This window comes from Marmota monax, unplaced genomic scaffold (assembly GCF_021218885.2).
Source record: "Marmota monax isolate L192 unplaced genomic scaffold, Marmota_monax_Labrador192_F-V1.1 WCK01_AAM20220418_F8-fsc00001, whole genome shotgun sequence".
Classification (NCBI taxonomy): Eukaryota; Metazoa; Chordata; class Mammalia; order Rodentia; family Sciuridae; genus Marmota; species Marmota monax.
Window position 1 is genome coordinate 59,565,880 of NW_026693777.1, and position 267,751 is coordinate 59,833,630.

A 267,751-nucleotide genomic window follows, 5' to 3' on the forward strand; every position below is an offset into this window, starting at 1 on the left:
GGCAGCTGGAAGTTTGCTGGCAGCTGGAAGTTTGCTGGGGCCCCTCAGGCTGTGGCTCTCAACATCTCCCCCTCTCTGTTTAAACAACAAGCATGTGGCTTAGGGACCGTGCCTGTTAGGCAGTCCAATTCAACATATGGTCCTTACCCGTCATCGGATGAACTGACCTCTAGGCGTCAGCCTCCTGTCTTAGGTTGGTACCACTGCAATTGGATCATACCCGTCACTGACTACCGGTCCAGCATACAGCCATACTTGTGGATAGGCCTTTGCACCTGTGGGGGGGTGAGGTTCTTTGCCTCACCTCTGTTGGCCCCCAAATTTTAGACCATCACTAGTAGAGGAGGATGCAAAATGCCATGACATTAAGCCAATTGAGGGCTCCTTTGAAAAATTGTACCACCGGTGACACCATCAGCAAAAATACTCCAGCACTACCACAATTCGATGTACCAACAGATAGTTCACAATGCATACAGGTGAGCTCACAATGTGTCCAGGCAAGTTCTGCAAGCAGTTCAGTGATGGCTATTGTAGAAGCTGTAGATTGGTTTTATCTTTGACTTCACCAGCACTGGGATGAAGATAGGAATTCTGGCAATAATGGCTAAAGAAAAAATTATGTAACATTACAGAAGGCACTAAAAGAAAACAATTTTCTTAACAATTTACATTGTCTTCACCGGCACTGGGATGAAGATAGGAATTCTGGCAATAATGGCTAAAGAAAAAATTATGTAACATTACAGAAGGCACTAAAAGAAAACAATTTTCTTAACAATTTACATTATCTTTAAGAGAATTATTAAATATAATGAAAAGGAAAGGTGAAAGTAAACAGATCTGTTAACCTTCTTTTTTGTTTACATATTAAAACAATCCTCAACAGTTGTTTACCCAATTTAAATTAAACCATATAAATCACGTGAAAAAAAAAATATTTGGATCCATTTTATCATGAGCGCTCATCATATATGATATATGGACATACGTACATTCAAACATATAACACAAAACACAAGTGTGCACACATAATATAATACATACAACACATAACATTATAGTAAAGGCCTTATAACTTTTTACAGGTGAAATCTCCATTGCAATGCTTAAAAACTCTATAGTCAAAAAATAGAACTGATCAGCAAAACATTAACCTAGGTCTGTATGAGCTCAAAAAACAAAATAGAACTTCATGATATGGCAAAGGGCAATAATAAAATAGATATTGAAAAAAGCATCCTGGTTCTGTTGCAGATGTAAGAATAGCCAAACTGGAGTTTTGGATATCAGTTGTTATGGATTTGAGCCAAATCATCTTCTTTTTGGTCTGTAGAAATCGCTTTAGTTAATCTTTCTGGAATCCAAATCGGCTGCTGTTCTCCCTGTGGAAACACATAAACAGACCCCCGACTCCAGACAATCACTGGGTCAGGACCTTGGTTAATCTCTCTGGAATCCAAATCGGCTGCTGTTCTCCCTGTGGAAACACACAAACAGACCCTCGACTCCAGACAATTACTGGGTCAGGACCTTTCCATTGTCCTGTTAGAATATCCTTCCAAAGTACCTTGGGCTTATGTACATTTTTTGGACACATATGCCTTTCCGCAGCACTAAGTCCTGATGAATCCAAATTTAAAAAGTTTAGAGTAAAAAGGGTTATTTTAAGTTTATCTTTGGGGAATATATACCCCTTCCCAATTCCTTCTTTTTGCTTTAATAAGTACATTTTAATAGTTTGATGAGCTCTTTCAACTATGCCTTGTCCCTGTGGATTGTATGGGATTCCTGTTATATGAGTAATGCCAAATGTTGAGCAAAATTGTTTAAAAGAGGTAGAAGTATAACCAGGGGCATTATCTGTTTTTAACTGTTTTGGAACACCCACAGTGGCAAAATTTTGTAAGCAATGAGCTATAACATCTTTAGTTTTTTCTCCGGCATGAAGGGAGCCCATCAAAAATCCAGAAGAAGTATCAACTGTAACATGCAAATATTTTAATTTTCCAAATTCTGGCAAGTGTGTGACGTCCATCTGCCAAATATGGTTAGGTATCAATCCTCTAGGATTGACTCCAAGATTAACTTGTGGTCTGACTGGGCACAATCAGGAGCCACTTGTCAAAAGAAACTAACTTTATTTTTAGAACCACACACGACAAACAAAATAGCCTCTCAGGAAAAACCCTCAGAGCCTCAACTGCCACCACCGGCTTTCCCCCAGCCTCTCTCTCCCCCACCAGCTTCTCCCCACCTCCCACAATCCTCCTGCTCTTGAGGCCTATTGGCTGGGTCACGTGGGCGGAGCCAAAAAAGTCCCCCAATGAGCAGCTCTGTGGTCTGAAAGGGCAGGGAAACAGTCCAATGAGCATCACCGCAGAGGAGCCAATCAGCTAGATGTTGCTGGGGCTGCTGTGAGCCAATTGTCAGCCGGCAGCTGGAAGTTTGCTGGCAGCTGGAAGTTTGCTGGGGCCCCTTCTGCTGTGGCTCTCAACATCCTGCAGTTTTCTTGATAGTTGAGTTTTGTAATAATGCTTATGTGCCAACTTGACTGGCCATGGGGTGACCAGACATTTTGATTAGAAATTCTGGGTATGTCTGTGAGGATGTTTCTAGATGAGATGAAAATTTGAATTAGTTGTGTGTGGTGTTGTGCACCTGTGATCCCATTTTATCAAAGTGAGAGGAATGCTTGAGCCCAATTGTTTGAGTCCAGCCTTGGCAACATAGTGAAATCGTGTCTTAAAGAAATTGAGTGAAACATTTTGCCTTCCCCAGTATGGGTGAGCTGCCTCCAGTCAGTTGAAGGCCTGAATAGACAAAAGTTCTAGTCCTCCTTTGAGTAAGGGGGAATTTCTGCTGGACAGCTTTCCTGCTGGGACATTGGCTTTTTTTCTGCCTTCACATTGGGATTGGAAATGTGTGATGGCCAGCAGTTAGGATTGGGGCAAAGGAAGGAATTTAATTCTGAGTAGTTATATTATTATTATTAACCAAGTGCATGAGAAATGAACCAAAAATTGTGAGAAATCTTGTTCAAATTCTTAGATGGATCCTTCTATCTAGTCACATTCCATTGCCTTTGCTGTGAGCATTGGGTTTTTCTTTTCCTGATTTTTTTGGGGGAGGGGGGCCGGGGGCGGTGGAGAGTACTGGGGATGGAACTCAAGGGCACTCCACCACTGATCCACATTCCAGCCCTATTTTGTATTTTATTTAGAGACTGGGTCTCCTGGAGCTGCTTAGTTCCTCGCTGTTGCTGAGGCTGGCTTTGAACTGAGATCCTCCATCCTGAGCTGCTGGGATTACAGGCGTTTTCCATCGCGCCCAGCTGCCTTTTCCTGGTTTGTTTTTGGGATGCTAAGGAGGGCCTCAGGCATGTGGCTTCAGCACTGAGCCACACCTCCAGCCTTCTTTTCCTGTCCCTCTTGCCTTTTCCAGGACAAACAATGTATCTCTTGGGATTTTTGTTCTCCCACTCTTATGCTGAAGACTGGGACACTATTGTTTTTCATTTAAAAATCTTAACGCACGTCACAGGATTTTTTTTTTAGTACATTTTTTTTTTTTTTTAGTTTTAGATGGACACATACCTTAATTTTATTTATTTATTTATTTATTTTAATGTGGTGCTGAGAATTGAACCCAGTGCCTCACATGTGCCAGGTAAACACTCTACCACTGAGTCACAACCCTAGCCTGTCACAGGATTTTTTATTCAGTTAATATTTATCGGCCCTGACCAGATATCAAACAATACTGGGTGCTGGGAATACAACGGACAAATCATTTCAACCTGTATTATTTTTAATTTGTGTTTCATGGGAATCATAATCTAGTTTATACCCCAATTCTCCCAATTTACAAGTTTGAGTCTCAACTCAAAACAACAGTGCTAAGCAACCTAGAAGTGCCTGTTCCCAGGCCAACCCAATCTCTACTTGGACTTGATATTAAGAGGAATGAGGGTCAGATGTGGAATGCCAAGGGCATCTTCCTAGATCCTACTTCTGCCCACTCAGTACCAACCTCAACATATCCAGGGTGAGATCTTGTGGGACAAAGGGAGGGAGGGAAGGAGAGAGTGAGGAAGAGCCCAGCGTGGTGGCGTTTGCCTGTAATCCAAACGACTGGGGAGGCTGAGGCCAGCCTTAGCAATTTACCGAGGCCCTAAGCATTTTAGTGAGATTCTACCCATAAATAAATAGTAGGGTTGTGGCTCAGTTGGAAAGTGCCCCTGGGTTTAATGCATAGTACTAAAGAATTTTTTTTTTTTTTTTTAAAGATTAGGCTAAAACAGGTACACAACCGAGCACGCACATCCCCCTTCCCAGTTGTTACGACAACCAAACAGGCTGAGAAAGTTCATCCAATCAGTGTGCGGGAACGTCTCCTGGTTTAACCAATGAGAAGAGCGCGCGGTGCGTAAGGCCACCCAATGGGGACGCGAGAGGTGCGGTATTTGAATCCTAGAACAAGGAGACCTCGCCGAAGATTCCAGCGGTGCGGGCCTGGAGTGCAGGCCCAACCGCGCCGCAGACGCTAGCTCCATTCTGCTTCGGTCCGTGTCCCTCCCTGGGCCGGGCTGGCACACTTGTCTTTCTCTTCCCTCATGGCGCTGCTCCGACGCCCGACGGTGAGTGTGCCCGGTCACCTCTCAACAGGGACTGCAGCTTGTGACTTGCAGCCCCCATCCCTCCTCTTCCATCCGCCTCTCGCTTCCCTCTTCTGTTTCTTGCTTCTTCATTCCAACTGGGGCTGCATTTCCTTTCTCAGGGGCTCACGGAACCCCTGGCGTTCCTGGCCATATAGCAGGTCCTTTCTGGAGGGCCTCTCGGTCTCAATTAAGCTTTCTGGTTTCCGCTTCCTCCTTCGGGTGGAAGAGGTGTAGGAAAGCTCCTGGGAAGTGCCACCTGTCAGGGGAACCTCCCCATTATTGGGCCTGTTACTCGGCGAGCGGTCTTTGTGTTAGAGAGATGTCTAAATACAAGTTCTTGGGATTTCCTTCCCCTTTTCTCAAAACGCTTTGCCAACTAAGGCTAGTCTTTGGTGGGGGTGGGGAGAACTGGAAGAAATTCCATAGTTGGTCAAGGGTTATGCCATGACTGTTTTTCAGATTTTTCACCTTTTGCTTTGTATGAATTTCCCATTTCACTGATGTATGGTTTTGTCCTCTTAAAACAATAATTTCTTAAGTGTAGAAATTTCGCATATAATTTGAACCAGTATTACATACTGAAAGAGTCCAAATCATTTATTTATATTTGCACAAATCAAAGTATTATTAGTGTTTAATATTGCTCCTGTGGGCTTGAATTGTACCTGGATTTACTTTTGCTTTGCTGAAAATTAGAGGGACCTGACACAGCTGAGTTCCATCCTCCTGGCTACAAGGCTCTAGTTAAAAGCTGCCAGTTTTCCCTTCCAGATGAATTTAAACTTAGTCACATTACCGGGCTTCAATCCATGAGCATTAAATTTTAAAACACTTTTTTAAATTGGCAATCGATGCTGGAAAAATTGAACCAATAATTTTTTTGGGGGGGTCTACTTTATCCTATAAACTTATACTCAGGTTCTTTCTGCTCAGGAAGGACTATAGTTTTCCCTGGCCTTTCTGTCTATCCTGGTAGATCCACTCAAACCTCCTGTAGGATTCCCAACTCTTTTTTTTTTTCTCCTCATGAAATGTTTATCATTTTTGCAATAAAAGTGGTATGAACTGCTTTTCCTAGCAAATTTTGTTTCTAAGTATGTTCTGAATAAAGCTGGTTGAGCTGATAATTTTTTTAATTTTCCCAATTTTTAAAATAATTTATTATACCTTTATTTTATTTACTGATTTTTATGTGGTGTCGAACCCAGGGCCTCGCACATGCTAGGTGAGCGCTCTACCGCTGAGCCATAACCCCAGCCCCTAAGCTGAGAATTTGAGAGCTAAAAGTGTTATACCCAAAGAAACTATTTCCATTTTAAATATCCTTAATATAAGAGCAAATCTACTTTATGACCACCATATTTTTGAAAGCTATATTTCTTCTTCTTCTTTTTTTGTACTGGGGATTAAATTCAGGGACACTGGACTGCTGTGCTACATCCCCAGTCCTATTTTGTATTTTGTTTAGAGACAGGGTTTCACTGAGTTGCTTAGCACCTTGATGTTGCTGAGGCTGGCTTTGAACTCACGATCCTCCTGCCTCAGCCTCCTGAGCCACTGGGATTACAGGCATGTTCCACTGTGCCCAGCATAGCTGTATTTCTAAGAGATCATTTCTACAGGAACATTTCTTATTTCTAGAATGGTATACTAATTAAAGGTTGGGATTTAAGCATTGGGATTTTAAACAGCCAGAACTACTATTAAATACTGATGTTACAGCTTTTAATAATTCATCTTGAATGCACTTATTATTCATCTCTGTAAAGGAAGAATTTTAACTAAATAAATATAGGTTTTTAATCTACAGGGATCTCTAGCATGTAACATGGGTGCTACATGAGAAATAATAATTTTATTTGTGAAGCTTTGAAGTTCTCTTACAGACCCACTTGAATACTCAAAATAGTTTTTGCAAGGTTAGTGAAGGATCTCTATTATAAATGAAATGTATGTGAAACAAAAAGTAACTGTTATGTTAACCACCCTGTTGTGTAACCACCCACTGAGTATAAATCTCAAAAGAATTTCCAGACCTGGGGTCCAGAGATTTTGTTAGCCCCTCTGGACTGATGTAGCTTAAGTAAACTTGCTTTTCAAAAAAAAAAAAAAAAAGATATATAATGATGTGCCTAATTTAGAGTGATGTTATTAATCTCAAATAGCATATTTAGGCTTCCTAACATGTACCTTTTCCCTTTCGCAAATGGATCCCAGCATATTCACCTTTCCCAGAGCAATTCTAAAATTGAATATCTGATATTAGCTAAATATTTTCAATCATTTTAATGCCTGATTAACTTTTTTTTTTTCTTTTTTTTAGGTGTCCACTGATTTGGAGAATATTGACATAGGAGTTAATTCTAAAGCCAAGAGTCATGTGACTATCAGGCGTGGGGTTTTAGAAGAAATTGGAAATAGAGTTTCAACCAGAGCAGCACAAGTAGTGAAGGTAACAACCATAAGGCAAAATGTGCATTAGAGGCTGATTTTGTATAGACCTGAGGGACAACATGTACTGTCTTGCTCTATCCTGTATTTTTCTTGTAGAAAACTCAAAACACCAAAGTATCAGTTCAGCCCACCAAAGCAACAAATGTCAACAAACAACTGAAACCCACTGCTTCTGTGAAACCAGTACAGATGGAAATGTTGGCTCCAAAGGTAGGAAGTTGTGAATTTATAAACACACTTAGTGGAGTAGCCTAGTTTAAGTTAGACTGCAATTTTTGAAGAACATTCACAGGTAGATCTCTGCCTTGGTATCCCAATTTAATATTATGATCTTGAATAATGTTTATTACTTTAATACCCAAATATATCTAGTGGTCTTAGTGAAATTTGGTGGGTTTTATTAAAATAATTTACTAAAAGAATGATCTTGTAGGGCTGGGATTGTGGCTCAGGGGTAGAGCACTTGCCTCACATGTGTGGAGCACTGGGTTTGATCTTCAGCACCCATAAATAAATAAAATAAAGGTATTGTGTCCATCTACAATTAAAAAAAAAAAAAGAAGGAAGACCTGGCTCCCAATCAGAGGCCCACAGTTCCGAGACCCAAATTCATGTAAGAGTAAGGGAATACTGAAATTCTATGTTGATAAATTGTATTCTCTATGACTAATTAGTTCAATCATCCACAATGCTAATGGATCCATCAACCTGCTCTCCTTTCATCACATTCAAGTTTATGTACACTTTCATTTATGGATTACTTATGCATTTATAGGCACCATCATAGGTGCTGAGGTATAACAAAAACTACTTCACTATTTCCAGTTCAAAAAATACATATTATTGTACGTTTGAGAGTTTTCCATATTAAACATTGGATATATTTGACAAATGTCTATATTAAACATTGTACATATCGAATAGTATTAAGACTGCTAAAGAGACCTCTTATTTTCAGGAGATTTATCTAGAATGGGCATATGTGACACTAGATAACTTTGGGAAATATATGCCTGAATGAATGTCAAATGACTGGGGTAGCCCTTTTTATTGTCTTTAAGAAGGAGCACCTAAAGGTGGGAGAGAACACTAAGCAATGAAGTGGTCAGAGGTAACTTCATCCTTTAGTGTTGATTTCCCCCCCCCTAAGATGAAGCCTTGCAGTGTTACTCAAGTTGGCCTCCAACTTGTGATCCTCCTGCTCATCCTCCTGTGTAGCTGGGGTTATAAGCATGTGTCACTGTTCTTGGCTCTTTTTAGTTGATTTTTAAGAATAGAGAGAAGCTGATAGTAAACAGCAAGTTTTGGGGAACCAAGGCAGCAACAAAAATCAAGGCACCAAAGTGAAAATTGGTCTGTAGTCATGTCTTTTGTTCAAGGAGTCTGCAGGTTTAAATTGAGTCAAGAAGGATGTTTGAGGAAGCAGAAGAAGGTTGCAATTGAATTTGAAATCCTCAAAATTTAGATTTTATCTCATTAGGTAGTGAGGTCTCTGAAAAGTTTTGAGGAGGAGAGAAGTGATGGAAGCAGTGTTGGGAGGTATTAACAATTGTCCAAGCAAGTAGTTGGTAGGCGTCTTGAACTAGTCTGGGTTTCCTCTAAGTACTTGCCTTCATCCTGGTATCTATGAAAGTTCTAGGAAACGTCAGATGTGTTAGGACTTCAAGGATATCATTTAGTATGGAGAAAGAATACTTTAGATAAATTATTTTGAAAAGAATTAGAACCTCAATAGAGGGATATCTGCCTGGAAAAGCAGTTGGAAATGTGCCTGCAGTATCTGAAGGAGAGACAGACTTGCCAGCATCTACCTGGAACCATGGTTGGAAAAAGAAGAAGCCTTTAGACAGGAGATAAAGGCTTCAAATTGAGAACTAGAGTTCAGAGCAAATATTCAAGATTGACCTTCCTTTAGGAGGCCTTTCCTTGAAGGTTTCTGGGTTTTTATCTAGGGGCCATGGTTAGAAAAAGTGCTGTTTATATGAGATAGCATTTTACATGGGTGACTTTTTGAATGCAGAAGAATGATTTGGCAGTATATTTCAGATGGTTATTCTATATATCCAGTAAGTCTGTTTTTGCAGTATGTCCCAAGAAAATGACCAGAGGGATTTTAAGTAGTGCTGTAATGAATAAATATCTCTTACCTGATAGAGAAGTATCCTCTATTAGGAAATCAGTTAAATGAAGTATTTAATGAAGTATTACAAATGTTTTAGTAAAGCATTTAGATGTCAAAATGCTTGTAACATCAAGTGGGAAAATCAGATTATAACAATATGTACAATACAAAGCAGACTTGCTTTTTTAAAGTGTGCATTTATATATGAAATATTTATGGGAGTTCCTTTTAAGTATTGGGCTTAAGATTTTTATTTTCCTTGAACTATTTCCTTAAAATAGTTACATAGGTACGTAATTATTCAAATCAGAGAAGAAGAAAGGTGAATTATAAAAGGCCCACTATGGACCAAAGTTGTAACTCAGTGGTAAAGTGCTTGCCTAGCATGTGTGAGGCACTGGGTTCGATTTTTCAGCACCGCATATAAATAAATAAACAAAATACAGATATATTTGACAACAACAAAAAAGGCCAGCTATACCAGGGCTTGGGGTATAGTTCAGTGGTAGAGCTGGTGCTTAGCATGCATAAGGTCCTGAGTTCAATCCCTAGCACCGAATAAATAAATTTTTATTTTTGAAAGAAGAAAGGAAGGAAAAATTGTTTCTTCCTGTGACTTTTACAGCTTCATCTTCTCTGAGGTCTCTTTATTCTATATCTCCTTGGCTGGCTGCTTTATCCTTTTTTTTTTTTTTTTTTTTTTTGGTACCAGGGATTGAACCCAGGGGCACTCAACCATTGAGCCATATCCTCAGCCCTTTTTATATTTTATTTAGAAATGAGGTCTTGCTGAGTTGCTTAGGGCTTTACTGAGTTGCTGTGGCTGGCTTTGAACTCATAATTCTCCTATCTCAATCTCTGGAGCCATTGGGATTATAAGCATGTACCACAGTGCCTGGAAGGTTCCTTTATCTTAAACTTCCTGACAATATTGGGGATGCCGTGTTTTAGATAAACCTTTATGGACTAGAGCTTATTTCATATGAAAGTCACTTTTGTGGTTAAAAGATATACCTGGATGTTCTGGTAATAGAAGTTATCAGGGATTAATGAACAACAGTTCTTTCCAATTCAAATAATTTGTCTTAGAAACAGTGAAGGGACCACTAAGTCCACAATTTATGTGGAGTTCCCCACCTTCTGGCAAGTGATTCCTTCTACTTGCCTGTCTATAGCTTTTACTTTTTCACCTGCTCTCTTTGCAGAGTCATGACTATTCCTTTATAGCCAATCCCTGGAGTTGTGCAAATGCCAGTTGAGCATGAGTTTCTAGCGACTTTCCTAGAAAGCTTATAACATAAACCATGTGTCCCTAAAAGCAGATGTTCTCAGAAGTATAACTGATTACTATCTTTTCCTTTCTGCAAACCTGGAAGGCAGACTTCTTGCTTTGTAGCAGGTGAGACAACTGAATCTCAAAGGGCCCTGAGACTAAAATTCCAATCATTAACAGAAGTTATTACTCTGCAATTTTTGGAGAAAACTGTGTTTTGCTGATTGATGAGACCTTGGTAAACACTGAGTAGTATGAAAGGAAGGAGAAGGACTAATACCAGTACCTTGTTTGCTGGGTGCTGGGCAAACAAACAAGTTGTATAAACCATCGTCTTAGCTCCCATGTAGCTTCCAGTCAAGTTGGGGGATCTAGAAGTAAAAGGGTAGATGCTATCACAGAGGCTAGATCCAAGTTTAGGAGATATACTGAGGAGTAAACAGCTAGAAATTCAGATGATTCACTGTCAGTTATAGTCATTTTTCAAGTTTAAGAATGTTTTATGGCCTAATTTTCCCTAACAGAAAAACTACATGTGAAAGGGATAAGCAAAACTATTCACATCTTTTTTTTTTTTTTAAAGAGTGATTTTTATATTTATTTATTTTTTGTGGTACTAGGGATTGAACTGAGGGCACTCTATCACTTAACTACTACCCCTCTGTTCCCCCTTTTTTATTATTACCTTACACAGGGTCTTTCTGATTTGCCAAGACTGGCCTCAAACTTGTGGACCTCCTGCCTTAGCCTCCCTAGTGGCTAGGATTACAAGTGTGAACCACTATTCCCAGCTTTTTCTTTTAGTTACATTTGAAACTGCTGTAAAATAGCAAAAACAATACAGATGTATATAGAACATGTTTAATAAAAGTTGAGTTCATTGTTACTATTCCCCATTTCAAATCCATTGCACTTCTGAAGATAATCAAGTTACCGATTTTGCCTTTCTACAATTGTGTGTGCCTATGTTGCTACCAATCATGAACTGTCTGACCAGAATCAATAGTTCTTACAGTCTTTCCCCTGTGCACTTAATTGAATTATTTATCATAAATTCAGTAAAGGAACTGTTTAATCAAAACTTACAAGAATATACTTGTGTATTTGCATGTTAAATTAACCAATCCTGTCAACAGGTCCATCTCAGTTGATGTTGGTACTGGAACTTGAGTGGCCCTCACTTACCTCTACCAGCTTCTTATCCTGACAACAGGAGCTTTTCCAGTTAAGCCAGACTTCACATCATTATGATTTCTGATAACTACTTTTAGGGAAGATGTAGCATGACTATATGGTGCATACAGTTTCTTTTTTCACAATTTTATTTTTTAACTGATACATACAAATTGTACTTATTAGTGGGGACCTATATATCATTTAAAAACCTGTATACATTGTATAATATTCAAATCAGATTAATTTCCTTAAATGTTTTATCATGTATTTATGGTAAAAACATTAAAAATTCTTTCTTGTAGTGTATTTAAAGGTATAATGCAGTATCATTATCGATTGTCATTCCACTGTGCAGAGTAGCACACCAGAACTTCTCACTTCTAATTCATTGACCAAGCTGTCCTCATCCTTCTCTCCCCCAACCTCTGACCATCATTCTAATCTTAACTCTTGTGAGATCAGCATTTTTAGATCTCACATGTGAGTGAGATCATGAGGTACTTGTCTTTCCATGTGTGGCTTATTTAAGTCTTGATAGTGAATTAACTGATTCAGTTTTGATGCTTTGCATGCAGACACACTGGATAGAGGATTGCACAGTCAATCTATCAGACTCAGATGACCTATACAGACATGTAAATTCTTAGAAGAATTAAATTATATTGGCTTCCTTTCAAGCAATTTTAAATTAAGAGCCAGAGCAAGTATCTTGTCTTATCCTGGTAGTGTTTGGACCTGGTTAAACTCAGGCTTCTAAGTAGGAAACAGATAAATGTGCTAAGCTGTTAAGACAGCACATGAAGCTCATGATGCTAACCTCTGACTCCTTCATCCAGATCTCCCACTACTGGCTGCCTTCATGGGAAAAGTGTAATAATGCTCAAACTTGGAAAAGCTAACCTGAAACTGGAACTATGTGTATTTATTAAAATGGACATCTTTTTCCAGTCACTGTTGACCTTTCCATGGTCTCACTTTTCCTTTGGATAAAAGCTAAGCTCCTTGGCAAGGTTTTTTTCCTTTCCAGCTCATCTTCTCACACCTTACATGCTTTTTTCCCACTTCCCAAATCAGTTCCCAGTTCCACCTTTATTTTCTTTGTTTCCTCTGGCACTTTGCAATTGTTTTTTTTTTTTTTTTTTTTTGCCTAGCTATTTTCCTCCAGATCTTACACTCCCTGGTTCTTCATGTAGCCCTCTCATTCATTCCAGATCCTTGAGGATTGCAAATGCTTGAATAAATGGCATGCATACCTGCCTACTCTGTTCACTTGACCCTTCCCAGTTTAAGATCTTTAAGAGGGAAGGGCATGGTTTGAACTGTTTTTTCCATTATTCGATCCTCCTCTAAGACTAGAAATTATGATTGAATTTCAATGTAAATTAAAATTGCTTATCTGTTTTATTATATGGGTTCTTTCTTTTATATTTTTTTTTACTTTATATACTCTTTTGTAGCCTAAAAATTCTGGTAGGCTTTACTTTGCAAGTACCTCTTATTCTTTTTAAAAGTAATGGTTTCTTTATACCTCATTGCTAAATACTTGTTTTGACTTTATAAATTTTTAATTTGTGTAATTTTTATAACAATCACCCAGTCAGCATAAGAAAATAAAATACTGGTCCATTTACTTGCTCAGTCTTTGCTTACTTTTCCTGTTCCATTTTCTGTTCTATTCATAGGCATGCTTTTCTACTTTTTATTTGCCAGTTTCTCAGTTTAGAGCAAATTAGTTGAAGAAAAGAAAACATGCTTGTGGAAGAGGATACTGCTAAAGTGAATGATCAGCACCAGTAATCTCTGACCCCAGGAGGTCAAGTTTCTTTTATTTATTGAGTACCTACTATGTATGAGTGCTAATATAGGTATTTGAGATACTTCAGTGGACAAAGCTAACTAAATAAATGTAAGCATATAGAGTTTACATTCTAGTAGAGATAGAAAAATATTATACATAACTTATAGGTATAATATAGTAGATTATATATTCTATAAGAAAAAACCAGAAAAACAGTAATGTGCTTTAAAATTTTTTTTTAATTGTAGACACAATACCTTTATCTTATTTGTTTTTTTAAGTGGTGCTTAAGATCAAACCCAGTGCCTCACACAAGCGAGGCAAGTGCTTTACCACTGAGCTACAATAATATGCTTTTAAATTTGTTGTTGTAGGGTCCTTCTCCTACACCTGAGGATGTCTCCATGAAGGAAGAGAACCTCTGCCAAGCTTTTTCTGATGCCTTGCTCTGCAAAATTGAGGACATTGATAATGAGGATTGGGAGAACCCTCAGCTCTGCAGTGACTATGTTAAAGATATCTACCAGTATCTAAGACAGCTTGAGGTGGGTAGGCCTTTTGTGTTTGGGTTCTACAAGCAATGTGGAATTTATAAATGAAGTCAACTTTTTAAACTTTTATATTTCACCAACAGATTTTGCAATCCATAAACCCACATTTCTTGGATGGAAGAGATATAAATGGACGTATGCGTGCCATCCTGGTGGACTGGCTGGTTCAAGTCCACTCCAAGTTTAGGCTTCTGCAGGAAACTCTGTACATGTGCATTGCTGTCATGGATCGATTTTTACAGGTCAGTCTACTTCAGGGACTAGTGCCCAAGACTTATTGAACAGTGTATTTAAGCTTCTGGGATAGAAAGCTAAGTTGGGGTTCCTCTGAAGAAAAGGCCAAAAGTCAAATTAATAGGGAAGCCAAAAAAACTTCAAGTGCTAAAATGGAAAGTAGTTCAAATGTATCAAATCTTTGGTGATGCCAGCCAGCTCTGGGCAATTTTAGTAGTTGTGCCTGAGTTCTTTTTAGGACTCCATAGCATACAGGTTGAGTCTTCCTTATTCTAAGTGTTTGAGAAACTTTATACAGACACACAAATACTTTTTTTTTTTTTTTTTTTTAAATATTTGCACATACACACTAAAATAATTTGGAAATGGGCTGGGTACGGTGGCATACACCTGTAATTCCAGCAGTTTGGGAGGCTGAGGCAGAAGAAGCTCAAGTTCTAGGCCAAGTTTAGCAATTTAGCAAGATCCTGTGTCAAAATAAAAAAGGACTGGGATGTAGCTTAGTGGCAAAGTGCCCATGGGTTCAATCCCCAGTACCATAAGCAAATAAATAAGAAATATCTTAGAAATGGGGCTCAAATCTAAACCCAAAGTTGTTTGTTTCATGTATACCTTTTACACATAGCCTGAGGATGGATATATATGTATATATACACACACACATACATACATACACACATATATATACACACATACACATAATTAGTTGTAGTTGGACACAATACCTTATTTTATTGATTTATTTTTATGTGTTGCTGAGGTTAGAAACCAGGGCCTTGCATGTGCTAGGTGAGCGCTCTACCACAGAGCCACAACCTGAGCTCAGCCTGAGGTAGTTTTATACAGTATTTTTTAGTGTATATGTGTTTTGACTGTAACTTGTCACACAGAAGGTTAGGTGTGGAATGTTGTACTTGTGTCATACCAGCACTCAAAAAATTTTAAATTTTGGAGCATTTCAGGTTTTCATATTTTGTAGATTAGGGATGCTTAGCCCAATCCTTAGTAGTCAGTCATTTATCAAAGGGAATGTAGCATCAGATGGTGTAGAAATTTATCTGAAATCACTGGTACCTCTATATTGGTTTTCCAGACCTTCAAGCACCATTTCCGAAGTTTGGTGCTATTTAGTGTTTCCTCATCTGAGGCATGAGGAGTTTGGCTAGAGAATCTTAAAAGTTTCAGTTAGCTGTGGCACTGAATCACCATAGAAGTAACAGGGACAAAGCAGAATTTAAAAAACAAAATAATAATAAAAAAAAAAAAAGTGTGTGTGGAGTGGACTGAGAATGTGAGACATAAAGAGGAAATAAAAAATAAGCTGAGAAGCAAAGATGACTTTCAAAATACCTATCAATTTTTAATGCACAGACACTGAATGGTGAGACGAGGTGCCAGATATTAACTGCTAGTGTGTTATCTACCAAATAGCCCCATGATAAAGATTTGTTTATTTAAAGTCAGCATTCATGATATGGGTTTAGGTCCAGTATAAATTCTGTCCAAACAATGTAGTAATAATTATGTTTATAATAATGGCCCTGAGATACTGCAAAATTCTAACTAAACATAGATCCCGTTATTCTCACTATAAAATTCTTATTGGACCAGAAAACACAGTAGTATTTTAGGTAGATTTTGAATAATGAGAGTTAAAGCAAAGTCCCAGTTAGAAGAAGAAGAAGGAAGAAGGGAAATTAAAGGAAACACTTATACTATAGATTGAGATTTTTCATAACTAAAACATTGTTGAATATTTTTTAAGCTGAACAATGGGCATGGTTTTGATGAGGATTAAGGAAATATTTGAGCCACCCATTAAATTCTCTCTCTCTCTCTCTCTCTTTTTTTTTTTTTTTTTGGTTATATCTCAGTTTAGACCATGCTGAGCCCAGGTCAAGGCTGCTGCAGACACTTAAGTCAGGACAGTGTGGGAGGAAGAGTGATGAGCACCTTATTCATCAGGCTTAGATTCTTCCCCTTTTCAGCAATTGAGTGATCTTGAGCTAGTATCTGAATCTCTTCTCAGGTCATCTATTTGTGATTGTAATTGAGGATAAAAGCAAGTACTTTCTAGGATTTTCATGAGGATTGGATGAGATGTTATGTTAGAATTTTAAGCATTGTGCTTGGCACATAGTCAGTACTCAAGAACAGATTGACCAAGCTCACTGGTGGTTCCTATTAACATACAGGCCTCCTGTGTCCTCAAGAGGGCCATGAGCAGAAACAATAGGTGCTTACTTCTCCAGGACTTGGTTTCTTCTCACCTTCTCCCACCCAGAGTTCCAAACCTGTTGTTAATGTGACTTCTGACACACTTGTTTTCAATTAGGTTCAGCCAGTCTCCCGTAAGAAACTTCAGTTGGTTGGGATTACAGCTCTGCTCTTGGCTTCCAAGTATGAGGAGATGTTTTCTCCAAATATAGAAGACTTCGTCTACATCACAGACAATGCTTATACCAGTTCTCAAATCCGAGAAATGGAAACTCTAATTTTGAAAGAACTGAAGTTTGAGTTGGGTCGACCCTTGCCACTTCACTTTTTAAGGCGAGCATCAAAAGCTGGGGAAGTAAGTGCCTCCAACACTACAGGAGATGATTTTTCTTTGTCTTATCCAGAAACATTGATCTAATTAAGGGAATGTTATGAATATATAGGAAACTTCCTTTAGATAAGGCTTTATGCATATTATGTTAATTCTTCTGAGAAAAGTCTTTAGGCTCTGTATTTGTAACATTGTGGAATAGAGTGATTCTTGAGAAAGATGTGAGATAAGTGAATTTGAATTTCTAGGCCTTCACCCAGAATTTTGCAAGATAGTAATAACTGTAATTCTTCCTGTCCCTGGCTATTCTTTCATAGGTTGATGTTGAACAGCACACATTAGCCAAATATTTGATGGAGCTGACTCTCATTGATTATGACATGGTGCATTATCACCCTTCTAAGGTAGCTGCGGCTGCTTCCTGCTTGTCTCAGAAGGTTCTAGGCCAAGGAAAATGGGTAAGTGGTAGATTCAGGAAGAAATTAGTCTTTATTTTAGGACTTCATGATATGTAACACCATAGCATTTTCACAATTCTATCATTGAGGCATTTGTCGAAAGTCCAAAGGCCTAAAAGAAAGCTACATGGAACAATTCAGAGACTGCTGACTATGCCATGATATACAAATGTATCAGAGTTGTAACGTTGAGGAAGGCCACAGGACTGCTATGTAAGATTTCTTGGGTTTTTGGCAAGTTGTCAGGCACACCAGACTAAGCAAGGGCCAGGCCTACCAGTTCAGCTAGTGAAGACAGAATTAGCTACTTTTGGATTCAGATGAGTAGACAAAGATGCCAGCTTCCCAGTCCTTCTCTCACAACAAAACAGGATGACAAGGAAACAAAAGGAGCCAATGACTGCAGTGTGAGTTGAGGGATACTCTCATGGAGGCACCAATTCTAGACTGCCACTCAGCAATTTTATAGTAGCAGAGCAGAAAGCATCATCAAAACCCAGGAGGTGATGAGGAATATCTCATAACAGTTTCCCAGGGGAGATAAGGAGTGGGAGATGGAAGCCAGCTCCTTCTAAGGCTGCCATCCCCTCCTATTCCATAAGGCCTTTTGTCTAGATGTATCGGCTGTGGTCCAAGCCTTGACCATTGAGGTCTATCTGGATACAGGTGAAGTTGCTAGAGCAGCATGTTGGAGCTATTTTGCTACTGTTACAGGTAGCAGTTCACATTTTACACAAGAAAGAATGTGTGTACCCAAGTATTTGTATATTTGCTAATTTTAAAAAAGATTCAGAGGAATCAGCCAGAAACCAAGAAAGATACTATGGGGTTCCAGGAGAACAGGATAGAAGATTGAGAGTGGGAGGACTTTTGGTTGTAACTATTTATTGACTTTGGTGTAGTAAAATGTATAAATTTTGACTTTTCTATTTTGGGGGTGTCAGGGATTGAACTCAGGGGCACTCGATCACTGAGCCACTTCCCCGCCCTACTTTATATTTTATTTAGAGATAGGGTCTTACTGAGTTGCTCAGCACCTCACTTTTGCTGAGACTGTCTTTGAACTTGTAGTCCTCCTGCCTCAGCCTCCTGAGCCACTGGGATTACAGGCATGTCCCACTGTGCCCACCCTCTTTTACTTTTGCTTTTAATTGTTAAAAATATTGTATCTCCTGCTGGGCTTGGGGGCGCACTCCTGTAATCCCAGCAGCTAAAGAGGCTAAGACAGGAGGATCACGAATTCAAAGCCAGCCTCAGCAAAAGGTGCTGAGCAACTCAGTGAGACCTGACTCTAAATAAAATACAAAGTAGGACTGGGGATATTGCTGAATGGTCAGGTGCCCCTGAGTTCAATCCCTGGTACCAAAAATAAATGAATGAATGAATGAATGAATAAATATTAAAAAAATAAAAATAAAAACTGTGTAATGTTAAATCTAGAAATATGGTAAATTCATTAAAAAAAGGAAACTGACAACTCAGTACAATGAGCATATCTGGTACCCACATTTCAGATACTAAATACTATTACCCACAAGAAGTTAGCAATAGCTGAGTTCAGGACTGTGTCAGGAGAAGGACACAGCCTAGTTTGTGCCAAGAGAGCAGGCAAGTTCTTAAAGACCATTGAGGTGACATCAAAAGGACAGAATAACTGGCTTAAAAGGTTCTAATTGACTGAATTTGAACATTAAAATATATATATAGAGAGAGGGCTGGGGAATATAGTTCAGTGATAGAGCACTTGCCTAGTATGTGTAAGGTACTAGTTTTAATCTCCAGTACTGCAAAAAAAAACAACAACAACAACAACAAAAAAAACAAGCAGGCAAACAAAACAACTAAAATCTGAGTCCATAATGTTACAACAAGTAAAGTAAAAAGGAAGCTTTCTTTTATTTATCTATTTTTTGGTAGTGGGGATTGAACCCAGAGCCTCACAAGTGCTACGCAAGTGCTGTACCACTGACCTACATCCCTAGTGTTTTTTTTTTTTTTTAAAGATCAGGAGAGTAGTGAATTAAAGTAGGAAGAATGCTAGACTTAGAAATCTGCTGTGTGTGCTTTTGGTTTTGGTTTTTCATTTAATATTCATTCATTCATTTATATGCTTATAGTTCTGGGGATTCCAGGTCCTTGCATATGGAATGCTAGTGCTCTACCACTGCGCTGCATCCACAGCACTTTATTTTTTTGAGACAGGATCTCTCACTAAGTTGTCAAGGCAAGCCTTGAACTTGTGATCCCCGCCTTAACCTCCCGAGTAGCAGGGTTTACAAGCCTGTACCACCACGGCTAACAGGTTTTGTTTTTTAAAAGACAAGGTGGAGAAAGAGAGAGATGGTCTCGCTATGTCTTGAACTCTTGGGCTAAGGTTTCTGCCTTAGACTCCTGAGTAGCCAGGATTACAGGTACATACCACTGCACCCAGCTTAAACTTCTCTATATTTTAGCCCCCAATGGCATATTGATTTAAGCAAGGATTATCAATGGGTACATAAAGCATTAGATAAACTAATTATAGAAAACATGATTTACATGGTCTCAAAAAAATCATCTCATAGATACTTCTAATTTTGAAGAAAAAAGATGAACCTTTCTGATAGAGAGGGTCTGGTGGTTATACCTTATATTAGTGAATAAGTTTGTCATTAACCATTTTTTGGGACTAGCTTTTCTGGTGCAGCAAGAGGTATGCACTGTCATATATTTAGTGTTCATGTCCAAGAGGTTTGACATGAATTCAGTTATGAGGAAACACTCAGACAAATCCAGAATGTGAGACATTCTAAAACTTGCCTGGATACTTTAAAAAAATTATTTCAAGCCAAGAAAGTAAGGGTTCTTTTAAATCTAAAAAGACTAAAGATCCAACAGTCCAGTGTACTGCATGTGCCTTGATGGGACTCTGGATCTAAACAGAATCCACAAAAGATATCTCCAAAGGTATTTGGAGAAATTAATTAGATGATGTTATGGAATTGTTGATAATGTTTTTATGTGAGAATGCTGTTTTGGATAGGTAAGAAAAATGTTCTTTTAAGGGATGCTTCTGAAACATTTTGAAGTGACATGTCACAGTGTCTACAACTCACTTTCAAATGGCTCATCCAAAATACCAATAGTTGTGCATTATTTTCATGTTTACGCTTGCTCATTTTTTTCCCACTCAAAACTATTTGGTTGATTTTGCCAGTTATACTCTGCATATGAAAGGAATTAGGTAAGCATGTAGATTTGTACAACAGAATTTGAAATGAAAAAGTTTGTACATCTTCACATGTGGTAGTCTTATTATCAATCAACAAAGAGTCATCCTTTTGCTTGAATTTTCTTCTTGGGAAGGCTGTGTGTTGGCTTCTCTGAGTTTTGTCTCTAGTGCTTAACTACACTGGGCCCAGCAGAGAATCCTGGTGGTTTTAGTTCTTCCTTGCCTAACAGTGTGACTGGACTCTCAAGCACAGAGCATCTACTGCTGGGTAGGGTTTTGATGGAAGGATATTTGAGATGTGCTAAACACTGTAAAGGGGACACTTTTTTGGGCAGTAGGGGATTGAACCCAAGGGACACTTAGCCACTGAGCTACATCCCCAGCCCTTTTTTATTTGAGACAGGGTCTCACTAAATTGCTTATAGCCTCACTAAGTTGCTGAGGCTGGCCTTGAACTTGTGTTCCTCCTACCTAAGCCTCCCAAGTCACTGGGATTACAGGCATGCATCACTACGCCTGATTAAGGGGGCACTTTTCTGTTTGGTTTCATTTTTCACTTTCATTTTTCTCTTTCAGTAAGAGGATAGAAGTAAGATTGAAAGCTTACTTTGCATTTTTTTTTTTTTAACCTGTGCAGGCTCTTTAAAAAATAATAATTTGGAGCTGGGAATATGGCTCAAGAGGTAGCGCGCTCGCCTGGCATGCACGGGGCGCTGGGTTCAATCCTCAGCATCACATAAAAATAAAATAAAGACGTTGTGTCCACCGAAAACTAAAAAAATAAATATTAAAAAAATTATCTCTCTGTCTCTTTTAAAAAAAATTAATAATAATAATTTGAGGCCTTTCATACTCAATTTAATTAGGAGTCCCTCAATATCATAATTTAGTCCTGTCTCAGGGCCAGAATCATCCTGATTTTGTGGCTATTTTAGCTCTGCTGGTACCATGAAGTGATTATTAGTCCATGAATGTTTTGGAAGGTAAGAATTTTCTTTCACAGCTTTTATATAGGTGATGTCAGTATGTGTAAGATGTGGTCTCCTAAGGGCAGAATTAATCTAGCCCCTCAGTCACCTATTCTTTTTGTTTGCCTTGTGTTTCAGAACTTAAAGCAGCAGTATTACACAGGATACACAGAGAATGAAGTACTGGAAGTCATGCAGCACATGGCCAAAAATGTGGTGAAAGTAAATGAAAACTTAACTAAATTCATCGTAAGTACTTTTGTTTCTGAAGTTCTGAAAAGCATCAGATTATGGATTTTGTGTGTGTGCGTTCATGTTTTCATGTAAATGTATTATTGGCATATGTGAGAATCTTATTTTAGCATAAATTCTTTATTTTTTTCTAGCATAGCAGGAGATGAAACAGTGATAAACCCTAGAGGAAGACTTTCTTTGAAACAGATAGATAGGCTGTTCTTGTCTAGGTAGGCCCCAGGTATAGTCAGCCAGTTGATCAGTATTATGTGTTTACTCCATCCTTGTACAAGCATCTTGGCTAGGGGAGGCAGCAAGCAGGGAAGGCTGGTTGGCCTATGATCAGGAAGAGAGAGCAAGGGCCCACCTTGAATGGCTATGTGGAGGTCTTACGTAAGCAGATGGTATTACTCAGGGCCTTGTTTCCAGGCTCTTGGAGCAGTGACTAAAAGGCACTTGATGAGCAGGCATGATGAAACAAGAGGGCAAGAAGCCCCTAGAGGAAGCCTCCTGGGGGCCTAGTGTATGTCTGTGTAGCCCACCTATGAGGAGGAATGGAAGGAGTTTTGGGGTTGTCCTGTGCCTGTGTGACACCAAATATCAGTGCAAACCAGCAGTCTGGTGATAAACTGCAAGGTGTTTGTACAATAGAAGAATCTCAAGTGACTTCAATCTGATTTGCTTTCTGGTTTTCTGCCAAAATTTCAGCATGACTTAGCATGGTTTGGAATTGTAAAGTGTTGTTAGTCCTGAAGGTATTATCTGGGATTTGCTAAGCACTAGATACCACTCATTATTATTGCCCAGTTGTGATGACACAATAAAGAGCTCATACCTCCCATCCCAGTGTTAGCTCATGAGAGAGAGCCTCTTCCTTGACCTTGAAGTCCTTTGTTCCCCCATCACCTGTGTGACCAGGGATAGAAAGAAGTGGTCAGCTCTGGCTGGCTTCAGTGATTGGACATCATCAGACAATCTGGAGATTACAGTTCTAGCCCTTCAATGCTTATGAATTAAGCTAGGAATGAGGTCTGAAGTTGGGGTCCTGACATGTATGTGCTTAATCACAAATGACTTCTACAGGCCATCAAGAATAAGTATGCCAGCAGCAAACTCCTGAAGATCAGCACGATCCCTCAGCTGAACTCCAAAACCATCAAAGACCTCGCCTCCCCTCTGATGGAGAGGTCCTAGGCTGCCGCACCTTCATCCATGCACTTTTTGTTACTGGTGTGAAACTCTTGATTTTTGTACATAGTCCTCAGGTCTATTTCAAGAAACCTCTTCTCACACAAATTTTCTAAAGGTATATTGAGGAAAAATAAAGCTATTGATTTTTCTTAAGCTATTTTGTGTGTATTTATTTGTGTATTCTACAGTGAAGAAATCAGTGGATGCTTGCTTTGACTAGTTTTTTTTTTTTTTTTTTTTTTTTGAGCCATTATGAATAGCATGTACATTATTGACTTCATGGGTTTGGGAAAGACCTTCCTACACTATTTACTCAAATGGAAAGAACTGAATTTGTTTTTATTTATTTATTTAATTTTTTAGTTGTAGACTAAAAAATGGACACAGTTTTTATTATCTTTATATGGTGCTGAGGATTGAACCCAGTGCCTCACACGTGCTAAGCAGGCGCTCTTCCAATGAGTCACAACCCCAAGCCCCTGAATTTTTTTTTCACAATACCTTTATTCCATTTATTTATTTTCATGTGGTGCTGAGGATTGAGTGGTAAGAGTGCTAGGCAAGCACTCTTACCACTGAGCTACAGCCCTGGCCCCTGAATTTGGTTTTGCTAAACACTAAATCACTTCTAAACTTTGATATGAATACATTGATTCATTAAAAAAATTAAAATGGGGTTAGCATGATAATTTCCTTTCTGGAAACTCCTCAATTGCTCTCTAATTCCTACATAGGAACAGCTGGCCCACTAAGGGTGATAGTCATAATGGATCTCTTTCTCAAAGGCATGGTTGGATACAGAGTCCTGGGAGGCCACAGGTAGAGGAAGAAAATGTGTCAGTGAGTCCTGTTAAAGTTAAAACTTGGAATGCATTTTCCTATTATGCTGCTTTATCTAACATATGGTTTAAATGTAAGGGTTTTTGTTTTGGGCGGGGGATATGTGTTTAATTACACACACACATACACACACACATTTTTTTTTTAATTGAACCCAGGGGGTGCTTAATCACCAAGGCACATCCCTAGCCTGTTTTTACATTTTATTAGAGACAGGGTCTCAATGAGTTGCTTAGAACCTTGCTAAGGTTCTTGCTGAGGCTGGCTTTGAACCCATAATCCTCCTGCCTCAGCTTCCTGAGTCACTGGGGTTACAGGCATGCACCACTGTGCCCTGCTTAACGTTTTTTAAGGGGGAATGAATCCTCAGTCTCCAACCACTACTTAAAAACAAAGAAAAATCATAAATGTGAAGTTCCTCAAGTGGTACATAGATGTAAATTGGTGTTTTTGACAGAAATATGTTAGTCAAATAAAATTGGGAAACATTGCAAATTTTGAAGATTCATACAGGCTCTGAACTTCACAATAAACTTTTTTAACTCAACACTTCCCTAGCCTAGGGTGCAGTGAAAGCTTCCTTTTGCCTCACAGCAAAACTGCAGTGTTGGTCAGGTCCTATGACCCAGCTGTGATGAATCCCCTTGGCCTTGGAGAATGGTTTCACTCCCCTTTCTTGAGCAGGCCAGTGCTGCCTGACTAGGATGCTTTTAACTATAGTTTTGAGCATTTAGAGGTGTGGAGTATCTTTATGTATTGAAATTGGAGGGTTTTATAGATAGCCTTGTTGAGGTAGTGAAACATGTGCCTAGAGGCACAGCCAGGTGGTCTGGGCAGGAGTTTGGGATGGAGTTATGGAGAGAAAGTATGTGGATTATATGTTAAGCTGTGTTCTGTGACATTGAGTAGTTTGTAAGTCATATTGATGCACATCCACGTTTCTCATTTGTTCTTGTGTGCATCTCTGCCTGGAAGGAGCAGTGACTATGAGAAGGCTATAACTTTGGTGCTCTGGGTAAGTGGCTTCCATAGCTCAGTGTTCATCTCTCAGCCCCACTTCAGTTGAGACCACATGACTACATACTGACTAGTAGAGCGTGAGTGGACACGATGTGTACAATTCCCAGGGAATGTCCTTTTAAAGGGAAAGGACTCTCATCATCATCTTTTCACATATGCTGGACTTGGTAATAGCAGCGAGTCAGGTTTGGGCAGATGGGCTGGCTACAGAATGTGATGTCGTTACTTGTGGCTAGTGATTTTTTGTGTGTGTGTTCAAAATTTTTTTTCTTAGTTTTAATTTTTTTTGAGAGAATTTTTTAATATTTATTTTTCAGTTTTCAGTGGACACAACATCTTTATTTTATTTTTATGTGGTGCTGAGGATCGAACCCAGTGCCCCAAGCATGCCAGGCAAGCGCGTTACCCCTTGAGCCACATCCCCAGCCCAAGTTTTAATTTTTAATATGGTAAATATTGATAGCTGCAACTAACAAAAGCCTAACTCTTTGGGGTCCTTAATGATATTGAAAATGTAAGAGGGTTCTTAGACCAAAGACTTTGAAGTTTGAACACCATGGCCACCCAAGGTGGGTGGCCATTGCTCATTGGGTTCTTGGTACTTTAGGCCTTTGGTTGGAGGGATCTGATGCATCTCCACCTGATGTTTGATATTGTTGTATCCTGGGGTTGTGTGTGCACATGGACACCCTGTACTTACACAGGATGGCAGTTTGTAGATGAGAGGTATGGATGGCCATTTGATCTCAGGGTAAGAGATTCCTGAACCAATTACTGAACTAGACTGAGCAAAATGGCAGGACTGACTAGATCAGAGACAATAGGAAACCTGTTAATGAATTAAAGACCCTAAAGGGAAAAAAAGCATTTTTCTGAAGACTTTTTAATTAGGGAAGCAGAAAAAAAAGGGGGGGGGGGAGGTTATCTGTCACTATCTTTCCAGTATCCTCCATATTAAATTTCTAAATATGTAGAAATAACTTCAAGAATAAACCAATTTTCTCCAAACTTTTCTTTTTAATCTTTCTAGAATTTCAGTCTCTCCATTTCAGGATCTAAGCTATCTTCATGTGTAAACGTGAATCCATTTGCCTATTCAAGCAAAATCAGTCAAGAGCCTTGAGCCTAGTACTAGGCAATGGCTACAGTGATGAGGGCTGCATCTGTCATCTCCTTGTATGTTCCTTTTTTCAGGTGTGTAGGGTATTAACTTGGTTCCTGTTTTGTTACCTAGAGCCTGAGAGTTCCCAGTTACACACAAATTTAAAACGCCAGTCAAAGGAAAACAAGGAAGGACCACCTTGGCACTTCTGCCTGCAAGAAAGCAGCCTGTGTGCTGTGCTAGTGGCTATTGGAAGTCCAGTCCCAATTCTTGTTCTATCTATCTACCTTCCTTCTACTTTCAGGGAGTCTGTGACTGTGAAGGTACTTTCTAAATACAGAGAGCACTAGTGTCAATAGGATTACCTTTCCTTAATTCATTACATCATGGCTGTATTTTCCTTTTTCCTAACTGGTCATAAAGTAGAACTGAAATACCCTATAAACATTGTCACTGTCATGGAATGATGTTTACTCCCTGTTCTTGAAGTAAATATAAGAGAATTAAACGTTAATCTTCTAAATCTAGATCCATCTCCCCACCCCCATAGTTAGCCCTTTATGATCTTGTCCCACGATCTTGAGAATCCTGAAATAGCATAAAGGGATGCTCAAACTCTTAATTTCCCAATAGCTTTACAATGATTATGACAACTGAATGGAGAATAGGTAGTGACTTGTCATTCTTGAAACCACTCTATTACTGATGGACATTACCTTGTTTCCAATTTTTCATTATTACTGCAATAAACATTGTACCAGTTTGCTAGGTTTATCTTTATAAAGTTTCACAAATTGGGTAGTTTAAACAAATGAAATTTATTGCTGTAAGTCCACAGGGTTGGTTCCTCCTGAGGGTTGAGAGAAGGATCTGCTCCAGGCCTTTCTCCCTGACTTGTAGACAATTGTCTTCTTTTAGCCCCTTATAATTATTATAAGTTATAATAACTTCATCTTAATTTTGTTACTTCTGCAAAGACCTTATTTTTAAATAAGGTCATATGCTAATGTACTGGGGTTGTTATAGTTTGGATCTTGAATTTTCCCCCAAGACCCATATGTTGAAAGCTTGGTCCCCAGCCTGTGATGCTTTCAGGAGGTGGTGGAATCTTTAGGAGGTGGAGCCTAGTGGAAAGAAGTTAGGTCATTGGGATGTGCCATTAAAGGGACTCCAGACTCTCCTGCTTTTTGCTTCCTGCCTGTCATGGAGTGGCTTCCTCTGCCAAGTGTTCCTCCCTTGATGTGCTGCCATGCCACATGCCCAAAGGTAATGGGGCCTAATAGCCATGGACCGAAGCCTCTGAAACCATGAGCCAACATAAACTTTACCTCTTTTTATATCAGGTATTTGTCAGTAGCAAAAGGCTAACACAGAAAATTGGCTCTGATAAATAGGGTCATTGCTATGACTATACTTGACAATATCATTCAGAATCCTTTGAAATTGGTTCATGAGAGGAGTTTGGAAAGGTTTGGAGCAGTGGGCTAGAGAAAACCTAGAATGCTCTAAGTGGAGCCTAATGGGCAATTTTGCTGAGGGCTTAGAAGACCAAAATGCTGATAGCAATGTGAAAAGTAATGGTGACAAAGAATTTGAAGACATTATGTCCATGCCCTGAGACTTTGTGGGAGGCCAGTTGAAAGGTGACAAATTAATTTATGTGGTGGAGAAAAATTTCAAGGCAGTGCACTATTCAGGCAGTGACATGGGTATTACTGGCTGCTTTTAATCAAGTTTATTGTGACAATCGGGAGCAAAGCAAAACAGTAGAAAAAAAATTGGAAAACTTGCAGTTTGGCTAGGAAAGGAGTCCTTTTAAAGGTGCTGCCAAGGAGGGTGCAGTTGCTGTTAAACAGAAGCCAAGCACTTTGCACTGGGGCGATAGGAAAGCTGTCTTTTTTTTTTTTTTAAAGAGAGAATTTTTTAATATTTATTTTTCAGTTTTCGGCGGACACAACATCTTCGTTTGTATGTGGTGCTGAGGATCGAACCCGGGCCGCATGCACACCAGGTGAGCATGCTACTGCTTGAGCCACATCCCCAGCCCTGGAAAGCTGTCTTGAAGATTTCTTAGGATTAGGCCACTCATTTCAAAGACTTGCAGGACTGTCTAGGAATTGTTTCCCTGGAATTTGATTCCCTGTGTGCACTCAGGTAAAGCACTCAGTTCCAACAGGTCCTAGTGGCAGATCATGGTGCCACCAGATCACGGTGCTGGTTTTGCAGGCATGTAGAACGGAAGACGTATGCACTCATGGAGGCTTCTGCCCATATTTCAAAGAAAAACCTCGTATGCCAGGCAGTGCAGGGCAGGGTCTGAGTTCCTGCAAGTAGCCTCACAGAGCCAAAGCAAAGCTGCAATCAATGGGACCCCTGAAAGGCAGAAATGCAGGAATGTGGAATGTCTACTAAAGGAAGGTGCCAGAAGTATGCAGAGCCCTCCCAAGAGAGCAGCCAGTGAGACACAGTGTAAGGCCATGGAGTGGGGCTGCCCAAGCTCTTGAAGCCCACATTCAGTTAGTGCCCTGAATACCAGACATGGAGCTACACGATATGATGTTTGCCCTGCTGGTTTCTGGTTTTGCTTTGGTCTAGTCCCTCCTTGCTATTTTCCTATTCTTCTCTTTTGAAATGGAAATGTCTACCCTGTGCCATTGCATCTCAAAAGTATGTAACTGATTTTAACAGGGGCTTAAAGCTAAAAATTTCTGCTTTGAGTCTCAGAGGAGACATTTGAGCAATACTGGAACAGTTAAGACTTTTGGGACTCTTGGGAATGGGCAGAATACTAGTTTGGAACTATAATATTGCCCAAAGGCCCATGTATTGAAGACTTGTGGTGCCATTAGATCATGGTGCTGATTCCCAGCTCATGGCACTCTCAGAAGGTGGGAGAGTCTTTGGGAGGCAGGGCTCAGTGGGAGAAGGCTGTGTCCTTGGGGGCAGGCCAATGAAGATGATATTGGGATCCTGGCATCTCCCATACTCTTTGCTTTCCAGCTGCTATGAGGTGAGCAGCTGGGCTCCAGCAGGTGCTTTGCCACAATGTGCTATGCTGCCACAGGACCAAAAGCAGTGGGCCAGTGGTTCAACTAATCATGGATTGAAATTGAGCCACAAAGTCTTTTCTCCTACGTTGATTATCTCAGGTATTTGTTACAGTAATGGAAAACCAACACTAGGGATTGGCTCCATCATCAATTTGAGCCCATGACAAACATGAAAAAACAAAGCAGTTCACTGATTCCTTTATTTATTTAGGAGGTAGGACGAGGGCTGCAGAGAGGGATCACAGGAAAATTACTTACAGTGAAAGGGTCAAGAAAGGTCTGCGGGGACCGACCTGGAAAGCAATGATACTGTTTTTGTAGTTGAAAAGGCATGTCTGAAAGTACCTGATGGGAGTTTTGTAATAAAGCCTACCTTTATGAATGAGTACAGTGGAATACTACTTAGTACATTCATACATGTTTCTACCATCTTGATATTTTTATATATACAGTATATGATCTGATTTATAAATGTACAGCTTGGGAAAAAAAGAGATCCTTCTTATAATAAGTACACCATTAAACATAATCAACATGGGCCAGCCACATTCCAATTGAAGACCTAGTGAAAGCAAGGCTGACAGCCCAGTGCCCAGCCCCTTTCCTGCCTTGCAGCCTGATGGCCCCAGCACAGGTAAATCAGTGACCCTCTGCTCCTGAGGGCTCAGAGTCCAACCTGCCCCTGGCATTTGCACAGTAAGTGCCTATTCACACCAAGCCCAAATTGCAGAGGGTGGGTCCTCCCTGAAGGAAAGTGGCAGAGAGGAATGTGTGTGTCAGGTATGGAAAACAGGAATGAAAGAAATGTGCTCTTCTACTAAAGGCACTTGTCAGTGGCCATCTATAGCCAATCTCTAGGCCTGGTGAGCAAGTGGAGTGCTTTTGGGTTGTGAAGCCAACAAGGTCTGAGTGGACCTCACTTGTCTTCCCACCAGGTTTAAATACAATAAATAAATCTTGGTGGTTGTTTTGCCCTCCTGGGTTCCTATGAATAGGCTACCTTTTAGGATAAATGGAGTAACACTCCCTGTCCCCAACCCAGACTTTTCAAGAGTCTTCCATGGGAAAGATGCCAGAATAGCTTCAGGTCTTGGAGAAGCAACTGCTCACTGTGGATCAGAAAGGGAGTCTCCAAATGTCCCCTCCCCTGTCTGTGCCTGGAGCTCCTCTGCTCCATGTGTCAGTCTCTGGTTCCTCAGATCTTGGTCACATAGTTGTTGGGAAACAAGCCCTGCTTGCCTCGTAGTCGACCTGTCCACCAGCCAGAAGGATCTGCAGGGGGAGAAAGAGGTGATTCAAATGACTTCATCCATACTCTTTTCACTTCTTTGTTTTGTGTTATTATGAAAAAGTTTGTTGTGAAAAGTGACCCTCTCCGCCATGGCAGATACAGAAATGTACCACTCAGATGCCCTTTGAAGAAAGAACCTTCAGCAGGGATATGAGGACAGCTTCAACTGTTAGTTCCCATAAGATCCATCCTAGCCAAACCTGCCCAGGGCAGCTGGGAGACTTTGTCAGGTCATGGTGTCCAGCTTCCTCCCCCTTTTCTTTCACAGGTATTACCACTCCTAAACCTATCTCAGAATCTGGAGAACCAGGTCTGTGATGATCTTTCATACACTTGATTTCCCATCTTTATTCCAACCCTGTTATGGTTTGGATCTAAAATGCTCATGTGTTAAAGATCCCCAAGGTAGCATGTTCAGAAGTAAGACATGTGGAAGGTGATGGGATCATGGGGTTCTAATCTCATCAATAGATTAATTCATAATTTAAAGGGCTATTGGGAGGTTATTTTTAATTTTGAGACAGGGCTTTGCCAAGTTGCCTAGGCTGGTTTTGAAACTGTGATCTTCCTGCCCTAGCCTGTAGCTGGGATTAAAGGTGTGCACCACTGTCTGGCCTGATGAACATTTAAGGAGGTGGGGCCTAGTTAGAATAAGTAGGTCACTAGGGGTGTGCACTTGAAGGTTGTATCTTGTCCTGGCCTCCCTCTCCCCCGCCCCCTCCCTTTCTGGGTGCCATAAGATGAGTAGTTTGGTGCCACCATGTGCTCCCCATCACGATAGTCGGCCTCATCACAAGCCCACAGCAATAGGGCCAAGCAATGATGAACTAAAACCTCTGAAACCAAAATAAATCTTTCCTCCTTCAGGTTGTTTTCTCAGGTTTTTTGGTTTTTTTTTTTTTTTTTGTCACAGTGACAGGAAGCTGACTAACAGTCCCTTTACCAGAAATAATTTGGTATATATTCTTTCAGACCTTTTTCCATGTGGTTATAAATATGAACAAATCCATTTAAAACAGAAAACAGACCAATTAATACCTATTTATCTAGAACTTCAAAACTTAACAGACATAATCTTTCCATATCTGTACTTAATTTTTTAACAGCTGCATTATATACCAATATTTACATATAACAATTCCCTTATTGAAGGACATTTCTTCCCAATTTTTCATTATTAATACAATCATTGTCCATACATCTATTTTTTTTGTATCAGGGATTGTGGATTTTTGGTACCAGGGATTGAACCCTTGGGCACTTAACCACAGAGCCACATAGCCCCAGCCCTTTTTTTATATTTTATTAAAGACAGGGTCTCATTGAGTTGCTTAGGATCTCACTGAGTTGGTTATGTCTTCACTATATTGCTGAGGCTGGCTTTGAAGTTGCAATCCTCCTGCCTCAGCCTCCTGAGCCGCTGAGATTACAGTGCCACTGTGCCCAGCCATATGTCTATTTTTATGTCCACATGTAAGTAGTTCTGTAGGATAGATTTCTGGGTCAAAGAGCACAGACTTCCTATTATATTTTTTATTATTTTTTTAGTTGAATATAGACAGAATATATTTCATTTATTTTTACGTGGTGCTGAGGATTGAACCCAGTGCCTCACCCATGCAAGGCGAGCACTCTACTTCTGAGTCATAACCCCAGCCCTAGTATCTTTATTTTGAAAAAATTATTTTTCGTACTTTCAAGAGGACAATCAGTGAAAACAGATATTCAAATCCCTTCTCTGAGGGGAAAATATATTACCTATTTCTTGTACTTCATGTAAGTCATCATTTAAAAAATTACCCCTTTTGTACACAAATGATAGCATACTGTATGTTCTGCACTTTTAAAAACCTTAACAATATATAGTAACAATTATTTCATATCCATGAACAAAGAGCTCCTGAGGAAAAGAGATAGCTAAGTGGTAAATAAAAGCAGCTTCTGTATTCTCTTCTATAGCTGATAATGTTCCACTGTTCATTATGGTCTGTCTGGTTTTCTGTTGCTTGTTGAGCTTTCTTGAAAATTGCAAACATCCCTCTTTTTCTTATGGTGCTGGGGATGGAACCCTGGACCTTGTGTATGCTAGGCAAGGGCTCAACCACTAAGCCACACCACCAGTCACCTATGTTTTTATACTGTTTTTATATTTAAATAGTTGAATCAACAGATCTGTTATAGAATGTTTTTATATAATTTTTGGGACATCCTTTTTTTTAATAACTTTTAACTTTATTTATTTATTTTATGTAGTGATGAGGATTGAACCCAATGCCTCATGCTTGCTAAGCAAGCTCTCTACCACTGAGCCACAATCCCAGCCCAGGGAAATCCTTTTTTTTACACTGATATTAATAAAACAATACCATACTTTCTGGACTTTTCTTCTCTCTCTTTTTTTAAGTATTGGGGATTGAACCTGGGGGGTGGGGTGGGTACTCTACCACTGAGCTACATCCCCAACCTTTTTTATTTTTTTAGACAAGTCTTGCTAAGTTACCCAGGGTGGCCTCAAAATTGCAATACTCCTGTCTCAGTTTCCCAAGTAGCTAGAATTATAGGCATGTGCCTAATACTTATCTACTTATATTTGAAATTCATCTTGGTATAGGGAATGAAGAATAAATCTAAAGTAGTTAATTGATGGGGAATTAAAATTTTGGTAATTATTATTTAAAAATTTTTTTTTTAGTTGTAGATGGACACAGTTATATTTGTTTATTTATTTGTTTTTATGTGGTGCTGAGGATTGAACCCAGGGCCTCACAGCTGCAAGGCAAGTGCTCTACCACTGAGCTTTAGCCCCAACCTCAAGAATTTGGTAAATATTGCCAAATTTCTTCTAAAAAAAGATACGTATGTATTTCTCCTACTGTTACTAAGAAGGGTATCTATTTTTTTGGTGTGTGTGTCATACTGGGGATTAAACCCAGGGCCTCACACATGCTAGGCAGGTGCTTTACCACTGAGCTATATCCCCAGACCCCTATTTTCTTGATTAACTGTAAACATGAGAGTTTATATTCTTACTGCACTCCACAGTTATAAAAATGAGCTTTCAGTAACTCCTTTGGTAGCAAAACTTGACCTGGACCGATATGGATGTGTTCACAATGTCTCTTCCCACTGAGTGTGGATATTTGTTTCAGTTTAGTTTGACCCACAGGGTTGTTATATAATGTATAGCACATATGTCGTTATTAACTCTCTTAACATCTTCCGTTTTGTCTGGGTTGGGGAAATGTGGACTGTCTCATATTTTAATCTTTGCTGATGTTGTAGGTGAAATGTTGAATCTGCATTTCACTCATGATCTGTGAGGCTCTGTTGTCTGCTGCCTTAAAGGCTATGTCCATGTTTGGAATGGATTATTTGGCTACGCACATTGAGATGCTACTTATATGTTTAAGATGTTTTTTCTGGTCTGCCAAATATTTTACTTTGCTCATGGTGCTTTTCACATATAGAAGGTTGCAAGTGAGCTTTATGAGGTTAACTTCTGCATGGTTTTGTGTTTTATGTCTTGCATGAAAGCTTTTCCCATCCAAAGATTAATGTTCTAGGTTTTCTTCCATGACTTTGATAATTTTATCATATATTTTTAGATTTTTAACTCAATCTGATGCTTATTTTGTGTATGAGGTAGAGATATAACTTCATTTTTCTCTTCAAAATGTAAAGCAATTATCTATTCTTTCCCCTCTGTTTAAAATGCTGCATTTATCATATACTAAATACCTATGTATGTGTGATCTGTGTCTAGACTCTATTTCATTTAATTAGATGTCTATCTGTACACTCATACCATAAGTTACAGTGATAACTAATAGCATATTTTGAAAACTTCTAGGACTATACATTGTATATACAAATATATAATTGTTTTAATTATAACCAATATGTGTTATTTCAGTAGAAATTGGAAAATATTGAGAAATGAAAGTAATACTTTTAAGTTGAACACTTAAGAAGACTGTATTTAACACTTTGTATAGCATTCATATATACACACGAGTATATTTTCACACACATACATATGAGACTATAGTCCAGTTTATAACCTGTTTCCTTTTTCTAATGAACATTTGTCATGTCAATAAATAGTGTACTTCTATATTATCTTTAGTAAAAGAAAAAATGTATCAACATTCACTGACTGAATATAGCAGCTTATTTAATCAATATCCTTACTGGATTAGATTTTTTTCAACAGTTTTGCTAAACAAGCCTGGTGATAAAAATTTCGTCTGTGTTTAAGAATTCATTTCAGCTGGACATAGTGGCACATGCCTGTAATCCCAGAGCCTTGAGAGGTTGAGGCAGTAGGATCCGAGTACAAAGCCAGCCTCAACAATTTGGCAAGGCCTTAAGCAACTTGGTGAGATCCTGTCTCAAAAAATAAAGGGTTGGAGATGTGGCTTAGTGGTTAAGCGTCCCTGGATTCAATTCCTGGTACCAAAAAGAAAAAAGTTTGTTTCAACCCTGATATCTTTGAGGAGGACACTAAAAAGCCTGTAGACAACTAGAACAATAACACTCAGAGGCCATTTTGAGGGAAACTGTCCAGAGTCCATAATTCTCCTTATAATGATCTCATGTGATGAGGGAACCTGTTAAAATTCCTGGAACTATCCTGAAAGTTAAATTTGCCCCAAACTACTGTCCACTCAGTTTGTGCTGGCTCTGTTTATAAACCATGAATGGCTCCTCACTGTCTTCACAAGTTCTCTGAAGCCTGATATTCAGGACCTTCTATCCTCAGGCCATTTCTACCATCTTCTCATCTCTATGACATCTCTTTGGGGATTCTGTATCATGGTCAAGGATCAACTTGCTTTAATCTGCTTTTTCTGGTCTTCATGAGTTTTCTGTCTCTGTCCTAAGAGAACTCTTCCTATCCTTCACCACAAACTGTCCTTCATAGGGACTCTTCTGACAACTTAAGTCAGTTATCTTTGGTTTTTATGTTTTCATAAACACTTATCTTCGCTCCCAAGTTAAGAAAGCCCTCAGCCAAGCCCAGGGACCTCTTTGACAATGGACACTCTAGGCTGCTTCTCTGGCTTCTATTCTATCTACCTTCACTATCAGGAAACTTGAGGTTTCGGTTGGGTAGACCTCCACCTATTTTCTAGGGCCATTCCTTGCAGGACTAAGCCACTCAGGGTACAGTCTTTGTCTTGCTACTGAACTTGATAGAGGGATGGGCAACTGACTAATTTGGTCCAATCAGACTGAAATTTAGGATTTTTGTCCAGTGGTTAAGAAGTTTCAGAGGTAAGGCAGATTTCATACATGGCCTGCAATTCTGCTTCCTTTTTGCCACCACAAACAAAAAAAAAGGCTTGAGAAGGGAGTACATACAAAGAAGAGGGCAGAACTAAATGAAGCATTAAAAAGAAAAGGAAGCTGGCATCTTGAACAAATAGCCTCAGGCCTGACCTGCCTCTACACATTTCAGTCAGAGAAGCCCATAAATTCCCTTCATGTTTAGACTAGTCATATAGCAAAGAAACTGCATATTCTTTGGGTACAGCCAGTCATGCACTTACCTTCTTTGATAATATCAATAATGTCATTGGCATTAAAGCTGAGTTCGTCTGTGTCCTGAGCATCATAGGCATACAAAGCCTTGCACTGTGGCACCTGGGGCTTGGGCTTGGGCTGAGGCTTTGGTCTGCCACCTGCTGGTGGAGGCCGACTGGTCGTCTGTCTGCGGACACTGTGGAGAGAGTGGAAGAAGATGAGAGATGGGAACCAACAGGGGCAGCAGTATATATGGTGGTTTGCAGCATGGGTGGAAATTGTCTTTTTCAAGTTTAAACCTACTTCCATCCTTAGAAGCTATATGGCCCAGAGCGCACTCCCTGAACTTTCTCCAAGAATAAAAATACCCTCTCTGACATAGCTCTTTATAAACATTAGCTGCTGTTATTATCATGTCCTCAGCATAGAAAGAAATGTGGAAAAGACATCTAAACATTTAAATAATGAAGTCACATATCTATTCCTTCTTCCCCAACTTTGGAAACATAACATTTTCCAGTGCCACAGAAGCATGTGGGTACTTCTTTTTAACTGCATTCCCTTCCAGAATTAACTCTACATTTTCTATCAGTAATTCTCCTGCTTGTCTTTACTGTTTTACCACACATGCAAATATCCTTGAACAATATCCTGTCTGCTGTTTTTGTGGCTGTATAAAAGGAATCATTGTATGTTTTTCAGATGTGCCCTGTTGAATGTAGTTGTAGTTCACTCACCTTTGCTGCTTTACACTATCAATTGCATGAACATGCCACAACTTACTCATCCAGTCTTGTGCTGAAGGTCATTTGGAATAGTTCCAGTTTTCACTATTATGAATAAATATTTCTGTGAATATTCTCATATAGGAGTATATCCAATTTCTTAATATCAGCATTAGTGATGTTTGGGACTGGATAATTCTTTGTTGTGTGGGGTATGTGTGTGCATGCACTTTCTTTGCACTGAAGGGGGTTTAGCAGCATCCCTGGCCTCTTCCCTGACCTCTACCTACGGGATGCCAGGACCAATCCCCCATAATGGTTGTCAAAAATATGTCCAGTGTTTTAACACTAACCAAGATCCTTGAGCTTTGAATTTCTTCTTTATCTATACACTGTGCTATTCAAGTCACCATTCATAGTGTCCCAAGGCATGTAACTATAACTTGTTCCATTTTAGCGATCTCTTTAAACTTGTATCTGAAACAATAAATGTTTATAAAAAGCATTTTTGATAGGGAAACAAGAATCATCCCCCCCACTTGGCTTAAAAACAAATCAGGGTAAAGCCTATATATTCACTTGCTATAAAAGAAACTTAAAATTTCTTCTAAAAAGTGTTGAGTAGAAACTCAAAGTCTGGGAATGGCTCTTAGGTCTGTCATGTCTGTTAATACCTACATAACAGGAGGAGGGAGGAAAAGGGTCTTTCCAGCCCTTAAATTCTGAAATGAATATCACATTCAGTTTTGGGCTGGCTCTTGAAGGCCACAGCACAATGTCCTTGCTAAAGTCCTGTACTGACAGATGTTCATTGGGAGAGAGGGGACTGACTGGCAGCCCTAGCAGGGGTGGGGCTCCTTAGATGGTTCTTTCCATACCCTGAGTAGGAAGGAACAAATCCTGAAGCTATTCTGGCTCCATTTCTCTCAGGCCAACATACACAAAGCACTTTTCTCTGATGGCAGAGGAAAGGCATCTTATAAATCATTAGCATGACTTCACTTCCTACCTAGTGTCCATTGGAAATCCCCATTCTCTGTTCGAGAAGTGCTGGCGGCTCTGAAAGTTGGCCAAGCAGGCAGGCTTTTGATGAAGCACCCTATATATTGGGGATGTGTCAGCATTTGGTTAATAAGAGCCATTAGCCTGGATATCAGAAGTCATCTGACTTCCCAGCAGCAAGGAATGCAAGGGAGTGGGCTGTGCACCAGAACACCCCTGGGGCGGGGGAGGAAGCTTGCAGCTCAGCAGTAGAGCATAGTTGGAAGTGCATACGCTCAACGCACACATACATGTTTTTGTATACACCTGTTGTCCTCAGAGAGATATGTGGCCTCTTGTATGTCAGCGGGGGAATGAGTTGGTGTAGATAACAGAGGCCTCTGGAGTTCAATAGTGTTAGAACTTAGGTATAGTTGCCTACTGGGGGAGGGAGTGAGACTATTTAGAGGGAAGATAAAATGAGTGAATCCCTGAGAGAAGACTATCTACATGGGCATCCATGTGGCATCACTACCACCAATCCCTGCTCTGTCTGCCTCCTGCTCTGACCAAGTCCTCTCTCTTCTTCCTCCTTCATGTCTTTTCTGCCAGATAATTCCTTTCTGAGACTTAAGTATCACCTTAAATCTGACCATCACCTTAGCTCAGTTTTAATTAGTTCACTCCATCTCCCCCTGAAAATCTTTCTAACAGCTTCTCTCTGCTCTTAGGAAAAAGACCAAAACCCTTTATGGCACCTACAAAGTCTCTGCCAGGTATGTCCCCAGCTCACATCCCAGCTGCACATTGTGCCACACTGGTGCCTTCCTACATTTCTTCATTAGCCCCAGCTGAGGGTAGAACTCCTTGTCTCCACACCCCTAGCTTGCATCCTATTTACCTTGAAAGGCAATATTTCATGCCCAAGATCAGGAACAAACAAGGATGTCAGTGATTACCATTCCTGTTCAGTACCATACTAGAAACTCTGGCCAGGGCTTTTAGGCACAAAAATTAAAAGGCATCCAGACTGGGAAAATAGTGGAAATACCTTTACTTGCAGATGAGATTATCTTGCATGGAAACAATTTTAAGGAATAAACTAAAAAACTATTAGAATAAGTGAATTATTAAGATGCTAGATTTTTTTATACAATATAAAATCCACATATAAAACTCAGCTATATCTCTATGCACAGCAAGAAATCCAAAAATGAAATTGAGAAAACAATCCCACATCAAAAAAGAACACTTAGAAATAAATTTAACAACAGTACGATTCTATTTATGTGAAATGTCCATAACAGGCTAGTCTAGATTGATAGAAAATAGACTAGTAACTGCATAGGGCTGGGGTAGTGGATATGGGAATGGTGTTTTGGGGGTGTGATGAAAATGTTTTTAAGTTAACTTATGATGATGTTTGCACAACTCTGAATATACTGAAAAAATGTTGAACTATACATTTTAAACAGGTTAATTTTGTGGTATATAAATGATATCTGAATGAAGTTTTTTTTTTTTTTTTTTTTTTAAAAGTAAATAGGGGAGGTTTGCACAATTCTCCAAATGTACTGAAAACTGTTGAACTGAACATTTTAAATGGGTTCATTTTATGGTATATAAATCACATCTCACATGAAGTTGCTTTTTTAAAAAAAGTAAATAGAATGGGCCTCTTTGGGTTGTGCAATGCATCATTAAGCCCTGTAGTGTCCCTGCTGGCTTGTATGTCAGGCAGCTGCTGGGGAGTGTCCTAGGCACAGGTCAGAGTGAAGGTGGGGAGGATCATTCAAACACCTGACTGCCCAAAGCCCCTGCATGAACTTTGATCCCAAGGCATCACTTGGCCACTTCCTCAGGATAAATGGCTATTGGTCAAAGTGGAAAAGTATTATCTGGAATTGGGGTTCCTGTGTAGACCCATGGAAACAGCTGGTTTGATTGTTCTAGGCCCCAAACAAATGCTACCGTGCTGGAAACACAAGGCCATTAAGCTCTTGATTGAATGGAGTTCACAGCACTTTACAGCTGGAGATGGGAAAGATCAGGACAGTTTTGAGACAAGGTGTTTTCTGGGTAGCAGAGGGTAAACAGATTTGGAGAAGGAGTGGATGGGTGGGTGGAGGTGGAGAAGAGCTCTGCCTGTTGCATTAATGGCTACTTTAAGGCAACACTGAGGTCAGCCTGGTCTGGCTCTTCCCTGTAACTAAGAAGAGATGCAAAGTGCTCCAAGAGGATAGCACGTTCCCAAAGTGATCTAGAGTCAGAGCATGAATCTCCTTCCCATGACCGTCGTGCCTCATTCTCACACCTGTCTGCACTCTTATGAGTGTCAGTACATGGGATGTCTCCCGGGTCTTAGCTGTCTGAAGTACAGGCAAACTTGCCTTAGCTGGGCTTGCTCTGCAGCAGGCATTTTCATAGATGCTCCTTCATTTAACTCTCATGACACTCCTGTGAAATAACTAATGGAGGTTCTTGGGATTACACAGGTCAATGCAGTAGGATATGCATAAGACTCCTTGAGCTCCAGCCACATTGACTGCTCTGGCTCACAGATCTGGTCAGGCTCCCATGGCCTGTCCCCCAAGCCCCAAGCAGCATGGCCAATTCCTGCTCAGGCCCCAGAGCTCATTTCCATCACCACTTTCTCACATCCAGACAAATGCCTTACCATTTCTGCTCATAGCCCATGTGTCCTTCAGAGTAGGGGTCTGACTAAATAGTGACTTGTGTAACTATGAGGCTAACTCCCTGAGAAGACAGTATGCACCATGGGACAGGGCCTGAAACTTTCTGTGCTCACCACTGTGGTCCCCAGCCCTGGGAACACAGTGTGGCTCAAACTATAGGCTCTGATAGGGTGACAGAGTAAAGCAGGAGGGGGACATTGACTACCAGTCAGTGTGCCAAGTTTGAGGCCTGGCTCTACCATGGGCTGGCACATGTTCTAGTCACTTCACCTCTTTCAGGGCTTAGGGTCTCCATCTGTAAAACATGAGACAATTCAAGCAATGGTCCCAATCCTTTTTCTAATTCTAACAAAACTTTACAGAGAGCGTTCTACTGTAAGATGTATACAGGAAGTCTGCTGATGAAGCAGTGACAGTCCACAGTTCACCAAGCTGGAAACCTCCAAATTCTAGTGTAGGACACAGTCCACCAGAATAGCCATTTTCCCAGCTCTGTTAGGCCCCAACAGTCTCAAAAACCCAATTCCCTTTCTGTCACTAGGTGGCGATCCTGTGTAATTAATAATGAGACAAAATGACTTTCAGCAAACTGCAAAAAAAATGATTTATGAGAACTTTTAGGCATCAGGGGTTTCAACTCCCAGCCAAGGAGACTGGCTAACCTAGTGAAGAGGGATTATATACCTTCTTACACAGCAAACAAAACCCTTATGCCCACTGAGTTGGAATGAGCTCAGGCCAGCTTGTGAGAGTCTATTGTTTAAACTTTCAGGAATTTTGTGAAGTAGTTGTTAAACAAGGTCATTATTAAAAGTTAAATCATATGAACTTACAATAGAATATGTTGTATTAGAAGGGCAATAAATACTTATGACTCATCCCTTCCTAAATATTTTACTTCTCTCTATGCTCTTCAAGTTATTCATGTCTATGATTGATGTGTGCTAGAAATACCATGTAATGGTGTGCGACTGCCTATCATTTCCCAACTCTGCTCAGTGGTAGCCATGCTGGGTAGCTTGAAGTTGGCCATGTGTTAGTATTTAACCACAGAGACTGGTAAATGTTACAACTCAGGCCCTTTTTATCCTGAGTTTCCATTGTTTGTCAGCAAACTACTGTTTTCATGGTATCCTTCCAATAACCCACATTCATTCTGGTCTAAAAATTTTTTGCCTACATTTGTACTAGCTATGCAGGATTTAGATAATCTTGACATCTCTGGTATTTTGTGATATTTGAATTTCTAATAAACCTCACAGGATTAAAAACTGTGCTATAAAAACAATTCTTTCATTGGGATAATGGGGGTTGCATCAAGAATTTCAGACTAATAATTTCAAACAATTATTAATCCTGTTGACATTTCAAATATAAAGGTTTATATATTTGTGTGTGTGCATATATATATATATATATATATATATATGCACACACGCATACATGTTAGTATATAGTTATAAAACTATATATCACTGAGCAAATGTTTCATTATATGTCATTTTTTGTACAACAAAATTTACTTTTCCTAGTACTTGAGCCATCATTTCAGAGCAATTTGTACACTTTCTATTCTTACCCATTAACATAAACACATGAAGGAGCAGAACTATAGCAGTTTTTTTTTTTTTTTTTTTTGTAGCAGGTTCTTTTTTTTCCTGAGGTGGCATTAGATCTCAAATATAATCACCTTACAATCCATAGGGTAAATAATGTTTCCTGATGAAAGAAGCATATTACATCTGGTTTGCTTCATGAAAATTTGCACTATAAGTTACATGCTCTATTAGTGACTGGCGAAGACCAGGGAATGCCTTTGGGCCAAGATGTTAGGATGCCAGCTGACACAAGGTTTCTTGGACACTTGTCAAATCTCACAATAGGCCAAGGCCCACCAAAAAAACAAAACCTTAAATGATGTCAAATTTCTCCAAATTGAGGGCTACTTGTCTGCCCTGGTCATATTGCTCATTTCCCATGGGATGTGGGTTGTTATGGTTATTGGAGCTAAGTCCTAATTTAGTTGGAATAGTACAGAGCAAAAAAGAAGTTTGTGACTTTTATTTAAGTTGTCCAAATAGAGTTCTAGTGTCTAGTGACTGTTGCAATGTGACCAGACAACTCTGCTCGGCTGTTGGTCTGTGCCATAGACAGCAGCACAGACCAACAGACCAATATTCTTGTGGATGTGCTGGGGAAAAGGGCTCTCCCTGTCTTGGTTTCCTGTGGCTGCCCATTTCCCCCATTAAAGCAAGCAATGTCTTTTTTAAAAATTTATTTTTTAGTTATAGGTGGACACAATATCTTTATTTTACTTTTATGTGGTGCTGAGGATCAAACCCAGGGCCTCATGCATGGTAGGCGAGTGCTCTCTGCCTCTGAGCCACAACCCAGCCCAAGGCAAGCAATATCTAAAGCACAGACCTTCAGAGTCCAAAACTTATGTAGGCCAGAAATTTGGTGTTTTTGTTTTGTTTTTCCTCCTCCTGCTTTTTGGAGTGCTGGGCATAGAATCCAAGGCCTTGCACATGCTAAGCAAGTGCTCTACCAGAGCAAAATCTCCAGCCCTTGGGTTCTTGAGGACAAAGCCTCTAAGCCAGGGAATACCCACTTCTCAATTCTGACAGAATATTAAAATTTCCCCTTAAGACAGATGAATAATGATAATGAAACAAATGCAAAAGAATTTTCTGGCTTGGGTTGTTCCATAGTGGTAGAGCACATGCCCAGCATGTGTGAAATCCTGGGTTCAATTCACAGTATCTCAAAAAGCTGAAAACAAAACCAAATTCAAGTTGCATTGTGATTTACAGTATACAAAGCCTTTATTTATTTATTGACTTTAACTCAGGGGGACTGGGCCACTGAGCCACATCCCCAGCCCAATTTTGTTATTTTATTTAGAGACAGGGTCTCACTGAGTTGTTTAGTGCCTCGCTTTTGCTGAGACTAACTCTGAACTCATGATCCTCCTGCCTCAGCCTCCCAAGCCACTGGGATTATAGATATGTGTATCATGCCTGGCCTTTATTTACTCTTTAAGAGAACCCTGAGGAGTAAGTTTTTAAATTATTATCTTATTATTATTTCTACTGCATGTGAGCATACTAAGGCATAGGATGATTAAGTAACTAAATGACAAGCATCAGATACCACACAGAAGGCACATGGGAAGTTGGCTCAGTGTCTGAGTGCTTGCCTAGCATGCACAGGGTCCTGAGTTCAAGCACAACAAACAAACTAACACAAAACCTCAATAAATAATCTGATGAATGAAACAAAAAGGAAAAAAATGGGACCAGACTCATACCCAGTTCTTGCTATTATCCTTACTGTCTGCATTCCCCCATGCTATCCTTTGTGACCTTCCAAGAAGGTCCCAGGCTCCTATGAGAGTGCGCCTTGTCTCTGCCAGGGAGAGCTGGAATTAGGCTTTCAAATATCACCTCTTTGTTGTGCAAATGTGAAATATATGTCTTGAAATACCAAGACGGAAAATAATGGCATTTTACTTCTGGCTCTTAAAATATGCTCTGTTCCAAAAGGTTGAATCTATAAACATTACTGGAAATGTGGGAATGGATGCCAGGAATTCCTGAACTCCATGTCTGCCTGGGCCAGGTTAAGTCTGCTGCTCCTATAGATTACTGGTTGAGAAATATTGCTATTGGATGTTAGTTGGAAATTTTTAGCACTTTGAAAATATGACTCCATTAGGAGAGTCTTGATGAGAGTCATACAGGCAGCATTTAAATATTTCTATTGACCCCAGCTTTGTGGTGTGGCCAGAAGCCCTAGCCTGAGCACTTACATTATTTGTCTGTTTCCCCAACTTGAGTTGGATCAATCTCTGGAGTATATGAAATTTACTGAAGTTGTCCTCTCATGAAACAGACCACAGGATTAAAAAGGGGAATAGACATTTCCAGTCTGAGTTTTAATGCTTCCAATAATGATTATGCACGTTAGGAGGAAAAGTTGCAAAGCATTCCTGAAAGTGTGCCTAAGAAGACAGAGCAAAGATGGAGGAGCAGGCTTTTACCTGGCTGTTGCCTCGCCTCTTCCCTTTTAGAATCAGAAAAAATCTTTAACCTGAATCAGACTTTTCAGAAGCTATGCTAAGGGATAATGATTCCCTCTGCATATATCTCAGTGTTTTTTGAAGAATGATGATAACAACAAAGACAACAATGGCTACATGTGAGTAAGTATTGCAATACAAGGGTACAGAATGCAGCTGGGATGGAAATTAATTTAGTGAAGTCTTCATGGTCTCTCCAAAAACAACTGACTGAACAACAACAACAAAAAAGATACTTTCCTGAATTAATCTTAGGTGTTAATTACATCATTTGATTTTATCCATATTACTTGATCAAAAAGAAGTGATTGCATATGCTAAATATGTCTATAACGAAAAGTACATTGAGGGAAGGAGAGAGGAAAGATAAACATAGGGTGTGAAAGCCCAGGAAAGAAAAACTATAGCAGTCTTATTTATGAATTGATAAATTCAAGATGACTGTTTAGAATTTTGATATAAATAGGAAAACTCATGTATCTGAGGGTAAAGGGACAAAGCTCAGGATACCAAACTTCCCATGTGCTCCAATAACCTCCCATGGAATAAATGTAATTAGTGTTTTCTTGGCAAAGAGTAGAAGCTGTTAAATTTAGGTAACCACAAGGCTCCTGAAATGCCATGTCTGCAGTCCCTGGCAACATCAGACACTCTTAATTTTCACATTTATATGTTTTAGAAAATAAATATTAAGACAGAACTCAGCCTTTGACCGAGTTCCTATTTTCTAAGGAATGTCTGCATGGCAGACTGAAGTGTATAAAGAGGAGGCTGGCTAGGATTCTTGTAGCTATTGGACTTAGCATGCTTAATAATAGAGTTTTCCACACAACAGTCAAGAAAATGGAAGTGCCTAGTGGATGAAGGTGTCCTCTCCGTCCAGCCTCTCATAGCCAGTCTCCAAGATAGCACTGCCTGTGCCTGGTCTTTAGGCCTGGAGGTGGTAAAGGGCAAGAGAAGACTAAAACAGGGAACCACACAGCCGAGGACTGGAAGGGAGCAGCCTCAGTTAAGACACAATGTTCCTAAATTGCCTACTTTTGGCTGACAGATGCTCCCAGCTGGCCCATGTGCAAGCCTGTAACTTGCAAAGCAGGCTGAAAAGATGGTCTTATTTGCCAAAACCAAACCGAGTAGGAAGCTAGCAGGCAGAGCTAAGAGATCTGGTGCATTCTGTTGATTGCTTTTAATTCCCTGCCTACTTTGGGAAACCAAACTGGGTCTAGGAGAAATCGTGTGACTATTTTAATGATGTTCTCCATCTGAATAGTCTGGGTGTGGGTTATAGAGTGAAAAATCCCATCACCTTAATAGCATACTTGGAATGTACCTTTAAAGAGAACCTCCCCTGGCTTTATCAATCAGACAATAGTGCAGCACTGGCATTGCCTGGAAACTTGGTAGAAATGTAAATTCTTGGGCCCTACCCCAGACCTATAGATATAGCCCCCTGGAAGTAGGCTGATAAACCTTCCAGGTGATTCTGATCAACAGAATTTGAGAACTACTGCTTTAGATTAATCCAGTCAGGTAAAACCTGGCCATTAGAACTGGTAGGATAGCTACTTACCAAGGACTGGGGGAAAGGAAGTGAAGAAAAAGAGAGAGTGTATATGGGCAAGAGAGTGCACACACTAGTGAAGGTTGGTGTTCACTCTCCTGATGGTCATCCTAGTATTTAGTGGGGTATTTAGTGGGGATTAAACACAGGGGCACTCTGCCACTGAGCTACATTCCCAGCCCATGCCCCCTCCACCACCACAACATTTTTGAGACAGATTATTGTTAAGTTCCTGAGGCTGGACTTGAACTTGCAGTCTTCCTGTCTCACCCTCCTAAATTACTGGAATTACAGACATATAACCCCAGGCCGGGCCCTGATGGCCATCTTTATGATCTAACTAAGGTGTTTTCCAAACTGTGACCCAAATGGGGTAATGATGTAAGACTTGCTAGGGGAAAAGGAATGCCGTGAGAGAACATGGTAAAGTTTCTACCAATTTTGTGATCTTTAGGAGGAAGTGTCCAAATCAGGAAAAATATCTAACAGTGGTGGGTGAAGGAAGGAGTTATTGTTTCTGTCCCAGCACAGGTCTGTTTTGTACACAAGTCTCCTAATCATTTAAAACTTCTTCATTGTTCTATCTAGAGACATGGAAAGAGCAAAAAGTGGAGTGGGCATGAGGGAGGGGAAGAGTAAGAAGGTGGGCTGAAGCAGGCCATTTACTGAACTCAACCTTGCAGAGGAAGATTCCTGAAAGTCACTTGTCCAACTAACATGAGATAATGGTTATCTCATCATCCTCAAGCTACAGTTGACTGAGTAGTCTCCCACCTGCTAAGTAACATGCTAAGTATTTTGTGTGTATACTTTTACCACCCTGTAAGCTTGATGGTATTACATCAATGTACACAGTTCAAAGAGGTAAAGTAGCAGGTCCAATGTTAGAAAGGAAATAGAGGCTAAAATAGTATTCTCTTCCAGGTCTCACTTCCCCCTTCTTTGTCATTTGACAATATTGCTTACAACATTCTATGTGGTGATTTCCACACACCCTGTGCCTAGGTGTTAAGGTATTCCCTGTATCTCAGGGAAGTTCACCCTTGAGCACCTAGAATGTAGCTGGCACCAGAGTCTAGTGTTCCCTCACTAGTTTTTCAGCTGGACCTAGTCCTATCCCCCAGGTCATGTCTATTCTCATTTTTACACCGTCAGTCCTTTGAATGTCTACAAGAGTTCTAGGAATCCTTGCCTCCTTAGGCTGAAGAGCCTGGGTTCCTTTCACTGCTCTTCATTTTCTTTTCTAGGAAGGCAGAGAGGCTCTCATGCTGAGGCCATGAAGAGCAGTAGTCTTAAACATCCACATCTCATAGGACACTGGGATGCTATTCTTAATGTTGCTAAGACATTATTGCAATTATGTTTATGCAACTGCAGGCACACATGGAAGTAAAAAAATCCCATTATTCCTCAATTGTGTCAGACTGAAAAAAAGGTTATAAAGTAATGGAATCTCAGGGCTGAGAGGACCTGTCTTCTGCTGTTTCTAAGATAAGCTGTCTCTACAGAATGAAATGCATTGTGAGCTATCAACTTGGCTGTATATTTAGAAATGTCAGCCAAAGCTCCAAAGCCTTGGGTCATGAATTACAGCATTTGGGTGGAAAACTGAACTTTAGACTTGTACATTGACAGCCTAGAGAAGTCTCTGAACCCTTGGCATAATCAATGGAGATAGAGCTTGCCAGCTTCACATTATAAGAGATGGCAATCTTACCCGGCAGCACCCTGGTCCGGGACCTTGAGGAAATCCAGGCTCTCGGGCGTCTGTGACACTCGGTCAGAGCCTGTGGACTGTTGCCGTGGCAAGGGTGGGCGGACCATGGAGGTATACAGGCTTTTCTGATTGGACCTCTGGTTTCCAGGAATATGGGGATGTGGCACAAACTGGTTTTTGATGATGCCATTCTGATGGTATCCTACAGGAAAAGAGAAAAAAACAAAGCTTAATTTTTTTCAATTCTTTCCCAAAAGGCTTTCCAAAAAATTACTTTCAGCTACTAGTGAATGGCAAGTGAATTAACATATCAGTTTTCCTATGGAGAGTACTATTGCTAAAATACCGCATTTAGATCTAATAATCTAACTTTTTTTCCCCTCAGTTTTACTGAGTTCTGATCAACAAATAAAATTGTATAACTTAAGGTATAACAAGGTGAAAGAGCTAATAATAATACAGAGTAAACTGCCCAGGAAGCACCTGGAAAACTCAGCACATGCTTGTCAAATTTGACAATAGAATCCCCAGATGGTCAGGGTTTCGAAGCCCATGGTCAAGGAAGGCTTGTAGCTAGCTGGCAGGCATGTCCTTGGGCTAAGAAAATTATGAGGCTATGACTCAAGAGGGCAGGCCAACAGATGTTTAAACAGCTGGACATCCTTTTTCAAGGGGTCCATCTTATGTGTCTTTGGCAAGAACCTGCTGTGTGCAGTGGAGAGAGTAGCCCACACAGACAAGAGAAATGTGACCACCCAGTTGGATCAATCCAGGCAGAGCAATCTCTCTTAGTCAAATATCAATTTCTAGTAAAGATCACACAAATTGCATTCGCCAGTAAGTAATAGATGTATTATAGTGATAAGTTCAAAATCATAGGTCTTGGCTGAAAGGGGCATTATCATTCCATGCCTTCTATGAGAAAGTCCTTTACGTCTTCTACATGACAGATCTGGGCAGGGTGAAGAACAAGACTCCCCAAGGCCCACTTGAGTAGGCTGTACCATAATACCTCTTTTGATCACATTGAGAGAACTCTTTGGAGTCAGTGGAATGACCCTTCATTTATAAAGGTTCTGGCTCTTAGTACTATGTTGATCTTAAGCTAGATAACTGTCTTTCCGAGTATAAGTTTCTTCATTAGAGAGCCGGGCACATATTTGTAATCCCAGAATCTTGGGAGGCTGAAGCAGGAGGATTGCAAGTTTGAGACCAGCCTCAGCAACTTAGTGAGGCCCTAAACAACTTAGCAAGACCTGTCTCAAAATAAAAAATAAAAAGGGCTGGGGATGTGGCTCAGTGGTTAACTGCCCCTGGGTTCAATCCCTGGTGCCAAAAAATAAAAAATAAAACCCCAAACAACAACAACAACAACAACAACAACAACAAACAACCAAGAAGACTAGGGCAGAATCCACTTGATTACTTCTAGCTATGACATGCATTTCTGTTCATCTTTATATTCTTCTTATTGCAAAGTGGAAAGGTGCGCTATTTTCCTCCCCAGTAATACTAGAGTTCCTACTTTGAATAACAGTTCTCTAGGTTGGAACTTTAAAGAACATAGTTCTCTAACCAGCCATCTCTCTTGCCATATCCTCCCATCTCTCAGGCTGGATCAGAACCAGACCTCTAGAGGCAAACGATCTTCTTCCCTCTTCACCTTACCCAGTGAATGGGATTTGAATGGGCTCCCCATGGTATCTGAGGATGGGGAGGAAGGCCCCACTTACTGCTAAAGTACCAAGGAAAGCAAAGGGGCATGTCAGAGGGGGATGTGCCCCAGGACAGTGACCCTCAAAGTGGGTCCAGAGACAGACAGCTTTATATGTAGCTCAAAACCCACTTGCTCACATAAATTCAGGAATTAAGAATAACATGAAGAGGGGCTGGGGTTATGGCTTAGCGGTAGAGCGCTTGCCTCGCACATGCAAGGTCCTGGGTTTGATCCTCAGCACCACATAAAAATAAATAAATAAATAAAAGTTATTGGTACAACTACAAAAAAATAAATATTAAAAAAAAAGAATAACATGTAGAAACATCCATAGCAACTTGACACACATATCTTAAGTCTGCTGAATCTAAGAACAAAAAATTTGCCTTATATTTTTATGCTTTTATAATTACTTTAGTCTACAAATACATTTTTATTATGTCTTGTAAAAGTATGGTTTGTAATGAACTGGAATTAAAAAAAAAACCTAAAAATTAAAAATCTTGTTTTTTCACTTTCACAGTCAGTTTGAAAAATGGTGATCTAATGAATTTAGGTTCAATGACTCATTAGACTTAGAGAGGTTGGGAACCATGCTTAAAGTCAAATGCACTGTGGCCTGATTTAGCCTGAAAGACTACTTTGGCCAAACTAACTGAGGCAAAGGAGCTTTCCAGGTCCAGACTACAATGCTACACTGGAGCCGCTGCATAAGTAACAGTGTAATATTAACATTGCTTCTCTCAGGTTTCTTCCAGCTTGGTTTTTCCTCCAATATAAAAGAGAGCAGGAGCAGCAGCTGGGCTGAAGCAGGATAGAGACTCTAAAAGAGAACTGGTTTCTCATTTGCCAGGCCCCAGTATCCTTAGCTCAGAGTAACACTGTGAGACTTCAGAGCAGGAGACTAAAGAACTGCCTTGTAATGCCAATTGGGAACGTCATTATAAATAGGATTCTCTTCTCTGGGATGATTTGCCAAATGTGGCCCTAAAATGACCTTTTCAGGTTTAGAATCCTAAATTAATATCAAACCCCTGGGAATACGTTTTTATGAAGTGAACTTTGTGAGGGAAGAAGAGACATTTTGTGAATTTTCAAAGTGCTATTCAAGGCGGTAGGGAAGTGGCTCAATAGCAGAGCGCTTGCCTAACTAATATGAAGCACCAGGTTCCATCCTCAATGCTGTAAAGAAAAAGAAGGAAGGAAGAAAGAAAGTGCCTCAAATACAAAGTAGATTTGTATGGGGCAAAAACTCTTAAGTTTATCTCTTAAGGTTTGGAGTTTATTGATCTGCAAATTGTATTTTTATTTAAAAAAATAATAAATATGAAATAAGGGCCCAAAAGTTTATATTTATATTATAAATATAACGGGCTGAGGATATAGTTCAGTTGGTAGAGTGCTTGCCTTGCATGCACAAGGCTGTGGGTTCTAATCCCTAGCATCACACACACACACAAAAAAACAACTTTTGTAACTCTCCCAGATATTATTTTATTTTTGGGAACAGGTCTCCTGGATTCTAAGAATAGATTTTTTTTCTCTCTCTCTCATTAAAGAAGCTATTAACTTATTGTAAAACATCATAGTGGGTAGTAGCCGTGGAATGATACTACACAAACTCCTTTCCCCTAAAGGTAGCATCCTATATCTTAAAACTGACAACACTGTGGTTATCATATACAGCAACTGTTCTCTCTCTCTCTGCTGTAGGAATTCTTCCAAAGGGAGCAATGTCTAGCTAATGACATCCAGATTGTCTAATCTACCAGTTCATATGTGCACTTATTTGCTAATGGGTTTCTTCCCAAGCAAATGTAATGTTATGAGTTCAAACTTAGTGGTCCCAGTCTATGGTGCATGCTTGGCTTACCTGGGGGAGGAGGGGCGGCTCTCATTGGGTAGTTGGCATTCTGAGTCCCACTGGAATACCCTCTGCTTTGGATGGTGTTCCTTCTGGTAGGACCTGATATAAACAAGAAACACAATATCAAAATCAGTACTACTGTTTGGTTTTATGGCTCTGGATGGTTCTTTGCTAATGGAAAACATTTGAGAAATTTGGAATGCAGGTCTCAGATTTGCAGGATACTGGCTGCAGTGGAGAAGGGAGATGTGATAGAAGTCCTACGCTGGTTGCCACTGGAAAGGAAGGGGCTGCAGGGTATCTTTATAGAGGTACAGTTTTTAAATGTTAGAGACAATGATTTTTCAAAGAGAGACTGATACGCTCATAAACGTGTTTCTATTTTGTAGACTTTCAAAAGAGACAGAAGGATATATCAATGTTTGCACATGTTCTCAACACTTCATGGAAGCTCTACATGTGAGCACTGCCCTGTATTGTCATTGGCAAGAAATACATCACAGCACTAACTGCATGCAAGAGCTTGTGTTCCAGTCTTCCAACTACACACAGAGACCATGACGGATAGGAGCAGACTTGATACCTGGACACAGACATGAAGACCAAGGAATTAGAAAACAAGCTGGCGCTGATGCGAATCATTTTAGGCCAGAGTTAGGGCTGGGACAGCAGGGCCAGATGGAATCTGTGATGGAATAAGTTCTCATCTTGGACATGTAGGAGAGTAGGAAGAGAGATGAAGAGGTAATTTCTTGTAAAGAGAAGAGCTGAAGAACAGAATGGTATGAAGTGATAATGTGCATGGAAAATAAAGGATGAAGTGGCGTGGAGTGGGGATTCCTTCCCAACACCTAGACCACTTCTACCTCAGCCCTAGAGAGATGAAGCAGTACTAGACAGCACACTGCTATGGGGCCTACTGAACATCTTGCTCACACACATCCTGCTGCTTATTTGCAGCCCGGCATGGCTCTGCACTGTCCTCTAGGGTCCAGGCTTGCTAAGCCCCTGTATTCCACCTGGCTTTGGTCAATGGGAGGCACTGGCCGGAGACTGGAATGCTGAGGAAGGAGGGGCTGGATGTTGGGTCTGCCTGCTCCTGTCTGCATCCAACCCTGGTAGCTACTGGAGAGAAAGTAGCTCAACAATTCGTTCACTCTGTCATTTCAGACTTAGAGGCAACAATGGTTTCTCACTGTTTCTTTTCCCTGGGTCCCTACTTTGTTCCCTTAACCCCACTCTCATCCTTTTATTTAAACTTCTCTGCAACATCCCACCGAAATGTGTTTTCTGAAAGTAATTAAGTGATATACAGACACACACCAACATTTTCCAAGTGGCCATATATACTTTAAGCTAGTATGTTTCTGCATTGTATTAACATGTCAGAGTATGTGCCAATGCATATGTACCTTTGTAGATGAACTTGATAAAGTTTTATGTATGATACCCTCTTCACTGACTATAAGCATAGGCTCAATTTTAGAAAAATACATACATATGTGAATGCATGGCATCTATGATTATCCTTTGCTGTGCCCTGTAAATTTATAAATATCAATTATAAATGGAACAAGAACCAAAGGCCAGTGAAGGAGTTAGACTTGAGGTTGAGGTAGTGCATGTATGTGTGCATATGTGTCTTCTAATGAAGCGCTTCTAAGTGAACATAGAGATCTTTGCTTTGACTTATAGCAGCATAGGGAAATCATGCAAGGAGTAGGTAAATGTGTTTGATTTCTTTTAAACTGGCATCAAGAATAATATTGGTATTGTCAAAAAGATTTGACTGGAAAGGGCTAGGAAGTTTGAAGCCAACAAACTGTTTTAAATACAGTTAATAGTGTAATGCCAGGTGTATTACACAGAAGAACTAAATCATTCAGAAAGTTTCAGCCTGTTTGTTTCCTTGATGTTGATTTAGTATGAAATGTCCTGTCTGATGAAAACCCTGCCACAGGAAGTGTTAGATGCACCAATTTAGCCCCAGACCAGTGCATTCACCAGCAGCCCTGGGAAGAGGCACTGATGTAGAAAAGTCTTTCTGCTGCCAAGGGGCCCACAGGACACTTACGGGAGTTCTTTGGCAGCCCTGGTCCGATGCTGACCTGCAGCACTTTGTTGCTGGGCTTGAGGATGGCCAGGTCACCAAAGCCTTGGTGGAATTGTACTTGCCGGGAGCCTCCTGCGCTCCAGGGACCCCAGTTCTCCTTCTTCAACTTCAATTCAAGACTGTAACAAATACATTTGTTGGGATTAACAAATCGGAATTAACCAGTGAGAAAATGGTACTCATAGACCCAGCATGGAATTCTGCTGTTGGGAAAGCATGTTATAAAAATGCAGCAAGACCAGACAACCTAGTGAGGGATGGGCACAGTACCCAGGATGTAGCACAACTACAGGTGACCACTGAACTAGAAGCAGAAGCTTCGGGATCTGGCACCTGTGAGAAACCAGTTGGTGAGGGAGATACCATATAAATACGACAATGTCACCTTGGCAGATAGTCTCAGGAGCTACTGCTTGGGGGACAGGAGGAAGGTGACAATTTCTAGGCCACACCTGCTATATTACATCATTTTGCTTCTAGCTGATTTCCCTGGGTCTGCGTATGTGCAGGACCGAGAGATAGATGCCAGACACAGATGAAGGTTCCATAGCATAGAATGTGGTTACTATTTCATTAAATTCTATTCTCCCACCAGTATTTCCTACCCAGACAAGGGGAAAAGACAAACACTAGCCAACAAAATCTAAACACCCCAGGCAGTTTGAATTTTCCCATGCTTCCTATGTCTACATCATGCAATCCATATTTGTATTTTTTTCTCATGTTTTCAGAAAGAAAAATAATTTCTAGTAGTTGCCTACTTGGCATTAAGGCTTTATATTTCCACGGATTCAAGCATCCTCGCTCTTGTGAGTAGGAAGAGCTGAAGGATATTTCCATGTTATAGACGGGGAAGTTGAAGAAGAAAAACTAAGTAACTCTCAGTCAGCACATGTGAGATTAGAAGCTCACAGTATGCCAGTATCTGGTCCATAAGACCATGTTAACCAAAACAAATGAGGTGAGCCAGGACACAAGACATTAACCATCCACAGTCCCTAAATTCCTGTTCCCATCAATAGATTTTATTATCATTAATTGGGGAAATTTAAGCCCTTATCCCAATCACCTTTGTCTGCTTCCAGAGTGACTCTAGTGCTTGCTCTGCTGAATTAAACAAAACAAAACAAAAACAAAACAAAAAAAACTCTTTGATGGATGCCACTTAAAAATCTGCCAGTCCCCACCTCATTTGGGTGATCATTATCTAAATGACAAAATATACCATTGTATAAAGTCATTATTTCACAGAAGTACAAAAATGACCTTTGCCAAGCTGTGATAACCACCCAGAGTATCTTTAGTAGGCTCTAAGATTCCACAGGGAAATGGAAGCACCCACAGTGGGATTTGCTAAAGCTATAGGACCCAGACCCTATGCCACAAACCCACAGGCCTCCCCTCCCCTCAGTTGGTCCCCAGCAGTAGGACCAAGGCCTTCTCAGTTTTACTCAGAAGTTTGGACCCCAACTTACGTATTGCTGAATTTCAGAGGTAGTTGCTTCTGGGTTTTTTCCTCATAACGCTTTGCTAAGAGACTTAAGAATTCAGTTTTGAAGACGGATTCGAGAAGACTATCATATTCTTGCTCATGGAGAATAAAAATGTCATCTTGCATGGTACTGTGAAGAGATTGGACAAATCTAATGAAAGCTGCACTTTTGTTTATTCCATCATCATCATCATTATTGGGAACTGGGGAGGGAAACAGGGCCTTATTTATGCTAAGCACGTGCTTTACTATTAAATTACACCTACGGCCCATTATTATTTTTTACTCCTTTTTTTTAATCCTGTAAGATAGTGGTAGGCTTTTTTTTTTTTTTTTTTGGTAGTACTGGGGATTGAACCTAGGGCTTCATGCATGCTTGGTAGGTACTCTACCACTGAGATACGTCTTCCCAGCGCCCTCTTTCATAATCTTCAAACAAAACATGCAACAATGAATAAGTAATAAGTTGATGAAATCTATTTTCAAAGGAAGTTTATAGTCCAACAAGAGCATAATCAAAATACTTCTTCCACAAGATTTTAAAATTAAGAATTTAAGGATAATTTAGCCCATATTTAAAAAATCCATTTCTAAATTCATATTCTATGTTCTGAAGATCATAAAAACCAGAAAGTTATGAATAGAATGTGACTGAAAAGGAATAATTCCATGTTAAGTTCCACTAGTAGAATTTATGATATGGCTGCAGCTATTGTCATAAATCGAAACCTGAAGAATTATAAGCTTGGTTATCAAAAGGGAAGCCAGCACACTGGGCTTCATTTGCACTTATTAAGAACCTTCTGGCAAACACTGCTTTGCTTAAACTACATGCCAGGTATTACTAGAATGTTCAGACACATCTAAGCACAGAAAGAGATAAAACAGGTGTTCCAACAACAAGCAGACACAGATCATCACCTTAAGCTGATGAAGCTGGTTGGGCAAGGAAAGAACACACCACTGAAATCGCAGCCTGGACAGGGAAGGACCATGAGCAAACTCATGGCAGGAGTTCCAGGGAGAGTGAAGTGCCAGGCTGAGGCAAATCCAGTGCTGGCTGGACTTTGTGGAAACCAACAACACACAATGAGAATCTGTATTACCTAGCTGTTGGCTAGCACCCCAAAGGCTGCATATTATGCAAATTTATAAGTTCCTCCAACTGTTAAATAATAAGATGGAATTTTATTAGGTATTGTTTTTCAAGGTATTAAAAATAAATTAGATGAATCAATTTCAGTAAATTGACCATGGTAACATTTTAGTCTTTCTAAGTGCAGGAAATGCCAAATGATGGTTCCTTTAATGACCGGGAACAAGTTGTCCAACATAGGGGCTGTGCTGTTCCTGGGGCTCCTGATACTGCTGCCCCAGGAGGTTTACTGTGGTTGTGACAAAGGAAAGCATAAGGCGAGTGTATTAAATGGAGTTCTGGAGCACAGAGAATCTTGGAGATCAGGGATTTTCTTTCCATGTAAAACTATATCTCCTGTGTTCCCTCTGATCAGCCCCATGAACACGACAAGGTAGGGGTGGGATGTCATTAGACCGTCAGATCTTCCTTAGGGGACTATCCCAGGCTTGTCAGGAACCTTCTTCCCTGGGCTAGCATGCAACCAGGGACTGTAGCTGATGGAGCCAGTAGCTAGAGCCATAGACTCTGTCATGATCTGAATGTTCCCTGTGTCCTCCAGTTCATATATTGAAACCTAATGGTTAGTGTAAAGTATTAAAAGGTTGGGTCCTTTAGGAGATAGTGACTTTAAAAAAGGCACAAGGGAGAGCTTGCCCCTCCCACTCTTCCACTTTGTGAGATACAACAAAAGGTACCATCTATGAAGCAGAATTAAGACTTCACCAGACACCAAATCTGCCCTCACCTCAATCTTGAACTTGCAGCCTCCAAAACTAAGGGATAAATTTGTTCTTTAAGTATTATCTAGTTCTAGATATTTTGTTATAAGAGCAGGAATGAAATAAGCCTCTCAGTCTTCTTACAGGAATGGGATTTGGTAATCCACAGGAGAAAAAGAGAGTTAAACCAGAACCATGGCACCCAAGGATGTAAAGATACACAAACCACAGGGAAGGAATAGAGTGAACTAGAAGTCCAACACCAACACCAAGGGAAAGGAACTTGGCCCATGTGCAGTCTGTTTAAGAGAATGCCAAAGAGTCTTGGCTGTGAGGTTAGAATACTTTTTGAGCATTTTTGGATGAATAATGACTATTTGGGTGGAGCACTGGCCATTGTTATTACCTCAAGAATTCATTTTCAAACATCCCTAAATCACACCCATGCTTCTTGCCCACTCTTGTGATAGCCAAGGACCAGGGTTTGCTGTTGCAATGAAAACAGTGACAACCAGTTGTAAACAACATAGGGTTTTTGTTTCTGTCCTTCAACAATGTATGGAAGCAAATCAAAGGTACTGTACCAGTCCTACATTGCTTGGGAGACAAGCACATATTCTTTCCTTTTAATGGTACAACCAGGAAGTTGTACAAGTCACTTCTGGTCACACCCCATCGGACAGAACTATGTCATGTGGCTATACGTAACTGCTAGGGGGCATGGGAAAACTTTGGGTAGGCTGCTAGCCATTAATCATGGAGAGAAAGAGAGAAAGAAGAAGAAAATGTGAATGGGTATGGTGGGACAGCTCACCATCTCTATCTACCTCTTTATTCACAGATATTTCCAAAACTAGGAATTAGAATCTTTCCACAAAGTTTAGAAGAATGTGTTTCAGGGGTACTGCCACAAAACTACAATCATCCTCCTGTTTCTGGTCAGACAAACTCTGGAATTGTCTTCATCACTTCAATTACAGCTCAGATTCAAAAGACAACTAAAAGCTAGCCCCAAGAGTTCTGTTATGGTTTGGATGTGAGGTGTCCCCCAAAAGCTCACGTGTGAGACAGAGCAAGAAGGTTTGAGGAAAAATGATTGGGTTATGAGAGTCTTGACCTAATCAGTGATTTAATCCTGGTAGGGATTAACTGAGTGGTAACTGAAGTGGTAGGGTGTAGCTGGAGAAGATGGCAATTGAGGCCTCACTTTGGGGTATATTTTGTATCTGGCGAGTGGAGTCTCTCTCTCTCTGCTTCTTGATCACCATGATGTGAGCTGCTTCCCTCTGCCACACACTCCGCCATGATGTTTAGCCTCATCTTGAGCCCCGAGAAATGGAGCTGGCCTTCTGTGGACTAGGGCTTCTGAAACTGTAAGCCTTCAAATAAACTTTCCTCCACTACAGTTGTTCTGGTCAGATCCTTTCAGCAGTGTGAAAAAGCTGACTAAAATAAGCTCTCCCTAGTCATCTGGAATTAATGAAATAAAATCCAAGTATCTTAGCACAGGTATAGTAAGACTGTCACATTAGATAGCAAACCCATGTGGTGGGAAAGAGGAAAACAAAAGCATTGGCTTTTGGCCTGTGAGGTGAGAAATAAACTCCTTCTTGCTTTTATGGCATGACTCAGAGTCCTCTGACACATCTGGACATGTCTGATTTCCTGGTGGTACTTTGAGCAAAATGGTGATTGTTCAACAGGGCAAAAGAGCATAAGACAAGTAACCTTGAGAGGCTTAATGTGTTTAGACATATAAGGAGTTTCATTGCAATATGGAAAAAGAGTAAGCAAACTAAGACTTCAAGGTCAATAAGCATGAATCTGGAAAAGAGATGTGTTTGGACACTTTGACTTCAACCATCAAATTAAAGAACTCCTTTCAGTGACCTGGACTTAAGAGTTACTAAACTCATCTTCACCCAGGCCAGAGTCTCAACTCATTCCCCTCTCCTCAGCCCACGCTCCTGGGTCTGGAAATAAAGGTTGAAGGTTTATTTATTCTAAAAAATCAGACTTATCTTTGGACATCACCCCTGTCTTATTCATATGCACAAGCTACAATTCCTTACAGATGTTTGATGTTGTCCCTTGTGTTGAAAAATCCTCTACTAGTCTCTGGTTTGGCTCTGTCCTTGTTTTTTTTTTTTTTTTTCCCCATCGTTGTGGCTTATTGAATTGCTGACAACACAAGAAAATCTTTTAATCTCTTAACCATTACATATTCTGCACAAAAGCATTAGTTACAAAACAGTGAGTAAAATTTTAAAGGAGTTTTATTTAAGTCTCTAAGTTTTACTGGAAGAAATGTAGAAGAAGGAGAAGGAGAATAAGGAGAAGATAAAGCTTGCCCAGAATTCTACTACTCAGAGAAGCCAGTGTCACCAGATTTAGATCCCTCTTAACTTGCTGAGGAAGCCCAGATATGCACCAGGCCTCAGTACTCTGTGGCTGCCTTGGAGAAGTGTCATCTGATCACCTTGGGAAAGGCCCACTCCTCTCCTTCCTCCCCAGGAATATCTATGCCCTATGGGGCACTTTGGTTTCTGTTACTCTTTCCAGAACAGAAAGGACTTGCTTGAGGCTGTCCTGGGTCTCCTCCACACCTTAGAAGGAATCCCAGGGCTTCACACAAGGTTTGTGTTCAGTCCAACGTTGTTGACAACATCCATGTTCCCAAAGGTACAGGCTGCAGTGAGTTAAGATTTCAATAATGCTTCGGCTCAGCAGAATAGATGGTGGCATAGGCTGTTCTTATTGCTAGAAAGTTGAGAGCATCTAGGCAATGTAGCATTCTAGACAAGAACCTTGTGACCAGGAAGCTGGAGCCTGTTGAAGGCACCCTCTTATAGGTTGCTTATCCAATTACAGGTAAGTATTGGAAAATCTTTTGACCCAGACAAGTAGAGCTTTTGGTCTTAGCCTCTGGTGGTCAGCTACTGGAGTGATAAGGAATTATTAGAATTCCTGTCAGGGAGATCCCCAAATATGAGATTTCCTGGCACCAATCTTAATGATACAATAGTAAAGTAAAAAACATAGGTCATTTTACTCGTAATCATTCTTTTAGCACATTGGTTTTCAAATAAGAGTAAAACCAGGACAAAAATCTTCCTGCTTATTTATATTTGAAATATTAGGGATTAAACCAAGGGCCTTGCATATGCTAGGCACATGTTCTACCACTGAGCTACATCCCCAGTTCTTTTTATTTTGAGGCAGGGTCTCTCTAAGTTGCCCAGGCTGGCCTCCAACTTGTGATCCTCCTGCCTAAACCTCCTGTTGTTGGAACCATGCCCAGTACAAAAAGTAGTTCTTGAAGGATCCTTTAAAACTGATACACAGCCTTCTACCAGCAGAAACCTGAGCCTCAGAAATGAAATGTCTTAACTCAGAGCTGGTGAGCCCCCTTCTAATATTCTTGCCCAGTCTCCAACGAAGCATAACTGTTCTGGTCTAATTTTTATTTATTTGAGAATTTTTCCTATTCAAAGTAACTTGGCATCCTTTTAAGCAACTTCAGTCTTCATCTTTCTTTAAGCTATTGGCCCTATTTCTACCTACTGTGATCCTATATTTTCCTTGCAAATGAAAACTTTAAAAAGCAGACTCTCAACATTTAATGTCTACTGTATATATTTGGAAAATCCCAGACATATAACAAAGTAGAAGAGTGGAATAAATTGACACATACCAGCTGGTTTCAGCAATTATTGATCCATGGATTATCCTGTTTATCTATATCTCCATTCTCAACACTTTCACATATAAACTAGGTTATTTTAAATCAAAGTGCAAATATTATATTGTTTTTGCCCTCAAATATTTCAGTATGTATCATTAAAAAATAAAATCTTTTTATATAAAAATAACCACTATACTCTTACCACACCTTAAAAAATGAACAATAAATCCTTCATATCAAATATTCATTTTGGTCACATTTCCCATGGTACCTACTGATTGTTTTTGAATGACTTATTTGACTGAATAGGGGCTTGTGAGCCCACTCTGCACTAACATTAGTTATGTTTGTTAGAGTTAGAGGTGCCTTAAAGATCAAGCTTGTGGGGCACTTTGATAGTCCTACTGGAGGAGTTCATAAAGGGATTATCAATCCAGCCAACAGTTAAGGAGTTCATAAGGGGATTATCAATCCAGCCGACAGTTAACTAGTGGGTCTCATACATTCTTGAAAACACATACAGATGTTGTAACTCTTTTCCTAAATTACAAGACAACTGTTAAATTCTCTTGCAATGCCAGCACTGAAGTGTTTTGAGACACATCCACACATTCGCCCACACCTACACCCATACCCATGTTAGGTAGACTAGTACCACAGTTAATTTCTACTTTAGGTTTGATTCTGCAAACACTACCTTCCATCTGGTTGCTTTCCTCAATTGGTTTCTGATTATTGGCCTTATCAAATGAATGAAGGAAATGAGAGGCCAATATTAGTCTTGGTAAGCATGAGGCACAGTAACTGCAATTTACAGACATTACAAGTTAAAATCACTGAGGCTCTCTTTTTTCCCCCCCTTAGAACTAGAACAACTCTTAGGCTATCTAAGTACCTCATTTGATTCCATCCTCTACAAAGGAAAAGCCACAGGGAAGTAAATGATTTTCTAGACCATGAATACTAAGGAGGACAAAGAAAAATAAGCTGGTTTTATCATGAGCCATTGTATTTCTGGGGGTCTGTGGGAGAAGGGGAAAAAATCAGAACTATCTGTGAGAACAATATTCTGTATGATAAACTTGAAGGATGTGATCAAAGGAAAGTGTTAATGTGCTTGATATAAATGTAGCTATATTAGAATTATTTCCTATCAGGGCCATCATGAGCCTTCCTCCAGTGATCTTATGGACTGAAGATAGACCTGGGCAATAACATTAGAAGAACAATAATCACTTTCAGAATAACAGCCACATGTGGCATAGAGGTGTGATTCCTTTGGCTTTTAGCTACAGCTAATGTCCAGTACCCACTGCACTATTCAGTCAGCCCAGCTCAGCTGAGGTACAGCAGGACACATGCAACGTGGGGAGACGGACAGGGAGGAAAGAAAATGAAGTAACAGCTTCCAGTTGGGTTCCTTGGAACCCCAAGGGCAGCCTCAAGGCCCAGCTAGTCAGGAAGGGTGTGGGCAGAAGGTTGTGACCCAGCCAATGAATAGTAGGCTCAGGAAAACCCAAGCAGCATCCAGACATTGTTCGTGAGACCCATGACACTGAGACCTACCTGAGGTGGGCGGTGGTGTGAGCAGGATAATGGTGGACTCATCTGCTCAGAATGTCACGCCTGAGTTCACATGTTTTAAACACAGCCACACTGCCCTGCCTAGCCCTTCATCCAGCAACATTAGGGACAGATAGACTCAGACCACACAGCCAAGGCAAGAAAGGACAATGGAAATCTGCTTCAGATTGTCACACTAGGCCAGGGTTTCCAGCCTGGTAGGCTAGAGGACAGACCACTTTTGAAAGCATACCTTTTCCTGAGCACAGCAGATTTATCTTCTAGGTAAACTGAGTTTAGAGAGGTGTCCTGATACCAGTTACACATGTCCACAAGTGAACAGAACATCACTATTTTGACAGACTTCTGCTGACAAAGGCAGCCTAGCTCTGCGCAGCCCACTTCTCCTCTCTTCTCATTGTTCTGGGTATCAGCACCATTTCTTCTCATCAGAGGGAAGCTACTCAAGTTCAGGGCATGGGACACAGGGAGGTCTTCTCACACACAGAAACTCCTATGCCGCAATGAAGCTAGAGTGTCAGCAGAAAAAGCAAGGGCCCTACCCGAGGTCTTGCAGGAGCAATCACTGCTTCCAAATGCCAGTGAGCCTGCAGCCAATGGGAGCATGTGGTAAAGACTCCCAGGCTACTGGTTATGCAGAATAATCTATGGAAGGCCCAAAGAATCTTCCATTCCAGGATACCTGCTCAGTCTTTGATGGTAAATGGGTCAGGTTTTGAAAATGGGTGGGAGGGCTGGTGGACAGGCCTCTGAACCTTTGGGTCCACTTCAGTAAGAGCAATTGTCCTCTAATTTGTTCCATACACTAGGTTTATTTCTACAATGCCATATTTCTACAATGCCATAGGGACACAGGTTCTGAGTCTTCCTTCATTAGAGGAACTAACCAGAAGGCAACTTTGTCTTGGTATCATATTCTTACCCTATCAGAAGTCCCTGAGACTAAAGTTCAGGTCCTCTTTAAATAGAAAGAAACTTCCATTCTCATCTTGATTTTGACAACTGGGAAGCCAGCCCTGCATTTGGAAGAGCAGGTGGAGACGTTGAGGAGAGAGAGGGCAGGTCAGCCTCGGCCCTTCCCCACTCACCTGAGGGACACCGATAAAATCCTCTCCATCTCGATTCTCCGCTTCAGGACTTCTTTCACAAGGCCTTTGTCTGGGCCCTGTTTGACCTTTTCTCTTCCGATTAAGTACATGCACTTTGGGGTGAGAAGCAGGTCTCGCTTCACGCCCTGTAAGGAGAGGAACTTTAAGGTGTCAGACAGATATGATCAAAGTGATAACTATCTCCACAACAAGTCACTGTTACCAGCACAGAGGGAAGCTTTCTTGAGCAGCAAATGTTCATTGTTATTCCACTTACCACCTAATCAGACCTCAAGAGGGAAGAGCCAACATATATGAAAAACCAGTCCTCCTCACTGAGTGAGACCCCTTTCAGAATAAAAATTATAAAGGGCTGGGGATGTAGCTCAGTGGTAGAGCACCCCTGGGTTCAATACCCAGTACAACAACAACAAAATCTATAGTGGACACGATCTGCTTTACCAGAACAGCAAAATCCCAAGTTATTTTTATGTGTTGGCAACTCTCAGAGGTGGTGACAGCACGTACCTTGAACCTCCTGTCATACTTGGTGACGGTGTCAGCAAAGTCAATCTTCTCCCTCTTGCCCACAAACTGCTGGAGTTCCGGGTGCTCTTCCATCCCAATGTAATCCCCAATGAAGTTCCGGTTAATACTATTTCTCCTTCGCTCCTTCTTGTTCAACAACAGGTCTGAGGCTACCATTCCCAAGAAGGTGGAGAAGAAAGAAGCAGTCAGCCAGAAAAAGGAGGAAGATATTTAAGAGTGTAAATATTCAAAGAAATCATGAATGACGCAAGATATTTAGCACACAACCACTCTATGCCAAATAAAATAGAACTTGTAGCTTCATTTAAGCTCAGATCTACTTGAGATTTGTTAAACAGAGGAAACAAAATGACAAAAATACCTTCTTCTCTCATTTGGACATATTTCTTCCGGGCCACAAATTTACGCCATGATTTCTGTATCACTCGAGCATACCCGTCATACTTTCTCTCTCTCATCTCTTCTAGAAGAAATAACTGTGAATGTAGAGAAAACAAACATGAGCCAATCCACAAAATCTGAACATCACTCTTTGTTGATGTTGTAATTTCAGTGTAGTCGAGGAAAGATAGGAGGAGCAGCTTCTCAGACTCAAGAACAAACATGTAAAATGATTTCGATGATATCTTGTTTATGGTAATGATAAATTCTTTACCTACATACTTTTTTCTTCTAATAAAAAGCAATGGGAAATGGTTGAATTTGAATATGTTATAATAGTTTCTGCCCTGCTTTGCTCAGAGTCTCTGTGACTTGTTCCTCACCTTGATCCACAGAGGATAGTAGGTGGCCAGATTAAATGAGTTGGCGGAGGCTGCTGGCGGAGGCTGCTGCTGTTGTTGGGTGCTGTGTACAGACTCGAAATAGAATTTTCTAGCTTCTGCCAGAGCAGAATTGTACTGCTGTGGGAAGAGGGTTGCCCTACTTTCAGTTCCATGGAAGTCTAGACTTCCTGCCTCACAGGATTCTCCAAGGAGTCACTGGGCCAGGGGATAAGAACCTCAGTGACTGGGGCCCAACTCAGACACTCTAGTTGGAACTTGGATTCACTAAGGAGAGCTGGCATCGTTTAGGGGCCTAAGTCAGACTCTGGCAGGTCTGGAGAGTCAATTAATACTGACTGCTGTGTTGCACTCAACCAGATTTCAGAATACAACAAATAGCTGTAATGTGCCGAGTGTCCACTGTGGTTAAGAATCATTCTAGACCTTTTATGCAGTTATTTTATTCAACACCTCAACAACTATGTGAGCCACATATCTCCATTTTGCCAACGAGAATATCAAACTGAGATTGTGTGGGGCCAGAAAGCAAACCAAGGTCTTTCAGCCTCTGCCATTCTCCTCCTTATCCAGACATATGAGTCTTACTCAGTAAACCTGCATTTGATCAATTTGTAAAATAGTGGGAAGTTTTCTCATTCACCTTGGAAGTGGTTTGCATGATTCTCTAGAAAAAAATTTAAAAATAAAATAAAAAGGACTGATAGAAACCCGAAGTAAAGATGATGAATAGTCATTGCAAGAGTGTTCCAGAAGTAAACAAGTGAAGTTGGTTTGAAGTTGGTTTGTTGCCTCTGTTAATCTGGGTCTGCATTTGGAACTCTAGTGCTGCCACTCAACTTCTTCTTAGAGCCCCAGATGTGTAGAAACAACATTTCCAAGTGCACATACCCAGGGAAAGGCCACCTAACTCCACAGCCTTCAGTGCTACATGCCATAGGCCTAAGGAGCACATTTCTAACCCAATATGGAATACATTGTTTACCAACTGGACAGAATGTTTAAAATCTGAGCCCTGTGGTCGCCTATTGTAATGTGTTGATTTTTCTTATCTGTTTTTTGGGTCTTCTGAGTAAGTCTTGTTTCCTTCTTATTTCCCAGAACAAGCTTGGGAGTGTCAAAGAGAATACACTTGTGACTCAGAGAAAAAAATAAGCAGCAAATAATTTCTAACTCCTGTAGAGATTAACTTGGTTTTAGGTTTTGTTAAAAGCCCAGGGCATTTAGAAATCAGGGAAGTTAATGAATGAAGAGAGAGAAAAGCCAAAAACCATAGACACATGTAACAACAACAAAAACCACTTTGGTGTCTAATATTTAATGTCATTTTTAAAGCTAAACAAGTTATTTTGTGTGTTCAACACTTATTATGGAAGTTAAGGCAAAACCATAAAAAGGCAAAAGATTTTTTTTTCTTCTATATAGTTTTTGGTACTGGGGATTGAACACAGGGGAGCTTAACCACTGAGCCACGTCCCCAGCCCTTTTAATGTTTTTATTTTGAGACAGGGTCTCACTAAGTTGCTTAGGATCTTGCTGAGTTCCTGAGGCTGGCTTGGAACTTGTGATCCTCCTGCACAAGGCAGATTTTAAAAACCAACTTTTGTACAAGCATTTGCAAGTCAAGGCTAGATGTGGACTGAAGAGGTTGGGGAAGAGGAAGGTGATGTGTGTGTGTGTGTGTGTGTGTGTGCATGCAAGTGCATGTGTACATTCACACACATGCATAGAAAGGTGGGAGAAGGATAATGCAGTGATGGCAGTGAAGCATCTCAAAGGAAGGCAAAGAATACAAGAACCAAAAATAAATCTTGGTTTTGGATATAAATTCCCAAAGCTCAACGGAATCAGAATAAAAACGTATGAAAAATATTGAGGTCGTTTTAATTATATATGAAAATTTAGCAAGTTGAAAAGTAAAAGCGGTATGAAACAACAGAGAACTCTGCATTGTACTGACAAATCACTCTATCCCGTTTTAGAAAGAACAGGAACTGCTCTGTGGGTTGCTTAATGGTGTATGACACAACATTTTCATTTTATATTTGGAAATGAAATTGCTGTGAAGCTACAAATAACTCAAAGTAGAAAAATGCTACCACAAACTTTTCATAAACCGGTTCTATTGATGTGTGCCACTTATGTACTTAATGGTCTTTGGTTCACAAAGCCATTCAGCTACAGCTATTATCATCCTGAGCCTCAGGCCCATCCCACAAGGCATGCAGAACAGTGTTTGGGGAGAAGGAAACCCACTGAGAGGCCAGGATTTGCCTAAAGTCAAGTGTTCCTATTTCTTCCACTTTTAAGTTCCTGTATATTTTTCCTTGGTCTGATGACTAATTTTGCCAAGTTCACCACTGACTCTTGAAATGGAGTCTTGTGATAATTTCAGGAACCTCAAGAAATGATGATGTTGAACCTCAGTTCCAGCAATTTTCCCACCTTAAAAAGCAATGTCTTTATTCCATAGCCCCAGAGCTACTAGGGCAGAATTACTAAGGGGCTTTGCTGGATTTCTGCTCAAATGCAGAACTTTCTATGGACATTCACCAAGCTCACAGTGACCACATCCTTATCAGGAAAGATAAAGAAGTTTCCATAAATTAATCCATATAGAGTACTGCAAAATTTATGAACCATAAAATGCATGTTTGAATGCATTACTAGTAAATATTCATGTTCCGGAGACCCGAGATTTCTCCTCCAATCTATTCTCCTTGAAGTCCTTCCCCAGCTCTCTCATGGTCTTCCAAGTACAATCCTAGGAATTTCCATCCTGGACTCCATTCCACCCTTCAGGAGGAACCTAAGCTTGTTTATCTGGCCTGTCTGTCACCGAGAGGAAGACACAGAATTGACCAAGCCTCCTTTGTGACTCAAAGAAGTCTCTTCTCAGCTTAAACATTATGAATAACTATGGGGCACTTTCTGTCTGAGATACCCAGTGCATATTGGCAAACAGAACAGAGTCCCTGCCCTGAAAGAGATTGCCACCTAGCAGGGGAAAGCAATAGCAAGTGACAAAAGAAGCCAGTCTGTGGGAGACACCTTTTTATATATGCCAAATGCTCTGAAGGAAGTGAGTAGAGCTGTGATAGCTAGAAGGGGGCAGGAGTGTGGGAAATGACCCACCTGGATTGGGAAGAGAGGGAGGGTTCTGTGAGATGATGGATGAGGAACAGCAGCCAGCCCCATGGTGCTGTGCAGGAGAGGGATTGTGGGGAGGTGGTGGTGTACTCACAGACTCAGGGGCTTTGATGAACACTTTACTCCTCCCCAGCTGGAACTGGTCGCTGTCCATGTTGACAGACTGCAACAAGTGGAGGACGCCTTGCTTTTCATCTCCTCTCCACACAGGCCAGGTGGCTTTGGTCAGAATGGCATACCTGTGAGGACAATCAGGAAGAGAACAGACTTAGGTTGGACACCTGGGCTCTGTGTGGGGTGAGGCAGCAAGAGCCCTGCTGTCACTGAGGTATTGGGAATCCACTCACTTCCACTCAGAGCTACAGGAATGGATCTCAACGACCAGAAAAATCCCTCAAGTCTGAGATGCCCATCACAGAGCTTTCTCCTACACCCTCCCTATCCCATGGTTTCCATGTTAACATCCTGATGAAAATCAGCATTCCCGTTTTACCACTGACTGTCTAAAAATAGCCCTGCTGAAGGTCACTTGTGACACTCTTCAGGCAAAAATAAATGGTCTTTTTTCGATACTAATCTCTCCTGATTTCATAGCACAATTAATGCAAAGAATTTCACAAAGCTCCCTATAAGCAACTGTTATAACTACTGTTCACCAACTTTTAGCCTGGACATTCTGTGTGTCCTTAGTCATAGGGCCAGAATGACCTGATCGTGGCCATCTCTGACCTCATCTCTTCTGCTCTGCTTTTGACTCACTACGTTCCTTCAAAGTGCGCCCTCTTCTTCACACACACCAAACTTTTTCCCTCCCCCACAGCTTTTGCCCATGCTGTGCTGTTCTCCTAACTCCTCACTTGGCTGGCTTCTCCTACTCAGGGTGACACAGCTTCAGGAACACTTCCAGACAGGCCTTCTCGGGCCACCTAATCAAGAATTACTCCCCTGATATTTTCTCTGATAGCAAATAGCGTTTTTCCTTCATGCCATGTACCATCATTCATAATTATATTACTATTGGTGTTGACCTGTTGATGTATGCTTCCCCTATGAAGATGACAGCCCCATGAGTGGATGACCCATTTGTGTGGCCCAGAGTGCACAGGCAGCACCTAAGTAATGCCTGGCACACAGCAGGAAAAACTAACATGAATGGCTAGCATGCAAGGCCTGCTCTCTCTGCATTGAGTGCTATGATTGGTGCTTTAGATGCATGATCTCATTTTAATATTATAGCAAATTACTATTATAATTATGTTGAAGGTGACATAACTGAGGAGAGAGAAGCACATTATAGGATATAAAATACAGAAGGAAACTTCAGAGGAGTGTGCAGGTGGGCAGTTGGTAGGTGTGGCCTTGGTCCACACACACTTATGGCATAGGCCTTGAGAACCATGGCCCTGTTTATTTCCAGAAACTACTATCAGGATTAGACTGACTTATGGCAGCCAAGGGAGAAGGGAAAAGACTGGCCCTGCCTTCAGGGTCTAGGGCTCAAGGGGAGCTGGTTGGGACTAAGGTGATTCTAAAAGCCCACACTGCTCCCACTAAGAGCCTCCCCCTAATATTGTCTGATGATATATTAATTTCCTGGAGAAGTAAATCCTCTTGTTTTCTAATTAGAGATAAAAAGCTTAAAAGTAAAAATGCCTAGTTGAAGTTATGCATAACATGAATAAACTTCATATGTAATATAATGATGTTGATTCAACAAATTAAACCACACAGAAATGACTGATAGCAGAACCTTTCTAGATGTGATTGGAAGAGTTATAGAAAGGTAAGAAGGAACTGTCAATCTACATGAATGAGGGGGAAGGGCTCAGGGAGGGTAGGGGCAAGAAAGAAAAGACTTAACCTCTAAGGTAACAAATGTCTAAGAGTGCAATTTTGCCTGGATTGATCTAATCAAAATTTTGCACTAAAGAACTTATATCATGCAACTGCCAATTGGTCTCTCTATTGCAATTCAACCTTTCTTTCCCTATGAAAATAATGCTGGGTTTCTCTTATTTGGTCTCTTTTTATGGTAAGGAACTCTGCAGAAATTTTCTGTCTCATTCTGACAAGGCCTCTAGTGGTGGGTGAGGGTCTTCAGAACACATGGGAGTTGCCTGGTGCTACCTGTGCTTTCATGAAACTTGATACATCCTCAACCCCACCCTTTGGTTTCCATAGAGAGAGCAAGGTATAATTCTAGCACAATGTCTCCACCTATTTCACTCTCTAACTCCAGGATAGAGTGGCAGGACAGGCAGTTACACAAGGTAAGGGTCACAATACCTGATACTTGTGATAATTTTGGAGGGATGACGGTAATGGCCTATACTCCTTGATCAAGCATTCTCACTTTAAAACTCAAATATGCCAAATGTTTTCTCTGAAGGCCTTTGAGCTGGTTGATCTCTCTACCTGGAATTCTCTATGCTGCCCTGTAGACTGATAGGTTCCTTGTTACCTCTTGAGTCACTGATCCAATGGTTCCTTCTCAGAAGAAATACAGCATAGATCCCAGTGACCTCTAGTTGCTGGTCCTCGGGTTTTAAGGATGTTTTGAAGCAAGGACATAAGAATCCTGGCAACCAGCAGGCAGCTCTCTACCACTCCACACCATCCTACTCTTTCTTTTCTCTAGTCCACAGCATAAAATGCCTTTTCAATAATCCCACATTTTAAAAGACTGGGTCAAGGTCAAGGTCAAGGGAAGGATGCTTGTAAGGAAACAGAAATTGTGCAAAAGATAACCTTTGCAAGTCTTTGTATTTCTACAACATTTTTCTTCCTATGGATCAGAAGCAATATTTGGGATTGTTTCTTCCATCTATATTAAGGAATACATACTGCCTAGCTCAAATAGGTATTTTCTGAAGAATTTAAAGGTATATTCCCAAGCCAAAACTCCATGTGACAGCCATTGCTAACAGTTTTTTAAACACTTTCTAAAGGTATGAAAGTTCAAGTGGGAAGGTGGTGAAAGTGTTCTTCCTACTGCTCAAAGCCGTGCAGGGCTGACTTCCAAGAGCACATGGATGATGAAAAGGGGCATTAAGGCATCTTTTGAACTTTTACTCTCTAACACTCCGTCAAAAGGGATGGTCTTGATAAAAATAAAGGATTTTCTAGAGGAAAAAAAATAACATACTCTAAATATACATGTTATTTTCTAAGCTACCTTGCACCCTAGGTAGTGTTGGAAACATTGCTCTATTTAGGCTTGTGGGCTTTCTTTCTAGGCAGGGGTGGATAATATATGCTGATGTGGATAGTTGTGGTGGGTTTTAATAGATCCTTTTCCTCAGGTTTTACTTTCTATGGATACCTAAGAAGTAAACTTATAAATGAAGCCTTTTGTCTCAGGCTTGGAGAGAATAAAAGTACAAAATGGTTCATTTACTTATAGAGTCTCACTGGCTGAGAAAGTCAGGGCCATCTCTAGAAGAATTCTGAGAGATTCCATACTCCTTATGGAAAAGAGTGTTGTCTCTAGAGAAATATTACCTATCATTGACATATCTGGACTTCAAGTCAGTTTTTAGTGGACCATTTAAATAATTGTTTTATAATACTGTTATGGGGGACTGAAAATGTACTTTTTTATTGAAAAGCAATGGCCTTTCAAATATTATTTTGATTTGAGAAATCAAATCTACTACTACTTTCCCAGTAGTATCAAATTAAGAGAAGTATGATAGCAATAAAAGATTCTGCTTTTATAAGACAGGACTATTTGTCTCTTCTGAAAGTCCACAGCAGGAGGACAAAGAATAGAAGCATCCAAGAATAGAATCACTTTAATGAAAGTTTCTCAACACAGGCGGCACAAGAGTTTTCACCAAATGCCACTGACCGTGAGGCATACCACAAAGTACTGTGTATGGCACTTGAGAGAAGCCTAGATTTGATGATCAACAGTTCACTTAAGAAGCTACTGCAAACAAGTCACATAGTCTGCTCAGGGTCCCTTAAACAAGTAAGACCTGGAGCATTCCTAAAAGGAGAAGATGGACTTCCTGCTCTCCCAAGACAGCAAAACTTGTATACTTGCATGTGGAAGTCAGGTTGGTTGGTTGGTTTTTTAGATAAAATGGAAAGAAGGAAGTCTTTCAGTTTTTAACTATAGTGAGAGAACTTGCAAGTGTCAAATAGAGATTTTAGGTACATGAAATATATTAGAAGATTTAAAATTTGTAAAATTAAAACTACTGAAGTCAGGCCCCTCTGAATTAGGGAAAGATAGCAGGAAATCCTTTTTCATGTACTCTTTCCTATAGTTGATCTTTTTCTCTTAATTAAAAAAAGTTATTTTCAAAGAAATGCTGTTTTTCAAAAATGCTGTGGCCCTGGGGAATATTAGGTAAGGCCTGAATACACTTTGGGTTTGTCACAACAGGGAGGGGGCTGCATTCCTGGCATCTGGTGGGTAGAGGCTAAGAAGACAGCAAGACACCCTACAATAATACACAGGACAACTTCCCTCAACAAAAGTCATCCAGCCCAAGATGTAGTAGCTACAGCTGAGAAACGCTATTCTAGTATTACTGATCAATTTAAGGAAGACTCAAGTCTTATAACTAACCTGTAAGTTGTTCCTCAGCCAATGAGTGGTGCTGTAGTGACATAAAAATCTCTATAGATTTATTTTTCTCAACTCCCTACTTACTTCTCTCATACAGTCCTGCTTACACTATTGGTGTATTGGCACTTTTACTTCAGAAATCAGAGAGGATGAATTTTTTTTCTTTTTTCTTTTTTTATATATATATATAGTTGTGTGTAATGACAATTTGTTGTGAAGTATTTGTATGTGTACACAATATAACAATATAATTTGGCCAATATCACTCCCCAGAGAGTGAATTTTATTCCTGATCTAACCCACTCCTAAAGTCATCAGGAAACTTGCATGTGTGGGAACTGAGGCAACAGGACTCTGTCATATGAAATGATAAGCCCTTTAATAAAGCCTCCAGCTGGGGTCAGCTGCCCTAATCTACCACTTAGGAAGAACTTCCAAAAGTTCTTTCCAAAGGAAGAACTATCTTATTAGAACTTATTGGAGGTACTAGACTTCAAAGATCACATTTGAGTTCTTCCCCAGGCTGCAAGATCTTTGTTACACTAAATTTGAATTTTAAAAAATCCTTACATCCTGCCTCTGTATCATATATCAGGAAGATGTAAATGTTTTCTGATTTAGATGATAGATTTGGATTATATCTCCTTTTTCTTAACTTCCCTATTTATTAAGGGAAATTAAATAACTGTACAATAGTAGAACTCCTCAGAATCATTAGAGAAGTTAGAATGACATTATATTTTAAGGACATTCAATATTATCCTTTTCAAAAACAAGCAACATAAAATAAGAACATTTAAGTATAGGTCCTGCCTAATAGACTATAAGGAAAATATAAAAACAAGTTTAAATTTAAACATGGATTGTACAAAATTTTGAATTTAAATACTTTAAGCTCATTCCTAACGTAGGCTAAATATTTTCCTGCAGTTGCTTTCATACTGTTGACTTGCTCAGTTAAGTTAAACCTCAGCCATTCTTTTTTTTTTTTTTTTTTTAATTTTTTTTTATTGGTTGTTCAAAACATTATAAAGCTCTTCACATATCATATTTCATACATTAGATTCAAGTTGGTTATGAACTCCCAATTTTACCCCAAATACAGATTGCAGAATCACATCGGTTACACATCCACATTTTTACATAATGCCCTATTAGTAACTGTTGTATTCTGCTACCTTTCCTATCCTCTACCATCCCCCCTCCCTCCCCTCCCATCTTCTCTCTCTACCCCATCCACTGTAATTCATATCTCTCCTTGTTTATTTTCCCATTCCCCTCACAACCTCTTATATGTAATTTTGTGTAACAATGAGGGTCTCCCTCCATTACCATGCAATTTCCCTTTTCTCACCTCAGCCATTCTTATTCACAATTATCATGAATTCATGAACTTTGGCTGAATTCATGAATAGCCTACCAAACACTGATGGCTATTGATGAATTCTACCATGAGTAATGGTTAAAAAATATTCTATTAAAACTCTGTAATAAACAGACAAAAAGCCCTTAAAAAAATGGGCAAAGGACTTGGACAGGATTTTCTTCAAAGAGGAAATACAAATGGCCAATAAGCACATAAAAAGATACCACTGAATATCATTTACCATCTGGGAAATGCAAATCTAAACCACAAAGAGATACCACTTCACACCCACTAGGAGGCTTAGTCAGATATTAGCATATGTTGACAAGGATCGGGATCAATCGGAACCCTCAAATACTGCGGGTGGGAATGTGAAGTGGTGCCTTGCTTCAGAAAAGAACCTGGCAGCTCGTCAAAGAGGTTAAACATAGAGTTACCATATGAATCAGCAAGTCCACTTTTAGGTACATTCCCAAGAGAAATGAAAACACATGTCCACACAAAGACTTGTACATGAATTTTCATAGCAGCATTATTCATAAGGGCCCCAAAGTGGAAACAATCCTTTACCAATTGATGAATGAACAAGTAAAATGTGGTCCATCTGCACAATAGAACACATTCTGCAATAGATAGGAATGACCTGCAGAAGGCTACACATGGTTGAATCTTGAAAACGCTCTGCTAAGTGAAAGAAGCCGGGCACAAGAACTCATATCAGATTGTTTTTAGGAAAAGCCCAACATAGACAAATCTAGAGTGATGGGAAGTAGAACAGTGGGTATGTAGGGGTCAGGGGAGAACTGAAGGTTGGCAACTAAAGAGCGTGAGACATCTTTTCAGGGTAGGAGTATGCTCTAGTTAATTGTGATGGATACACAACTCAGCGGATGTAGTAAATGTGTTGATTCATGTACTTTAAGTGGGTGGATTCCATGTGAGTATATCTCAATAAACTTGTTTACATAAAATAAAGTCCAGAATCACTGGTGCGTAATGCACCTACCTCTGTAGGAATTTCTGGAAGATTCGCCGATAGGCATAGCCAGCTCTTCTCACTCGGATGTTCTCTTTCAGACCCAGATATTCCACTTGATGTTTTACCCTACAAAAGAGAAAATGGCACCTGTCTTTACTGGAGAATCTTTGATTCCTATATTCTTACCAACCAACCTCCTTGACTCCCAGTTCCAATCTGCAGGAAAACATATTAAAAAGACATAATTTATACTGTTCAGATACTAAGCTGGCCTCTCAGATCACATATTAATTTTTAAAATGTTGCAGAACATTGCAATTATATAAGAGGATATTACTTATCAATTTCAAACACTAATAGTAAAACAAAAACTCAAAGCCAGGTGTGATGGTGTACATCTGTAGTCCCAGCTATTTGGGAGGCTGAAGTCAGAGAATTGCTTGAGCCCAGGAGTTCCAGACCAGCATGGGCAACATAACAAGACGTCATCTCAAAAAATAAATACAAATAAAGCCCCATAAACCTGTTACCTGAATTGTGAACAAAAATATTGTTTTTTTTCAAGACTAGAGGCTAGAACTTTTAAGTTTAAGTTTTGAATTAAATTATACTGGAGGTTTTTTTTTTTTTTTTTTTTGTACCAGGGAGTGAACCCAGGAGTGCTTAATCACTGAGCCACATCCCCAGCTCTTTCTATGTTTTCTTTGAGACAAGGCCTTGTTAATTTGCTGTGGATGGCTTTGAACTCACAATTCCTCCTGCCTCAGCCTCCCAAGTTGCTGGGTTTACAGGAATGCGCTGGAGCTGTTTTGTTACTGAACCGACTCTAGAATTAATAATGATCCTATTGTTCTAGGATTTTTCTAATGCAAGTTAAGAAAGCTATATGAAGCTATTAATTTCAAACACTTAAGTTAAAATGGTTCAAAATAGATTTGAATCATAGTTTTGGCTGGTTTTTATAAAAATGAATCTCTAGCAGTGTATTTTGGAAAGTGGATGCAGAGTACTGGTAGGTGGATATTGCCACACATGCAATTTTCCTATCAGAACACAAGCCCCACGCCCTATGCCTTGGTTTAAGAGGCCTGGCAGGTCTGGGAAGTTGTGGGGCATGTACATTGTGAAAACCCATCCCTTGCTGAACAGCAGTTTCTTGAACACCCACAGACAGGTTTTGAACACTTGTCTGATCATCCACTCTGGAGAAAAAAATTGGGCCTGGGCTGCATCTGATGCAAGCTGACAGAACAGATACTTGGACACATGGTAGTTTAGAAAATTAGAAACTAAAAGGAAAATCTCTTTTGAAGATGGGATATGGGAATTGTGCTTTGGTAGGAAGGTAGCCCCCTCATGATCCCTATTTGGTACATTTGGTCAACCACACTAATGATGGATTCCAGAGAATGGATTCACATGAATGCTGAAAAAAACCATTAGAAGCCTCCTCACTCCAATTTCACTCAGGGTCCTGACAGCTGTCTCTCCAGCAAGGCTTTTATGGAAACCATATTCCCAAATAAGCCTCATACTTGTTGATGACTACTTATAGACCCTGTGCCCCCAAGAGGAACACTATGATTCCTTCCCCACAGCCAGGACAGTGGGGAAGAGCCCGCACTCTGGAACTGGTTGCTGTGCACCCGTGATTCTGCTGCTATGTAGCCTCTCTGTGCTTCAGTTACCTCATCTATAAAATGAGGATGGTAATAAATTACTAGCTGGGTACCTTCCCTATAAGTCACTTAGTTCCTGTCATGAGTGATGTAAAGCTGCAATTATTCTAGTACATTCCCAGCTACAATAAGTAAACCAGGATGGGAGAATAGACAAGGAAATGGATTTTTCACACAGCGGGATTCTTAGAAGCAGTGTTTCATGCCTCAACCAGAAGGATGAGTTGAATTTATCATGTGCAGAGGACAATGAAGAGAGCCCACAAAAGGCAAGCCTGCAGAATGGGGTGGTGGGAGGTGAAGACAGGGATGATGAAGCTTGAAGCAGAGAGAGATTTGCATGGGAAGGATGAGGTGTCACAGTGAGGGATGTTTAAAGAGCCTCGAGTCAGTCTTCCTTGAGCTGACATCCAGACAGGTTGACTCCTTCAAGATGACTAACTTTTAAAAAGTCCTCATATGAAAGAATCAATATTTAATATCCACATTTGCCTGGATAAGTCACACACACACAGATACACAGACACACACACACACAACACACACACAGAGATGTGGCAGGGGTGGAGGAAGAGATCTATTTAACTAAAGTGGCTGAAATCTGATGCTGGAAAATAATTAAATTTCCATTCTTCTGTCCTCCAAATCTGAAACTCACCACTGACCTTTTCTCCAGTGACGAAAACACACACAAAATGCCTGTTTCCAATGTTTGCTCATTTTACAGTACTTTTTTGCAAATACCAGCATCAGGCCAAGATACCAAGGCAGGGACATACCACCCATTGATTAAAAATGACACATGCCTTTCCCATGAATCAGTTTCAAATGCTGTTTCATTCACCATTTTTTCCCCACCTTCAGGAAATTTTCTTTTAGAAATTTCCTTCAGCAGGACAATCAGTCTAACAAATCCTGTAATGTTTAAAATTTTATGTCACTAAAGGACCCAAGTTAATTTTTGCACATTCCTAGAGCGCTGTCACCTCCTCAGTAGACACTGGCTAGACACCACCCCGTTGTTCTCCCAGTTGTGCCATTCCTGTCTCTAGGGAGGGATCCTCTCCAAGGCTGTCCTCAGCCATTAACTCAAGTTGGCCAAGGCCTGGGAACTTCACGAGGGCAGCAATTCTGAATCCAGGGCAAGCAACTTTGCCAGAAACCAAACAAAAACACATTTGCAACAGGAAAAGAAAAAACCCCACACCCCACAAACTTGTTGAATGAGCAACCCTCTCTGCAGAGAGCTTAATTAAGCGTGTAACCCCTGCCAACGACACACAGTGCCCTCTCACGGCCCTGCATCCACACTCATGGGTGGAGTGAAACCATCTGCTGACAAATCTGTCCCAGGATTGAGGAGGGGAGTCCCAGGAATCAATCCTACTGAAACACACATCAACACTGACCAACTCACTCCTGACCATCTTTAAATCCATTTACATGACTGCTTATCATGGTCTTTGCTGAAATTCAAATAAAGGGAGTTACTAAAGAAAGTTAAAAAGAAAGAAAATATAGGAAAGCCTTATGAGGATTTACTAATAAAATGCATCACTGTCTTACTTTCAGCATTTTCTGATATTCCAATAAATCAGGCTGAGATTCATGACAAGGTAGAATCAGGGTTAGGGAACTTGTGAGCAGCAGCTACTGAACTACTTCCAAATCAAAGGGGCTTTTGGCAGAGCTAACTATGTGGACTAGGGCAGGGTGTGCTGGGCAGGGTGCTGCATTTATAGGGCAAAAATATATTTTTATTTAAGATTATTTGCTCCAACAAGAAGATGGGTAGTTTGAAATGGGCAAAGAGTGGGCTAACATGCCCATTCGAAATACCTTGGCTCCCAAGACTCTCATAATTTATTTCTGAGGTTGCCTATGACACCACTCAACTTGTGTGTATGTCTGTGTATGTGGTGGGGGTGGGGAGACGGGATGTGCACACACAGGTGTGGAAGGGGTAGGTGTAAGAGTGATATGGAAACAGAGCAGACTGACCATAGCAAGAGATCTTCAAAGTGCTCATTCTGTCAGAATGGAGATCCTATTCCAGACTGACCCTCTTAGTGTAAAAGACCAAGAAACTGAGTGGAGAGGGGATATAGTAATTAGTGATCGACCAGCACCAGGACACAGTTCCTCCAAACCCTGTGCAGCTCCTGGCTCAAGACCAGAGGTTCTCAAGGTGTGATGTATCATAGGCCACCATCACCAGCATGTTTTTTAAAAAATGCACATCCCTGGGCCCCTCCTCAGAGCCACAAAATCAGAAACCCTGGAAGTGGGGCCCAGCAATCTGAGGGTTTTTGTTTTGTTTTGTTTGGTACCAGGGATTGAACCCAGGAGCGCTTAACCACTGAGCCACATGCCCAGCTCTTTTTATTTTTTATTTTGAGGCAGGATCTTGTTAATTGCTTAAGGCCTCACTAAGTTGCCGAGGCTGGCTTGAACTTGCAGTCCTCCTGCCTTAGACTCTCAAGCCTCTGGGATTTCAGGCATGTCCCACAATGCCCAGCAAGTTATCTGAGTTTTAACAAGCTCTTCAGGGGGTTCCTAAGCACACTCAAGTTTGAGAAACAGTGTAGAAAAGCAAAAGATGTTTTCAATCTTCAGGAGGGAAGAGATGATAATGATGGTAGAGTCTTGGCCTTAAAGGAGAAACTGAAATACACATTTCAGAAAAGTGAAGAATAAATTAGCATGCCCAGGTCAATACCCAAGAAGGGAAATGATCAAATTCCATGTCTCAGAGGCACTGCTTAAAGAACAGGGTGATTAGCTCATGCAAGAGAAAATCCAAAGGCTGGGGCTATAGCTCAGTTGGTAGAGGGTTTGCCTTGCATGTACAAGGTCTTGGTTCAATCCCCAGCACTATCCGAAAAAAGAAAAACAACAACAAAAAAATATATACAGAGAAGAACCAAGAGAACCGTGATAGTGGCTTTGAAGCAACAGGAGAGCTAGCAAGCAGAAAAGTAATGAGAAGCAGTGAGGAAGTATCTCAGTAGAGCGCTCGCCTAGCATGTGTGAGGTTCTAGGTTCAATCCCTAGTATTGCAAGAAAAAGAAAAAAAAAGTAGTGAGGCTAATGTAGAGACTAGGATTAGGACAATAGTGAGTTAGAGAAGGTCAGTAGAGCACCCTGAGTAAGACTTGCCCAAAGGTGGGTTCATCACCTGAGGTGTGAGTTTCTCATCAGAGGCTGATAGGAGAAATCTCATACCACACTAAATTGAAAAATTTCAGAGCTCGAATGGAAGAGAGGCTATAGGAAAATGCATCTATAGATGAGCTTACTCAGAAAGACCATGACATGGCAGGGCAGAAGCTCTTACACCAGAGCAGCAGCAGGTCTCTTAAGATGAGAAGACAGAATCAGACTGCATCATGGCATGCTAGATGGAAAGAAAGACCTTCAGATAATGACCATGTGGCCTGCGTGGGTGGGGATTTTTTTTTTTTAACTATCTTTTCCCTCTTATAAAGGATCAAGTATTTATTATCTGCCATGGCTGATGGAGGATCCTTCTAGCAGGGTGGGAAACGGACCTATACTTATCGCTCAGAGGAAGTAATTAGCAGCTGTGAATTTTAATCCTGGTCTTTCTGGTGTTAAACCTTTGATTTAGTCACTTGATGCCTTAAAAAGTCTATTTTCTTTTCTCTACAAGAGAAGAAAAGAGGTGACTCATGCCCTGGGACATGGTAGTCTGGTGGCAATGGCCTGGGTCCACTGTGTAGTTCAATATCTTCCCCAGCCCTGTCTCATGGACTGTGTCCCTGTTCCCATGGACAGCAAGGTCAGGCTTCCTACGAACGTGTGTCTGGATTCCTAACTGGATACAAAAAAGATATCCTCTAGTCAGCACCTTAATAGTTTTCAACTCAACACTCCATCTTTCAAGCTTAGATTGTGGTTCTAAGTACAAGTTGTAGGAGGAGCAGTGACATGGGCTTCCTCAAAAGTCAGGACTGAAAGGCCTCACTGAGCCTCACTGTGCCCACAGGTTTCTCTCCACTCTCATCCCTCTGGGTCCCTCTGCTCCTTTACATAATGCTTCCGTGGAATTCAGGAACGCCCAGCATGTCCTGTATTGTCTGAGCTCCCGTGGCTTACAGATTGCTTTTCAACACACTCTTTAGCCTTTCCCTTCGAGACCCAAGCTAAACATCCTGGACCATATCCCAAGTATACCAAGCAGGAGCCGAGCACTAAGAATATCTGTATAAAGCCTCAAATTAATTTTCAAACCATCATGATTCTGTAGTATTAAGGTTTTGGTTTTTCTATCTGCCACCAGACTAGCCAAGATCAATATTATAGATTACTAATTCTGAATTGAATGGCGCTAATAGGAAAATCAAGTAAGGGGAAAAGTGTATAGGCTTTGTTCTGAAAAAGTCAAGACACAGGACACATATGATGAGCATGTGTGGGCAACTGGAACTGCTCCGGCCTGAGATGGCTCATGGTGGCCAGAGGTTAGAGTGTGCCAGAGCCCCAAGCCAGCATCACCTCCCCACCTGCCAGGCACCATACCTGCTTTCCTCCCAGTCTCTGGGCTTCTTGGTTTCATTTGGTTTTATGCAGCGAATATAGTGGGGTGTACATTTCATCAGGGTGCTCACAAGATCATTGGCTTGTTTCTAGACAGGAAGAATGATATCAGTTAGAAACATGGAACTTTCTTTAAAGTGAGATCAACCTTCAAAGGAGACTTGTGGGAGTGTAACTATGGTAAAATACGACTGGAAGGAAGTTAACCTTCATGACAATTTGTTCATTAAACGTAAATCGGGTCTACTAAGCATTCTTAAAGCTCTGCTAATTTTTACGATGGTTTTATCACTCTTAAATGGGTTGGAAATTCGATCATTGAAAGCAACCAAGCATTTTTAGCACAGTTAATAAACACCCAGAAAAACAAAAAAACTCAAGTAAATCTTCACAGGCAATTCTTTTCATGGGGTACAAGGAAGCATGTTAATTAAGTTCAATTTATGTTGATAGAGGCCTTTGCAAATTCATTGTTCTCATTAAAAAAAAAAAAAAAAAACTATGAGTATAAAAATCTCTAAATCCCCTGCATTCTCTTTTCTGGAATCTAATCAACAAACAATCACCTTATTAAAATGATAGAAATTCATAATTGAAAGATGTAAAGATGATAAAAATCTCCAAATTTATAAACTTCTTGTATGCCACTTAATTGTGCTTCTTCCTCAATAATAAACCTGCAGGCTCTGAGCACTTTCCTTGTGGCAGATCACTTGTTCCTTCACAAAGCTAAACCATTCCAAATAAAACCATTAGTAAAGGCTCCCCAAAACATAATTTGAGTTCAAGCAGGAAAAACTACATAAATAAAGCTGGAATTGCTCAGGATATATTTCTAATCATGAGAATCTTGTGCTTTGTTTGAAGAAATAGGAGTCAGGCTCACATCAGCATTCCCACCACAGCTGAGTACACCCTGTGAGCCCACGGATGTGGCACATATGCTAACTCTCCTTCCAAGGGTGAAGAGAGAAAACCTCTAAAAGAAAATAGCAAAAAGGCATCTCCAGAGCTGGGAAACCATTCTAGTCAGCAGAAGGGATTTGCTTGCAATAGGGATTTGCTCTCTCAATTAGGGCTTTTCTGTTTTCATGGGTTTGGGAAATCTGAAACCCTTGAGAAAAACTACTGGGTATGTTCAAAGCAAGATGTTCATTGGTGAATTACGTTCTCTATTTAGATATGCAGAAAACAGCATTTTTTGCAATGCCTGAAATTGAGGACAGAGCTGGAGGCTGCCCCGTTAAAGCGAAACCGTCTCATGAAAAAGCAAATTGTTTATCTTCTTTGATGATATAGACTGCACTTGAAAACAAATCTGACGATGTTTGCAACATATAAAGTGAAGCTGAAAAGAAAATGCAGAATGGATTAGAGTAAACAAAGCTTTTCTTTATGTCCTCGAACTATTAATTTTTAAACTAAATTTTTGATACTAATTTTTTATTTAATTAAGGCATCAAATTAAAAAAAAAAAACTTCACAGATTCTTCAGTCTTACCTAAACATTTAGCAGCACATTTTCTTTTATACTGTAATGTCAGAAAGCAGACAGAGGCAAGTGTGACACAAGTTTGTGTCACTTGACATAGTTCTTTCCAAAATCCTCACAGGCAAGGTTGACAGAGTTTGTGTCATGGGGTATACACATGAATCATCTCACCTTTGTCCCACAAGACCTTAAATGGTAGCTACTATTATCATTCCTGTTTTTCAGGTGAGAAAACTGGGCCTTAATGGAAGAAAGGTTTGCTTAAGATGAAACGATTTTTAAGCAACAGGGCTAAGGCTTGAACCCAAGTCCATGTTTCTCAACCACAATGCTATTCTGCCTTCCTAACAAGAGTAATTTGGTGTGACAGAAAATGAATTAACTGGGCCAGGTGCCATGGTGCACCTATAATCCCAGCAACTTTGGAGGCTGAGGCAGGAGGATCACAAATTCAAAGACAGCCTCAGTAACTTAGGAAAGCTTTGAGCAACTTAGTGAGACCCTGTCTCAAATTAAAAAATAAAAAAGGCTGGGGATGTAGCTCAGTGGTAATGTGCTCCTGGGTTAAGTTCCCAGTACCAAGAAAATGAATTAATTGGGTGAGCCAGATTTAGACAGAAGCCATCAGGTTGTAGAATAATTAATTTCAACAAAGAGGAATGTGTCTTAGTCATTAGGATCATCCTGAATGTCAACACCTATGGGTCAGCTTAACTGAGGTGGTGGCAAAGTGGTAACTGGATTAGCTTTGATTCTAGTCAGCCTACAGGTTAGGACAGAAAGGAACCAATAATACTTCTCAACAGCAGAGGGAATCAAAATAGAAAACCCCAAGACAGGACAGCGATAAAAGGCTAGGGGAAAAGTTTCTCATTTCACTCTTGACAGGATGAAGTAGGGGAGTAGGGGTCAGCTCTGCTATTAGTGAGTTACATGATGAATTACTCAACTTTTCAGGCTTCAGTTTCTCTATCTGTAAACTAGAAAACCTATAATATCTTAATCTAAATGTTGGATTAGATGTTAAAAACTCAAGCAGTCCATGGGGTAGGGATGTAGCATACATGAGGCCTGGGGTTCATTCAATCCCCAGCACAGGGGTGGGGGTGGGAATCAAGCAGTCAATCACCTGCACAATGTCTGCACCCATCCTGTCATTCCACCCTATAGGGCTCCAGCCTCACTCAGACAAAGCTGTGGTCAGTCCACCTTCTCCAACCTGGAGCTTGGTCTGTTTCCCTCCAGCATCCTCTTTCACTCTAGTTTCCAGACTGGTCTCTTCCAGCCACAACATAAAATTCAGTGAGGCCTCAGCATCAAGTGTTGTTAGACATAATATACTTATTAGTAGTCAAATTGATGGACATTCTCACACGAATATTTAAATTAAATCCTATAGTTTTAAATCTTTTAATAATTAGAAAACAATATCCAACACTAGAACTACCTTGAATATCAATTTAATCTTTCTTTCAAGGATCTCAGGAATCCTTTCCATGCTTCTATCTTGAGGAAATCATTACAATGATACTTAATGACATCTGCAAAATACTGTGGATATTGCAGAATATAAAACTTGGTCATGACTCTGTATCTTCAAAAGGTGTATTAGAGGAGACATAAAAACCAGGGAAACTTTCACTCCTGGTAGACCATGAGGTAGACAGAGGTCAACAATCCTCCAAGAAAGGTATGATCATGGTTGAGAAAATACAGCATGACCCCTTTACATAAGGTGGCTGACTTCAGTAACAATGGCCTAAAATCTGTCATCTTAAACATTTGGAGTAGCTCAGGAAGGTGGCAATTTTGGATATTCAAGAAGACACCAATATAAAGGGAAGAAAGGGAAGGTGTTCATGGGAGGATAGAAAGGCTTTTATCCCTGTTCTTTTGTTTATAGGGTAATAATCCAGACCACTTGAAAGTGAGTCATTTGCAACCTTGATGATCTGGGGCCCTTGGCTCTGAATGTGACAGTCTTATGACTAGATTTTCCATCCCAGAGCAAATTCTTATCCGGGACCTGGAAGTGAAGCCATGAGTCAGAAACTTCACACAGACATTAATATCTAAGGCCTCACAGAAACTTCATCTATTCCCTGCCCTCAACATTTTGCTGCAGAAGATTATCCCAGTGGCTGCCTGATGGCTACTAAATTTCTCCAGCTCTTTGAATTTGATGTCCCTATAACTCAGAGGGCTCTGCTCTCCAGCTCAAAACATAGCTTGTAAAGTCAGGTGGTGTGTCCAGTGCCTGCAGTCCTAGCTACTTGGGAGCCTGATATAATAGGATCACTTGAGCCAGGAGTTTGAGGCAACATAGCAAGACTGTCTTAAAAAACAGCAAAAACTGAGCAAGCTGGGCATGGAAGCATGTGCCTGAAATCCCAATTACTCAGGAGGCTGAGGCGGGAAGATCCCAAGTTCAAGGCAAGCCTGGGCAACTTAGTGAGACCCTGTCTCAAAATAAAATTTTTATAAAAGGGCTGCGGATGTAGTTGAGTGGTAGATCACTTGTCTAGCATGTATAAGGCCCTGCTGGGTCTAATCCTTAGCATCACACAAACACACAAGAGAAAAAAAGCACCAACTGGCACCTGGTTTCCTCTACAAAACCTGAAGGCTCCTCTTGGCTGGAATCTTCTACTACTATGAGCTTCCAATGATGGTTTCCTTTACTCCTGCCAGGGTCTCTGCCTTCAGGAAGCTTACCAGGTGCTAGGATGGCAGGCTTCCCCCATGAAGCCTTGAAGATGAGGAGCCAGAGAACAGAGCAGCCAGCACCAGTCATTGTATTCATGAGGCTGGGCTATCCAGGTGGGCTCAGTGAAAGGACATCATGGATTTAGACACTGAGTGAATAAGGAGGAAACAGCCATCTGTGGGGAACCAGCACATGCACATAAAAATGTCCACTCAGAATTAAGCAGAGATGAAGCAGAAACAGTGGTACATACTGCAATCCCAGGGACTCAGGAGGTTGAAGCAGGAGAACCCCAAGTTTAAGGCCAGCCTCAGCAATTTAGAAACACCCAGCATCAAGATTAAAAAAATGCAAAGGGCTGGGGATGTAGGTACTTGGTTCAACTCTTAGTACTATTAAAAAAAATAGAAAAAGAAAATTAAGTAACACAAACAGGATGTAGGGAGGGAACTGACAGAGTGGAATACAAGAGAAACTGACAATCATTTTGTGCAAACAATGTTTCAAGTGCTGTGTTAAATGCTTTAGATGAATTATTAAATTTAATCATCACATAAACCCCTTGAGATAGGTACTAAGCTCTCCATCTTACAAATAAGCCAAAGAGGACCTGAGAGTTAAAGTAACAGGCTGGGTATCACACAGCCAGTGAAAGCCAAAACTGGAATTGAACATAGGCAATCAGAAGCCCAAAGCCTTACTATTAATCACTGAATGACCTCTTTGATTGTAAAGTTGGAGAGTTATGTAACTGGTATGCTTTTTAAGAAAATATTTTTAACTGGAAATGGTTTAGAAAATAGTTAAGTGACTACGTCCCAGAGTTACATGATAAAGTGTGCTTGATATAACCTCTCAATTCAGAGCATAATCAGGAACAAAGAATTTCACAAGGCAATGGCTCAGATAACATAGAACAACTCACTAGCCTCAGGAGACCCCAGGAAAGATCTAAGAATTCCTTCTGACTTTGAGACACCATGTGGCCAGATGTGTTTGCAATTCCCAGCAAGGAGGGGACGGCAAGACCCAGTGAGGAGCGATGCAGAATGGGCCCTCCTGGATAAGCCCAGCCTCATGGACACCGTGACTGGTGCTGGATGCTCTGTTCTCTGGCTCCTCATCTCCAAGGCTTCATGGGGGAAGCCTGCCATCCTAGCACCTGGTAAGCTTCCTGAAGGCAGAGACCCTGGCTGGAGTAAAGGAAACCATCAGTGGAAGCTCATAGCAGTAGAAGATTCCAGCCAAGAGGAGCCTTCAGGTTTTGTAGAGGAAACCAGGTGCAAGTTGGTACTTTCTGGTTTTGTTTTTGTGATGCTAAGAATTAGACCCAGGGCCTTATACATGCCAAGCAAGTGCTCTACCACTGAGCTACATCCCTAGTCCTTTTAAAATTTTTAAATTGAGACTTCACCCTGAAAGATGAAGCTGAATTTTAGGCAAGTAATGTTCTATACTTGGCAAATTTTGGAGCCTGGCCTGGAAAACTGTCATCAAGATCTGAAACATGGCTCCGAACCACAAAACTTGTGATCGTTTAACATAAGTTCTTCCAGATCTGAAGAAAGTAGCTGGTTGTCATCTGCTGACTATTAAGCTATGAGGTACTTAATACCCATTGGAGATTCAGAACAGCCAAGTAAATTCAGCTGGCATCCTGTGACCTTTTTACAAGTAGCCTATTACTTTTGGGCATCTCTGTGCCATCCACTTGCCCCCTCCTGGCCTGGGGGTATAGTTCCCAACTCCTAGGAACTCTAGCTCTTCTAGGAATCTATAAACTTTCCCAAATAGAACAAACCTTTATTTTACTTCCCGCAGTAGTTGGGCGTCCTTTCTTGTCAGCTTGCAGATTTTCAGGAAATAAAGATTTTATAAAAGGTCTAGAAAAGGAGAGAGAGAATAGGTTAGCAATCTGTAAGTGCCTTGGTGGGTAAAAGCTTACTTCTGTAGAAAAAGGGGTGGGGCACCGTCCAGAAACACAAAACCTTGGCCACTGAGAGACCATCCGACTCACAGTGCGAGCCAGAAAGATGTGACTCAGGGGAAATGAACTACCAACATAAGACACAAAGAAGGATTTCTAACATGTAAGCATCTCAGAGTCTCAGCCTGAAAAACCCTTAAAGCCTGGCTTTGGAACATCCCTACCCACTGGATATGAGGTACCTAGGTCATAGAATACAACAGAGGCAAACGGATATGTGTTTGCCAAAACAAACAGGAGCTTAAGGAATTGTGTGGAATATCTGGATTCAGTGAAGAGGCCACTGTGCTATGGAGCAGGGATTATGAACCTGGGCAGGAGCTGATGGTCACAGCTGGAAATTCTTTGTTGGGAGTGGGTGTTCTACACATTGGAAGGTACTTAACAGCAGTGTCCTCTGCTCACAAATGCCATTAGCACCCAGTCTTCACCCCCATACAGAAAACCTTCACAAACTGCTCTATGAATGATTCCAAGTGGAGCTGTATCAGGTTTCTAATGCTTCTCTGGCTGGATGTTAGTCCTCAGTAGTTGTAACTGAGCTGCTTGTACCAACATACCTGCCTCATCAGATATAGGGTAGGGACAGTGTCTTAGTCACCTTAGTGCCTCTGGTGTCTGAAGCATGGCATGGTACATAGTAGGTGTTTAATAAATATTTTCCATCTGAGTGAATGAAGTGATCCATGTAAACTGGCAATGTAACACTCAAACTCCTTTCCTCTTAAGTGACTTTTTGGGTATCTAGAACTTTCTCTGAAATCTCCCCAACAACCTGCTTTTTGTGGAGGAGGGAGATGGAGTACTGGGGATTGAACTCAGGGGCACTCGACCACTAAGCCACATTCCTAGTCCTATTTTGTATTTTATTTGGAGACAGGGTCTTGCTGAGTTGCTTAGCACCTCACTTTTGCTGAGGCTGTCTTTGAACTCACGATCCTCCTGCCTCAGCTTCCTCAGCCACTGGGATTACAGATGTGTGCCACTGAGCCTGGCAGCAATCTGCTTGTAACTTGACCAGACATAATTATAGACATGTGCAGCTAATACGCTTACAAAACGGTGTATTGTGTCTATATGACAGGAGTTTATGTGGAACCATCCATAGCTCTTGAACTTGACAGGAATTTTAATAATTAAAAACTATCTCTGGAAGCGAGTCTTCACCTGGCTGCTATAAAACCCACAAGTCAGGACTTGCGGCTTACCTGACCTTGTTAGAGAAGAACAAATTGATTTTATGTGCTCTGAATGAAAAGAAATCTGACATCTCAAAGGTGGTGGTGTCTGTGCGAGGAGGTGAGAGCACGGGGACAGGAGACTGGGGAGGGATGTGGGTGGTATAAATGGAACAGAATGGCTTCTGACCAAGACCTGAAAAGGAAGCTCTGTTTTACTTTCATGGCAGTTAGGATGTTCTTAGAAAGTTACCAGAACCTCTGCTGTTAGTTAGAGAAGTCAGCCTTGATGTCAGGACAGTGTAAGTAACAGAGACTGAAAGGGCAGATCTTAATGGGAAGCAGCTCTAAGAACTCTAAGATCTGGAAGGCTGTAGGGAACAATGCACTTGCCTGGCACATATGGGCCACTCATGAACATTACATCTCCTTATCCATCAGCCAGGACCTCAGAGACACAGAGCTGGTGCTGAGAGCTCTACCCCATAGCCTGCACAGGGCCTGGGGAGTTAAAATGGATCTTTGAATCAATCCATTTTAGTTGCCCTTCCCAGAATTCTTGGGTTCCCAGTACCTCAGGAACACAGGTTAACTTGGATCTTGTTAAGCCACTAGTCATCTTTAAGACTAAGCAACAACGGAAATTCTTTTGCCTTTGTTCCAAGGGCACAATATCACAGAAGCAGGTTGTTCCACTCGTAAGTGGTCATAAATGGCCACCCGATCTAAACCCAGTGTGGCCCCTCCTCCTGGATAACAGTAGAAGTTAGGCATACAAATAGCATTTAGAATTTGGGGACAGGAAGGATTAGGAGCACAAGGGAGAGATTGAGATTTGAAAAAGGAACACTATTTTGAAAAACCAATAGTTGAATCATAAGCCAGACTTGACAGTTCAGGGGAGCAAAAACACTAATACTCCAATACTACAAGTTTGTTTTAATATTGAAAATGTCAAACCTGTATTACACATTAGATAAGGCAAATAACACTTACAGCTCGCTGCTCTGCATGAGTTCGATTAGATCCATAAAAAGTACATCACGGTTCCTTTCACAAAAGCCATCCATGTCATAGGATACCTGGATAAGAATGGAAAGAAATCTAATTTTATCCTTCAAGTTTTTCTTTGGATCAAAAAAAAAAATAAATAAATAAATAAAAATAAAACAAAACCTCCCAGGGGCATGGCTATCCTCACCAGAATGTGTTTCTAGATGTAGCATTGGGATTTGACCACAGACTGTCACTTGAGGGCTGTGTTAGCTGGAGATGGCCTGCAGATACTGATGAACATCTGGTTGCCCAGATGGCCCCAATGACCTGTGACCAGGACTCCATCTCTCAGATCACATGCCCTTTCTTCAAGGAATCCACAGGGATATTTAAGCAATAAATTTAATTCTTTTCCTAAATTTTACGCAAGACAGAATAACAGTGAAACTCCTCATACTCATTAATCCATTGCAATGGGCCACGTCATCTGTATCTTTGTAATTCTTCCCAGAAATGATTATTGGAGTTGCACCAATCTGGCCAGAAACTCCTGCTTGGAGACCTTGGTTAACAAGGGACAGGCTGAGATAAAAGATGAGACTAGTGGGTGTTGAGAGCCACAGCCGAAGGGGCCCCAGCAAACTTCCAGCTGCCAGCATTTCCATAGGACCAGGAAGTCCCTAACAGCCATGACCAAACGTCACACCAGCACCCTCTACAGAGCCTGGCACTCAGTAAGCACCTAAGACTCATGTATTTCATGAGAACAAACACCAAAGTGAACTTTGGGTCTGATTTATATTCTCAGTGGGCTTGGGCAGGCAAGGAATGCAAGTTTATGAGTTCAGCAAGGGCAAGACAAAAATCCATTCCTGCATTACTATATGTACCAGGGTGATTCATGCTTTAAAAATATTCAGTAGTGTAAACAGTATTTTGTTTTTTCTCCTCAAATACTTCATGGGTACTATTTGTTTTTTTTTTTTTTTTTTTTTTTTTTTAAAACTGTTCTTTTTTTTTTTTTTAATATTTATTTATTTTTTATTTTTAGTTTTTCGGCAGACACAACATCTTTGTTTGTATGTGGTGCTGAGGATCGAACCCGGGCCGCATGCATGCCAGGCGAGCGCGCTACCACTTGAGCCACATCCCCAGCCCGGTACTATTTGTTGAATGAATAAAATGCAGTGAGGCATATGGACATGGATCTCATTTGCTTCATGAGAAAACAGATCACAGACCCAACAGTAAGACATTAAAATGGATCACTTCCCTCTCCTGCTGGACCCGGGTCACTGGCCCTACCTTCCCAGCGTAGTGGTGAATAATGAAGCCTTGGTTCCAGCTGTTGAAGTGTTCATGATTCCCAATCTGCATCTGGAGCTTCTGGAGCAGTGTCTGATCGGCCCCCTCGCCCACAGCGTGCATGGTGGCACACACGTCATCCAGGATGCTCATGATCCCAGGAGGGTTCTGCCAGACCAAGAAGGCAAGGCCCCCGTCACTGATCCTTCTAAAAATACCTAGTGCCAATTGGCCCTTAAGCAAGGAAACTGCTTCCTAAAGCTAAGGTACCATCTTTAAAGTCAGTCTTCATCTTCAGGCATTAATGTACTTAATCCTAAACAGGGAGTCATCACTTATGACTTGGCTCCAGATGGTCCAAGATCCATTTTCCAAGAAGCTGTTTAACTCCCTCAAGTTTATTTAAAGTCATGTACAGATCATTATCTGCTCACTCCTATTCATACTTGTTTGACTTTAACAGGCCAAAATAAAAATTAAAACATTTGTCTTTGACCCTAATTCATTTCTTAATATTCTCTTTCAGCCTGTCATTCATATATAGATACTGCTGGTGCAGTTACACCATCTACTTGCTATTGTGCATTACTTTTTTTTCATTTAGCAGTCTTTTATAAACATTCCTCATGTTTTACCCATATTTATTATTTCCCTGCTCTGACACACTAGTTTATTTAATGACCAGATGTCTATGGATGTCATGAGTATTTGTTGTTTTTTCCCTTTTATTAAAAAACCAACCAAACAAACAGAAACAATTCTTTAACGCTCTCTGTCTACACAGCTTTTATTTTCTTATGAATCATTTATTACAATTAGACTTGAAGACAGGGCCTGTTTTATTGCTCTTTATAAACTATGTTATCAACATAAGTGATGGCTATCTTCTAGAATTCAGCAGTAACTTCCATTTGCAAATTGACATTTTGCTCATACACATGTCATATTTACCATAAGAATAAAACTTTACTGTTCTGTTTTCACATGCACACATATACAGAAACCCAAAGTAACTGTTAAGTGTTCTATATAAATTGGAGTTGTTAATTTGCCTGTTCTAAAACAATAAAACAGAGCACACAAACTACTTTACGTAAACCCATACTCACAACTTTGTTCTCTATGAGGTCGCACACGATTTTGTTATTAAAGTACTCAATGGGTGTCCATCTTATTCCCTCTTGAACATATTCTTCCTGTATGACAAAAACCAGGTACTCACATAAATCACTGTGAAAGAAAAACTTGAATGTCCTTCAACAAAGACTAGGAACTGTAATTTCTTATTTTCCAAGAGGTGATAGGAAAGGAACATTTCATAACTTGGTAATTTTTATGTTTAGTTTAAACCATATGAAATTGCTATAATACAATTGTTTTTCATAGACAAAAATGATAATTTAATATTGTTTAGTCTATTTGATCCCATTACAAATAAAACAAAGAAATCTCTCTTTGGTGTAAACATAGGACGGTAGTACAATTAGCATCAAGGTACCTAAAGAAAAGGTTCTCCATTCAGATCAGTTGCCATTTAATGTAATGAACATCATGTGAAGAACCGCACTGTGCTGGTTCTTCTCCTTTCTTGGTAGTTTTGCTTTATAACTCCCTTTGTTAGATTAGTTCTTCTTTCCAGACCTTGATATAGAATGGAGAGTCTTAGGACTCAATCTTCCAGCTGTCTTGATTTTTTAGCCCTCCTTTTCTAAGTTACTACAAACAATCGAATGGCTTTGAATAACACATAAAAGCTAATGAGACTTGGATTTATTTTTCTAGTCTACACCTTAGCAGTGAGTTCTAGACTCATATATTCCCTGTTTTGGAATCTCCAGGTAAATGTACAGTAGGCCTCTCAAATTTAATATTGAGAGGAGTTCTATTTCCAAATCTCGCACTATTTCCAGTCAACTGTTCTTCTAATCTGAGACTTCAGTAAACAGTTGTGCTACTGGCCCTGTCATTCAAGTTATAAATCTAGGAGTCGTAATGTCCCTGATTACTTTCTTTCTTAAGAGTATTGCCAATTTTTTTGATCTAGTCCTCTTGGGTCCATGCTCCAAAATATGTACTGAACCTGCCCGCCCTTTACCATGTTACCAGTGGCCCTGCTACCATTGTTGTCTGAGCCCCCACCATTTCTTGCTTGGTTTCCCACAGGCAGGCTCCTAACTGGACTTCAACCTTCTACTTTGGTACAGTTTTCCCTGAATTACTCTACTATTTAAAGTTAATAGAGCAAGAACAACCTTTTCAAAAACACAAAAATCGAAGCAGATCATGTCACTCCATACTCAGAATTCTTCAATGGGTCCCCACAAAACTTATCATAAAATTAAAAGAGTCTGAGTGACACCCTATAAAATACCTATATGATTCAGTTCCTGCTACTTTCATCTCAACTCCTCACCTTGGTTGTCTCCTCTGCACTGGGAAGGGCCAGGATCCCAGGGCAGAGCTTTGTGTGAAATACTGGTCACTGTAGTTTCTTAAGCAGAGGCAAAAACACAATCACTAAATTACCTCCAAATAGTCTTTGATATATGGAGGAGCTGGAATAGTATCCCACTAAATTTCATATTCACCCAGAACCTCAGAATATGAGGTTTGGAAATAAGATCTTTGTAGATTTAATTATTTAAGGATCTCATGATTAAATCATTCTGAACTTAGAGTAACCCCTAAATCCTAAGATTGGTGTCTTTAAAAAAGAAAGAAGGAAACTGAACACAGTGGTGCATACTTAATCCCAGTGACTCAGGAGGCTGAGGCAGGAGGACTGCAAGTTCAAAGCCAGCCTCAGCAACTTAGTGAGACCCTGTCTCAAAATAAAATAAAAGGGGTTGGGGTGTAGCTCAGGCTTAGGTGGCCACTACTGGGTTCCCTAGTACCACAAAGAAAACACACACACACACACACACACACACACACACACACATGAGGGTGGGGTGGGGAAAGAGAAAGAGAAGAAGAAAAAAAGAGAGAGAGAGAGACGGAAGGAAAGGAAGAGGGAAGGTTATACTGCCACAGCCAAGGAGTATCAGAAGCCACCAGAAACTGGAAGAGGAAGAATCTTAGGAATCTAGGAAGGATTCTCTCCCAATTCTTTGAAGAGAATGTGACCCCTGATTTCAGACTCTGAGCTCCAGAACTGCAAGAGAAGAAATGTCTGCTGTTTTTAAAGCCATCTAGTTTGTACCTCCTTATGGTGGCCCTAGGAATCTAAGACAAGCTGGCATCAGGAATGAGATGGAAACTGCAATGAACTTTTAGAAGATGGTATCAGCAAGACATGTTACCTCAAATGAGAATTAAAATGCCAATTTTGTTAAAAATACATTTACTTTTAGGGGAGATTGGGAGTGCTGTGAATCTGAGAAAACCAAGTTTCTCCTTTGGTACACAGTATATGCATAGACAATTGGGGTTGGAACTAGGCTCCCGTTTTCCACTTGGTCAATGAGTCAGAGTATAGTAAAAACAGCCAGTCATAAGTCCAACTTCACAGCATCCTTTGCCGAAGGAAAAAGAAAGTGTAGCAGATGGTATTTATATTTCATAAACTAAAATGCTGCAATGGCATATGGTTTTTCTGCATGACTTTATTAGGTATATTTCCTAATACAAGACTGAAACCTGAATCTATTATCAAAGAACAAATCTATACCCCTTAAACCAAATTAGAATAGAACAGGATGAAGGAGAGAGACTGCTTACCTGTTCCGCCTTTAATGTCAGTTCAATAAAAATCTGCTGTAATTTCTCATTAACAAAATTGATGCAAAACTGTTCAAAGCCATTTTTCTGGGGAGGAAAAAAAAGTAGTTGCTTGTAATAATTTTTCAAAATTATTTAAAAGTCATTTCTTAGTGATTTAGAGAAATGTCTCAAAGTGAAAAGCTTTAATAGCAATGTTGAATGCATCAATAGAAAGAAGCATAATTTATATTTAGGAGAAATTAATTTAGTAAAGGTACATGAAGAACTCACAAAAGCAAAAATGAGCTTTTTTTTTTTCTTTCTTCTTGTTAAATTATTTATTGCAGACCTCCAATCTCCTATTATTCAAGCTGGCCTTACCTGGAATATTTCAAAACCATAGATGTCCAGGACGCCAATGTTATATTCTTCATGGTCCTTCTCCATGGCTTTATTGATGGACTAGGAGAAAGCACACAGCAGGGCAATTAACTCCTTTTCAATCATATTAAAAATAGGCATTGGGGGAGGATGGGACTACTGCCCCCTGGAAACAGAGGACAATGTGAAGACAGGTGACTTGCTTTAAAAAGGTCTCAGTGCAATGTCAAGTGCTTTGGAAAACCACTAGGATCCTACATACTGCAGTAGCTAAAAATGTTCACTTAATGGTGAAAACCATTACTTTCTGGCAGTTAGTTTTTCTCAGGAAGTCTTGGAAATTAGAAGAAAATGTCATTCTGGATTTTCGAAGGAAAACCTATTTCACATGATTCACAATATTACAAAATCTGTAAATGTCATTTCCATTGTCCCCATTCTACAGTCACTTAATGATCGTATAACACAATATGCCAAGGATACCAAGGGCGAGAGTCCCTGCTCCCAGGAGATTACAGGGATAGATAGTAAACTGTGTATAGATAATAACAGCAATGATTTTAAATTGGTAGTAAGTGCAGTTTATGTGTATTTGAGCATCACCTGTGCCGGGCAATACTTAATACTCATTATGATTCTCATAATGGCTTTGATGCCACTATTATCCCCATTTTCCAGATGAGTGCCTACGATTGCACTGGCCAAGAAGCAAGGTTCAGGATTTAGTTTAAGCACTGTGATTTCTAAATCTGGATTCTTGATCACTATGACAAAAGACCATGCAATTCAATGAAATAGACTTAATAACAACCTGTAAGTCTGATGAAATAGACTTAATTCTTTTCTTTTTTTCTTTAGAGGGATAATGTCTATTTTAATTCTAAAAAAATTAATAGAGTATACAGAGGAAAAGCAGTATGTGGGGGGCTGGAGATATAGCTCAGTTGGTAGAGTGCTTGCCTTGTATGCACAAGGCCCTGGGTTTAATCCCCAGCACCAAAACAACAAACAAACAAACAAAACAAAAAAAAAAAAAAAAAAAAAAGGAAAAGCAGTATGTGAATTCTGCTCTTAATTCTTAATAGGTATAGAATAGAGGGGGGTTGTAAGGGAGGCAGAGAACAAAGGAATACAAGATTCCTAGAGGTGGCAACCACCCGAAGTTTGGAGTATCAAGTATGTTCTCCAGGCAAAGAAAAATGGTGCTTTTTTTTTTTTTTTTGGTGAGCTAATAGTGATATACCATATTCAGCAGTACATGTCAGCTTAAATTATGCTAATTACATAGGCATTCATCCACATTCACTGAAAAAAAGAAAAAAATGAGGAATGACAGGAAGGAAGGTGGGAAGTCTAATGCTGAAAGGTGCCCTGAACAGAGCCAAGAGCTGTGGGTTCTAGTCCCAGTTCTGCACCTTTCTCATTCCAGGCCTTGAGCAAATCCACCAGTCTTCAGATTCCCTGCTTGGTGAAATAAACTTAAACGCAAGACCCTGACCTTCCCAAGCAATCTTATCCTTCAAATAGCTACAAGGAGGACACAAAGGCACCCTACCCGACCTTAACCCTTCCTAAGCTTTATAGGTGTTTCCACTTGGGTTCAAAAATAGACTCCTTGGATCCAGTGGCCTTGCTGTGTCCCTTGACCAGGGTTTCCCTAGGGTTTCCTTCTAGCCTGAATACATTAAGTCAAAGAAGTAGAAGAGCTAGATATCTACAAGCTCCTATAAAAACCATATAATAGCAGTGTAGCATTGGGAAAATTCCTTAGCTTCTTTGTGCTTCACTGATTTATCTGGAAATTAGAAATAATATCTAGACTACAGAGTTGTTGTAAGAAATAAATGAGGTATTTTTTCTAAAACAATTGAACAGTGTGTGGTACGTACTGCTACCTAAATGTTTGCTATTATTCTAGCATTAGAGGTTTCAGTGATTGACATCGAATAGCATTGGCAGCTCTATGAAGCCGAAAGACTAAATTTCGGAATATACATGTCATATATGTACATATACACTACATGCATATGCAGGCAAGTGTGTATGATTATGCCACAATAAAAAATAACGGTGATCATTTAAAAATATATCCAAAAAGTCTCTGATATTCCTTCCTTTGAAAAGTGGAGCCTAATTCCCCTCCCCTTTAGTGTGGACTATACTTGTGACTTGCTTCTAATGGACTAAACTGTGGCAAAGTGATAGTACTTAAATCCAAGACGAGGACATAAAAAACTTGTGGCTCATTACTCATGCTCTCTCTCTTAGCTCATGTACTCGGGAAAACCAACAACCAAGTTGTAAGGATATTCAAGCAACTCCATGTGGTGGCCCATGTAGCAAGGAACTGAAGCCTCCCGCCAACAACCATAGAAGGCATCCATCTTTCATAGTATCCTTAACCCTTCAACCTGATCTTTGAGTCAGGACCCCCAAGCTGGGCCAATTGCAAATACATAACCCACAGCGATTGTGAGAAAAATAAATGCTTATTGTTTCAAGCTGCTGTGTTGTGGATTGATTTGTCACACATCAACATGATAAATGCCTCATTACTAAACCCTAGGCTCCTGAGTTGAGAAAGGTTCAGGACCATGGGTTTCCTCTTTTTCTGAGTCACTAGACCTGGCTTTATTAAATGTTTTGACCAGAAGAAACTGTTTAGGTTTAGCTAATGTGTCTTGCTGAGCAATTCTAGAAGGAAAAGCAGGATTCCACAGTACCAGAGTGAGAGGATAGAAAGTGAAAAAGTAAGATCCTGATTACCAAGAATGAGGACTGGGTTTGTGGCTCAGTGGTAGAGTGCATGCCTAGCAGAAGTGAGGCACTGGGTTCGATTCTCAGCACCACATATAAATAAATAAAATAAAGGTCCATTAACAACTAAAAAAAATTTATATATATATATATATATATATATATATATATGTATGTATGTATGTGTGTGTGTGTGTGTGTGTGTATATATATAATGAATCAAAACCCTTAGTTATACTCCTTATAGATAAAATCTGAACATCGCTGATATCAACTTATGTCTACTTACTTCCACCAAGAAATCAAAGACACGGGCGTGCAGAGCCTTGGCAAGTGCATCCCTAGTGTAGCAGGCCTGCTCCACATTGAGGGTCACATGGATGGACTCTGACTTGCCTCCCCACTTGCTATCCATCTGCCGGCTCGTTAGTTTCTCTTTTAACCGGTCCTGGTTTATGCCCAGCAGATATGCAGGAAAAGCCAAGACTATAGAACATAAAACAAAACATGATTGTCTTACAGAAGTGTTAACAACTCATCTCCCAAACACATGGAGGCATTTGTGTGTGCATAATTTATGGACACAAGGCACCTTCCACCCCCTGAAACTTCCACTCTTCTGAAGGCTGCTTATCAGCAATCCCACACACATCCACCTACTTCATTTTTCATGGCCATTCTATTACATAAATAAATCCCTATGACGATGGAGACTTCCATACAGATCAGTGATCCCAGAAGGATGGTAGGCCAATCCCTCCTACTGAGATCACAGTGAAGTGCTGAAAATGGACATCTATCCAAGTCTTCAGCAAGGCAGCCTGGAAGGAACTCAATTAAAAAACATTTCTTTGGCTCAAATATTGTTTTCTTCCTTCTTGGTGCAATGTTTTCACAGCATCATTTCCAAAGACCTGGAAGCACCTGTTATCGTTGAACTAATAACTACAACCAATCACCTACTGGCTAAGTGCTTACCATGTGTTATGAAATAAGGAAAGAATACAAAATATTTAAGAAATCTTCAAGAAAATCTAGATGGGTAAAGACAGTTTACTAAACAACCCTCCTTCACAGATAGACAACAGAGTTCTGCAGGAATTTAGAACAGGAGGATATTGCTACTTGCTGGGGTAGATAGGAAGGTGTGGCATTTGGGCCAGGCCTGAAAGGATGAACAGGATTTGTTTAGATGTGGAGAGGGGAAAGGGATATGCAAAGATAAAGAAGCAGGAATGCAGGAGCTGTGGTTGGGAGGTGGTCTACACTGTTGACAGTATTGGCTGCAGCAGAGATACTAAGTTGAAAAACTTAGGATGGACTCAGTGCTGGGTTCTTGAATGGTAAGAGATATCTGGGCAGGAGGCAAAAGCAGGCATCCCTAGTGTAACAGGCCTGCTTCACATTGAGGGTCACATTTGAAAGAGGGACCTTGGAAGAAGACTTCCCTGGGGGTGGCAGATGGAGTGAAACAGAGGGGACTAGTGTCACTTATATCTCAGCACACATATTCTATTCTAACAACATGCAACAGGGTAATTGTTATGGTCTTGGATAGAAAAACAGACTCTCATGGCTTAGAAACTTATTTTGGGCCATGAAAATTACCAAGAAGAAGACTAGTTATATAGAAGGGATTTTCTTGATTTTTGTCAAAATGCTCTAATATGAATAAATGGCACCTTTCTTGGACATAAAAAGTGTTAGATTTTTCCATTATAAATGAAAGGTATTCATAGATGAAAGTACAAATTTTGAACTTGGATATGTCTTCTTTTTCTGCATAAAGCTTTACCAAAATTCTCTGATAAAGGACTGTGTTAAAGACCTTATAATAATGCTCAAAAATCACAAGCCTCCTGGTAAAGGATAATCAGTTTGAAGTGCACAGATGGTGTTAAAATGTAATGGGTTGACATTTCTCAGTACACACCTTCCAAAGAGATTAAGTCAGTGAATGCAACTGAAAATGTATAATGCCAGAACAAGGTATTTATCATGTATATGAGTATTTATCATGTACATGAGTATCATGTATATGCTTTGACTGGTGGAAGGGCTTCCTTTTCTAAAGGACACATGAAGAAAACCAAATGTGCTGATTTGCTGATGGCCCTTTCCTTTAGTTTAGTTTTAATGCTAACCCTTCTGGAGGTCTGGGTGTATCCTCCATTGAACTAAAACATCCTTTGCACAGAGTAAGGAGAGATGATGTCCACACATCAGATAGACACAGATAGGGTTCTTGTGAAAATTAAAGAGATGTTTACCTTAGTACCCAATGTACAAGAGGCCTTCATTGTCACACTGGTAATTACCACCAGCATTGGGGAGGGCCCATTTTACTAAATGTAATGGACATCATCCTCAATAGTTGATAGTCTATCCACCAGGGCCCCTTTCACTGTTAATGCAAACTACATTGTTTGTCTATTTTATAAGCATGGGCTTCTCCAAAACTCGTAGCCATACCAAAACCAAGGCACAGTTAAAATATCTGGTTATTATTGTCATGACCTCAGCTAAAAAACGAAAATAGGGCTAACACAAGAGTACTTGAGACAGACAGAGTGACTGACAGACAGGTACTACCCTTCCACCTCTTGTAATTCTTCCATAGAGCAGGCATGGCCAAAAGACTGCAGGCACTTGAAAAACAAGGCATGGAATTTGGCCAAGAACCAGAGCCACAAGCTTAGGGAAACAGCTATGAAGACTAGGGAGGAAATATATACTTGGTTTGGAAAAAATCCATGCCATGTTCTTCAAGAACAAGCTTTTATAGCCTCATATTTTTTTCAGTGGCTGCCCTGGTGCTGAAATTATAGGGCCACTTATATTGACTTCCACCAAGCTATGAATTCCATGAGGGTGGGTGAGCGTGGCTGCTTCTGAGAGTGTCAGCAAGGAAGCTTGGAGGCTTAGGGAAGATGAGGGGGGGTGAAGCAACGACTAATTAAAATGTTGCAACTTTAGTGTAGTTATTCAGAGTCATGTAAAATAAGAAGAACCTGCTAAAAGGTAATGTTTCAGCACATTTAACTAACAGAAATAGACTTCTGTTATTGCATTACGGTGTAAAGCAAAGTTGGATTTCATTTTTCCATTTAAATTTGAAGTATAGGGAAGAGAGAAAAGTAAAAAACATAGCAAAACAAAATTCCTTTCTTTTATAATTTTTTTAAAATAGTAAGGTAAATATGGTTCCTTTGTCTTTGGTGTTGAGGCTCTGTTTTCTCATCCATTAGTCATAGGGTAAAAATAAGGGGCCTTTACTCCTCATTTTATTAAAGTAGTATTTTTTTTTCTGTCTACAAACTTCTTAGGTTAATTTAGCATTTAATACCTCTTAAGAAAAACTTTTTTCCCAAAGTATGTCACTCACTGCATTGATGTTGGCAGGCATATAAGTGCCTAAGTTGAGGTTTGATTAGAAAATTCTATATCTCTTTTGGTCTAAGGTCAAATACATGCCTATTTTGCCTTAGTAGGCCCATTGTGATGGGATTCATAACCAATTTTTTTCCTACAATACAAAAGCTAGAGAAAAATGCTTTCTTTGATTATAAAAGCATAGATAGACTTTCCCTCTATAGATGTGTTGCATGGATAACAGGAGAAAGATAACATGGATCAAGGTTATTCGTTTCAGTAGTGTTCATTCAGAATATCAGAAACTATCTAATGCATAGCAACAGATGATGAGGTCACGAAGTCAAAATGTTAACCAAGCAAAGGAACGATCTGCAGCTGTACAAGGATAAAACCCCTTATGAATGGATAAATAATAATCACTAAGATATAATAAAATGCTATATGAAAAGCAACTGCAGAATATTGTGTGATAAGTGCCCATTATCACACAAAAGCGGGGAAAAGAATGGATGTGAGTGGCTGCTCTAAACACCTAACTCCAGTTACTGCTGGGGAGGGGAACAAGTTAACTACAGAGGGGTGCATGGGAGGACTTTTTCCATATATCCACTAAACGGTGTTAATATATGACCAAATGAACAAAACCCAGTAATGATAGAAGAACATTACTGGGAGAGGTGCATATTTCTTTGTTAGACCTACTTGGCTTCAAGCTCATTCTGATGTCCATTGCTTGTCCACCTTAAATTCAAAGCAGTTGCCAACCCCAGGCCTTACCTATTTGGCAGAGGAGGCTACTCACTCCAGACCTCAGTGAGCAATGAAACACTTCTTGGCTCAGCTATTCAATGGCATGCTTGCTGGTTCAGCATCATGACTTTATTCTCAAGCATAAAGTAGCAGTAAAGGATTTTACCATCCAAGGAGCAAGAGAAAACTAGTCTATCTCCACAGACACTTCCACCAAAATAAAGCTGTTATTTTGCCACTGTTACAAGACTAAGTGTTAATGATCCTCCTGGACACATAAGTGCATTTGTTAAATGTCAAGGATAAAGTCCATGAAGTACAGGAACACAATTATTATTATCATGATTGCTAGGTCATGTTCCTAGGTTTTATGGCCACCCTGTATATTTATCGTTTTCCATCCCCTTCCCTGGTAGACATAATTTATCCTTAGCAGATAGACATCAGAAGTTAGTAAAACTTCCCTCTTTTATGAGAAAAGAAAACAAAAATATAAAAAAGAACCTTATTTGGAATGGAAATATACCCGCTGCATTGTCAGCAATGAGTGGGATACTATTTATTACCAAGCAGCTAAATTTATCATCCTTGAAGAATGCTGAGAAAGGAAGAAATGCCTTCCTGGGTGGTTAAAGGATGTGTGCATTCTGAGAACAGCCTGGAAAGCTGTCAATGCCTAAGAGGCAGAAGTTACGTGCATGGTATTTGTGGTGGACTGTGGGCACATGAAATCAATAATGTCTCTCTGCAAGAAGGGCCCTGAATTCTTCTTAGAGAGTAAAAATGGCCATTCAGGGCTTGAGGATGTGACTATGACACATGTGATCATTAAACATGATCATCAGAATGTGAACACAATAGTCAAAGTCCATATTCTTTCTGTGCACAGAAATCAAATCTAATCCAACCCATGGGACAAACTGAGCTTTTTCATATTTACATAAATTCAATCACTGGTTCTTCATGAATTTTAGGTGAATGAAGATTGTAAAGCCCAGTTACCAAAAAGGTTTTCATTAAGAGACTAGTCTTTGGCATTATTAAACCATTAATCTTCATTAAATGCATCGATTAATCTTTGCAACTAGATGTGAAATTCTTCCAAATTTCTTCAAAGTTAGTGATAAATTGGAACGATTTCATTAATGACCTACAATGTGACCTACATGGAGAAGCTAATAGTGACAAGAGAGGCAAGAGCATAAGAGATGTCTAGTCTTTCCTAAGGCCATTTTGGTCTGCCACAGCAGGACGTGTAAGACTTCTCATCTCTATCTGATATACACTTGAGATTTACCATCCTTAGATCTAAGGATCTAAGCCAAGCAGAGTGGTGGGTTACTTCTGATCAGAGCTAACTACCATTCCCCTCATTCAACAACCACAGCCAGAGCTACGTACACTCTTCACTCTCTACTGCAGCATAATTGCCCACTTCTTTGAAGCTGATGTTTCCCAGGTGGAGAACCCCTGCCACTATCTGCAACACCAGCGTTTGCTCTTCTGCGAAGATCCCAATCACATTCATGGCATGCTGAAAGAGAAAAGAGAGATTATCCAGACAAGCTGGTCACCAACTTCATAAGCATATAACCAAGAAGCATGAACTGACTTGAAGAGTTACAGTAGACATGGTTAGCTTGTGATGGCAGTGGAAAGTCCCCAATGCGATCACTGATCGGTGTACTTGCACACATTCTTCTCAGAAGTTGGAAGGGCAGTTCTATCTTTAAACACAGCATTCCATACTCCAGGAATAAGGGAAGGAGGGCTCCAGAGGAAAGACACTCAGGGGAGTGGCAGCTGGGCACAAGTCCCCAGGGCCAGCCTCTTCCTGGGGTTGCCAACTCACCCCTCCAAGGGCACTGCTGCCCCCATGCCAGCCACTCCCACTAGTCAAGAGATCATTCCCTTCTGGGAGGAATGAGAACAGATTATACTTGCAAAGGAATTTTAATTGAAAATCTCCAGGAAATCAAAGCACCATTAAAAAAAGCCTAGTTTCTGATGTCCATCAAATTCTATGAAAGATAGATGCACTATATGCATGTTGGCTTTCCATACTCTGAGAGAGCTCTACTCTAAGACCAGTGTGCAGGTCTTCACACCAGTTGTGAAGGCCCATCAGCAAAAAAAGTGTGCATGTAAGTGAATTGCCCACAATAGGTTTTACCTGATTATCAGAGCTCCTACAGAGGGACAAGGATGAACTCACTTTTTCACCCATTTCAAATCATTAAGTTGTCCTCAGGCCACTGGGCACATGACCATTTAAAGTTGTTGAAAGATAGGTCTTAAACAAGGCATGCTTACAGTGGCACAAAGTAGCAGGTCACCTGCTCTCTGCTTTGGTGACCTTTACTGCCCTTTATGCCACAGGTGATGCCCAGCTGGAGAGGAGATTTTGCCTGGCCCTGTGCTGGTACTTACCAGAGTTTCTTGGAACTCCCGCTTGTCATCGATGTCATCAACCTTGTATGACCCGGAAAGGCTCAGGTAGTAATAATAATCCATGCTAGTGATACCAAGGCTATGCTTCTGCTCCGCAGAGGCCCCCTCGATGAGCTGCAGTGACAGAACATGACATGTACTATGATGTGGCCCACAAGGCACCCACAGTGACCCCATAGTTCCTGCTATGACCATGACTGAGCCCAGGCAGAAAGGACTTTCTGCCCTGCTTTCTCAATATATGGGTTGTTCCACTGTCCAAAATATGAAGGGACTTGTGAATATCTTATTTACTTGTAGTCCCAAACCATCTCTGCAAATTCTTTTTGGTACTGGGATTTAACCCAAGGTGCTTTACCACTGAGCCACATCCCCAGACCTTTTTATTTTTTGAGATAGGTCTTGCTAAGTTCCTTAGGGTATAAGTTGCTGAGGCTGGTCTTAAACTTTTGATCCTCCTGCCTCAGCCTCCAAGTCGCTGGGATTATACAGGCATGCACCAACTGCAGGCTTGTGGCAAATTTTAATTCTTTTTTTTTTTTTTTTTTTTTTATATCTTTATTTTACATTTATGTGGTGCTGAGGATTGAACCCAGTGCCTCTTGCATGTTAGGCAAACGCTCTACCACTGAGCCACAACCCCAGGCCCGCAAATTTTAATTCTTAATTCTAATAAAACCTGTAACAGCTGAGGATCTTGTCCAGTGAAAAAAATTGTACTGCTACAGTTGTGATCCTTTGAAAGAGTAGAAAGCAAAACAGATTGCCACCACTAAATTCCTGCCTGAGTTGCTTCTGAATTTTTAAAGTGGAACTGGTTCCCCCATCCTTCTCCCTACAGGGTGCATACTGAAAAACGTGGAGCTCCCGCTCTATGAGAGTCTGATCACTGACTGTCCTTTGACTTCTTGTTCCAGCACTGATGTCTGCCTTAACTCTGAACTCCAACCAATGGTGTTGGAAAAGTTTTAACGATCAACTCCTGGGAGGAAAAAACCATTTACATACAGTGTTTGCCCAATATTCGTGGTTGAAATTAGTCCCAATGGGAGCATACCTATCAAAGAAATGTCACAAAAGAGGTGGGAAGAAATGCATACATCCTGTGCAAGCCATCTCCAGGACACTATGGCATGAACCCAACAAACAATATTGAGATGATGGAAAGTTTGCCCCCTGACCCATGCTGGGGGTCAAACCCAGGGCCTCAATGCAATGTAAGCAATATTCAGAAAAACAGAGAGCTCCTAGCTTTGCTTCTCCATCTCTGTCAAGTTCCTCATGCGGTCTTAGCTCCCCTGTGGCAAATAGGTGGCCTCAGCGGCATTATTGAAAAATTCCAGGACAACCTGTGACATCAGGTTCCCTTTGTTGTGTTTTTTTTTCCCTGTCTACTGAAAATGTTTGGTGACACTCCTTTCTTTCCCTACTCCCCATGTCGTGACACCCCCCTCCACAGAAAATCTTAAGCTTCTCCAGAGATCTTCACTATAATTGATTGTAGGACTATCAGCAAAAGAATTTCTGCAAGAGAGTTCAATATAGTTAAACTTCCTGTTTCCTGTTGCTCTATCTTACTTCACCAGCCAAAAGAGATCAGCACTTCAGGTGCTAGTTTTTCACAAATATTTATGGACTATCTAATACAAATAACAACATATATAATAGTTGGTAGAAGGGGTTTGCAAATGCAGAGTGTGATAAGAAAGACAGGTCCTTTAACAAGGCCTCTGGCCTTGAGCTGAGCTTCACAGACAAGTTTACACTTCAAAGATAGAGAAGATGTTACTAATGGGGCTCCAAGGTAACAGCTGGCCAGGGGAGGGAAGAAAGGGGAGAAGAAGCTCCCCCCTCCTCAGGCACTGTCCTTGAAGGGTTAACCTGCCCAGAACAGTGGAAGAAAAAGCTGTTTTTGTGTGAACTTCTGAGCCCCTCCCCTTACATGGTGGGTATAAAATTCTGAAACTGCCTGAACTCGGGGTTTGAGGGTTACTTGATTACAACGAAAGCTATAACCTCTGAACATGTCTGCAGCCAAATAAACCTGCTTCCTGTTTCCTATTTGGTGTCCTGCCTCATCTGTCCTCTATTCCACCCCCACCTGCAACAAAGAACGTTCCTCAGCTCTTTCAAACTTCTCCCTTCAGATCACATAGTCTTTCTCACTAGTATTTTCCAACTTCCCTTTCTCCAACTCACCTATCTACAAACATGGGGCTCTTTACCTTTGTTAAAAGCTTTTCTTTGACTCTGAACTTCCTCAGGGTGCATAATCTACTTCCTCTCTGATTTAATTACTCCTGAATTTTTAAAGTGGAGCTGGCCTCCCCACTCTTCTCACTATAGGGTGCACACTAAAAAACTTGTAGCTACATTTCACCATCTTTCCTTACCACTATGGCAAAATTCCTCTCCTGCCCACTTTCCAGTAGCTAAGCCAATTCTTAGTCCTCAGATCCCTGGCCAGCCCCATTCCCCTCCAGAGCACAGAGCATTAGAACCGGGGTGGCCCATCCCCCTGAGACTTCCCTTGGCTTTGGGGACACATCCGGATCCTGGGCTTCCTTGTTTTCCTCTCACTACCTTCATGCCTCTCATCTGTGGAGGACCTAGGCATCTCTGGGTCCTGCATGGGCATTATTTTTCTCTCCACACTTACTCCCATGGAGTTTCATCTATTTCACATCTTTGAGGGTTAGTGTTTGTCAAACTCTGATACCCCTGAGCTCTCTGTCCCCAGCCTCTATTTTGGTATTTTTTGATCTGCCTCCTAGAGGTGGGTGGGGCCTGCATTTATTGAAAGGGATCCTGACATCCATTAAACACTTCTGTCTAGTACTCGATAAATAACATATTTGCTGTGTGTGATATGCACAACCATTTTCATTCACTTCATAAATATTGCTTTGATTAATACAATTACATGCATAACTGAACTCAGAGAGGCTTTTGGTCATTTATGTACTTTTTCAACCAACAGACACCAACCAAAAGAATGATCTGCCATCATTAAAAACATCTTGTGGCCAGGCATGGTAGCACACGCAAGTAATCCCAGCAGCTCAGAGGGCTGAGGCAGGAGGATTGCAAATTCAAAGCCAGCCTCAGCAATCACGAGGCACTAACCAGCTCAGTGAAACCCTGTCTCTAAATAATACAAAATAGGGCTGGGAATATGGCTCAGTGGTTGAGTGCCCCTGAGTTCAATCCCTGGTACCAAAAAACCCTCCAAAAAAACCATCTGTGCATTGAAGAGATTGTTAGTTACTCTCAAGGATCAACTTCCTTCTAATCCAGTGATCTTCAAACCCAAAACAAAACAGTTACCAGGCCTTTCTTCAAGAAAACTAATATGGACCCCTAATATAAAGATATTAATAAGTAAACCCAAACATTAATAATTGATAGGACATCGTTATATTTTTAAATACTTAAAAATATTTTTAATACAGCTGATTCATATGGTTGTTGAAGACTGGAACATGATTTTAAAAGCATCCTGTACACTGCTCTGACCCCAAACTGTCCCTGGCTTCTAATGGTCTGAAAGGAAACTTTCTGAGCTGGCATTAAAGATCAGTTCTCCTCTCCAACAGTCCACCTGCTGAAAAGTCTGCCCTGCAAGCTGGCTGAGGCTGGCTCATGAACTGGCTTTTACCTCTCTGGCTTTTGGTTCAGTCACCCAACTTCCCTGATAGGTGCCCTCTCCACTCTCTACCCAGGGCTTTCCCCACCTTAACATCTCCCCTTTACCATCCTGGCCAAATCTCTCCATATGAATTCCCATTTGGCAAAGAAACAAACACTCCTACTTCTGTTTTGAAGTTATGTCAACATTTTTTTGATTATTTAACTTTCAGGGAATTTGCCTTGTCACTCCAATTAGAACTTATTTCCCTTGATGGCAGGGACATTTTTAAGATCCTGCATATGGTAGTAATGAAGTCTCTTCAGCTTGTTAAACTGTCTACACTTGAGGACTGAGAGAAAAAAAAATAAATAAATATATATTAATATGGAGGAAAAATAAATGGGAAAGAAAAGATATAAAGGGAAACCTGGTAAAATATGTGAAAACTCCGCTCTCCAGGGTTCCTCATCACCACCCTAGATTTTTCCAGAAGGAAGTTGGAGATCTTTCCACCATCTGGTTCCCCACCTGGACTGAACTGGATTTCAAAGTATTTTCCCTGCAAGAAAGTTAGGGATTTCCTTTAATGGTTGGTAAACAAAAACATAATGCTGCAAATAGGTTTTGAATACAGTATATAATTCAAGGAAATTCATAAATGAGAGACATGTTCTGAATTATTCCTAATTCTGGCCTAGACTTCCTCAATTTTTCATATCAAACAATAACCTGAGCTTCTGTCCAATCACACAGTTCTGCATTCAGAGAGAATCAATCCTTCCAACCAGACTAAATAAGGATATGCTATATTCCCTGCCCATTTTCCTCCAGTAGTTACTTGCCTGCTCAACCAAAAGGTATAAAGAATGGGCCAGAAAATCCCTTGGTACACTTAATCTAACAACAGTGAACTCTGCCAACTTGTTTCAGAGGAAGCGAATTTCCCCTCTGGCAGGAGGTGAGGGGGAAAGGATGTGTACAGCCCATCTATACTTTTCCCATCCTTCCAGTGGGATTATATGAAATTTTGTAATCAGATAGATAGTAAATGATGAGTTTTTGTTTTATTTTGTCCTGCTCTCTAAGGAAGGCAAAGGAATGGATGAAGGGTAGCTAGAGGGCTGAATCTCATCGATTCCACTTTTATGAGGCAGGTTAAGAATGACAATTAGGGAAAAAAGGTCAAGCGGAAAATATGTTCACATTTTCTTTCTTATTCTATCACCTAGAAACTTCAGGATAAAACAACCCGGCACTAGCCAAAAGATATGAGAGATAAACAAAGGAGCAAATATTCTGAATAATCCTGGGGAACAAGGAAAGTGAAGGTGAGCCTGATTGACACAATCCACCAGGGAACTTGACAATTATTGCATGAGAACATGGTGAAGCTTCTCTTGGAAACAGAAACTTCCTTCCAAAATAAAGAGTAAAAAAGAAATTGTTTTTCTCTGAATTTCCCACTATTTATTTAAAAATGGCCCAGTATCAGCCTCACAGATGGCTCCTCACGTGTTTTAGTGCCAGACATAATCTATGGTGAAATAAGATGCAAAATCTATATAAATCAGGCTATGGGGTAAGCATTTGTTTCTTTGTAAATGTGGCTTTCTATCAAGGGGATTTTATTCCTGTTCTCTAATCTACCACCTCAGGAGACACCCAGACAGAAAAATGTGGAAATGGGCATTCAGAACAATGCATGGGTTGACATTTTTGTAACCTTGGGTACATAAGCCAGTGAGGAGGCACTCTGTGAGGCTAGGTCCAGTCACTTCTGAACCCATAAAGTGAATGCATAAAGCCAGAGAGGCTGGGTGTGCAGTCAGCTCACTCTGACAGGGGAGGAAGTTTCTCTCCATGCAACCAGTCAGTCCAAGGATCTGCTCCTTTCACAGACCAAGCTCTGAGGAGCAAAATCATTGCTGGTGGGCAGTGATCTCTGAGATACCTATTGATTCCATTCATTTCTCTAGGGAACAAGCAAAACTCCTCAGGAACCAAATCCACCACTTTCATCAATTTTTATTTCTTCAGTAAGGCAACTGCTTTTGAAATTATCTAGTTTGCATCCTTGAAGCTCAAAAATAACTTTAGTCAAAGATTAAATTGGAGCTTGATAACATGCTGCTTTAGAAAATAAAGGGGAAATTGACAAGGTGGCTTCCTGATGATATGTGAAATGCTCTTATTTCCTTTGGGACCTAGGACTTAAGGTAAGAGCATCAACATCATCAATTAGGCAAATTTCTCTGAAACAGGGATGAGACTTACAAATCTGCTGGAGTTGTTGTTTCGGACAGTCTTGGCATTCCCAAAGGCCTCCAGCAGCGGATTGGACTGCAGGATGATGTCCTTCACATGCTGTCACAGCAAACAGACCACAGGTTAAGGAGGTGCAGACACCTGCCACACATGCGAAGCTGCACTTTCCCTAATGTCCTAGTTTCTGAATGCTGTAAGGAGAGAAGCCCCAAGTCATGTATCCCTGGGAATTTCTCGAGAATCTATTCTTTCATGGCAACAGATCTCACCCTGTATGTGCGACTGGGTCTCCCAACTCCCTTGGCTTGATGCAGGATCCCCAGGAGCCAGGTTGCCACTAATAAAGCAGAATCCACAAATGTTCCTGATCTGGACCTCTAGCTAGTGTGGCTACAGCTTCACTCTGCACTTCTGAGTGTGCCAGGAGTCACAGCAAGTAAGAAAGTGAAGCAACAAGGGGCATCTCCTTGCTGTTGTGATTAGTTTTTCTGATCATGGCCCTTCCCAGCTCCTCCCCTGCTCAACTACAAGCAAAAGCTACCTTAAGGGAAAATTAATTAGTATCTCCTCCTCAAAGTTTTAGAAATATAATCTGGTGTTCCTCAAACTTTAATGTGCATGAATCATCTATGGATTTTGTTAAAATGCAGATGTGGATTTAGCAGGTCTGGGGCATGATCCAAGAACCTGCATTTCTAACCAGCTCCCTGGTGCTGCTGGTTTTGCCAGCATGGATCCACACTTGGGCCAATGCTGGATTTTGTGAAATAAGTCCTAGTCTCCTAGAGGGGAAGAATTTGGTTTTCAAAACACCCAAGTTCTATGCCAGACTTAAAAGTGTGCAAAACACACCACGGACATAAGACAGTTCAATAGATAGGATTTGATGCTGGAGAGGTCTTTCAACAATGAGTCATTCCTTGTACTTCTAATTATTCACATGCTATGGTTAAACATGTTCCAGAAATAACAAGTCTTCTGGCTTATGCTCTTTAGCTACTGACTAATTCTAAGCCAAGAGCTCTGTATCACTGTCCTCATAGGAAAACAGGAAGAGAAAAATCAACATTAACCGTCTGCAATCCGACCACTAGGTCATGGGCTGTGGCAAACAGGACTAAATAAGGCACTCAAGACGAATCGACCATTTAACAGCCAAAGTGCTCCCTCGGCACCCATCTGAATATTCAGAAGATTAGGTATCTCAAGAAATGAGGACTGGTTCCGTCCAACTTTGGAATCATTGATAGCAATGGCACCAAGGGCAAATTCTGGGTGGTCCCTCCATGGGGTCAAACTCAGAAAAATATTTCCAATCTGTCTAGTCCTTAAAAACTCGTGAATCATTATAAAATTTGCTTTTCTTTGTAAAATAAATTTTGAGTTTATGGATCTTCTGTCTTCTGTTTGCTGGCTAGATGTGCCTACACCACTCAAAGCTCTCAGCTCCTCTTAGGAAAGGAATGAGTGGAAGGCTCTTCTATCTCTTCCCTTCTTTGATTAGAAACTGTTGTTGTTTTTGTTGCTGCTGCTTCTGCTGCTGCTGTTACAATTGTTTGTTTTTGTGGTGTTGGGGATTAAGGCAAGAGCTCAAGCCTCCAGGTCTAATCAGAGACTTTTAAAGTGAGTATGGTTTTGCATGTATGAACTTATGAACTATCAGTGATGTCCAACAGAATTGGAAGCATGTGATGAAGTTATCAAGGAAAAGAGAAAGAATAAATTAAAGAGCAGCCCACTAACAAAATAGCATTCTGATTCCTGCCTCCACATTGGCCCTCTAAGGACAGAGTCATGTGAATAGAGAAAAGCAAGAGGACTGAACCACACCAGACTCACGGGTTGAAGGCTTGATTCCAAATACAGTGGTGTTAGAGGTGGGCTTTTTGAAAACGTTTAAATCATGAGGCTCTGATCCATTAATCCATTGATGAATTAATGATCTGAATGGATTACTGGGAAGTGAAGAAACTGCAGGAGGTGGGACCTAGTTGAAGAGAGTGGGTCCTTCTTGGGAGCATACACTTGGGAACTATTATCTTGTCCCTAGGCGCCTCTCTCTCTCTCTCTCTCTCCCCCTCATCTGTCTCTCTCTCTCTCTCTGCTTTCTGGCTTCCATGAGGTGAGCAGCTTTCCTCTGTTATGCCCTTCCACCATGATGCCCTGCCTTAACCGCAGGCCCAGAGCAATGGAGCCAGTTGACTGAGGACTGAGCCTCTGAAACTGTGAATCAAAATAAATCTTTCTCCTAAAGTTGTTTTTTCTCCAGTATTTTGTTACAGTGATGAAAAGCTGAACACAGTTGGTTTAAATAAAACATTTAAAAATTAATTTCATCGGTTTCATTTTACTTTTTGTAAATATGGCTACTTAGTAAACTTAGAATTATAGGCATTACTTGCATTCACCTCCTCCTGGACAGAGCTAATTGCTCTAGAGTTTCCTTTTTCTTCAGAGAAAGAGGTCCTACTGAGACCCTTTCAGTTTACATAAGAAAATATGGACCTTAAAATCCTTAAGCTTTCTGGTCTACTAGGTCATTTAAGTAGTAAATTAATAATCAGCAAACTAATTAATAAAAAAATTTAATTTATCTTTTTTTTTAAAAGTCTACAGTTCACCATGGCAATAACATTCCTTATTAAATGATTCTGATTTTTAAAAATTAATCTTTAGAATTGATTCTACTTTGGAATAAGAATTATAATTTTTAAAAGTTCACCAGCACTGTGTGCAGTGAAGAGCACTATACTTTGGGACAGTCCCCTCTAAACCTTAGCTCCTGATCACCATCACCCCCTGCTCCTTGGGGAGCTGGCTTTACTAGCTTCTGTCATTGTTGATTCTGCTACCACAATCAGTGACAGAGAATAGATGAAGCTGATCTACCCAGTTCATCTCTCTATCTTCCTGACTCTGTTGCTTCTCTGCCAGGGAATTCTCCTTATCTTCTCATCTGTTGTGAATTTTCTGATGTTTTCTTCATATTCGCTAATCATTCCTTCTTCTTTTCTCTTTTCCCTTTCTTTTAAAATTTATAAATTTCTTGAATTGGCAATTTGTTCAGAGTCCAATATAAGTATGTGAAGGGTGTACAGGAAGAGTACAGCCTCTCCCAGTCTCCCAGTGCCTTCCCTAAAGACAACCTATTTCTTGGGTATCCTTCCAGGGAGATGTAATGCATATCCAAATAAATACTGATGCATACTCATTTTTCCTCATATTATATAGAGGGTTTGGAACCTTGCTTTTTGCAATTAATGAATATATCTTGGAGATCATTTCATAGAACAACATGAAGTCTCATTTTTATGGCTGTATAAAAATCTAATATATGACAAACCACAAATTATTTCACTAGTTGCTTATAGATGAGCATTTGTTTCCAGTTTTCTGCATTACCAGAAAATGCCACATATAATTTTATATATGTATCATTTTGCATACCTTTCAGCGTAGCTGAAGGATAAATCAAGACATGCACAGTGGCTAATGCCTGTAATCCCTGTTACTTTGGAGGCTGAGGTGGAAGGATTGTAGGTTTGAGGTCAGCCTTGGCAACTTAGCTAAGCCCTGTCTCAAAAAAAGAAGAAATCATTTTAACAGAACTACTGAGTCAAAGGGAGCATGTGTATAAATTTGATAGATTTTTCTGAAATGCCCTCATGAAATAAAGTATACTATACTAGTTCATGTTCCTGCCAGAGCAACACATGAGAATGACTATGTTCTCATGTTCTTGCCAAGAGAGTTTAAAACACTACAAGAATTTTGTCAATCTAGTAGGTAAAAATACAGGTTTTTTTTTTTTTTTTTTTTTTTGTAGTTTTGTTTCTTATTATCATGACAATATGAGCATATCTTCATGTTTGATTAGTAATTTATACTTCATTTTCTATGAGATATGGTTTGTTTATTTTCCTTTTGGACTGTTTTTATTGATTTGCAGAAGCTGGCATGTCTATCTCAAAATGATATTTTTTTACAGACTTCCTGTTTCTTGGTTATAGAACCTTTTCCATGTTAAAAAAAAATTCTTTTAAAAATAGCACATGGGATCTTTCACATTTCCAAATAACACAAGGTCTCAAAATGGGTCATTACCAACTTACCTGGACTTTGGGGCCTCCTCCAGACACTCTGGAGATATAACTCATGATGTATTTGGCAGCCACTGTCTTTCCAGCACCACTCTCACCACTGAGGAAAGAAAGACAAAAATGTCCACCAGTGAAGTAGATCATGACCAGCTCCTTCACCCACCCCAACAAATAAAAAGAAAACAAGTGACAAGAAATTCAGCAAAAATATGTACATTATGGGTCCTGAAAGGCAAACCATGCAGGATGAGGTCACCCTCATGGCTATGTGAGCAACATGACGCTAATTAGAGTCTTGCTAATTACCATTCTGCACAGGACAGACACTTAAGCATTCTAACTACTCAATAATAGGGAACATGATTAAGAAAATTAGGGAACATGAGAAGGATAGAATTCTGCAGAAATTATAATGGCCGTCCATTAAGCTTTCTGATCTACTAGATCATAATGTAGCACCATTTAAGTAGTAAATTAATAATTAGCAAACTAATTAATAAAAAAACATGTAAACATGGGGGGAAGGGATAGGAAGTACTGTTAGATTCAAACTACCTTCAAAACATCATTACAAAAATATGTTTAGGTAGTACAGTAGTTTAAGCCTTGAATTCCAGCAACTCAGGAGGCTGAGGCAGGAAATCTCAAGTTTAAGGTCAATCTCATCATCTTAGCAAAGCCCTAAGCAATTCAGTGAGATCCTGTTCAAAATAAAAAATAAGGCCTGGGGATATAGCTCAGTTGGTAGAGTGCCTCCTTGCCATGCACAAGGCTCTGGGTTTAATCCCCAGCACCACAAAAACAAACAAACAAATAAAATAAAAAAGGGCTGGGAATACAGCTCAGTGGTAAAGTGTCCCTGGGTTCAATTCCCAGTAAAATAGATAGATAATTTTTTTTTTTTTAAATTAAAGGGCTGGGAGTGTAAAATGCTTGCCTAGTATGGGTGAAGCCCTGAATTTAATCCCCAACACCACAAAATAAATGAATAAAAATAAAATAATATATTTATAAAAACAAGACTAGAAGTATTACAAAATATTAGCAGAAATTTGGGTCCTAGCCAGGAGACCATGGGAGACTTTTTCAGTTTATTATTCTCCAAACTTTTTGTAACAATATGTTACTTTTGTAATTAAAAAGAAAAAAGACAAAGTAGGCACTCTGAGATTTCAAACTGTGCCTTGAACAAGCTTCCTTATTTTAGAAGTTCTAAAATTAAATGATGAGGCAATATTAATCACATCCTGAGTAACAGACTACCTTCCGTTTGGTAGCTTAACTGCCTTTGTTAATAGTCTGCTCTTCAAAATCCCCGTTTTTTTCCTTCAAAATCCCCTGAATTAATAATTCAAAAACATGATGAAGTCAGATTTCTCATTTTCCTATTGGTAGGCTTTGTGTTGCCATGATAGAATTATACCATATAAAATGTTGGAGGACTTCATATGAAAAACAAAACAAAACAGGATGCTACGAGTTCATAAGACAATATAGCTGTTTGTGCTAGGTGACAAGAATTTGGTGGTACACCACAAATGTTCTCCTATGAACACCCAGCCTGATGAACTGTCATCAATTTCTGAGTTACCTGTGAGAAGAGGAAACTCTGACTAGGGTACAAAATCAAGCAAGTTAATCCCCCAGCCCCAAGTGGAAACTGGAATCAATATTGAAATAATTTGATATCTCAAAGCCAAACAAAACAAAATTAAAATAGCCATTTCCCAAAAGTCAGAACTTTGTTGGATTTCTTTGAACTAATACATAGTATGTTTAAGAAAAAAGCTTAGGTGAGAAGCAAGGGAGCCATGTTCTACTTAGGACTTGTGACCTCTGAAGTACTGAATCCATCTATGCAATTCATGTCAGGCCTGAGCTCCCAGGCTTCTTGGTCATGTGAACAGGGAAGCCAAACTGAAATTTCATAAGATACAATGTCAAGTAGAAACCCAGAATCTGGGATGAGGTGTCAGGCTGTTTACAGAGGATATGCCTTCCCCATGAGGAAATTATTCCTTTAAATGGTCAACATAATCAAAAGATTTATATACTAGATACACTTAATACATGCACTCTCTCTCATTTGAAGCTCAAGTTTTGTCAACAATAAAACTTCATTTTCTAAGCTATAACAAGGTAAACATTCAATATTGGAAAATCCAGGAGTACAAAGGCACAACCACCAGTGTAACATTACACAGACATTTAAAATAATTATAAAGACTTCGAGGCAACAAAAAAGACAGTGTAGCTAAGGTTAAGTGGCAATCTGAGCAGAAGATTATGTATCTACATCATCTTTCTAACTATGTAAAAGTAATGTGGGAAAAAACTGAAATGGAAAAAGAAAACAAATGATATTTCTGACTTGTTAAGGAAGCTGGTTGACAATTCTTTTTTTTTTTTCCCTTGATGTGATTTCTCCTACTGTTCATATTGTTTTCTCTTTTTAGACAAGCAATCACACATGTATTTCAGATTTTTTAAAACAGCTTTTCCAGAAAAAAAAGAGGGATCACATCACAAGATAATCAATATGCATCAATTCTATTACATTATTATTAAACTTCCCTCATATCACTATGAGGAAACATTTTCTAGTACATTTTCCTTTGTTTTTTGGTTTATTTTGGTACTGGGGAGTGAACTCAGGGTGCTAAACCACTGAGCCACATCCTCAGGATTTTTTTATTTTTATTTTTTTTAATTTTGAGACAAGCTCTCACTAAGTTGCTGAGGGCCTAACTAGTTTGCTGAGGCTGGCTTTGAACTTGTGATCCTCTTGCCTCCAACAAGTGTTTGTTTGTTTTCTTGTTTTATGGGGCTAGGGATTGAACCCAGGGTCTTATGCATGTGAGGCCAGCACTCTACCCACTGAGCATATCCCCAGCCCTCATAGAACAAGTTTTAAGAGAGAAAGAAAGAAACCCAGAAAAATCCTAGTAGAATTATAAAATAAAAGTTTAGCTATTCACCCCGACACTGCCTTTAATATTATGATCAAACATGAAGTATGTATCTCTTTTGTTAGAGGCAAAAGAAAAGAGTAATGGGAAGTTAAATAACTATTCTCTTATATTAACATAAGTATGTCAGGTCCAAAAAATAGGACATCTACGTTCCCAGTAACTGTGATCTTTTTCAGTAGATTTAAAATAATTAGTTCTGGCTGAACATTGATGTGCGGAATTTTTATTTCTCAGTTTCAATTTACAGATACTTAAGTTTCATTAATCACAGCCGGTAATTTGCTCAAACTATCATACAATGATGAGATGTTAGATAATTACCTGAATTTTATAGGATACGCAACAAGAATCATGCTGGCCTATAAGGGAGGGCAAATGCTGTTTCTTCCCCTGGACTAAAACCCAAGTGAAAAGAAGGTGAAGTTATCAGGCAGATTATACAGAATAACCCTGAATTATTTACTTTGCATCTCACAGCAATTAGAACAATTTGTAGCCTTTCCTGATTTAATTAGCTTTAGTGGACTTCTAAAGAAAACAAAACAAAACAAAACCAAGTCCAGAAATTAGGAAAATGTACCATGCTAGATTAATAGCTGGATTCAGGGAGTATGATTATTTCTTTGAGTCAGGTTAAACCTGATCAGCCTTTCAGAATCCTGGAGTATTTTAAAAATGCCCATGGTCAAGACCCTTCTCCAACCTGCTGAAAGTTAATCTCTAAGAATAGTTTCTAGAAATAGGAATTTTTAACTAACACCCTAGTTTGGAATAAACCTTGTTGGGAACCAGCCCAGCACTTTAAAACCAAATATAAGAAATATTAATTCAAGTAGAAAATAATGTAATGTTTGTGCATGTTAGCTTTAGAAATGGAAACATGCACTAAAATTTCAAAGAAAAAGTGTTCTTGGAGAAAAAGCTATATAATAGTATATTAATAATTGGATGGAAGGACTATAATGGTTTATCTGAGTTAGAAGGTTATTCCTCACGTAGTCACCAATAGTGTTTCCAATTCGTTTTGATTTATTCTAGCAAAAGTAAAAATAGAGCTGAGGCTGTGCCTCAGTGGTACAGTGCTTGCCTGGGATGCATGAGGCACTGGGTTCAATCCTCACCACCACATACAAATAAAATAAAGGTATTATGTCCACTTACATCTAAAATAATACATATTTTTTTAAAAAAAGTAAAAATTTTTGCTTTTGGCCCACCCTTCTTCCCACTACTGGAAACTCACCAGTCTACTCCCATCACTTCATTCCTGGTTTCAGAATACTTCTACTGGTTCTCCATCCTGGTAGCTACTGTTTCCTTGTAGCTGACTTAGTGTAACTGAAATGTTGCTTTTTTTGCACTTTAGAAAGGACAAAAACTTAAAGCAAAAATTCTGCGTGTACTTGTTCACCTTCTATGCATGTTCTAGGCCCCTCCACATGGTAAGCTGTGGTCACAGTGAGACATAGCTCTTGCCCAAGAGGAGCTCACTGCGTGATGGAGCCTGAGTGTACACAGGCTATCCACAACATAATGGAGATGTGGGCATGGTTTTAAGGAGTACCAACAGGAGGCACGAGAGGAAAAGACAGAAAAGTCCTACAAGCAGGGACACATCAGCATCAGCGAGCACTTGAAGCCCCAGGTCTTGGCCTCAATTACTCTTCATTAAAAGGAACCAGGGCTTCTTTGGAAAAATGGCCAATGCCAGGGCCAAAGTGGGGAAAATACAAGGTGGGTCTGATATATATATAAAATTATGCCCCAAACTAAGGAAATGTCCAGCAACTGATGTGAACATATCAAGCACCTAAGAACCAGTTTGGTCAAATCAAGAGAAATAATAATACTGGATTATGATCTTTGGAATAAAATAGAAGACCCTAAATCCATATTGCTATAAAAAATGAATCAAACAACAAATAGGGGACACAGGAAAGCTCTTTCTCATGATAGAACACTAACAAATAAGTGTGGAAGGAATGATGGGAAAAGACTGCCACACTTGGCCACCATCACACAGAAGACCAGTTTGGGCAGGAGTCTTCTGTGGATGGTGAGTGAGCCTAGTGGGTGGAGCTTTGAAGAGGAGCAGGATGTCGTCATAATCTCAGAAGACATCCCCACAAAATACTAACATCATAAAAGAAAAGCACAGTGAAGTTAGCCAGAAGAAGCCTGGAAGATGCCCACAGGTGACCACGAGCACAGCATAGTTTGCCTGGCACTCCTGCCCAGAATGCAGGTGCAGAAACGCTGGACAGACCCAGGCTGAGGTCAACTTATGGACCTTCATGCCTAAGCACTGTGGAACTACAAAGGGCAGAAAACAGAAAACCCAGAGAATAAGATAGAAAGGTCAGCAAGGCGTGAGAAAAAGTAGGAGGATAGACATTCATCATGGGAGCCACAGGTGAGGAGACAGACAAGGCAAAGAAAAGCCCCACTGGACCTATTCTTCTCAGACCCTCTTTTTTTGATATAAGAACATGATAGTTCTGAATTTGACTCTTTTTTTAAAAGGTATAACTGCAAGGATAGATAAAAAGGAATAGTTTTTTTTTTTTAATATATTTTTTTAGTTGTAGTTGGACACAATACCTTTGTTTTATTTATTTATTTTTATGTGGTACGGAGGCTCAAACCCAGCCCCTCACACGTGCTAGGCAAGCACTCTGCAGCTGAGCCACAACCCCAGCCCCCCAAAAGGAATAGTTTTTTTAAAGATAGTCTTTTTTAAATTTTAAAGTTATAAAAGAAAAATAGTTGTGATTGAAAAATAATCTGGAAGATGAGAAATAACACCAATTCCAGGAAATATTTAAAAGGAACACTAAAATATATGCAATAATTTGTAGCATGTATCCATTGAATGTTTAATGAGCACCAAGGGCTGTTGTCAGTGCTTCACGTATATCAATCATCTTGTCCAAATACCGCCCCCTCCAAAGTGGGTACTATTATTATTTCCATTCATAAGCAACTTGCTCAAGGACATTTAGCTAGCGAGTGGCAGTGTGCTATGGTTTGAATGTACCCCAAGGTCCATTGTAGAATCCTAATTCTCAATGGGGCAGTATTGGGAGGTGGGCCCTAGTGGGGTTGGGGCTGGAGCCCTCATTAATAGATTGATGTTTTTCTCCCTTAAGTTCTCATTTAGTGGGAATAGATTAGGTATCTGAGAGCCAGCTGCTATAAAGCAAGATTGGCCCCCATACTCCCTCTCTTATTTGCCCTCCCACTCTTTCCATGTATTTTCATGAGTTGAAGCAGCACAAGGGCCTCAACAGAAGCCACTGCCAAAACTATCATCATGCTCTTAAACTTCCAGGTCTCCAGAACCAGGATCCAAAATCTACTCAGGTACTCAGTCTCAGGTATTTCTGTCAACACAACAGAAAACAGCAAAAACACAAAGCTAGGAAAGGACCTAGGCAGTCTTGCCCTGAAGCCTGAGCTACACTGCTTCAGATGAGCATGAATATTTAAAATTCTCCCACAGCTTGGACAGTCAATTAAAACCACCAATGTTTCCTAAGTAACTGTGTGAATCGCACAGTTCATAGTATGATCAAACTTTTAACTGCTCCTGAGTCTTCACTGAGACACGCCCATTTAGGCAAGCCTTCTGCCAGAAACATTTATTATCTCACACACAGTTGGAACAAACAAATAACAGCCTGCCTCACTGTGATCACAAGACAAGATAATGCTGTTAGAATGAGAAGCCACATCAAAGAATGTTCTGGGCAGCCCTCTCCAATGACTACTCACAGACTCTGTTCCTGGCAGCCCCATGGACCTGGGACTGAAGTCAATCGGAGGTGATACACCTCTGGGGGACTACAGGGTTGATGAGAGAGGGGTCCTCTATCAGACCTTGAAATCACATTCAAATACAAATCCTCAATACATGCTATTTTGTATAAAATTCAGAATCACACAGACATGTTGAAACTGCTGGGCAAATGATGCAGATTTATTCCTTAACGCATTGAAAAAAGTGTGACTAAGACAAAGAGCTGTCATTTTTTCCCACTCCCAGACAAACACCCAGCTAATTAGTGCTGTCAGGCAGACAAAATTCTCATCTAGTCTGCCAAGAAAATGGCCCCATGGCAATGCTCATCTGAGCCCAGCCTGATGCAATAGAAAGAACCCAATGTTTAGTCTGAAGACCAAGTGTAAGTTCCAGCTCAGCCACTTACTGCCTCTATAATTCTTCTCAGTGTTACTAGCAGACATTTTACATCATAGTTTAATAATACTTTTCATGCACATTTTCTTCATTATCTTTCTTTATATTCTTTTAAGGTATTAGTTCCCATTTTTCAGAACAAGTGACTGAGGCTTAGAGAATTTACCCCTTTAAACAGAACAGAATAGAGTCCACTCTGTGACTCACCCCAGAGATCTTTCCATTGTACCTCATGACTGTGGGTGGCAATAGATTAGTACCAGCTAACCTAAAGCCTGTTGGCTCAAAAGAACAGAGAAAACTGGAAAGAGTGAACCAATAGAGTTAGGCCGCCCTGGCTGGGAACACAGCTTTGCCATATCTTTTGATATCTGCAGGGGTCTTAGAACCAATCCCCTGGGGAGATCAAGGGATGGCTGTATTTGCTTTGTATCCTTTAATTAAAGCATTTTCAATCTTTATGACAACCTGGCAAACTAGGTATTACTATTACCCTCTTTGCAGATCAACAAACTGAGTCTCAGAGGCAATGAGACCTCCTCATGAAGCCCCCAGTTAGTCAGAGGTGGGAGTTGACAGGGCCTCCCAAAGCCAGGCTAGAGGGACAGCGAGTCTTCAGTCAATGCTGCTTAGGTCAACGAGACTGGGTGGACCAACAGAAACTCAAGAGCGCCTTGAGCAGAGTCCCAATGCTAATAATAAAAAGTCCCTGAAGTACATCAAAGACAGGAAGACAGCTTGAGAATCTATGTGACACCTGATGGTGAAAGGGGAGGACAGGGTGGAGACACAAGCCAGACACCAGAAGTCTTGCCTTTCATCTTTACTACTGCAAATATTAGGATTCCAGTTCCAAAATATCTTTTGAAGCAGGTAGGTCAGAAATCTTAGATCTAATAATGACAACAATCTCCTTTTTCTCTATCAAAATTCTCATATTCAACCAGTCAGCAAATCCTATTGATGAACCTTCAAAATATCTCTCATGTCTTTATGCTTTTAAAAGCATTCAGCATCTATGCAAGATACAAGATACAAAGACTTTGTGAACTATTGTTGGATACATTTAAAACAAAATGCCCTACTCATGGGGCGGGGTGGGGGGCTTCAGGATATTTCAAACAAATTAATAACTGATAAATATGATGCTTTCAAATTGACATCACAGTTTGTAAACATTCTAAGGTGGCAGGAGCTGGTTCAGGACCAAAGTGATAGGAATTCACTTTTGATGGCTGCAATAAAGCTGCCACATAAATGTTCTCTGAGGCCCAGCGTGCCTCCAGAGAGGTCAGCCGGCAAGAGTTTCAGAAAGGCCTCTGGACACACTGCCAAAATCCTGTCCAGTGATGAAGAGATGATTAAGAATATCAGAAGCACTTACTACTTCTTTCCTTTTACCACTCCGTGACTATTTCATTAAATAGATTTACATGGTTGTCTTTAATATCCTCAAATATCATATATGTGGTTCTCTTACACAAATCCAAATTCTGGATTTTAGAGAACAGAAGATTAATGAGCTAAGCAGATATGGGCTGTTTGTCCACTGGGTGCACAGATATCTACCAAGTCTTAAGGTGCTCATGTTTTTTAATGATGCTAATATATTTACATAGCTGCTGTTTCCATGTTGGCATGGCCCGGAGTCCACATTCACTTGTTCATCCATTTATTCCTTCACAGGCTTATTGAATGTCATACACCTTCCCTTTCCAACTCAGATCAGTCCATACCACAGCACGAGATTTCTGTATTCCCTCAAGATCCTATCTACTCTGGCCCAATAGACTGACCTTTGGTATCACGTCCCTGCTCAGAGACCTTCAAGACATCACCAAGACCTACAAACTTATGTGCAGGTCACCAGCTTGTCCTTCAGGGGGACCTGCCACAAATCAACCTTATATTCCCAAGTCAACCAATCCTGCACGACCATACAAATGCTATGTGGCCACAGTTGAGAAACTGACCATAGGGAAACATGAAAAGACATGGGAGACTGAACTCTGACTCCCACACATACTCAGGAAAGTGGTCCAGGTATGGCTATCTGGTATGTAAATGCATCTTCACTTCCCAGTAAGATACCACGATCAACACATCAATAAGGTCATGTTTGTTTATTTAAGTCAGTCTAAATGTTGATTGTCCTCCAATTCATGACACACAACTGCCAGTCTCCTGGTTATGCAGAAAGAACATCAAGGCCAACAACATACAAAGAGCTGAGTTTAGAAAAGTACCTGTGTTTTGTAGGGGGGATTTAAGTCCAGAATAACTACCCTCATTTAATGTCCTAATTTCTGTCTCAGGGTATATGGCAGTTATTAACATCTCCATTAAAACATGGGACATTTGAGACATAGAAGCAGCACTTACCAGTAGGACATAGAGAAAATGTATAAAGTTTGAAGTCACACAGGGATAAGCTCAAATAGGCTGTGCCATTTACTGGTTTGGCCATCTTGGAATTCTCTTAAGACTGATTTTCTGGGTTAACTTTGAGAAAGAGTAATGCTATTACAATGAGGATTATGAAAAATAACCTATACGGAGAGCACCAGCAGAGGGCAGACACTCAGGGAGTACACATTGCTTGGCTTAAAGGTGCTAAACAGAGGAGACCTGGAATCAGAATTTCAAGAGCCTTAGCCCAGAATCAACTAAAGTAACTTGGGAGCTTGAGAAAAGATACAGATGCCCTAGGCCCCCCACAAATCAGTTCAAACAACCTCTAGAGGTGGCGCCTAGATATCTGTATAGCCACTGAGCTAATAAGGAATTTAGAAATTGGTTAAAGAAATTTAAGTTATCTCTGGAAAGTCAAATTAGTGAACACAAGGTGTAGTGGATGAAATCAGCACCTAGAGATGCCATCTCTCTGACCTGTCTGCCAGCATATCATGAAGGAAGATCTGGGAACATCTGTGGCCAATCCTAGGTTGGTAGGACAGTACAGGACAACAGTAGGGGCTTCATCTACATGGCGTCAGGCAGGAAAATAAAAGCAGAAATGGAAGGTTTTTTCTCCAAGTAAAATGGCTACTCTGAGGAGTAGACCAGCACCCAACATTTCCAGGTGGAGTTAAGTGCCATCAGGCCAATCGTCCCTTCACTCTCAATTCAACCCTCCGTTCAGCCTTCTAATGGTGATTTGTCTCTTCTCATGGACTCTGTTCCAGAACGAATAACCAGCATCCACAGGCAGGATTCTCCCTACATCATGACAAACTGGGGTCAGATTCACACTGGTTTGTGAGTCTGGATGACCAGCTTGGTCAGACTACCTTAGGCTGCCCTATTCGGGCCATTTTCACAAATCGAGCTGGCTGGCATTCATGACTCAAGACCAAAACTTCAGTGGAAACTGGTGCCATCTTCTTCCTTGATTACTTTCTTTTAAAATTAAATTTGTTACACTGATTTCTAATCCAGAAACAGTCAGCTGCCTGTCCATCCTGTCACTGTGCTCGCTGCTTTAAAACCAGAGTAAGATTGTGAGGAAACTGGCAATGCTAACTATATGGGCTGTGGTATCCCATCCACACTCACTTAGACAGTCATGCCAGGGAAGTTAAGGAAGTGAAGGTCTATAAGAATGCCGTGGAAATTACATCACTATTCACTTTTTTTTTTAAATATTCTAAATAATGCTGCTCAAATTCTGACTCTGTCTAGCCATGGCAGAGTCCCCTAGCACAGGAGAAGACTCCTCTTCCAGCTCTCATGAGAATGGGTTCAGTTTTGTCGGCACAGTGGTGCAGCCTGTAATCCCAGAGGCTCAGGAGGCTGAGGCAGGAGGATCACAAGTTTGAGGTCAGCCTCAGCAACTTAGCAAGCACCTATGCAACTTAGTGAGACCCTGTCTCAAAATAAAAAAATAAAAATTATAAAGGCTGAAGATGCTCAGTGGTTAAGTGCCCCTAGGTTCAATTTCCTGTGTCAAAAAAAGAAAAGAAAAAAGGGTTCAGTTTGTTTTCTGATCATACATTTATTTAGGCAGGCAACATTAGATCCTGCCTCTGGCAGACCAAGCACCCAGCTCATTCAGCACTATGGCTACAAACCGGGGCCTCTCTATAGGACATTTCTCTGTCTTCCCTTCCTGTTAGCATTATTTGGAAGAAAGAATCCCAAAGCCAGGAAACCTCAGAATTCATCTGTTCAATCAGTTTATTAACAGATTTAATAATAAATTAAATTAATGAGGCCCAAAACAGTGTTGGGTGTGCTGCCTGGGGTCAGAAAACTGGTGAGAATGACCACCAGCCACATGCCAGAAATTGAAAATCTACTTTCTCAAAGCAAAGGAACCACAGTTTCTGTATATATATTAGTTGTTGATGGACCTTTATTTTATTCATTTATTTATAAGCAGTGCTGAAAGCTGAACCCAGTGCCTCACACATGCTAGGCAAATGCTCTACACCACTACAGCCCCTCTTGAATACTCTTGTAACTCAAGAGAGGTTGGGCTTTTGGCCTCTGTACCTAAGAAGTGACTTCCAGGCCCCTGTAGATGTGTCTTTGATGGCCCAGGGGCCTGGACCAACTCAACAATGTAATATTTTGGAATATACCTCCAGAGGAAGTTGGAGATTAAAGGTACTGCCTGGACCTTTAGAAGATCTAGAAATCAAAGGTCAACCATGCAGGAAAAATGTGACCAAGCTTAAATAAAAACTCTGGACACCAGAGACTTGCATGAGCTCCCCTGGTTGGCAATGGGTACTGTCACATATTGTAGTTGAAAGAGAAACACATCCGTGACTCCATGAGAAGGCATGACAGGAAACCTCACATTTGGACCCTCTCAGACCTCACCCCATGTGTCATTTCTTTTGTCCAGTTCTGATTTGCATTCTGTTGCAATAATAAAACTGCAATCCTAAATATAGGGTTGTCCTGAGTTCTGTGAGTGGCTCTAGTGAATTACTAAACCTGAGGGTGCAGTGGGAATTTGTAGCCAGCTGATCAGAAGGGAGGGTGAGGAGGACTGAGCCCTTCACCTGAGTTTTGCTTAACTCTAAGGAGTTTCTGAAGCTCCCTCTTCTACCATCTCCTAAATTAATTGCAGCCACCTTAACAGGAAACCCTTGGGAAGAGATCCTTGAAGTCCCTGCCACCTGAACAGCTGGAAAAAAGGATGCTGGAAGCAGGACATTTGCCCACTTCAGTGCCTGTGTATCCCACAGTGAGAGGCAGCGGGGGATCTGAGCACGGAAAAATCGTGGGCCAGGTGAGACTGAGGCAGCTTCCACACTGCAGCAGCATATGCAACAAGCCCATTCCCTCCCTTCCCATCCTAGCACACCCCCAGAAGAGGAAAAGACTGAGGAAGGAGAAAGGGCACAAGGTTCTATAACAAACTTATCCAGACTCTCAATAAGTTCAGTTAGGAAAACACCTCCCACCTCTCTAGTGACCAGAGACCTCAACTCAGTGTCTCACAAAAGCACTTTCTACTTAGCAACCCAAGTCTCCCAGTACTCCAGTATGCCTCCCCAACGGGAATAACCTGCATCTAATCAAGCATTTGGATCTAACTTCTAATTTATAGAAGAATCAGTTACAGGAGTAAATACAATGAGACCATGTGAAAACAATTAGACACCTCCAGGAGGTGTCTGTAGGAAAACTGGCTGGTCTCTCCAAAAAAAAAAAAAAAATCAATGTCAAGGGGGCCCCTGGGCTTTCTGCTATGGTAGGGGGCCTATTTAGCATGCACAAGAACTTGCATTCAACCCCAGCAACAGCAGTGAAAAACTTTGTCATGAAAAAAAAAAATGTCATTAAAAAAAAAAAAAAAGTAGCAGTAGGGGAACTGTGGCAGGATAAAAATAAACTTTAACATTCATAACCAAATGCACCCAACCTTCCTTGGTTTGCATAAGCCAGCAGGGAAGATCATGTTTGCAGCAATGTGAATATAGACTGCTGTGTTTTAGATGATATTGAATATTTTTCTTTTTCAGAGATGCATGTGGAAATATTTAGGGGCAAAATGTTATGAAGTCTGTATTTACCTTGAAATACTTGAGATCCGTATTTACCTTGAACTGCTTCAGTGCTCGTGTTTTGTAGCTTCAATTTTGGAGCCATGTATATGGCTTTTACACAATTACAAAACAAAATTCAACTTAAAAAGGTTAAACCACTAAAGTGGAAAATGGAATCAAGGTTAGATTGATGCGCAAATGACAAAGAGAAGGAATGTTTTACGTGAGTTTAAAAACCCAATATTTTAACTTTAAATATGGGGAACTTGGACAAAAAGAACAAAGAAACTTAAAAATGAATTCAGTATTGCTATAATAGTATTAGGATTGTTATTTTAAAGCATTAGCAAAATTACTTATTTGCTTTATCCTACTATATGTATATAAAAACAAAGACAGTATAAAGTAGTTGTGTTAATATCATCAGGATCAAGATTTTTGACCCAAGAGAAATGAGTTACAAATATAGAAACTGAAGAAATGTTCAAACTCTACCATCTTCAAAATGAACTCGTAAGAGCACTATGAACTCATATTTCATTGTTCTCTTTATAAATGTCTATACCCTAGCTTGTCTTCTGAAAACTAGAAGTACCAACAACACAGGGTATTGAGAATTCTCGGTGCCCAGATTAGTGGTTTGTAAATACCATGTCCCACTAAAATGAATCAGGAACTCTTGGAGAAGTGGCTGATTCTTGTCTTGGGCAAGAAATGTACAGGATGAGCTGGGAACATTTCAGACCCTGAAATCATCAGATATCACTAGGGACATGGCAAAAGGACATAATAGCCAATGAAAGGGCTCTCACCGGTCAAGAATAGAATCATTTGAGCCTCCAAAAGAGTAACTGCAATATAATTAAGTAGGTAAAACATTTAAAATTCACTAGTTTGAAATGATACTGAAAATAAAAACACATTACCTTGGGAGGTTACTAGGGCAACAACTCATTACTTTGAAAAGTGGTAAGTAAAGAAAACGAATCGAGCATTTTATCTCGTTTCCCCATAAAGACTGCATTTGAAGGTGACAAAATAACTCCAACGAACACATGCAGAAAAATAATAGAATTGAAAAATAACTATTTTTTTTTTAACCACTAATAAGGAATAGTGGTGAAATGAGAATTAGCAATGGATGTATCCATTGAGAATCTGAACATCACATGAAGAGAGATCAACGGGAATTAAGTCCTCAGCATCCAATGAAGTGTTTTGGCCAAAAAACTGAATCTGAATCTGATCAAGTTTTTAGATCTAACTACCATTTTACAGGAAATCCGGGGAATGGTGGAATACTTAAGTGTCATCACAGGACACAGTCAGTGCCAGACTGTAGAAGGCAGTGCTGGGCAAACAGTCCCTTTCTTTAACAAATAAGTGCCAAGAAAACAAAGACAACAAAGGAGAATAGTTAACAATTAAGAGATTTCAGAGATGTAGCAACCAGGTGCTATGGGTGGGCCTTGTTTGGATCCTAAATGAAAACAAGCCAGAGAAGAAGAAGAAGGAGAAGGAGAAGGAGAAGGAGGAGGAGAAGAATTTATAAAACAGTCACAGAATGGGAATACTAATAATATTAGATGACAAAATAATTATCATTTGTTGGATCAATCCTAGGGTCCTGCATGTACTAAGTAAGCAAGTACTCTGAGCTATACCCCTGCCCCAAGAATTATTCTTTGTAAGGTATGTACCTCTCTTTTAGAGGTGTATTCCAATTATTGACAAATGAAGGAATTTACTATCTAGAATTTGCTTTAAATAATCAAGTGGGACAGGAGGGGAGAACTAAATGAAACAAGTCTGGCCACATATGGATAACTATGCAAAGTAGATGGCAAATACAGAGGGACATTTTATACTGCTCTTTCTAATTTTGTATGTTTGTGAGGATCCATGATAAAGTTAAAAAAAATGATCAGGTAAAGAAACTAAAACAGGTAGTGAAGAATAAAATGATTATATTTGGGGTCCTTTTTATTGTTTGCTTTTTTGGACAAAATGTTAACTGTCCAATTCTAAGTGATGGGAGTATGGATATTTATATTTTCTATATCTATGTTTGAAAATGTTCATATCAATAAATAAATTTAAAAGCACCTAAACCCAGCCAACACTCAGAACCTGGGTCAGGTTAAAAGGATTATGAAATATAGCTACAGATACCCACTACTGGCATTTATTAGTAATGTCCTCAAAAAAACTCAAACCAAATGACAGAATAATATAAAAAAAAAGTTCAAATTTGAACTGTAAATTATTAAGGTCCTAGAAAGTGGAACCCAGAGACAACATAGTGAAACACAGTTACTATGCTTGTAATACTAAGGTTATCATTTCAGAGCCAAGTCACAGTACAGTCAGATGAAGGGGAGATGCTTATGATTTCCATCCAGGGTCACGACAGCATCTTTGCCCCCATGATCAGAAAGGTCTGGCTGGTACTATGTGCCCTAAAGCCTCAATGTCTTAAGCAACAGGGCAAAAACAGCAACCCTATGGAAACTGAAAGCTTTTATGATCTGGCACTCAATGATGTCGAATTATGAAATAAACCAGGACAAAGCAGCCAGGCTGCTTGTCATGCAGACACATTAACCAGCCTGTGACATCAGAGGCTGTTGCAAAACCACCGCTTCCGGCAGAACTCTATAAGGACAGTGGCACAGCGTCCTCCCACCTACTAATATGGTCTTTCTCATACCTGATGATGACGCACTGGTTCTCTCTGTCGATGATCATGTTTCTGTACATACTATCTGCAAGGGCATAAATATGTGGTGGATTTTCATACTGTGCCTAGAAAGGCAAAAACAGAAACAAAACCAAAAATACATGTTAGAAAGAGCAACACACTGAATGCTTTTATTGGCCTTGGAAGTGAACCCACCACTATATAGTTCCAATGCCTATAATTACATGGTAAAGTTTGCATGGTACAAGAATTTATAAAATATCCCTAGTTTACAAAGAGTTACACCCTAAGAAAATTTAGATGGAATCTGGAAGGACACTTCCTGGGTATGTGTGTGACTCAGCCTTCAGACATGACCCAACGTCTTTGGGTCCTTCAACACCACACCCTTCCACTCAAGCACGCCTCTGTAAAGAGGTTTTACTGCTAAATGTTTCTGAAGGCACCTGGGCAACAGGTCAGAAGAGCCCAACCAAAAACTTGGGTTTGATTTTGAATAGAATTCTAAATTCCTATGTACATTTTTCTTTTCTTTATAGATTCTGGGATCTCAGAGGAAATTAAGTGAGACTGTGGATTTTCCATAAGAAAAAGCAAGGAGGTGTGGTTCTTTAAAGGGATAAACTAGTTTGGCCAGTAGGGGAAAAATATTCTGCTACACCAAAAATTCCTGGGTTTATGATTTAGTCTCAGGAGACTGCTTAGCTATGCACAAATACAAACTAAAACATTTTTCTGTACCTAATAAATTCACTGTCTCAGCCTGACTTCAGCCCTGCTCTATTCAATTTCTTGGTGCCCACCTTTACCACTCCCTCAAAAATTACCAAAAAGAACCAGGTGTGGTGGCACTTGTCTATAATCCCAGTGATTCTTGAAGCTAAGGGAGAAAGATATCAAGTTCAAAACCAGCCTCAGCATCTTAGTGAGGCCCTGAGCAACTTAGAGAGACACTGTCTCAAAATAAAAAAATAAATAAAATTAAATTAAAAAAAAATAAACAAATAAAGGGCTGAGGATGTGGCTCAATGGTTAAGCATTACTGGGTTCAATCCCTGGTACAAGAAAATTACTAAAGAGAAAAGCACTTCACTGTGGTGGATAGCTGGATAAAGTAGTCTTAAATTTAAGATTACTAGGGCTGGGGATGTGGCTCAAGCGGTAGCTCGCTCGCCTGGCATGCGTGCAGCCCGGGTACGATCCTCAGCACCACATACAAACAAAGATCTTGTGTCCGCCGAAAACTAAAAAATAAATATTAAAATTCTCTCTCTCTCTCTCTCTTTCTCTCTTAAAAAAAAAAAAAAAAAAAAAAAGATTACTGAACCTCAAAGTTAAAAGAATACCAGATCCAGGATGAGCAGACATTTAGAATGCTTCACTGGTTCCCAGCTCTGAAGTGGGGTTAAGAATGCTCATGCTATAAACCACACAGAGCACTAATAACAGAGAGTAACAGAGAAGATGGACAGGAAACTCACTTTTGTAAAGGTAAAGCAGAACCTATTCCATCTTTGAGCCTTATCACTTACTACAGGAAAAGGGGCCTGGCTGAGAAATTGCTGCCCATTGCCAAGCTCTAGAAGACCAAATTTAGTGGGGAGGAGAAGGGGAGTTGGTGCCTGCACACAGGGCAAACACTGGTATATCCCATGCTCAGGGCTCCCCAGAGGAACTGCCCAGTCAGAGCTGGAAGCTATCCTGGGACTGGGTGACTGGAAAACTTTACTCAGGGACCAGAATAGTATGTTAAACCTGCCTTCATTATCAGAAGAGGATGCCTGACTGGAACCTCATAATAGAGTCTTAGACCAGCTTCTCCTAACCCAAATCTTGCTAGTTCAATATTGTTTTAATGTCACTTTGAAAACAGGGAAGTAGAGGATTTTAAGACAGAAAAGAGGATGGAAAATGGAAAGAAATGGAGTGGAGAGAACACTGGGGGTAACCGAGGGAAAGGTGTGGGCAAGTCACTGCCCAGTGAGGCTTCCAAGCTGCTGAATGAAAGCTAGTGTCTCCTCTGTACTTCTAAATTGGTTTCCCATCTAGGATCTTACTGAGCCTCTGAGCTAGCTACCTGTGAGAATTACAGAGTAGGCATTTCCCATCTCCTGAGACCCTAAAATCAAGGAGACCCGACTTCAAATCCTAGCTTGGTAAATTCTAATATGTCACTTTTTTTTTTTTTTTTTTTTTTTTTTTTTTTTTTTTTAAAGTTTATTTTTTTAGTTGTAGTTGGACACAATACCTTTATTTCACTCATTTATTTTTATGTGGTGCTGAGATTCGAACCCAGGGTCTTGCACATGCGAGGCGAGTGCTCTACCACTGAGCCACAACCCAAGCCCCTAATATGTCACTTTTGAGCCTCAGTTTCCTCACCTGTGAAGTGGAGGTAGACATAGTAGGATACAGCCAGCATCCATGGATGTTTTATTAAAGTTGTTGCATGCACACACAGTGCATGGTACTCAGGAACACTGTTACATGGTACTTTATAACACTGTTACAATTAGCAATTTAAAAAATTATACACAGTGGCATATCCTATAATCCCAGTGGCTTGGGAGGCTGAGGCAGGAGGATCCCAAGTTCAAAGCCAGCCTCAGCAAAAATGAGGCACTAAGCAACCCAGTGAGACCCTGTCTCTAAATAAAATACAAAATAGGGCTGGGGATGTGGCTTAGTGGTCAAGTGTCCTGAGTTCAATCTCCGATGCCCTCTCCATCCCCCTGACAAAAATATTACATTTCAGCCAGGTGTGGTGGCACACCCCTGTAAAGCCAGTGGGACTTGGGAGGCTGAGGAAGGAGGATCCTGGGTTAATGATTTAGTCTCATGAGACTGCTTAGCTATGCACAAATACAAACTAAAACATTTTTCTGTACCTAATAAATTCACTGTCTCAGCCTGACTTCAGCCCTGCTCTATTCAATTTCTTGGTGCCCACCTTTACCACTCCCTCAAAAATTACCAAAAAGAACCAGGTGTGGTGGCACTTGTCTATAATCCCAGTGATTCTCGAAGCTGAAGGAGAAAGATATCAAGTTCAAAGCCAGGCTCAGCAACTTAGTGAAGCCATAAGTAACTTAGCAAGACCCTGTCTCGAAATAAAAAGAGCTGGGGATGTGGCTCAGTAATTAAGACTCCCTGGATTCAATCCCTGGAACCAAAAAAATTCTACATTCCTATAAAGACAATTCTTTGATAGATGAATGATCTAAAAGGGACTCACAGGCAACAGCCCTTTTCAGAGAACTGGAAGGAAACGCAAGCATAGTATTTCCATGCATGGCGCCCTGGCTGCCATCAAGGATGCAGAATCAGCTCTGTCTCAGGGTCCTCCCACTGGGGGCCAGGGCAGGGCCTGGCCTCTGCAGACAGTGTTTCCCTTGTGCTGGGCCTCCATAAAGGCAGCTTTATCAAAGGCCTCTCGCGTGGCAGCCTCCTTCGGCTCCAGCTACCAGCACCATTCATCTGGCAACACTGGGGTGGGCTCCTGCTCTGACTAAGTTGCCTTCCACTTCAACTGATGAATCTGTGTGGGCTCTCTTTTGTTTGACTTCCAAGGGTCAGAATTAGTGAATGCTCTTGTGCTTCTGCTACAGAGGACAGGAGTGGCAGAAGAAAGGAAGAGGCAGAGATGGGAAGACCAAGGGAAGTAAGTGCTGAACCGCAAAATAAAATATATTAACAAGGATCACAGCTTCTATTTTTATTAACAACTGAAATGACTATGGAGCTAAAGTTGATAGGAGATGGTTCCACATTAATAAATGGAGTAATAAAATATTCATTTTTCATTTTCAAGTCATATAAGCCACAGCTAAGGGTTTAATTCTGAAAGGATATTCCCATTGCCTTATTTTTTTAACCTGTTATTGTTTTTTATTCCTTAGAATTATGTGGCATATGCAGAAGCAGGAAAATCTCCCTCACAAAGAGGATTCTACACTCATTTATCTAATTTTGTAGACAAATAAGGCTCAAGGGTTTGGCCTGTGTTTCTTCGAGTTGTACTCTAAACAGCAGCACATCATTAAAGAATCAAATAATGTCACTTACTTGAGCTTCCCCAATAAATAATTCATAAGAAAATGCAAATGCATTGTTAACTTCAAGAAAAAACTATTTATGCATCATAAAAGCCCTGAACACTACAGTAATTTATATGGCACATAACTTACCGCTCCTTGGTACATTTCAATTTCCTTTTCCCCAAAATAGGGCATCTGCTTGAAAGGGTTGACTGAGATTAATACCGATCCTATGTATGTCTGGATTTAACCCGGTTAAGGTCCATCATCAATCTTCACAGCTACACATTTTTCAAATTAAGCAACCAGATGTTATCAAGAACTCATAACGACTGTTCAAATAGAAAGCTCATGTACATGTTTTCTAAATGGTTATAAACAAAGACAAAAGCAATTATCCAAAAGCTTTGTTTCCCCTCAAGAATAATAATGAATTACCAAGGTGCTACAAAAAGAAATCATTATTTTAAATAAGTTAAAGCATATTCTTTCCAGATTGGGCACATGAAACACTTGGGGTGAGGGCGGGTGTGGACAGAACAGAAATGGCCAAGGAGTGAAATAGGCAGTTATTATTTCTCTCCTCGAACAACACGTTTTTCAATTGGAACTTTATAGGTAGACTAAAGACATATTCATTTACTTAGCTTACAAATAGGGGAATTAGACGAACTGAACAGTCATGCTTTTCAGAAGCTCAGGGGAACTCAGTGCCATCAATAAGATAATATTTAGAGAAGAAAATTATAAACCATATATCGAGTTTAGGGGAAGAGAGTATTATTTCTGCTCAGGCGATCCAGGAAAGCCTGGAGAAGATGCACCCAAAATGTTATTAGAACATAAAAAATTCCTTTTATTCATTCAACGATCAACTAATTTGAATTGGGTGTTTGCCATATGCCAGGCACTGTTGTAGATGTTGGGAATTCAGCAGTGAACAATACAGACAGAATTGATTAAAAACCCTTGTCCTCATGAAGGAGAAAAGAATCATGAACATCTTTCTCTCAAATTTGTTTTTTAATTTGAATTTATTTGTTTATTTAGTGCCCAGGGATTAAGCCCAGGGTGCTTAACCACTGAGCTACATCTCCAGCCCTTTTTATTTTTCATTTTGAGACGGGGTCTTGCCAAGTTGCTTAGGGCCTCGATAAATTACTGCAGCTGACCTTGAACTTGCTATCCTCCTGATTCAGCCTCCAGAGTTGCTGGGATTATGGCTTTTGGTTTTTTGTTTGTCTGTTTGTTTTTTTTGCCATGCTGGGGATTGAACCCAGGCCTTAGTATGTGCTAGGCAAGTGCTCTAACCACTGAGCTACATTCCCAGCTACAAAACTTTTCCTTTTTAGCATTAGTGGCATTGTAAGATTTAGCAAATAAAAATATATGAAAGTTAGTTAAATTTGAATGTCAGAAAAGTAATTTTTAAGCATGCCTCAAGTATTATTTGGTATATACTTACATTAAAAAGTTATTTGGTTTTCTTTTTTTTTTTTTAATTGAAATTTAACCAGAGGGACACCCCATATTTTACCTATCAACCCTAAATTAGCAACAGTGCAAGGAGCTGAAGCAGGAAGGAGGAAGGACTATGTCTCTTCTTAGATTCTGGGATCCTTTCTGTGCTCTAAAATGCACCCTCCTTAAGTTATTTTTAGTATCTTTTCCACATGGTGGAGACCTAATCAAAACGGAATGGAGAGTTGCCTCCCATTTGGATTTTCATGCTAAACAAATGTGATGACTCTATGGTCAATCCAACGATGAACAAGTACAGCACTGCTAGAAACTAACCTCATTGCGGGTGAGGAGGAGGAGGGGTATTCTATGGGCACATCTATCGCCAGGTCAAAGCAAAGGTGGGCAAACCTGACCCTTCCCTGGGTGGTAAAGGGAATGCTGTTAATGCTGCCTATCCTAGACAAACTGATCTCTGCACACAAAGAATGAAGGCTGCCCTGAGGACATAAGCCCAAGCATTCCCTCTTCAGCCTTGGTTACCCAATAAATAGAATTGAGCTGCATCTGAGCTCCAAAGGTAACCAACATTTTTTCTGGATTGTTAATAATCTGCTATACAAAGGGATGCCTTAAGAATTCTTGATTTTTCACTAACTAGATGATATAAATTCTGCTAATAGCCTAGTTAAGGAAACATTCAGAGAAGAAAACCTCTTTGGGACTGTTGTAGGCCAATCCTGAATTAATGACCCAGGTAGGAAGGGGGGAAATTTTAGTTGCTCCCTTAAGTTTCCCAGGAGGGTTCTCCAGGGCAATTCTATATGGGCAATGTGGCCTAATTCCTGCTAAGCAGCCACACACTTCCCTAAATCAGGAGAATTAAGACAAGAGAATTTTAAACTTAATAGAAACAAACATATTTTATCCTTTTCAGATAAACATTTGGCTTCATTGTTTATCTGAACAATTTTCAACTTTCCAACACACTGGATCTACAGAGACCTCTTGATTTCCCTGAGAATGCAAGGCTCGGCTGGGCTGGGAGCTCCAGGTCACTCCTTCCACACTCACCCTGACTCCCTACTACATAATTCAGCGTGCCTTTAGAAAAGCTTCGGGACAGGCTCCACCCACATAACCTTGGGCAATGAAGGTGTGGTCCAAGGTTAATTTTCAAAATGCATGGAGATATAAAGATATGATAAACCAGAAAAAAAGTAAATGCCATCTTATTTAGTAGAGTATGAGAGACAGACTGGGCCCAGCAGATCTTTAATTGATTGGTTCTCAAATGCTGGTCCATAGATCTATGAGTTTTCTTCGACCTGCGGCAAGAATGACAAAAACAGAAATAATGCACTGAATTTTTCATAAGGCTCAATTCATTCCACATAAAGGTTTATTCTTTATTTTTAGATCATTTCCTTCATACATTTTTAGCATTAAAATATTCTTTCCTTTATGGAATGTACTGGTAGTACAACTTCTGCTTGTTTGCTCTTAATGGTCTCACTAAGAGCTAAGCTAAGAACATTTTAATGGTGTGTGACTTCCCCAAAACTGCCCACAGTGAGGAGTCAACTTCCTTGGATCTACCACTGACATGGGGCAGAAGGTGAGGAGACCTGCCCAACATCACACCCGTGAGATTGGCTCCAGCCCTGAGCGCAAGGTCTCACTGCAGCCTGCTGCCCAGCAAGGGGCTGCTGAGGGCCATACCTCGCTCTGAACAACTACTTTCGCTACCTAGACCTCCCATCAGTCTGGCAGAAAAGTATGGACTCCTAATTCAAGGATTTAAAATGCCAGACACATTTGAGTATGATCTTTGAGCAAAAAAAACCAAGTTTGGTAGAAAGTTGGACCCAATTACGCATGAAGTACTTTGATGAAAACCGGAACTGCTTTCATCACCCAAGTGGCTACAAATGATGTGAAGCACAAAAGGACATTGACGTATTCTCCTTTTTTTTTTTTTTAAGTTTCCTCCAATATTTTAGAATGTAATTGTGGCATTCCTCATGACAAATGGATGGTAAATTCAAACTTCCTTATCTTAGGATAAACAGCTCAAAAATACATGGTTTTATTGCTGTCAAATGTCAGCATTTCTTAGGCAGATTTTCTTTTCCTAAAGTAGAACAAAGAAATGTGCATTCAGTCTGAATGCATGAACAATAGATTGTGCCAAATGCTGACCTTCAATACACAGCAGTGCTGGTATTAAATGCAAGAAGAGGTAAAATGAGAAATTTTATAACAATGGCTCTTTTTGCCTTAACAATTAAACACAGGAAAGAAAAAAAGTCAACTCTTATTTATACAATAATGCTATGCTATTGTATCTCCCCCTTAACATGAAGTAGTAACGGAGACTTTTATCACTTATCAGAGGAATAGGTTTGCAGTGAGGCACCCAGTATTATTTCATAAACATCCATCAGAACCATCAAGCCTCCCAAAGCTCAAAGTGATAGAAAGCACACTTATACTGGGCTTCCCATATATTGAGTGGGTAGAGGTTTCTAAAACATAAAGTCATTAGTGGTCAAGTAACTCATTTCCTTGGTAGAACACAACATTAGTCAGTTATTGATTCAAAGGCATTAATTCAAAGGCATTAATCAGCCCCCTCTATGTGAGTCATTTAAGTTTTGGTTGTTTGAATTTAAAAAGCAAGTCTAAGAGAGTCAACAAGTTTTCAATGAACATAAATACAATGCATCATGACAAAAATTGTGCAGGAAAGCAAGAAATACACAACGCAGAATGACGCCATTTTTGTTAAAAATAACAGCAGCAAGAAATCATAGGTGAATATGATCAACATGTGATCAAAGTGAATGGTGCACACTAAGAGTGTTTTAGTGTTCTCCTCTTTGCTTGGCTGTGTTTTACAAGTCACATGAGATGAACATGTGTTGCTTTAATTGCTTTTTATGTTTTGTTCTTCATACACAAGACACAGTTCCTATCCTGAAGAAGCTTCTGGTGCTTTAGGAGTAAACAGTCTTTATGGGGAGGAGTGAGGCTGTCTGGAAGGAGGATGGACTGACTCCTGACAACTACTGACATTATTTTTGTCTGTTTTTATCCAGCTTATCAAAAACAATGGTTTCCTTGGAGGGAGTGGTTGTGTAGGCCTATAACCCCAGTGTCTTGCAAGGCTGAGGTAGGAGGATCACAAGTTCAAAGCCAGCTTCAGCAATTTAGCAAGACCCTGTTTCAAAATAAAATGAATAAATAGGCTGGGGATGTGGTTCTGGTAAAGTGCCTCTGGCTTTAATCCCCAGTGCCAAAAAATCCCAAAGCAATAAACATGTTTCAGTGTTAACAGTAACTTTAGCCTACATCCCAAGGTTTTTATGGGCTTATTAACTGTCCATTTAAACGAATTTCTATGGTAAAATGCACATGAATTTACAATAACCAATCTTAAAATAATTCAGAAACATCAGAACTTAGACATTTGTCTTCATGTGTGTTCATTAACAGCTTGTTCTCCCTCTGCGCTGACTGCATGATTTCATTTCACCAATAGCAGTCTCACCTGGGGGAGATTTAATCATCACTCTCATTATACAGATGAGGAAACCAAGGCCCACAGATCACAAAACCTATTAAGGTCACCAAATCCACACAGAGTAAAGCCTGAACTCAGGCAGCTCAGAACCAGATTCTGCCACCCAGTTCTTCCTAAGTTCATCTGTCAGTTTCTAAGAATCCCAGGTCCTGACATAAAAGTGATTAAATTTTTTTTGGATGATGATAAATACAAAGAAGCATATTTTCATTTTTTTCTTTCTTTTTTCAATTCTGGGGATCAAACCCGGGGCCTTGGGCATGCTAAGCAAGTGTTCTACCACTGAGTTACACCCCCAGCTTTTTTTTTTTTTTTTTTTTGGCTAAATAAAAGTTCTGAAGTAAACACAATTGCTTCCATTCAATTAAATTACCGGAAACTCTAGATAGGTGTCTAGATCAAGATTTAATAAATGTATTCTACAAAGGGCCAGCCTATAATTATTTGATTTTTATTTTTGCATGCTGGGGATCAAACCTAGGGTCTCATACATACTAGGCAAGCCCTATGCCAGTGAGTTATACCCCATTCCTGAAAGTAATTATTTTAGACTTCGTGAGTCAGGTAGGCTTAGAGCCTTATTAAGTTGTTGAGGCTGGTTTTGAACTCGAAATCCTCCTACCTCAGCCTACTGCGCCTCTGGGATTACAGGCATGCGCCACTATCCCTGGCCCTAGGTCATCCTTGACACCATACCTTCAGAAGTCACCACCAGCATCAGAGTTAAACCTTTCAGTACCATCATGCAGGTTCCACACAGATCTTTGCACATCAATGGCTAACTCCCATGATACCACATGCACATTTCTTCCCATAGCTGCACTGATCAGAACTCTCGAATCTTATAGGAACTGAAGCAAATATCACAGTTCTCTGTTTATAATGAAGTCAACACACATTTGAATCAAATTTCCATTCTGCATTTTTAAAAGCCCTATAATGAAATGGCATCCGGCAAGCTAAAACTGAAACATAAAGAACAACTCAAGAATGTCAGGCATTTTCAATAGTTGATCTGCATTCTCATGTTTCCTTTAGTAAACAAAGATGCAAAACGACTGCCTCATGCAAAAACAAAACAAAACAAAAGCCAAATTGTCAATCTTTTACAAACCTTTTAAGTCTGGAATGAAACTCGCTACATTACTGATATGACTCTCTGCAAACCAGGACTTTCTCTAAGTTTCTAAGATCTAGAGATACCATGTGTGGGCCACAGCACATCAAAGGGACAATACCATAGAGTGAAATACCAGCCGAAACTTGACCTTGTGAAATGCCAGGAAGATGATTTAACATCCATCATCTTTGCCCTTTCATAGCATGAACCAAGGGACACAAAAGTCCAGCTCCTCATTCCCAAACGGTGAAAATGCTGTGAGTGCATAAAAATTCAGACCTTCAGGTGGCTCTCTGACCAGGTATAAAGCTACGTTTTGACTGTGCAAAGTATCATAACACAGCAACCAGTAAGGATACGAAGATGTAGTCATCCATGTATCTCTTCTTCAGGTTCTCCACGATGGCGCTCTCTGTGATCTTGGAGAGCAGCACCATGTCGTCCACCCCACTGTGCTTGACATTGTGACTCTGCCAGTGGTACCGGTAGGCGCCTTTGCTCCCCTGGGAACAACAAAAAACAACAAAAAAAAAATCACATAACTGTTAGGACAGCTCACATCCTTCTGGAGTTTAAAAAAACAACAACAACAAAACCTAATTTTTCAAATATTTCTCAGATAAATTGCAGCAAAGATTTTGCGTTCATAGACTTGGATTCAAATTCCAGGTTTGTCACCTACAGATAAATAGGGGAAAGTTACTCAAGCACACTGCGTGGCTGAAGCTACTCTTCTCATTTGTAAAATGAGAGAAATAAGATGCACTTCACAGAGTTGCTGTGAGGGTCACGTTTCGTGTGTAAAGGAAACAGTGTGGGAACAGCTCAAAACAAGAAGGACAATCTCTGATACCTCCTAAAATCTTACTGTGTTTATTGAACTTGTGGGTGAAAATGGGCAAGGAAATAAAAACTTTCCAGACTTGTTTTTCAAACTCCATGATAGAACCCAGAGGTGGAAAGAATATGTATCAGGCAATCACTAGGTCATGTTGTCATAATTCCTCAAGTCATCAACCTATCATTGTCCGTGTAATGCTGGCCTTCCACATTCAGCACATTGCAATGAGTGACCATTTCTGTACTAACCAGAAATGGGCAGGGCAGCTATACAAGACACCAGAGCCACGCTGACTAGCAGTGGCTTCTGAACACTGGGGACTGCAGGGCTTCCTTTCACTTGGCATTTCTGTGGTGCAATCCTCCATATGTTTGCCTATTTCCCAAGTCCTCAGGCTGGAGCACAGACTCACTCTAAGTGGTGGCACTTGGGAGCTCAAGTCCATTGAAGGACACCTAGATGATGATGGACAAAGCAATCCATGCATCATCGACAGTCAATACATGAACACACTCAAAATATACCTCCAGGGTGGGGAAAGACGCCTTTGTCCTGGCTGAGGCAGAAGACGTGACTTCCTGAAGAAGGAGCCATTTACAATAGATATAAAATATTTTCAATTTGAATTTGCAAGGGGAGACCAAAGGAAGGACATTCATTATAATCTACACTCAATAGGAGCCAAAAAAAAAAAAAAGCCAATACATATGTAATAATGAATGGCAGGCATGTGACAAGATATTGGAATATGGTCCCTTGCCTTCAAACACTTCATATATCCTCTTGAAAACTCCATGTGTTGGGTGAGTGTGGGGACCACTGAACTGGGTGAGGCCCAGCCCCGCCCCCTCCCAGGGGTTCACTACTTGGGGGGGTTGGACAAAGCAGAGAAAAAATTCTGAATAAGTGTATATAGAAAGGCTGCTGCTCAGACGTCAAAAGTTGGATGAGAAAAGGGAATAGGAGGCTCCTTGAGAGAAGCAGGAGGTGAAAAGAGACGATATGGAAGCCACGCTAAATTTCATTTTTAAAATGTGTTCAATTGTTTCTCTAAGGGAGGCAGATTCCTTGCTAAGTGCACATTCTAAGAGGCTCTGAGGAAAGCAATCGTCAAAAAAATCAGCCAAGAAGGGTCCGCCGTAGGAAAATCAATTCGGTGCCATGGGCTCAAGCTGTGGAAAGAAGTTCTGGAAGGTTTGCCCACCCATGCTGCCTAGCAGAGGGAAATGATCTATATGATATATTTGGCTTTCTCAGAACCACACGCAGCATCAGTTCTACAAAATTACCTCAGCCCTCACCGCTCCTTCTTCCTCTGTGGCAAAGCAGAAGAGAGGAAAAGCACAGGCTGCAGCGTGACTCACGGCCTTCCATCCAATGCCTGAGGTCTACTTCCAACCAGAGTGTGGCGGCTCCTCCCCAGGCCCCACCTCCTTCACTTCCTTTTCCAGCTTTCCCAGAACCCACAGAAGTTACTCTACATAGAAAACGAAGGTCCTGGAGTAACCAATCTGTAGGTGTGTCAGTGGTGTTTTAACCCCAAGAAATGTCCACCTACTCAAGAAGGGCCACAAATGTTTTTTCTTCTTTGAAATACATAAGCACAGTTAAACAAAACAGAAGGCTACTGATAAGTGGTTATTTAACTTCTACAAAGGACAAGAGACAAAGGAGCTCTGTGTCAGTGTGTGTGTACTGATTCACAGTGGCCACCTTCTCATGGTGACCAGTGTCCGCCTGGGCATCCAATTCCACTGTCTTTCTCCCCACCTCACTGCCTGGTGATAAGAGTCCTACCTGTCCCCCACTCCCACTCAGAGGCAGTTTCCTCCTCCTAAAAGCAGGTATTCCCCAGATCCCTTTGGAGTTCATTGATTTTCACGGCCCCAAATATCACTGGACACTGAAGATTCCCTCCCCTGGTTCTCGAGCCTTCTATCTACAGTAGAGTAGGAACCAACAGCGTGGCCCGAGCAGTTACTACAGACTGTCCTGACTTTATGGTTGGACTGATGATTTTGTTTTTTTTTAACTTTACGATAGTGTGAAAACAATATGCAGTCAGTAGAAATTGTAACTGGAATTTTGATCTTTTCCTGGGATAGCCACACGCAGTACCATATGCTGTTACAATGCTGGTCAGCTATAGCTCCTCAGCAGCCAATTGATCTTGAACGTCACTGACCCATGCTCTATGACAGTGCACTGTGTCGCTAAGCTGTGGTGGTTGCGGGGTTAGGAGAAATTAAATGCACCTTCAATTTACAATTTTTAAAGAATTGCAATGGGCTCATTGGGACATAACCTCATTTGTAAGCCAAAGAGTGCCTGCATATGAAAACAAGAAGCTGTTTGGTGGAAGCCAGTCCACTTACTATGCCAACCACCTTATCAGAGACAGGTTAACACTCCCCATCTCACAGGAGGAAGCTGAGATCTCCCAATTAGTACATAGCAAAGGCAAGATGTGGATCAAAGACCCAGTGATTATGGACTCATCCAAATGGCTCTTTCACTGTCTCCCCAGTGACTTACTAGATGTTTCTGCCTGTTCAGTTTTAAAATGGCAACGGAATGACAGACTATCTCTAAAATGGAATTGCTCATTAAAAAGACATATAATCTTTGTTAATGACCACCTCCTCTTAGCATCAAAGACTAAAACACTGGAGTTGTTTTCAATTTGATACATATTCTGTATTCAATGGCTCACAAATGTGTGTGTGTGTGTATTGGGAGCGGGCCCTCCCTCACTGACTCCCCTCCCCTCTCCCCCAATTATAGTTACAATACATGAACTCACTCAACCTTCACAACCTTCCCTAATACCGTGTATTATTATCTCAATTTTTCTGTTGAGAAAGCTGTAAAGTGCCAAAGGTTTTCAATTATAACTTGCTGTGCCAGAGCTAGGGAGGGTGGGAGCAATGCAGAGCCCTTGGGGGATGGGTGACCCACACGGACTGTTGAGAACCAGGTCAGAACCCACCAGGCAGCAGAGGCCACAGGGAAACTGCTAGAAACCAAAGGTAGAAGTTCAGGCTCTCATCCCAGCTCAGGGGAGCTTCAAGATTCCCCCAGGGTGTAAAAAAAAGGAAAAACCTGTTTTCTGTTTTTCTGCAGGGACAAGTGAGTTGACAATGTGTGACTTATCCAGAGGCCTCCTTGACCACAGCTGCCATGGGGAGAGGCTGGCCACAGGGTGGGAAATGTCTACCATTCACAGCCCCACACACTGGGAAGAGAGACTGAAAGTTATTCAGGGACACAGAGGACCTCTTAGAAGAGGGGGGAACATATATTAGGGCTGGGACAAATCACCTTGATTGCATTTCCCCCTTTATCTCTAGCTCCTACTCCTGACTGAGAGGTGGGGCAGGTGTGGCTGCTGAGCACACTCAGTGGGCCAGTAGGGATAGATGACACTTCCTTAGTGTCATCTGTCACAACACCTCAGTAAGAGCTGCTTTTCTCTTCTGTGGGCTTCTTTTCTGGGTAACTCCTCTTTGTTTACCCCACTAAAAATGGAAATCTTTTAAATAAATAGGGTGCTCAGCAAGGTTATTTCATTTTCCAGTGGCCCTGGAGGAAGAGGTACCGGCTGGAAAGGCAGCAGGTGGCGCCAGCCAAGAGATGAAAACAGTAACACCAATAACGAAAGTTACCTGTAGCTCTGGCAATGGTCACACATTCCAAGGGCGAAATGTCCCAGTAGATAGGGATTGAGTTCGGACTTTCTTGGACCTACATTTAGTTTCTTAATGATGACTCAGTTGATTAAAATGCATCTGATTCACAGGCAAGTTCTAGAGAGTGGTGTACACCCATACCCTCATAATGGCCTGATGTGTCGCTCACCCATAGGAGGTGGCGCTGAGACATCAGAGTTCCCCCTGGGGACTGTGGGGCAGAAACCTGGGCTGCCTGATTGCGACTGGTTTTAAAAGGTGGAGCCTCACTAACTGGCGTGTTTACCAAGGCGGATGAGAGCGAAGGTGAGTCAGAGCACAAGGCAGGCATTATGCTGCCAGGGAAGTCCACCTCCACTGCAGGAGGGCACTGGCAGGCCCCGCCCGGCAGCGGGCACCTCTGCAAACACTCTCACTTTTTAATTCATACAAGAGACGAGTTACTCAGACGCTGGGTAGCTGCAGTCTTCAGATGCCCAGAAAAGGGAAGCCATTACATAGGCCACGTAAACACAACAGGCCTGTGTGGCAGGGCCTAGTCTTGGGGTGACTACCCTTCCAAATGCCTCTGAAAAGTATTTTTAGAAAGCAATTTGGAAGTAGATGCCAAAATTTTAGACACAGATTAGTATATAAGCAGATAATTAATTAAATAAAATTCACATATCTTTGTTCTGACAATTACATTTTTAGTTTACCCCAAGAAATGCCTGCAAATGGGTGGCCAGACACATGTACAGATTTGTTCACTGTCACATGTTTGTAACTGGCTGCAATGACACTCTGTGAAGAAGTACTATATAGTCCTGAATAGGACTTGCATGCCAACATAAGGAGATCAAGATACACTGTTTGAGGAAAAAAACAATATGTGGAAAAATATTGAATGACTGCATTTGTATGCATATTTTTTAAAGGCATGTGTGTTACAATCATTTTGATCAAAGTTACACAAGGCACCTTTAGGGAAAAGGTCTGGGGTTTTAGGAGAAGGGTGACTTATTTTCCATTTTGTATTTTCCTGTACTGTTCACATGAAATGTTAATCACATGAAAGTGTTACAGGTTGAGTATCCCTTATCCAAAATGCTTAGAACCAAGTTTTTTGGATTTGGGATTAGTTTTAGTTTTTAAAATATTATTTTTAGTTTTTGAAATATTCGAATATACATAATAAGACACCTTGAGGATGGGACTCGTCTAAACATGGAATTTACTTATATTTCACATATAACTTATATACGTACCCTAAAGGCAAACTGATGCAATACTTTTCGTGTGACTGCATTTTGATCGCAATCTGTCACATGTTAGCTGGGGAATTTTCCAGGTGTGGTGTCATGACGACACTAAAAAAGTTTTGGGTTTTAGAGTTTGGGTTTTCAAATTATGGAAGTTCAACTTATAGCAAAATTTAAAAATAAATAGAAACACTTAGAACAATGTCAATCAAATTGAGCATTTGCTAGTTTAGCATTGACAGAGTTCTCTAAGCCAAATGCCCAGACCGTGGTTTTAAAACGGAATTCTGTGCAGCTTCTAGCTTCAAAAGACAATCAGAAGATGTCGTCTGGACGACAAGGACAGTACCATGTGTGGGCAGTTTAGTTGGTCCATGAGCAGAACAGGACAGCAGATCAAATTTCCAGAAAACCTGGGCCTGGAATGTTGCAGTTCCAATGCTGTAAGTGCATCTCCCTGGTAGCAGATGAACCATATTCTCACTGTGAACAATGGACAATGGCAAAGCTCTGGCCTGCAGTTGAACTGAGCTTGCTTTCTTTCTTTTTTTTATTTTTATTTTTTTAGTTGCTCGAGACAATACAATGATCTTGACATATCATACATTTGATTCAAATGGGCTATGAATTCTCATTTTTCCACGTGTACAGATTGCAGGATCACATTGGTTATACAGCCATGTATATACATAGAGCAATACTAGTGTCTGTTGTATTCTGCTGCCCTCCCTATCCCCCCCCCCTCCCCTCGAACTGAGCTTGCTTTCTAATGCGACTTTTCTGCCTCAGTGAGTCACAACAGGAAAGGAACAGACCTGTCCGTTAGACTTGGACTTTTAAATTAACATTCTGGAATTCTACCTTTTGCCTTTCTCCTATTTGACTGGAATGAAGCACTTCCATTAGAAGTGATTAGAAAATGATCAACCATAAGAACGTGTGTGTCTTCTATGTCTAAGGCAATGTGAACCAGCCTTAAGCTCGCAATACATTATTTCAACTTTATGGAATTTAAACACCTCCAATATTTTGATGAGACAAAGATGTATTTTTGAATCAAGTATGTGTGTGTGCTGAGCTGGATTTAACACATGGAAGGGGACTTTCTGGAAGGGAAGGCATGGCCACTGTCAGCAGCCAACAAACCACTTCCATCCCCTCAACTTTTGGGTAGTTGAAACGAAAACTTACTGAACCTACAAGTATAGGCCAATGCTTTACTTCATTTAATTCTCACGACACCAGCAAGACACAAGTGTTGTAATCCCCCACTCCCACACCCCCATCACTATTTTGTAAATGAGGAAACTGAGGTCCAGGGCTGTCCTATACCAAGTTCCTCTGCTTGGAGAAGATGCACTGAGAAGGTTTCCTGGGGACTGGCAGATGGGGCTGGGGAGGGAACCTCAAGGAACTGAGAATGTGCTTATTACATTCATTCAAGACAATGCAGTCCTACCAAAAGTTCAGCATTTGTGTCCCATTTTCACATTCCCGATAGCACTTAATCCCTGAGATTCGACCCTGGGATTTCTGACTTGCTTTCCTTTGCTCTTTCTGCTCTAGCTCCCTTCCAAGGCTTATCCTCCAAGCCAAGCGCTGACACCAAGTCCAGGGGCTGAAAATCAAGTTAGCTGTAATCAACCTTCCTGGAAGAGTTGACCCCACTGGACAAGCGGTCCACGGTCACAGCAGATGTAATTTACCATCCAACCTGGGTCACTTTTGAAAGTGGAAGAGGGTGTTGTTAATAACAGTGCTGGAACAACAGGCATAAACCAGGACTGACTCAGGCTGCATGGCTGTAAGCACGGTCAACTCCATCTCAGAAAGCCAAGGCCACTCTCAAGGACTAGCCCTCCCAGCCAAGACCCTGAGCCACGGAACCACAGGGTGTCACACAAATCACTCAACCTCTCAGAGCTGGTCCCCTCCTCAGCAGAAGGCTCATAACACTAGGCTGCCTGGAAGCTACTGTGAAGACCAAGTAAGATTGACAATCAAAACAAACCCCAATCCCTTTAAGGGGTGGAGCCACCTCTCCCTGCACCCCCAGCACTGGGGATCAAACCCAGGGCCTCCCATGTGTTAGGCAAGCACCCTACCACTAAACTGCATCCCCCTGGCCCTTTTTATTTCGAGGTAGGGTCTTGCTGAGTTGCCCAGGGAATTGCCCAGGCTGATCTTTAAGTTGAGATCCTCCTGTCCCAGCCTCCCAGGTAACTGGGATGATAGATGTGTGCCACCACACCTGGCTGGTAGGAGTGTTTTAATCTGATGACATGATCAGGAAGCTAAGGATGGACGACATATTCCAGGCTGGAAACACTGGTTGGAGCAGGTGTGTGTGTGTGTGGGGGGGGAGATTGTAAAAGATAACAAGTATGGGTGTGTCCCAGCTCCACTGGGAGTGTTTATTTTTGAAGCAGTAGATAAAATAATCATGTGTCTCTTAGAACCAGTGGCATCTTAGACATGATGAATTCAGCACATAACACTTACTGGTGGCCAGGAACTGTTTTAAGCACTTTCCAAATAGTAAGTTACTGATTAATACCATTACAGAAAAAAATATGAAGATTGTTATTAGTTTTTGATACAATGCTTCCAGAACAATCCCACTGCAGGAACTGCAAAGTGTTTTTTATCAGCAGGGTTGACAGTCACTCTGTTGTAGAAGCTTTGTGTAAAAATGTTTGTGGGCATCGCCCCTCCATCCACAACCCAACTACAGGATGAAGACAAGGGTTGCCCTGATGACCAGCTGCCTGGGATGAGCCACCTACCACCAGACCACAAGTTTGCAAAGCAAAGTCTTTAGGTAATTTCCTCTTCGATTTGTAAAAGCACTTGCATGTCTGCATCTCTTTCAACCTGTTCCATCAACGCTAATATGGCTTGAAGCAGGAAGGTGCCTGCCCCCACACACTGTGTGTCCATGTGGGATTACTAACATTTCTGCCACACACCACACTCCAGCGTTTCCTACTCATTGGTTACTTTCAACTGCTTCAACAACTTTCCTATAGCCAAGTTCCACCAATCCTATGCTTCAGATTTTTCTATGAAATACTTTGTTAATTTGGCTTAAATCTATACAATAATATCCATAAGATCACTTGCTGGGTGTGCTCTTTTTATTTCTTTAATATATAAAAGTGACTATGGTGATGAACATTTTAAAATACACAACGTGGGGTTGTACATACCCATCTATGGTCCTCCCTGGTGCTATGATCCACATGTGAGGACTGCTGTTGCCCCCTTTGGGGCCACAGATTTCCACAGATTTCAAATAGCCATGGCAAATTTAAATGATGTCTGTTCTACTTCCTAGATGTGTTTCTCCTTGCTGTGAAAAGTCTCCCATGGCAAGACCACGCTTCCCTTTAGTTGGGAAATGAAAGCCTAGACTTCCATTTTCACAGGTAAAAACTATCCTGTATTCATGTTCTGAATTTCCCCCACTTTCCATCAGTGGTCCTAAGGCCCCTGCTCTGGTCTTCTTGCCTCAGAAAATCCTCCCACCACACACGGGCCAGTTCTCAAGGCAAGCCCTTGCCTTGTGGCTGAGGAGGGCATGCTCCCCTGGACACCTGCTATTTATTCTTTCTGCCTAGGAGTGCTTCCCGCCAGTGTTACCAGCACTGTTCTGTCCTCTTTCCTTTTCAATCTCCAGAAAACTTGGAAGGGTGGCTCCTTCCCCTTCGATCTTCACCGAAAGTCCCCTTACAAGCCCCTTATTTGGAACAGGTCTCAACCCCCCACCCCCATTCTCATCCCTTGTAAACACACACACAAGCCTGGATGTCCTGTGTCCCAGCTCTGTAATTCACTCCAGGCTCTCTGCAGCCCTGTAGGCTCTCTGTTCTCCAGGCAAAGCCTGGTGGTGGCTCCTTTGAGTATAGCCACTGGCAATCTAGAGGGATGGGCAGTCATGGGACACTGGCTGCCCTGCAAACCTGGACTGGAAGCCCTCAGGGCTGCTCCCAGAAGACAACTGGGAACGTGCAAATCGTGCAAATCGTAGCAAGGTTTCCCTGATCTGCCTTTGTTCCCCTCAGACCCTGCTTTCCCTGAACTTGAGGCTCCCACAATACCATTTTGCAGGCATGCCATAATGGGTTGATTTTTGGTTTGAGGTACTGGTGATTGAACCCAGCAGCGCTTAACTGCTGAACCGTATCTCCAGCCCTGTTTCATATTTTATTTTGAGATAGGGTCTCACTATCGTGGCCTTGAACTCACGATCTTCCTGCCTCAGTTCCCCGAGCCACAGGGATTATAGGAGTGTGCCATTGTGCCTGGCTGGGGTTTGTTTTTGAACTCTGGAGTCTGTGGGTAAGGTGGGATCTTCAGTAACTCTGCCAGGCTAACCTCCTGCTTGGGATATTCTCCCACACTCCTCAACCCCACTCCAACCCTGTGCCTAGTAAACTGCTGCCCAGCTCAACTGGGGCATCGTCTTCTCTGGGAAGCCGCTCCTTCACTTCACTGCCTTAGTAAGCAACACCATCTGAGTGCCTGGCCCCCAGAACTGGGTCTCATTCACCATTCTATCCAAGACCTCCTACAGGGATTAGGATACCTCCAGGACACCCCACAGATATTTGTAGAATGAACAGAATAAAATATTTTTCCTACACAACAGCTAATTGTTACTATATACCAGATACTGTTCTCATACTTTACATATGATAACTTAATCCTTGCAATCTTACAAGGCAGGAAATTGAAGTACAGAGAGGCTAAGTAAGTAACTTGCTCAGTTCAACAGGTGGGCTTCAAACCCAGGCCATTTGACACAGAATTTCTCATCACAAAATAAGTGGTTATTGGAAAGAGCATTAATTCTAAAGTTCACTGTAACTGTTGCGTGACATTTGTACCATGTATGAAATTCTTTCATCTGTACAATGACACTGTGAAATTTTCCTATTATTATATTTTTGTTTTGTTTTTTTGTTTTGAGGCCTAGGAATTGAACCCATTGAGTTATATTCCCAATGCCATTTATTTAATATTTTGAGACAAGACAAAAGATAAAGCTCTGGGCCATGTCAGTCTTCAGAGGACATCTGTTTCCTTCAGCATCCCCAGCATGCAGGGCAGTGCACGGCAGGTGGTAGTTAGTGTTCAATCAGTACTAGTTGGGTGAATTAATTTGAAGCTGCATGAATCTCAACATCTTTGCTGTGTGAATTCTTAACTGCAGCAGCTATTGGTTGGACAAATGGGGACCCTGGACCCACAGTGCCATGTTCCTCTAGGGGCAAAATGTAGCCATCAATGCATCAGCCTAGAAGATATTTGGGTGTTAAGAAGACATGTTCATCAGATCAAAGAGCTAGCCGATGGGTGAGGCACAGACAAGGGTCCTGTGGGCACAACTCAGGAGAAGAAGCACCAGAGCAGCCACTGATCAACACTGCAGATCAGTGCCACCAGAAACCTATAGGTTCAAAGCAGCTCAATATGCAAAGATAAAGCCCAGTGCCAGCCTCTCCCTGTGGCATCACCTGATGGGAGGACTCAGGACCCAGCCCTTGGACTTGAGGAATGGAATAAAAACCAGGACATGACGCAAGGAATTTAGAAGGGGTGTGGTATGGCAGGGATGGGGTGGGGGTCAAGAATAAGCTTGATGATTCAACTAAGAGCCCTAAGGCAGGTAGGAAGGCAGTCTGTCTTTTGATGCCCCTAATATCAGTTATTTTTTAGAAATCATAAGTGAACTGTGAGTCTGGTTTGCAAAAGGCAAGTACTGTGGCAGTTCACCGGTGGGATGGGGCGTGGGGTGAGCACAGCAAGGAGCAGACACCGACAGCTGTGTCCCTTGCCAAAGGAATCCCCAAAGGACTCTTCCTGTGCACCAGCCTCCTGAGATAAGCAAATTCTGAGGATGAATTTGCAATAAATTGTCAATTTGGAATGATTAGCACAGCTTCACCATCAGCTTATCTAAGCCTTATTATGTGCTTCTGGGGAAGCACAAATAGGTACATCTGCCTTCCTGTGAGCAGCTTAAATCCTCACTAAAGGTTCAACTGCAAGCAGATTGTTTAAATTCAGAAATTGGAAAGGTAAAGAGCAGCCAAAGAATATGCTCCCTCTCTGAGAAGGAATGCTAACTGAATGGAAGTCTTAGAAGCCCCTACAATTATCAGGAAGCTCCTTAAGGACATTAAGTAAAAGACACACAAAAAGATTCTAGTCACAGCCTTGGACAAGGTTATATTAACTTCTCAGCCTTGGCTTCTATTTCTGTAAAATGGGATAGAACAATAGTAGGTACCATTCGAGACTTTCAGGGCAGCAAATGAGAGTGCATGGAATATTCCACTGACCCACAGGGTAAGTTTTGCACTAGTTGCTTTTAATAATAAGGGAACCGGGGATATTGGTGGCTGTGGTACTCTGAATATGCTTAGTTTCAAGAAACTATTGTCATTTCATCTGGCTAACAAGAAGACAGAAAAGATAGGATTCAATTAAAACACGGAATTTTAAAAATCTCACGATGCTCAAGTGCTGCATAACTGCACAATATAAATGTGCAATTTGTGTATTTAAATACAGTTCCCCTCCCCCGCTCCCAGTACTGGGAATTGAACCCCAGGGCACTACCATTGAGCTTCACCCCCAGTCCCTTTTCTAAGTTGCCCAGGCTAACCCTTATCTTGCCATGCTCCTGCCTCAGCCTCCTGAGTAGCTGGGATGGATCACAGGGATCACCATGCTGGGCTTTGAACACAGGATTCTGAGAATAAGGATCTGCCACAGCAGAGGGTAAGAAGCAATGACAGAGAAGACACAGAGAACACACCAGGCACAGAGAACCTAACAGCAGGGAAGAAGTACACCAAGGGCCTTCTTGAGTAACAGGCTGATGCCTTATGGGCAAAAAATGAAAATACTGAAACAACAAAAGAGGGGTAAGGAAGGGCAAGAATACTTCTGAATTCACATTTCAAATCCTCAAATTCTGAATGCACTTAGAAGGAGCTTTGCCCATCAATCAATCCTGCCAAAGCTTTTATTTTGCAGATGAGGAATCTGAAGCCAGAAAGGTGACAGCTATGTCCCTGGTGCTATTTTTAATCTCCCATGGAGGTTCTGGCATTTAAATATTTCTAATTTCTCAAATAATAAATTGTACCATTATTGAATCTTGATCCTCTAGCAGTTAGACTGCATGAGGATTCTGGTGTCCGTTCACATAGGAAGCTTTTGATTTCTTCCTAGTTTTATTTTTTAATTGTAGTTGGACACAATACACTTATTTTATTTATTTATTTTTATGTGGTGCTAAGGATTGAACCCAGGGCCTCGCACATATGAGGCGAACGCTCTACCGCTGAGCCATAACCCCAGCCCCTCTTCCTAGTTTTTAATAAAAAGAGAAATATGATTAAGTTTGAATATGTTATTTCTGGTGAGTAATCTTGTATATAGAAGTGCATGTACCACACTTCAGAAACTACTTTACTAGAACCTCTTGCTTCCCACTAAGATATAGGCCTCGGTTTATGGGGAAAAGTAAGAGTCTGGACATTGCCTTAAAAAGAAAAGGGAGCTGGGTACGGTGGCACATTGTTGTAATTCTAGTGGCTCAGGAGGCTGAGGCAGGAGGATCGTGAGTTCCAATTCAGCCTCAGTAATGGTGAGGTCCTAAGCAACTCAGTGAGATCCTGTCTCTAAATAAAATATAAAATAGGTCTGGGGATGGGGCTTAGTGGTTAAGTGCCCCTGAGTTAAATCTCAGGTACCAAAAGCGGGGGGGGGGGGGGACTGGATGTGGATGTGGTACACACCTACAATTCCAGCTACCTGGAAAGCTGAGGCAAGAGCATCATGAGTTTGAGGCCAATAGGCAACTTAGTGAGACCCTGCCTAAAAAAGTAAAAAGGGTTGAGTGTGTGGCTCAGTGATAGAAAAACACTGGGTTCAAACCCCAGTACTGCAAAAAAAAAAAAAAAATTAAGAAGGGAGAAACGTGGGAAAGACAGAAATTAGAACTACAGACCTCTGGCTATAGAACTTTGTGGTGTTCCTTCCAATAGTAACTTTTCTTCTGCCAGAATCAGTAAAATTGAATAAGAAACCCAAGCTGACCACATCTAATATGATCACAGGGCATGGGTGGGTCATACCAGTTAAAACTCAGCTCCACAAATTTTCCATGCAAAGAAGTTTTTGGTGACTGCTACTTACTTTTTGTTGTATTCTGTGAAATACAATACAGCTCACCAAAAAGGCAACCCACATCTAGAACTGTGTGACACCAACTATATGCCTAACACCATGTCAGGTGCTTTGCATACATTATTGTATTTAAGAATATTTAATTTAAGAATTCTAGAGCTACCATCCCAAAGTGCTTCTTGAAGCCAATTTCAGGCATGGAGTATCAGTTTGGTGGCTTTAGAAACTCAAAACAGCTTCCACTGAGGCCCTGGGTGGAAGACAGGGGAAATGGATTCCTGACCCTGAAGATCTCTCAAGAGAGCTGTTCTCTGATAGCAAAGTTTCAAATGTAGCACTTGAAGTGCGTTTAGGTGGCAGGTTAAATGAAGGGTTACCTTGACTGTGTAAGGGAAGCTACTACTCTGTACATAGAGGGACATCTCCAGCACACTGAATGACCCACAGAAGAAAGATAATGGGCACAGCAAGAAACGCTCAGTGAGGCAAAGAGGCCAGAGCTTTGGAGCCACCCTATGACACTGGGCTTCAGACTTGCCTCCTTCAAAGTGCTTCTTGAAGCCAGTTTCAAGGCCCACACACTGGCCTTCAGTAAGAGCAGGCTTCTCATTCAACATTTTGCGGGGAATTGGTTTTGACTTTCCTTTGTGGCAAAAGTGCCTCTTAGCACCGTCAGGGGGTTCAAATATGTTAAAAATAACCTCACAGAAATTCTTACTCAGACAAAATCGGCAAGACAGACATCAATTGCTGGGAATCTGTTGAAGGAATAGTTTACATAGCTTCCAAAGTCAAACAGCATGCTGCTCTCAGCCCTGCGAAGTCAAGAGCTGGTAGTAAATTCTGGTCTCCCTTGTTGTAAGAAAAAAAAAAAAAAAGGTAAAAAGGCTAGGACCAACACACACATTAGCCCAGTGCAAATGACAACAGAAATCACTTTATGCAAGGAATTAAAACAAACTGAGATCTGCTCTCCACATCAGGTAGAAACAAATATGCACACCCAGTGATGTAGAAAGTGGTGTGCACAGTGTGGGGCAGGACAATGAATAGAAAATAGATGTCAACATCACCTCACACAGAGGGTTGTGCTTAAAACTGCCAGTAAGATCACAAGTTTATCTGCAAAAACATTTGCACGGTTTCTGGTTGCCAAAAACTGCTGAAAGGATTTGTACTATGTACTCTGCTCTAAAGGGTACAAATGTCCCTTTCTACCTGAGCCCCACAAGGTGAGGAGAAGTAGCACCAGCCAGCCTAACCTTTTCCCTGGCCTGTGACCCTGTCCCTCCCTGGGAGGTGGGCCAAAAGCACAGTATTACTTACTAACCAAATAATCCACACCCAGAGATGCCTGGGAGTGACTGCATTTCAATTAAAATTTATTGGAGTCAAAGGAAAAGGTTTCATTTGTTTGATAGAGATTTTCTGTGTAAGATACTGCAATAGCTACTAGCTTTGCTCGTAGGAAAAAAAGTTCATTTCAATTTGTTTTTTTTTTTAAATTCCTTGTAGCAAAAAGGAGAACAGAGGTTAGAAAAAAGAGAAATAGCTTGAGATGCTGAGAAAGATAAAAGGCAAATGATTTAAACATGAGGAAAACATTAAAGAAGTGAAGGAAATAAAACAACCCAAGAGATCTAAATATACAACAAAGAAAAGTTGTTTGATCATAGGGCAAGCAGTATGAATAAATAAAATAAAACACCATAAATGCTCTAAAGAAAAGAAAGAAAAAAAAATTCCAACTTCCATTCTGAGGAAACCACAGCACTTTCTGCATGGTGTAACTACAGTCCACGTACTAAGTGACTCAATTCAGTTTTTAAAAACCTGCCTACCATTTTCTAGACCGAGAAATGTAAATAAAGCAATCATTCCCTATTGGTGCACAAGTTTTGTGTGGTGGGTGGATATGTTTCAAATAGCTGTGAATAAAGGCATAAAATCATTTTATTTTTGGATTACTTAAATTGTTTGTTCACTCTTTTGAAACAATTCCTGGTTGATTTACAGGCATCCAGGCAAATTCGCTGGTTTTAAAGAGTGGTTTGGATATTTTCAAACATCCCAATTGGTGCTTTCTTCAAGTCCAACTCCTTTGCCACCTGTCCTCACGTGTGTTCCTGGAGCACGTTCTGGTTGCGAGGGTTGTGAGGGTTGTGAGTTTGTACACTGCTGGAGGTTTTATTATCACTGTTTAAATGTCCATGAAACGCACTGGACCTAGCAAGCGGGCGAACTGTGAAATTCAAAGTGCACCACCAGAGAAGCAAAATGAACTCTGGGTGCGAGAATGGACCAGGAATGCTACAGATGGCAGAGGGAGGCAGAAAACAATGTGCAGCCCCTTTCTATTCTGTTTCGCCCCATTGTGTTTTGTATAGACTGCATCACTGCCGCCCAGGGCTGCCTCTGAAAGGCCCCATTGTGAGGGCCCTGCTTTCCCCAGCAGAGTTCAGGTTGCTGTAGTAACCTTCACTATGAGTTTCCTGACCAATCTGATGACAATCAACTGAATTGTGACATTAGCTATAAACAAGAATGCCAATGACCATGGGCCTGCCCACTGCAGAGGTCTTTTCTTATCTGAACATAGCCCACTGCTACCTAAATCATTCACACAGCAAAAAAGAGACAGAATTTCTGAACTTTGAGATGAGAACCTGTAGAGAGTGTCAGGGGGTCCATCCCAAAGGACTGGAGGTAGGGGTTAATTGGGAATTTGCAGAAAGTTTCTCCAAAGAGGTCACTTCTGAGCAGGGAAATGAATAGTAAAAACCAACTTGAAAGGCCTCAAAGGGACAAAGAAGGCCATGAGGGAGGCTGGAAAAATCAAGAGGGACAGAGAGACAGCTTTTAATAAGTGCCCCAAACTGCCAGTTTTAGCAGACAGAGACAGAGCTGGTGCATTCATTTATTTCGCCCACTTGTCTTGGGGCTTTGTAAACACCAAAGCCAGAGACTATAAAGTCAAATATTTTTCAAAATCCAGTGCAGGGCAGAGTCAACACTACTATGATCACTTAGTCAACTACACTGACCAAAAGTAAAACCTACTGAACCCCAGAATCAGGCCAATGTCATGCTAAAATCTGCAGAGTGACAAATGTTTGAGACCTACTAGATGAGCTCTCTCCAAGTTCTGTGCCTGCCATGCAGTGAATATTCAAGAAAATACCTGTTGAATGAATAATCAATAATAAATAAGCCTGAGAATTAGCAGGTGATAAACGGAGATGGGAGGTAGACGCAAGTTAAAACAACAACAACAACAAAAAAGCAAACAGTTCATCCCCAACACCACAAAGAGAAAAAAAGAAAAAAAAATTTTTATAAAATGTTCATTGACATATTAATAGTTTGTGAAATTAAAAAATAAGTATAAAGCTAATGAAATTCATATAAATCTAAAATATGAAGCCCCCAACATATACTCAAAGCTGCAACACAGTGAATTCAAAGTAAATGAAACCCTTGAGAAACTTCTCATTTGATTTAGCAGAAAAGTTGTCCTGTATATACAGGACTGATGCACAGGTCCCCCAAGAAAGAACCTCTGACTGGATTTACTTTGATTGGTCAATTATGCATGTTTCTAAATATGTAAATATTTTATATCACCCCTGCTTATGTTAAACAACTAGACAAATTTTAACATTGAAGAGCTGGAGATATAGATAGTTAGTAGAGTGCTTGCCTTGCATGCACAAGGCCCTGGGTTCAATCCCCAGCACCACCCAAAAAAAAAAAAAAAAAAAAAACAAATTTTAACAATTTAAGATGATTTAGTGTGGGTTCAATACAATGACCAGGCCCCTCAAAAGTCTCTTAGATTTTTCCTGTGACAGCTGCTTCAATTCAATTCACCATCTGAGGTCCAAATTTAGGAACTAATAAATTTGTATAAACTTTTCTTTTTTTTAATTTATTTTTTTAGTTGGACACAATATCTTTATTTTATTTATTTATTTTATGTGATGCTGAGTATCGAACCCAGGGCCTTGCACATGCTAGGCGAGCACTCTACCGCTGAGCCACAATCCCAGCCCCAGTATAAACTTTTCAATAAGTCCTTTATCTGGAATCTCACTACCCCCTATCCCAAACATGGGAACAATACAGATATGGATAAATATCCAAATATCCTACCTAAACACTGACTAGCTGAATGTGGAAATTAATAGCTTTGGATAGCGAGGGGTACCTGGACTTGATCTAGTCATACCATACAACACAAGATATTCTGGGATTTGCCCTCTCAATCCCAGTTTTCAACATCAGTCAGGAATTTGAAGAAGCGAACAGGCTTCCCAGGCCCCAAACAGCAAAGGCTTTGGCTCATCCAGAGACATAGGGCTTTTCTTACCCTCAGGAGAACCTCGCAGGGCAGGTAAGTGCAGGTGAGTGCAGTTGGGATTCCTCAGCCTGGTGTTCAAAGCCCAGCTCTTTGCTAATGCTCCTGCTACCAACCCACCTGGGAGTCCAAATGCAGCCTTCTACCACTGCATCTTGGCCCATGATGTTCCTGCTGGGTGGACTGAATGTTCTGTGTGTTCAAATCTACTCTATCCTGGAAGATCCAATACAAAGACTACCACTTTGATTCCTATGAGTTCCAAGAAATTATAGGAGGTCTTGCCTGCTCTCTTTCTGTGCTGCACCAATTGTTTATACCTCCCTTCTCCCTTTCTCAACTGCAAGTCACTTGAGAGCGGGATTTGCCTTGACTCTGTACTCTCCTGGTTCTAATAAAGAACCATGCACATAAACAGCTTTGTCTGTTCGGTGTCTGTTCAGTGAAGCAATGAATGAAAAAAAAAAAAAAATCACAAAGGCTTGAGTCATCCTAGGAGGCTTCAAGGAGATCAGATTTGCATTTAGGATTGAAATAATAACTGATGTTAAAATGAATTGGGAAAAAGGAGGAAAACAGGCATTCTTGAAAGAAACAAGGAAAGCAAAGGCACAAATGAGAAACTAATAATAACATTGCTTGTGTTTGCATGGACCTCTACTCCAAGTGAGAGCCCTCAAAAGACCACCTAAACTAGGAAAGGACATTATGTGTGGAAAAAAATCATAGCCCAGGTTAAATAGGAAAAATAGAGCCTGGGAAGGAGGGCCAGCAAGGCCTGGCTGAGGACTTGGCACCAGGGACAGGAAACAGGCAGCCAAGATGGAATCTCCATCAGAGGGTGCAGCCCAGGTCACACAGAAAAAAAAAACTGTCTTCTTTCCAAAGGGAAGGGCCCAGACTACTGTAGTCAGATCCCCATCCAGTAAGAGAATAACACCATCTCCCCTTTGTATATTGCTCCTGGTGTCTTGCTACTTAGCCATTAATCATTCCTGGAGAGTCCTAAAACAACTTTGCAAGGAAGGCAGAGAACAGGCATAATTATCTCAATTTTATAGCTAGGAAGGGCTAGAAAAATTCCCTAAGAGAGGGGTGGAGATAGGGGAGGATTGAAGAGCAAGTTCCTAGTTGCGCTGGTCTGTTTTGGAGGACATACCTCTGTTTACCCATCTAGCATGATAATGGCTATGTCACTTATTGCTGGGTTATTATTAGGCTGGGCTGTGAGTCTCTCTGTGTGCTCAATCTCGCCTACTTAGAAATAAAGAGGGGGCAGGAGGAGGGAATCAGAACTAGCAGTGGAGCTAGACTGCTTTTAACCTAGAGACAGGGAAAAAAACAAACAGCCCTTTAAGAACACAATTTCTAGGCATACTTAAAGGTAGCAATTCCAGCCTAAAAGTCTCTCAGCTTGGTAAGGCACCACCCTAAAGAAAGGGCAAAATTATCAAGGCATAGGAAAGCAAGAGGCGTCCCACTGTGGATGAAGGGCCCATGCCAACTTATAAGTAAGAGCGGGAATTACAGTAATTCAGCCCGCAGCGTTTCCCATTTTAACTGATGTTTCCTGTTTTCTATGCTGGGCATTGCGAGGATATTCAGAACCAAACCCAGGGTGTGTGGCTGTCCCCTCACTGGGTGCATTCTTTTCTGTTCACTCATCATATTGTGTGCAGCATCACAACCCAAAACAGATCTGTTTTCCTACTGACCTCAATTTGCGGCCATCATTGGCCGAATGAGCGAATTCTTGGCTCTGCACGGCAGAGACGGGCTCCTCTGAACTGGCAACACTAAACATCAGGACAAAACAGCTGGACTGCCTAGCGGTTCCCAGTGCCCATCACCCTCCAAAATAGAGTCAGGACTTTCTGGTTGGCACTCTCTGCAGGCACCAGCAGGTGCTGGCTTGACTTAGGAGTAGGGGCAGGGAACAGAGAGGGGACGGAAGGAGACCACCTTGTCCAGCCTTTCAGTTTGATAGAGGACCCAGCCTAGGGAACAGATGACAACTGGTGGTGGAGTGGTAATGGGAGGGGATGATGTTTATTTTTGAGTGCAGGATAATGAAGGTATTGGAAGATTTTAGCATTTTGAAATAATTTCAAAATTACAGAAAAGTTAGCAAAGTATGCAAAGAATTCTTATACTGTTACCAGTTTGTGATATTTTGTCTCATTTGCTTCCTCCCCACCATTTACATATATATCTCCCCATACACATGCATATACATGTACATACACATAATTGGGGATTTTTTCCCCCTAAAACATTTGAAAATAGGTCATATACGTTGTGTCCTTTTACTCCTTAATACTTAGCTTATATTTCCTGAGAAGGGAATTTTCTGCTAACCATTATAGAGTTAACAATGCCAGGAAATTGAACATTGATGTGATACCTTTTATGCAAGTCAATATTCCAGTTTCAATTTTCCTAATAACATCCTTTGTGAAAATCTTCTTTCTCCCCTGTGCAGGATCATGTATGTATGGCATTTACTCGTCAGATTTCTTTAGTCTCCTTTAATTTATAACAGCTCCTCAACTTTCCTTTGTATTTTATGATGTTGATGTTGACACTTTAAAGAATTCAGGCCAGTTATTTTATAGAATTTCCCTCCATTTGGGTTTCTCTGCTCTTTTGTCATAATTAGATTCAGCTTTTGCATTTGGGCTAGAATTCTAGGCAAGTAATTTAGTGTCCTTCTCAGGGTATCACATCTAGAGGTACATGATATTTGTTGGTGATATTCATTTTTATCACTTGGTTAAGTCTTGGCCAATGTCTCCACTGTATAATTTCTATTTTTCCTGCCAAATGATTTGTAGGGGGATACTTTAAGACTATGTAAATATCCTGTTCCCCAAACTCTGGCAACTGACTTTGATAAATTTTACATTTAAAATCAGTTATTTGGCATTCTAGGGGAATGCATTCTATGCAGGAGTTGAATTTTTCAGACAGACAGGGCTATGGAACACATACGTGGGCTTCATAGAGACCTGGTAGCTGATTTCCTCACAGCCTGCTGGGTCCCTGAGAGGCTGAGGTTGCTGGACAGCTATGCTCCTGATCTGTAAGGCCATTTTCCACCTCCACGGGGTGTGAAATAAGGCCCTACAGAAGCTGAACTGAAAACCGGAATTATGAGTCAAGGGTGTTTCTTAATGGCCCAGATAGCATCTTGGAAAGAAGTCTGCAAGGAAATCAGCTCTCCCCATATGCAAAGCTATAATGTGTGAGACTTATCTCTAGTATCCTCCATCAGCATGTCTGGGGCTCACCTCTGCTCCCATCCTGTTCCTCCTCTCTCCCTTAGCTACAGTGCTGTTGAGTGATTATCTATTTTAAAAGGTGGAGGTAGAGGAAGTTTTTGGGACCAGATTGCTTAAAGCCAGGAGAGGACAAGGGGACAGGAGAAAAGAGTAACTTGAGTGAAAAGGAGAAGTCTCCTCAGTCAGTTCAGAGAGGTTACCCACACCTGTTCTTGAGCCACAGCAGGAAGTCTCTCCTCTCAACCTCACATTCCAGCCATTCCTGTTCCCTCAAGGGAATTTGCTACCTCCTGGCATAGTCATCAAGTATTGTCTTTTTGCTCAAAATTATTGTGTGGAAATAATTTTCCAGAGGACTTTGTTAGATAAGAACCACCATGTCCACTGCTAGAACAGCAAGACAGAACTTTAGGAAGAAGCCGTCTCTACAGTAAATTCTCTCAGACATGAGGACTGGTAAGCTTATTCAGAGACCAAAGATTCTTTTCACACCATTGATATTATATTTTACAAGACTTGAGCCCATTTCTGAAAAGTATGCACGTAGGTTAGTGATTTCAATAGCTACTGCTGGGCTGGGGTGTAGCTCAGTGGTGGAGAGCCTGACTGGCATGTGTGAGGCCCTGGGTTTGATCCCTAGTGACAAAAACAAATCCAGATGCTACTGAAGCAGCACTGGAGAAATGAAGGTTTTGGACTTTTTAGGTGAAAAGTTCAACATTTAGAAGTCATTTTTTTTTCCTTCCTGAACTAAAGTAATGAGATACAAATTATTGCTCGTGTACTCCAAAATTCCTGATTCATAAACAGGAATTGGCAATAATAGTAATTTCAGGGATTGTATTCTTGTAACAACAACTGTGCTCTTGTGGTCTTTTCTCTGAACCACATCCTATGTTTTTTACTTAGTCATTCACTGATTCAATCATTTAACCCGGTCAACAAAACCTGTGCTAGGCCTAGCATTGCTGCCGCTGCTGTTTTGTTTTTAAGATACAAAGGTTCACAAATTATTCTAATCTGCATTTACAGTTCCATTGTGGAAAATGTGTTGTTTTTTTTTTTAACCATGAGACTCAATTTTTCCATCATACAAAAATATGGAATTAGCCAGTGTCTGCCATAAAAGAAAAGACAAATGCAATTGTCACCTAATTATGAAATATTATTCCTGGTCACCAGGTAAGCTGAGAAGCTGAGTTCACACAAATCAATGATCTTTCAGGACAAGTGAATGCTAATCTGATGACTTGGTTTAAGGAACCCCTAGTTAATTTCATTTCAGAAACACCAGCCCACGCTGACAATAATCAACTCCAATCACCTTTTATGCCACTTAGGTTTATTAAATTTTCTCTAACAATCTTTTCTCCTTCTTCTTACTCAAAAGTTGTCTTTTAAAAAAATCTCAATGGCCAGCTGCAAGGTGCAGAAATTTGGTGCAAGGTATATGATACCATCTCCCTCTCACCCTGCAAAAGGTTTTAAATATCTTAACTGGAATCCTTAAATCTTTAATGCAACACAAGATCTTTGTAAGCTATACTTTGTTGCCACTGAGAAGTTAAAAGGCACTTGAGCCACAGTTTTCCTGTACCAGTAGAGTGCTAAGTGTTAAATGCCAGGGCTTTGGGTCCTCTGGAATTCTAGGGGGAAATATAGGGCAGTTCTTCCCAACCAGTATATCTGGCAAGGCCAGTCTCCAGATGAAGGCAGGGGATGGACAGGACATTCCTGTCCCAGTGGCTCTGCCTGCCTGGCGCACACTGAAGGCCATCCCCTCTCCTAACAAAGATGCCGGCTCCTGCAGGCTTAGAACCACCTCACAGTCCCCACCAACGTCTTCAGGCACCCAGCCTGCACTCACACCCTCGGACTTCATCACAGAGGAAGTGGCTCTGCCCTGATGCGGTCACACTCTACACTGATCTAGATGCTTGTGCCCACCTAGTTAAGAATCTTCCAGAGAGTTCTAATTTTTTAAAAGAAATTCCCATCATTCCCTTCTCTATCTGGGTGGAGGCATGATGATGAAGAATTCCAGCAGGGCTTCGTAAGGGCCTATAGACTGGCTCTGAGAGGATATCCGAGTGATAAAATCTTAATCATAACAAGAGTACTGGACACAGACTCATTGGGGGAGGGGCTTATTTCATACTTTAATTTTTTTTTTTTTAAGCTTTGCCAGCCCATGAGTCTTCAAGATTTACTTAAAATGCTTCTTTAGTTAACAACCTACAGGACTGGGGCTGTAGCTCAGTGGCAGAGTGCTAGCCTATCACATGTGAGATACTGGGTTCGATCCTCAGCACCACATAAAAATAAATAAATAAATAAACATAAAATAAAGTCATGTTGCCCATCTACAATTACAAAAAAAAAAAACAAAAACTTAAAAGCAAACAAAAAAACCCTACATTAGTTAGCATATCCACAGCCCAGGAAGCATCCTCTTTTCCTCTTTGAGAGGAAAACATGGATTCAGCAACTGCAATATATATTTACATGCAAGCACTTTTAAAAGAGATCAGTTTCCCCATTTATAACATGGAAACTTGTGGTCATCAGTTCCCTTCCTCTTTCCTCAGGAATTTCCTCATTCCCAGGAAATGTTACCCCATTGCGGGAGCAGGTAGCATCCTCATCCTCCCACAGCCCTGACGGGCAGCCTTCTCTTGAGATGGCTCATTCCCCACCCCCCAGGCTTATTTTATCAGCAGTAGCAAGCCTGAGGTGGAAGCACTTAAGACCCTCAGAGTGTCTCTGGCCTGGAGCCTGGAGGCTGTTATATATAATTGAGAAGATTCTCTTGGATGCTGGGAGGAATCAAGGCAGTAGCAACCACTTTTCTCACTACTGCAGACAGCTTTATTATTGCTAAATTCCCATTCCTCCATGACCTGGCAGAGAGGAAAGGCTTAGGACGGGAGCCTGAGGAGTGGGCTCAAATTCCTGCCCCTTAGTGGCTGGGTGGCCCAGAAGATTTACTCTTTGTCCTTTGTTTCCATGCTCACAGCATTGGTAGGGACCAGAAAGTCAACCCTGTGGTGCATATAAATGAGATATTTTGATAACATCAAGAGACAATCTGGGTTACTATTTGATTTTGTTAGTTTCTCCTTATGTATACCCTTCATGCCAATTGCTATGTGCTTTAAATAACTTGTCTTCTCCCATCTTCAGAAATATTTCTAAAATAATGAAGCAAAACTCAATAAAGGTAGGCGTGTTCACCACCTGGCAAAAGGAATGCCCCATTGGAGATAATAAGTCAGCACAGGATTTGGCCAAAGTCCTAGCAAGGTCTCAGCCACCATGAGCATCAGGTGTGGGAAGAGGTAAAGGGGAACAGTCTGAGCTGGTACACCTTGATCAAGTTCACGGAGACCAGTGCACAATGAGGAGAGCAGCCAGCTAGTGAAGGAAGATAGAGGGACATGTCCAGATAACGAAGGCATTTTCCAAAATGTCTTGAGAGAACAAGCTACCCCAAATACAGCGTCTATATAATCATGAAAATTAATCGGCTGTCTCGATGTGGAAACGTGCTACAAAAAAACACTGACAAGAGGCAGACACGGTGGTGCACACCTGAAATCCCAGAGGCTCAGGAGGCTGAGGTAGGAGGATCAGGAATTCAAAGCCAGCCTCAGCAACTTAGTGAGGCCCTAAGCACTTATCAAGACCCTGTCTCTAGAGAAAATATTAAAAAGAGCAGGGATGTGGATCAGTGGTTAAGCACCCCTGGGTTCAATCTCTGGTACCAAAAAAAGAAAAAGAACATTGATGAGAGAAGAGTGAGAGGCTTGTGCAAGGGGGCAAAAGACTGATATTGGGAAGTCAGAACCCCTTAGCTGGGTGGCCACAACAGTCACTTAAGACCAGTTGGTCTCACGTTTCCCATCCATGCCAAGGGTGTCATTACCTCCTTTAAGAAAGAGATGCTATGCCTGGAACCTGTCTCTATGCTGGATTTAACATTCTGTCTTGACATTAATTAGAAATGACATGACTGGTTCCCTGGATGGGCCCTGCATGCACCTGGACAGAGGAAACTCTTTTTTTCTGGAACCATCTAGCACAGTGCTTTGTACTCCTTGGAGGTTCATCAAATTGCACTATAAGCCCTGGAACACTACATTAAACTCTAAAAAGATATATAAAAGGCAAGTTATTAAAAGTAAATAACAGATTCTTGCCAGCTTAAAATCTAAGAATAGTATTAGAATTTAAGGACTGTGCAGGATATCTCCAGTTCTGTTCAAGAGAGGAAGCCATGGTATCCAGGGCACCTGTGAATTTGATCTGTTGGACTAGGGCTTCTCTAAAGTGTAGAAAGGAAACTCACAGTTGCAGTCTGATGAAATTTCCCTTAGATTTACTCCAAGCTACCTACCATGTCAACTGATTCCCAAACAAGAAAGTGTGATGCCCTGGCTGGACTTTTAGAAAACATCCAGCTTGGTGGGTGTGTTCCAGTGAACATGCCTTCAATTCCAGTCACCAATCAAGTCTAAATTTGATTAGCAGAATCAGCTGCCAAACTTGATAAAATCACCTGAAATCCCAAAGCAAGAGGCAGCAGTGCCTTCCAGGTTTCCGGTTGGAATAAACAGTGTAAGCCCACAGCCACGTTGTGTCTCTGAGTAGTGGCTCAGAGGCGTGACTGTGTTCTGATTTGACCTTCTATACAGCTCACAGGAGTGGGAGTGAAAGTCAGTGCTCAAAAGCTGCTTGTTGGAAGGGAGGGAGATGGGAATAGGAAAGACAGTCGACTGAATCGGACATACTCTCCAATGTTCATATATGAATACACGACCAGTGTAACTCCACATGATGTACAACCACAAGACTGGGAAGTTATACTTCATGTATGTATGATATATCAAAATACACTCTATGGTTATGTATAACTAAAAAAAACAAATAAAAAAGTAAAGAAAATTAAAAGATGCTTGTTATCCTGAACCAACATGCAGGGACCCTCTCCTGATAAAATCAACCCAACAACAGGCAGAGAATGGACCCTCTACTGGATATACAACCCTTCACAGTTAAGTTTTCATCCAGATTTTCCTACTGGCGTGATGCCTGAAGGAGTTGCAGGGCAAGCATCTAATTTTCATTTCCGCACGAGGAAGGTGAAGGTCATGAAATTGGCCAAGGTAACATACAAGCGAAGGGCAGAGCTGGCTTCTTTACTGCTTCAGGTCTCCCCTTTCCACCTCTTCACAAAGCTTAGGTGAGCCTGGAAACACCTGGAGCTGAACTATGTCTTGGTTCTATAGTTTCCCTTTAGATTCCTGAAGCTCAGGGAAGTTTTTATGAGTGCTATTAGGAAAAAGGGCTCTCTTCTAATTATTCAGATGACACAAAATGAATCACCATGGCACTTTTGCCTTTTTTGGTTTTCTCTTTTCAAATGAACGTTGCACCACGTTTTCAGGGCACTCTGTTTAGACTACCCTCTGTGGCATCCTTAGCCAGGAACCTGGGTGGGGTAGAAATACCCAGGGATCAAATTCTCAGTCCACATTATTCTTCCAGGTACAGGTAAGTGGGGATTAAGAATGCCAAACTATGTGGTGATGTACATTAATCTATAAATTGAGGTATTCATTGACTTTGCCCTGAATGAAATCATAGAAAAATAGAACTTGTCATTATTCTTCCTTCATAAACAAGATTAAATGCCTACAATTTCTTATAATTTGCAAAAGCACTTTCATATGTATAGTTTCATTTAATCTTCACAACTCTGTGAAGCTGATATTAGCATCACAATTTTACAGCAGGAAAATGAAGCTCTTAGAAGTTAAGAAGCGGGCCCAAAGTAGCCTTGAGGTCACCAAATAAAGTCAGATTTTCTGAAGGTATGGAATAGCATTGTCCTTCCACTACACAACAAACTCATGTCTTCCAGCAAAGACCACCAAGAACACCCAGAGCTGAGCCAGCTGTGAACAGTATTCCTACAGCAGTGAGGGAGAATGGGCACCACGGTGGGATCCACGAAGCCTCCTCAGTAGGAAGACATTAAAGCCTACTTTAGGATTTGAGTGAATTTGGAGAAAAGGGGTTTGCTCTAGATTGAGTGTTGTCAGAAAGTGAGGCAATTCTTTGACTGTTATCTTAATAAATCTTATCAATAGGGAGAGATGACTGGAGTCAATAGAGCCATATGGTAGAGGAGCAGTGACCACTCATACTGCTAAGTGAGAAGATGCTTAGTGTTTGGTGGCTTGTAGAGAAACTCATTTTGTCTGTGCTCACACGGAATTTTTCAGTGGCCTTGTTTTGTCTCTTTGCCACGGTTTTGGAGTGACCTTGCCTGAGGTTGGTGTTCTAAGAGGTTGTTAATGGAACATGGGAGGATAACACAGCCCAGCTGTGAGCACCAGGTCAGCTCCAGGCAACACTGCCAGACAGCGGGGTCAGACCAACCAGCTCCTGGATGTCAGGATCAGACCAACCAGCTCCTAGATGTCAGGACTTACTTTTTCCTTACTCAGATAACAGCCTTCCTACCTAACAGAGAGTCAAGGAAGATCATTCCACAATAATTTAAATAAAACCTTTACTTAGTACAACCCCAAACACAACCAGCACTAAACTGCCCTTCAAACTCTCTAACAGATGAGATAAGCTCTGAGTCACAATCTTCTTGTCTCCTCTTGTCTCTTCCTCTATTCAGATTCCCTCCTGTCTAACAGCTGGCAGGAGAGATTGACCTGTGAACTGTGCTTCCTGTCCTTGTGTTATTCAATCTCTGGCTTTTTCTTGGGCACCTGGCTGATCAGAATAAAGAAGCCATTCCCAGGCACTCCTGCAGCTAGGCGTGGCCAGCTGATGTAACTGAAAGGGGTGTGTTCATAGTTGGAGGACACATCATAAAGGGAAGAAGAGATGTGGACCTCTTTCCCCCTCCTCTACTCAAAATTAGAAGGTAGTTCCAGAGCTCCATCACGAGCCCATAGGACAGGGGCTGCAACCTAGCGGAGCAGAGCAGAAAAAATGGGAAGCAACCTGCACCCAGAAAACTGCAAAGCTCCATTCCAGGCCTGGACTGCGTATATCCAGGATGTTTGGTGGAAGAGAAATAGGTACAGACCACTATAGATTGCAATCAATAAAACTCCCTCTAACTCCCTGTATAGTCTTAGGAGGGAATTTTTCCATTTAAATATGGTAAAATTAAATTTAACCCCAATTGTCCCAGTATTAGACTTAAACATTTTTTTTTAATTTTTTATTTGTCCTTTTAGTTATACATGACAGTAGAATGTATTTTGACATATCATATATATACATGGAATAAAACTTCCCATGTCTGTGATTGTTCATGATGTGGAGTTACCTTGGTCATGTATTCATATATGAACATAGGCACACAACATCTTTGCTTGCTTACTTGAATACCTTTGCTTTTTTGTTAGTCTTCGCTTCCCAGTAATGCCCATTATTAATTATTGTTCTGCTAATTGCTTTATCATTATGTTTATGTCTTTCCAGTTCCATTTCTAGTTTTTACCTTCTTGTCTTATGTGTTCCCCAGCCTACTGATAGGGGCATAAAAGATACAGAACAAATGTCTTTCTTAATGAGCTCTTAAAAGACTACAATGCAATCATATTTTGACGTTACGACCTCATCTGTTCACTCCTCATTCTCACGTGATATATTCATTTATGGATGGAAGAAAATATATGCCTCGGCTAAACTGCAAATTGCAAAGGAGTTGCTCCACAGGTTGGCAAAGCCTTAACAGTTAAATTTGCAAGTGCCAAGGGTTTAAATACATCAAATGCCTTTATCTGTAAAAGGCCTCCAAGGACTTTTTCCACTGTTGACTGCTGTATCCCTTACATTTGCAAAACCATTTGCAATCTACAAGTGCAATCATACTCATCATGTCAAAGTCCTGTAGTCAGGCTGGTTATTAGTAGTTTACATGTCACAAACAAGGAGCTGAGGGTGTGAGTCACTTGCTCAAGGTGTCATTCATCTAACATCCCCTGTGAAAGGCCCTTTGGGTTATTTTCGTGGTTTCCCTCTCCTGTTGCAGCAGGCCTTCCTGTACCTGGATCTTTGCACCCCTGAGCTAATCTTTCTGTGGGACCGTCTCCAAAATGGAACTGCTGGTCAGGGATTTCAGGATGGGCTGTAAGCAGATAAGAGGGGCACTGGGAAAGCAGAATGAAGAGAGCACAGAGACACTGGTGGTGGGGGCAGGCCTAACGAGATCATCCCTTCTAGCTTTTATTTAGCTAAAAATGTAGGCCACTGCTTTCTAACTTTGGAGTCAAAATAAGTCCAAGTGGATGTCACCCAAGGGAGCTGCCAATGAGGCCTGGGCGACAGCCATTCTCCAAACACTCCAGTAGCACTTGAGTGTGGCTCGCTGGCCACATCCACGGAGGCTGCATCAACACCTAGGCTCCTGGGAGGATGAGGTTCTGCAGAGCCGTTTTCTATCAGGAGAGCAAGCAGGGCCGCGGGATGAGCCAGTGTGGGAAAGGGGCAGTTCGAATACTAGTTCTGCCTCTCAAATTTGAGCTATGTCAATCCTGATTATAATTCTGAATTTCCTTTTTACCTTTGTTCTTATACCTTCTACAAGACTGTCAATTTAGCCTTTTGGGTGAGTATGCAATTTGTCATTATCCAATGAGTTTTTTTTTTTTTTCTGATCCTTTAGATAAATTTGTTTACGATTTATCTATTTTTATTTATTGATGTTTTATTCCCAAGAGGCAGGAATGGCAGAAAGAACTCTGGGCCTCAGTCAGAAAACTTAGAACAAAGAGAACGAAGATGGAAAGAGAACGTCTTTGTACTATGCAGGAGCTGAGAGCCGAGCATTTTCCATTCATCAATTGCTGCTTAGCCTCACAAAAATCCTTTAAGAATGGTGTTGGTGTTCCATGTACTGGTAAGAAAATGAAGCTTCGAGAAGTGAAAAGTCTTGTCCAACACCGCACTCCTTAAAAACAAAACAGGACTTGAATTAGGGTTTTCTGACCCATCGACCTGGATTTTCCATTGATTTAGATTTGCAAACCATATAGATAATGGATGCAAAAGCCACTGACTAAGTGTAACTGAAGGGTGAGCTAAGATGATGATGGCGATGCCAAGACCAGGCACCTCAGGCTCACTGAGGACTCCTGAGGCTCTGGGGGTCAGGCAGCACCATTCCCAGGCCAGACAGCGGCAGGGCTACCTATAGGCTGTGTCCCAACTCTGTTGTCTGATGGTTGTTGTTTCCTTTGACACTTGTGCTCCCTTTAAAGAACCCTTCACTGGGGGGACTGCCAGCCAAAATCTGTGACTTTTTCAATTTCCTTTTAAAATGTCTTTTCTTACATAGATTTCCAAGGCTGTTCTTCAATTTCTTCCATATCATTTCCACTTTGTTACTCTGCTTTCCAGCACAATGCAGCATAATTCAAGTTAATTAGGAAGAAGGTTGTCTATGAGGCCTTGTTTATCTTTCCAAAAATATGTACAACACACATACAGATAGATATTACATTCCTACACACACATTTATAAATAGGCTAAGAATCACTCTGGAGTCCTTCTCCTCCCATCTGATCCTATCTGTTCTGCTGTAGACCTGTTCTTCAACTGTAGACCCAGGCTCCCTATTCTCACCACCATCATCTTACTTAACCTATTATGTCCCATTGTCCTTTATATAGGACACCAATAAAAACTTAAATTGAGCAACTTTATAGATTTCTGTAACATTTTATAGGTTTTCATAGGTGACCTATATAGAGGAGGGCAGTGGGACATAATAGGTTATGGCCTCTTTATCTCTCACTAACAATAGCATCCTTACTGATCTCTTTGGCGGGTTCCCCACTGCCTGCTGCTTTGGTTCTGTGCACCCTCTCCTCATAGTTACTTAAATGAGCCACTAGAATACTCCAGGAGGAGGTGCTCCTGGACCTCCCCAAGAATACATCACACAGGCCACCAGAGCTGCTTGAGGGTGGCAGCAAGCCCAAGCCTAATGTAACAAGGTGTAGTCAAGTATGTCTGTCAGGAGTGCGGCTGTGTTCTAACCCCCAGCACCTGTGGGTGTCACCCTATTTGGAAATAGGGTCTTTACAGATGAAATCATGTTGAGATCATCAGGGTGGCCCCTAATTCAATGTACTGTTGTCCTTATGAAAGGGACACAGAGACAAGCATACAAGAAGGCCATAGCAAGGAGAAGACCCCATGATGACATGGGCAGAGGCTGGTGTGATCTGTCTGTGTGCCAAGGGCGGCTGGCATCACCTGCAGCTAAGCAAGGGGCAGAGCCTTCAGAGATTCATGGCCCTACAAAACCTGGATCTTAGAGTTTAGTCTCCAGAACTGAGAGAGCATCAAGTTCTGCTGTTTGAAGTCACCAAGTGGTAATTTACTACAACAGCCTTGGAAATCTAATACAATAATCTAAAAAAGGTAGGAAGAGCTGACCAAGAAGAAAAAGGTCTTTGAATCACAATTCCTCGGCTTCAAAAATTTGCCTTTGGTAATTTAGATTACTCCACAAGAAGCCAGCAGCCTCCAGAACACACCTGATTTTGTCACCTCCTTTTAAAAAGCCCTCCCCTTTCTCTGGGTGCAGTAGCATAAGCCTGTAATCCCAGCGATTTAGGAGGCTGAGACAGGAGGATTTCAAGTTTGAGGCCAGCCTGGACAACTTTGCAAATAAAAAATTAAAAAGACAACTCAAAAATAAAAAAAATAAAAAGGGCTGGGAAGTTATCACACTGGTGAAGTGTTCCTAGTTCGTCTCCAGTATCAAACAACAAACAAACAAACAAACCAATGCTCCCCTTTCTATAGGACCAAGTTCAAGCTCCTTGTATGTCATGTCAAGTCTTCATGGGCCCCAACAGACACTCTCAGGATAATCCTCCTCACTCTCACCCTGCAGCTCTCTCCTTGAACACTGACCTACAGCCATCACTCTGCCCTGCAGTCCAGGAACTGATTCTCACACATAATAGATAGCAGGCATGGTGACAGAGACCACTGTCAAGGTGACCCTGAGAGTAGGACTGGGAGTCTCTCATACTGAGCAAGCCCAGAGGACCAAAGTCCAGGTGATACTGAGATGGGCTGAAGGATTGGTGGCTTTGAGTACAGAAACCACAGAAGTTATCATATCAGAAGCATAGTGCGGCAGATCTATCAGGTACTACCAATGGCTACATCAGTTGGTGGCACGTGAGTACTCTACTTCCACTCTGAATTCAATTTGAATCTTCACCATTCAATAAATTATTGAGTTATCTACAATGTGCTTAGCTCTGTGCCAGGTTCAAGAACATTTGGAAGAGTATATAGGCATCCCTTGTTTCCACAGGGGATTGGTTCCCAGACCCCTTGAGGACACAAAAATGCACAGGTGTTCAAATCCTTTATATAAAATGATATGTTTGCATATAACTTGTGCACATCCTCCTGCATAATTTAATTCATCTGTAGATTTCCCATAATACCTAACACAATGTAAGCACAATGCTAAATGGTTGTTCCACTGTGTTGTAATGACAAGAAGGAATCTGTACATGTTCAGTACAGATGCAATTTTTTTTCCTGAATATTTTTCAACCTGTAGTTGGTTGAATCCACTGATGTGGGTGGCCTAATAAAGCAGGCTCATTTTCACTTATCAAATTTATCTGTTCTAGTTGGGGAAAGGACTAACATGCATCACTCTGTACATGAAACACATAGAGGATTAAATGTTAGAGTTTAAAAGTTGGAAGAGTTCAGAGAAGGAAATGATCTCTGTTGACTGATCAGGAAAGTCTCTGTGGGGAAATGGAGACTTAGGCTGGGCTGGGAGGATACAGCTGACTTTGTCAGCCAATGGGAAGAGAGGGGACTTTCCCAGGGACAATAGGAAGAAGGGCACAGAAGCAGAAAGGGCTAATCATCACGACTGCTGGGGAAAACCTGATACTTAGAACACCACTCTTTTTTGTCCATTTATCTTTGTGGGCTGGGGATGGAACCCAGGGGCCTCACACAGGCTAGGTAAGCACTTTACCAATACACTACATCCTTAGCCCTTAAAGCACCATTCTTGACTATTCTAGATGACAAAATGGAGCATTAGCAGTAGAAAACATCTGAAATCTTGTTAGAAATGCAGAGACTCTGGCCTCACCCCAGACCTGCTAAAAGAGATGATCTGGGTATGGGGGTGAGGCCCAGCAATCTGTGTGTTAGCAAGTCATCCAGGTGGCTCGGATGCAGGCGAAAGTTTTTGAAAACCCATTGCTCTAATGAGAAGACATATATTAAATAAGCTTATGATAGCTATTCATACTGAAAAAAAAAATTCTAATTAGCTGGGCATGATGGTACATGTCTTTAATCCCAGCTAATCAGGAAACTGAGGCAAAAGAATTCCAAGTTCAAGGCCAGCCTAAGCAACTCAGTGAGACCCCATTTCAAAATAAAAGTAAAGAAAAAAGGGCTGAAAATGTAGCTCTATGGTAGAGCATTTGCCTAGCCTGCACAAGAACTAGGGTTCAATCCTTTGTAGTAATAATAATAATAATAATAATAATAATAATAATAATAATAAATGTTCTAACTAGAATTCATATCATTTAGTTCTTTTTAAAAAATTTTTTAGTTATAGATGGACACAATGTCTTTATTTTGTTTATTTATTTTTATGTGGTGCTGAAGATCGAACCCAGTGCCTTACATGTGTGAGGCAAGCACTCCACCACTCAGACACAACCCCAGGCCTAGTTCTTGATTTATAACCTAAATGATGGTACACATGTAGACTGAGACATTGGGTGCACATGAGTATATGCCATCTGACTGCCAGGAAGTGACTGTTAATAAACATCTGGGAGAGATCTAGATAAAAGTTGTTATTTAAGGAAACAACACAGGTCTAATTTCATAGTCCTCTGAGACAAGAAATTCTATACATTAAAGATAAAGTGGTTTTATTGTGGTTATCTAGGACCCAGAGATAATAATAGGTAAATAGATACAGCTACTTCCTTTGTCACCCCATATTTCAGTGGCCATTTTGTGGAGAGTCACCAGAGATAAATCTGCACAACCTTTTGTGTTTTGAACTTGGGTATTTGAGGACCTCCAAACAATTCCCCATTTTCACTATTTCTGACAAATGAAGGTTGGCTGGGTTCTGATTTGCTTTGGTTCTGTGACCCCCTCAAACCTCTCGCTAAGTAAAACAAGACTGTAATTCTAGCCATTGCATTCAGGAAGAGAAAAAGAGAAGGAATCAAAATTAACCATAGGGAGAAAAGGAGGAGATAGTTCCCTGAAAGTCTAAAAGTAGGAACCAAGCATGGTATTTTTGGCTCGAGACTCTCTGTACCACATGAAATTAGAAGAATGACTTAATTGCTCCTGTGCATTGAAACTCCAGAGAGACCATAATGGTGGGGTCACACCCAGACCATCTGAGTGAGAGTTAGACAGGGTGGCCTCCTGCCAGCTGAACCTGCTCTGCAAATGTGAGCGACTGTGCCATTCATGTTTTCAGGCCTGGGCTGTGTCTGATGATAGACAGTTGAGCTTTTCTTCTTTAAGTCTCCCCAGAGTGGACAGGGTGTCTGTTATAGATGGCTGCCATTTTAGGGGTACCCAGAAGTGGATTCCTGAAAGCTTACATTCTAATCCTTTCTTTACCTCCTCACAGCCTGCACTCAAGCAGCAATTTAAACTTCTCTCTGAATTCCAGCTTCCTCAACCACAGAATGAGAATGGCAACTATGTGTGTAACTACAGAAAGAACAATAAGAAAATAGATACAAATAGATACACCTTTGGAAAGGGAAGAATGTTATAGAGTTATTCCTGGCCTCTCTCTTTTGTTTTGCCCTCTTTTCCACACCCTGTGATACATACTGATTGACTGGGTTGCCCATCCTGCTTCCCTTTCTGCAGGAGGTGGCATTCCTGATGACCAATGCCACACTGGCACCTGGCCAGAGGAGAAGACCCCAAATGGATTCTCATTCCCAAGAATTCATAATGGAGAGATTTGGAGACTTATCTGCCAATGGCTTAGGCTCCTCATACTACCTAATGGTTTTCATTTGGGGGCAATTTTGCGCCCAGGGGAACTTCTGGATTCATTTTTGGTTGTCACACTGAGGATGTCCTATTGGATCTAGTGAGTGGGAGATCAAGGACACAGCTAAACATTCTCCAGTCCACAACACAGAACCCCTCAACAAAGAACCATCTGGGCCACAATGTCAGCAGTGTCAAGGCTGAGAAACCCTGGTCTAGAGAAGGAACAGCAATGTCAATGGACCCAGACAGATGATAAGCTGACTGATGGGATAGGGCAGGGAGTGGGGAAGCTGAGCTGCAGGAAGGGGAAGGGTCTGAGGAAGGGGCAGCCACCATGCAGCTCCAGTCAATTACCACTGATGAATGCAGCTTAAGGTTGCCAGGTCTGATTTTTCTAGGAGCTGAAAATTTGAATTTTCATATGAAAATCAATTTTTAAATTTTTTTTCTCTCTCTCCATATATATATATATATATATATATATATATATATATATATATATATATATACACACACACACACACACACACATATGTATACACACACACACATATGGTATAAACTAGCCTCAAGGAGCCTGGTATGTAGCTTTTGAGCTGAACAGAATAGCCAAAGTCTCCTTTGCTTGAGCTTCTTGCAGCTGAGGCTGCTCCTTCATTTCTTGGAAGGTATGAGACAGCCCACGATTGTCCCCGCACCTCCATCACCTCTTTTTTTTTGGTACTGGTGGTTGAATCCAGAGGCACTTTACCACTGAGCTACTTCCCCAGCTTATTTTTTTATTTTGAGACAAGGTCTTGCTAAGTTGCTGAAGCTGGCCTTGAACTTGCAATTGTCTTATCTTAACCTCCCAAGTCGTTGGGATTACAGGCATGCACCAACACACCTAGCTCTGTGATTTTTTTTTAAAAAATAAGTTATCTGAAGCTGGGCACGGTAGTACATGCCTGTAATCCCAGTGGCTCAGGAGGCTGAAGCAGGAGGATTGCAGGTTCAAAACCAGCCTGAGCAACAGTGAGGCCCTAAGCAACTCAGTGAGACTCTGTTTCTAACTAAAATACAAAATAGGACTGGGGATGTGGCTCAGTTATTGAGCCCAGTACCCCAGCCAAAAAAATAAGCAATGGCTTCTATTACATGAGCCCCCCAAGAGTCTCATCCAACACAACTCCTACCTCTTTGTCTTTCACTTCTTCAGCCATATATTTTGACCTGATTATCATCTCCATCCGAGAAAGGAATTTGAACCCATTGGGGTTGGAAGACACCTCAGTAAAGACCTAGTACTGATATGGCAAGAAAACATAGGCAAGTTATTTAACCTCTCTGTCTCAATGTCCTCATTTGTAAAATGGGTATGATAACAACATTACTTCACTGGGCTTTTAGGAAGACTGAATTGGTATTCATGTATTTGCAATTAGTTAAGAATTATCACCTTAACACCCTCCTTAAATCTTCCACCTTTAGAAATAAAATAATGCCCCAATGCCATGGCTCATGCTAATAAAAAATTAAAAGTAATTTTAAAAAACCCTAAAAAAAAAAAAAAAAAAACCTACTCTTAGATTAAGAGTAATGCTAATATTTATCTGTGATTTAGTCTAAAATTTACTCAGGTGGAATTTGAAAATTAATTCAGACTTTCTCAGAGACAAATAAGCTGTAACCCATGGACTACTTAAGATAGACTTTTGGAACATTTTATAAACACCAAGGAATTCTCTATGTGTTGAGATATCAGTGGACCAATAAATGTCGGGGTGGTCTGGCTCATGGTGACTTTACGTATGGTCGTGAGTAGCAGCAGAGAGAAAAGAATAGCTGTCAAACCATCAAATCTTCACTTGCAAAAAAAAAAAAAAATTGTGGCAGGGAGTATATAAGAAATTCTTGTGCCAGAATGCAACAATCTCTCACCATCTTAAGAATGTAGTGCATCCAGGTTCATGGCTAATCTAACCTGTCACAAGGGCAGCTATGGCATTCTTTGTTAAAGCCAAGACATTCTGGACTGAATTCTTGCCAAAGCTACTTGACCCTCATAAAAATCCTTGACAGCAGAGTGGGTGCCATTTTTCCCTCGCTTTCAAAAGCTTCCTTGACAGCACCCATTATAAGAGAATAGGGTCTGCTCTCTATAGAGGAAGCCAAAATGCTAATTAACTTATCCTCAAGTCTGCCAAAAATTTGTGGGCAGTACGCTGTCTTCCTAGCAGTATTAATAGAAGAGAAAAAAAGAAAAGGGATAAAAATGAATAAAAGCCAGAAAGAATTCTGATATTATGACCACATGATTGCATATTTTTTCCCACATTTGTGCTTCCTACTTTATTTCTGATCACTTCTTGCCAATATGAGCTGTTCTTTTAATTGCAAAATTTATTTCCTTATGTATGGATTGGACACCAGGTCTTGTTTCCCATAATAGACTTCTCAGAGAATATATGTGAAGTCTTCAAGGTCTGTTGGCAAGTCCCTTTCAATATTCCCGGTGTAAGGAAGATATCACAAAGAGCAAATAATACATAATAAAAACTGAAAATATAATGAGGAAATAAAGCTGGAATCAATCCAAGTAAATGTGAAGATGTTGTTGCTAAGATATAGCTTCTAAATGCTAACAACTAACTTCCTTTGGCTTTATCGGCAGCAAAGTTAAAAAGCCTCAGTAGCCCCGGAGTATTCTGGAATATTGAGTCATATTCATGCTAGACCTGGCTTCCTCCCTAGGGAGAAAAAAAAGTATAATTTGGACATGCCAAGAACAACATCACACATTCCAGTCTCACTCCAATGTATGCATTTATCCGTTCATCTAAATGCCCATCTATCTACCCATCACCCACCCAGCAACTCATCAATAAGCACTGAATGCCTATCATGTGCCTGACACTGTGGTATGAGTTGGGAGGCAGACATGAACAAGATCTTGAGCACTTTACCTGCCCTCACTGTCCAATGAGGCAAATCAACAAGTCAACCAACAATTTAAACAGTTTGGTAAGAGAAATAAAATAATGCCCCAAAGACATATTTTTTTCTCTCTTCTCTCCAAAGAAACCTGAGAGTTTGTAACTAAGAATGTAGTCTGACATGAATCATGACAACATGCAAGGTTTTTGAAGCAAATTCTAAATGCACAATCACTAAGGTAAACTCAACAGAGGAAATAATCTGGGAAGAGAGCCGCAATAAGAGACCTCCATAGCCGAATATGATGGCATGTGCCTACAATCCCCGCTACTCTGGAGGCTGAGGCAGGAGGATCAAGAGTTCAAGGTCAGCCAGTGCAACACATCAAAACTCATTTCAAGAAGAAAAAGAAAAAAAAATGAGACCTCCAAAAAGAAAGCTCATGCAGGGCTGAGGGTAAAGCACAATAGTAGAACATTTGCCTAGCACATGGGAAGGCCTGGGTTTGATCTCTAGCACTGCAAGAGACAGACGGAAGGTAAGAAGGGAGAAAGGAAGGAGAAAGAGGAGGGGAGATAGCTAGTGGCATACACAAGGTAACCATTTGTGGCAGTTTCCTGCCCTGAGATCAGCAGGCCCAGCTGAAGGACTACGACACAGTCTGGTATTAATGGTGTCCTTCCCGCACTGGTTTGGAACCCTGGGAACAGGGGGAGTTCTTTTTACTGAGCAGTAAACATTAATGCAAAAGGGAGGCAGTATTGGGGCACAGATTTGAGAGAGCAGATGATCTGCTTAAGAGTAGTCAAAGATGAGCAATGAGAGATGAGGCCAGGAAGGGATGCTGATGTGACAGTGGGAGGCAAGTCCTTCCGGTGGGCTAAATAATTCAGTCCAGTGAGTGAACCCCATAACCTTATGATGCAGGTACTACTATCATCTCTCCCATTCCACAGACAAGGAAACCAAGGCAGAGATGTTCTAGGATTTGTCTAAGCCATAGAGCCAGCATTCAAGCAATCCAACTTGGCTCTATATTTCAGATGGCAGAAGAATTTAGATCTATCTTAGTAGGACATGGGAAGTCACTGTGGATTTTTAACTAAAGTACTATGTAATTGGCACTGTGGTTTCATAAATTCAAGTGGTCTCTCTATGTAAAATGAACTGGAGGGGACACCAGAGATAACCGGCATTTAATGAATATCTCACGTGTGCCCAGGCCTCTCTGGAGATTCATTTTACAATCCTATGTCATTACCCAAAAATCACCAGGAAGAGGTGGCCATGAGATGCACATCATTCTGACACAGGTTTAGCAGCCCTTACCTGAAGTGCCTGAGTCAAGGTCTGTTTTAGAATTCTAAATTTCCAAATTCAGATTTTTTTCAGACTCTGTAATATTTACAATAAGATATCTTGGGGATGGGACTAACTCTAAATGTGAAATTCATTTATGTTTCACCTACACAGTATACACATAGCCTGAAGATACTTTTACACAAATATTTTTAGTGCATCTGTGTTTTGTCTTTGACCTATAAGGAGGTCAGGTGTGAAAATTTCCATTTGTGATGTCAAGTAGGTGCTTTAAAATTTTTGGATTTGGGAACATTTTGGATTTCAGGTTTGCTGATGAAGAATGCTCAACATGTATGGGAACTAAGTCTCAAAGTGTTTTGATGTCTTGCCAATGCTCTGCAAAGTCTCAAAGTGTTTTGATGTCTTGCCAATACAATGCAATCAGAATTTGAACCCTGCTTCACCTACTACACTGTTCTGGAAAAGGAGAGGCAAGAAAACCAGGTATTTGATATGTATAATTGTCAAAATGAGAGGTCATGAGAATCAGAGAAAAAATGGAAAACTTGATAACTAACTGGACACAGACATCAAGTGAAGGATTAAAATCTCCCCAAAAGATCACATCAAGAATTCAAACTTAGGAGACTAGAAGATCTGGGTTGCCATTTACAGAAACTAGGAAGTTAAAAAAAGAGGAAGATGTTTTTGTTTTTAGAGTGGGGGGATGGGGAGGAGCAAAGCCCAACTGCATGGTGACTAAGGATGCTGGTACTTATTGAGTGCTTACTGTTTGCCAGACATTGCACCAGTTGGTAATTCACATGCATCAACTAATTTGATTCTCACAATACTCTAGGAGGAAAAGGTTACTATCGTCCCCATTTGAAAGATGAGAAAAGTAAGAACATTACCCAAGACAACACAATGAATAAAACACAGGGTTGAACTTGAATCCAGGTCTATCTGATGTCCTGTCTTATAAGAACTGGACATTTTAAGTCTGGAAGGAGGTAAGTGCTGTGAAATGGATTTGAAAGATTTGCATGGCTGGGTAATTCTGCAGGGAAAAAAAATTAGCATGGATGGTTAGACATTATAAAAATAAATTTTCGCTCAGAAACAAAGTTTCTGTGGTAACCTATGTTTACTCTGATTCCAAAATCAATGGATTATATAAAATTGTTTTTAAAAATAAAAATAACAAATGTAACTGCTGCAATGTGTCTAATAACTTCAGCTGCTCAAAAATAAGTAGGCTCCTTTCTTAGACAATGTGTTCTTAATCACCAGAAATATTCAAGAATAATGTCTGAGATTGTCAGAATTTCTGGACAAGGAGAAGCTGCAATACCAAACCAAGATAGGTATCTTTGAACTTGAGGATCATTCCTGCCCTTTTTCCTTCACTGATTACTGCTCCCTGTTACCCTTCTCAGCTAAGGTAAACTGGAATCTATTCAAAAAAGGTGTGTCTTGGGCTGGGGATGTGGCTCAAGCGGTATCGTGCTCGCCTGGCATGCGTGCAGCCCGGGTTTGATCCTCAGCACCACATACAAACAAAGATGTTGTGTCCGCCGAAAACTAAAACAAAAATAAATATTAAAAATTCTCTCTCTCTCTCTTTAAAAAAAAAAAAAATTTTAAAGGTGTGTCTTGTGTCACTCTTATAATGTAGGAAATTGTCACCAGGAAGCTGCATCCATACCTACAAATTGCCTTGATAATTTTGGCCTCAAAAGCTATTTCTTAATTTTGAAAAATGTAAAGGAAGAAGGAGGAAGAAAAATAGGAGGATGAGAGAGAAACAGAGAGAAAGAAAGAACAAGAAACCAACAGCATTTTAAATACAAAAGCCCAAACCTCTTGTGGTTAACAATCCAGACCATACAGACATTTAGTTAAGTGCTGAAGTTCAAAGTGCTTACCTAGCATGGGGAAGAAGGAAGCCGAGAGAGCCAGTGATGGGCCAAAAGGAAACTGTCCTGCTTACCTGGCTGTTTTAAAAACCTAAGCAATTCTCTCAGAGGGAACGTGGAAGCTAATCAAGCCCTGACCCAGATTTGATGGATGGTAAAAAGGATGTTGGTTTGTTTTGTTTCTAGCGTTTAACTTATCTGAAATCAGAATGCATCTCATCACTGATGACATAGCTTCACTTAGTTAACAGTATTTTTCCTTCTTAAGGGTATATTAAAAAATGGTGCTTTCTGAAATCAGGGACAACCAAAAATGGAAATAAGGTTGACAGCAAATAAACATGGGTTTCTAAAACAAAAAACAAGGCAAAACAAAACCAACGGAGTCTTAAGTTTAATGAAATACGGTAATTTCTGAACGTGATATATAAAGAAACAATTTCAACAGGAAATTAACATTCAGAGTTAAAACTGAGGACAAGATGGAGACTGGCTGAGCGCATTCCTCTGATGACTGGGTGAGTGTTGGGGTGTGCTGCGGGGCCCCCACTGTGCTGGAGGGAACAGGGCCTTGAAGTTAAGAGAAAGCAGCAGGCTTGGGACAAAGTGCAGCCAGTTCATCAGAGCACACGGGGGGGGGGGGGCTGTCACCTTCTATTACTACCAAAGCTCGCAGTTCCGGTGTTCTGAGTTGGGAACAACAAAGCCACTTCCATGTACCCACAGTGCATTCTCCAGCCCCAGAACACCCACTGGCTGCCTAGGTATAGAGGAAGCCTCCAAAAGCAGCATAAAAACAGAATTCTAGCAATATCTGAGGTTCAGGGTCCAATTTGGGGGGGGGGGTCCTCTCCCAAGTCCTTAAAGACAGGACCCACTTTGGCCACAACTCATAAATACAAAGAGAAGCCTTGGCCAATAGAGGGTAAGACAGGTCGGTTTTCTGAGGTCAAAGAGCATTGGCTTGAAGTCAGTCAAGCACATGCATCTACATGAACAGGAGGCTAAGGGGATTAGATCTACACTGTTAGAAAACCCAGACATATACTGATCATGGAAGTGGCACAAATCCCAGCAACTTGGGATTTGGCTGAGGCCAAAGGATTGCGAATTTGAGGCCAGCCTGGGCAAGTCAATGAGACCCTACCTCACACAAAAAAAAAAAAAATACTGGGGATGTATCTCATTGATAGAGCTCTGGTCTAGCATGTGCAAGGCCCTGAGTGAGATCCCCAGCATGACAAGGAAACACAACAACAACAAAACTCAGACCTAACTCTTTGTTGCTGTGATACCTCTGTAAACACATGACAGTGCAAATGTCAGCCAAAACAGTTTAATCCTGAAATCATGAGATAAATACAAGAGAATGCTATTTATTTATTTATTTGACATAAGGTCTCATTAATTTTCTAGGTTGACCTTGAACCTGAGATCCTCCAGCCTCAGACTCTGCAGTAGTAGAAATTGAAGATTTCCCCCTACTGCATGCAACTTTGAATACTTGTTTTTAAAGTAATAATAAATTTTAAAGAACCCTAAACTATCAGGGGCATGGCCAGAAAGGTGATACCTACTTCCTCATCACATCTGTGGAGAACCCAGTTCTGAACAAGTCATAGGTCACCTGCTTCTGAGTTAGGGTTAAAAAATAAGATCAGGCCATCTTCCGAGCTGGGCAGGTATGGTGGAGCCCTAGAGGATACTCGTATATGTGGGTTGGTTCACAGTGAGGAAAAGGTGGGGAAGAAGTATCTCAGAGGTGCTGCCAGACAGAGCTCCCCCAGTCTAAGGGGGCATTCTCCCCAAAGCCAAGATACGAGTGACGGCTGCCTCCCCACCCCAGGCACCTCACAGAAGGTAGCACATAGCAGGGCCCCAGAATTACTGGTTGGATGAATGAATGCTCAAGGCTGCAGCTGCTTCTTTTAGGCTGATGGGTGGACTTCAGGAGTCAAATGAAGCCTTTTATCCTAAAGATGTGAAAATACTCCTAACAACCTTAGTCCTATCAGGGAGTAACTCTGGCATGAAGAAAAATCCAGATAATCTCCATCTGACTAACTTCCCATTTGTAAAACTTCGAACAGTTGAATTTTTGTTTTTAGCATTCTAAAGCTTTTTAGAAAAAAAAAATGCCTTTCAACTGAGGACCCATCTTCCTTTCAACAGAGTTTAACAACTTTAACCCAATTTTCCTTTTATATCAGGAAAAAAAGATCTCCAAATGACATAACCAGAGATTTTGTGGAAATGGTCACAGCTTGACTAAAGGCCTTAAGTTCCTGCGGAGTCCCAGTCAGCAGGCTGTGAGATCTGCTGCTTAGTACATCTCTCCACTATAAACCGCTGGTTGGGATGACTTAGATATTTTAACTCAGGATTTTCTGGAATTCGACAGTATAATCCAATAACATACCCTTTGAGAAATAAGTGCTAAGCACATGCTTAGCATGGGGGAGACCATAGGTTCCATTCCCAGCACCAGGAGCAGAAAATATACATAGCCAGGGGGCTGGGGCTGGGGCTCAGGGGTAGAGCTCTCACCTACCATGTGCGAGGCACTGTGTTCGATCCTGAACACCATATAAAAATAAATAAATAAAGATATTGTGTCCAACTACAACTAAAAAAAGAAAAAAAAAGAAAGAAAATGTACATATTCAAACACTTTGATAGCCTTTTTTCATGAAGCCATACAGTTATTTAAAAAAAAAAATGAATCTAGCATTTCCTCTTTATCTTTTTTGCAAGTAGAATTATTAAAATTTAATCATTATTTCCATTAAATTGACCTGAGCAGAGGTAAAGTGTTCTGCCTCCTGAATGTGTGGCATCCATGGTGACCCAATGTTATAGTTCAGGCAAGTCTTTGGACTATCAATATCTGGCTTCTGTTTTCTCACCTATCAAATGCAGACATGAATTTATCTCCAAGCCCCGCAGGGCTCTAACCTCTATGACCTATGACTGGGGCTGCCCATTGAATTAGAACATGGGAGCATCAAGAATCCTCTGAAGCCGGGCATGGTGGTAAGCACACCTGTAATCCCAGCAACTCCAGAAGCTGAAGCTGAAGCGTTGCAAATTCAAGGCCAGTTCCAGGAACTTAGTGAGACTCTGTCTCAAAATAAATTTTGAAAAGGGCTGGGAAGGTAGCTCAGTGGTAGAGTACTTGCCTGGCACATAAGAGGAGGTCCTGCGTTGTTCCACCCCCAATACAGAAAAAGAAAGAAAGACATCCTCTGAAAGCACAGTAGGCAACCACTGGAACTTTCCAAGTAATGGAAAAAGGGAAATCAACCACATATTTTTCAGGGTCTTAGATTCTTTAGACACCAAATGCTAATCAAACTCAAAGGTTTGGTTCCTCTTTTATGTAGGTACATTTTTATTATCAGGTGCTTAAATGGAAAAAAGTAAAAGCAAGAACGAAAAGAAAAAGAGAAAGAAAAAAGAAAAACCCAGAGAGCTATATATTCCTCTTAATACACAAATAATTCTCACTTCCTCTGAGAATTTGCACAGCAGAATTACTTGGGTGGTCAGGCTGAACCTGCCTTTCAATTCGAAATCACGAGATACTTTTCAATGTCACAAACAGATGATAACTGTTGATATTTAAATCATACTCTGAGCCTAATTGACTCCTACACAGCGGATTTACATTTTCATGATTATATCATTCTATTTTTTTGTCTATAGACCTTCTTTTGTGTTAAAATAGGCACTGTTACTTGTGTATTTCATGGCTATGCGTTAATTAAAGATGATGTAATTGCTACATTAATCCCTCCCTTTGTGAACACAGTAGAAAGGACTCTGGAAACCTGACAAGCATCCAAGTCAGAGTCTACCTGGCATTGGCTGAGTGCAAGGCCACCTCCCTAATTGTATGTGAAAAGTTTGGTACAACAGCCAGTCAGGGGACAAAGGGGGAAAGGACAATCCTGAGCTCTGGGCTTTAGGCAGTCAGCTACCTGCACCACTAGGAACTGGAAACTGGGTGGGGCCTCAGTAGGAAAAAAGAACTAATATCTCCCCCCTTTAGGGGAAGATATTTTCCTAGCTGACTTTTTCACGAGTGCAGATCTCCATGCAGGAGTCTATAATCTGATTCTCATCAGCACCAATGTAAGATTTTGCCTCCAGTTCTTATGTACCCACTACCAACCAATGCAGCCCTGGGTCACTGCAAGAGTCAGTGCCTGTCTGCTTCTCTGTATACCTGCTCTTTTTTTTTTTTTTCCTTTTGGTGCTGAGTATTTGTACCCAGGATACTCCACCACTGATCTACACTCCCAGCTCATATAACTACTTTTAAAAAGGCACTTCATAAATTTTTTTCAGGAAATCTAGTCCTAAATATCCCCTTCTGTGCTGATACACAGTAAGCGTTATATAAATATCTGCATTTATTTACTTTACAAACAGTAATGCTATGTAGAGACTGCAAGAGGGCAAGAGTAGAGGAGGAGAGATCAGTTAGGAATTCTCTGCACCATCTGGGTGAGAAGCACCATGCTGAGTCACTGAAATGGGGGCAGCTATGGAGCAAGGTAAGATCTCAGACTTGATGTGTCTTTACAAGTAGAAATGATAAGACATGCTGATGTCTTGGGAGTATGAGTGAAGGAAGGAGTGAAGTCAAAGATAGGCTAGTTTGGGCTACCATTTTTCCTGATGCATCTTGGACAAATCTGAGATTCCCCAACAGTGGAGGGGCAAGTCTCCTACCTCTCTGAAGAAGATGGTAAGTGGCAAGAGTGAGGTGATGCTGGGGCTGGTGCATGCCCACCACCACCAGCAGCTCTATAGGTAACTGAATTCCTAATTCTATTGCACTCTCCCCAACAGGCACAGGCCAGGTGACAGAGATGTCAGCAGAGACAGAGAGTAAGAAAACCTTCACCCCTGCATGTTTCCTGGGCAGTAAAAGGCTTGCAGAATGTGGCCTTTGCTCATACCAAAGGTAGGAGGAGATGGGAACAGAATAGTGCTTTCTTACCCTGGGGAAGTAGCCTTCCACTTGGTCCTGTGCTACCTCCCAGGGAATGTGGACTGAAAAAGAGATTCTGCAGGAGACAAGAGAACATTACCCATTCCCAGGCTCAAGCCTTCAAGACTTTGTAAGCTCTGAAAAAAACGAAAACACAAACAAACAAAAAAAACTCCACCCACTTTTATTGAATTGGCAACTGACCAGACAATTGAACAAATGGGTCCTGGGGGGGTTCTGTCAGAAACTTCATCTTACAATCTCTGGGAAACCCCAGATGTGCCATTCATGTCATACATGAAATAGTACAATCAGTAGTATTTTACGAAAACAAGCCAGGAAACTTAAAGGACATACATGATTCCAGCTATTCAGATATGAACCTGATCAAAACATAACCTGCTGCACATGGCTGTCTGCTTGGCTCCCCCATGCAGTTTGCATTCAAGCTACTTCATGTCCTATGAAATGGAGAGACACCACCAAGGCTTCATGCCAGTCTGGTGTGTCACTCCTCATCATCACCAAGCAACATGATGATGTGGTCACTGTGCTAGCCTATCCATTCAGTGTAGGAATTACAGAGGTGAGTGACTTACCTAATGAGCCTCAACTAGAAAGCAGCCTGCAGCCAAGGCCAGAGATCTTCAAAACAATATGTCCAGTCCAGCTCATTAGATATCCAAATGCCACCCCACACGTGCATTGTTGGAGGAAAACAGACCCAAGACTCAGTAATATAAACATCTGGGTAAGAACAAACCCAAAGAGATTTTGACATCTGTTCAAAAGGGCTTCAGGAACACTTGGAAGCACATTCTAGGAGGAGAGGAGGCCCACCCAAACTTTCCCACAATTTAGTGTTCCTTCCAAGTTCCTGGCATCATATGACTCGAGATGGAAACTGCCAGCTGTCAAACACTAAGCAGGCCTACTTCCTGCATAACCACTGCTTTTTTGATTCTCTCTTAAGGTCTTTAAAAGAGCAAACCACAGCTATTCTCACTTCCCAGAACCCTCTGCTGATTACAGCGTGAGATCAAATCCCCATGGACAGGGTGGACTGGTATTTCAAACATGAAGCATTGGAATGCACATTAATAATTTACCAATGACTCTAAACAAATATTGTTCATAGGGGGGGGGTTCATGGGGGGGGGGACAGCCCTTACTTTTAAATGGGAAGTCAGTCAAATTACCTCAGTACTTTAGGGAGCAAACTGCAAAATACCTTCTTAGAACTCAATTTTTATTAATGCTGATGGTTCATTTTTTAAGAATTAATCATTCCAAGTTTCAAGATTCTATTTCAGCATAAAGTTCACTTTATTCTGCATGTGGATTTCCGCACTCTCTGCCCAAATAAATTAATACGTATTCCAAAGTCTCAGGCCACGATCAATGAAAAACCACAGCAAATTCCTAAGCAGTAATAGATATTCCACATGGCTTGAGACAGTTGAAGGAGCATTTTTTAAGGTTAAGAATCAAAGTACTGTAATCGAAGATCTTAAAAATGAAGCAGCATGGGCTTCTCAAGGTACCTCCGTTGACTTCTGGGATCATCTAAGGTAAACTTTCCTCTCCTAGTCCTTCCCTGCTCTCTCTCTAATCCAGTTTCCAGTTCTAAGAGTGGCATATAGTTGGCATTAGGTCAGTGGTATTAATTTATATTGACAGTGGAATGTTAAAAAAAAAAAAGGCAGACTAGGTAGAATAATTACTTGTGAAAAGTGCATACTCACAAATATTTCCGAGGTCTAATGCCAAGATTTTGCCTAGTTTATTCTAAAGGCATATAGTGTAAGGAAGTACTAAAAACTAGAATAATACAGTCTTTTGTCAGTAAATTCCTAAACAAATTGTTTTTAAAAATCTATCCTTGATTTGACTTGAAGGTACTTAAAATTTAGTACTCTCCATTCCGTTTAAAATATTAAGTCCTTCCTTCCTTCCTTCCTTCCTTCCTTCCTTCCTTCCTTCCTTCCTTCCTGTACTGGGGATTGAACCCAGGGGTGCTTTACCACTAAGCTATAGCTCCAATCCCTTTTTATTTTTTATTTTGAGACAGGGTCTCATTAAGTTGCTGAAGCTGACCTCAAACTTGAATTCCTCCTGCCTCAGCCTCCTAAGTCACTGGAATTATATTATGTTAGAACAGAGGTCAGAAAACTATAGCCTGTGGGCCAAACTGTGCTTGTTTTTGTAAAGTTATATTGGGACAGCCACACTCATTCATGTGCATATTGCCTACTGTTGATTTCATGCACAAAGGTTCAGTAGTGGTGGCAAAGACTGTGTAGCCCACAAAACCTGAAATATTAATTAGGTGGCCCTTTAAAGAATAAGTTTGCTGATCTAGTGATGGGCAAACTGAAGAAAACTCCAAAAAGGTATGAAAGCAGTCTTTCCCGGTCCATGTTGTTACTATATTGTGGAATTTGTAAGAAAAGACTGGCCTTTTAAATCACAACCAGCTTTCTCTTCAAAACCCATCTACAATTAGAGGAAACACATCTCTGAACAGAAGGAAGAGCATCTGATGTGTGGAATAAATTAGGGGTCCACAACACGTCTGAGTCAGGAGAGGAACACTTGGGAACCAAGTAACCACCCCACATTTTGGGATGAGATGGAAAAGGTGAACAATGTACACAGATGGTAAGAGAAAGACAGACACTCTCATCTGCAGACTGCAATCAATTTAACTGTCGACATCAGCCCAAACAAATTGCTACTTAATGCAAAATTATATAAATGCATCGCTTCCCCACCCCAAAAACATTGAGCTGGGAAGAAATGAGTCCAAATTATCAATACTTCATAAGCCTACAATAACCTGAATTTCACTCAGGTTAGCAGTTTATGGCATATCTCTTAAAAACATGTAAATAACCCCGATAAAGTCATTCCTGTAGGTCATTTTCACCTGATGAGAACTGTTTTAATCAGATTGTTTTTCTCTTCACACGTAGCTAATTCTGGCTCTACAAAATCCATCTTTTCAGATTTGGTCTCGCTACCTGCAGCTATTATTGCAGGGTCAAAAGACATGAAAGGAAACAGAAAGGCTAATTTTAAAGTGAGGATAAGGTGCAGCTAATTCGAGTACAATGAAGCCCCAAAGCTCTCTTTCTTAGGCTAGAATCAGGCTCTTGGTAAAAATTGACAATTTAAAACCAAAATGTACCCTACCAGTTTACCTCCTTTGCCATTTTATGCCCTTAAACAACCCCATAAGTAGAAGGAAAGTAGACCTTATTTACAGTTGGCAGATGAGAAACTTGTGTTCTCAGAGAGCTTAAATCACCTGCTCAGGGTTGTGTGTAGAATTCAGCCTTCTAACTGCTGCTACTTCCCTTGTGAGGCGAAAGTGTGTGATAGGAAAACCATAACCAAGAATGCAGACAATCGAACAGAAATAAATCCTGGGCTTTTCTATAGCTCTTACAAGTACATTTATATTCTCAAAATTAAAAGCAAACCCAATATTTTCAAATTATAACTTGCAATTTGATGGGAAATAACAAGCAAGCTGATCCAGGTCACTGGAGAGGATAGCTTGCATCTCATTAGAATGCAGCAGTGATCAAGAGACTATGTGTGCTATTCTGTTCTCCAAATCCAGAGTGGGACTGTCACTGCCTGGTCTAAATAGTTAAGTCCACAAAATTAGGTCAAAACTTCATGCTATTGCTAAAGAAAAGAGATTCCAGGAATTAACTTTTCTGGCCACCCAGTGACAATTTCACTGTCAAGACTGGCCCCATATTGGTTTCTGGCTTTCATTTTGGAATTGGGGATTGAACCCAAGGTTGTTCTATCACTGAACTATGTCCCCAGCCTTTTAAAAAAAATTTTAGGAGGGTACCAGGGATTGAACTCAGGGGCACTCGACCACCGAACCACATCCCTAGCCCTATTTTGTATTTTATTTAGAGACAGGGTCTAACTAAGTTGCTTAGGGCCTTGCTAAATTGCTAAGGCTGGGTTTAAATTTGAGATCCTCCTGTCTCAGCCTTCCGAGCAGCTTACAGGTGTGCGCCATTGCACCTGGCTAATTTTTAAATTTTGAGACAGGGCCTTCCTAAGTTGCCCAGGCTGGCCTCAAACTTGGGATCCCCTTACCTCAGCCTCCTGAGTGGGATCATAAGCACATGCCACCATGTCCAGCCATGGCTACCTTCTATTTTAGTGCATCCTCTTGCCAGCATTCTGCACACATTATGAAATTTCCTACTCACAGCCTCAGCCCTGTGGCACGACACTGGATCTATTTCCCATTGTGGGGTGCCCTTTCTTTGCACAAACTATTCCCCACTTCCTTCTAGATCCACTTGATTTCTTTCTGCCTTGATTTCAGCCTCTACGTCTTCATTTCTTCCCCTTTATTTCTAAAATGCTTATAATTGAGAGCTGAACCACAAGAGTAAGTTCAGTAAAGACTTTTGAGCATCCACCAAATATGTAGGTAAACACTTTAGAACCAACATATACCCATAGAAGAGAGCTACTTTTTCTTGCTCCAAAATCCCCTGGAAGTACACCCTCATCCCAGGGAAGGTAAGACAGTTAAGTGACTTCCTGGCTAAAGTCATCAGAGAGAAAAGAATCACAGAATATATTATCCTCAATTTTATTGTAAGCTTACAGGAAACTGCAGTTATTAGCCTCTAATAATTCCTAAATGCCACCTTATATTTACAACTCTCACTCTTTCATGCCCTTGGTGAGCATGTAAATGGGCAAAACTATTCTAGAATCCAATTTTGAAGTTCCTCTCAAAGGGTCTCATGCACCTTATCCCATGAACCAGTAACCTGCTGCAGCAACAAATTCACTCGACTGGAACAGAAGCCCAATGTTTACCAAAAGTGGGTGCAATCTAAACACCCACTGATACTGGATATCTCTGAGTAGCAGAGAACAGCAGCATCCAGGGGACAAACTGGTGGTTGATGGTGACACCCAAGATACAAGAAAGGTGTGGGGAGAGGAAGAAGACAGGATACCTTCATATCCCTCTATCCACCACCTCATAAATCAACACTAACCATGTGAAGACTGGCATCTGGTGGGATTTCTCCTATGCCTTTGTCCTTCAAAAAACAAACCCTACACATAATGCAACTGATTATGAGAGTCACCTACTTTGTAGCTGTTCTTATGCTTGGATTTTTTGTTTTGTTTTTAAACCAGGGATTGAACCCAGGAGTACTTAACCACTGAGCCACATCCCCAGCCCTTTTTATTTTTGTAAGACAGGTTCTTGCTAGATTGCTTAGCATCTTGCTAAGTTACTGAGGCTGGCCTTAAATTCGTGATCCTCCTCCCTCAGCCTCCTGAGCTGCTGGTATTATAGGTATGTGCCATTGTGCCCCACTTTATGCTTGGTTTTTAATCACACATTAAACAATTAATCAATTAACTCAACAAATTAAATGCCTGCTCTATGCCAGGTGGTGTACTAAATCCAGGAAAAACCCAGTTTGGTAGCAAAGAATATAAAAGAGATGACTAATAATGGTGGACATTTACATTTGGAGAAAAAGTGGTGAACAAGACAGAGCTTCTGCCTCCCTAGACATCACAGCCTAGCAGGACCACAGGTGCAAAACAGAGGCTGAGGCCAAGGGGACCTCAACCTATCCCCACTGCTAGCTTTCTGTTAGTTTATCTTGCTCATCTTATGATGAACAACATCATTTCAAATTAGAATAAGTAACCAAAGTTCAGTCTCAGGGTTGACCAACATCCTTGCTCTTTAAAACATGACCAATTCAGATGATTTCTGAGCAGAGTAGATAAACAGCTTTTTTCCCCACTAGTGACAATGTGGCAGAAACAACTAGATGCCCAAAGTAGAATGAGATGGTAGCAGTAAAACTGCCACCAACTTCATCCAAATATTCTCCAATGCCTCATTCTTCACAAGATGATGATACAGAAATCACTTTGCAAGGACTTCAGCAGCCCCCCTAGTCACTCTGCCAGGTCTTTTGTTTCAACCTGCCAGGGCCAAAAACTAATAGGAAATCTGAGAAAAACTTGCCAACTCCTTTCATCAACTGTTAGAATTATTTACTTATCTGATTGGCATAAACATGCCCACCATTTTGCTCTGTTCATATGTATATGTATTATCTCTAGGTCACAATAAGAAACCTGGAAGGATATTATTACAAAGCAGACAAAAGAAGCTTATTTGCAAAACACAAAACTATAAACACCAACTGCTCCTGGTTGAAAATACTGCTTAGAAATTTCTAACAAATTTACTAGTATAAGTATTTAAGTCTATACTATCTTTTATAAGAAAAAATTAATAAAGACTGTATCAAAGAGAATATTCATACTATCATGAATCAAACTTCAAAAGAGAAAACAAGGGCACTCTGTTGGCACATGGTCAATCCCCTTGTAATCTCCTTTTGTGTGTGTGTGTGGTACTGAATTCAGGACCTTGCACATGCTGAGCAAGCATTATACCACTGAGCTACCTCTGTCCTTGAACTTGTGATCCTCCTTCCCCAGTCTCCTGAGTAGCCAGGATTATAGTAGTGTGCTCCATGCCCGGCCAGAATAATTTTTATTCATTCCCTGCATAACTCATAGCTTTTTTTATTTATTATTATTTTACTTTTTGGTGCTGGAAATTGAACTTAGGGCCTTGTTCATGCTAAACACATGCTCTACCACAGAGCACCAACCAGCTTCATATCTCCTTAATATTAAACAAAATGCATATTTTATGTTAAAATTAAAGAAGAAAAAGAACAAGATTTGGCACAACTTGGTGGATATGCATATTTTTCTTGGTATGTAGTAAAAGGTGGACCATCCTCAAAAAGTATGTTAAAATTACTTGAAACTACTTTCAAACATTTCACTGGCAAGCACAGTGCTACACTATGAGATGCGATCTGCCAGAGACCATTAAAATGCAAGATTTGAGGAATTTTGAAAGCAGTGAATGATGATTCAGTAGCCACATCAGGACAGCATGTTTTTTGCATCAAAAAAATCTGTGCTGAGTATGAAAAACAATAAAAAAAAAAATCACTTGGTTCTATATCAAGGATTGCTTTGCACCGTTGTCCCATGCATAAGCCACATGGAAAGAGCTAGAAAAACTCAAGAGCCCTGGCTAGGCTTGCTCTCACACCTCTTTAAAGTCCCACACCTGTTTTCTCCAGTAACTTAGTGACTAGGATGGACTTGCATTTAACTATGTTACATCTCACACCCCAGGAATTGGCCATGGCTAAGCAGACTGAGCATTTATTTACCAATAAACAGGATGGAAGATCGGGGAACAAATGCATTCAAGCCATTCCCCTTGAGAATGGTAGAAAAGGAACTACAGCCTTTGAAATGGTCCATGGCTCTGGTTTATGTGGAGGAACACTGGACTGTCATTGGATAGCCACATTGCTGTCTGTACATACGGCTCTGATGCCTTCCTTCATGATAACCTGACTGTGTGGTGTGGGGCTCTCTCTGGTAAGCAAAAGAGTTCTGCAGGGTCTCCTAGCTGCCACCACTCTCCCCAGCTCACCTAGTAATAACCTATTTAATGTTTATTTACGTCTCTTTAAATCTAGATCTCAAAATGCCATGGTGTCTTTTATTTTAAAATCTATGTGCTTTTAATAGGACTTCAATTTTGGACATGTGTTGGACCATCTGAAAATACTTTGGTATCTCCAGTGATTCACACAACACACTCCAAGAATCTCTAGTTTTAAAATAAATCTGTGCTTATAAAATTACTCCTTATAGTTATTTAATTGTTTATAGTTTAGAAAACACTTCCAAATGCATTATTGCATCTGATCCTTATAACAACTCTAGAAGGTGATTTGCAATTATGAATATTTCCACTTTACAGATATGAAAACTGAGGGAATTGATCTAAGATTATAAGAGCCAGGATTCAAACAAGGGTTCCAGGCTACAAATTTCCACAGAACAGATTTTAGGTATAACTAAATTGAGTTTCCTTCAGGTATGAATAAAAAAGATATAAAGGCAGTTTTGTTTTGTTTTGTTTTTTTGGTGGGGGGGAATACCTAGGATTGAACTCAGGGGCACTCGAACACCGAGTCACATCCCCAGCCCTATTTTGTATTTTATTTACAGACAGGGTGTCTTGGAGCACCTCGCCATTGCTGAGGCTGGCTTTGAACTCTCGATCCTCCTGAAGGAAGGTAATTTTGATGAAACCAACTTTGTTCAGCAGGAGTTGCATTATTCGTACCTATGAATAGTGAATTTGATGGTGATTTTTCTAAACATAAACATCCATCAGATAAAATTTTTATAATGTGAAGCACATGGTTTTATCCTGTTCTACTATTTCACATTTGGCAGAAAATAGAGTTTAGCCTACAGTACCAGACTTAAAAGAACATTCAAACTACTATAGTCTAAAATATCTTGCTCACAAAATTCCTACAGGACAAAGTAAAACCAAGCTTAGAAACATCTTCGTTTAAGCAATAAGGCAAATCACTCAAACACAATCCCTACGCTTCCCCATCCATGTGGTTGAACTAAGCTTCTTTCCTCCTCTGACTCCACTGAGAAGCGTCACCCAAGAGTGTCAATTAATCAAACTAAATCCTTCTGAAGGAAGGAAGCTCAGTGGTATTTGCAGATTTAGCTACTAGGTGTAACTAATGCGGCCCCCTAGCAATAATTGCTTTGTGAAGCAAAGCCAGTAGAATTATTTAAGTTTGGGGGAAAAAAATGAATAGATTGCTTAGGAATTTAGTATCCTCTTCTATTTACAACTGACTTTCTATTTTCATTAGTAGGAATCTTTTTTTATAATGGCCACGTAAAACTAGGTCAGCATTGAAATTTTCCTTTTGCTACAGAGATGAATGGCTTATGCAGCACCCAGCAAGTTCCTGATGCCCAGATCTGGGCCTGGCAAACTTTCAGAGTTTTCCAACCTGTGGGCCAGAGAGAGGACTATGGTTATTCTACCTAGATAAAGGGCCGCCAGAGGCTGAATTAGGAAGAGGGGAACAGAGAAGATTGTTACCTCTGTGATCTTAGAACTTGTCCAATACATGAAACACTGAGCCAATTCTGCTTCCTGAGATGTCCTCAGCTCCCGCCCAGGATTCCTGGGTCTCTGGAGTGCCGGAGCTGGTAACTTCACAGCTTTCTGAGCAGGGGGAGCTTCAAACCTCTGTAACCTGTAACCCCCTCGCACAAGCAGAAGAAGCAGGGTCCTGCACTCCCTCCGATAAAAATTTAGGACACTGTGAGAAACACTGTGTGAGAGAACCAAAGGCATGGGAGAAATGGCCACTGTAAGGTCAGCACCCGACAATGCAAATATCCATGACATTTTATCTTGGATTAGCAGTAATGGACACTACATTCCTTACTTCTATTTATCAACCTGAGACAGGCAGAAACCTCTCAAGGTCTTCCTCAGAAGTGGGCCTAATGAATGCTTTAGAATTCATAGTGCTTAGATTTTGTGTGTAATAAAAGATGTTTCCCTGGGCTTTGTTTTCTAACCAAATGTTTATTAGCTGAACTCTGGTCCCAAGTGCAGACAGAAATATAAGATAACTTGGTTAGTTGAGGTAGAAAATCCTATTCTTTACCTAACCTATTCCTTACCTCAAAGCTACTCCCCAGACACCAGAGTTGTCCAGCTCTCGGTTTACCTACAGCCCAAAGCCCCTCCAAAAGACACAGAAGTGCCATTCTAGGGACTTTAGGCTTCCTTCCTGGGAGTTCTTATTTTGAGTCACTGATTTTTCTCTCTCCTAATGAGATTGTTTGTCACCATTTTCCTTTTTATGGCCAACTTCAGTTTCTTTTTTCCTAAAGAAAATCAGCTACTCTGATTCTTTCTCCCTCAGATGGCAGAAAGGTACAAACTGAATATATGACAACCACAACAAAATTAAAATGTGCACAACACAATTCAATGTACAGAACTCATAATGGAGTGGGAATAAATGCACTTGGATTTGCTAAGTAGCTTTCTTCAAAGGAAAAAGAGGTCATTGCTGTATTCTTCAGAATGAAGGTTCTCCAAACTCTGCGGTATGGAATACAGAAGTTTAGAGGCTAAAAAAGGAAGAGAGATTTTCTCCGCCTTCATATATAATTCATCAAAGGACTTCTCTACCAAGAATTCAAAAAATCCAGCCTGACATTTAAATCAGCGAAGCAAACTTTTCACATAGAACTTGATTTCCTTGAGTTCTGTTTTCATGATGTGCTGGGCTCTTGTTACATTTTCTCTGGATAGTTTAATTTCTAAGGCATACTGGAGGGAGAAGAAAAATTGTCAAAACAGGAAAAAGTAAGACCTGGGGTAGTTATCGATGCCTCTCACCAAGTTTTTTCCACGTATAGTATCACGATGTACACAGTAACATGAGATGACATGTTTATAATAATCTTTTGCAAAGGATCACCTTTTTTTTTTTTTTAAGTTTCTTGTCTTCTAATTTACTTAAATATTTTAAGTTAAAATTAAAACTAACTTTGTAATTTTTTACTTTGGGATAAAATCAGGAAAAAAGTATTTAAGAAAACTCTTAAAGAATCAACAAGTACTAAAGAAAGTTCTAGGAACTCAAACTAGCATGTCATTAAAAAAAAAAATCACCTCATCTGCTGGCTGCACTGGTGCATGTCTGTCATCCCAGCTACTGGGAAGGCTGAGGTAGGAGGATGTGAAGTTCAAGGCCAACCTGGGTAACTTAGCAGACCCTGTCTCAAAATAAAATAAAAAGAGTTGATTGAGGATGTAGCTCAGTGGTAGAGTGTCCCTCTCTACTATCCTCTCTGGGGTTTGGATCCCCAGTACCACAAAAAAAAAAAAAATTAAAAAAAAGTCAGCTCATCTATTTTTATATTGTTGATATGATTATAGCTTGAAAAATAATTTGAATTTATTTAAAAAGAAAAAATTTATAAGATACCTAGCTTTTTATGAAGAAAGAAAAGGACATCAAAGAAAAAGAGAGGCCTGACCAATCAGGTGGACAGAGGAGCCACTACTCTGTAAAGAGAGTGAGTCTTTAGAAACAACGGGGTATTAAACACATATAGCCCACTGGAAACTCTTCCCCTAAAATTATCAGGTATGCTGAAGAATTTAAATTTGGGGAAAAAAAAAAAACTAAACAAAGTACAAAAAATTGCAAAAGAAAAATAGCATAAAAACGCAAAAGTTGGGGCTAAGGGTGTAGCTGAGTTGTAGAGCACTTGCCTAGCAAGAGAGGGCATCACACACACACAAAAAGGCAACTGACTCAGGGTTGGATTCACAGCACAAGTTAGCCTCTCTGAACCTCAACCTTCTCTTCTGCAAAATGGAGAGAACAGAATCTCTTCCAGTGGGTGACTGTGACGTGGCAGGAGATGACTCCTGCAGAGCTGGAGGCTAGCTTTCATACTAATCCTGCCCTTTCCGGAGAGAGTTGCTACTCTGACTCCACAGAAGGAAGGAAAAACAAAAACCACAAACAACTTCCCTAAACTTGGACTTAGGAAACAGGCTTAGAGCTATATACCAAACTGTGCCCTTGGATAAAGCATTCAGCCACTCTGATTCTTTCTCCCTCAGATGGCAGGCTTGGTCTGATGTCACCAAACCACTTCAAAATTCTGAAGTGAGTTAATGAGTGAAATTAGTCTCAAGTTTTCTTGTTTCGAATTGAGGTTTATTAACCTTGTAGGAAAAAAAAATCCAGAATCTTTTTTTTTTTTTTTTGGCTCTGAAAAACATTTATTAGAACTGTCAGTCTCTTGAAGGTGTTATGGAACTCATCAGGAAAAATCATCTAAATTCATGTGAGAACAGAACCAAAGGTTCTAAATAAAATACTAGTTGCAGGGATTTCTAGTCACTTCTATGCTAGGAAGTCTATTCTCCACATAGTCAGAAGATCCTTCATTTCATGGACCTGACTGCATTATTTTTAATACAGTTTTGTTAACAGTTTCCCGGGTTTTTCTATAAGAAGAAATTCAACATTTTTAAAAAGTAGACATCTACTTATTTCATGGCTGTAGAATATAATGTGAAAATATGACGATGAGAAAAGTAATTTGTTTTCTTGGGTACACAGAATGCTTTGTTTCATTATACATAAAACTCTCCATTCTCCAGCTTGCTAGAACCCAACTGGCTAAGCATTCACCTTTAACTTTGGATCTTATCCTGCTGTCAGAAAATAACATTGACTAATTACTTTTATATTTCCTTGGATACAGGATGATTAAGACAAGATAAGGAAATTCAAAGGGAAACTCAGGAAGAGACATTATTAACTCTCTCATACCCTTTTTGGGGAGTGGAGGGGTGTTTAGCCTTGGACGCTAGGAACTGATAGCATATTCACCAATTCTTAGAATTCCCAAGGTTTTATGTACATTATTAATGGGTTAGACATGTTTCTGAATTAAAAAGTCACCTTACAGTTTCCTCTGCTTTCATATAAGACTTCCTTTAAAGCTGTGGGGGGAAAAAAAATCCTGGGGTAAATGGACCAGGTTTTATCCAGTAATGGCATTGCTTACTTTCTGGAAGTACTTCAAAAAAAAAGCTAGAACACATGGGGTTAATATTTCCTAATACATCTGTCACTCTATAGTTTGCAGGGGACTCTTTTGTAATTAGTTATTACAATGATATGATTCCTGGAGTCAGTGTTTTCTCCTTCTGAGATATGAGCAAAGACCTGGCTCTGCTTCTGAATCTCTGCTAGGCAGAATTTAAGCATCTCTCTCCCTCTTCCACTTTCAACTGTGCTTCCCTGATCTTTCTGTAGCATGAGAAGGTGCATCAGGGAACCTCCTGCCCTCTGCCAGGGATCTATTCAGTACAGGCTGCAGGGAGTGGTCCTGTGCTGCACAGTCAGCCCAGATTCAGCTCCTTCTGCACCCACTGGCCTTACAGCCTCCTTGAGCCTTCACAACCATGGCCCAATGGCCCAGGCCACTCTTCATGAGGAGTACACTAGGACACGGGGAGAAATTGTTTTATTTTGTTTCACTTTTTTGATTCAAGAGTAAAAAAATGGAATGAGTCAGAATGCTGCATCCTTTCATATTTAAATAAATGAGATTTTTATTATACTCATGTAGGTGGTGATATGATATCCATTAAATCATACAAACAAAATATGAATAAAATTATTAATATTTTCAAAAGACTGTGACAGGAACAATCCCATTTGAACCAAGAATAAAAGTGTATAAAATAAACTTAATAAGAAACGTAAAAGAATTGTGTAAAGAGAAGCATACCTCATAGAAGGCCCTAAACAAAGAGTTCTAATAGAGGACACCATGTTGTAGATGCAAAGACTCAGACCTTCTCAAATGGCTATATAGATTCCATGCAACTTCAACAGGAGGATTTCTTTCTTTTCTTTTCCTTTTGTAACATGGTGCTGGGGCTTGAACCTAGAACCTCAAACACACTAAGTACATGCTCTACCACTGAGCTATACGCCCAGTCCCAACAGTTTTCAAGAGATTTTGTTTTGAGACTTTGACGTGTTAATGTAAATTTTATCTGGAAGAATAGATGAAAATGAATTGCCAAGAACTCATTTAGAAAGGAATATAACTAGGGCAGTCTTTCCCATACAAACACAAAGACAGATTCTAAAACTAGAATAATTATACAGTGTGGTGCTGGTTACTGGTTTGGGAGTAGAGGAAAGGATTAATAGGACAGAAGAAACCAGAAACAAATTATAGATGTGAATTTAAAGGTGGCACTTTAGAACAGAAGGAATGCATTATTTAATAAATTACTTATAGGACCATTAACTAAAAAGTAAATTTCAGATGATGTGAAGAGTTAAATTTTAAAAATACACAAAAGTTCTAGGGAAAATACTTATATAGTTATATAATTAGGGGAGCAAGAAAAACAACCTAGGAAAAGCCAAAACACACCCCACAGCTCAGGATGCAAGACTCCGGTCTTGCCAGTTCTGCAGAGCTGTGTGTAGAGCAGTGGGCCCAACTGTCAGTTTCCTGCTGGAATCACTAGAAACCTCTGTGTAAAACAGTTGCTGAGTCGCATCCCCAAACTACCAAATCACCTCCTTAGGTGGTTCTGATGCCCTGCCAGTTTTGGAGGTCTCTGATCTAGGGTACAGTGCTAAGGTAGGGAGGAGGCAGGGGGATCTCAGGCTGCAAGGCATTTGACAGACGGCCACAGCTCGGCCATCACTGAAGGCCCCTTGGACAATTAGGGAGGAGGTTGAAAAGAAATTTCACCAAGAATTTTCCAAACAGGCAAACCACCCTGTCCACACAAAGATTCACCTTTCTCCAGTCCCCTTGGAGTCACCAATCTTCTTAAAGAAGTCAAATACCAAACAAATATCCTCTCTTCACCAACCAAATAAAAAACCCACAAAACTTCCTAAGTTGCATGGTTTCTGATCAGTGTGCATTTGGTATTATACTTAATGGCAGCACAGTCAACAAGCCTTAAATATCTTAAATACCTACCAACAGTGGCTCTCAGCCTTAGCTGCTTTTAGGAACCACCCCGGAAGCTTTTAAAAGTAATACAGTTGTGTCTGAACTCCACCCCTAGAAGCTCTGATTTCAACTTGTCAGTCCAAGACTGACATGCGTAGATAGCACCACAGGTGGATCTTAAGTTAGGTGGAGACCACTGCTAGGTCAGAAACAGCCCTGCTCTCTGGTGTTCAACATCCTAATGAGACGGTTCTATCTTTGGTTTATGGTTCTATCTTTATGGTAGTCTATGATGCATGATGCTGGAACCTTTCAAATGAGAGGCCATGGGCAAATGGAAGAGGAAAGTGCCCAGCTGGGAAGGCTGGGGGGCCCAAGGGATGGGATTTTTGTTGAGTTTAGGTCTAGAAGACTCAGGCATAGTAGCAGGATACTCAGAGAGAGAGAAAGGGGAGAAAATGACCATTTAAAACCTTCTTAGTAGTAATTATTTCATTTTCTTCTCATAACCTTTCACATGGACGTCTAAGTATATATACGTGTTTCCTATATTCTTTCTGCTCGCAATTATAATTTTCTAGCTAACAGAATTGGATACAATCCTGCCTTTAGCATGCTCCCAGTGAAGGCTGAGTCTCCTCCAGCCCAGGGTCAAGGCAGAAAGGGTGTCTTTTCCTCTAGGAATGCACTGCAAACAATCTACCATATACAAAAGGGTGAACTGAACACCCTCTCTTCAGAAAATTTGAATTCAAAAGCCTTCTTTAAATTACTCAGCCAATTAGGGAGGGTGATAAGAAATTTTGCCAAGGATTTTCCAAATAGGCAAACCACCCTGCCCAAACTCAATGGAGGCATTACTAATTCGTCTCAATCTGGTTTGTATTCTCTGGGCCGGTGATACAACCTTCCAGAGAATGAAAGCAGAAGCACTCTCCACCCGCCATTCATCTCTCCCCAGACAAGTCAAAGGGAAAGTCTGAGGCTGGACAGATTCAGCAGAGATGTGTCTAGTTTTCCTGAACCATTTCTAACGTCACTCAGTTGAAGTAATTTCCTTAACAGGCAACATGAGACTCTTTCAAAGACAATCTGTTAAAAGATTGGAAAGAAATGGTATGGTTTTCTAAAGTTTAGTAGGCCAGAACTTAATAAATTAGTTAGAAAAATGCTCATGTAGGATCTGTACCGGGACAGTTGCCTTTCATTTTGGAGGCAGACAGAAAGTCAGAAAGGTGGACATGTAGGAGAGAACTCCAGCCAAAATCCCACTGTGGTACTTCATATAGTCTCAGTGGTAGGATCCAAAGCATTTATACCTTTATTATTAACAATCAATATATCACCCCTGGAAAAGAGAATGCAAGCTATACTAACTTCCTTTTTAAAAAATGAATTTGAAGTTCAGAGTTAAATAATTGATCTACTCAGTTCCAGGAAACAATGAGGGGGGAAAACCTACCCAGGTCACCAGGCAGGCTCCTACCTCCCCCTCAGGGTAGAAGAGACCTGCTGCCTGCCATGGTCTACTGACTCACCTTCACACCCTGGCTGGAGGATACGCTGAGTCACAGTTTCATTAACATTTATTCACTGTCGTCCTAAGAAATTTAGAAGTGGGAGTTCCAAGAACTGAGCACAAGGAAAAGAATGCAGATGAAATTAAAAAGGATAAAGTTAGTAATATCTGTCATTCAACAAGTCATAATAGTGGGGCCAGGGGTCTCTCAGTGGCAGTTTTTGCCTAGCCCTGGATTTGACCTCCAAGCACTGCCAAAAGAAAGAAGAAGGAAAAAAAAAAAAAAAAACTCAGAGAGACCAGATGGTGTAGTTCTACCCTCAGGGACCATATGCATTCCTGAAGAAGGAGTTTAGAGGAGGTGGGGGGTGGGAGTCCACAAGGAACCCTAACATCTCACTCAAGTGCCAGGAGAAATGGGGGAAATGACCAGAGTGCACAGGAACATGAGGAGAGAAAGATGGTAAATTCTGAAAAGTGCAAAGAAATGTAAATCATTTTGGACCTCAAGGGGCTTACAGTCTATTTCGGCCATAAGATTCCGTACACAGATGACAATTCTAGATTCCACGTGATTTAGTACTCAATACCTCCATGATAAGGACCGAGGTTTGAAAGGAATGATCCCTTCTATGATCAAAATCAAACGTTTCTAGGAAATGAACCTTTAGTTGAGCCTCTAAGGATTCAGATAAATGGCAAGAAAGAGAAGGGAAGTCTAGTCATGGAAAATGACTAGCAGCTATGTTTTAGGCGAGCGATAAAACATGAGCCTGAGAATCAGTTCATTCATTCATTCATTCATTCAATCAATCAATCAATCAATCAACATTTATTGAGAACTTATTACGTGCAAGTTAATAATAGGGACAAGGCATCTAAACCATGTAGTTTACATACACCAGAAGGATTACTGAAAAATAGAGGTGGATGGAGCAGGTTTAATGGGGACAGAAATGCTGGGGGTTTTGTTTTTTGGGTTTTGGTGCTAGTGATTGAACCCAGGACCTTGTGCGTACCACCTCATGCTTTACCACTGAACTACAGCCCCAGCCTTAGTAGTCTATTTTTTGGTTGAAAGGGATAGTACCACGATGTTAATTCTATCCACGCTGTTTCTGTGAATTAGAGGGAGAAAGTAAAGATCTATTGTGATGATCCCAGGGCACAATACAGATTTAAACCCGTGTGACAGCTGTGAACAGGAAAGGAGAACCCTGTGAAGACTCACAGGGATTGGGAGGCAATAGGTCAGCAGGGAAAAGAAAAGAGGAAGAGAGACACTACCATCTCCAGCCCAGATGCCTGTGGGAATTCTAATTCTAAAAAAAAATACCAGCCAGGCTCAGTGATGCACCCATGTGTAATCCCAGCTATACGGGAGGCTGACGCAGTAGGATCACAAGTTCAAAGCCAGCCTCTGCAACTTAGTGAGTTCCCTGTCTCAAATTTAAAAAATGAAAAGGTCTGGGAATGTAGCTCAGTGGTAGAGTACCCCTCCGTTCACTCTCCAGTACAGTAACTAAGTAAGTAAAAGGAAAACCACCCAGGACTGGAGTGTTCTGGAAGTGGGGCTCTTTCCAAAGCCCTTCTCTATTTTCATCCTACTGATATTCCCCAGGTTGGATCGCTCTGCCTTGCTTCTCTGGACTGACAAATTCTGTTCTTGGCCTCTGTAGGAGAAGACTGGATAGACTAATTTGGAAAGATCACTAATGGTAGAAACCTTGCATTAACAGCAGCCATGGAAGAGACATTCTAGGTTGAGAGTTTTCCTAGCATGCTGTACACAACCACCTATTCTGTGCATCCAGCCAAGGAGAGCTTAACTCCAGAACTGCCCGAGAGAAAAATTCCCACAATTCCATGTTGAAGAACTGCTCTTAAATTTTTACTTGAGCAGTATAATTAGATATGATTGGTTAGTTGGATTTCTAAAGACTGGAGACATCTGGCTGCATCGTTGTCCCTGAAAAATGGGGACATCGGTTTTCCTCCCGAGGCATGTTCAGAGTCATGCTATCTTGCCTGGATTACGTGCTCATTTGCAACCACCGAGGGACCTGGGGAAAATGCAAACTCAGAATCAGTAGATCTGGGATGGGAGCTGGAGTTCTGCATTTCTGATACTATTCCAGGTAGAGCCCACACTGCTAGTCCCTGGACCCCCAATTTGGACAAGTCTTGGAATAGACAGTGCCTCTCCAAAATTGACCTTAATTTCAGGTGACCCAGAATTTATATTCCTTCTCTACCATTTTTCAAATGGGTGACCTGGTACAAGTTGCCTAATTCATTTCTTTCCTCTTCTGTAAACCAGGAGAAATAATAATAGCGATCTCAAAGGTGAACAAGTGCTGGACAATTTAAAGTCAGTGTTCAGTAATTTTTTACTTCCAAAGACAGAGGCTCTTCTTTTCAACGCTATGGAAAGCTGTTTAAATGCTCAGAAGCCTATCCAGCCTCTGAAAAGCTCTGAAGTTTCCAGAGAAAATTATCAAGAATGCAAAGTACGGAACACCCTCAGAAATGGGAGGAGCCACTGGAAGCTCTTTATCCCCATGTAATCCTGCATAATCACAAACATTTCCCAAAATAGCTTTATCCTGTATTTGTTTGAGTGATTTATAACATTAAGATCTACCACATGATTTCGCAACTCTGAAATTCCCAAATCCTAGTTTTCAGGGAATGGAAGCATTTCTTTCCTAAGGAGGCCAGCACACCTGTAGATTTACCAACCTCAGAGGACTTCATCGACTTTAACCTTCACATCTCTTCCAAAAAGTCAGATTTCACCCTGCATTAAGAACTGCTGTCCTAGGGCATTATAAAATCCTCTGATCCAAAACATCTCTTTAATGCTTAAATTTTTAAAACGCCTATCCCACATGAACCAAAATAGTCTTACACCTGGAATTCTTTGTCATGGGCGAAGAAACAAACCTTCGCATCATTTCTACATTTTGAAAAGCAAACCACAGCTCCATAAATGTGCCATTTTTGGGGGGAGGGGGGTTCGGTTAAATATCATCATTCCTTTGTATACATTAATCTTTTAACCCCCAAACTTAAAGTATGTAAACATAAATGTCATCATAAATATCAGGTTCCAAAATAGTCTGTAGTTTGTGTGGATAGACTGTATATAATTTTTTAAAATTTTTTTCTTCCTTTCTCTACCACACAGCCAGAAAAAAACCCTACTGAGAGAAAGCTACACCTACTACAGAGAGCTCCCCCAACCTTTCCAAAAACATTAAGAGCCATTCAAAACCAAAGGAAATGCCAAGACACAAGGAAAAGTTCTCTTGATGCAAATGAAGCTACTGGAATTTGGAGGAACTGAATAAACAAAACAATTAAGCCATTAGCATGCCTCCTGAGACTCGGCCTCCTGCCCGAGGGAGGCCACCACCAGATCCCATTTGCGCAGGTGAGTGGTTAGTTCACTGAAGGAAAAACAAAGGGTTAGGGTTAGGGTTCTGTCTTTGCCAGAACAGAAACTTTGCCAGAAATTTTTACATTCTATATAGCTGAACAAGGAAAATCTTTTTATCCGACGATCTGGCAGTGACCCATTATATCAACAAAAATAGCCTGACCACTCCTTCAGTTCAGGGTCAAAGTCACAGTGGCCTTGGATGGCATAACTAGTGATCACAGGCTGCTGCCTCCCCACCAGGCCAGCCCCCAATTTGGAACAGCTCTGTTCAGACATGGGAACTTTGGAGTGGAGGGGCCCTGGTGAAGTTTATTTCCATTTCAGCCTGCTGAGAGCAGGCACCACCCCTGAGGGGGGCGGGGTGCAAGTCCGGACTGGTTATGCAGGCTGGGGCAATCACTTAGCCTCTCAATGCAAGGGGTGGAAGGAAGGGGGAGGAAGAGTCAGATGCAGAAGCTTTCTAGCCCACCCAGCTTCCTTCTGCAGCCACACCGGGTTAATATCCTGTTCTATTAAAAGAAAGGAAGCCTCAGTGTGGTTTTATCTGAAGGGGCTATTTTTATCTTTGAAAAACATTTCCAGTTTACAATTAGTTGTCTACTTTAATTCACTGTCACCAATCATTCATTCATTGGAGGCTGAGTTGCTGCAAACCAAGTGGACTTGGAAGGTTTGGAGCCCTCCAGGTCCTTTTGTTCTAGTGTTTGGTTTACTTGGTGAAGTTGCCCATCTTAACACATGGCAAACATTGTGCCAGGTACTGGTAATGTCAAACTGAGCCATGTTGTCCTCTTCAGAAGTTTGCAACCAAGGACAAAACAGTAAACAAATATCTTAACGAATTAATATCACCCCCAAGCCTCCCATTGGCCTGTGGGCCTCAGCTTACCTTGCCTGTCTCTCCCTCTCCACTCTGGTCAACAAGCCACTTAGATTCCCTCACCCCACATGTTCAAACTGGAGATCAGATGTCTTTCCAGGTTCTGTAGGCTAACTATAAACTACCCTACTTCTCTCTGGCCATTCACATAGGGGTCTCTTTCCTTTACACTTCTGTAAGAGTTTAGAAGACCTCACCCATCAGATCATGAAAAACAGTGCAAAAAGCTCAAAAGGTGCAAATCTCCCAATTTGAGTTCACGTTCAAAGATTTCATGAGGGTTAGTTGGACATCACCAGTCTCTGGATTCCCTATGAATTTTAAACAGCTGAATTCACCCTGCCCTCCCAAACCATAAGCAATAAGAGAGCATGTTGTTAGGCTGGGCTGTAACTCAGTTGGTAGAGGGCTTGCCCAGAATGCACGAGTTCAAGTGTGGGAGGGGTGGTACTGTCTAGGCAAAATCCCATTCTAATTCTTCCTTCCATCTTTCCATGTACTGTTTGCCTATTTCTTAAATATTCACATCTGTGAAAATCAATGACCCGCATACAATAGATTTCACCTTCTGAGAGAACTATCCTTCCCTGCAGATTCCTCAACAGTGGTAAGGGGAAGGAGTTTGCCCAGGTTTCAACATTATGGCTGCTTGGCAACAGAAGCATCCCAATGTCAGGCTGCTTTCTATTGCCTTCTGTGGATGAGTGGCATGGCTTCCAGGTGCCCTTTTTAGTATCCTTCTCTGTATTCTCCCTGTCTTCACCATGCCATATTCCCAAAGGGTGAGCTGAGCCAAGTCAGGAGAGACACCTATGCATCAGACAGCTTCATCAGTCCAACTAAAATCAAAGGCTCTGGTGACATCTGAATCACAGGGCATTCACACCAATTCACTCCTCCTCTTTTGTTCCATTAGTGGAAGAAACAGAAGCCGCGGTTTCTTGAAGTGGGTCTTGAGAGTGCTTCACTGTGTCGGCAGTTCTGTACTCTACTTTTGTCCTTCAGGACAATGATGTGGAGTGCAGTTTTAAAAAATGTCTGCTTACACAGAGCAGAAGGAAATACAAGCATTTTCCCATTAAATTTTATTCATTTATTTTATTTATATATAATAGCAGAGTGCATTACAATTCTTAATACACGCATTCAGCACATTTTTTCATATCTCTGGTTGTATACAGAGTATATTCACAATTTGTGTCTTCATACATGCACTTTGGATAATAATGTCCATCACATTCCCCCATCCTTGCTAACCCCCTGCCCCCTCCCTTCCTCTCCCATCCCTCTACCCTATCTAGAGTTCCTCTATTCCTCCCATGCTCCCCCTCCCAATCCCACTATGAATCAGCCTCCTTATATCAGAGAAAACATTTGGCATTTGGTTTTTTGGGATTGGCTAACTTCACTTAGCATCATCTTCTCTGACTCCATCCATTTACCTGCAAATGCCATAATTTTATTATATTTTAAACAAGTCTCGTACCCTTAGTATGGCAAGTCACAAAACAACAGGGCAGAACCCAACAACAAAGGACCCCACCTGAAAAGGATTTATCAGAAAAAAAAAAAGTGCACAAACCATCATAAAGTGTCTCAAGATTTAAAGGGTATAACTTTAACTATGAGACTAGGAAGGTAGAACTGAGGCCGGATGGGGGGAGGGGAGGAAATAGATTCCAGCCAGACACAAGAACATCCAAGTCTATGAGGGAAGAGCAAGTTGATTCCACTTGGACAGAAGATCCAGGTAAGAGTCAAGGTAAAGGGGAGGCTGAAGCCACGCTGCAGAGGCAGAACCATCATACTTTGCAAGTGGTGGAATCTTGCGATTCACCACGCCTTATATTTGAAGCATATAAAATGCACCTTTGCCAATGATATGAAAATACAAATGCTGCAAAACACTGGAGACTCTGATTCATAGTCCCAAACAAAGAGGACAGTGTCTCATTGTCTCTGCCGAACAATGCTTGACGTGTTGGTGAGATGGAGGAGGATAGAAAGAGCTCGAGAAGGGAGGAGAGAGCCCCCTTCCTTGGCTGTTTCCTCACTTCTGAGCAGATGCAGGTTATTTCCTGGCTTTCCAGTGGTCCTCCTTCTCAGTCCTCCTGGTTCCAGAGGGAGGCTTCAAGTGGAGGATGGGGAAGAGGCCTTGTGGGGAAAGAAGGGACCCTATTGGGAGGATGTGGTTGGGGTGTGGCGAGAAGGAAGTGGAAGGAAGAGGTGGTCCCAGCTTTCCTAACCTCTTACCTCTAGTTCTCAGTAGTAGAAACAAAGCACAGAAACAGGTATGAGTGCCCCCAATGAGTAAATATTAATTTTATAATGAATGTCGATGAATCCTCACCAGGGAAATAATGGACTTTCAATTATTTACATAAAGTCAAAACTTTATGCACCTGATTTATACCTGAAGTCTTTGTTATTACAGGAGAATATAATAATCTAAATAGAAGATCAATGTTGTGACTCTTTTTATGCTTCATTACTATTCTGAAAAAATCAAGTTAGTTGTCAGCCCGCACATAATACCTACCATTGCTGCATATCAACTTACTAGTTTAGTGTCTGAGAATCTTAACAAAAAACTATTTCAACTTACCACTTTCAACCTCCCTTCTCTCTAATGCTGCATTATGTTTGATTTTTAAGCAGTCCCAATAAAAGCAGGTTTAGGACCAGGATTCCTAGAGTACAGATCAGGAGACTTTGCACAGACCCTGCAAGTAGTTCTAGGATATTTCAGATTTGACATTCTAAATTTAAAGTCATCTGATTATTGAAAGAAACCAGTGTTGTCTTTATAGCCATTAGCATGATACGATACAGATGAGGAAGAATAAAGAGGCTGATAACCATGAACTTACCCTACCGATGGCACCTAAAGGTAGTGCCTAAATAGTGTGAGGACTGTAAGGGGGGAAGCCAGTCCTATCCCGCATGCCAAGATACTAGATCCTCCTGTAGATGAGAAGTCCCCTCAATGACCAGAGATGTTTACATTAGTCTCTAATACAAGGCTCTACTATTAAAAGTCAAAGGAAAACTACTAGCTTCTGTCCTCTGAGACAGACTTCTCTTCTAGGCCAAAGAGTAGTTAGTAACAAGTTTTGCTTCATTTAGACGCCAATGTAATATGTTTACTTATGGATGAAATGCTGTGATATCTAGGATTCTCCTCAAACTAAACCAGTGGAAGTTGAGCACAGAGAAGATTGGTCATGAGCTGCTGATTGCTGAAGTTAGGAGATTAGTTTTCTCTCCACTTCTGAAGTTTTAAATGAGACAGGGCAGAGCAGAGGAAGAGAGGATATATCAAAGTGAAAGATCTGTAGGTTAATGGATTTTTGGAGTCCTGTGCACAAAGCTAAATTAATCCTATTCAATTCACATCTTGTTGAGCCCACAGATAGCACAATCTGTGGCTCACTGAATATGGAACTGACACAGGGTTATTTTAAGAATCATCTTAGAGTCTAAAAGACATGACTTTCAACCAAGGGAAAAATGTATTTTTTGGTCTGTGTAAGGAATGTCTTTCTCCACATGGACAATCAGTGCTTGCTAAACAGGCCAAATTGGGAAGGAAGAAGTCTTGCCCCCACCTTGGAAGGCATGACTTCCACCCTTTGGTCCAAAAGGACATCTAACCCAGTCTGGTTTGGCATGACTCATTGTTCTCTCAGTGGCTTAGTTAAATGTTATTTTCACAAAATTCCCTTTAATAGAAAATTATTTTTCTTTTTGTTGTTATAGCTTCTGCTTTTACCTTTTCTTCAACAAAACATAGCAACTTTAGAATCAGACTGAGTAGAATTAGACTGGAGCTCAAATTCCTCATGTCTTGGTAAGACAGCAGTGGACGTATCAAGAGCCAGAGTGCCTTCTCTGCCATGTACAGGAGTTCCAAAGATCAGCCGGGGTAACAGGAGCTACCACTGAATTTATTCCTGCCTCAATGTATTCATTCAATTAAGGAAAGATGAAAAGAGAAAAGGCTGAAATGGGGGAACTATGTAGTCCCTTCCCACACTGACTCTGGACTTAGCCATGTGACTTGCTTTGGCCAATGGGGGCAACTACAAGCATGATGCAAACAAAGTCTTAAAAAAAATGCTTTTGTATTGGAGTTTGCACTCTTGTCGTTCTTGGTGATCCTGTGGTGTGACCACTACTATGTAAACAAGCCAAGACCAGCCTGTTGTGACAAGAGAGACATGGCCAAGTCATCTCCATTGCTCCAGCTGGAAGTGGGCCAACTACCAAACATGTGAGTGAAGCCATCCTGGATCAGGCATTTCCAGCCAAGCCACTGGCTGACCACAGAGCTCAGATGAGCCAGCCTGGATGAGAACTGGCCAGCCAATACACAAAATCATGAGAAATGATAAATCTTTATGATTTATTTAAGCCCCTAGGTTCAGGATGTTCTGTTATACAAAAAGCTAACACATATAACAGATTAAGAAAGGGCGACTAAGAGATGCTAAGATATATTAAAAATCCCAGGATACATCCCCTAATGAACTTTTATACAACACTTAATGGAACTTACTATGGATTCAATCTCATGTCAACTATCGTTAAAATAAGTTGACATAGATCCAAAATTGAACATTCACCCTAATATTCATCTTAAAAAAATAATATTTGGTACAACTTACAGAATGATATTGTATGGGCTTCAGGGGTTTATGAACCTCTGAAATTATATAAAGAATTGCATATAATTATATGCATTCTTATAAATTGGAAAAATGTTAAAATTATAAAGAATAATAAAAAAATTTCTATGTAAACACTGCTTAGAATTTATGATACTATTTTATCATATTTACTTTGGATTTATTTTTTATATATAAAACAAATAAAACATCAGCGACCCCCATGTGAGCCTTGAAGGCATGGGAAAAATGTATGGTTTCCCAGAGTCCAGTATATATATATATATATATATATATATATATATATATATATATATATATGAAGCTTAATGCATATTTGGTGAGTAAAAAAAATGAATGAGCTCAGCTGGTGGCCACACCTGTAATCCCACAAATTTGGGAGACTAAAGCAAGAGGATCACAAGTTCAGGGCCAGCCTCAGTAATTTAGCAAGCTCTTGTCTCAAAATAAGAGCTGAGATGTAGCTCAGTGGTAGAACATCCCTGAATTCAATTCCCAGTAAAGAAAGAAGGAAGGAAGGAAGGGAAGGAGGAAAGGAAGGAAAGAAAAGAATGAATAGAATGAATGACAAGGAACATAGCAACTAGCAGCCATGTAGCCATGGCAAGTCACAATGATTAACCAGCAGCAACTGACTATTTGGGGAAGAAGCATCTGCATGGAACTTCTCCAAATTGAGACGGCACCTAGAATTTTTTATTACACACTACAAAGGTTGCAACACAGGAGGGAAGACAAAAGGCCTTGGAGCTTGATGGATGGGATAGAATCACAATCAATGAAAAAGGCAAGTTCTGTATGCCATAGCCAATAACAAAAGCAGAAGGAAATGACATTACAGAAGTGCTGGTACTGTTGGAGAAGCTGGATATACACGGAGCCTCCCCAGTTCTCTGGTGCTTGTGAGGTGAATTGGCAGCAAAGATGTTGGAGTGAAAGATTTTATACAGATGCTATTTGTCTGAGGAGACCCTTCAAGGTTCCCAGACTCAAGCTATGCAGAAACCAGCAAGACCTGGACCAGTTGGTGGCCCTCTTCAATACAAGGTGTAAGACACAGAGTAGTACATCTACAAAGGGAAGACATGCTACATTCACAAAAAGGCATTGTACAAACAGGTCTGCCTATACCTGCCCATCTTCTGCTTCTACATCTAATGCACCTGCTGCCTGGCAGAGATCACTTTCAATAATATACCATGGAGCAATGAACCACGCTAAACTTCCAAGGTGAGAAGCTTCTGGGGAAGAAGAGGGTACAAAAGGACCAGACCAAGGACTCCAAGCTGGAGACAGAGGTCCTGAAGAACCTGCAGGAGCTTAAGAACCTAAACCAGAAGCAGGCTGACCTGGATTTCCAAGGCCATGCTGTGGCGGCACCGCCTGCACATCGCAAAGCAAAAGGAGGGAAGAGTGGGCAGCCTTGGTGGAAGAAGCCAGGAAAAGAAGACTGCTGAGGACTCTGACTCAGAGGACAAGGCTGCTCCCACCCACCCTGGCTGGTCCTCCTGCAAAACCCTGCCGCCATCTTAGATGAGGCCCCAAAGACCAAGAGGAAGGCAAAAAGCTGGGTAAGGCGTGTCAGGCCTGGTCCTGGTAAAGAAGATAGACTTGGGTTGCAGCAGCAAGCAGGGTGAGGTGGTACCCACATCAGATGATCCAAAGAAAAGGAAGATGGCTGACCCTGCACTCCAGATGCCTGAGTCATGTAGGTGTGTATTCAGATAGTGAGGATAGTGGCAGCAACTCAGGCCCCAAATAGGGCCCTGCCTAGGACCTTCCCCAGGTCAAAAGTCACAAGTCTAGCATCAGTCACATCTAAGGCCCTAGGATCTGGTGCTCAGGGCAGGAAGCCTCAGCACCAGAGATATGGACAAGCACCAGCATCCTCCAAGAAAGGCTTACAGGGCCAGTGAGAGTTTCAACTCAGGTACATGGCTTCTTCCACCATCTCTAGAGCACCTCAGGGACACCAACTCTTCCTGCCCCCACTTTACACTGGGTTGAAAACTGTGACATCCCTGGAGCATCTCTCAGCAGTGACATGCAAAGAAAACAAAAGAGCATCTCTTGGGCCATCCTTTAGTATTTCTGGCATGTGGGTAAGCCTGCCCACCCTCATTACACACCTTAGGGCAGGGACCTAGGAATGTGGAGCATATACCCATCCTGCTCCAACTTCACACCAAAAAGCTGAGCAGTTCACTACTGACCACAGCAATTCTAGTATGAGCAAGGGGGAACTTTCACCTGTGCATACTTCTAGAGGACATCGTCAGTTCAAGCAATCAGGCTACATGGGATTACAATCCTGCCACCAAAATATGATAAATATGGTTACTATAGAAAAGGATTTATAAAACGAGTGGAAAAACACTGAGCACAGATAATATAGTTGCCCCATAATTATAACTATGTAAAAACAGTGTGTTTGGATAGGTTGGAAGGAAATCCAAAGATATAAAAATAATTATTGTGTGGAGCATAATGATGAGTGGATTCTTCTAAATTTATTTCTTATCATCTTTTAAAGCTGATACAGTGATGAATCAGAAAATAAGTAACAACCTTCCATCTTGGAGCAGGCCTTCTTGAAGAGTTCCAGAAAGAAAATTCCCTGGTCATATCTAGACTCTTAAGGAAATAGACTCTAATCCCACCCCATTTGGTGAGAAAAGTCTTTTTTAGGCTGAGATTAGAAAACTTGTACTCTGTCATCTGTTCATCAAAAACCAGCTATGAGACTTCAGAAGTCATTAACCCAGCTCTAGGCCTCTTTATGAAATCAGACAAAAGGGTTTAGGACAGAATTCCTAAGCTCTCTTTGGGCTTTTTGTATAATGCAACATATGTTTTACTTTCTACAATGTAGATAATGATTATAAAGTACTATGACTTTGTATCACACATGAGAACTCTAGACACTAGAGAGTGTGAACTCCTTCAGGTTAGTTTTTATACTTAGTTCCCTGAAAAAAGGACCTCCTGTTTGTCCTCTACATGATAATGCACATCTTCAGTAGGGCTAGTTTTCCCCACTCTGAGGCAGAATGTAACTTCTGGAAACAGTTGAAAGGGACTTGGTACAAAATCTGGTGAGTAAGATGGAGAATCAGGAGAGGCACTAACATTTTAGATTAGAAAGGAAGTAAAAAAATAGATTTTCTTATGTAGCTCATAAATGACCATTCAAAAGTGCTTTGAACAATGGCAATGACGTTGTTCCCATGATAGCAACTCAGAAGGGAGGGCCAAGTTCACTTGCATATACAGTGTAAGTTCTAAGGCTTGCCATTGTTTTAGGAAAAGCTCTTCTAGTTCTTCTCTCAAGTGTGACTGTCATAAAAATATGTTTTAAAAAAATAAAAAGCTCTACTAGAATACCCAAAAACCTTTGCCCCTGCCAAAATAAATTCTGAAGTTGAAATTCAAAACACAATTTGTTTACCATTATTATAGAATGTGCTTACCACGCTGAGATGTTTATTTTTAATACCTTGGGCATTTAATCTTTAACCCCTCATCTATTTTGTAAACATCAAGTTCAAGCAAGGTAAATAATAAAAACCTATATTAGGGGCTGGGGACACAGCTCAGAGGTAAAGCATTTGCCTGGCATGCACAAGGTCCTGGGTCCAATTCCCAGTACCCACTGTGAAGCTCGTAATACCATGCACTTGTATAGAGGTTTCAAAATATTTCTGCATGTTGAAGCTGATGAAAGGAACTCTCACATGTTCTTACTAAGTAATGAGACCCAGTCCTCATCTCATCAGGAAATGCAAAGTACTACATGTTCTTTCTTTCATTTAGTCTCACATGAGCACATGCTAACTAGGTACATATTCCAAGTCATAAAAATGCTCCCTGCTGCTCACTCACTAATCTTAAGGACCTGAAACAGATCTCAAACTCAGAGATTCAGCTGTGAAAGGAGTGATAAAAAGAGCCATCATGCAACATAGAGGGCTATGACATTTTCACTGCAGGAAGGAGTTGAAGGATAAGAAAGAAAAGTTCAATTTGCAGCCTCACCACTCACAAAACCATCTTAACTGGTGTTTGGATAGCTACGAATAGTAGCAGCTGCATGCAGATTTTCCATTTTAGTAGCTTAGAAATTCCATGGGTAGAAAATACCAGGCAAGTCCAGTTCTTTGGGGAGACTGTGAGAGGCTGTGGACTTATCAGGAAATATTAAAGTCATTTGCTGCATATATGGCTAAAATTTAGATATTCCTGCTAGTGAGTGAATGGGAGGAAATGCCGTGGTTCCCAGATACCACACTGAGATTTACAATAGTGGCTGCAAAAAGCTGACCTACAGGTGAGTTTGTTTGGTCCTTCAGTGATAGCAGTAACACTTTTAAAAATTGACAGATCTAGCATAAAAACCTGGATTTCCAGTTTCTCTTGAAAAGCAAGATAACTTGGTAATATGGTCAATTGAACTATATGGCCCAGGGTCAAGTAGTGGTGGTTCTTGGGAGGGGGCATTCCATATTGACTTTCTAGAGATCGGCCTCCCCTGCCCCCCACCAGACTATATCCTGACATTGAAGTTTGCAACCACTGAGAAAGCTATAGAGCCCAGCAAAACAGTGGAAGAGATGGCCTTTACCTTCTGCAAATATCTGCTTCCCACACTTCTCCATCTCTCTCCATCTGCTGCCCCATGGGGCTTCTCCAAAGAGAGGAGGCTCTGAGCTGGCCATAGATTTTTCTACTAAGATGGCCCATACACACTTGCCCCAGGGTAATATCCTGGGCTTCAGTTATTTCCCTAACCCCCTGACTCCATCAAAACTTCCGTGCTTTATCGCATTCCTTTTTGTTTTGTTGGATTGAGTTATTTTGGCTAGGAGACTTCAAGCAATCTGATAAACCAATCAGTGGAAATGAACTAGGTTACCTTCCCAGAAAACATATTCAAAATGGTTTCCAGACTTTATAAACACATATCAGGCCTCACCCAAAGAAACATACCTGTGGTCAGCTATCTATCATGTTTCTGTTTTTATGTATTTGTATGCATAATATCTACAATTTATTCAAAAGTAACAAGTAAGGAAAAGAGAAAATATCTTAGACCTTTTTTTCAGATAACAGTCAATTCAGATTTATGCAAATATTTCTGCATACTTAATTCACAGAAATCCCATCAATCCCAGATTCTGGGGCCAAAACATATAGCAGGGCTATGTGGGTACATCAGACAATTCATCATGGGTCCATCAGACAATTCATTCTGTTCACGGCCACAAAAGTTAACTTTCTTAGCAGATTACGAGAAAGGCATACTCTATGAAGAAAAACTTAGATGTATGCTACTGGTAATTAAAGCCAAAGCAGACTTTTTTTTTTCCTTTTAAGTTGTAGATGGACATAATACCTTTATTTTATTTACTTATTTTTTAATGTGGTGCTGAGGATTGAACCCAGTGCCCCACGTGGGGTAGCCAAGTGCTCCATCACTGAGCTACAATCCCAGCCCCCAAAGAAGATTTTTAAACTCTCCTAAATGACATTTAACTAAATTATGAAGATATACAGAGGGTTTTTCTTTGTTTTGTTTGTTTTTAATTTCTTCAAGCCTCCTGAAGAAGAAGATACGAAGAACTATTGCTGGTAGTGTTCTTGGTTTTTCCAAGATGAACAAGTGTCCCAAAGTGAGTGTTCAGGAGGAAGATATGAAGTGAATTACAAATTGTACATTGTGTTCATGATTCAGAAATGACAGTCTTCCTTATGAGTCACAAGTGAATACTTCTTGGTAGGGCCTTGGATACAGGTGGAGAACTTTTCTAATGCACTAGCAGTCTTCCAAAAAAACTATGCACGCGCGCGCGCGCGCGCGCACACACACACACACACACACACATACACACCCCAGTACAGGTGCCCTTCCCATGCCTGGCCAAGGACCTCTGCTCCAGGCTCATTTACAGCCACACCCACTGATGGTGATGTCCCTTCCTTCCCTGTTCTAAGCAGCTGAGAGACACACAGGGCAGGCCCAGGCGATGTGGAACACAAAAATGAAGCTTCTTTTGGCTTGATGGACTCTTACGTAAACTTTAAATATTAGACCTATTATAACTGGAGTTTCTCGTTTTTTAAGATGTTGATGCTTTGTTCTAAGGAGATGTCACATATGTAACGAACAATTTTTCAAGTCAGGGAAGAAAGATCATTTAAATTTTGGCCACATGACTCTGGATTGGGGAGATCTATCAATGGCACATCTCCCATTTCAGAACAGCCAGCAGTTTCAACTTTTCTTCAGTGAGCTGTGTCCTCAGCAACCTTATCTGATGCCCAGATAGTCGCCCGGAGGCCCATGACATGCCCATCTGTGCTGATGGCAGGGAGCCATCAATAGGTAAGCCACACTCTGTCCTCTGATAAGTCAACTCTGGAGAGGACTCTACTTTAAGACATGCCTCCATACATCCACAGACCAACCATCTACTTCAACAGCAAACTGACCAAATTGACCATGACATTTTTGAGGTCTCCAAAAATGCACCCCCAACTATGTTTTGGTCTGCCCAACAAGAAAAATGAGTTAAATGAGAAAAAGTTAATTTGTCAAGGTACCAAGTAGTTAAATTCAGCAAGATTGTTGAAGCTTTTGACATAAACACATTGATTTTTTTTTTTTTTTAGAAATATTGAACCATGGAAAATAATTACAGCAATTCTAAAGTACTCGCACTATCACGTTGCCTAAATTCACATGGCCTGATGCTCAATTAAGTAGTTCCACCCAAATACACATTCAACGTAAATGATTTTCTGTGGGGGTTCCAAAAATAATTTGGGGTAGGCTGACTGCTTAAATCTTTAAACCGGAGGGGAGAGTTTATTTATAGATAAAGTATTCTCTTAGGAGCAAAGGTGACATGGATTTGAACTATGTAAAAAGTAAAGCTTCGGTCCAGGGCACCTTTTAAAGGTTTTGTTTGTTTTTGTTGGGCTGGTATAGAGGCTCTGATGGGCCTTAGCTAGAGTCCTTCAGACCGGTCATGTGGGATATAGATTTTTAAATGAGAGCTGTGCTGAGTGTCATTTTGACTTAGCTTCACTTTCACAGTCATTAAACAATCACGAATCCGAAGACGGTTCATCCACCTAAGCAGGGTTCTTTGAAAAGAGGCAAGTGTGGAAACTATGAAGCCTTGTAGAACTCTTTTTTCTTTTTCTGAAGGACTGCCAATCTCTTGAAAATAGAGTCCTTGCTTTTGTGCCTCGGAAGGAAAACTACACCACACCAAAGCTCAAGGGATGTGGCTAAGGTTATTGGGAGGGAGGAGGAGTGTGGCCAGGCTGGGGACTTGGGGCAGCGAAAAAGTTACAAGCGCATAAGAGAAAGAGGCAGCCAAATCCGTGTGTTTCCAAAGTGCCAAAGGAAAAAGGAAAAAAAAAAAAAAACTGAGGACTTTTGGAGTGCAAACTCAAAGAGTTTCTGTCACCTCGCACTTGGGAAGGGGTGGGGCCCTCCACGGGCGGTGTTTACTCGGCCTCTTGGGCGCAAAGACCCCAGCGGCCAGCGCGTCTCGCGGGTCCAGCCAACGTGGCTCCAGCCTGCGCCCGGATCACTTTCGCTCTGCGCCCGCAGCCAGGTGCTCGCTCTACCTGGCGCCCCCGGCTGCCTTTGTGCGGCGCGCGGTCCCTAGCCAGGGCAGGCCAGGCCGCCTCCACCGGCGCGCGATGCCAGGAGGGACAGCTGCGGGCACTGCCCGCCACCGACCAGCGCAGGGGAGGACAGCGAGCCGCCAGCGCTGGTGCCAGCGGGCGGGAGGGGGACGATGGGGGTGGGAGGGGGCGCAGCGGGCCGACTGCGGCGCAAAAGTCCCAGCGAACCTCGCCCGGGATGGTTAGGACCCGAGGGGCACAGGCAGCCCCCCCAATCTTTCCAGCAGGGAGAAAGGGAACCCTCCCGTTGCCGTGCCCCTGAAACCAGATGTGCCCGCACTCTGGCTTCCGACAGCTGCCAGCCACAGCAACCCGGCCACAAAAGTTTCGCGACGCAGAAAACGACTTGAAAGAAAGTTTTCTTTGGCCCCTCGAGCCTTCTCCCCGAGCCCGGGTTTACCGAAAGTAGCAGGAAATCAGAGCTCGCAACGTGCCGACTCCTGCGTCCACCTTCTCCACCCCTGGCCTGGGCAGCGCGCCCAAGGTGGGTGCCCCGGTTTGGACTTCTAGCCCCTTTTCAAGATCGGCGTCCTGAGACGCAGCTCAGTCAACTCACCATGGTGACTCGCGCCGCGGTCTCTCCTCTGCCGGTCCGGCTGCCTGGGAGCTGGGACTGGAACGCAATCTCCTGGGCGAACTTCAAAAGTTGTTTCCCCTCGCCAAAAACAGGCTCCCGACACCCAAGCACTCACAGGAGCCAATGGGAACCCAGGGGGGACTCCATCCAGGCGGGATTCGCGGGTCTAGGTGAGGGCGAGACCGGGACGATTCAGCAGTTGGAGTGCATGCTGCAAAGGGCTGGGGTCCACTTGGATCTGGTGATCGCCGACCGCCTAGATGAGTCCGATGAGCTCAGCTTGTGTGCCTGCCTAGTTCCCCTGGTTCTCTTCTCTTTCTTCAACCACTTAATCCGTATTCCTCTGGCTCAGCCTCGGCTCGGGCCGGGCAATCTGTCCATAAATGGAGAATTCAGCTCAGGCCCGACCAATCAGAATTTGTTTTCGAAGCGTCACTCCTCAGGGAAACCCTAGTAGCCAACAAGCTTGGAGCTGCTGGAGTTTCCAAAGACCTCTGGATCCTGTAGTCCTTCTTCCTCGCCAGCCTGCAAAGAAACCTGCGGACCAGCTCGCCTCTGGTAGCAAGACCTGAATTGTTAGAATTGTTAGGAAGAAAATTCCCAGTGAAAGAGAAATAAAACTCTCACTTTTTTTTTTAATGTGAAGGTTAGAATAGATTTGACTTCCAAGCTAAAGTTGCATGATTTTCCTAGAAGTTTGTTTTTTTGTTTTTTAAAGGAAATATTTTATCAGCATTAAAGATCAGAGTTGTGGCAGCCCAAAGGAAATCCTTTTTCTTTTCTGGATTGTGAGGAAAGTAAAAAAATACCATCCCCCTGGCCCTCCTTTTACCTAAGTTTCCTTGGAAAACCAAGGAAGTCCCCACCCCACCATCCCCGAAAGTTTTGATGGTGAAGGTACACTTGCATTGAGACGGGAACCGGGCAAAGATAGGCGGGAAGGGTCGCATCCGTCCTTAGTTGACACAGATCTGATGGAAACGCAAGGGCAATCAGCGCTGTGGACGTTCATTATTCCAGAGTGTCCAGTTTCAGGTATTCAGGAGGACAATTAAGAGAAAGTGAGGTGGGGAAAGCAGAATCCCAAAAATAAAGGCAGGGAGTCTAATGTTATTGTCTAAGGGGCTGAGAAAATAAGCTTGGTGGATCACAACAGGGCTGTCCTCCTGGAATCTGTGGGAGATACGATTCAGAAAGGCCAGGACACAGAAAATCATTATACTTATATAGAAACAAGAAGCATAGTGACTTATACTATGATTTACTTTATAAAATTCAATGGTAGACCTTCATTTGAACATAGGATCATAGAGTAGTGAAGGGTGTTAAAAATCATCTTTCCTAGAAAGGGTTAAAAAAAAACCATGGTGCATCCATAAAATGGACTACAGCATTCAGTCATAAAAAGGAATGAGGTGCTGATCCATGCTACTCCAAGGATGAACCTTGAAAGGTAATCATAATTGAAAAAGGTCAAGGCACAATAGTTCACATATTGTATAATCCCATTTATATGAAAGTGGAGAGTAGGGAAATCTGTAGAGACAGAGAGTGGATAAGTAGTTTGCTCTAGCCTTGGGGAGGGATGATGGGAGTAATTGTGAAGGAGTATCTGTTTTCTGATTGAGGTGACAAAAATATTCAGGAATTAGACAGCTTGTCATGATTATAAAACTTTGTGACTATACTAAAAATCACTGAATTGTCCATTTTAAAAGGGTGAATCTTATGGTATGTGAATTGTATCTCAGTATTTTTAATGAAAGAATATCATTGTCTGAATTCTTGTAGATATCATTTATGCAGTTAGGACAACAAATATAATTGAATGTCTACCCCAGGATGTAGGCTAGTCACCAGAGATGCATCTGGCCCCTACCCTTGCCGAGCTCACAGTTTTAGAGGTGGAGAGATGGGATAAGTTAAAAACAATAGCTGAGTGTGATGGCAATATGCTTGTAGTTCCAGCAATGTGGGAGACGGAACTGGGAGGATGTCAAGTCCAGGAGATCAAGGTCAGCCTGGGCAACATGGAGAAACCTGGCTCAAAAAAGAAAGAGAAAATTTATTTGACAACAGTGCCTAAGATGAAGTGGAAAGAAGAGGATGTGGGGATGTAGCTCAAGTGGTAGTGCGCTCATCTAGCATGTATGAGGCACTGGGTTCGATTCTCAGCACCACAAAGAAATAAAATAAAGATATTCTGTCCACCTAAAACTAAATTCTTAAAAAAATAAAGAGGAGGATGTGATATCCCTTGAGTTTTGCTATATACCAGGTTGCCCAGGTACTACATATGTGATTTCTTATATTATCAGGTAAATATAAATCCATATCTCACTAAGGGCATGTCAGCTTCAAAATCCTATCAGGTCTTTTAGGAACTCATGAACATAGTTTATCAAAAGGGGAATTTGAGTTGACTAAAACACAACTTAGATTGGAAATGGGATATTACCTAAGCCACCATCCTATCCATGGTCAAGTTGGATTGACATGGGCTTCAAGATATACAGGCAAAGGCATAATCATTCTGTTCAAGTTTAATCCTGGAATCGAATGAAACACTTAAAATTTCATTGATAGTATATCAATCTTGGATTTATTAAAAACTACCTTGATGGACTGGGGATACAGCTCAGTTGGTAGAGTGCTTGCCTCACATGCAGTACTCCAAGGATGTCTAAAGAAGGACTACAGGATCCCTGGATTCAATCCCCAGCACCACAAAAAACAAATAACAACAACAAAAACTACCTTGGGATTATTTATATGTTGCATTATCATTTGAGGTATTAAAAAAAAGAAAGAGCTTTGTCATGTCATGCATGGTGGTGCACAATTATAATCCCAGCTACTCAGAAGGCTGAGACAAAAGGCTTACAAATTCAAAGTCATCCTGGAAAATCTAGTGAGACCCAGTCTCAAAAGGGCTGGGGACGCTGCTCAGTGGTAGAATACTTGCCTAGCATGTGTAAAGCCCTGGGTTCAATCTTCAGTATCATTAAAAAAAAAAAAGGTTTACTTTTAATTGTTCTAATTTATTTATTTATATTTATTTATTTATATATTTAGGGGGATTTAACCCAGGACCTTATGCATGCAGGGAAAGTACTCTACCAATTGAGCTATAGCCCCAGATGTCTAATAATCTCTTTTTAGTTTCAAAAGCTACATACCAATTTGGTAAGCAGGACTTTAAGAAGGATGAAAGTTTATGTTCACTTTTCATATGATTTTATAATATAATCCCTTTCTAGGTTGAAATATCTGTATATGTGTGTTTATATAAAGTATATCTAAGCAGTGGTTAGATTATGAGATTAGTGACACATAAACCTGAATTTGAAGTCTGGCTTTTCCATTTTATGGTAAGCTGTGAGATCTTAATTTCTCTGAGCCTTAGTTCCCTTACTCTGAAATAGATTTATGTGAGTGTAAAGTGAAATTAGTATAAAGATGGTCAGCTAATATAATTCCCTAGTTCCTTCATGCAAACCACATGTTGTAGGTCAGGAATTCCAACCTGGGGTCCTGGGTTAGATCAGATGGACTGCACTCCTCTGAACTGCATGCTGAGGGGTGGGAGCTGTGTGTATCTTTCCTCCAGGGAGAGTTAAAAGTGCTCATGAAATTCTCCAAGATGCCATAACTGCCCAAATGTTAAGAGCTGTAGCTCTTTCTCATATTCATTATGTTTCTCTGGGTCTTTGTCTCTAACATTATGTTTATCTTGAGGAATATAAATTAGAACTGAGCCTAATACTTTAAAAGCAGAGTTTCAGCTTAGATTCTCAAAACAGAACCCACTAATTCACAGTTTGAGTATAGAATGTGATATAGCCTATAATTTTCAAGCCCTCCCCAGCTTAGAGAGGTACATTATCAATTTTGGCTAAGGTGACCATAAATCTTGGTATACCTGGAAGAGTCCTGGCTTATGTCTTTTTCTCAATGACCATCCCTGACCCCTCAGATGATATCTCACTATATAGCCCAGGTAGAGCTCAAAGTCCTGGGCTTAAGTGATCCACTTGCCTCAGCCTCCCAAGTGCTGGGACTAGAGGCACATGCTAGGCTTTCAGTGAACTTACTAATTCACCTTGCATTCCTTGTCCAAAAGACAAAATTTTAATAATAAATTATATGATCACTCTAGACTTTGTGCCCAAAATCTGTTTTTTAAAATACTCATCTTTTAAAATGAGTATTTTAAAAAATCTCCTGATTTTTGCATCTAATTTTCAGAGGACTCAGTAATATAGTATGGACTTTTTTTTTTTCCTTTTTTGGTATTTGGGATCAAACCCAGGTTCTTGCACATGCTAAGCACATTATCTACCACTGAGTTACACCCCTAGCTCTAGATATTTATTCTTATTCAAGGCCATAGTAGCTATGAACAGGAAGCAACTTTCATAATTGTAAAACTTATTCTAGACACATGATGGAGCTATTCAGATGAGACTTTGTACATACCTTTGTACATGATTAACTGCATTTTATCTAGGACTGAATGAAAAGGAACAAAGGAAGAAAGCAAGCTGAATATAAATAAAAACAAATCTATCAATTAAAAAAAACACCACTTATACATTTTGGAAAACAATCAGCAAAAATATAACATCAGACAGTAAAACTAGTTTCCATGTCAATATTATAAAAGAACATTCCCAATGAATTCACAATAACAATTTAAGGAAAATTTTGTTAGCTACCTGTGGTGGTACATACCTGTAATCCTAGCTACTGGGAAGGCTAACGCAGGAGGATCCTAAGTTCAAGGACTGTCTGGGCTACTTAGTGAGACCCTGTCTCAAAATAAAAAAATTTAAAAAAAGAAAGGGCTGAAGATGTAGTTCAGTGGTAGAATATCCCCAGTTCAATTATTTGTTCCTCTCCTCCACCCTGCAGCCAAAAGAAAAAAAGAAAAGAAAAAGAAAAGTTAGTGGGAAAATTGGGCCAGAAATCTTTTTTTTTTTTTTTTTTAGTTGTAAGTGGACACAACACCTTTATTTTTATTTATTTATTTATTTATATGTGGTGCTGAGGTTTAAACCCAGGGCCTCACGCATGTGAGGCAAGCACTCTACCACTGAGCTACAACCCCAGCCCATGGGCCAGACACCTTTAAGAAGACATTAATGAAGCAGATAGTTGGGTCACATCACTGTGAAATATCCTGTACACTCCCTGTATACTCTCTTTCTGTCATAAACAGGCACCATTTATTAAGTTCTCTGGGTACTCATTTTTTTATGGGATGTAAGAATGACATTTGGGTCCGGGACTATAGCTCAGGGGTAGAGTATGTGTTTAGTAAGTATGAAGTCCTGGGTTTGATTCCCAGCACCACAAAAACAAATAAATAAGAGAAACAACAAAAAAGTCAAAATAAGAATGACATTTATAAAAAGAGTTTAAATCAACTTTAAACATTCTTTGTTTTTTCGAATATGTTGATTTGAAAATGATATTAAAGAGAATTTCAGTAGATAAGTAATATGTTCTTTCTAACTAACATGTTTTGCTGTCATATTTTTAAAATTTTTTTTAGTTTTATTTTTTAGTTGTTGATAGACCCCTATTTATATATTTATATGTTATGCTGAGAATCGAACCCAGTACCTCACACATGCCAGGCAAGTGCACTATCGCTGAGCCGCAGCCCCAGTCCCATGCTGTCATGATTATTTTATTGAAATAAACAAATAGAAATTATTTAACCATGCTTGAATTAATAGCATGTCTACATCATGGAGTATTATTTTTTTTTCTGATTTAAATCAATATTGTCTTTCTTTTTTCCTTTCTTCCTTTTTTTTTTTTTTTTTTTTTTTTTGTACCAGGGATTGAACTCAGGGGCACTGAACCACTGAGCCACATCTCAACCTTTTCAATTTTTTATTTTGAGACAGGATCTCGATGAGTTGCTTAGGGCCTTGCTAAATTGCTGAAGCTGGCTCTGAACTTGCAATCTTCCTGCCTGGGCCTCCCCAGCTGCTGGGATTACAGGCGTGTGCCACCATGCTCAGCTCCAGTTTCATTTTGATTTTAACATTCATAAGATAAATACTGATTGGACTGGGGAAGTAGCTTAGTTGGTTAAGCATTTGCTTAGCATTTGTAAGACCTTGGATTTAATCTCAGTACTGCAAGAGAGAGAGAGAGAGAGAGAAACACAACACAACAAAACAAAAACCCTGACCATTTGCCACATTTATAAAAATCTTTCTTTTTTCCCCTGCCTTCCTCCTTTGTTCCTTTGCAGTGGTATGAATTTAACTTATGACTATTACCAGTCATAAGCTCTGTGATCTATCATGGAATAAGGCAATCCACAGAAGCAAGCTTTGCAGATAACTAAAGCTCTTGCACACCTTGGTTTTCTTTCTTCTTTCCCTTCACTGCCATTTTTGCTTTCTTGTTGGATTTTGTATGTTCTTATAAGTCATAGTAAATCTTTGCTGGCAAGGCATGAATCAATAAATACATACATTTTAAATACTGAAAAATAACAAATCACTTAATGAACCTTGCCTTCTTTAAACACCAAGGCTTTTTTTTTAACTTGAAGGAAAATTTTTTTTCTGAAGCAAACTGCATGCTTCATTGCCTTCTGAAAATATGCTGAATGTCAAGCAGCCTTTACTTGAAGACTCAAGGTCATCACTGTACATGCTGATTATTGTACAGACTTGCATACAACCAAAATCCCTGGGAACCGTTGAATGAAATGAGTGTTTGCCCCTAAACTTTGTAGTTCTGGGCTGTTTTGCTTGTATAGTTCTTGTTTATTTATTTATTTTTAAAGTCATATCCTTAGTTGTTAGAGACTGTTTTCTCTTGTTATCTGTTGTTCTAATTTAGTCTTTTTCAGGAACAAGGGCAGAAAAGCACATGAATTGTTTGGGGGGAAATTTTTTTTTAAAAAGATATACATGCAAGAATGTGGGGGAAAAGGCACACTCATACATTGCTGGTGGGATTGCAAATTGGTGAAACCAATCTAGAAAGCAAATTCCTTAGAAAATTTGGAATGAAGCCACCATTTGATCCAGCTATCCCTTTCCTCCGACTATACCCTAACAACTTAAAAACAGCACACTACTGTAATGCAGCCACTTCAATATTTATAGCAGCACAATTCACAATTGCTGAACTGTGGAACCAACCTAGTGCCATTCAATAGATGAAAGGGTAAAGAAACTGTGGTATATATACACAATGGAATATTACTCAGCATTAAAAGAGGATAAAATTATAGCATTTGCAGGTAAATAGATGGAGTTGGAGAATATCATGCTAAGTGAAGTAAGCCAATCTCAAAAACCAGGGGCCAAATGTTTTCCCAGATAAGTGGATGCTAATCCATATGAAGGGGGTGCATGAGATAAGTGGAGGAACTTTGGATTGGGCAAAGGGGAGGGGGGAGGGGGCAAAGAAGTGGGAAAGATGGTGGAATGAGGCAGACATTGTTACCCTAGGTACATGTATGATTGAACGAATGGTGTGACTCTATTTCATGCACAACCAGACAAGTGAAAAATTTTGCTCCATTTGTGTACAATGAATTGAAGAGCTTTCTACTATCACTGTTCTGATTAGAACTAATAAATAAATTAATTAATTAAAAAAATATATGCATGCCCAGGAGTCCAGGAAACACAGAAAACAAAGGAAGGTAGGACTGCAGGTGGCTTTTGCCTTCTCTGGTTTTGTGGCTTCTCTGACCCTAGGATGACCTGTTGGTGATGTTGCCCACGGCTCAATGGAAAATTCCCTCTTGGCATCTTAATTCAGTCTCCAGGGAGAGAAAGACAGAATCCAACTCACTCTTCTCAACCTTTTAAATCATGCAACCAAGGTCATAGGTCACTAGCAAGCCCAGGAGGGCCCTGCTCAGACCAGGTGTCTGTCCATTCACATTCCAAGGAAATGCTGCCAGAGGTGATGTCCTAAGGCCAACTATCTCATTAAAAAGAAATGGGGATTAGGGACAGAGTCTCCAGGGAGGGAATAAGAGTAGGTACTTTAAATTGAGGGCATGCAGCATTTGCTGACTGCATCTGTCTGTTGCCTTGATTTATACGCAGCTATCTTGGTAAGGCCATGAAAGTAGTGCCATCACCTCTTCAGTAGAAAAAAAACATGGCCTTTACAATGGTCATTGTCATTTCACCTTTATTGTCATTCACTTATAAGTGTGTTTATATATTTAAGATGTGACATCATTTGGCCTTTATTGACATGCACTAATAAATGTATTTTCTCTATAAATGCCTGTAAATATTTGTATATACACATAGATGTGTGTGTGTGTCTGTGCATATTTAAGATGACATATTTTTCAAGATGTTACAAATACTCAAAGGGGTTTACTTTGGTTTTTTTTTTTGGGGGGGGATTTACTTTGAATAGAGTGTTTCTTGGTGTCGGTGCATACTTTGTTGGCAGTGTGGTATCCAAACCACTAACGTTTCATTCACCACCACACAAACATTGCTGAGCACTCTTGCCAGCACTAGAGAAGTAGAAGACAGTTCCTAATGGGATCCATTTCTTTACAGGTACATCAAAAAAAAAAAAAAATCTACATCAACACAAGAGATTCCTGCCTATAGACATAACATGTTTCCCCAAACACACAACAATGTCAGATGTATAAAATCCAAAAACAGATTAGTGCATTTTAAGGAGAGCTTCTATTTTCAGAGATCAACAACATAGTATAAAATTTCTAATTGTGCCTTGTCTCTCAGCTATAGTCTTAAAGTATAATTCCAGCATTTAGTTGTCTTTAAAAGTTGGGCTTTTCCTTTCCAGTGAAGCAGAGTTGACCACCATTCTGGATAGGAAGCTTGATGATATGGTTCAGGCTATTTACCTATTTATGAAGCAGAAATTGTTTTCCTTATCTGTAAAAACAAAGATAATGATCACACTCTATTGTTTGTTCCCCACATAGCATTGTTATGAGTGAAAATAAAACCATATAAAGTGATCAGAACAGTGACTGACACGTGGCAAGTTTTCAGTTTGAGGCCGAAGAGTCACCATTTTCTGCACACCTAAGGAATTCCTTCTTTGTCTCAATTGCTTTATGTTTACGAGAGCTATGCTTCCGTTTTTCCTGCTATTTGCATTTGAATTTATCAATATGCCACTAATTTTTAAAATTTTTTTTAGTTGCAGATGGACACAATACCTTTATTTTATTTATTTTTTATGTGGTGCTGAGGGTCGAACCCAGTGCCTCACACATGCTAGTGGAGCTCTCTACCACTGAGCCACAACAACCCAGCCCCTCCACTAATTTTGATAAAGTAACAAAGTTAAATACAATATTATGAACAGAATTGAATAAATACTGTAGGCTCACAAAGACGATGGCAGAGGGGACCTGGACTGTGAACTGGCAGACAGCACCATCAACAGATAGTTGCCAATGTTCCTGCATTGCCTGCTTATTATCCTACTTCCACTTAAGAAAGATGGCTTGTGTCAGGCATGGTGGCACACGCTTATAATCCCAGCAACTCAGGAGGCTGAGGTAGGAAGATCACAAGTTCAAGACCAGTCTGGGTAACTTAGCGAGATCCTGTCTCAAAATAAAGTGAGTTGTAGCTTAGTGGTAGAGTGCCCCTGGGTTCAATCCCCAGTCTCTCTCTCTCTCTCTCTCTCACACACACACACACACGAAAGAAAGAAAGAAAGAAAGAAAGAAAGAAAGAAAGAAAGAAAGAAAGAAAGAAAGAAAGAAAGAAAGAAGGCTCAGGGGCATTCGTGGGCAACATCTTTATCTCTATATAAGTAAAGGGTCACAGGAGATAGCATTTCCCTTTCACCATATTAAAGTCTTATAAATCCAAAAATAAAGCCAAACATTATAGTTGGTGAGAGTTGATGACAGAAGGAATTCTTCAGTAAAGACATAGTAACAACTGAATTATTTTGTTCCAAATAGTATAAAATGGATATAAATGTGTAACTTTTACTATACTAGTGGATCTCAGTGAAAAGTGTATTATAGCACATAAAAATATCACACAACTATCCTAACTCCATAAATTTGTCTTGATAGTGTCCTAGGTTTGATAATTATTATGTAAACATTTCACTAATTTTTTGGCTTTTCTTCTTCTTTTTTTATCTTTTATTTTTTGAGAGAAGCTCTTGCTATGTTGCTCAGGCTGGCCACAAACTTCTGGGCCCAAGTGATCCTGCTGCTTCAACCTTGAAAGTAGCTGGGACTCCAGGAATATGCCATCAAGCTAGGCAATTCCTTTTCAGTTGAAAATTTGAGAGTGGGTGTGAAAGTAGTGGCAGGGGGTAATGCTTAGGAATAACCTATAAAGGCGTGAAATTAACCTTTTTTTTTTTTTTTGGTGCTGGGGATTGAAACCAGGGGCACTTTACCACTGAGCTACATTCACAGCCCTTTTTATTTTGAGATAGAGTCTCACTAAGTTGCCGAGGCTGGCCTCAAACTTGTGATCCTCCTGCCTCATCTTTTCAAGTAACTAGTATTATAGGCATGCACCACTGCACCCCGTTTTCCTATAAGATTTTAAATACAAGAAAAGGTGATTGCACTGGTAGAAAACAAGAAGAGGCTTATATTTCATTGAGTTCCATTTTAGATGAGTTGGGCTGAAGCTATCAGAGGTTCCAGGCATTTCTAGGACAGTCTCACTAAACCTCCAGAAGTCAGGTCTAACATTGTGTGTGCTTTTTTAAGTCTTCACCTGGTTGTCCCTTTTCTGCTTTTGATGCTAAGCTACACTCCTTCCAAAACCTCTCCCTCCCTCCTTACCTCTTTCTTGGCAAAGCGGTGAAGGAATAGGCTTCTTCTATATTTTTGGTGGGAGTATAAATAGCTAAACCCCTATGGAAAGCATTTTGGCATTCACTCTCTCACATTACAGAATTATGCAATCTCTGACCCATCCATCTGGTTTTTGGGAATTTATCCAAGGATGCACACACACAATGCAAATTGACATATGTCACCCAGCATCATTGGCATAGCAAAAGATGGCAAAACACCCAAATGTCCATCATTAGCAGAATTGGTTAAATACATTAGCAGACAACATATAAAAGAATTCTTTAACTTTTAAAAAGCTTTGAAAACCAGAATGAGTTGCTCTCTGAACCAAAATGGAATAATTTCCAAGACACAGTGATAAGTTAAAACAAGAAGAACAAGGCACACAATAGTATGTACATTAAGCTACTATTTGTGCAAAAAAAAAACAGATATGAGGGCTGGGGTGCAGCTCAGTGGTAGAGCACTTGCTTGACCTGTATGAAGCCCTGAGTTCAATCCCCAGCACAGAAAACAGAGGGGAGAAAAAACAGAGGAGAGACAGAAGGAGAAAAATAAAGATGGAGAAATAATAGATTGGTATTTACATTTACATGAAGAAACTTTGGAAAAAAACATGAAACTCACAGAAGAATCTGGGGAATGTGGAAGCAGGACTGGATATGTTTTATATTGCTTGATTTTGGAACCATTGTAAACATACTGGTCATAAACATTTAAAAATATTTATCAAGCAGAATCTATTGCTACACATGGCAGAATAATACAAAGGCTAGTAGGAATCTTGTAAGTGTGGATTTTGAAAGCACATGGAGGTCTTTTTGGAGTGGTGTGTGTGAGCTGGCCAACTGTGAAAATTTAGACAGGTGGAGAATTAGGGAGTCGGATTTGTCTGTGAGGGGCTCATGGGACCTTTTAGGTTTTGAGATTTGCATGAGCAAAAGCCCAAAAGTTTGAAAGTTTATTGTGTTGACTGGAAAAATTTCACCCCAGAATACTTTCTGAAACTGAGAAAATAATGAGCTGAGAGTCTGCCTTGTTTCTTTGGGACAGTAGCAAAATGAATCAGGTTCCAGCCTTTGCTCAAGTGCAGCGTGTGATTTCTGTCGCTCCTTGTAAGCTGCTTGGTACTGCATCCTCAGATATGTCAGGTCTCATCCTTGAGAAAAGTCACTGAGCAAATGCAAAGTTCCTTAGGCCCTGAAAATCAAATGCAAATCTATTTTAGATTTTCTTGTTTGTTTGTTTTCCAGTTTTGGTGCTGGGGGCTGAACCCAGGGCTTTCTGTCTGCTAACTCTGCTCTCTACCACTGGCCTACACCCTATCCCTGTATTAGGGCAGGATTTATCTGAAATTTCAAACGGTTCAACCTAATTTTTTTTTAGCTCTTTCACCTTAGTTTGAAGTAAGTGTATTGTGAATGAGACTCAGGGTTAATTATCTGTTTATGTATCAAAGTCACAATATCATGGGCCTTAGTTTTATTTCTTATTCTTACATCTAGTGCTTTATTTCTTGTTATCTTTCTCAAGAGGATGGACTGTGAGAAGAGCAGCTGAATATAGAGTAGGTGATGCCTAATGACAGGATAAAGAAAAGTCAACTTTGTTTTTACCAAACTCATGAAATTGCTCAATAATTCTAAGATGACTCATCTTAGTACTTTAAAATCACATTAACCCTGCTGCCTTGAAAATAGTGCTTTAGGGAAGTGGATCCAATTACGTTAAAACCTCTTTCTTCTCTCTGACACATACACACACACACACACACACACACCATTTATATAAAGAATAAAAGGGCTTCAAAGGAAATATGACAAATGTTTAACATTGATAGGGTCTGGGGTAAGATCATGAAGATCTTTATTCTTTTATTTTTTAAAAAATATTATCCAGATAGTATTTAATGACTATGAACTTTTTTTTTTTTCCAGTACTGGGGATTAAGCCCAGGGAAGCTCTACCACTGAACTATATCCTTGCCCTTTTTATTTTGACACACGGTTTCACTAAGTTGCTCAGGTTGACAACTTGTGATCTTTTCACCTCAGCCTCCTGTGTTGCTGAGATTACAGGTGTGTGCCACCACAGAGGCACCACAAACCATTTTCATCACAGAAACAGTACACACAAACAACCAGAGCATACTTAAAAGCAGGGTTTGGTGGGCTGAGGCCAGTATGCAGCTCCTGTCTCCATTCACCTTCTACGAGGTCCAGGTGAACCTGTGGCAGCTGCTGTCTTTCACCTGGAGAGATGGGGCTGTCCACTTTGAGGACTTCACACTGTCAGCCTTGGGGGAAAAAAAAAGAGCTGGGCCCTGTCCCAGCCTCCATTTAATTAGTTTGCTGGTGTGCACCTGGGTCCTGTGTCACTCTTGTTGTCGCTGCAAGATTACCTTTAGGCTGGACTCAGCACTTGATCCCATCCCTTGGCCCAACCTCCTCCAGAACAAGTAAATCCAACTACTGAAGAGGCCTGACTTTTCTCTGGGAAACTTTTTTTTTTTTAAATATTTATTTATTTATTTTAGTTTTTGGCGGACACAACATCTTTGTTTGTATGTGGTGCTGAGGATCGAACCCGGGCCGCAGGCACACCAGGCGAGCACGCTACCGCTTGAGCCACATCCCCAGCCCCTCTGGGAAACTTTTCAAGTTCCTGGCCCTTCCTGTTCCCTCATACGGTCTCCTGGGCCTCCTGAGCCTGACATTTCTCCCTCCTTCTCTCCACTTGTACTTGCCATCTAGTAAAAAGAGCGTCCCGTCGCCAGCCAGATCCCAACTGCCTCATTTCTCCAAACAAGTGCCCAAAGCCAATAGTTCAATTGAATTAATCCTTCCTGGAAGCTGGGTGAAGACCTTGAATTCAATTTAATGCCCTTGGCGGCACAGATGTGACGACTAATGTAGAATTTGTGTAAAACATGTAGCTCTGAGGATGAGTTCTGGTCTCAGTATCCTGTAAACTCTAATTACTTTTAGCAGTCCAAACAGGGACAGTGGGACAAATATGAGTCTATTCAGCATGAGGTTTCAGCTGGAAGCTGTCTCAGCCACTTGGGCTCTCTCTTGGAAGGTAACAGGGTAGGGTATGAGGTGTCATAGACCACAAGACCAGAGTGTAAGTGGAGGCTTGCAAAACATATGTCTGAACTCTCTCTCTCTCTCTCTTTTTTTTTTTTTTGTAGCAGGGATTGAACCCGGGGGCACTGAACCTCTGAGCCACATTCCCGGCCCTTTTCTGTATTTTATTTAGAAACAAGGTATCACTGAATTGCTTAGGGTCCTAACTAATTTGCTGAGGCTGGCTTTGAACTTGCGATCCTCCTGCTTCAGCCTCCCAAGCCACTGGGATTACAGGCATGTGCCACTGTGCCTAGCTAAATATTTCAAAGTTATGTTAAGCTAACAGATAATTATATAAAATATGTTCTTTCCTCCTACCTTGACAAAAATATCTTCAGGACAACCTGGAAATATAGGTTGGAAATTAGAATTCTTGGATTCCTTAGCGTTGCTTGAAGAGCATGGTGGCTTGAAAGAGCCAGTTACAGCTTTGCCCTAATTCTGCTTCCCTTTTTCTTCCCACTTAAGACTCCTTCCCTTCTGACATCTGCAGGGAACTCTTGCATTCTTGCATGGACTGCCCAGCCTGCATATGCATGTTCACTCCCTACACCCACTCTTTGCTGATCCTTTAGTTTGGAATAAACACACCAGCATCCGCGAGGCTGACCTGGAAAAGGCCTGTTCTGAGCCTGGAAGTGAGCCTTTGGATGTATGGACAGAGAAGTCTGGGATCCCATGAATGGTTCATAAAAATGCTAAACTGTCCGTTCCTAATTTGTAATCTTTGAAAGCTTCTTCTAAGATGATTTGAGGAAACTCAAGTTAGCACTGTTAATTACCAGTGTTGCTGGAAAGCAGAGGGATGGACTTATTCCTTCCCTTCTCCTACTGAATAGGGTCTTTGGGAAAAGCCCATGGTCCACCCCATCTTGGTACCCCTTGGACAGCGTTGAACATGCGCAAAGTCCTCTCTGTTTCTTGCAGCTTTCTGCACTGTCAGGAATGATTCAAGGGGCAGGGAATTTAAAGGCAGAGCCTATCACCAGGAATCTTGTTTCCCTGATTAGGTAAAAAATGATCTTTACCTAGATGAGACAATGGAGGAGGAGGATGAAAGGATGGCCAAGGACTTGGAAAAGGGCCACCTTTCATTTTATCTCTGCAGTGTGTTGGGAGGCAGAGAGGCCAGCTAGATCACCCTCTGACCCTTCTCAGGGTGGCTTTGCAGGCCATGATCAGCCCTGGAAGGGATGTGGGAAGGGCTTAAGTGCTGAACTTGATGCCCCGACTAGAGGTAGTGCTGCAGTGACTCAGGCTGGGAGGGAGACAAGTGTGCTCTGAACCTTGGGGTGGGGGCAGAAGGACATCAAGCCGCCTCCTTTGCCCCATCTGGGCTTCCAGTTCTAAGGTCTGCCATGAAGTCTAGCTCTTTGGGATTTTTTTTTTTTTTTGATGGGGGGGGGTGGTATCAGGATTGAACTCATGGCACTCAACCATGGATCCACATCCCCAGCCCTGTTTTGTGTTTTATTTAGATGCAAGGTCTCACTGAGTTGCTTAGGGTCCTCGCTAATTTGCTGGAGCTGGCTTTTAACTTGTGATCCTCCTGCCTCAGCCTCCTAAACTGCTGGGATTACAGGTATGTGCCACTGCGCCCGGCTCCTTGTGATCTTGGCCAGTAATGATGGCTTAAGCACTTGCCTAGCATGTATGAGGCCCTGGGTTTGATTCTCAGCACTGGGTTTGATTCTCATTAAAAAATAAAAATAAAAAATAAAGGCATTGTGTCCAAATTTATAAGTAATAAAAATATTTTTAAAAAACGGAATGTGAAAACTCCAGAGGGTTAACACACACACACACACACACACACACACAGAGAGAGAGAGAGAGAGAGAGAGAGAGCCCCTTACCTCAAGGCCTAGCCTTCAAAAGAAAATGTTTTTGAGTAGGGCAGTTGGAGACATGTCACAGAGAGTCCATAAATATATAAACTGACCTTCCTCTGAGTCATGCTCCTCTCATCCCCACCCAAATATAAAATTACGAATAAGTATGCTAGACTAGTTTTGAGCTATGAGTCATTAACTTGATACTGCTCTGATACTTGCATTTTCATTTTAGAGGTAAAGTCAATGGGCTGGACACAGCGGTGCACACATGTAATCCCAGCAACTAGGGAGGCTGAGGCAGGAACATTGCCAGCCTCAGCAAGTTTGAAGCCAGCTTGGGCAACTTGGCAAGACCCTGCTTCAAAATAAAAACTAAAAAGGGCTGAGGATGTAGCTCAATGGTAAAGCATCCCTGAGTTCAATTGCCAGTACCAAAATGAAAAATAAAAAAGTAAAGTTATTGGAAAATGCCTCTGGATCTTGAAAATAAATGATACAGCCCTAAATATTATGGGTGGAACAAAATGACACCCAAGAGGGCAGGTTTCACTGTGTTTCCATAAGATTGTTCTTAGGAAGCCATAGTTCACTCCATTCCTTAGACTATCGAGAGTCTGCAGTGTTTCCATTATGAGAGGGACTTGCAGGGATAAGGAAGGGATCGGGGGTGTCAGGTGGCAGAGGATAAAGTGTAGTATTCTATTGATAGAAGCAAGATATAATAATGAAAATAAACCTTGAGGTAGTTAACCCAGGACCTTCTTACTGGAGTGTAAACAGAATCCTTTTGCCTACTTATGCTCAACATGACTCATGAAAGAACATTCTCCCTGATAACCAGTCTGAGAATCTAACCCAATTCTATAACACTTCTCTCTCTCTCTCTCTCTCTCTCTCTCTCTCTCTCTCTCTCTCTCTCTCAAGACCTTCAACTTAGATTCTGTAACATCATACATCACAAAACCAAGTCAAACTCTAACTTGACTTTTACAAGAATATAAGCTGGCATCCATGTAGGCTTTCCAGATAGAATATAGGACATCTGTATTTGTATTCTCTAAATCTAGCAACCCTATATCCATGTTCCAAATCTTCAATCTCCTCCAAATTTCTTCAGTAAGGAAAGCTCCTAAATGTGTGGAAATGATAACTCATGGACATCTGAGTCTTAGGCAGATGTTAGATGGGATCCTACAAAAAAAGACAAGAAAATCTCCAGTCAAAATCTAGAAAGCCTTGGTAGTGGAAGGAGACGGTCATCATTATACAAAATTCATGTATGAAGATATACATGAATATACAAACAGAGATTTGATAAATTGTGGTATAAAGGTGTATTAAGAATTGCAATGCAAATATTATGAACGTAATGCACTCCTCTATTGTGATGTATGTAAGAAATAATAAAAAAAAATATTTAATTAAAAAAAAAATCTAGAAAGCCTTGGGACTGGAGTTGTGGCTCAATGGTGGAGCACCTGCCTAGCACATGTGAGGCACTAGGTTTGGTCCTCAGCACCACATAAAAATAAATAAAGGCATTGTGTTCATCTGCAACTTACAAAATAAAAAAAAAATCTAGAAAGCCTCAAGAATGAAATCCTGCCATTTGTGGCAAAATGCATGGACATTATGTTAAATGAAATAAGTCAGGTACAGAAAGACAAACTCCACATGTTCTCACTCATATTGGAAGCTCAAAGAGTAAGTCTTTAGGAAGTAGGGAGTAGAATAGTGGTTATCAGAGACTGAGGAGAGCAGAGGGGAGGGAGGGATGGAGAGGGAGTGGTTAGTGGGTACCAGGGTACAGTTGGATAAGAGGGAAAACTCCTAACGTTCTTTGTAGCATAGTAGGGTAACTACTGTAGACAACAATTCGTTGTATATTTCAAAATAGCTAAGAGAGAATTTTGAATGTTCCCAACACAATGAAATAACTACCATTTAAGGTCATGGATATACCAATTACCTGACCTAATCATAATGCATTGTATATGTATTTTGAAATATTATACTGTACCCTACAAACATGTACAATTATTATGTGTCAATTAAGTATTTAAAAAAGAAGAAAATTAAAACAGCTCTTCTAGCATAGTAAACTTCCTTCCTGGTCATACACGTGCCTATATCAGAAAACCTGTTTGACTACCAATCAAAAAGGAAAGCTCCTGAACCAATAGATAATAATGCACACTCAATGAGCCCCTACTATTTGCAGAACATTGTGTTAGAAGCTTTAAGTACCTCATCTCATTTCATCCTCATTATGTGCTTGAAGATGACTATTTCCTATTCTTTAATGTAAAGATGAGAAATCTGAGGCTTGAAAATGTTACTGGGTGTGGTGGTGGTGCACAACTGTAATCCCAGCTACTGGAGAGGCTGAGGTGGGATCACAAAGTCAGGGCCAACCTGGGCAATTTAGTGAGACCCTGTCTCAAAATAAAATAATAAGGGGTTGGGTATATAGCTCAGTTGGTAGAGTGCTTTCCTCCCATGCACAAGGCCCTGGGTTCAATTCCCAGCACCACAAAAATAAATAAATAAAAGAATAAGGCCTGGGGAAATACCTCAGTGGTAGAGTGCTTACCTATTATGTGCAAGGCCCTGGGTTCCATCCCAGTACTGCAAATCAAAATAAAAAGGGCTGGGGATGTACCAGTGGGAGAGCACCCCTCTATTCAATCCCCAGTAATGAGAGAGAGAGAGAAAGGGGGTGGGGGGCTAAATAATTTGTCCCAGGTCACTTGCTTGGTAGAAACTCTGGTTGTCTTGACAATAAGGCAGCTGTAAGGTTAATTTTCTAGGAAGCAGCTGAGTCTAGAGGTTGGTCCAGTGACCTGTGATAGGGAGAATGGGAGCGGGACATGGTGATGAGGAGCCAGGATCATGGTAATGAAAACAGTGATAATGGTGATGATGGTGGTGATGGTGGTGATGATGGTGATAATGGTGGTAATGGTGGTGATGGTGGTGATGATGGTAATAATGGTGTGATGGCTGACATTCCTTGGGAATATATGTGCTAGTGAATGTGCTGAGTATGCTATATGCATCAACTTATTCAATTATCACAACTGTCTTTTCTTTTTAAAAAAATTTTTAGTTGTAGATGAACACAATACCCTTTATTTTATTCATTTATTTTTATATGGTACTGAGGATTGAACCCAGTGCCTCTCAGGTGCTAGACAAGCGCTGTACCACTGAGCCACAATGCACTGAGCCACAACTGTCTTTTCTGATTGGTATTCCTGCTAATGTCATTTTCTTATTTTAAATTTTTTTTCCCTGTTTTGGGGATCAAACATAGGACCCCATACATGCTAGGCAAGTGCTCTACCATCAAGCTAAATCTTAGGCCACCCAACTCCATTTTAAAGATGAGGGGTGCTAGGGGTGTGGCTGAGTGGTAGAACATGTTCTTAGCATGCATGAGACCCTGGGTTCAATCCCCTGAAACCAAAAATTAAACAAACAAGCAAATAAGTAAGAACGAAACATACACTCTTGGTCTCTGGTTCCAATACTGACCCTACTGTTAGTCATACTTTATTTGGTCTCCCTAATCTACCTACTGGGTCCTCACCATCCCATTCCCATTGCTCCTGTTGCAGATCACAGAACCCACTTGTAGACTCAAAGAGATTCCTAAAACATTAACTCTATGGCCGGTTTATTGGTTCTTGGAAGTGTATGGTAAAGCCTTGGGAGGCAAATGTCTAGTTAACTAGAGTTTTTACCTTAAATCTTGTGAATTTAGTGTTTCATGTCTTGAAATTATACACTGTTATGGTTTAGATGCGGTATCCCCCAAAAGCTCAAGTGTGAGACAATGAAAGAAGGTTTGGAGGAGAAAAGATTGGGTTGTGAGTATCTTAACCCAATCAGTGAATTAATCTCCTGATAGGGATTAACTGAGTGGTAGCTGAAGTGGTAAGGTGTGGCTGGAGGAGGTGGTTCTTTGGGGATGTGGCTATGAGGTATATATTTTGTATCTACAGAGTGGAGTCTCTCTTTGCTTCCTGATCACCACATGGACTGCTTCCCCTCAGCCACACTCTCCTGCCTTAAGGCCCGCCTCATCTCAGGCTCCCAGGGATGGAGATGGCCTTCTATGGACTAAGACCATGAACCCTTAAAAAAGCTTTTTCTTCTCTAGTTGTTCTGGTCAGGTCTTTTCACAGCAGTGAAAAAGCTGACTAAAACACACGTTTAGGGCAAATTACTCTGAAGAGTTGACACATAGCCAGAAAAACACTCTGAACAAAAATCATCTCAATTTTATCTTCAGAAAGCACTTGGCTTTTGCTGACCATAATTTTAGAGAAACTCTCAGACACTCAAAGACAAGTTTGACCTCCTACCAATTTGGCAAAGCTGGTTTCTGTCCAATGATACAATGCCACAGATCCTTTTGTGGGAAGAGCCCCCCATTGCTTTGATGCAAGTTCAGGATTGGGAAGACAAATGGGAAAGTGAATACAAAACTTTCACTCTTGCACTTTCTCCTTATCAACCTCTGCAATATAATTCCCCCAAACTCAAAGAAAGGGACTAAAACTCCAAACATTTCAAAAGCCCACCATCTTCTCTTGACTTGCCCTAGAAAAACATTTCTCTCACTTTGTGTTAGTCAGCTTTCTATTGCTGTGACAAAATACTTGAGATAAGCAACTTAAAAGGAGGGAAATGGTGGGGGAATATATAGCTCAAAGATAGAGCATTAACATAGTTTGAGGGGAGGGACACTGGATTCAATCCCCAGCACCACTAAATAAATAGATAAATAAATAAATAAACTAATTAATAAACAGGGGAGGAAAGATTTATTTTGGCTCATGGTTTCAGAGTCTCAATCCAGGGTCCCTTGTTCCTGTTGCTTTGGGCCTCTGGTGGCAAGAATGTGTGGCAGAGTAATTATGGCAGCCAGGCAATGAAAGAAAGGAAGAAAAGGGGCTGGAGTCCCAATTCCCCTTCAAGGGTATGTCCCCAGGGACCTCACTTCCTCCCATGAAGCCTCACCTCCTGAATCCTCACCACCTCCCAGTAGTGTCAAGCTGGGGACCAAGCCTTCAATACTGGGCCTTTGGGGCACAACCAAGACTCAAACTATAGCACACCTCCCTCTTCTCTCTGCCTTCAAAAGGCAATTCCGCTTTGCCTGGGAGTGTGTGGTGGACTTGCTGCCCAGGGTCTCTGGCTGTGCTTCTAGAAAGGGTGCATCAGAAGGTAGTGTCAAAGAGGCAGAGCATGATGACTGAGAGTGCAGCTTGGGGTCTGGGCCACCTGGGATTGAACCCTACTCGAGCATGTGCTTATGTGTAAGCTTCAGCACTTTACCCTCTCTCTGCTCAGCTTCCTCATCAGTAAAACTGGGATGATCATAGTCTCTGCATTACAGAGCTGAATAACACATACACAGCACATAGCAGCTTGTTGGCTCATGGTTTCAGAGTCTCAATCCAGGGTCTGGATGTATATGCTATGACATCTGTGACTGTAACTCTCTGAGAGAAGGTGCTCCATTTTTTAAAAAATCACATTACAGCCAGGTGCGGTGGTGCACACCTGCAATCCCAGCAGCTAGGAAAGTTGAGGCAGGAGGATCACAAGTTCAAAGCCAGCCTTAGCAACTTAGCGAGGTTCTCAGCAACTTAGTGAGACCCTGTCTCTAAATAAAATATTAGAAAAATGTCTGTGGATGTGGCTCAGTGGTTAAGACCTCTGGTTTCAATCCCTGGTACACACACACACACACACACAAAAAAAATCATCACATATATCCTTAGTACCTACCATAGTGCCTGGCATATGATAAACACCCATAAAATATTTGATCAGTGTTAGCTGAAAGAGTGAGAAGGACCTTAAGTACAAAGAGTTCAGGCTGAGCTCATCCTTTCAGGACAACCCTTCTCTCCTTTACCTTTAACCCTTCCCTCAGAAGGTTCATGGGAAGGACTTTTGGCCCACAGACTATAAAAAGCAGCTCCCCTGCCATACCAGTCATAATGTATTTCCTGGAGCCTTGTGGGTGGAAGTTAGCCAGGGTGATGGGTGCGCAGACATTGGCAGTGGGGAAAGAAGAGTTCAAGTAGCTTCAGGGAGAAAGCTAGCTCATTTGAGCTCCTGTGGTATTATGTCTCTTATTTTGACGCATTAATTTGCATGACTTCCATGATGACTGGACATGCTAAGTTGATCTCCACCTGCTCTGCTCAAGAAGCTGGCCCCTCCATACCCTCATAAGCAAACTGTGGAGTGAGGCTACTTTGTGGAGTCACTTGGCAGAAGTCCTAGCCAAAGGATTCTTTCTAGTTATAAGTTTTGCCATGTGTTTGTGCTCTTGGAGCTGAAAGAGGAGAATCAGGTGGAATATTACATGGTAAATTCACTGGTCATTTCAATTACTAAACATTTTTCTTTCAACATCTGATGATTGAAATCCAAAAATATAGCATAATTAGGATTTCAACCCTATAAGACTATCAGATTTGTCCAGATATTTGGGTATTATTTGATGATAATATTTAATTTTTTAATTTCTAGGATATTGTTTAGGTTATGTACCTCTATCTCTTGGCCTTTATCACTTTTGTTGATATTGTATTTGAAGAATTTATCAATTACAGATGAGTCATTTAAAGCAGAAACCCTTGGTGTAAGCCTATGAAACACCATCACACAGGATTTGACATTTGAAAGACTCCAGAGAAAAGAGTGAATTAATCAGCACTCACTGCCTGAGTCTGTTAAAGGGTGTATCACCAAAACTCATTAATGTTGCTTCAAATGAGCTGATCCACCGGATATACTCACTCCTCTGATCCTACTTAGATTCATCCTGACAATCTGTTTCTGCAGCTAATGGTGGAGACACAAATGGACTATTGGGCTTTTCCAGATTGCTTTCAATATTCCAAATGCCAAACCATCGGAGTTTGTAAAATCGCTTTTTAATTTCCAAATACCATAACTTCAGGGCATGCAGACTAGGACATTTATTGTGTGTGTATTTTTGCCTTGCTGTTTTCTGTGAGTTCATTGGTTATATTAATTGACTATCCAGTCAAGAGGGAGAAATTGCACTAGAGGGGATGGATATGGGCACAGTCCTAACTATGGCATCACTAGAGACCCTAAGCCCCAAGCCTGCAGAGCAGTATTTGAAGTGGTTCCACAACATTGCCTTTGGATAACTGGGCTGGTTTTCCAGTCCCTTCCTGGACACCTGCAAGTGTGAGTTATTTGGTGATAGTGGGGCTACTTTGGAGCCATTTGCATAAGAAGAAGAGTACATACAAGCACAGCTGTTGCACATCTATAATCTCAGCTACTCAGTTAGTTGAGGCAGGAGGATCACAAGTTCAAGGCCAGCCTGGGCGATTAAGTGAGATCCTGTATTCAGAGAAAAAAAAATTTTTTTTTTTTTTAAGAGCCAGGGATGTAGTTCAGTGGCAAAGCACTCCTGGGTTAAATCCCGGATAGGACAAAAACTAAAATGAAATAAATAAAAATAAGAAGAAGAGTACAAACTCTGGTGGGGCATACTTTGTTTCACTTGAGTAACTGATAAGGCATGTTATTTTCATGGGAATAAACATATGGGAGAGACACTGGATAGACTAGGATGAGGTATGTCTGCCTGTGACCAACTTCAAAATAACAGTGCAGTACACATCACAGAAGTTTTTTTCTCTTTTACATAAAAAAAAGGCAGAGGTAAGCAGTACAGAACATCTAGCAGCTTCATTAAATAATTAAGAAATAAAGCCATTTTCTTTCTAGCTCCAAGTACTACCATCCCTAGATTACGGCTTGTGTTGAAGTTGGTAACTAAAAAACAACCTTCATATGCAAATCACATCCAGGAAGTTGCAAGCATTTCTACTTTTATATTATTGGCCAGAACTTGACCAAATGGCTACATCTAGCTGCAAAAGATGCTGGAAAATGTAGACTTTATCCCATGCACCATATGGTCAGTTAAAAATTAGAAGAAAGAGATGAGAGAATAGGAATGAGGTAGACTATTAACAGTCTCTGCCACAAACACTGAACCCAGGCACGGAAAATCACAAGAGTCCTCCAGAAAGAAATGATGAGCTCATGCCAGAGCTGTGTGCAGTGGCACACACTTGTAATCCCAGCTACTCAATTCGCAGAGGCAGGGGGATTCCAAATTTGAGGCCAAGCTTGGTAACTTTGTGAGACCCTGTCTCAAAATAAAAACATAAAAAGGCCAGGTGTGGTGGCACACACCTGTAATCCCAGTGGCTCAGGAGGCTAAGGCATGAGGATCGCGAGTTCAAAACCAGCCTCAGCAAACGCAAGGTGCTAAGCAACTCAGTGAGACCCTGTCTCTAAAATACAAAACAGGGGGGCTGGGGATGTGGCTCAAGCGGTAGCGCGCTCGCCTGGCATGCATGCGGCCCGGGTTCGATCCTCAGCACCACATACAAATAAAGATGTTGTGTCCGCCGAAAACTAAAAAATAAATATTAAAAAATTCAAAAAAAAAAATACAAAATAGGGATGGCTCAGTGGTCGAGTGCCCCTGAGTTTAATTCCCGGTACCCCCCAAAACCAAACCAAACCAAACAAAAAACATAGAAAGGACTGGAGATGTACTTCTGTGGTAAAGCACTCCTGGTTTCAAAGTTCCATCCCCAGTACTATAAAAACAAACAAACCGCCCCTCATTCTTGGCCCAGTGGCCCATGCCTCTAATCCCAACTACTGGGGAGACTGAGGCAGGAAGATCACAAGCTTGAGGCTGGCAATGTAGCAAGACTCTATCTCAAAAATATAAGTAAACAAGTAAGTAGATATAAAGGGCTGAGGTGTAGCTCTCCAAAGTACCCCAAGTAGTTTCATCCCCAGTATGGGGGGGACAACCCCCCAAAAAAACTTGTGCAAGAAAAAGGAACTGACAGTAAAAGAGGGGGTATTAGGGACTGGGACAGGGCCGAACGGAGAGAGAGGAGTGCAAGAGAGGCTAGAAGTAAGGATGAACATGAACATGATTAATTCACGACATATGTATCTATGGAAATAGTGAAATCCCCTGATTTGTTCAATGAATGTGTTACTTATAATAAAAAGGAACTCATGCAACCCAAACACAGTTAGAAATAAGTAACAAATTCTAGTGTTCTACAGAATCATGGGGCCTATAGTTGACAATAACCTATCACATAGTTAATGAAGATATAGAAGAGAGGAGCTCAAATGTCTCCAAACACAAAAGAATGCCGAGGAGGATAGGAATGTGAATTATCCTGATTTGGTATACCTGTGTTGAATTATCACACTATAGCCCATATGTATATTCAATTAGTATGTGTTAATATAAAATATTTTTAATTTTTTACAAAATATTTATTTTTTTAGTTGTAGTTGGACACAATATCTTTATTTCATTTATTTATACATAGTGCTGAGGATCAAATCCATGGCCTTGCATGTGTTAGGCAAATGCTCTACCACTGAGCCACAACCCCAGCTCCTAAAATATTTTTAATTTTGAAGAGATGGAAATTTGAACCACCTTGATGTGATCATCACACATTGTATACATGTATTGAATTATTCCACCATATCCCATAAACATATACAATTAAAATAATAACGAATAAAATTCAGTTTAAAAAACTCGTGCAGATGCAAGGGATGTAAAGGAGGAAGGGAAGCGTGTTTCAGAGGAAGGGACAGCATGTGTGAGGCCAGCAGGGAGAGGAAGCATGACCAGATGGGGAACTGAAAGATGCTCCTCTGGCTGGAGTGGAGGCAGGATGATCCACTCTTGACCCTGGGGTCCAGCCAGTCCTCGGGTGTCTGGCTCTCTCCCTTGGTCCCTGCTGTATCTGATTCTCCAGGTTTACGGAGCATGGTCATTCCCACCAGGCAGGTAAAGGGAAGAGCATATTGGACCTTGTTGGTTGTCCTGTCCTTCTTAAGAAGGCCCTCTGCTTTTTTCTCAGAATAGGAAAATTGAATTTCTCCTTCAACTATCATGAAAATTTTCCAGTAGGCTCCTTAGAGAGGTCCCCATCCAGGGAATGTGGCAATGGAGGGAGGGCACCCTCCACCCAAGAGCCTCCTCTCTACCCCTGCATACCTGGGAGGGGAGCTAATCACCTGTCATTACTATCACAGCCCTGATCTGTGGCCTGGTCACTCAGAGATGGTAAAGGCACCTCCAAGTCAGCTTGTCCAAGACTGACTCATGCTCTTGTGCTCCAATGGTTTTGCCTTCGTGTCCTTGGTCTCCCTGAATGCCCCCCTACTCATCCCTGTGCCAAAGGAAGGAAGTCTCAGCTTTGACTCTCCCTCACTCTTCACATCCAACCCATCAGGTTCAGGTCTAGCGATTCAGCCTCTCGCATAGCATCTGCCTACTACTCTCCACCGCCACTGCCCCCTCTCTAGTTCAGGCTACTGTTGCCCTCTCCTGACACACAGCAGTGATGTAAGACAGGTTACCTGTCTTACCAGCTCAGGTCCTTGTACCATGGTACCAGGCCTCAGCCAGTGTCATCATTTCCCAGTGAGACTGAATGTGGTGCTCCTGCCCCACTTGCAGCCAGTGGCTGCTTTCTCCCTGAGATCTCCACAGTCCTGAGTGATTAGGTTCATGCCTCTCCTGCTCCATCACCCATAAATCTCCCCAGTACACTTCACCCCAGTCACCTCGTCTGGCTGTCTCCCCACACTCTGCCCTCCCTTCTCTGAGGGCTTTCCTGCAAGCTGCTGTGCTCACCCTTCTCCTGGGAAAACCCAGGCATCTTTCTGTTCTCAGCTCCAGCTGTCTTTCTGGAAAGTCTTTGTCAGCCAAGAATTCTCCTCAACCCCCCCCCCCCCGCCCCAGGTTTCTTTCCTTTAGTACACATGTTGGTTTATAATTTTACATTCATGGCTTCTTTGATTAATGTCTTCATTGCTTCCGGCCAAAAGAAATACAGAGGTGTTGGGTTAATCATGCAAACATTTTCTCTTTGCATATTTAGAAGGAAAGTGACCTTTTCTAATATTTGCAGATAAGAGGACTATTTTAAGCCAAGGTCCTAAAGGATTATTATTTTTATAATAGTTTTATATTATCTTTGTTCTTGCTTTTTATGCTGATATAAAGTAATAACACAAAGTTTCCAAGCATTAGTGATTAGCTGTGGAAAATGTGAAGATGCTCTTTGGTAGGAGGGGTGGTGGGGTGAAAGGGTTATTAGAATACTGTAACTGTTTTTCCAGACCCAGAACACTTCTGCTTCTAGCCCCAGCAGGGATCTGAGGGTCCAAGAGTTTTAGGAGGCCTGCCCATGGAGACAGAGCTGGAGGTGCTGGGGGTTGGGGGCGGTGGGGTGGGGAAGAGTCTCTATTTGCCTTCTTCTATCACCCACATCCCTACATTTAGGGATACAATACAAATGACACTCACCAGGGGTCACAAACTTGTGACTTACAGGCCAAATTAGTCCTTTAGATGTGTTTCATTTGCCTGTGAATTTGTGGGGAGGTACTAGGAATTGAACCCAGATCTATCACTGAGTTATGCACCCAGCCTCTTCATTTTTGCTTATATTTCCTTGGATTTCTCTACCACAGATCTTGCAATAAACATCTGCATATGAATTCTCCTTATGGACTAGTACAGAGTTTCCTTGGAGAATATTCTCAGGAGTAAGGTGGTTTGGCTATCACATACATATGTAAGATCAAGTTTGGATGGCACTTGGTATTATTCAGCATCATAATTTTTGCCAAAATCTTGATTATAAAGTTCTAGCTTATCTTTTATTTGGTATTTTTAGGCATCCTATTATTTTATTTTGTATTTTTAATTACTAATGAGGTTCAGAATGACTTTGCATACTTATTAGCCATTAGGAAAAACCTAATAGGGATCATTCTGAAAATGTCTCTTGATGGTCTCTGTCCAATATTTGATTGGGTTTCCTGTATTTTTGTTTGTTGTTGATGATGATGATTTGTAGATGCTCCTTGTATATTCTGGGTATTGATACATAATTGGTTGTAGATATTGTGAACATCTTTTTATCTATTAACTTTATCTGTGGTGTCATCCACATAATAAAAGCCCTTATTATTTTTTGGAGTCAAATTCAATATTTTTTTCCTTATGGTTTATACGTTGGCAATCTTGCTTAGGAAAGTTTTCCATAATTGAGATCACAAAAATATTCTGATATTTTCTGCTACTAGTTCGTATTTTATCTTTTACATTTAAGTTTTCAGATCTTTGATCCATTCAGAATTGTTTATTTATTTATTTAAGCTGTGAAGTAAAGATTTAATTTCATTTTTTTCTACAAAGTAAACCAAATTTCCCCCTATGTCATCTGTTAAAATAATATTTTTTTGTTATTGATACTGGGGAATCAACTCAGGGACACTCTACCACTCAATTATATCCCTGCCCTTTTTTTTTTTTTAGGCAGGGTCTCACTAAGTTGCTCTTGTTGGCCTTGAACTTCTGACCCTCCTGCCTCAGTTTCTGGAGTCATTGGGATTACAGGCATGCACCACAGCACCCAGCTAAAAAATGTACTCTTAATGGAATTTGTGGTGCCACCTATATTTTTGCATGTATCATGAGTTTGTTTCTAGGTTCTTTATTTTGTTCTATTTGTTTGTTTCTGAATGAATATACCACTTTATATTAATTACCTTGACTTTTAACTTGTGTTAGTGGGGCTGGGGATGTGGCTCAAGCGGTAGCAGGCTCGCCTGGCATTGTGCGGCCCAGGTTGGATCCTCAGCACCACACACAAACAAAGATGTTGTGTCCACCGAGAACTAAAAAATAAATATTAAAAAAATTCTCTCTCACTCTCTCTTTAAGAAAAAAAAAAGTTGTGTTAGTATCTCATAGGGTCTTTCCTTGGCTTTTCTTTTTAAAAATTATCTTAGCTATTCAAAGATTTTAGTCCTCCAGCTAAATTTAGAATCAATTTGTACAAAAAAACACTACTGGAACTTTGAAATTTTCTTTATATATTAACTTCATGAGAAATGATATCTTTACAAAATTAATTACCCAACCCCACGACCCCTATATGCTAAAGTTTTTATTAATTAAACTCTCATAAAAATGTGTCTTAATAGTATTTCTAAATTTCTTCATAGGGTCTTATATGTTCTTTGTTAGGTAAAATTTGACATATTATGGTGTTGTTACTAGCATGAACCAAGTCTTTAATTTATATTCCACTTGCTAGTTTGTTATTGCTAATATAGAGGATCACCCCTTAGGTTCTAAGGTTCTAGCTCATTAAGTTTATGAGTCTGTAATTTCTCTGTCTGAGCCACTTGGTCTTCACCTCATGTTCCAGAAGAAAACTCCAATAGTTCCAGGGTTTCCAGGCACATCTATTCATCTATTCTTATCTTTCTGCTTTGAGTTGTGTTTTTTCCCTCATTTCATACATTGAAGCCCTAACCTCCAATGTAACTATATGTGGAGATGGGGCCTTTCAGGAGGCAATTAAAACTAAGAGGGGCTGGGCATGTAGCTCAGTGGCAAAGAGCTTGCCCTGCATGCACAAGGACCTGGGTTTCATCCCAAGCAGGAGGAAAAATGTTTGAAAAGTTAAATGAGATCATAAGAGGGGAGTTCTAATCTGACAGGACTGGTGTCCTTATAAGAAGAGTGAGAGACACCAGAACTCCCCCAACCCTATGCACACACACAGAAAAGGCCTTGCAATAATACAGTGTCAAAGTGGCTATTTGTAAGCTGAAGAGAGAGGCTTCATCAAACTCAACCCTGCTGACGCCTTTATCTTGGATTTTCAGTCTCTAGAACTGCAAGAAAATGCATTTCTACTGCTTAAGTCAAGCAGGCCATGGTGTTTTGTTATGGCAGCTAGAGATTAGTTCAGTCCTCTCTGCCTTGGCTTCTCTGGATTTCCCTTGCCCCAATACTGGGGATTGAACCCAGAGTCCCTCTACCATTGAGCTACACCACCAACCCTTTATTTTTTACTTTTTAATTTTCACTTTTTATTTTATTTAGTCTCACTAAATTTTCCAGGCTGGCCTTGAACTTGCAGTCTTCCTGCCTCAGCTTTCCAAGTTGTTGGGATGACACTGTGTCCAGAGGGGAGTGAATTGTTTCTAGAGGTATATCTCTACCAACAAATAGACAAACAAGCTCATTACTTCTCAGGGACGGGGAAAGGGAGGCACATCTAGGTATAGGGCCTAAACACAAAAGAAGATCCATCGAGAGGAGAGAGACATACCTACTCACTAGAGCAACCTGAGGTCCACAGCCTTATTTCTTTCAATTTAGGCAAGGCCAAAAGGGTTTCACAGGTAGAAAGTGCTGTTCATGTTTGTATGGAATCCAGTAATAGTTTAGTGAGAAATTTCCTGCACTAGAAGACTCTTCTCTACTACTAAAAATCAGATCAAAAACTCTGCCAGTGGATTTTCATCATACCCAGAATGGAATTCATGTGTTCCCCATGGCCAGTACTGCCAACTGGTCAGGCTCTAGCCATCACCCTGAAATAATCTAGCATCTGCCTCCTTTTCACTCTGTTCTGCTATACTGGCTTCTTTTTGCTCTTTGAACACACAGAGCTGACAGCTGGCAGAGGCCCGGGAACATTCTTTCCCCTCTGACAAGAGTACCCTTCCTCCAGATCTTTGCTCCTTTCGTTTTCTAAAGTTTCTGCTAAAATGTCAGTTTCTCAGAGAGGTCTTCTCTGACCCCTGGAACTCTGCCTTCCAGCATTCTCTGCCCATTAGCAGTGAAGTTACAGATTCACTTGATTATTTGCTTATTGTCAGCATCTTCTACTAGAATGTAAGATCTGTGAGGACAAGGACCTTGTGGAGAACAGCCCCAGGCACACAGCAGGAGGTCAGTGGGTATATGGTGAATAAATGAATAAGCAGGCTGGCCTGCCAAGGACATTTTGGAATTTGGGGGAATGAAGTATGTGTGAGCACAAAAGATGCAATGATATGCTTCTTTCCTCCAAGAACCACTACTTCATCCTGTTCATCCCCGCTTCCCCCGAAACCTCAGAATAGCGTCCTCCACACTCAAGGAGAAACAGCCTTCACAAATGGCCCAGGGACAGCCCCCTTCCTCCACACTGCTTCTTTCTAGTTTTCCTACTTTGCTCCTATCAGTCAGCCTTGTCTTTTCTGGGATCATCTGGGCATGAGGGAATCCATGGGCACATTCAATTGCTCAGATCCCTTAGGGCAGCTGGTCTGGGACAGTCACCTACAGGTCTGGAGCTCCTGCAGCCTCCCACCTACTCCATCTGCCTAACACCACTCCTTGTATCCTCACAACATGACCCCGGAGCTAGTGAATGTCACATTTAGGGACTCCTGGAAAGGGAGATTGGAATTGTGGAAACACTGGGCACCAGGACATGGGTGGGCCTGAGAGGTTGGAAGTGAAGCTACACCATGTTCTTTCCAGGTAATTCTCATTGAAAAATCCAGAATGAAGATCCTTCTCCAACTTAAGAAATGAAATGATCAACATCACACCTCCTTAAGGGGCCTGCATGTTCCTATTTCTAGGATGAAGCATATTCTTTAAGCCAGGTGTGGTGACAAATACCTGTAATTCCAATGACTTGGGAGGCTGAGACAGGAAGATCCCAAGTTTAAGGCCAGCCTGGGAAAATTAGTGAGACTCTGTCTGAAAATAAAAAATAAGAAGGGTTGGGGATGTAGCTCAGTGGTAGAGAGCTCATAATACAAAAAAAAAAAAAAAAGAATCACTTTTAGAAGCAGCAACTTTGTGGCAGTTGCTGTGCTAGTAAGTACTTTCTGTAAGTCATCTCATTTACAGAAAGTAAATTTAGTGGGCACTTTGCTATATGCAATACGATTTACATCACCCATGTTACAGATAAGGAGATTGAGGCTGGGAGATGTGAAGCAATTTATTCCCATTTACTTTGCAAGCTATGGAGTCAGGACTACAATTTAGATGTAATCTCTATGCTATTTGGCATACCAATTTAATTCAGTTACCTTCACCAACTTAAAAAAAAAGCAGCCTTTATATTATAAAATTCACCCGTTGTAAGTGTACAATTTAATGATTTTGTAAACTTACAGAGTTGGGCAACCATTACCACAATCCAGTTTTAGAACATTTCCACTACCTCAGAATGTTTCCTCGTACACATTTTTGGTTAGTCCTACTCCTACCCCTAGCCCTAGGCAACCACTGATCTATTTTCTGTGTCTATAAATTTGCTGTTCTAGACACTTTATATAAATGAAATCATCTTGCATTATCTTTTACTACAAACTGCATTTGTTTTGTGATGACTGCTTAGCTCAGTTCTCAGCATTCAGTGCAGAGATGTACACTGGGGTAGCACAAGGAAGGCATTATACCTTCACTCTGCAGGAGGCCTGGGTGGTGGGGTTTGATTGTTTGTTAATACTCAGAGATTCTGAGGACATAGACCCAGGCTCTGCCTGGATGGAAGTGGAGAATCAGGTGGGGAAATGTTGATTTTCTCTGTTCTTTCAATTTCGAAGCCATAAGGAATAGTCTATCTGGGGCTGGGGTTGTGACTCAGAAGTAGAGCACTCGCCTAGCACGTGCAAGGCCCTGAGTTCAATCCTCAGCACCACATAAAAATAAATAAAAAAATAAAGGTATTGTGTCCAATTATAACTAAAAAATAAATAATAAAAAAGAGAATAGTCTATCTTAATTCAAAGACTTCTACCCCTAATAGTTTCAGGAATGACTCCATTTAAAAATAAAATGTAGCCAGGTGCAGTGGTGCATACCTGTAATCTCAGCAACTCGGAAGGCTGAGAAAGGAGGATTGCAAGTTTGAGGCCAGCCTGGGCAGTTTGGGGAGATCCTGTCTCAAGATAAAAATTAAAAAGGTCTGGGTATGCAACTCAGTGGTAGAGTGCCCCTGGGTTCAATCCCCAGTACCAAAATAAATAAATAAACAAACAAACAAACAGACAAACAAATAAATAAATAACAAAATGAAGTCCTAAAAGTCTAATTGAAAAATGTAATCCATTTAAGGAGAAGTAAAAGAAAATACTAAAAAAAAAAAAAAGAATAATAAGTAATTCAGTGGTGGTACATTCTGTAATTCCAGTGATTTGGGAGGCTGAGGCAGCAAGATTGTAAGCTTGAGGTCAGTCTCAGCAACTTAGTGAGACCCTATCTCAAAATAAAAAGGGTTGGGGATGTAGCTCAGTGGTAAAGGGCCTCTGGGTTCAATTCTTCCAATACAAAAAAAGAAGAAATGGGAAGAGAAGGAGGAGGAGGAGGAGGAGGAGGAGGAGGAGGAGGAGGAGGAGGAGGAGGAGAGAAAGATGTAAGTCAAAGACCAAAGTGAAATGAGTTGTCCCACCGGCTACCCAGTAATGAAATTCCTAAAAGATGTGTGAGGGAGACACTATTGGGTCCAATGCAGCGCTGAGTACCCCATTCTCTTGACTCTGGACCCCCTCTACTCCTGAAGCCCCCTTTTTGAAAGCAAAGTCAGAAGAGACCTCCAGAAGCTTCAGAGACAAATGAAGGAGTTAACCTCCTTTCTTCCCTCCCCAACCATCTCTCTTGCTCCTCTGAATGAAATTCCCATTTCACCCAGAGAACCTAAACCCCTGCTTCAGGACCATGCAGCCTATTCCAACCCTTCACACCCATTCCTCTTCCTGCCAGGAGCAAATTCCACCCCAACCCCAGACCGCCACATACTCACAGGCACTGTCTTCTGTACCTAAACAAATCTGAAAATAGCTGGTTTTAAGTTTTATTCCGAGTACCTCTAGGTGGAGATAGTGTCGTGGGGGGAAGACTGAATAGAAGACTAAAGACATTATCATCAAAAATAATAATGGTTAACATTTATTAAAACTGACTAGACACCGTGTTCTGTACGTTTTACCTGTTTTTCCCCTCATCTACTGCTCAAAAAAATTCTATAAGGCCAGTAGTATTACTAGTTTTGTTTTTCAAAGAATTATTACTATTATCAATACAGAAATTTTAGCACAAAACCATACACAATTATTATCATTGTTGCATTATTTGTAGTACAGACTTTTACTTATATCTGTATTATTAGTACAGAAAATATCATTAAGGTACAGAAATTAGTATCAGGGCTGGGGGTATAGCTTAGCGGTAGAGTGATGAACTAGCATACTTGAGGCCCTGGGTTTCATCTCCAGGACTAAAAACAAAAAAGCAAACCCCCTTTCACTGCCCCCCCCCCAAAAAAAAAAAGAAAAAGAAAAAGAAAGAAAGAAAAAGAAATACAGACAGCATTAGTATGAAAAATAGGATCAATACCATTATTACAGTCTCACAGTACAGACTTTATTAGTATGAAGATGTTATCAGTACTATTATAGTATGAAAATAATATCAGTACTATCATTAACTCTGTTTTACAGAAAAACAAGGCTTTGAGAGATTAAGCTAATTTATCTAAGGTCACAGAGCTAGGGAGTGGGGCTGCATTCCCATGACATGAAATGAGCTAATTCTTAACCATTAAGGGATACTGCTGGTACACTCCACCCCCCACCCCCACACCACCTTGGCTTCATTCCAGGGCAGGGATGGGTTGGGAGGGGAAAGAGGGTCTGAGCCCTAGGACTATGAGAAACAAGTACAATGACAGAAGGAGAAAGAACTCCGGATCCTTTCTGGTGACCCAGAGCCAACAGGGAAATGGGTAACTAATTAACCTGGGAAACATTCCCACATCCTGTGTTGGAAAGAAAGAAACCATTTAAAAAGTTAGAAATGAGTTGGAATAATGTTGCATTTAAACTAAACTTAAGCAGTGGGTATTTCTTTGGTGTAGATTCTACACTAGAGCTGTTCATTTGACTTTTGACAGTTATGCTGAATTATATTCCCTTATGGTTACTGTATTCTAGGGTTTTGCTCCAGAAATGAGCCCAATTCCAGTCCCACAGGGTCAGGGAGGGACATAGATGAAGCATAGGCTGGGATTAACTGTGGGAACAGTTGCTAAAGCAGGCGATCCACCAGACAGAGGGATGGGTTCTTTCTACCCAATGTTGAGGGGTGCCCAGAGGTGGACTTGATCTGAAAGAAGCAGCAGGATGAATATCCATCCACAGTAGAAACACAGTGGTATGTACACATCTTCCAACAGCTACCACTGAGTTCCCACCAAGAAAGGATGACAAGCAATTCATCTGGAAACCTGAATAGGGGAAGGAAATTGAGATTTGTATAGTGATTTTCAAACTCTACACAACAACTGCATCTACTTCTCCTTCAGGGCAGGGGAAAGACAGAAATGTAGAAAAAAATTCATAGGAATGAGATCACTCACTTCCTTCACCAAGAACAAAAATACCTCAACCTGCACTCTCCTAGGTTGTGGCTCCTGGGTGGAATGTACTGCACACCTTACTTGAGTGGGTAGGAGAAAAACGCCAGGAGGATAGAATACTCCAGTGAAGAGTAAGGGAAGAGGGTAGAGTGAGATGGGAGAGCAGAGGAGAGGCCAGGAGGCGGTCTCTGATTTGGGTGGGGGAGGCTAACCTAGATCTGTGGCTTGCATCCAATATCTCTGTTCCTCCCTGCATGGAGATTATGCTGGAGAGGGCGTCAGAGCTTGTGAGTAGAAAGGGGAAAAGGAGTTTGGAAGATGGTGGCAATTTTGGTGCAGTTTAGTGTTTATGTTGATGAAGGAGGTTCAGGAGTGGAGCTGGGAATGAGAAAGACTTGCGGGAGCACCTCGGGTCTGAGAGGCAGTTGTGGGATATTTGTGAAGGGGAAACTATTTTTTTTTTCATTCAGAATTCACGTTCCACTCCCAGATGTTGCGTCTTAAACCAATCCAAAGACTGTTCCAAAGAAGTAACACTACAATGAGTTCCATTCTCTGCATTCTCCCTGCCATCTGCTGTGAAGGGACCCAGGGAGGTTCTGGGGCATCAAGGATGGGAGGTCAGAGAGTGGCCTCAGGCCTCTCTGGACTTTCCTGTGTTGGGATTAAAACAGGTCTTCCCTGAGTCCTTTGTAGGGAGAAAAATCAATTAATTATTTAAAAGTAAGAAAAAACCAGCTAGACATACTTTTCGCTTTATTTTAAACATATTGCCTTGAGTGTAGTAATATGAGGCCAGATGCAGGTTAAAGGAGAGAAACTGGAGAGAGTTTCACAGTTTTGTTACACTTGCAGTTTCTTCAGGAGTCACAGTGTGCCATGCAAGGCCACTCAAGCGAAGCAGAAGCCTCCGGGTCGGTTGTGAGGCAAAGAGAGAGGGGAACTGTGGGCAGGCACCTGTATTCTGGTCTCTATGGGGAGGAATGGGCAAGGCGGAGTAAGAAGGCTTAGGACTGGCTAAGTAATCTCACTGGGCTCTGGGACATAGGGGCTACCCCTGGTTGTCTTCTACCTGACCCCAGGACAATTAGGGTGGGTTTATACTAACCCAGAGTGTGAGAGAAGAAGACAGTTGGAATGTGGACTTCATTGGCTCTCAAGAAGGAGGACTGAGCTCCCCTGGCCAGCCCTTATTCGGGTGCGGAAGAGTTCTTATTTAAGCCATTGGTAGTTGGCAGTTTCCACTTCCTCAGGAAATGATTTTCAAGTCTGTGGTAGCGTAGTTACCCTTGAGTGACAGAAGGATTTCTCCATTCAGAACCACTCTTCTATGCTACAAAAATCATTCATTATCAAAGATTTGTTTTAAAGCCGAAATCTTTTGTTAAAGGACATTCAATATCTTCCGGAATCTCTGGGAGGGCCAAAGAGCAGGCTCTGGAGCACCTAGCCTAGAACAATGTCCAACTACACAATGACACTGCTCTTCCAAAATATTTAAAATTCATTTATTTATTTACTTTGGAATGTTTCAAACCACAAAGAATGGAAAGAACACTATAATAAACACCCATATGTCCATATACACTAGGCCTGGTTTGGATTTTCCCAAAAGGAGATCCTGGGAGAACTTGGGTGCATGTAGTTTATTTGGGAGATGATTTCAGAAACCACAAGTGAGGGCATTCAGGGCATCGGACAGAAAAGGAAAAGAGAATAACAGTGTGTGCATTAAAGATGGTCACCATTGTGGGCAATGGAAACTCAGTCCTGCTGGGGACCTTCTAGAAACACATATACTAGCAGCTGCACAGTTGTCTCACCAAAGGAAGAGGAGACTGGGGCTTTTGTCTACTGCCGCCTGTTCCCTACTGGTTGAGGGTTGACCTGGGGGAGTCAACTGTCACAGTTTCCATATTGTGGCTAAGTTGGCAAACTTCCTTGTGCTGGAGAAATCTCTCTGGCAGAGAAAGAGCCAGATGCATTACTTGAGGTAGAAAATCTCCACATGGCAGAAATGAAACCACAGTCTGAGGGGATGAGGGCTGGGAGAGCCAGATCACCTGCTTAGAAGAGCCTCTGCAAAATCTTTCTACCCTTTCCCATCTCTCTCTTTAGACTCCCACACCCACAGTAAAGAAATAGTATTTATCATGTTCCTGGCACTACTATGTGCACCTATTAAGTCACTGAGTCTGCATAATGACTCTAAGAAGCAGATATCCAATAGCTATGGTGCTTAGAGGATACTAGAATCTTTCCAAAGAGTGCCGAACAGTGCTATTTTAAAATATCACTATGTCAGAAATTAAATCTTTTGCAACTATCTGAACTTATGGTGAGAATTTTTTAGATGCCAACTTAAAAATATTCATGGGGTGCATAGTTTTTCAAAATTCTTTCTTTGAGTAAGCAAAGAGTTTGTAGATCACCATCCTGGATTTCAGCTTATCTTCCTCTGGTGGTACACCAGAACCACAACAGTAATTTGTGGGGGCTGAGAAGGGCATGGTGAAACAGCTAAGGCTCTTCTGTGGTTACTCTGGGAGGATCCTGGGAAATATATTTTTAAAAGGAAAATCAAAATGAGGGATGCTATAGATAGAAAGTGAGTTCAGCGAGCTGAAGTTCCAGATGGATGAGCGCTGAATAACCAGGCTGTGCTCTCCAGCATTCGGATTCAGTCATCCCAGTCTGTGGATGCTGAGTCAGTAGCTCAGAGGCATCCCATCCTGTCACCCACCCCTCCTCCTTATATTTACTTGATTTTCTTCAAGTTGCCTCCTTAGACTCTAAGTGTCAAACTTCGTCTATGATCAGTATAGCTTAAAAAATTATTTTGAGGACTCATTCTACTTTTATACCTGGTAACATAAGAGTAAGAGCTTGGACTTTGGAGCCAGATGACCGTGCAGATGCTCAGCAGGCTGACAGAGAACCTTTCCTCTTCTAGAGAACCCAGTGAATACCATTCATAAAGTTTATGTGCAAGCATGTTTAGGGTACAACATGAGCCATGAGGCAGTTCTGCTGATGGATGGGTAGCAGAGGGGAGGTAACAGTGACAATGGAAAACCTACTTTATTATAGAAAAGAGAGACTGTGGGTGGGATGTAGCTCAGTGGTGGAGCACTTGCCCAGCAAATGTAAGACCCTGGGTTTGATCCTTAGCCCTGGGGGAAACAAAAGAAAAGAAAAGAAGAAGCCTCAGATTTATAATTTATCTAAACTGAATTCGTCAACAGTAACCCTAGCTTTCCCCTTTTAGAGAACAATTCTAACTTATAGGGGAAGCAGTTTGGTTCTATGAGTCTCTCTTGACTCTGTTCTCTCCAAGAGTGGGAGAGAGAGCTTAGAAAGGTTGACAGAATTTGGTCCGATCAGTAACTTAACCCAGGTTGTAAAAATTCAACTCAGTTCAATTCAGCTATTTTTACCTCTAATAAGTGTTGTTTATGTCAACAACAACTGCAATAGGAAAGAACTTAAAGAACAACTTTTCTTGCTCTGATTCCTTTTTCATACCTGGTAACATAAGGGTAAGAGCTTGGGCTTTGGAGCCCAGACAGCCATGAATTTAAAACTGGGCTCAGATACTTATTAGCTGGGAAGCTTGGATAAATTATTTCAATTTTCTGAAACTCAGTTTCCTGGTGGGTTTTCTTCCACCCCCCCACCCGCTGTTTGTTTTGGTCCTGGGGATTGAACCCATGGGTTCTTTACTGCTGAGCTACATCTCTGGTCCTTTTAATTATTATTATTATTTTTTTAATTTTGAGACAGGGTCTTTATAAAATGCTGAGTCTGTCCTTGAACTTGCAATCCTCCTGCCTCAGTCTCCTGATTACAGGCATGCACCACCCCAGTTGGCCTCAGTTTCCTTTTCTGCACAATGAGGGTGATGTTTCTTTCTTATAGGACTCCTCTGAGGGCTCAACAAGGCCACATGTGCAAAAAGCCTACTACATGTCTATACGATGAATGATGGCCAGTACTGTCATTGCCATCATTTCCCCTCTGATCTATGATGTAGTTTCTGAAAAGACTTGACTCTAGGAAAAGAAAAAAATCCTACGTGGAAGACTGATACAAATATTTTGGCTTGTTTTGTCTTTAGTTATAAAATCAGAAATTGATAATCAGATTTTAAATCACTCTGGTAGATTTGGTTACTAAAATCATATAATCAGTTAGATACAGGTTGTAGGTCTAGGGTAATGTCCTAAACACAGTAGGCTTGACATAGTAAGATGTAATGATAATAACAGTTTGAAAAATCCTTTAATTTATAAAGCCTTTATAAAGATCATCTAACTTGCCCAGGTCCGGATGGGTATACAGCAGAATTTTACAAAACCTTTAAAGAAGAACTAATACCAATACTTTTCAAGCTACTTCAGGAAATAGAAAAGGAGGGAGAACTTCCAAATTCATTCTATGAGGCCAACATCACCCTGATACCTAAACCAGACAAAGACACTTCAAAGAAAGAAAACTACAGACCAATATCTCTAATGAACCTAGATGCAAAAATCCTCAATAAAATTCTGGCGAATCGGATACAAAGACATATGAAAAAAATTGTACACCATGATCAAGTAGGATTCATCCCTGGGATGCAAGGCTGGTTCAATATACGGAAATCAATAAATGTTATTCACCACATCAATAGACTTAAAAATAAGAACCATATGATCATCTCGATAGATGCGGAAAAAGCATTCGACAAAGTACAGCATCCCTTTATGTTCAAAACTCTAGAAAAACTAGGGATAACAGGAACATACCTCAATATTGTAAAAGCAATCTATGCTAAGCCTCAGGCTAGCATCATTCTGAATGGAGAAAAACTGAAGGCATTCCCTCTAAAATCTGGAACAAGACAGGGATGCCCTCTCTCTCCACTTCTGTTCAACATAGTTCTCGAAACACTGGCCAGAGCAATTAGACAGACGAAAGAAATTAAAGGCATAAAAATAGGAAAAGAAGAAATTAAATTATCACTATTTGCAGATGATATGATTCTATATCTAGCAGACCCAAAAGGCTCTACAAAGAAACTATTAGAGCTAATAAATGAATTCAGCAAAGTGGCAGGATTTAAAATCAACACGCATAAATCAAAGGCATTCCTGTATATCAGCGACAAATCCTCTGAAATGGAAATGAGGACAACCACTCCATTCAAAATATCTTCAAAAAAAATAAAATACTTGGGAATCAACCTAACAAAAGAGGTGAAAGACTTATACAATGAAAACTACAGAACCCTAAAGAGAGAAATAGAAGAAGATCTTAGAAGATGGAAAAATATACCCTGTTCATGGATAGGCAGAACTAACATCATCAAAATGGCGATATTACCAAAAGTTCTCTATAGGTTTAATGCAATGCCAATCAAAATCCCAATGGCATTTCTTGTAGAAATAGAGAAAGCAATCATGAAATTCATATGGAAAAATAAAAGACCCAGAATAGCAAAAACAATGCTAAGCAAGAAGTGTGAATCAGGCGGTATAGCGATACCAGACTTCAAACTATACTACAGAGCAATAGTAACAAAAACAGCGTGGTACTGGTACCAAAACAGGCGGGTGGACCAATGGTACAGAATAGAGGACACAGAAACCAATCCACAAAACTACAACTATCTTATATTTGATAAAGGGGCTAAAAGCATGCAATGGAGGAAGGATAGCATCTTCAACAAATGGTGCTGGGAAAACTGGAAATCCATATGCAACAAAATGAAACTGAATCCCTTTCTCTCGCCATGCACAAAAGTGAATTCAAAATGGATCAAGGAGCTTGATATCAAATCAGAGACACGCCGTCTGATAGAAGAAAAAGTTGGCTACGATCTACAGTCGGTGGGGTTGGGCTCCAAATTCCTCAATAGGACACCCATAGCACAAAAGTTAATAACTAGAATCAACAAATGGGACTTACTCAAGCTTAAAAGTTTTTTCTCAGCAAAAGAAACAATAAGAGAGGTAAATAGGGAGCCTACACCCTGGGAACAAATCTTTACTCCTCACACTTCAGATAGAGCCCTAATATCCAGAGTATACAAAGAACTCAAAAAATTAGACAATAAGATAACAAACAACCCAATCAACAAATGGGCCAAGGACCTGAACAGACACTTCTCAGAGGAGGACATACAGTCAATCAACAAGTACATGAAAAAATGCTCAACATCTCTAGCTGTCAGAGAAATGCAAATCAAAACCACCCTAAGATACCATCTCACTCCAGTAAGATTGGCAGCCATTAGGAAGTCAAACAACAACAAGTGCTGGCGAGGATGTGGGGAAAAGGGTACACTTGTACATTGCTGGTGGGACTGCAGATTGGTGCAGCCAATTTGGAAAGCAATATGGAGATTTCTTGGAAAGCTGGGAATGGAGCCACCATTTGACCCAGCTATTCCCCTTCTTGGTCTATTCCCTAAAGACCTAAAAAGAGCATGCTACAGGGACACTGCTACATCGATGTTCATAGCAGCACAGTTCACAATAGCAAGACTGTGGAACCAACCTAGATGCCCTTCAATAGACGAATGGATAAAAAAATGTGGCATTTATACACAATGGAGTATTACTCTGCATTAAAAAATGACAAAATCATAGAATTTACAGGGAAATGGATGGCATTAGAGCAGATTATGCTAAGTGAAGCTAGCCAATCCCTAAAAAACAAATGCCAAATGTCTTCTTTGATATAAGGAAAGTAACTAAGAACAGAGTAGGGACGAAGAACAGGAGAAGAAGATTAACATTTAACAGGGATGAGAGGTGGGAGGGAAAGGGAGAGAGAAGGGAAATTGCATGGAAATGGAAGGAGACCCTCAGGGTTATACAGTGGAGGGGGTAGAGAGAGAGGAGGGGAGGGGAGGGGAGAGGTGGGGAGGGGGGAGGGTGGATGATGGGAAAGGCAGCGGAGCACAACAGACACTAGTATGGCAATTTGTAAATCAATGGATGTGTAACTGATGTGAATCTGCAATCTGTGTATGGGGTGAAGGTGGGAGTTCATAACCCACTTGAATCAAAGTGTGGAATATGATATGTCAAGAAATTTGTAATGTTTTGAACAACCCACAATAAAAAATTAAAAAGAAAAAAAAAAAAACAAAAACAAAAAAAAGAATAAAGTATTATAAACATTCAAAAAAAAAAAAAAAAAAGATCATCTAACTCTCATAAAAACCTATGATTTAACCAAAATAAATATCAGTTTTCTTCATATTTATGGAAGTTGAAAGAAAGATAAGAGATATTGAATAACTCACCTTTGTGTCTTTGTTCTTCATTTCCTCCCTAGGAACCTCCCCTCTGTGTATTAAGTTGCCACACATTCATCAAAGCCCATTTTAGCTTTCCTCTCTTTTCATAGTTCAAAAACTCAGTTTTTAAAAACCCTTCTATAGCATTCAAATTGTGAACCGTGTAATTTAGTATTTTATTATTCTTTCATTTTTACCTAATAGTTTCTTGGTTTTGCATGTCTATTATTTTATAACTCTGCCCATTAAGACAAGAAATTTATCAAGGGTGGGGACCATGCAACGAAAATATATTTTGGATCTCACTACCCAGTCCCCTTCCCCTTCCCACTGTCTAGTACAGAGCTGGACACACAACAACTGCCTTGTGTATACCTGATTAATTCCCAGAGAGTTTATCTGAAATGATGGCCTAGAAAATCCTTTGCTGGATAAAAATGGAGAATCATTCCTTAGGTTCTGCCATCTAAGAAACAGGGCAGGGGCTGGGGTTGTGGCTCTTCGGTAGCGCACTTGCCTGGCTGGGTTCAATCCTCAGCACTGCATATAAATAAATAAAAGAAAGGTCTATCAACAAATATATATATATATAAAAGAAACAGGGCAAAAATGTTCCTGCGAGGAAATTTAATGCAAAAGGCAAACACAAGCAGGAAACATATCACAGGTGCAGTTTTTGTGCTGATTCTGGTGATCCCCATTATACTCTTGTAAGTTATATGACACACCTTTGGTCACAGTGTAGGTGGGGGTCATCTTTTGTGGGTTTATAGTACTCTGTTCTCCCTCCTGCAATAATGAAAACTAACTTCATTGTCTAATAAAGTTAAACCCTTAACTGAGGGAAGCTAAATAGCAACTGATATTTTTGGAGGTTCTCTTAAATTAGGACAGCAGAGTTTAAAAGAAAAACAAACACATTTCATACTGAATATCTGTTACATATTGTTTCACAGTTTAGAATTTTTTTTGTTTCTTCATTTTTTATGACATTTCTTCCTAGTACTTTATATAACTTATGTATAATCAAAATTTATAAATCTCAAATAGCATGACATATTTGGGTTTCCTTTTATAACACAAAATTCCAGATTTTTTCCTAGTGATTCCAATGACTAGGATTCCTACCATCAGGACCAGTGTTTCTCATCAATGAAGAAGACTTTTTTTTTTTTTAAAGATGGAGTCTTGCTATGTTGAACTTGTAGGTTCAAGTGATCCTCCTGCCTCAATCTTCCAAGTAGCTGGAACTACAGGCATACACCACTATGCTTGGCAAAGCCATGGCTCTTGAAGACTGGAGCTCTGCCAAGTTTCAGTGGGGTCAATTCTCTAAGCTGATACTTCTCAGACTTAATTGTGTATAATGATCAGCAGGAAATCTTGTTAAAACGCAGATTCTGATTCTGTAGATCTGGGATGGGGCTAGTTATTGTGCATTCCGAAGGCAGTAGTGGGACCAATGCTGTTGATCTGCAGACTGCACTTTGGGTAGCAGTGTTCTAGATAGAATTGAAGTTCAATGGAAAGGCAGGTCTCTAAGAGCTTGGACGAAGATGCTTGAGTAGAAGCAGATGTGGTCCCATCCCTGGAAGCCAGAAAGGACATTAAGTCCTAGATGATCCTGCTTTAAAAGCAGGACAAGCTGGGAAAGCTATTTTTGGAGGAAAGGGCAGCTTCTTCTTAGAGTTGTGTAGGAAACGCCTGCTGCTGGGAGCTCTCCCTGGTGCTGCTTCAGACTTCTTCCAAGTCAGCTTTCCTCATAATAGGAAACTCTTTGAGTTTCTGCCCTTCTGTCTACAGCATCATTCTAAACCCTTGCTTGTAACTGTGCCCTACCTTGACTCTGCTGCCTAACTATACCCCATTTATTGTTGGCCTAGATATGCAGTTCTTGGTCCTGCCTGAGATAAAGTAAGTAGGTCTCTAAATTCTTATCCTGGGTAACAGATTTTCTGAACCATCAACCCCCTGCCCCATCCCACCCACTTTAATTTGATGTTCTTGATCAGGAAGAGGAAAAAAATTTCATTGTGGCCATACTTTTATAAAGAAAATAAAGTAGAGGCACATAATGTGTGCCTTGCATGTAACAGGTGTTTGGCGCATTCTTTTCCCTTTTTTTTATTGAGGTGAAATTCATATAACAAAATTAATTATGTTAAAGTTCAATGGAAAGGCATGTCTCTAAGTGCAGTAGCATTTAATATGTTCGTGACTCTATACAGTTCCAAAGCACTTAATACATACCTTTCATTTGTTTTTGCTGTACTGAGGATTGAATTCAGGGGTGCTCTTCCACTGAGCTACATCCCCAGCCCTTCTTATTTTTTACTTTGAGACAGAGTATTGCTAAGTTATGCTGGCTGGTCTTGAACTTGTAATCTTCCTGCCTCAGCCTCTCAAGTAGCTGGTATTACAGGTGTGTACCACTATATCAGCAATGATACATTTTGTGTGTGTGTGTGTGTGTGTGTTACTGGGGATTGAACCCAGGGCCTTGCGCATGTGAGACAAGCACTCTATCAACTGAGCCATATTCCCAGCCCAGCAATGATAAAAAGCTGGGCTGAAAGCAAAGTTGAAGGTTACTTGAGTGATTCATAACAAATGTCTGGCACTTATTAAATTCACTAGGCAAATCATTGACTCTTAATTATATAAATTACTTAACCATATAAATATTTTTTCATTTTGTTTTTGTATTTGCCTATGTAGTAATGATAATAACTGGTATTATTTATGCTATATGCCAGCCACATTATATATTTTTCTCATTCAAAATTCACAACAGTCTAATGAAATAGGTATTTTTATTGTTGACTTTTGACAGAAAAGTACACAGAACCCCAGAGACTTTAATTAACTTTTTCAAAGACATACAGCTACCACCTGGCTGAACTGGGGTTTAATTCAAGCCAGTGTGATTTCAGGACTTGATCTCTTAATCACAGCACAATAATGCTTCATGTGGACATAGACTTATTATATGTGACAAGTATGAATTATGGAGAAAGTTAAACTCTCAGAAAGCAAAAATTTGGATACATGTGAACCCAAGATTAAATATTTGAAACAAAAATGAGAAGATATGAAAGATGATATACCAAGAGCTTTGTAATGTTTTGAACAACCAATAAAAATAATAAAAAAATGAGAAGAAACTAACAAAATATCAGAAATCTTTACAGAGCCTTCAAAATTAAGAAGAGTTTTGCTGAAACTTTTAAAAAATAACTTAAGAGACTTTAATTATTCACCTGGCAGGATTGTAAAATCATGATTTACAACTATTATTCTCTCCTGCATCACAGATTTCTTTCCCTTCACTGAAACAATCTTAACCAAAAGGAATTTCCATCTCATCTGCAACCATGATCCAAGCCACCATCATAGCTCACCACGACAATTTCTTTAAAAATTTTTTTTTACACTTTCTGTTGTAATTCATTCTCAAAATCATCACCAGAGTACATCAGATTGGTTGTTCCCCTGCTGAGAGCTTCCTATGGCTTATCTTCAACAAACACCCCATAAAACCCAAAATTCGTAACTGCAGCTTTCAGACTCCAGCACTACCCTCTAAATTAATCTAACACCCCTCTCTCCCCTCTTCTTCCAAACTCTAGTCCCACTAATCTTCCTCCTACTCTTCAAATATGCCAATCCACTCTGCACTGGCTGTCCCTTCTGCATGGGATTCTCTTCTCTATAGTTGATTTTAAATCATCCAGGTATTAGTTGAATACCACCTTCTTAGACCAGTCTACTCTAAACATTCTTTCTAAACTAGCTGTCATGCTCTGTTACCAACGACTATCACATAGCTCTTTTGTTTTACCCATGTTCCTTATGACTGTCTAAAATTGCTTTGCTTGCTTGTTTATAATTTTCCCTTTTTGGATGTAAGCTCAATAAGGGCTACTGTGTCCTTAATGCCTAAGATAGTAGTGCCTGACACAGTCCAGATGCTCAACAGATGAGGGAATTGAGTCCCAAACAGATTAGATGATTTACTCAAAATCATCTAGTTAGTTAAGAGATGGAGCCAAGACTTCAACTTTAGTCTTTGACTCTGAGTGTTGGAGTCCACCACATAAAATTCATGCAATATATCTTTAGTAGGTAATTATTTTAATTATCTGGATTATGAAAAAAGATCACCTGGCTTTTTGTTATTCACAATGCTTATAAAAATCAACTTGCTTGCTTGCTCTAAAATGTTATTATTGTTCCACAGATAGAAAGAAAATTCATACTTCAGATGAATACTCTTTGTATCTGGAAATTATTTTTGTATTAATACAATAGGCTTTATCATCACTATTCTATTTTCAATGGGCTAAAACTGACATGAAAAACCAAATACTGACTTTTTGTCAGAAAATTATTAAAATATATTTGGAGAGATTTTCTATACTGTCAATGGGTTTATGTTAACAAAATTAGTTTTTAAATTAGTGTCTTAAGTTCACTAAAAGTGTTTCATAATGCTATTCTAAAATGGGAGAATTGTGGTTTGTTAACCACATATTTTAAATGTGCCTGAAACAAAAAATACAGAAACTATGTCCTAGAAAAAAAGGCAGTAATAAGACTCTTTAATAACCAGAGGAATTTCAAAACAATAGTGCATATGCTTTTAAAAATGTTCTCTGATTCATTTCCTCTGGAATTTATTTTTTTGTGCATTAAAAAAATACATGTACTTGGGTGTTTTTTTTTCTTTTTTTTGAAGTTTTGGGGATTGAACCCAGAACCTTGTGAATGTTAGGCAAGCACTCTACCAATGATCTATAGCCCCAATCCCTGTACCTAGTTTATAAATTAAAAATGTTTATACCAATGTTTCTTGATTTCCCATCATTGGACACTATCTATTAACTTCCTACTATGGAAGATGAGGATTTAGTTCTCCTATAAGTGTCAGCTTCTCCTCTTTTAATCTCAAAATAGTGACAAATAATTTTTTATTAAATTAATAATTAGTAATGTGCTTACACTATGACTATTAATGAATTGAGTATGACTGTAGATCTTTAAAAAACCTCTTGACATGAATAATTGTGTTTTTGGGGGGGCATTATTGGCTTAGGATTAATGCACCTATTACTAATTTATCTATAAACCTTCTGATAGAACTATACCTCCTCTCACTAGGGTCACACATATCAGGTAATCTGTTCCTCTCTTTTTTTCTCTCATTTTCTTGGGAATATCCTCCCTGTAGTGCTGTATTCTTTTGCATTGGTTCCTCTACATCAGACCTGTTGGACATCAGTTCTGGGACATTATATCTACATTTCCATTTTATTTTATTTTGTCAGTGCTGGGGATTGAAACCAGGGCTTCACACATGCCAGGCTAGTGCTCTACCACAGAGTTACATCCCCAACCCCCATATCTACTTTTTGATTTACATTCTCATACCTAAGAAACATTTATCAGTAGATTCCTGAGAAAGGGTGCAGATGAGGTACGTTTTTGAGAGCTGG

At 40.7% G+C, this 267,751-nt stretch overlaps 2 protein-coding genes, 1 long non-coding RNA gene, 1 other non-coding gene and 1 pseudogene across 4 annotated transcripts; 3 read left to right on the plus strand and 2 right to left on the minus strand.

The window, feature by feature from the left end:
- Positions 1-4,417: 4,417 nt before the first annotated feature.
- Ccnb2 (cyclin B2) lies at positions 4,418-23,035 on the plus strand. Its single transcript, XM_046461416.2, has 9 exons — positions 4,418-4,639; positions 6,984-7,112; positions 7,211-7,324; positions 13,858-14,028; positions 14,118-14,276; positions 16,604-16,840; positions 17,134-17,274; positions 21,592-21,702; positions 22,771-23,035. Exons 1-9 carry the CDS (start codon positions 4,616-4,618, stop codon positions 22,879-22,881), a joined length of 1,197 nt encoding a protein of 398 aa, XP_046317372.1. The 5' UTR covers positions 4,418-4,615; the 3' UTR covers positions 22,882-23,035.
- A 6,041-nt stretch (positions 23,036-29,076) lies between these two features.
- On the minus strand, positions 29,077-220,175 carry Myo1e (myosin IE). The gene is made up of 28 exons (XM_046460896.2): positions 219,787-220,175; positions 140,029-140,172; positions 133,653-133,742; positions 129,475-129,569; positions 113,605-113,692; positions 109,502-109,591; positions 107,655-107,786; positions 103,576-103,710; positions 102,547-102,679; positions 97,310-97,506; positions 94,264-94,344; positions 93,901-93,987; positions 91,290-91,376; positions 90,181-90,348; positions 88,876-88,961; positions 86,516-86,597; positions 80,498-80,604; positions 74,304-74,402; positions 67,447-67,591; positions 63,782-63,896; positions 63,400-63,569; positions 62,872-63,017; positions 54,641-54,787; positions 53,127-53,284; positions 51,059-51,151; positions 47,469-47,670; positions 35,734-35,903; positions 29,077-30,162 (listed from the first exon to the last, which is right to left on the minus strand). Exons 1-28 carry the CDS (start codon positions 219,787-219,789, stop codon positions 30,086-30,088), a joined length of 3,327 nt encoding a protein of 1,108 aa, XP_046316852.1. The 5' UTR covers positions 219,790-220,175; the 3' UTR covers positions 29,077-30,085.
- Trnav-aac (transfer RNA valine (anticodon AAC)) lies at positions 104,168-104,240 on the minus strand. Its single transcript has one exon. It is a non-coding gene; the product is annotated as a tRNA-Val (tRNA).
- LOC124104184 (uncharacterized) lies at positions 187,687-211,777 on the plus strand. Its single transcript, XR_006855374.2, has 3 exons — positions 187,687-188,078; positions 205,710-205,955; positions 210,604-211,777. It is a non-coding gene; the product is annotated as an uncharacterized LOC124104184 (long non-coding RNA).
- Positions 211,842-214,012, plus strand: LOC124104183 (splicing factor YJU2-like; annotated as a pseudogene).
- Positions 220,176-267,751: the final 47,576 nt, after the last annotated feature.

Excerpts from the sequence above, each read along its gene's own strand:
- Ccnb2 (XM_046461416.2), top strand. The coding sequence starts at position 4,616 with ATGGCGCTGCTCCGACGCCCGACG. Across the intron at positions 16,841-17,133 it reads GAGCATCAAAAGCTGGGGAA|GTTGATGTTGAACAGCACAC; the intron begins GTAAGTGCCTCC and ends ATTCTTTCATAG. Across the intron at positions 17,275-21,591 it reads TTCTAGGCCAAGGAAAATGG|AACTTAAAGCAGCAGTATTA; the intron begins GTAAGTGGTAGA and ends CTTGTGTTTCAG.
- Myo1e (XM_046460896.2), bottom strand. Across the intron at positions 63,018-63,399 it reads AGTATGACAGGAGGTTCAAG|GGCGTGAAGCGAGACCTGCT; the intron begins GTACGTGCTGTC and ends CTCTCCTTACAG. Across the intron at positions 35,904-47,468 it reads CCGGACCAGGGTGCTGCCGG|TGTCCGCAGACAGACGACCA; the intron begins GTAAGATTGCCA and ends CTCTCTCCACAG.